The 215,104-nt window shown below is 44.5% G+C and overlaps 1 protein-coding gene across 3 annotated transcripts; it reads right to left on the bottom strand.

Moving 5' to 3' along the window:
• Positions 1-67,967: 67,967 nt before the first annotated feature.
• On the bottom strand, positions 67,968-195,731 carry LOC143996811 (leukocyte elastase inhibitor-like). Of its 3 annotated transcripts, none has more exons than XM_077492086.1 (8): positions 195,456-195,731; positions 119,282-119,497; positions 99,624-99,686; positions 88,774-88,911; positions 82,312-82,429; positions 74,797-74,939; positions 74,525-74,692; positions 67,968-70,067 (listed from the first exon to the last, which is right to left on the bottom strand). In XM_077492086.1, the coding sequence occupies exons 2-8, from the start codon at positions 119,444-119,446 to the stop codon at positions 69,663-69,665; spliced, it is 1,200 nt and encodes a 399-aa protein (XP_077348212.1). In that variant the 5' UTR covers positions 119,447-119,497; positions 195,456-195,731; the 3' UTR covers positions 67,968-69,662. The 3 variants fall into 3 exon arrangements, with proteins under 3 accessions (XP_077348212.1, XP_077348214.1, XP_077348213.1); XM_077492088.1 differs by having other exon boundaries at positions 195,625-195,731; XM_077492087.1 differs by lacking the exon at positions 195,456-195,731 and adding an exon at positions 119,835-119,916.
• Between the last annotated feature and the right edge of the window lie 19,373 nt (positions 195,732-215,104).

The following is a 215,104-nucleotide window of genomic DNA, read 5'->3' as shown; positions in this document are numbered from 1 at the left end:
TTTAAAAAGTTTAAAAAAATAAAACTAAAATAAAAAACATGTTATATTTACCAGCTCTGTGCAATGGTTTTGCACAGAGTATCCCTGATCCTCCTCTTCTCGGGTACCCTGCCGGCGCTCGTGGTTTGTCCCTCCTGATCTGTCCCTCCTGCCAAGTGCCACCGGAGAAAAACGTTTGTTATGGGGCACCCAAGCAGGCTTGCTCTTGAGCCTTTGCTCTGCGTGTCCATTCAGACACAGAGCCACAGGCCCTGTGTCCTCTCTCTTCTCATTGGAGAGAGAGTCCGTGGAGACCTGAAGCTTTCGTGCACATCACTGGATTGCAATGGGGCCCAGGTAAGTATATAGGGAGGTAGCTGCACAAAGAAGGTTTTTTACCGTCATGCATATGTAGCGCCGGCTCCTGAAGAGCATGCGCTATGCGTTTTACTCTATTTAAAGTTCATAGAACTGCAGTTTGGTTTTGGGTTTAATTATACCAAATTATGGTTTCAGTACCAGTCTAGCTGGATTGGACTGTGTTCTGCTTGGCCACAGGTGGCGCTGTCATCACTGGCAAGTGTGAGAACGCAGTTCAGCTGGGCCCATTGAGTGCCACTTTTTCTTGGAACCAGCCCAGTGGGAGTGTCATCCTGCTGTGCACTCTGGGAGAGGGTACTTAAAGTACTAACATCACGTGCTTCTGGGGTTCTGGTCCAGAAGATCTTTCTGTCTGTTTGGTCCTGGTCCTCCTGACCAGCCCCCATGGCTCTCATGGCCTGGGGTGCGGATCCATCCAATTCCGAGTCTCGGGGCTGGCTAGCCCGAGGCAAAGTAACTGGAAGGAGGATTCAAAAGGTGTCTCATCTGTGAAGAGGCTCAGCAACTGAGGAAGCAACCAGGGGAGGACTCTTCGGGAGAAGGCCACGTTTAAGGCTGGCTTCTCAGAAAGAGTCTGGAGGCTTAGTTGAAAGACACCAAGTGAATCTACACTCGTGTGGGATCGCCGGACCGGTTGCAAGATACTGGTACCGTATGAGGGCTCTCTAAATTTGTCTACATCCTTCAGTGTTCTACAACAAGTCTGTGGCAGTGACTTTATTCACAAACGTTCTACCTGCAAGTCTGTGGCAGAGGCGTTGCTTTATCTGAACACTCTATCGACTGCTAGGCCTAGTGAGAGGAGGTCTATCCGGTAGCTGTGAGAATTCAGTTGTGAGTGGCTTGTCTCTGGATTTATATAGTGAGAGACTTCCTATTTTGAGCAGTTCCAAGAGTACCTGAACTTTCTACCTAAACCCTCTAACCCTCATTGAGAGACTGTTTTGTCTACTCTTTTTTTGCGAAGTAAAATCCCAAAAGCGGATCTAGTGTCAATTTCTACAATTCTTTGGGCCATCTGCCTCGGGAATCCCCTAGATGTACACGAGGTCAAGAAGGTAACGGTAAGCCCAACAAAATCAGCCGCTCCTTTGGGGGTCAATGCTACATGTGGGGGCTCATCCGGGATTTGCCGTTACCCCTCGCAACGAAAGAACTGTACACGTGGTAACTACAGGGTAGAGGGTTAAATTTTTTTCGGACTGTGTCATTTTGTGAAAAATGACTGACATCCACTGTTGGCATATAAACTGTGGGCGGAGTTGGAAAAAGCTTGCAAGTTGCGTGACCGGAGGAGCAAGTGGGAGGAGTCTTGCCTGTATCCTCTCCCTACACGAGGCACCGTGGGAGAGGGTCGTAGGAGAGAGAGGAAGGAGGTTGTGCTTTGTTGCGGAAGCAGAAGAGAAAAAGATTTTTAGAGTTTGGTATGCTTTGTGGAAAGTGTGAAGGACTGATCACAAGCCCTCGGCCATTTGTTCGCTGCCTCGGCTGTGGAGAGTACCTTTTTAAAGTGGAGCAGCCCATCGTGTCACCGAAGGCCTACCGCATGGACTGGGCAACGGGTGTGGCTACTGAGGAGTCTGTCGTCTATGCTCCTTTGGTGAGGCCTACCACAGCTACGATGCCAGTTGCTGTCAGCATCCCGGAGGGAGATGTGACTACTACTACTACTACTACTACTACTTTAAGATTAAGAGTTGGACTCTCTTTCTGATGCTGGGGATGATGACCTCTTTGAGACAATGTCCCAGGAGATGCTTTGGGCTAACGCGGATGATGTTGCTGCGACCTGTAGTATGTTCGGGTTGGCCCTAAATTTGGAGAGTGTATCGCCATGGGCAGAAACCCAGACCACCATAGATTTCCCTCTACCTAAACCTGTTAACTTGCGTGTAACCAAGAAAAACTCTGTTGCCGTGGTGCGCAAGTCCTCCAACTCATGTTTGCCTCCCAGGGATGGGAATGTGAGAGCTCCGCCTAAACTCGCACGGTCTCAGCAGCTGCTTAACAAGCGGGTGGCAACGGAGTATGGGTTAGAGTTCCCGTATGTGCCCTAGGAGATTATGGAAATGATCGAGAGAAACCGCGAAAAATGGTATGCAGAGGATGCCTGGAACTACCTGAACGTTCCAAAACCATTCAGGAAAAGTGTTTGCTCCGGACATGTACGAGCGCTTAACCGGTTGCCTCCAACACTGGAGCTATGGAATGCACATCTATGCGGACAAGGTTGTCATTTGTAGGCCAGGTAGAGACAATGTGGTCTATTTCATAACCACCGTAGATGCGCAGGGGAAAGCACTGACTCTGCCGGATCCGAGGTTCTACTGGTAAAACAGATACCAGAACTGGTTCTTTTGCTTTGGAAGTTTCTTTTTTTTCTTCCCTTTTACTTGAATTCAAGGACTGTGGGTAGTCATTTAGATGTTTAGGTTCCCAAAGAAACTCCACGTTAAGATTTTCTATGCACCACAGTACTTGTCTCGAGGGAAGGACTGGCACTTAATTACTCTCACCACTAGGTGGTGTGGGTTTGCCAAAAAAAATGTTAGTTTTCTGGCTCCCTAGCTTGAAAGTTTTAAGCTTAGAAGTGAGAGACTCATCATTGATGTGATGAGACCCTGCCTTCTAGGAACATTGTGTGTTTTGTTGTTTTGTGTGTATTTGTTTTACAGGAGTACATCTATCAAGCTGCCAGACAGTGGGTGGTATAGATAGTTAGGAATTGGGTTGTATGACATGTAACTTGCTTGTGTTTACCGTTAAACATGTTATATTGCTCAAAGTTCTTTGTTGTTTTTTCCTTCCTTTTCCCCATTTCAAAATTAAAGTTCAGGTACGGTACTCAATTTTTCTAGGATTAGAAGTTTTTTTTCTTTCTTTCTCAGACGATGAGGACATTGTCTAAATGGGAGGGGGGGGGGGGTATGTAGCGCCGGCTCCTGAAGAGCATGCGCTATGTGTTTTTCTCTATTTTAAGTTCCTAGAACCACAGTTTGGTTTTGGGTTTAATTATACCAAATTATGGTTTCAGTACCAGTCTAGCTGGATTGCACTGTGTTCTGCTTGGCCACAGGTGGCGCTGTCATCATTGGCAAGTGTGAGAACGCAATTCAGCTGGGCGCATTGAGTGCCACTTTTTCTCGGAACCAGCCCAGTGGGAGTGTCATCCTCCTGTGCACTCTGGGAGAGGGTACTTAAGGTACTGACATCACGTGCTTCTGTTGTTCCAGAAGATCTGTATGTCTGTTTGGGCCTGGTCCTCCTGACCAGTCACCCATGGCTCTCATGGCCTGGGGTGCGGATCCATCCAATTCTGGGTCTCGGGGCTGGCTAGCCCGAGGCAAAGTAACTGGAAGGAGGATTCAAATGGTGGTCCGGTGCCGTCTTCTGTGGAGAGGCCCAGCAACTGAGAAAGAAACCAGGGGGGGACTCTTCGGGAGAAGGCCACGCTGAAGGCTGGCTTCTCAGAAAGAGCCTGGAGGCTTAGTTGAAAGACACAATTTGTCTACATCCTTCAGTTACTACAAGTGTTCTACAAAAAGTCTGTGGCAGAGACTTTATTCAACAAGTGTTCTACAGCAAGTCTGTGGCAGAGGCGTTTGCTTTATCTGAACACTCTATCGGCTGCTAGGCCTAGTGAGAGGAGGTCTATCCGGTAGCTGTGAGAATGCAGTTGTGAGTGGCTATTCTCTATTCTATAGTGAGAGACTTTCTATTCTGAGCAATTCCAATAGTACCTGAACTTTCTACCTAAACCCTCTAGCCCTCATTGAGAGACTGTGTTTTGTCTACTCTTTTTTGCGAATAAAAATCCCAAAAGAGGATCCAGTTTCTACAATTCTTTGGGCCATCTACCTCGGCAAACCCCTAGACGTATACAAGGTCAAGAAGGTAACAGTAAGCCCAACAAAATAAGCCGCTCCTTCGGGGGTCAGTGCTACACATAGAATGCATGAAGATTAAAACCTTGAGCCTTTAGAACCACTTTAAAGTCCTGTTGCCACCAACAGATCCCTCCTGGAATACACACTCCCGCTGTTGCTGCAGGGGAATAGATGCAGACCCTTTTGTAGCAGATGTCACTTTCATTGTCACAGGCTGCGCATCCAAGGAATTTCCAGCATGCAGGGAATTTTCTGCTTTTACATCAGACTTGCCCACCACATTACCCACACCCTTAGAACTTTCACCTGGCAGATTCTTACACAAAAGATGTCTCTCCAGGATGCTTCCTGGCAGCTGCAAGTGTAGCAAAGTCCTCCAAAGGACTAATGGTGATCTCCAGAGTCAGGGATAGCTGACATCCATCTTTGTAGAGTTGGTTATAAGACTTTGTGGGTGTGATGCAAGATGGAGTGATGGGCGCCAGACACTTTTTGAATGCAAAAGAGATTTATTGTCTTAACAGAACTGTGGGAGAGAGGGTTAGGGCCAGGACACCCTTAAGTAGATGCAATGATAATTGGCAGACTCCGAGACTTCTATAGGTAGACAGCTATAAAGGGGAAGGCCTCCAGCCAGACACCTGTATAGGTAGGACCGATGCCTCATATGGCAACAAATCGTGTAACAGTCACTAACGGTAGTTGTACTTGACTATTGACAACCTTTCATCCAACTTTTCATCCACGTTAGCTGAGAACTAGAAGTCCTCCTGGTAAGCCACATGTCCAGAGGCTGAGCAGAGCAAAACAAGTACGCCATTACCATCCTTTAATGGGGTCTGTGGAAAGAAGCGACATGACAATATCATTTAGAGTGGACCTCACATCCAATATATCTTTTCATAATAAACACATGTATGCTCAGTAATGTATCCAAGTTAACACTTCCAGGTATTACAGATCATAGCACTTCTCCGAGCATTGCATTTCAGAAGGACGGTATCTTTGCTCAGGCATAAGCCAGGGTCTTCATCTTCTTCCCAGATTGAAGTGCTGGCCCAGAGATTACACAATCATGTAAAACCTGGTGCCTGTGCAGTCCTTAGTGGTGTTAACAAAATGTCCAACACAAATCAGCCTGTGACTTAATTAGCTACATTGGAGGTCAAATAGACCAATCCATAGCAACGATATACACCATCTACTTCCTATCATTTCAAATATAATGAATCAGTGATATCATTTTTCAATCACATTCCACACCTATGCTCTGGCCAACGCTGTATCCTGACCTAGGCCGACAAGGCCCAGGCCTGTGGCAGCACTTTGCAGGGGGGCAGCTTGGAAAGAGTCCCAGCTAGCTTGCACTACACTCTTAGTTTAGTGGCAATCTTATGGGGTGGACTGGGCTGAGAGGCAAATTAGTCTAGCGCCCCATAAAATGGCTGCACTGCTTCCGGTATGCGGGCGGCTGGCAATCCGCAACTGTGGGGGGGGGGGGCACCACCTCTAATTTTGACTGTCCTCTCATCCTGGACCACAAACCTTCCTCACCGCTTTGTGTTTTCTGCTGCACCATTGGCATGGTTATATCTTCTTAGTCCTCTCCATAAAATTATCAGAAATTTGTGCTTAAAGTAGAACTATAGGCAATACTTTTTTTCTTTAATTTTGGATAGAATAAGGGAGGGTCATAGCCCCTGTCAGTTTATTTTTTACCATCCCTGCCCCATTGCAGAGATTTCCCTTCACTTCCTGCCCCATAGCTAAACAGGAAGTGAGAGAAAAGCCCTCAGAACTAGTGTCCCCATTTGAAAAATTCAGTGCGGGTCTTAAACAGCAAGGGGTGTAGCCTTGACATGAAGGGGTGGGTCATATTTAAATTAGGGGGTGCACAAGTTTAGTCAGGCCTAGGGCAGCACAAAACCTAAATACACTACTGGTTCTGGCACCAATACACTTGCCATATCCATGCAGCGCATGGCATTATCTTCTCAATTAAACCCATCCAAAAAGCATGGTTACATCCAATACCAGGGGGTCACCAAACTTAATAAGCAAAGTCAGTTCACTTTGGACTTTAGGGAGGGCGGCTGTGGCCAGAGGGATTATAAAATGCCCTAGCATCACAGCAAGTGGACAATACCTCAAGCTTGGTGATCAGTGAGAGGACAAAGATTACATACGGCCTGTGGACAGTAAGGGGAGGAATTGTGGCCCATTGTTGGTGTCAGTGGGAGGAATAGTAACCCATTGTTGGTGTCAGTGGGAGGAATTTTGGCCCATTGTTGGTGTCAGGGGGAGGAATTGTGGCCTATTGTTGGTGTCAGTGGGAGGAATTGTGGCCCATTGTTGGCGTCAGTGGGAGGAAATGTGCCTCAAGGGCGAAATAAAGGCAAGCAAAGCAGCTTCCGGCTCACGGGACCCAGTTTGGAAACCACTGTCCTATACAGTCCTTAGTATATGACTGGTCATATTGCAGTCATTGTGTCTCCCAATTCTGTATGTTAAATAAAAAGATAAAAGTAATAGAATAAAAAAATATAAAATCTGTTTTGGGTGGACTGATTATATTAGACTTATAGGAAGCTCAGGGTGGCTTTAGTTAGCCCGAAGAAGTATCACTAAAGGTGTGTAAAAGCCACAGATGGTTATGATGACACCATGCAGTTTTTATAATGCCTAAAGCTTTCAATACCCAAAATTCACATTTCTTAGATAAGAGAAGAAGATCTTTTTCTGGGACCCAATCCTAATCACTGCAGCCGTCTTTGTATCTAGGGCCTTTATATCTATAGGAAACTCCATGAAGATGGCAGGGGGTACATTTTACACCAGAGGAACTTTACGTATATAAAGGAAACAATTACAGAAAAGCCGAGCCCTCTATATATGCTTTAGCTTTAATGAAAGGGATGAAATTACTAGGACATTCTGATGTTACCGGTCTCAAAATGTGAATTAAGAGAGCCGATGATTGTAGACGCGATGAGATAAAGGTGATCAGCTTGGCGTGGACTGCAAAGAATCACACAAACAGCATGAGATATGACCACTGACTTTATGGCTGGAAGTACCGTGTTTCCCCGATAGTAAGACACCCCCGATTGTAAGACGTATCGGGAGTTTCAGAGGGGTCGGCTAATATAAGCCGTACCCCGAAAGTAAGACATATGTCTTACTTTCGGGGAAACACGGGGGTATTGCCGCCTCCCTCTCATCTAGCTGCGCGCCGCCTCCTCCCCACGTCCGCACCGTCCCCCTCTCCATACGTCGCCGCGTCTGCCATTTCCCTCTGATCTTAATGAGCGCCGCCTCCTGCCCACGCCTGAGCCTGCACTTGTCACTGCCGCCTCCTGCTTAAAATACGGTAATGCACACAGTATTAATCATACATCAGTAAAACATACACACTGGCATACTGGGGTATCATCTGCTGTATGTAACCCAGTGGGTATCAGCAGGTGTCACACTGGATTAAATACAGCAGGTGGTACTGTATCACACTGGGTTAGATACAGGTGTAGGTACAGGTTTGCATTTTGCTGTGCCCACATGAGCTGTTTGACGGCTTAGGACGCGCCTAACGTATGCAAATTTACTCGGGCACGTCCCTACTCCAAAGAAACCCCCCCCCCCCCCGCCCGTCACAGAAGGTAAAATGCATATACACTTAAAAAAACACATTTTACACAGTTTTTTTAGCTGTCAGTGCCCCTTTAACTGCGGGATGCGGACGGTTAGAGCGGGATGAGCGGAGGGATGTGGAGGCCGCGGGAGCAGCAGTAATGTTTTCCACTGTTCGTTCTTACCATTTTTCATTGTTTTACATGTTATGCAATGTTGTAACAAGACATTCTTGGCACTTCCTTTTATAAAACTGTTTTGTGGTGAATACAATACTGTTCAGGTTGTTAATAAATGTTAATTTTATGGTTAAAACAAAAAATTTGACAATTTTTCCAATATAAGACATACCCCGAAAGTAAGACATAGTGGGGCTTTTGGGGATAAAAAGAAAGTAAGACACTGTCTTACTTTCGGGGAAACACGGTAGTTTCATTTCCAGTCACATGGTGTGTGGCCTTATATAGACTCTGTTTGTGTACCTTCTCTGCCATCTACTGGTTATTAATAGAATAGAAGGGAGATATTTAGCAATAAAATAAAAAAAAATGAATATGTACTTTGCTTTGGGGTGTCTGTTTTGTGACCATATAAACCCCAGTCCATCACACTCTCCCCTCCTTCAGTTAATGGCTCCCGACATTAAACTCAATTGGTATCTGAACACTATTTAGTGATTTAAGTAACCCAAATAGGTACTTGTTGCCACCAAGGAGCTACGTTAACTACCTGGCATGTCATGGGAGTAGCTAGCATTGTAGGAGTTTGTATGGTGTGAATCTGACTTGGTATGTATCTTGGCTGACCTAGTGTGTCATATGTAAAAATATCTTTAGGCTTAGCTTGTCTGGTAGATCTTCTGACAGGAGTTGAGTCTTCTCCATCAACATCATTGTCCATTTGCATATCTTGGTTCACAGGTAAGTCTTGACTTAATGAGGGTAATTCTGCAGTGTCTAGTCCCACCATGTCTGTAGCCCAGATTTGGTCGCCCAACTACTGTTCCATCATTTTGTTCTTGTTCAAGATTGGGTGTGGTAGTTGTAGGATAGAACTCTTCAGCAGAAACTCTTAATGGGATTTTCTGTACGTTTTGAGAGTTTTGTTGAGACCCAACACAATCATGACTTTCTGTAGTCTCTGGTATACAAGGATAATACCATCTTTCTTCATCTGAACATTCCTCCTCCTGGTCCAGATACATTCTGGTATCCTTTCTGTTACTTGATTGTCTTTGTTTCATCTGTACTCTTGGAATGTGTCCTTCAATTGGTAGGTCATTTACTTGTAGTAAAAGATTTCTGTGCAGTACTCGAATAGTCTTTTTACCACTTACAGGCTGAATTTTGTACACAGGCCCATCTTTGACTCTTTCTACCACTTTGTGTACTGATTCTTCCCAGTATGAACGAAGTTTACCAGGTCCTCCTCTTTCAGAGAGATTTCGTACTAAGACCCGATCACCCGGTTGAAGAAGTGCTCCTTTTATCTTTTTGTGTCATAGTATTTCTTCCCTTTAGCAGATGATTTTTGGCTATTCTCGAATGCGATTTTGTAAGCTTCTTGCATTCTAGATGCCCGTTTCTGAGTAAATGTTGGTTGACTTTCTGATTCCTTTTCCAAATTTAGGTTGAGCATTAGGTCAATTGGCAAACGAGGAGATCTTCCATACAATAGAAAGAATGGCGAGTATCCTGTAACTTCATGCCTGGTGCAATTGTATGCATGAACTATATGTGGAAGATATTCTTTCCAATCTGACTTTTTCTCTTCCTCTAAGGTGCGAAGCATCTGTAACAAAGTACGGTTCAGTCTCTCCACTGGGTTACCCTGTGGATGGTATGGAGTAGTTCTTGAATGAGAAATCCCTGCTAATCGTTGCAATGTCTGAAATAAGTTGTTTTCAAATTCTCTTCCTTGATCATGGTGGAGTTTCTCTGGATAGCCAAAACGTGGTATGAAAGATCTTTTCTGCCGCCGTTTTTCCAGATTTGTTCTTAGTTGGATACGCTTGTGCAAAGCGTGTGAAATGGTCAACTATTACAAGTATATACTCATATCCTCCTTTGCTTTTCTCCAAGTGAAGATAATCAATGGATACTAACTCCAAAGGTGAACTGGTAGTAATCAAACCCATAGGTGCTCTTTTGGTGATATTTGGACGCTTTTGTTTGATGCAGCTGCACTTCTTCAGCACATATTCATCAATGTCTTTTTGCATAAATGGCCAGTAAAATCGTTCACAGGCTAGGTGGGTTACCTTGTCAGTACCAATGTGACCCATGTCATCATGAAGATTTCTTAAGACCAATGGTTTTAACTTTTCTGGTAGAACTAGCTGTTTTAGGGTTCCAGAGTGTCGGTAGAGGATTCCTTCATCGACTCTTAGTTTATTCCATTCATGTATCAAACATCTTGTTTTGCTGGTCATACTCTCCTTTTCTTTGTGGTTTGGAATCCAGTCGTTCTCCTTAAGCCAGACCACTTCTCTAATGTTGATATCGTCTTGTTGTAATGCTCTGATATTCTCCTGAGTCATTGGGCAGATTGTCTGTCCTTTCAGCAATTCTTCGGCCACATCACTTTCTGAGTGAAGAGTCAATGAAGCCACCCATAGTGCCTCTTCTTTGTCAACAGCTTTGCTCCCTTGCCACATAGCTGACACAACCTCAGATGGTACAAGCTCTGTGTACTCACTCAGATTCTTTGTGAGTTCCACCGGAAATCGTGACAGTGTATCTGCGTCTGCATTCTGTTTACCTGGCCTGTACTTGATATTGAAGTGGAAATCGGCCAACTCGCCAACCCAGCGATGACCCACAGCATTCAGTCTGGCAGTACTCAATACATATGTCAATGGGTTGTTGTCTGTGTAAACAGTGAATGTTGGAGCGTAGTACAAGTAATCTCTGAATTTGTCACAGACTGCCCACTTGAGAGCTAAAAACTCAAGTTTACCAGAGTGAAGATGGTAATTGCGCTCTGCTGGAGTCAATGTTCTGGAGCCAAACCCAATAACACAACGTTTTTCTCCTTGTCGTTGGTACAGTACAGCACCTAGGCCTTCATTGGAAGCATCAGTGTGTAAGACGAAGGGTAAGTCAAAATCAGAGTATGCTATTATTGGTGGATTGGTTAGCATGTCCACCAGTCTGGATACTACAGCTTGATGTTTGGGTGTCCATTGAATCGGTGTTTTAGATGGCACTTGTGCTTTGTTCCCGTTTTTCTTTGTAGATTCCCTCCGATTGTTTTTGGGGGTGGATGTAGCAGATTCTTTCTCAGTGTTCTGCAAAAGTTCATACAGTGGTTTAGCAAGTCAAGAGAAATCTTCAATGAAGGACCTGTAGTAGTTCAGGAATCCTAACAAAGATCTGACTCCTCCCACGGTTTTTGGTTCTTTCCTTTTCAAATGCAATACCGCTTCAAGATCTTTTGGGTCAATTTTTATGCCTTCTTCTGACACCATTCGTCCAAGGTATCGAATCTGTCCTTTAAAAAGTTCACACTTCTTCGGTCTAAGTTTGATACCATGCTCACGCATTCGACTAAGCACTTGCCTAATATCATTGACATGCTCCTGAAAAGTTTTGGAGTAGCAAAGTACGTCATCCAAGTATGGAGAACAACATTCGTCTCTGATGCCCTCTAATGCCCCGTACACACGAGAGGACTTAATTCCGAAGGAGTTCCCAACGGAGTTCCGCCGGAGTTCCGCCGGAGTTCCGACAGAGTTCCGACGCAACGGACTTGCCTACACACGATCACACTAAAGTCCGCCCCTCTGGTCCGCGGTGACGTACACCAGGTCCGACGAGACTATAAAACGGAAGTTCAATACCAAGTGCGCCACCCTTTGGGCTCCTTCTGCTAATTTCGTGTTTATCTCGTGTTAGTAGAAGTTTGGTGAGAGACGATTCGCGGTTTTCAGACTCGTATTTTTCAGAACGTTTTTCACTGCTTTTCAGTTTGTGCTTGTGAGGTTTGTATCTGTTTTTTAGTGCGTGTAGTCAGTTCGTGTCTGTATTTTGCAGTGCGATCTAACTGCGCTCGCTGACTTTCAGCTCGCTCTTCACAGGCCTTGCTGTTCTTCAGTGACGTCTGTTAAGTTCGCTCTGACAATCCGACCGTTTTGAAGCCATGTTGCGTGTACGTACTCGTCGTCGAGTTCGTGCTTTGCTTGCGCTTGGTGTTGTAGTTCATTCTGCAACCCAAGAACAGTCCTTGGACGGGGTGTTGAGGAGTTCATGGACGAAGAATTGGTTGCTCCAGCGTGACCAGTTCTCGCACATGCCTTTGCTTCGTGAGATCCGGGAGAATAATCCTGATGATTTCAGGAATTATCTCCGGATGACGGACCCCGTTTTTCACCGTCTGCTGGCTTTGCTGACCCCTTATATCAGCAGGCAGGATACCTGCATGCGGCAAGCCATCACTCCGGAGCAGAGGCTCGTCGCCACGTTGCGCTACTTGGCGACAGGGAGAAGACTTCAGGACTTGAAGTTCTCGACAGGCATCTCCCCCCAGGCTCTGGGGATCATTATCCCAGAGACCTGTTCTGCCATTATACAGGTCCTGCAGGAGGACTATATTAAGGTAAGATTTTAGCATTTAACATCACATTTTATTGTCTTTAATGTTTGCTAATGCCTTGTATTTCTTTCCTCAATCTCTAATTACCATGATTGCAATATGCTGTGAATGTCCCCTTTGTCCTCATGCATGCTGCAATCTTTTAATGCTCCTTTTTTCTTTTTCATGCATATTTGCCTTCATTAAACCTCACCAACATGCTATGGTAGGCCCATATCCACCTAGTCTAGTCACTTAAAATGTCTTTTGTCAGCTCCATTCTATTGCTTTATCCTAAAACCAAACATTTTAAAGCTTATTCCAAATGGTCTGTGTCCCCTTAACTGAATCCCCCCCCCCCCCCTTAATAGTATCCCAAATGGTCTGTGTGTCCTTTAACTGGATCCCCCCCACACACACTTAATATAATTCCAACGAGTCTGTGTGTCCTTAAATTAATGTTGAATTATATATTGTATTTTTAACACACTTCAACCCTGGAATGATTTTCCCCCCTTCCTGACCTTCATCACTTTTTTGGGTGATTTGGCAGTGCGTTGTTTGAATTGACAATTGTGCGTCCTTGTAACATGGCTCCTCCTAGTAAATTATCTTCATTTTATTAGCACAAAGCGATTTTGTATTTGGTTGTCTTTGATCACCTCTGCTTTTTTAGTTTTGGTGATTAACCACCAACAAACCCAAAATGCATTTTTCTAAATATGCTTTTTTTTCTCTCTTTTCGCTCTAAAGAAAGATAGTCACAAAAATATATCACCATGATTTTTTGGGACATCATTTGATGCTGATACGTAGTCTTTTAGTAAACAAAAATGTGTTAAAATGAATCACAATTTAAGCGTTTCTTGATTGTTTTTTTTTAAAGTTCTATCGTTTAGTAAATATGGTCTATTTTGCTGGCATTTGTAAAATCTTGCCATTTTTGAAAATAGTAATGGCGTTGCTAACCGTTTTTTTTTTTGTTTTTTTTTTTGTTTTTTTTTCTGGTGACTGCCACATTATGGCGGACACATTGGCCAATTTCCATACATTTTTGTGACCATTGTCATTAATACAGTGATCAATGCTGTCCAAAATTGTCTTGATTACTGTAAAAATGTCACATGCAGTGAAGGTGTTTTATTAAGCACAAGGGGGCCAAGGAATGGTTTAAAGTGTGTTCTGGGTGAGTGTTTTTCTTAACTGTCTGGGGGATGGGCTAGCAGTGACATGACCCTGATCACTGCTCCCAATGACAGGGAGCAGACGATCGGTGTCATGTGACTAGGCAGAAGCGTGAAATAAAGTTTGTGTTGTAATGTACAATGTTTAATGTGCCAAAGTACTTATTTTGTTTTTTTTCTGCTTTTTGCCTCCCCAGTTTCCTTCATCGCCACAGGAATGGCAGACTGTGGCATCCCATTTTGCCACCCGGTGGGACTTTCCTAACTGCGGTGGTGCCATAGATGGGAAGCACGTCCACATTGTGCCACCACCCCATTCGGGGTCATACTTTTTTAATTACAAGGGGTTTCACAGTATTGTGTTAATGGCGGTGGTGTCGGCACAGTATGAATTTCTCTATGTGGACGTGGGGAAGAATGGCCGCATGTCGGATGGAGGAGTCTTCGCCCAGACGGAGTTCTACCGCCGTCTACAGACAGGTGGCCTGGGCTTGCCACCTGATTCGGAGAATGTGGAGGAACTACCCTTTGTATTCATTGCGGATGAGGCTTTTGCTCTTGACAACCACATAATGCGGCCATTCCCCCAAAGAGCCCTCACCCCGGAGAGGAGGGTTTTCAACTACCGGCTGGCCAGAGCGAGAAGAGTGGTGGAAAATGCTTTTGGAATAATGGCCAGCCGGTTCCGTGTATTTCTGACGGATCTCAACCTAGCGGAATACAAACTGAACTATGTCATCCTTACGTGCTGCATTTTGCACAACTTTTTGCACAAATATTCCAATACATATTTATCAGGAATAATGCCGGAGGCTGGAGTTGGGCCAGAATCCATGACAGGCCTGGATACTGGCCGTACTGGCTTGGCCCCCCAAAGTGCACGGGAAGTGCGTGAAAGATATGTGACTTATTTTAATGGTAGGGGGGCCATTGCAATGCCACCCAATATTTAATTTTAAAAAAGAGGAAAATAATAAAATAACCTCAAATCTGAAATGTGTTTTCTTGCTTGCTTTTGGTTTGTGCTGTCTCCTATGTTATCCTAGTGCACTTGTAGTGCCAAGTGTATTTTCATTAAATTCAATAAGGCCCATTGTCACTGGATACACAAAATCCCTTTTCCCAAACTGGTATTAAGCATTGAAAGAATACGCCACACATTCTTGATTATTCAAAATTTTAATTTGGCCACATTCACATGTGCCATTGAATATTTAGTGATCTAAAATTTTTTTGGGGTTTATTTAACTTTCTTTGCCAAACATTTTTTGGTTTCCTTTTTTTTCAATTTTTTATAAACTTTTTTTTTTATTTTTTTTTTTGGTGGTTTTTATTTTTCTAGAAAAAATATGAAAAATGTATAAAACAACAATCAGCCACAATCGTAAAAATTGGTGAAGTAAAACAATCTTTGAACTAAAACAAGGGAAATGAAGAACATGATCGATATTATGGAGAAACGGATTATATTCTCCCCAAAATATCGATCATGTTCTTCATTTCCAGCTGCATATTGTCAATCTGAGTCTTCATGAGATCCAGGCTAGTTCGCATGTCATCTAGTTCCCCATTCCAGCCCATTATCTGGCCAATCAGCCTTTGTGCGCTGTCACTGGAAAATGGGGCCCTTTCCACAAACAGAACATCACCTACAATAGATGGGAAAAAATTGGGTCAAAAATTAGGCAGTCATACATGGATTTCAACAAGCTGGGGTGTCAGACACTCACCTGGTGGGGTGCCCAGCTCCCCTACTTCCTCCACCTCTCCTTCCTCAACCTCTCCTTCCTCGACATCCTCGGGGGGGGCACTGGTGCTTGGAAATGTGTCGCTTTCCACAACCACAACATCACCTAAAATAGATGTAAAAACATGTGTTTGGAAATATGCAGGTATACATCGATTACCTGAAGCTGTGGTGTCAGACACTCACCTGGTGGGGTGCCCATCTCCTCTCCTTCTTCCACCTCTCCTTCCTCCACATGCACATCCACGGGGGGGATGGGGCTAACCTCACATTCCTGCTGGCAAGGATGGCGGTCCCTGGGATCCTGCTTTGTGAGGCTTTTCTCCCCTATGAGAAATTAACAAACCAAAAGGTATACTTTAGCACACAGATATTTAAGGCCAGAACTAGGAAGATGAAACCTTGATTAGAAGTGTTGTACAATTGTCGGTTTATGAAGAGATGCAAAATGTGAAGACATGAGAAATCAATTCACTTTGCCAAAAAAGCAAATAATTTGCTTTTTGTGCCAAGGTTCACACATGCCCAACCCCCCCCCCCCCCCAAGTATACCAGGGAACCCAGTGTGGCGTGTGGTTTACCCTAATAAATGTTCTCTGGTGTCCCACACCTTTGCTCATGAGTGCAGATGTGTTTTTACCCAGCTGCCAAGTGTCCTCTCCTTCAATTACACTGAATGTTCTTTTCTAGTCATTGTATTTTGAAACACATCTAAACCACAATGTCCTAATCATTTGTTGTGTCCTAAAAATTACACACCCAAAAAATGCTGTTCAAACCCTGTATCATAAACGAGGTTTGCCACGAACAATTTACGAGGGTTTGTTAAAACGATACGATTATTTTACTGTATACAACATGAAAGCAGCAATTTTTTACATTGTACAAAGGTAAAGCATATGGATCTGTATGCAATAATCATAAAATAGGAACACACGACAAGTACTTACTTTTTTTCAGAACTTTCTTGATCCTTCTGTATTGATCCGGCTCCCTCAATTTCAGGTCGGACCACCGTTTCCTCAATTGGTCTTTTGACCGTCGTACCCCAAAACGATTATGCAGGGTCTTAACTACTTTGGCCATGATTCTGGCCTTGCGCAAGTTCGGATGGGTGTATGGTCCATGCTTGCCATCATAATCCCTACTTCGCAAGATTCCCACCATCTCCACCATCTCTTGAAATGCCATATTTGAGGCCTTAAATCTCCTCTTTCCGGATCGGGACGTTTGTGGCTCCGGGGATTCCTGACTACTGGAGTCGTTCATATCAAGCACCTGTTGTGTTTCCGCCATGTTTCTCCTACTGCGCACCGTAGAGAAAAGGGGGCGGGAAATATTCTTGTAAAAGAACGTCAGGGGCGGGCAACGCAGGCGTAGTTCTACGCGTACGCACTGGATCTTACGCCAAAATCCACACGTCGTACGTACGTTAAGTGCGCAGAAAGGGCGGGAAACCATGAACTTGACTAAAAGAACGTCAGGGGCGGGCAACGCAGGCGTAGTTCTACGCGTACGCACTGTATATAACGACAAAAATCACATGTCGTATGTTCGTTTTCGAAAATAGGAACAGAAGTTGGGAGCAAGAAAAACGAAGGTAAGTTTAAACCATTTCCCCAAATAAGTGGCAGATCCTGGAGTCTATCTTGGGCTAAGATTAGGAGAGTCTGAGCTAACATTATGTTTTTTGGCTTGTGTATTGTCTTGCAGAAAAATGAATCAAAAATTCAGGGATCCAGATTTTTTAAGTCTGTTTATCGACAAGTATAAAGAGTTGTCAAATCTGTGGCATACCAAGCACAAGGATTATTTTAATAAACCAGTAAGGAGGGCAACACTGGAGAGATTTTTGACATTTGTGCAGACTTGGATCCCAGAGGCAGACGTGGACTTTGTGGATAAGAAAATTAAAATATTGCAAAATATGTTCCGAAAGGAAAAGAGGAAAATCGAACAATCCAAAACATCAGGAGCAGCACCAGGTGATGTGTATGTACCCAGGCTGTGGTACTTTGAAAAGCTACGGTTCCTGGACGACCGGTGTAAACCCAGGGAGTCGCTTTCTACTCTTCCCTCCACCCTTCCCTCCACCCTTCCCTGCAGCATTCCCTCCACCTCAGCAGAGGCTGATGAGCCTTCCATCCTGGAAGAAGCGGATGCACCCAACTGGAGCCAGGTATTTTTGTACCAAAAATAGTGATATTCATAATATTAATGATGTTAACTAGATGTTATTTGAATTTGTATGCTATTATTGATGTTAAAAAATAGTTAAAATTTGGACATATCAATTTACAGTAGTGGCCAGAAATGTTTGTCACCAGCAGAAACAAGAAATAGTGGTGTCATAATGATACTCTTTTATATGTATTAACAGAATTTTGAAGTCAGGAGCTGAAAAATGTTTAGGATTGATGAACAAAAAACTAAAACAATGTCCCTTTTTTATACACAGGATGAGCTCAGCCAGGAGGAAGGTGGGGAAAGTGGCAGGCAGGAGGAGGCTATGCCCACTCTCAGCCAGGAGGAGTCCATGCCCTCTGTCAGGCAGGAGGTGGCCGGGCCTAGTAGAAGCATGACGACTTCTCAAGTGCCTCCCCTCCGTCTTCCATCCAAAAGGGCCAAAAAAAATACACAGGCACAGGAGGAATCCCTGCGACTAATTAGAGAGGCGACTAATGTTTTAAACAGCCCCCCTGACGCAGAAGAGGCCTATGGCTGCTACATTGCCAGCCGGCTCCAGCAACTAGAGATGGGCCAACGTCTCCACTGCGAAAGGCTCATTTTCCTGTCGTTACAGAAGGGGCTCAGTGGAGATTTATCGGCCAACAGTACTATTGTGGAGCAAGTTCCTCCTGTTCCTCCTCCTCCTCCTCCTCCTGCCACGAGTCCACCACCGGAGACACAGCCTCCCAGGAAGGCTACAGGGAAGTCTGCAGGGAAGGGTGCAGTGAAGGGTGGAGCGAAGAGAAGAAGGTGATGACCTGGCTTCACTCTGGTCCGAGCAAAAAAAAGCAGCCTGTTGTACCACAGCCTGGGGACATATATACCATCTGATGCTGCTCTTGATGTCTGCGATTCTGGGACCATATTGGATTTTGTAATATTTTAATTTTCTTGTCCACAGAGTTTCACGTTTGCCCTGGGGCCAAAAGGCTACACAAATGTCACAAGTTTCTCCAGTGTTGCCTTCATTTTTTTGTTTGTTCAACCAGAATAAATGGATATTTTTGTTTGAAAATATAATTGCCTATGTGTTTTTTGGTCAAATACCTTTCTATAAAAGACAATGTGAAATTAACAAGGGACACTAACCTCCTTGAGGTTATAAACAAAATAAAAATGTTATTGTGGTAACTTGTCACCAGAATAAAAATAAAAAGGTTATTGTGGTAATGAAAAAAAAATAAAATAAAATAAAGTTTGAGGTTTTAACTTGACGGAACAATTAAATATGGAGATCACAAGAAAAACATGGTAAAGAATTGTACCAAAAATATGTAGGCCAAAAATTAGTCACCAACATTTTTTCTTGGTTTTTTTTTATTTTTTGGGAGTAATTTTTTCATCAATATTTTTGGGTGAAATCATGAACATTTTTTTGCTTGTGATCTCCATATTTAATTATTCGGTCAAGTTAACAACTTTTTTTTTTTTTTGGGTTTTAATTGACAGAATAATTAAATATGGAGATCACAAGAAAAACATGGTAAAGAATTGTACCAAAAATATGTAGGCCAAAAATTAGTCACCAACATTTTTTCTTGGTTTTTTTTTATTTTTTGGGAGTAATTTTTTCATCAATATTTTTGGGTGAAATCATGAACATTTTTTTGCTTGTGATCTCCATATTTAATTATTCGGTCAAGTTAACAACTTTTTTTTTTTTTTTGGGTTTTAATTGACAGAATAATTAAATATGGAGATCACAAGAAAAACATGGTAAAGAATTGTACCAAAAATATGTAGGCCAAAAATTAGTCACCAACATTTTTTCTTGGTTTTTTTTTATTTTTTGGGAGTAATTTTTTCATCAATATTTTTGGGTGAAATCATGAACATTTTTTTGCTTGTGATCTCCATATTTAATTATTCGGTCAAGTTAACAACTTTTTTTTTTTTTGGGTTTTAATTGACAGAATAATTAAATATGGAGATCACAAGAAAAACATGGTAAAGAATTGTACCAAAAATATGTAGGCCAAAAATTAGTCACCAACATTTTTTCTTGGTTTTTTTTTATTTTTTGGGAGTAATTTTTTCATCAATATTTTTGGGTGAAATCATGAACATTTTTTTGCTTGTGATCTCCATATTTAATTATTCGGTCAAGTTAACAACTTTTTTTTTTTTTTTGGGTTTTAATTGACAGAATAATTAAATATGGAGATCACAAGAAAAACATGGTAAAGAATTGTACCAAAAATATGTAGGCCAAAAATTAGTCACCAACATTTTTTCTTGGTTTTTTTTTATTTTTTGGGAGTAATTTTTTCATCAATATTTTTGGGTGAAATCATGAACATTTTTTTGCTTGTGATCTCCATATTTAATTATTCGGTCAAGTTAACAACTTTTTTTTTTTTTTTGGGTTTTAATTGACAGAATAATTAAATATGGAGATCACAAGAAAAACATGGTAAAGAATTGTACCAAAAATATGTAGGCCAAAAATTAGTCACCAACATTTTTTCTTGTTTTTTTTTTATTTTTTGGGAGTAATTTTTTCATCAATATTTTTGGGTGAAATCATGAACATTTTTTTGCTTGTGATCTCCATATTTAATTATTCGGTCAAGTTAACAACTTTTTTTTTTTTTTGGGTTTTAATTGACAGAATAATTAAATATGGAGATCACAAGAAAAACATGGTAAAGAATTGTACCAAAAATATGTAGGCCAAAAATTAGTCACCAACATTTTTTCTTGGTTTTTTTTTATTTTTTGGGAGTAATTTTTTCATCAATATTTTTGGGTGAAATCATGAACATTTTTTTGCTTGTGATCTCCATATTTAATTATTCGGTCAAGTTAACAACTTTTTTTTTTTTTTTGGGTTTTAATTGACAGAATAATTAAATATGGAGATCACAAGAAAAACATGGTAAAGAATTGTACCCAAAATATGGAGTAAAAAAAATAATAAAAAAAAAAAAACAAAAAAAAAAAATATTGAGATGGGGCTTTAAAATAAAAACAAGATCATTCATGAGATGAGGAGAAATAAAACAGAAATGTGTTTGGTGAGAACTCTGTGAGTGAATATGAGCAGCAAAGCAACTTCGTTCTTCTAGCATTATAAATAAAGACTTCGTTCTTCTAGCATTATAAAGAAGATGCGCTATACATTTAAACGAGCACAGAATTTGCAGCATGACGAATGTGCTACTTCCAATACGAACTGGAGTTTTACAAGACCGAGCACTTCCGTCTCGTACTTGCTTCAGAGCATGCGTCGTTTTAGGACTGTCGGAACAGCATACAGACGAGCGGACTTCTACATCGGACCTGGGTCCGGCGGAGTTCCGTCGGGAAAATTTGAAGCATGCTTCATTTTTAAAGTCCGTCAGACTTTTGCGAAGCTAAAGTCCGTTGCAGCCCACACACGATCGGATAGTCTGACGGACTCGGTCTGACGGACTTTGGATGATGAAAAGTCCGCTCGTGTGTACGGGGCTTAATACATTCTCCATGCATCTCTGAAAAGCTGCTGGGGCATTCGTTAATCCAAATGGAATACGGCTCCACTCCAGGAGTCCCCAGGGGCCCACCGGCCTCAAAATGTGAATTAAGAGAGCCGATGATTGAAGACGCGATGAGATAAAGGTGATCAGCTTGGCGTGGACTGCAAAGAATCACACAAACAGCATGAGATATGATCACTGACTTTATGGCTGGAAGTAATTTAATTTCCAGTCACACGGTGTGTGGCCTTATATAGACTCAGTTTGTGTACCTTCTCTGCCATCTACTGGTTATTAATAGAATAGAAGGGAGATATTTAGCAATAAAATAAAAACAAAATGAATATGTACTTTGCTTTGGGGTGTCTGTTTTGTGACCATATAAACCCCAGTCCATCACACTGACGTGTCTGCTTCCACCATCAACACAAAACTGGGGGAGTTTACCAGTCACAGAAGTAAAAATGCCAATAACCGCCTTCACAGCGGTGTCAATGAGGTCAGATGATAACAGAAAAAAAAAGTTTGAATATAGCTGAAGTGCATCTCTAGCACTCACGGCTATAATGAATTGTCGGCTCCCCGTAATGCAGAGAACAGTCATTGAAAATCATTGATAAAAAATAAATAAAAAAATGTGTGGGGTTCCCCCCAAATTCAATTGCAAGAGGTAAGGAATACATTTCCCCGTGTGTAGGCTCTCAGCCCTGCTAGGACTCATTACACCTCACAAACCAGAATGGCATAACAAGCATTATGGGAACAAGGAAATGCTTTGCAAGTCCAGCTCTGTGCTCGTGCACAAAGGCTGTATGTGTGTGTATATACGATACACATATATGTGATCTTGCTGGCAGTAATACCCTATGTAACATCTGTTTGCAACGTCTGAAATAATGTTACATGAATGAAGTGCAAATGTACCCGATTTGCTAGGAATCCCCACCACCTAACCTCCTTGACTGCTAGGACGCAGGTAGCCCCCGCCGCACAGCATTTATACAAGCTAGGACACAAACTTCCATTCAGGCCACTTGCAAGTGAAAATGCTAGGTGGCCGTTCAAGGCTGATAGCGTATATTTACACACAGTACTGTATGCATGTAAATGTAAGTACAAATGTTTACAAGTGTACATCATTAATAAATATAAATAATATGGAGGTCTGAGGGTACTGATCATAGGCATCATCAGGGGGTGGCTATCGAGGCTGGAGCCCCAAATCTGGAGCCCATAGCCCAGAGTCTCTTGCGTCCCTGCCTAACCAGCAGGTCGTTGCTGGGGCGGGCGGGTGGCATTAGAGGTGGAGGAGAGACAACATAGTTTAGGGAGGAGCCTAGTAATGGTGCACGTCCTCACCTAGAGCATGCAGGAGAGAACCGGGTCTCGTTCCCTGCTAAAGGTTCCGACATGACAGCCTGAACTAGTTAGTCCGCCCTCCCCACCAGTTGTACACTGTACTCCGATTACTCCAGTGGATGGATAAGGGACAGCTGAAGGTTCATTATGATACCTGTAGGAGCGCCATCCTCTGGGAAATTTGGAGTGTTCCCCGGGTGTGGCTTTGGAGGAATGAAGCAGCCACTTTGTACGCCCAGCTCATTAGAGGAGAGTGCAGCAGACTACCAGCTGCTGTAATCCTAGATGCTCCTCACTCCCTGCTCCCCTTGGTAAGCTAACACAATGAATCAGCTGACCCGTTGGTCTGTAGGGAGAGTGGGAAGATGGAGAGCGTCAGTCAGCCTCCCCAGGACATCACCTCTTCCCCTCTGTGTAACTGTCTGGCTAGCCAGTAGAGATGGTTGGATGAAGTGGAGAGAGCTCCCTTGGGGGTGATATAAACACGCTCCAGGGAATGGTGCCCAGAGACTGGTGATACTACCTCTGAGGACCCCGCTCCGGGATCGGACTAAACAGCATAGAGAATCAGAGACCAAGAGTGGTTTGCACTCCCCCACATCCCCTCCAATCCTCCCTATGCTCACCTGGATTCAACAGGCAGTGAAGTGAACTAATGCTGCGTACACACCATTGGAATTCTAGTTGGAAAAAGCTCTGATGGTTTTCCCGGCAAAATTCCGAAGGAATTCGGCTCTAGCTGTCTTGCCTACACACGGCCACACCAAATTCTGATCGTTTATAACACGGTGGCGTACAACACATATGACGGGACTAGAAAAAGGAAGTTCAATAGCCAGTAGCCAATGGCTTCTGTATCGTAGTTGAATCTGAGAATGCCTGATTTTTAGCGTGTCGGAATTGCATACACACGATCAGAATTTCCGATAGAAAGTTTTTCCATTGGGAAAATTGAGAACATGCTATCAATTTTTGGCTGGCGGAAATTTGGACAGCTAAATTCCGATGGAGCATACACGCGGTCGCATTTTCCGATGAAAAGCTCTCATCGGTCTTTTTCTGGTCGGAATTCCGATCGTGAGTATGCGGCACGAGGCTGAAAAGACACACCTCTGGAGAAGCAGCAGTGTGGTGAGTGTACCACAAAACACCTGCATAAGTAATGGTATTTTCAACATGAATACCACAGAGTAATAATATCACGTCACTTAAGAACAGTTATGTTATAAACTTTCTTACAAAATAAATAGTTTGAGATAGACATAGGTGGCAAACAGTAATTCCATGAAAATACAGTTTCTCTGGAGTATATAAAAACTGCGTAACCGACCGCAAGGGCGAGGTGAAGTTAAAACGATCTCAGAAGGGACCGGGGGGGTACTATAAGTCTTTTCGATGGACAAAAAAGCCCACCTCACGTGCCTATGACAAACCATTAAACGAAGCAGAGAGCAGCGGAGGGGAAGTGGAGGGGAAGGAAGAGGGGACCGAGACAGCAGGAGGGAAGAGAGTAGGAGAATTCAACCATCCCTCCACCAGCTCTCCAATTATGAACTGAACATACGAGTAACGGACTCTAATAAAAATAAAGGGATTAAGAAGAACAGAAATCCCCCAGGAACAATTAGGGTTAAGGCAGCCAGAGGGGGTGCAACTCCTAAATCACCCCGCCTAAGTCTGTCCACCAGTCTAGGCCCAATGAACAAGTATGTCACACAAGTGGGAAATGTATAGAAGCAACCGATGGAAAAACAACAAACCACTAAAAGCAGCCAGATAGAGAACAAGGAGAAGAAGAAGGAGAAAGAGAAGGAAAAGAAAAAACTGCAAAATAAAACAAGACATGAGAGTGACACACTCTCATAAACTAGAATTAAACAAGAACTAGAATTAGAGCCTGAGTCAATAGGTGAACAGCTGCAGCAAGACAACCCCTCCTTACCGTCTAAAAATGAAATTGCATCTATGTGTCAGGGCTGGCTTAGCCCTTCCTCCTCTGGGCTGGCTGCTCAGCTGTCGGCTAATTGCCAGCTCTCTTCTCTTTCCACAGTTACCAGCTGTTCCTGATGATGCTTGTCTGACCTGCCTATTTAAAGCCTTGCAGCTCACTTTTTCCTTTGCCTTCGCGCTGGTCACATCACAAGGAACCATCTCCTGCTGTTTGTTTCAAGACTGGCTTGCTGACATCCCACCTGGCTTCTTATCCTGCTCGCAGTTGCTCTCCTTGGATCCCTGACTTCCGGCCTGGCTAATAAACAAGTGTGATTTGTGTGATTTGATTGTACTTCTGTCTCAGTCTGTTTCATGGTTTCTGACAGTACGTGAAGGCCATGAATTCGGAAGATACAGTCAATCCACTTGTTGGTAATATTTTTTCCAGATTGGATGAGCAAGATCACCACATGAATCAGTTTGCCTTGGCGTTACAAATGCTCCTGAATCACACAGCTCACCTGGAATCCCCCACGGTGGTTGCTCCGGTACTACCTGAGTCGCAGGCCATCCCTGCTGCTGCGCCAGTCTCTGTGCAGGCACCCGCCTCGAGTATTACCTCTATAAGAGGTATGTCTGGTTCTGTTCCGCTTCCCCAGCGATTTGGGGGCGATCCAGTTCAATGCAGAGGGTTTCTCAATTAGGTTGAGATATACTTCGATATGCTGCCCCAGGTTTTTCCCATGGACAGAAGCAAAGTAGGTTTCATGATATCTTTGCTTTCTGAGAGAGCCTTGGCCTGGGCTAACCCTCTATGGGAGAGACGCAAAAACCTGTTGTCTTGAGTTACCCTCAGTTTGTGGCCTCCTTTAAAAGGGTTTTTGACGTTCCCGCACGCTCCGCTTCTGCTGCCAAGTGCCTCATGTCCATCAGAGTACGAGAACTGTTGCCGACTACGCCATTGAATTCCCTACTTTGGCAGCAGAGGTTGCTTGGAACAATGAGGCCCTCGTGGCTACTTTTTCTCATGGTCTCTTGGATTCCATCAAGGATGAGATAGCAGCCCGAGATATACCCACTGAGCTGGAGAGCTTGATCTCGTTTGCCATCCTCATTGACTCCAGACTCAGAGAAAGACGTTCTCTTAAGGAGCGCTTGCGGAAGCCTTTACGTTTGCCTCCGAGCTTTGTAGTCCCACCCATGCCTCCCTCACCTCCCATGCCTTCTGGTATCGAGTTGGTCAGTGAAGATGAACCCATGCACCTGGGCTTCACGCGTCTCTCTGTGGATGAGAGAGCCTTTAGTAGAAGGGAGAGATTGTGCCTTTATTGTGGCCAGGCAAGTCACCTTTTGAAGTCTTGTCCTACACGTCCAGGGAACACCCGAACCTTGAGGTCCTGTCATGGACAGACTTTAGGTGGCGTTGTTTCGTCCCCAGTTATCCAGAAGGATAAGCCCCTGGTTTTGGTCACCCTTTCTTGGTCTGAGTCGTCCATCGAGATACAGGCTCTAATCGACTCTGGGCCTGCAGGCCTGTTCATTGATGCTGCATTTGTTTAGCAGCACTCGATTCCGCTGCAGCTGCGTGACACTCCACTTGCCATTGAGGCTCTCGACGGGAGACCTTTACAGCCTGCCCATGTGACTCATGAGACGGTTCCGTTGTCCATGGCGGTAGGGGCTCTTCACCATGAGATAATCCAATTCCAAGTTATTTCCTCACCCAGATTTCCGCTGGTTATTGGTTATCCTTGGTTACAGAGGCACAACCCCTCTTTTGATTGGCTCCGTGCTGAGGTTCTCTTGTGGTCACCACAATGCAGTGAGACATGCTTCCTGAAGGTATCCAAGGTCCTGTGCACCGCTTCACTCCCCTCCCTGCTGGAGAAGTACCGTGATTTTGGCGATGTCTTTGATAATGGTCAAGCCGGTAGTTTGCCTCCACACCGGCCTTATGATTGTGCAATTGACCTTAAACCTGGTGCCATACCTCCTTGTGGCCGGGTTTACCCTTTGTCGGTCTTGGAGGATAAGGCCATGGAGGAGTATGTTGCTGACGCACTTTCTCAAGGTTTCATCCACAAGTCCTCGTCTCCTGCTGGTGCTGGTTTTTTCTTTGTGAAGAAGAAGAAGAGCGGTGAACTGAGACCTTGTAAAGGTTATAGGGGTCTCAATCGTGTCACGATTAAGAATGCCTACCCAATTCCATTGATTACAGTTATTTGACCGCCTCAAGGGAGCAACGGTTTTCACAAAGCTTGACCTGAGAGGGGCATACAATCTCATGCACATTAAGGAGGGCGACGAGTGGAAAAACTGCGCTTAATAACAGAACAGGCCATTATGAATACCTGGTAATGCTTTTTGGCCTTTGTAACGCCCCAGCAGGTTTCCAGGAATTTATTAATGATGTCCTCCGAGATTTGTTGCAATTGTGTGTGGTAGTTTATCTCGATGATATCCTCATATTTTTCAAGTCCCTGGAGAGCCACCACACAGATGTTTGTCGTGTACTTCAGAAACTAAGTGATAACAATCTCTATTGTAAACTGGAGAAGTGCGAGTTCCATCGTGAACAAGTTACATTCCTGGGCTATGTCATTTCCCCTGCTGGTTTTTCGATGGACCCAGAGAAACTGTCGGCAGTCCTACAGTGGCCTCGACCCATGGGTTTACGTCCTCTGCAGCGTTTCCTGGGCTTTGCCAACTACTATCAGAAGTTTATTCGTAACTTCTTGTCTCTGGTCAAGCCTCTGACTGATATGACCAGAAATGACGGTAACCCACAGAGTTGGTCTCTGGAGTCCATTAAGGCCTTTGAGACTCTCAAGGCTGCCTTTGTTTCTGCTCCTGTGTTGGCACATCCTGATCCTATGTTGCCTTTTATCCTAGAAGTTGATGCTTCTGAGACTGGAGTTGGCGCCCTGCTGTCTCAACGTCCTAACTCTGAGAGCGCTATGCATCCATGTGGCTACTTTTCCAAGAAATTGTCACCTGCTGAGTGCAATTATGAGATTGGTGACAGAGAGCTGTTGGTGATCATTTCAGCCCTGAAAGAATAGAGACATCTAATTGAAGGTACCACTGTGCCCTTTCTTATTCTTACTGACCATAATAATCTTACATTCTTGTCTGAGGCTAAGCGACTCTCTCCCAGAAGGGCGCGATGGGCTCTTTTCTTGTCAAGCTTTAATTACATTGCCTCATTCTTACCCGGTACTAAGAATGTAAGGGCTGATGCCTTGTCACGACAATTTTCCTCCACTTCCAAGTCGGAGTCGGTTCCGGTTCCTATGATTCCTCCTGATCGTATCTTGGCTACGGTTCGCACCAGTCTTTCTTCTCCTTTGGGTGACAAAATTCTTGCTGCTCAGGTCCATGCTCCTCCTGATAAACCTTGTGACCGCTGCTTTGTCCCAGAGAGTCTCCGTACTGCAGTGCTCCAGACTTACCATTCTCCCAAAGCAGCTGGCCATCCTGGGAAGAATCAACTCATTTGGGCCATCTCCTAACAATTCTGCTGGCCTAGTCTACGGGCTGATGTTACCGCCTTCGTAGCTGCCTGTCCTGTGTGCGCAGAGTAAGACTCCACGACACCCTCCAGTGGGCCTCCTACAACCCATACCCAATGGAGAGAGGCCCTGGACTTACCTGTCTATGGATTTCATTGTGGAATTGACCAACTCCCAAGGCAACACTGTTATCCTTATGGTGGTTGACCGGTTCTCAAATATGTGTCATTGTATTCCACTTAAGAAGTTGCCCACCTCTAAGGGACTGGCTTCCATTTTTGCTCGGGAGATCTTTCACTTACATGGGCTACCCAAGGCGATTGTCTCGGATAGGGGCAGTCAGTTTGTCTCCCGGTTCTGGCGAGCCTTTTGTGCATAGTTGGGAATCCAGCTTGCGTTCTCTTCTGCGTATAACCTGCAGTCTAATGGGGCCGCAGAATGAGCCAATCAGTCCTTGGAGCAATTCCTACATTGCTATATTTCTGACCATCATAACAACTGGTCTGACCTATTACCTTGGGCAGAGTTTGCTCACAACAGTGCCTTGAATTCTGCCTCCCGATTGTCTCCATTTATGGCGAATTATGGTTTCCAACCTTTCATGTTGCCTGACTCGTTTGTTCTGCAGAGTATTCCTGCATTAGAGGAGCATCTCCGTGGTCATTCCACTTGGGTACAAGTCCAGGAGGCTTTGCGTCATGCTAATGATAGGTACAGACTCCATGCTGACCGCAGACGCCTGCCTGAGCCTTCCTACCAGGTTGGGGACAGGGTCTGGCTGTCATCCCGCAACCTCCGGCTTCGTGTTCCCTCACTGAAGTTTGCACCTCGGTTTATTGGGCCTTTCCGTATCCTTCGCAGGATTAACCCAGTAGCTTACGCGTTGGACCTTCCTCCTAGTATGTGCATCTCAAATGTGTTTCATGTCTCCTTATTGAAACTGTTGGTCTGTAACCGATTTACCACCTCGGTGCCACGTCCTCAACCTATTCTGGTTGAGAACCATGAGGAATATGAGGTACAATCCATTGTTGACTCCCGTAGGTTCCGTAGGCGCATACAGTACCTGGTGCATTGGAAGGGGTACGGTCCGGAGGAACGCTCCTGGGTTTCATCCTCTGACGTACATGCCCCTGTGCTCCTTCGCAAGTTCCATAGACAGTTTCCCCTCAAGCCCAGTGGCTCTCTGAGGGAGAGGGGTCATTGAGGGGGGGGGGTACTGTCAGGGCTGGCTTATCCCTTCCTCCTCTAGGCTAGCTGCTCAGCTGTCGGCTAATTGCCAGCTCTCTACTCTTTCTACGGTTACCAGCTGTTCCCGCTGATGCTTGTCTGACCTGCTTATTTAAAGCCTTCCAGCTCACTTTTTTATTTGCCTTTGCGTTGGTCACATCACAAGGAACCATCTCCTGCTGTTTGTTTCAAGACTGGCTTGCTGACATCCCACCTGGCTTCTTATCCTGCTTGCAGTTGCTCTCCTTGGATCCCTGACTTGCCGGCCTGGCTGATTACCCGATCTGGTTTATGATCTTTGGACTGGCTGGCTACCCGATCTGGCTACTGGACTCTGGCTATGCTTGACTACGCTTTTTTCTATTTACCTTTTTATTTTTATTAATAAACAAGTGTGATTTGATTGTACTTCTGTCTCAGTCTGTTTCATGGTTTCTGACACTATGTTTGCTGCTCTGGAAAAATCCTTGAAAACTGATATGGAAAGAATCCATAAAAATCTCGGCCATATTTTAGAACAAATGGAAGAAGTGGAAAAAATAACCGAAAGTAACGGTATCAATATGGGGAAATTAGAAGCAGAAATTAAATCCTTGAAAAAAATACAAGAACAAGCATATACATTAGAGGATCAAGAAAATAGGGATAGAATTAAAAACATAAGGATATGTGGTGTACCCGGAAACATTCCATCAAGAAGATCTAACAGAAGTCATAAAAAAGATTTGTAATCCTTTGATGGACAAAGAAATAACAAATCCAATAAAAATCGAGAGAGTAAAATGTAAAATATTACTGCCCTAAAATCAATATCCCACCATATATAAGAAAGTGGAAACTTAAAGTGCATAAGCAAAAATCGAGAGCGCCCATAGGATAAAAAAGCCAAAAGAACTCCCACAGGAGAATCCAAGAGATATCATTGTGCGATTCAAGAACTGGGAAGATAAAAATGACCTACGGTGAAATCTGAGAGGGAAACCGCCCATAGAACATGAGGGAAATCGCATTTAATTGTATCAAGATCTATCACAGGAAACTTTGAAAAGAAGGAGAGCTCTAAAACCTTTACTAGCAATTTTATGTGAGAACGATGTCCAATACAACTGGGGTTTTGTTTCATGTCTAAGCAGCAGGAAAAATGAACGCACAGCCAGGCTCAGATTCATAGAAGACACCACGGAATTTTGTAGAAAATTGGAGATCCCCATACCGAAAGATTGAAAAAAAAAAGGTGGGGATAACAATACAGTTTAAACAGCTGCAAGAGTAAACATCGTTCTCAAATAAAAACTTTTTACCTTTTTTTTCTGCCTTTTTCTCCGGCCTGGAAGGAAGCATGAAAAGACTAAAATTAAACAACAAGGAATTACGGACCTGGACTCCTGGTGGGCTCTGGTACCATCTCACTGGCAGTAGGTGAGATGAGTTCAGACGACGCCAAACAGAACTCCACCTCAGGTCAAAGGGAGCAGAGGGACAAGGTGGTCCCTAGGAGCATGCTTCAGACCAAGGGGTCAAGATTCCATCAGTTGGTGGGGGAGGGGGGTTGGATGGTGCGGGGGGGGGGGGGAGAAGGGTTGGGTGGGAATGGAGGGAAAGGAGAACTGTATGCCCTCAATTACCTGCGAAAATAAGAAATGGTAGCATTTAACCAATGACAGATGTTAAGTTTATCACATACAATGTAAGGGGGCTGAACTCCCCTGAAAAAAAGACATATTGTGCTTAAAGAAGTGGAGAGGCACGTTGCAGATATAATCTTCTTACAGGAGACGCATATAGCGCTGGATACAAATACTAAATTACGAACAAGAGGGCAAAAGGAGTCGCTGTTGAAATAGCAAGGAACATTCGTTTTACCCTGGAAGAAAGGAAGGTAGATCCAGAGGGCCGCTTTTTGTTTTTAAAAGAGACTCTTCAAGGATCAAGGTACATGCTAGCAAATGTATACTGCCCTAATAAATGACCAAAAGAAACTTAAATTGGATTTTGAACACTCTTAGCCCTTGTACACATGGTCGGACATTCTGACAACCTAATCTGTCGGATTTTGTCCGACGGATTTTGTCCAAAACTGTTGCATACACACGGTTGGACAAAGTTGTCAGAAAATCTGATCATTCAGAACATGACGACGTTATTTCGTTACGACGGGACTATGTTCAGGCTAGTAGCCAATAGCTTTGGTATAGGAATTTGATCTGAGCATGCATGGCACTTTGTCCGATGGGAATTCTCTACACATGATCGGACAAGGTCCGATCGGATCATGTTGTCGGAAAATTTTACCGACAAGTTGTAAAACTTGGTCCGTCGGATAATCCGACGGAAACAGTCCGATGGAGACCACACACAGTCGGATTATCCGATAAAACGGTCCGATCGGACACATTCCGTCGCAATCTCCGACCGTGTGTACAAGGGCTTACAGAATTTAAACAAGGCCATCTAATCCTAGCAGGAGATTTTAATTCTTTAATGGACCATGATCTCGATGGCACATCCTGTGCACCGTGCCGAGAAAACATTGGATTACAACTTATCGTGTACACACGATCAGACTTTCCTGCAGACTTAGTCCACCTGACTGGAATCCGTCGGACAATTCGATCGTGTGTGAGCTCTAGCGGATCTTTTGATATATCGCATTCTTTTCTTCTTTCTTCATTATTTATCCTCATCTCATGACTAATATTCTAGTTTTTAAAATTCACATCTCCATAAATAATGTTTACAATTCTTTTTTAGACTCATCTTTTGTAAGTTTAGATTTCAAAAATATATATTTTCCAATTTTTTAAAAAATATCAAAAGATCTAGTGATTTCCATTTTAATTTTTTTTTTTTTTTGAGTTTCAAGTTACCACAATAACATTATTATCTTGTATTTTTTTCTGAACCTTAATGAGGTTGGTGTCCCTTGTAAATTTGACATAGGGGGTTATTTACAAAAGGCAGTGCAATTTCAAGTGCACTTTGCACTTGTAGTTAGCAGTTGTATTGCGAAATGAATTTTCCTTTTGTAAATAACCCCCATAGTCTTTTTGACATGTACCTGCCTACTCACAAACTGTAGTTTTTGAATAAAAACACATAGTACATTTTTTTTCAAAATAAAATGTCCATTTATTATGGTTAACAAAATAAAGAGATAGGCAACAATGGAGACACTTTTGGAGTTTGTGAACTCTTTTGTCCCCCAGGGCACATATCAAGTCAGTGGGTAACAAAATTGGGATCTTGCGTAGTCAATATAAAAGGGTGCACAATCAGGTCCAGGACTCCCAGAGACCAGGAACAGCAGCAGATGACATCTATGTCCCTAGGCTGTGGTACTACCACAGCCTGTGTCTTCTGTCAGACCAGACTGAAGCCAGGCAATCACTTTCGACTCTTCCGTGCAGCCTTCCCTCCACGCTTCTCTGTAGCCTTCCTTGGAGGCTGTGCCTGTGGTGCTGTACTTGTGTCAGGAGGAGGAGGAGTAGGGGCTTCATAATAAAGATGAGTGGTTGGCTTCATCATAAAGATGAGTGGTTGGCTTCATTATAAAGATGAAGGGCCTCAGATAAGAGTAAAGGGTAAAAGCCCTTCACATAGGAGGCGTTGGCCCTTCTCGAGTTCCATCAACCTGGTGGGCAAATATGTACCTCTTCAGCATTGGGGGGGGGGGGGGGGGGTACTGAGAAACTGGCTAGCTTCCGAATGAGATATCAAAATGTGGAGTGTAAGCGCTAAACATGTACTAATGTGGTATTCAAGGGAATTTTTACCCAAAAAAAGCCAGAAGCAAAAACACATACAGAAGTGAACAATATACGTGCCAGAAACAGAAATATATATAAGAAACATAAAATGTGTCAATGTGACTAACTTATTTATAAACCCACATATGGGGATAACATCTTAGAGCAAAGAAAAAAATTGTATAAGCAATCAAGTCCATATATTGGTGAGCATAGATGTGCAGATATCTCAACAGATAGTAGTGAAGACAACAAATCCCAATCTGAAGTAACCATAAACAATTCCACCGTCGTGCAAATCCCACCACCTTACGAAGGGCAGGCTTACCGGAAAAAAATAACCCAGATAGACTTAAGTCTAGGGGGTCAACAATGGCTTTGCAGTACCAGCATTGGATTCAACATTCCATATTTGCGTGGATCACGGGGTGAGTAGTCTTTGCGATATAGTGGGCTATATATGGTCACCGTTTTTTAGAGAGACAACTCCGGCATCAGCTCAGACATGGAGGACGGAAAGATAGAGCCAAGATAGTGTGATATCGTTTTTAAAAAAATTTTTTTTTAATAAAGATAAAATATCAAACTCACATTTCCATGGATGTAAATAGACATGTCACAAAAAATAGGCAGTGGTAGAGTCTCCCCGACGCGTTTTGACCTATGGGTCATCATCTGGGGTGGACTACTACCACTGTTACACTGCCTTTTATAGATAACATACCTTAATGCAATAAAATCAAATTAGGCTCCCCCTGTGTGTCACTGATGTCCACTTCCGGTATCAACACAATTGCGGCCCGGTGTGCGTTCCACGCCTCTATTCCGTTGCGTTCCACCTCTATTTGTTTGCGTTCCACACAGTAAACCACACGGTTACACCTAGTAAATGGAGCGCAATATATTGTGGGCAGATGTCCTATCTACAAAGATGGTGAATAGATATCAGGCCGCCTTATAATAAAACTCATTTTATTTTACCAATTGCGTATCCTTAATATATATATTCACTATGATATTTCGGATGGACCCGGAACCGGAAGTGTATAAACATCACTTCTGGACAACTGCGCATTAATTGACACAGCGTCCCCACCCATAGGGCGCCCACAGGGAAAAAGGTCGTACAATTCTTGTATTGCGCAGTGTTTTTTGTTTACACATAGCTTCCGAATGAGGGCAAGTGATTCCTCCTCAGTTATTGTCATCCTCGTGGGCCTTCTGGTGAGAATGCGGAGGGGAGGAACCTGACATTCTGTGAGGCTCCTACTGGGCCTAGCCACCTCCTGCCTGCCACTAGTCCCGGCCTCCTCCTCTATACCACTGGGTATGGCCTCCTCCTAGGTAAGCTCACCCTGTGTAGAAAAAAAAAGGGACAGTTATATTTTTTGCTTCATCAATCACACACAATTTTCCGTTTATGACTTGAAATGAAATTTTCAGCAAATAGAAAAGGCTATCATTTTGACCCCAGCATTCTTCAAGCTGTTCACCGAGATTTTATCAACATTTTTGGCCATTACTGTATAGTGATATGTATACAAAATCATTTTTGGGATTAAATCATCAATTTGTAATCAATTCAGACATTTTACTTTACCTCATTAATATTAGGACAATCAATATTTCCCCCCAAAAAATATACCTGGCTCCAGCTGGGCACATCCACTTCTTCAAGGATGGAAGGGCCCGGTTCTTCCAGGGACCCCTCAGCTGGGCTGGAGGGAAGGGTCGAAAGCGATTGCCTTGCTTCCGTCTGGTCATCGAGAAAACTGAGTTTGTTGTAGTACCACAGCTTGGGGACATAAACATTATCTGCTGCTACTGCTGATTTGAGGGACTTCTGTATCTTATTGTGCTCCCTCCTATACATATTACGCAAGATCCCAATTTATCGTCCACAAACTTAATGTCTGCCTGGGGGAGTCGAGTCTTCACAAACTCCAGAAATGTCCCCAGTGTTGCCTTCCTTGCTTTTTTATTGAAATACAAGGAACGCTTGACCTCCCACAGGTTTCTGTTAGCTTCATATAGGTCAATAAAAGGACAAAAAGACAATACACAAGACAAAAACACCAATGTCAGTCCAAGCTCATAGTATTATCTTTATCCCAATATAGGGCACACACACACACAGATAAGAAACAAAAACACCTATGTCAATATATATATCTGTCACGTACCTTACAGTGGAGTCAGACTGCTGAGGGTGGCCTCTCGCACGGTTCCGGTCTCCACGCCCCTGAGGATGGGGACAGGGAGCGTGAGGACACGAAAGGGTGCAGGTGCCTGAAGGTGGAAGTAGCAGACCTTGGAGATGCTGGGTCCTCACGGTAGAAGAGATGTTGACTGGTCACGTAGGTAGGCACCGGAAGATCAGCAGGTGTGCAGGAAGCACTGCGATGCTGGGTCCTCACGGTAGAAGAGATGTTGACTGGTCATGTAGGTAGGCACCGGAAGATCAGCAGGTGTGCAGGAAGCACTGCGTGTCTGTAACAGGCAAGGTCGGCAACTGGCAGGCAATGCGGTACAATAACAGGAGGCAGGTGCGTAATCAGGAACAAGCAAGGGTCTGGCAACGTGCAAGCAAACGAGGTACAGATTCAGGAAACAAGCCAAAGTCGAAGTCCAAGCCGGGGTCAAAGGTAGTCCAGGAGATAGTAGCACAGGGTATCCAAAGGGCGGGTGTCAGGAACGGGTCACAGGAACAAGGATCACGGGAGCAAGGTCACAGGAGCAAGGTCACAGGAGCAAGGTCACAGGAGCAACGATCAGGTCTTACAGGAGTAGCTGAAGACGATCCAGCACTGATGTCAGGCCAGGATCCTGTTTATATAGAGGGGAGTGAGCCAGGATTGGTGGAAGTGGCCGTCCGTGCGTGAATACGTACATCCGTTCAGTTTGCGCGGGTGTCTTCGCGTGTTCGGATTGGCGTACGTCCACGTGTTCGGATTGGCGTACGTCCACGTGTTCGGATTAGCATACGTCCGTTCGTCCTGGAATTCGTACGCCTCTGACGGGGACACCGCGCATGACGCCTGGAACGAAGGGAAACTGCCGCTATACGGGGACGGGCATACGTATGGTGAGTTCCCTGACAGTGCCCCCCCCCCTTAAGGGCAGCCTCCGGGTGCCCCTTAGAACCGACCTTTGAGAGCGATGAAAAGCCCGTATAAGCCTCTGGGCATGAAGATTTGCTTCGGGTTCCCAGGAATTTTCTTCAGGGCCAAAGCCTTTCCACTTAATCAAGTATTGGTTTTGTCCTTGACACTTCCTGTAATCCAGAATGGCTTCGATTTCAAACTCCTCCTCCCCGTCTACCAATATAGCTTCTGGAGGGCTTAACTCCCGACCTGGAAAGAAATTAGGTACATCAGGCTTAAGTAGAGAAGTGTGAAATACAGGATGGATTTTAAATGAGCCGGGAAGTTCAAGTTCATAGGCTACTGAATTAATTTTCTTCTTAATTGGAAAAGGTCCCAAATATCTGGGTCCCAATTTTTTAGAGGGACACGCCAGTTTCAGGTTTGCAGTTGACAGCCACACACGATCACCGATTTTTAAATCCAATTCCCCCCTTCTCTTCCTGTCAAAAAATTTTTTATCGTCCTCCTGAGCCTTAGAGAGGGTTTCTTTAAGTACCTGATTGTTGATAACAAAGAAATTCAGCCTATCCTGGACGGCTGGTACAGGAGAATCCGGTAAGGATGTTGGTAGGAAGGAGGGATGAAAACCATAGTTGGAGTAAAATGGTGACTGGTTTGTGGCGGAATGAGTAGAGTTATTAAATGCAAATTCTGCCAAGGGTAGTAACGAAGCCCAATCCTCCTGAGAAAAAGAAGTGAAACAACGTAAATATTGTTCTAACGTTTGATTAGTGCGTTCAGTCTGCCCGTTTGTTTGGGGATGGTAGGCTGAAGAGAAATTTAACTTGATACCCAGAGCTTCACACAATGATTTCCAAAATTTTGACGTGAATTGGACTCCACGATCAGAGACAATATCACCGGGAATTCCATGGAGTCTGACAATTTCTTTAATGAACACTCTGGCTGTCTCGGTTGCAGATGGAGTTCCCTTCATGGGGATGAAATGTGCCATTTTGGAAAAGCGATCCACCACCACGAAGATAGAGGAGAATCCTTCAGAGGGGGGAAGCTCAACAATAAAGTCCATTGCGATCTTATCCCATGGTCTTTCAGGGATAGGTAATGGCCTCAACAATCCCCAAGCTTTATTTTTGCTGTTTTTATTCCGGAGGCAGGTTGAACAAGAGCTAACATAGTTCCTGCAGTCTTTCGCAAGGTTTGGCCACCAGAAATGCCTTTGAACTAAATTTATCGTCTTGTGACCCCCAAAGTGACCCGCCAGGGGATAGTCATGACAAGCCTGTAGAACGGAGGTGCGAAGATTTTGAGGAATGAATAGTTTACTTCCTCGCCAGAGAAGACCATCTTTTTCTTGGAGGTTAATATCTGGAGGGACTGATGCACCTTGAGACGACTGCCGAACCTGTGACAGAAAACTGGTTTGTGTTAATAGAAAGTTCCCGGCTTGCAAAATGGTGTCTGGAGGGGATGAGGCTTCGGTTTCAGAGAACATACGGGATAATGCGTCGGGTTTACTGTTCTTGGATCCTGGTCTGTAGGTTATGTGAAAATTAAAATGGGAGAAGAAGAGAGCCCATCTTGCCTGCCGGGGCCTGAGACGCTTAGCTGTTCTGAGATATTCCAAATTTTTATGATCTGTAAAAATTAATACTGGATGTGTTGCCCCCTCAAGTAGGTACCGCCATTCTTCTAAAGCCAGTTTGATTGCCAGGAGTTCCCGATCTCCCACATCGTAGTTCTTTTCTGACGTATTTAGTTTTTTGGAAAAGAATGCTACAGGATGCATTAATGATTTAGGTCCTTGGCGTTGGGACAGGATGGCGCCTACAGCGTTCTCTGAAGCGTCCACTTCCAGAGTGTAAGGTAGAGCAGGATCAGGGTGTTTGAGTATTGGGGCCGACGTGAATAGCCCTTTTAGTTTGTCGAACGCAGCTTGGGCCTCGATGGACCATCGGAAGCAGTTTTGTTTGCTGGTGAGTTGCGTGATGGGAGCTATAACACTGGAGAAGTTTTTAATAAACTTTCTATAAAAATCAGAGAATCCAATGAAGCGCTGTACCCCTTTCTTATCAGTTGGAGGTGGCCAGGATAAAATGGCTGAAACCTTTTGAGGATCCATCTCTATTCCCTCCGTTGATATTACCAGACCCAGAAAGTGAATGGTCCGTCGCTCGAATTCGCACTTCTCGGCCTTGGCGTAGAGCCCATGTTGTCTTAACCTCAGGAGAACTTGTTTCACATGGTCACGATGGGTTTCTAGAGAGTCTGAAAATACCAAAATGTTATCTAAATAAACAATTACAAACAAATCCAAAAAGTCCCTGAAAATGTCATTAACAAAATGTTGAAAAGTAGCTGGTGCGTTGCAGAGTCCGAATGGCATGACCAGGTACTCAAAGTGGCCAAAACGTGTCCGAAAGGCCGTTTTCCATTCGTCCCCCTTACGGATTCTGATTAGATTATAGGCCCCTCGTAAATCCAGTTTCGTAAATATTTTGGCGGATCGAAGTCTCTGGAATAATTCTGGAATCAATGGAAGGGGGTAGCGATTTTTAATCGATTTTTAATCGTCACTTTATTTAAATCCCTGTAATCCACACATGGGCGGAGCGAATGATCTTTCTTTTCAACGAAAAATATTCCAGCACCGGCTGGGGAAGAGGAATGTCGAATAAATCCTTTCTTGAGGTTCTCATTGATGTATTCTTTGAGGACCAGGAGTTCAGGTTCCGATAGAGGGAATATCCTCCCGAATGGAATTTCGGCTCCAGGTAGTAACTCGATTGAGTGTGTCTGCCTTTCTTTTGTCAAACACGTCCAGGAATCTGTGGTATGTGACTGGGACCAACCTCTGGAGCTCAGATGTAGAACCCGAACAGGCAATGACCGGAACCAGGTGGTTTGAGGTCCTGACACAATTTTGGAGGCAGTAAGTGGATCGAAACACGACCTCACCGGTTATCCAGTTTATTTGGGGATTATGGGCTTGTAGCCATGGCATTCCTAAAATAATTGGGAAGAGTGGTGAAGAAATGACATCCAGGCAGATTAATTCTTGGTGATCGGATAGAATGTTGGCAAGTAGTGGCTGAGTCTCATGGGTAATAGGACCTGATCTGATGTTGGATCCATCTGCTAACCTTATAGAAAGTTGGCGTTGCTTGGGTACCAATGGAATGTTGTGTTGTAGAACGAGAGTATGGTCAATGAAGCAACTACAGGCGCCTGAATCAATTATAGCTTGGACCTGGAGTGTTCCTCCTGGAAGCTGTAAGGAAAAGGGAACAGCTATATGAATTGATTTTGTCAGAGGTAATGCATTGGATACAAGAGGTGAGTCTTTGAACTTACGAATCTTATTTGGACATGTATTCGCATAGTGACCAGTTTCCCCGCAGTAAAGGCAAAGGTTATTCTGGCGCCGGCGTAGCTTCTCTTCAGGAGACAATGGTGAGCGAAGTAGCCCTAATTGCATTGGCTCTGGAGCTTCGGAAATGGGAGCAGGTGTGGAAGCAGGAGGATAATTCGGAACCTTGGGTAACATCCAAGTGGGGCGAAACTGGCCAACTCTTTCAGACCTCCGTTCCCTAAGACGGCGGTCAATTTGGATCGATACCTGTATGAGGTCTTCCAAAGAACTGGGAACTTCGATACGGGCCAACTCGTCTTTTAATGATTCGGACAATCCGATGCGGAATTGGTAACGTAGGGCGGCGTCGTTCCATTGAGTGTCAGAACTCCACCGCCTAAAGTCCGTCACATAATCCTCTACAGGTCTGCGACCCTGTCGCAGGGCATGGAGACTGGCCTCAGCAGTTGTGGCACGCTGAGGATCGTTGTATAGTTTAGCCATCTCATCCAGAAAAGAGTCCATGGTATCAAGTAAAGGGCTGGCCTGTTCCAAGAGGCGATGGGCCCAGGTCTGAGGTTCCCCCAGAAGCAAGGAGACGATGAACCCAACTTTTGTGCTTTCCAAGGAGAAAGTGCGAGGCTGTAGCAGAAAGTATAGTTGGCATGCATTACGAAAAGCACGGAATTTGCTGCGATCTCCGGAAAATCGCTCTGGAGTAGGAACTCGAGGCTCCAGGGATGGCACCACTATTGCAGGCATGGATGCTGGGGTTGCCGGACTGGCGGACCGAGATGCTGTAGCCCCTTGGGAGGCAGTAGTGTTTGGAGTTAATGTCTCCACCCTCTGCTCGAGTTGATGGTAGCCATCCTGCAGGCCTTGAACTGCTTGGGTAAGGGCAGAGATTTGTTGGCACAGAGCTTCCAAAGGTGAGACCCCCCTGTCTGACTCCATGTTTCTGGCTGGATCGTACTGTCACGTACCTTACAGTGGAGTCAGACTGCTGAGGGTGGCCTCTCGCACGGTTCCGGTCTCCACGCCCCTGAGGATGGGGACAGGGAGCGTGAGGACACGAAAGGGTGCAGGTGCCTGAAGGTGGAAGTAGCAGACCTTGGAGATGCTGGGTCCTCACGGTAGAAGAGATGTTGACTGGTCACGTAGGTAGGCACCGGAAGATCAGCAGGTGTGCAGGAAGCACTGCGATGCTGGGTCCTCACGGTAGAAGAGATGTTGACTGGTCACGTAGGTAGGCACCGGAAGACCAGCAGGTGTGCAGGAAGCACTGAGTGTCTGTAACAGGCAAGGTCGGCAACTGGCAGGCAGTGCGGTACAATAACAGGAGGCAGGTGCGTAATCAGGAACAAGCAAGGGTCTGGCAACGTGCAAGCAAACGAGGTACAGATTCAGGAGACAAGCCAAAGTCGAAGTCCAAGCCGGGGTCAAGGGTAGTCCAGGAGATAGTAGCACAGGGTATCCAAAGGGCGGGTGTCAGGAACGGGTCACAGGAACAAGGATCACGGGAGCAAGGTCACAGGAGCAAGGTCACAGGAGCAAGGTCACAGGAGCAACGATCAGGTCTTACAGGAGTAGCTGAAGACGATCCAGCACTGATGTCAGGCCAGGATCCTGTTTATATAGAGGGGAGTGAGCCAGGATTGGTGGAAGTGGCCGTCCGTGCGTGAATACGTACATCCGTTCAGTTTGCGCGGGTGTCTTCGCGTGTTCGGATTGGCGTACGTCCACGTGTTCGGATTGGCGTACGTCCACGTGTTCGGATTAGCATACGTCCGTTCGTCCTGGAATTCGTACGCCTCTAACGGGGACACCGCGCATGACGCCTGGAACGAAGGGAAACTGCCGCTATACGGGGACGGGCATACGTATGGTGAGTTCCCTGACAATTTCTCAATATAGGCCTACACTTTGGAGCAGTATAGACCACTGTGATGGGCCAAGTTTAAATCTTACCTTCGTTTAGGACGCTTGCTGCTTCTGTTCGGACATACGTACGTCAGCGTAATAGCTTTATATACACTGCAATATGTCAAGCTCCACCTGCGTCGCCCACCCCTGACGTTCCTTGTGACAAATTTTCCCCACCCCTTCTCTCCTTGTTGCACAGTGGGAGTATATACATAACGATGGCAGAGACATTATCAGGAACTAGTGCGGAGGAAAGCCCGGAACCCCAAACATCCAGATCCAAGAGGAGATTTAAGGCCACCAACATGGCCTTTGAAGAAATGGTGGACATCTTGAGGAGGCAGGACTATGATGGCAAAAATGGTCCGTACCCCTGACCCAATTTGCGGAAGGACCAAATAATGTCCTCAGTTGTGACCACTCTGGAGCAGCAATTTGGGGTATGACAAGCTAAAGACCAATTAAGAAAGCGCTAGTCTGACCTTAAAACGAGGGAGCCAGATCAGTTTAGAAGAATCAAGAAGGTGCTTAAAAAAAGAAAGTACTTACTGTGTGTTCTTATTCTGATACTTAACTTGCTTGCTGATCCATGTGCTCTTTTGGTTAATACTCTTCCGTTTAAATGATCGTTCGTAAATATCGTTCGTTTGCCAATACATACAATGTATTTAGCTGTTACAGGGTTATATCTGCATTTTGGTCTGAATAATTTCTCTTATTAAAAGAAGTTTAGGATATTGTTGTGTAGATGTATATGTACTAGAATGATTTTAAAACGTGATTCAGTATAACGTAAGGAGAGGACACAGCAGCTGTTTCAACATCAGGACTCAGGAGCACTAGTGTAGTGTGGGACACCATAGAACATTTTTTAGGGTAACCGACACAGGGGCTCCAGGGGATACTTGAGGCGTTTTCTTCCTCTGTGAAACTTGCCCAAAAAAAGAGTAAGTATTGCAGTTTGGTTAAAAGGGAATTTGAATCATGTCTTCAACTGGGATCTTTTCACAAACAGACAATTGTACACCACTTCAAAGCAATGTTTCATATTCCTATTTCTGGACTCAAATATCAGTGTGCTAAGTATACCTTTTGTTTCATTCTCCTAGGGGAGAAAAGACTCAGACAACAGTCAGAGGATCCCAGGACCCCACCCGAGGATCTGAAGGAAGGAGAGGTGGAGGAAGTGGGTGAGATGTGCACCCCACCAGGTAAGTGTCTGACACCCCAGCTTAAGGTAATCTATTTATGCCTGCATATTTCTAAATACATATTTTTTCTAAAATTTTAGGTGATGATCTGGTTGTGGAAGGGCAAGCGGGGAAGCCATTTTTCAGCGACAGCGCCCAAAGATTAATTGGGCAGATTATGGCCTGGAATGGCCACATTGATGACATACGCAACCAGATAGAGAGGATGCGAACTCGGCTGGACACCATGCAGCAGGAAATGAAGAACATGATCAATGTTTTGGGGAGAATCTAATCCCTTTTCCCTAAAACCCAATCGATCATGTTCTTCATTTCCTTTGTAAATTAGAACATTGTTATTTTTTTTTATAATTTTTAACATTTTATAGAGAGAGAGAGAGATAAAAAAAAAAAGGGGGAGTCCCTCAACGTTCTCGGCATCAGGTGGCAATCCCAGGCCACCAGCCTGCAGACGCTGGCAGAACTCCATCTGGGCGAAGACTCCTCCATCTGACATCTGGCCGTTCTTCCCCACATCCACGTAGATAAACTCATATTGTGCCAACACCACCCCTATCAACACTACACTATGGAACCCCTTGTAATTAAAGTAGTAAGACCCTGAATGGGGTGGTGGCACAATGCGAACATGCTTCCTGTTGATCGCCCCTCCACAGTTGGGAAAGTCCCAATGGTCAGCTAACTGGGAGGCCACAGTCTGGCATTCCTGTGGTGTGGAAGGAAACTGTGGAGTCAAACAAGAAAAAAAATATATAAGTACTTTTAAACCTAACTTTGCAAACAGATTACACAAAAACAATTTTGCACAACAGCAGTATAAAAATGTTTAGACTTAGTATAAAAAAAAAAAAAAGATAAGGCCCACTTATCAGATTCCACAACCCCTCTTATGGTCCATTGAAAAAATTGTATGGGGGTGGGGGGGGGGGGAGGGTTGTAAATGATTTTATACCACACATTACACTTGGAGACATTTGAGGGGGTGGGGGAGGGTTGTAAATGATTTTAAGACCACACATTACACTTGAAGACAAGTATAATAAAATATTATTCATTCCCCTTTTATTATTTTTTCTATAGATCCTTACCACGGTTTTGCTCCTGGTGGTAGGCTATAAGGCCTTGAAACGCGTAGAGCTAACAACAACCGCGTGTATATACGCATGAATTCTTCTGATCTCCGTTCCTTCCTTAATTGTTTCTTTTTTTTTTTTTCCTTTTTATTTCCATTTTTCTATTTTTCTGGCTCCTCTGCGATATCTGTACAGTCATTAATTCCATTATACTAAATCATGTTTCAATTACTGTTTGTATCTCATAATATATGTACCAACTCCTTGTTGGAATATGTAATCAATGTGCAATAATTTTTATGAATTGTATATGTGTACAAATATAAAAATATTAATATATAGCAAAATGTATGGAACCAATTAATACGAATATTTCATAAACAATTCAAATAATTAAAAACTACTTTTAATTCAATCTGTTTCATTGCTCCCGTGTGCTTCATGGAAAAGTCCCACTAGCTACGTTCTCCTATTTTTATATATTGAACCGGGATGGAGGAGGGGACTCGAACGGTCCCTGTATACCTCATTTAAAGTCCCAACTAATTTTCTTTCTTTTTTTCTCTTCTTTTTATAATAAAAATAATGAGGGATGGAAGCACACGGATTGCACTAACAATAAATATTAAATGCTTCTTTCTTAGCTGTCTCTATGAAATTTCTTTATTTTTCTTAATAATACAAATTGGACTTTTGATGTTTTCCCCTTTTTTTTTTCTCAATCACTTTATGTCCTTCTGTTTTGTTTTTGCTTGCATGTGCGCAGTGTTGGTTCCGGCTGTGTCTTTCGCTGGACCTTGCCCTCCGTGTTCCGTTCAGGAGCTGCGACGCACACTGTGGATCCTCCCTCCGCCCTGTTCTGACGCTGGGTGGGCGGGGGTCTCCTCACTGCGTGTCAACGTCACGCATTCCACACTGGTTGTTCGGCTTTGACGCTGCGCAACTGGTAGTGAGTTCACAACCTTCTGACCCACCGAGGAATGGTTTGTTCCATCCCCCAAGCGGTCTCACGCGTGACGTTGGGGGAGTGGTTGCGGTGGCGGCGGTGCTTATATGGGCTCCTTCCTCATTTGCACCATACACTTAGCACAGATCACATCGGTCTCATTAGTCACTATAGATGCACATAGGCACCTTTGGCCTCAATTGTGGTCACTCGGGTAACTGTTTTTTACTTTCTTACCTTCACCCCTTATACTGACCACTTCCTATTTTTCTGCTGTTTTCTTAGCCCTGACAAATTTTGCACAATTTTTTCATTTTTAGCATTTTTTTCTTTTTGTTTTTTTCACCAGCTCTTCAACATAGGGGTTTCTCCAATCATCAAATGGTCAGTACACATCATGATTCACATGGGGCGCTGTCCATTTTGGGTTGCTGCCTGCTGCACTATGTCCCCTCAGCTTCCGGACGGGGCCCTGTTTGGTTGGTCTGGGGATCTCACTGTCTGTGCCACCACTGCGAGGACCGTCATGTAAGTAACAGGGCTAATTATGTTCAGGGGTATTTTCCCCTGTCCTGGGTTGGCCCTTTTTAATTTTCTATAATAAAATATTATTCATTCCCCTTTTATTATTTTTTCTATAGATCCCTACCACGGTTTTGCTCCTGATGATAGGCTATAAGGCCTTGAAACGCGTAGAGCTAACAACAACCGCGTGTATATACGCATGAATTCTTCTGATCTCCGTTCCTTCCTTAATTGTTTCTTGTTTTTTTTTTCCTTTTTATTTCCATTTTTCTATTTTTATGGCTCCTCTGCGATATCTGTACAGTCATTAATTCCATTATACTAAATCATGTTTCAATTACTGTTTGCATCTCATAATATATGTACCAACTCCTTGTTGGAATGTGTAATCAATGTGCAATCATTTTTATGAATTGTATATGTGTACAAATATAAAAATATTAATATATAGCAAAATGTATGGAACCAATTGATACGAATATTTCATAAACAATTCGAATAATTAAAAACTACTTTTAATTCAATCTGTTTCATTGCTCCCGTGTGCTTCATGGAAAAGTCCCCCTAGCTACGTTCTCCTATTTTTATATATTAAACCGGGATGGAGGAGGGGACTCGAATGGCCCCTGTATACCTCATTTAAAGTCCCAACTAATTTTCTTTCTTTTTTTCTCTTCTTTTTATAATACACTTGAAGACAGTTGAGGGGTGGGAGAGAGTTGTAAATGATTTTAAGACCACACATTACACTTGGAGACATTTGAGGGGAAGGTTCAGGGAAAGCAGTACAATAGAGCTGAGAATATACATTTTTAAAGGGACTAGGCTATAGATGTATATGGGTCCAGGATTGCATGCTGGGGAGGTTAGTGAAGGGAAATATGCATGTAGGCCACAAAAAGATTCTCCATAAAAAAAAATAACATGCATGCATGAAGATAAAGGGGACATCCACAGAATATTCCAATCATAGTAGGTAGGTCATGATGAAATTAATACAATGCATTAGCAAACTTTCAATACATATAATGTAATGTTAAAGCATGAAACTTACCTTAATATAGTTCTTTTGCAGGAACTGAATAATGGCAGAACAGGTCTCTGGGAAAATGATCTCCAGAGCCTGGGGGGAGATGCCTGTTGTGAACTTGAGGTCCTGCAGGCTTCTCCCTGTTGCAAAGTACCACAACGTGGTGACTAGCCTCTGCTCCGGAGTGATGGCTTGCCGCATGCAGGTATCCTGCCTGCTGATATAAGGGGTCAGCAAAGCCAGCAGACGGCCATCATCCTAAGATAATTCCTGAAATCCTCAGGATTATTCTCACGGATCTCACGAAGCAAAGGCATATGCGAGAACTGGTCACGCTGGCGCAGCCAATTCTTCGTCCATGAGGCATAAACTAATAATGTTAAGATGAGATTTGATGATTTTTGTTTGTATATCTATAAAATGTATAATAAGATATTAAATTATAAAAATAAAAAAAAAGGGGTGGAGGAGAGACATGAGCAGGCGGACGAGCAGAGATGAAATAATTTTCCTCTGTCCGATCCACGTCACCACTCTTCCGCCCTCACAGCCGGGCCACTTCAATGTGGGAGCAATATGTGGCAGGGAGCAGAGAGATGACATCATCTCTCACTGCCCGCCACACAGCGTGGGCCTCTTAAAAGTCAGAGGTGTGGCAGGGAGGAGAGAGATGACATCATCTCTCACAGCTCGCCCTGCATTTCCGCTCTCCTGCCCTCACTAAATGGACCAGTGCTGCCAGCCTGCCACCAATGCAGTGACAATGCACATTTGGTGGCATTGGCTGGCATAGCAAGTGAAAATCCACATCAGTTGGCAAGTGACGTGGCAAGTGACAATCTGCTAATGGTGGCAGGTGCTGTGGCAAATGGCAATCCACATCTGGTGGCAGATGATGGTGGCAAGTTAAAAAGCTGCATCTGGTGGCTGTAAATGTGGCAAGTTACACGCCCAGGGCTCCCACTGATTCTGCAGTATGGCGAGTTGAACCACTTCATTATATATTAGAATGTAACAATAGAAACAATGCGCTTTGGTCACCCTGACACCATATCGCCCGTGGTGCCATGATGATTGAAAATGCCAACACCAGCCTTTGCCTGCAAAAAGTTACTTACCATTGATGTGCCTGCAAAAAGGTTGGTGACCGCTGCTATGGGCTCTAGCGCCAGATCTTTTGCAGACCTAGCAACGCCCCTGGTACTGATTATTTTTTTTTTATAAATGCAGATGAGAGAGCTGTGCTCAGCTGTGTGCACTGTAGAATAACACACAGCTGCATTCAGATTTATATAAAATGTACACATTACAGACCTGAGTGCAGAATATGTTGTACCCGTGTACATAAGCAGTCTCTCGGCATTCCAACTCATTTTTTTTATATAGAATAAGCAAAGTCTGGGGGGTGTGGCCTGGAGTGGCATGAGCTAGGATGTGGGTGACCTGAGCTCTGCCAGACTCATATCCTGAAACACTAATCCTGGGACCCTATAGCCCGTGAACTGCCAGAATTTCACAGCCTGACCTTGCAGAAAACCCCTGGATCATGTCTAAACAGAAACAGAATACGGAGGCGGTGGTTTTATCAAATTTGATAAATATCACAGTTTAGATCAGGACTCCCTGGAGCAAGATGGCGACGGCACGCTGGCAGAGGGGAACACAGCGGGAACTGCCACAGCGAGAATGCTGGATGCCATCACAGCCTGCCAAGAAGCAATTACCTCCTGCCAAACCACGCTAATGGCCAGGATTAAAGAGGTAAAAGTAGATATATCACTTATAAGGCAAGATTTCCAGAAATTAAGAGATAGAGTCACTGACACAGGTTTAGTAATGTAGAAGACTCCGTCCCCCCACTACAAAGCATCTCTGATAAAATGCAGCTACAACTGAATCAGCTTTTGCAAAAGCAGGATGAACTTAAGAACAGGCAACTCAGGTGTAACTTGTGCTTCATTGGGCTGCCTGAGGGGGTGGAGGGAGTGGACCCCCCTACATTTCTGGAGAAACTGCTTCATGATACATATGGCAAGGAGTCATTTTCACACACATTCGTGGTAGAAAAAGCCCACCGCATGTCGGGCAAATCGCCACCTTTTGGTGCACCGCCTCGCACGTTCATAGCAAAGTTCCTCAACTATAGGAACAGGAATACCATCCTCTGTCTGAGCAGGGAGAAGGGGAATATTCCATTCGGCAATAAAACGATCGCTGTTTTTCCCGGACTTTTCTGCAGAGGTGCAACGGAGGGCACAAAAGCTTCATGGAAGCCAAAACGGAGACCCCACCTCAAGCATATAAAGTACGCAATGCTCTTCCCAGCACGTCTAAGGGTGGAGGGAGAAAGCCAAGTATCCATTTATATACTCCTTTTTCATGCCTATGCCTCACTGACTGTCCTCTTGCCACCCCCTGGGATCCTGGATGTGGGTGGGGGGGGGCATCTCCTGTCTAATCTCTCTCCTGATTTTACCAATGACACGTATGCTTTTACTGCAGTCCTCCCATCAGGATTCGTGCCTGTGATACCACGATGCATCTTGAAATTTTACTGGCAGGTGGGGTGGAAGATGGGTCAGGGGGGCACTGCCTCCCACCCGCATCCATATCCCCCTGAACTGCTTGTGTGGATTGCTGGAGACACAGACATACGCATCGCCACTAGAGACCACCACTGCAAACCTCTTTGAGTTATCCTCCCACCTTAAACCAAAGCAAGGGAGTTAAATCTTTAAATGCCTCAGAGTCAGAACACTTTTTCCCTTATCATTTACAAGCTATAGGTCTACCTAGAAGTTCTTCCCGGCGGATGACACTGCACCAATCTACCGAAGCGCTCACGTTTTTCAGGGAGCCCAGTCCTATGCAATGTTTTGTTAATCAGCAAAGTTTCATTCTACACTACTTCTTCTGCAAGCTGTACTGGAACATATTGCTAGCTATGTTAGCTTCTGCACCTAACCGACACTGTGAGTATGGACCTACTGATTTCAGGCAGCACCCTGCACACATGGTGGCTTCCGTATGTTTCATTCACAGGTTGGACATTGTTATCCAATCACTGGAAGTTTGGGAAATATGCCCGCACAAGTTTGGGAAAGGGCAGGGTAGGGTAGGGGGCTGTGTGTTATCTGTTTAGAGACATACGACTGTATTTTATGCAAGACAGGCAACAATGGTACTTTAACATTTCTACTGTATTACAGGGAACTTTCACTCTGCCCTCTATGTGCAAGACTGTATGGTTAAACAAAATATCTGAGCCTCTCATTTCTTCCTCTTCACCCCATGGCCCCCCTAAAGGAGGGATAAAAGGGACACTTTTGCTGCAAGAGACCTCACAAGACGTTTAACTTGCAGGGCCAGCCCCCGTCCAGTGGGGCTATGTCATGGCCGACATAGCACGTAGCTGCGGTCTGCATGCGCTCGCTGGCCAGACTGGGGTGATCACTGGATCGAATGTCTAGCCCGTCACCCAGCCCGGCAGTTAATTGTAGATCTCATAAGAAAATCCAGGAAAAACAAAAACAAAAATAAAAATTGCCAGGACTAGAGATCCCAGCAGGGAACTAGGTCCTTACTCCTGACTAGGCAGAAAAAAAACTGAAGGCCTATAGCAGACAGGGGTGTGTATATCACCTAGGACTGCCCATGGGCGTAGCCAAGTCTTTTTTCTGCCTAGTGTCCCACTCCTGTAGGGGGCGATATAACCCTATGGTTCACAATAAAGAAGGCTGCGTCTGTCAATGAACGAATGAGAAACTTAAGTTATTATTAAAAAATGCATGTTAATGTGCATGTGGAAATGACTGTGGTATAAATAACCCCTAATGATAAAGGTCAAAGAAAATCTTAAAGTAGTTCTAAGGTCTTAAGGTTTTTACCTTAAAGTGATTGCAAAGTCTCATTTTTTTTCCTATAAAAATAACAAACATGTTATACTTACCTGCTCTGTTGCAGTGGATTTCCACAGAGCAGCCTAGATACTCCTTCTCTCGGGTCCCTCTTCTGTGATCCTGGTTTCTCCATCCTGTTGAGAGCACCACAGCAAGCAGCTTGCTATTGGGGCATCCGAGCGGAGTCGTGGCTCTCTGTGTCCATTCAGACAGGGCTCCCTCTCTTTCCTAATTGGCTAGCTGACTGACAGCAGCAGGAGCCAATGGTGCCCCTGCTATGTCTCAGCAAATCAGGAGGGAGAATCTTGGAAGGCTGAGAGACTCGTGGACAGAGAGGGACCTCAGGTAAGTAATAGGGGGCTGAAGGGAGATGCTGCTCACAAGAGTTATTTTTTCGTGATGTATAGAATGCATTAAGAAATAAAACCTTCCGACTTTTTACCTTAATGCAGAAAATACATTAAACTGGGTGTAAACACCTACTGTGCTGCACGATACCCCCCTTATACTTACCTAAGCCCAAATTCAATCCAGCACTGTGCACGAGAGCAGCAGTATTCTCAGCTATCATTCTCTCACAGCGCAGATTGATAGCAGAAAACGCGATTGAATTCTGCTGCAGTCAATCAAATCCTATGACGAGGGAGCCAGGAGCAAAGCTCCGTTGTTTGTGTCAATGGATGCAGGCAGTGGGGCTCAGGAGTGAGCCCGCACAAGTACCCTTCTCAGCAAGTGGCTTGCTGGGAGCGTACTTGGAAGAGGGAGGAGCCAAGAGTGGTGGCAGGAGACCAGAGAAAAAGAGGATCAGGGCTGCTCTGTGCAAATCCATTACACAGAGTAAGTATAACATGTTTATAATTTTAGAAAAAAGTAATGGTTTAATATCACTTTAACACCTAAATACAATTGTATCTTTGGCATGTGTTAGTAGAACTGTACAAATCTTTGCAACTACTTGGCATATCCAGGTGAATTATACCTTGCTTTTTCAGGAAAATTGGGCATTTATTTGTTGGTACTGTTAGTGTTACTAAACCCACAACAGTAAAATCAGTCTGTATACACAGTAAAGCATGCTTGTTATACTCACTGTTGAACCTAAAAGGGTTAATCCCCTGCACTGTGTAAAAAGACTGTTTGATTCTGTCTTCTCTGATCCTCCCCTTCTCCCACTGTCCACAATGCATCTCCTGATAAGACAGAGCCTTTGTAGGCACTCTGAACATGCTCAGTTTGGTTCTCCGGAGAGGGTGCATGTGATCAGCACAGGGACAATCAGTACACTCTGTTAGAAAAGTTTTAAATGTTTATTGTGTGACTATTAGAAAAACAATAGTCCTGAGACTGATTTGTTAAAAAGCTTACTTCTGAGCACATTATTGTATTAACTCATTGTATTGTTTTGTCTTGATTAACTCCATAGTAAGTTGTAGAATCATTAGATTTAACTAAATATGATAGCCTAAGAATGTACAGGAAACATAGCTAAAAGAATAAAAGGTACCAGTTCGTACCATGACAACTTAATTTATGTTTCCTCAGCCAATAGAAGCATAGAGATGTTATTCTTATGGGTTATGTGAAGGCGGGACACAGTCTTTTGGGAGACATTTTTCTTCAGCTTTCGTCCTGTAAGCATGTCTCTCTGTTGTGGGCCACATCAGAAATACATTTTCCTGCTTCTCAGAACACCCGGAGTTTTTACTGATCACAAGGGAAATTCCTAACATTTTTGGTCTTTCGAGCCGGGAGCAACACGCTGGTTTTCAGATCAGACTGCCCCGACAACACTTCGGTGAGTATTGGACTTTGAAGCTCACCGACCGATTATAAGTCCCCCCAATCAAAGTTATTGGTGAAAAAGGGGCAGGGGCAAAAAAGATCTGGATTCCACTGTCTGTTTCCGAACCTTGTGTGATCCAGTCCAGGTGTTTGAGAGGTAAGATAATTTAAATTATTCTTAAATCTTTCTAAGAGTCTTTTCTTCTCTCTTTGCTTCTGGTTTAATGTGTTGTAATTGCCGACATTGGTATTGATCGTATAATATCTAGATGATCCAGTGCTCGTAGACAGAGACACTTGGGGACGTTGTCTAAGGTAAAAAATTACGTCGCCCGCTGTCCGGACAGATAACAAAAAGATTTGAGGTATACCGAATGTCAGAGGTTGAATGCCTGACTATTTTAAGCGCTGTTTAGTTAAGTGATCTATAAAGATCGCAAGGCTAATATTTTTTTTTCTCTCCTTTCTCAGTGTGTTAACTTTCTCTTTTCTCATGTTTAACTTTTCTGTTGATGTTGCAAGCTCATTGAATAACGGTACTGCTGAGATACGTTTTAATTATTTTCTAATTCTCCCTATAGTGTGGGGAGTGTTGATGTTTATATTCTTCTTATATTCTTTTTGTTACCGTGAACCGAGAGTCACTATTCCAGTGTTTTATAGGTTAATGAGAGACCAGACAGACACTGACAATGGGGAGTAACCTTTGTAAGAGAATATCTTGTGCTTGTTTATGTTGTTGTGTCCCTGAGGTGCCGTTAGGAGATAAGAAATTTATGCATAGCAATGACCCAAAGTCTGTTCAATACTGTGCTAAGTGGGAGAGGAAGTTTGGATTTAATGGTAAATTAACTGTGAAAGGGTGTCAGGAGTTGGTGGATAAGCTGAAGTTGTTAGGACCTAAAGATCAAAAAAGGTATGGGTTAAAAATGGCTGAGTATTGGCTTCAGCATGCTAAAATTAGGGTAGAAGGAAAAAGAACAAAGGAAAAATGCCAAGCCCAATTGCCCCTAGTGGACAAAGAGGATGATCTCATCTGTTATACCCAGAGACCACCTCCCTATAATGGTCCTCCCCCTCAGGTGCAAGTAACTGCCCAGAGTAACACCTTCCCTGTGACATCCACCCCTGTCAAAGGAACCGCCTCTGAACAAAACCCCAACTCCACTTCCTCAATCTCTCCAGACAGTAGTTCAGTCCTGGAGATGAACAGATCGATCCTTGAAACATTAACTGACGCCATAACTCATGCACTGGGTGCCCCAGCAGGAGCCAAGAGACTAAGTAAACCTCCTATTAGGTATGGTGTGGAGGACGGTGAGGAATACCCCTTGATAGAGGTCCCAAACCCAAGGGGAGGACAGAATGATGCACTGGGCCAGCCATATCCCTTGACTATGACTGTTTTTCGACCATGGACTGACAGTGATATACAAAAGGCTACAGAACACATAAAACATCCAAAATTAGATCCAGCTGAATTCATTGAAAACATAGAGGGATTACGGAACAGTTATAAATTGAATGGGGTGGAAGTAGAGAGAGCCCTGAGGAGAGTATTAGGATCAGATTGGGCTTCGGTAAAGGGGGATTGGGACCCCTGCGCCCCAGCAAATGCACATGGACGGGGGGATCCATTGCCTCCAGAAAGCCCAGACTTAGGAAACAGGTTGACTGCCCTACTGAACAGATGCCAGCTTAGATGGGTACAACGGACTGATTGGCAAAAAATAAATATGACAGTACAAGAAGATAAAGAAAGTGTCAGTGACTACCTAAATAAATTACGAGAGATTTTTAGAGTGTTCTCCGGGCTCCCCGAAGCTGAAGATGTGAATAGTGCATATCAGCAACAGCTAAAGATTGCTTTTTTAAATGGATTGAAACAGGATCATAAGGATTACATTGTTAAAAACATGGTTACTTACCGAACTGCATCAGTTTTAGATGTTTTACAATATGCTAAGCATTCTGAGAAGTATTTGAAAGCAAAAGCAAAAAAGAATTTGAAAGTAAAGGTTTTTATGCAAGGTGATGAAGGAGAGGAGGATGCAGAAGAGTACAATGCTGAGGCAGAACAAGAGGGGTCTCAGAGGGAGAGGCACAGGTAGTTTTAGAGGAAGGAACAGTTTTAGAGGAAGAGGAAGGGGTAGAGGACAATGGAGGAATAAAGAATGGGTGGAAAGAAGGGAATGTTGGGATTGTGGGAAAAAAAAGGGACATTTGGCTAGGGACTGCCCTGAGGGGCCAGGCCCTCACAAATCGGATTGACTAGAAACAGTATGTGTGAGCCACCTGGAAAAGATAGGGTATGTTGAAAGCTTACCACAGGTCGAGTTAATGGTGGAGAGAAAATGTGTACAGTTTTTAGTGGATTCTGGCGCCTCTAGGACCTTAATTCACCCTGCAGATGCGCCCCATATTGATAAATCTACAAAATCTATTTTGGTACAAGGAGTAAGTGGAAAATTGGTGAGGGAATTACTGTCTGAGTATGTCACCATTGAGGAACCAGAGACAGGGGTTAAAATCACAACCAGAGTGATCTTATCTACTGTCTGCCCTGTGAATCTCTTGGGTAGAGACCTAATGTCAGCCATGTGCATGTCAGTCAGTGCACAAAATAATGGGTTTGCAGTCCAGGTAGGACAGGGACCCATTAACCCAATAGAAGATACACACTACTATTACTCCTTAGATGTGTATATGAAAGACAAGGAGACAGTTGATACTGTTGACAAGATGATTAATTATGCTGAAACTGTGATGGAAGGGAGGACAGTGGATTTACAGACACCAAATAGAGTTCACTGCACAATGTATTTTAAGAGAACACCAGGGCCTGATAGGTATTATGCCTCCAGATTTTTCTTAAAGAAGGAAGTTACCCTGCAATTAACCAATGTTTACTGGAGTGTTGAGGGATTTTGTGTATCAGCATGTTGTATACCCCCTGAAGAACAGGTTCTGTTTAGGGAAATTGCCCCACATCTATCCTTAGGTAAACCTAAAAGCCGAGATTGGAAAGATGTAGGAGAGTTTGTGAAGGAATGTCAAGACCTAAGAGATTGGGCTCCTGTGGGCCTATCTGATTTATACAAAAGTAAGTCGACAGGTTATTTCTGTCACAAACCCTTGGGACACGAAATTATTACAACACCCTCAGCACACATGTGGGCTGCAGGAACTGAATGATACTTGGCACATGAGGATCATCTGTTAGATGGGCTTCCAGAGACACTGTGGACTAGAGGTCCAGCAGATGTAGGACTCATAAAAGGAGTCCAACCAGTAACCATCACTCCAAAATCACACTACAGACCCCACCTTAGACAATACCCCCTTAAGAAGGAAGCAGAGGAGGGTATAGCCCCTGTAGTAGATGAACTTTTAAAAACTGGGGTGATTATTCCATGTCCTGATAGCCCTTGCAATACTCCTCTTTTCCCTGTTAAGAAGGCTCCGCCTTCTACAGGCTGGAGAATGATACAAGATCTCCAAGCTGTTAACCAGGCAGTTATACCAAGAGCTCCTGTGGTACCAGATCCACACACATTACTGAATGATTTAGATCCAGGGAATAAATTCTTTTCTGTGATTGATATAAGTAATGCCTTCTTTAGTATTCCGGTGCACCCCGACCATCAATTTTGGTTTGCCTTCACCTACAGGGGAAAAAGGTACACCTTCACCAGACTGCCCCAGGGCTATTGTGAGTCCCCTACCATCTTTTCACAAGCAATGTCCTCAAACTTGGCTCAGTTTATACCCCCAGGGGGAAGCCAGCTCCTCCTCTATGTAGACGATATCTTAGTGGCGTCTTCCACAGAGGAGGTTTGTAGGGCTGATACAATGGCTCTGTTATATTTTGTCCATGATCAAGGGCATAAGGTAAATAGAGCTAAACTTCAGTTGTGGCAACAGCAGGTCAAATACTTGGGGTACAACATCTCAAAAGAAGGTCGGCACCTGGATGAGGAGAGAATACGAGCACTTCTCCAGCTGCCAAAACCAAAGACAAAGAAACAAATGATGTCCTTTCTGGGTATGACAAATTTCTGTAGAGCCTGGATTCCTGGGTATTCAATACTGACGGCCCCATTGCTACAGGCAATATATGGGAGCCCGATGGCCCCCCAGGATGCTATAAAATGGAGTGAGGAAACAGAGACTGCTTTTACTGACATAAAACAAGTCCTTTCTAGCTCATCAGTGTTAGCCTTACCAAATTATGACAAACCTTTTGAACAAACAGTGGACTCAAGGGAAGGTCACATGACATCAGTACTTACACAGTCACATGGTGGCCATCAGAGGCCGATTGCCTACTACTCTACAAAGTTAGACAGTGTAACTAGAGCACTTCCACCCTGTGTACAGGCAGTGGTCGCTGCAGCTGAAGCAGTCAAGGCCTCAGCATCTATAGTGCTGTATCACACACTGACTCTCAAGGTACCACATGCAGTGTCTGTTATCCTGTTACAGCAAAAGATATCACATTTGAGCCCAGCACGACACCTTTCCTGTATGACAATACTCTTGACACAACCTCACTTAACAATACAGAGGTGTACTACATTAAACCCATCCACGCTACTACCACTTCCTACTGACGGGTATAAACATGACTGCACTGTTGCCATCGCTGAAAAGGTACTGCCACGAAGTGATCTGAAAGATGTACCATTATCTAACCCTGACATGATACTTTTTGTTGATGGTTCTAGTAAGAAAAATCCAGATGGCACAAATGCAACAGGATATGCAGTAGTGACACAGGATGAGATTTTGGAAGCGGGGCCACTACCAAAACATTATTCAGCACAAGTTGCAGAACTTGTAGCATTGACAAGAGCATGTATACTGTCAGAAGGAAAATCTGTAACCATATACACTGACAGTCAATATGCCTTTTCAACAGTGCATGTTTTCGCACAACAATGGAAAAACAGGGGGATGGTCACCTCCAGTGGTAAACCAATTTCACATACGGACTTCATTTTAGAACTCCTAGATGCAATACAGTTACCAAAAAAGCTTGCAATCTGTAAATGTCAAGCACATACAAAATATACGGACCCTATCTCAAAGGGAAATAAAAGGGCAGATGAAGCTGCCAAAATAGCGGCACAAGAAACACATAAAATAATGACAGAACAGGAAATCATAGTGATAGATCATACAGTCCTTACTGATATGCAGCAAAATGCCCCCCCCCCCCCCGGGGAAAAACAATATTGGAAAACAAAGGGTTGTACAATAATTTATGACATTTACACATCACCTGAAGGGAAACCGGTATTACCAAAATCTTTATTTAGGTATGCAGCAGTATTGACACATGGAGTAACGCATGTGTCAAACAGGGGGATGACTGAGATGTTAAATAAAGTATGTACAGCCTATGGATTCACAAATTACTCAAAAACTTTTTGCTCTCAATGTCTTATATGTGCAAGACACAATGCTCAGGGAGGTATAAGACCACAGAAAGGGAAGTTCCCTACACCGCAATATCCATTCCAACACATTTGCATGGATTTTATTGAATTAGACAAATGTGAAGGGAAGAAATATTGTTTGGTAATTATAGACGCCCTGACAAAATGGGTGGAGATATTCCCGACAGGAAGTGCAGATGCACAGACTGTAGCCAAAGCATTACTAAGATATTATTCCTAGATTTGGAATCCCTGAAAGGATTTACAGTGATAATGGACCCCATTTTGTAAATAAAACTATACAACATTTGACAGAAGTGATGGGTATCCAAATAAAAAATCATTGCGCCTACCACCCCCAATCAGCTGGATTGGTGGAGAGACACAATGGAATTTTAAAAAATAAGCTGAGAAAAGCTATGGAAGAAACTGGTAAAAATTGGATGTACTGCTTACCATTGGCGGTAACTAGTATGCATATTACACCCACAAAAGAAGGTTTGAGCCCATTTGAAATAATATATGGAAGGCCATATAAAATACCCTTATTGCCAAATGAAACACCAGCTGAAGAATCTGAACGTACTCTATCAGAATATATGTCTAATCTGTTGAAACAGAAGCAAATTAATGAAGTCTGTTCTATTCCAGAAGGTCCAATCCAAGGAGAAGAGAAAATCCATATTGGAGACTGGGTCCTGGTAAAAATAATAAAGAGAAAGCATTGGCACTCACCTAAGTAGGAGGGACCGTATCAAGTTCTTCTCATCACTCCCACGGCTATAAGGATAGCAGAGAGGTCTACCTGGATTCACCAGTCCCATTGTAAGAAGGTTTTACAGGCAGAGTAGGGCCAGTTGGCTACAAGAGGTCCAGAAAGTCCGGCTACAAAGGGAGGTCTCACACAAGGTGGGACTTGTCTCAAACCGGTGAAGTCTCCCTCCCCTTCCAACTCCCCTATCCTATCCGCTGGAACTCTGTAGCTGGTTAGGATGAAAGGGACAGTAATTATCCTTGGGTTACTGGTGACTCCAGGAGAGGCATCCATAAGAGGGGGTAGGCGCTATGGAAGAGTAGAGGAACCTTTGGATTGGGAAAGAACAGGAAAAGCATTAAATCTAACCTTTATAGAGGGAATAACTAGCACTATACTGGTAGACTTCTGTCAGATTGCAGATTGTGGGGATACAACTGGGGCTAGAGGACTTCTATGGGCAGATAAATATATCTGCTGGCTCTGGAATAAGGCAGGATGTCAAGCATGGGATCAGGCCCTATGGACTACAGCGCATCAAGATTGGGGGTATAATCAACCAGGGGCTAAAAAGAGTGGTATAAAGGAGAGACTCATAATCACAAAAGCGGCCAACTCCCCCTGCACAAATAGTAAGAACTGTAACCAACTATTAATAACATTAACGGAGCCGAGGAAGGAAGATCAGCGGTTGTATTCCATGGGAGCATGGGTGTCAGGAACTGACCCCTCAGGAACATTTTTCCTTGAGGTATTACCACCTAATAAAATTAAACAACAGGAAAAAGTAGACTCAGAAGGGAAAGAAGAAGGCCATACTAAAATAGAAGTTCTGAATAAAACTATAAGATTCACTAACCTAACAATAGAAGATGCCATAGCTTTGGAGACGGGCTACCAAGAAAAAAATGAGTGGTTAGAATGGTTGAGGTACACGGTTAGAACTCTGAAAAAGGAAAACTGTTTAGTTTGTGCCGGAGCCAGACCACATTTAGCAACAGTTCCTTTTCCTCTAGATCACAATACAGATCCAGAAGGTTTAAAATGTATGTTGCAATTGTATAATAAGAGCTATAAACCTGAAGCAAATTCTACTTGTCACACATTGAGTTTGTCGTTTCCCCCAGTACAGAGACCTCAGATACCTCCAGCGGTTACCGCTTATCCGGGCAACTTTACTTGTTTTGCACTCCCAGGGAACCGTAGCGCGGTGGATCTTGGGTCACTACCTGATGACTACTGTGTGGAGAGGATTAACACGGACAATGGTGACTGGGTTGAACATGACATTCAGAGAGCTGATGTCTGGTGGATGTGTGGGGATAAGAAACTGCGAGCTAGACTACCGGCCAATGCCCAAGGGGATTGCGCTATGGTCCAGCTGGCTATGCCCCTGAGAATCCTGTCAGAATACCCGTGGACTAAGAGTCACCGACAGTATCGTAGGGACACCTCTCCCTTGGGGTCATTTGACTCTCAGATCTACATAGATGAGATTGGGGTTCCTCGCGGGGTGCCGGACGAGTTTAAAGCCAGGAATCAGGTGACAGCTGGGTTTGAGTCTCTTCTCTGGTGGGTGACTATAAATAAAAATGTTGACTGGATTAATTATATATATTATAACCAACAACGATTTGTAAACTATACTAGGGATGCTGTGAAGGGCCTAGCAGAACAGTTGGCCCCCACATCTCTAATGGCCTGGCAGAACCGAATGGCTTTAGATATGGTCTTAGCTGAAAGAGGAGGGGTATGCAAAATGTTTGGTAGCATGTGTTGTACCTTTATCCCCAACAATACAGCTCCTGGAGGAACCGTGACCAGAGCCTTGGAAGGACTGACTGCGCTATCGAATGAATTGGCGGAAAACTCAGGTATTAATGATCCATTCACAACTTGGCTTGAAGGATGGTTCGGTAAATGGACTGGATTTATCACATCATGTTTGATCTCAATCGCTGTGGCTTTGGCCGTTTTGGTTACTTGCGGATGCTGCTGCATTCCCTGTATTCGAGGACTTTCACAAAAACTCATTGAAACTGCAGTCTCAAGAACAATGTATCAAACCCTCTCTACCTCTGAGGAGACCTGTGTGGACATTGAAGCTCAACTTAATGACATACAGTCCGAAAGTGTATAACACAGGGACTATCATCGAAATGTGTTGAGATAAAATAGTCACACAAAGAGGAGGGAATGTTAGAAAAGTTTTAAATGTTTATTGTGTGACTATTAGAAAAACAATAGTCCTGAGACTGATTTGTTAAAAAGCTTACTTCTGAGCACATTATTGTATTAACTCATTGTATTGTTTTGTCTTAATTAACTCCATAGTAAGTTGTAGAATCATTAGATTTAACTAAATATGATAGCCTAAGAATGTACAGGAAACATAGCTAAAAGAATAAAGGTACCAGTTCGTACCATGACAACTTAATTTATGTTTCCTCAGCCAATAGAAGCATAGAGATGTTATTCTTATGGGTTATGTGAAGGCGGGACACAGTCTTTTGGGAGACATTTTTCTTCAGCTTTCGTCCTGTAAGCATGTCTCTCTGTTGTGGGCCACATCAGAAATACATTTTCCTGCTTCTCAGAACACCCGGAGTTTTTACTGATCACAAGGGAAATTCCTAACAACTCCAGACAGAGGATCAGGAGTCATGCGCCTTATAGGACAGTCAGAGTAGAATGAAAACTTTTTCTACAAACACTGACACCAGACACTGATAAAAGTCACAAGACTGCTACCCTGTTTCCCCGAAAATAAGACCTAGCGTGATTGTCGGTGATGGCTGCAATATAAGCCCTACCCCCCAAATAAGCCCTACCCTGAAAATAAGACCTACAAGGAATTTAACTAGGGCTTATTTGGGGGGTAGGGCTTATATTGCAACCATCACCGACAATCACGCTAGGTCTTATTTTCGGGGAAACAGGGTATAAACTGCTGATGAGAAAGGGTATTTAGCCATTTATATTTACTAAAATAATTGTATTTCCGTGTTGTGTACTGTGGGAGACCAGATATAGTGAATCCAGGGTCCTGGGTATAGTAACAGTATTCTTTTTGTATAATTTTGAAGGGAAAAGTGGCCAACATAGCATTTGTCAATCTGTATAGCCTCCTGTAAGGTCTCAAGGTTTTTCAGATGAAAACCAGGTACACATTGGCAAAAACTAGACAGAGTTGAAAAATTAGATTAACCACTTCAGGACCGCCGTATTGCCAATGTACGTCAGCACAATGGCACAGGCAGGCATAATCACGTACATCTACGTGATTGCCTTCCAGCGGGTGGGGGGTCCGATCGGACCCCCTCCCGCTGGTTACGGCGGTCCGATTCGGTCCAGGAGCGCTCCGTGATGAGGGGATGGCCGTTGGTTTTCGGCCACCCCCTCTGGATCGCTCCTGGCCAATGAGAAGCTTCCTCCCCTGTGTATTGTTTACACAGGAAGGAGGAAGTGATGTCATTCTCCTCGGGGCGGTCTTTTTGACCGGACTACGAGGAGAAGAGTAAAAGTAAGTGTGCACCAACACTACACTGACATGTAGGTACACACAGGCACACAAACCCCCCCCCCCCGATCCCCCCCCGCCCCCCCTCCCCCCCCAGTCACAGTGTCACTGATTGCATTGATCATTTCTTTACTGATCAATGCATTCAGTGTCAGTTGTGACAGTAAAAACTGTCAGGACAGTTAGTGTTAGGTCCAGGGTAGCCCCCTATCACCCCCCAATAAAGATTTAACCCCCTGATTGCCCCTAGAGTTAACCCTTTCACCCCCTTTTGCCAGTGTCACTAAGCGATCATTTTTCTGATCGCTGCATGTGTCGCTAGGTAGCTAGTTATTTTTTTAGGTTCACCGCCAGGTTTTTATATCGCTAGGTACCCCGATATACTACCCAATAATGGGTTTAACCCCCTGATTGCCGCTAGTTAACCCTTTCACCCCCTTTTGCCAGTGTCACTAAGCGATCGTTTTTCTGATCGCTGCATTAGTGTCGCTACAGTCGCTAGGTAGCTAGTTATTTTTTTAGGTTCACCGCCAGGTTTTTATAGCGCTAGGTACCCCGATATACTACCCAATAATGGTTTTAACCCCCTGATTTCCACTAGTTAACCCTTTCACCCCCTTTTGCCAGTGTCACTAAGCGATAATTTTTCTGAACGCTGCATCAGTGTCGCTAGGTAGCTAGTTATTTTTTTAGGTTCACCGCCAGGTTTTTATAGCGCTAGGTACCCCGATATACTACCCAATAATGGTTTTAACCCCCTGATTGCTGCTAGTTAACCCTTTCACCCCCTTTCACCAGCGATCACAGTATAAGTGTCACTGGTGATGCTGGTTAGCCAGTTAGTTATTTAGGTTCCCCGTCAGGTTTTTATATAGCGCCAGGGACCCCCATATACTACCTAATAAAAATTTGAACCCCCTGATTGCTCCTAGTTAACCCTTTCACCACTGATCACCGTATAAGTGTTACGGGTGACTCTGGTTAGTTTGTTTTTTATAGCATCAGGGCACCCACCATTTATTACCCAATAAAGGTTTAACCCCCTGATCACCCGGCGGGTGATATCAATTAGGTTTTAGGGTCAGGGTCTGCGTCGCCCCAGGCAGCGCTAGGTTAGTGCCAGTACCGCTAACACCCACACGCAAAGCATACACCTCCCGTAGTGGTATAGAATCTGAACAGATCAATATCTGATCTGATCAGATCTATACTAGCGTCCCATCTATACTAGCGTCCCCAGCAGTTTAGGGTTCCAAAAAAACGCATTGTTAGCGGGATCAGCCCAAATACCTGCTGGCACCTGCGTTTTGCCCCTCTGCCCAGCCCACCCAAGTGCAGTATCGATCGATCACTGTCACTTACAAAACACTAAACACATAACTGCAGTGATCGCAGAGTCAGGCCTGATCCCTGCCATCGCTAACAGGTTTTTTGGTAGCATTTTATATTCAAATCCGGAAGGCAGTGCTTGGTTTTCGGGGTCCCGTACGTGGCTAGGCTCCCAAAAAGTCCCCCACATGTGGTATCCCCGTACTCGGGAGAAGCAGCAGAATTTATTTTGGGGTGTAATTTGACTTCTGCCCATAGCATGTGTGAGCAATATATCATTTAGTGACAACTTTGTGCAAAAAAAAAAAAGTTTGTAATATTCCCGCAACTTTTGGCAAAATATAAAATATTCCATGGACTCAACATGCCTCTCAGTAAATAGCTTGGGGTGTCTACTTTCCAAAATGGGGTCATTTGGGGGGGTTTTGTGCTATTTTGGCATTTTATGGCCTTCGAAACTGTGATAGGTAGTGAGGAGTTAAATCAAAAATTTGCACCCTTAGAAATCTTGAAGGTGGTGATTGGTTTTCGGGGTGCCGTGCGCGACTAGACTCCCAAAAAGTCCCACACATGTGGTATCCCCATACTCGGGAGAAGTAGCGGAATATATTTTGGGGTGCAATTCCACATATAACCATGGCATGTGTGAGCAATATATCATTTAGTGACAACTTTTTGTAAAAAAAATTTTTTTTTTTTTTGTCATTATTCAATCCCTTAGGACAAAAAAAATAAATATTCAATGGGCTCAACATACCCATCAGCAATTTCCTTGGGGTGTCTACTTTCCAAAATGGGGTCATTTGGGGGGGATTTGTACTGCCCTGCCATTTTAGCACCTCAAGAAATGAGATCGGCAGTCATAAATTAAAAGCTGTGTAAATTCCAGAAAATGTACTCTAGTTTGTAGACGCTATAACTTTTGCGCAAACCAAAAAATATACGCTTATTGACATTTTTTTTACTAAAGACATGTGGCTGAATAAATTTTGCCCTCAATGTATGACTAAAATTTAGTTTATTCGATTTTTCTTATAAAAAAAAAAAAAATCGCAGAGGCAATCAAATACCATCAAAAGAAAGCTCTATTTGTGGGAAGAAAAGGACGCAAATTTCGTTTGGGTGCAATATTGCATGACCGCGCAATTACCAGTTAAAGCAGCGCAGTGCGAAATTGCAAAAAGACCTCTGGTCCTTAAGGTATTTATTGGTCCGGAGCTGAAGTGGTTAATGATTTTAAATACAGATTAAATAAACGAATACTCATTGATCATGCCAGACTCTTTCATGCAGGTGCATTGGAGTGCCATTCAGAATGACCAGCACATAGGTGTTTATGGGCCCTGTACAAGGAGCACACTGGTGTGTGTGGGCCCTAAAGAAGCCAGGAGTGTGTGTAAAAGCCCATGCTATTACATCACAGCAGTAAAAAGAGTTAAAGGGGGTGCTCAGCAGGACTGACTGTGGCATGGCAAGTGCTTTATGCGTTTGTCAGTGAAATCTATCATTTTGCACTAAGGCTTTACAATTCCTGCCTTTAGCACCCGAGGGAGCACACCGATCTGGGCACACAAAATAGAGCTATTCGGGTTTTAAAGAGGACAAGGACCAAAAATTCTCTCTTGTCCCCCTGTACAGTGCCCTCCTGCTCCCCCATACTGTGCTCATTTGACCCCCCCCCTGCCGTACTGTGTTCTCCTGACCAGCAGTACTGTGCCCCCCCCCCGACCCCAGTATTATGTTCTCCTGCCCCCTCTGTGCTGTGCTGTCCTACCATCTCCCATACTGTGCCCTCCTGTACTATGCTTTCCTGACTGCAGTATTTTGCCCTCCTGACCCCCCCAAACTGTGGTTTCCTGCACCCCCCTACTATGCTCTCTTTACCCCCCTGAACTGTGCCCTCCTAACCCCTCCCCCCCCCCCGTACTATGCATTTCTGTCCTCCTGTACTGTGCCCTCTTGACCCCAGTTTGTGCTCTCCTTCCCTCCCTGTACTGTCCCCCCCCAATAGTGTTGCCTCCTACCCCCCCATACTGTGCTGCGGGGGCCCAACTTATGATCCTGCACACAGGCCCACTGCTTTCAGAAAATGCCCTTGACCTGAGCTCATCATTGTGCATCCATTCCAGATGCTTGTATGTGACATACATCACATACATCTCATACAAGCACGTGGGCTGGATGCAAGAGGTGGATCAGCAGAATGAGTGTGCCAGGACAGGTAGATGTTTCTCATCTCTGCTTCCTTTCACCACTCGGCATATCATGCATAGATGAGAAGAGGGTACAGCAGTGGAACAGAAGAGCAGGAGGTTAAAGCGGTGGGGCAGATGTGCAAGGAGGTACAGTGGTGGAAGAAATGAGAAGGGGGTTCAGCAGTGGGACAGAAGCAGGAGGGATTTAGTGTTGGGCCAGGTGAGCAGGGGGGTTCAGTGTTGGGGCAGAAAAGCAAGGGGTAGAGCAGTGGGACAGATGTGAAAGGAGGTGTATGGTGGGGTAGCAGAGCAAGGGGAAGAAGGTGGGGAAGAAGAGCAGGGGGTACAGAGGTGAGACAGAAGTGCAGGAGGTACATTGGTGGGGCAGATGAGAAAGCGGGTTACAGTGGTACAGCAGAAGAGCAGATGGGTTTAGGTCAGTGTTAGGACAGATGAGAATGTGATTCAGTAGCGAGACAGCAGAGCATGGGGATACGGCAGTGGAGCAGATGTGCAGGGAGGTACAGTGGTCGGGTAGATGAGAAAAGGGCTACATTGATAGGACAGATGAGAAGGGGGGTTACAGTAGTGGGACAGTGGTGAGAGAGAAGAGCAAGGGGGTACAGTGGTGGAGCAGATGTAGAGGAGGTACAGTGGTGGGAGGGATAAGAAGGGGGTTCAGCGGGGGGACAGAAAAGAAGGGGGGTACAGTGATGGGGCAGATGAGCAGGGGGTTTCAGTGGTGGGGCAGATGAGCAGGTAGGTTCAGTTTTGGGCCAAATGAGAAGGGGGTTACAGTGGTGGGAAAGATGAGCAGGGGGTTACAGCGGTGGGGCAGCAGAGGGTACAGAGGTGGGGCAGATGTGAAGAGGGATGCAGAGGAGGAAGGAGGTACATTGGTGGAACACATGAGCAGGGGGTTACAGTGGTGGGGCAGAAGAGCAGGGGGAACAGAGGCAGGACAGATGTGCAGAAGGTACAGTCGTTGGGCAGATGAGAAAGAGGATTACAGTGGTGGGATGAGATGAGCAGATAAGTTCAGTGTTAGGACAGATGAGAAGATTGTTTAATAGTGGAGCAGATGTGCATGGAGATACAGTGGTGGGGCAGATGAGAAAGGGTGAACATTGGTGGGGCAGATGAGCAGGGGGTTACAGTGGTGGGACAGAAGAGTAGGGTGGTACAGTGGTGGGGTAGATGTACAAGGGGTTAAAGTGGTGGGACAGATGAGCAGGGGGTAGAGAGGTGGGGCAGATGTGAAGGGTAGTACAGTGGTGGGGCAGATGTGCAGGGGATTACAGTGGTGGGGCAGATGAAAAAGGGGGTACATTGGTGGGGTCGATTTGCAGGGTAGTACAGTGGTGGGGCAGATGTGTAGGTAGTACAGTGGTTGGGCAGATGTAGAAGTGGTGGGGCAGATGTGCAGGGGGTTACAGGGGTGGGGTAGTATAGTGGTGGGGCAGATGTACAATGGGGGGGCAGATGTGCAGGGGCTTACAGTGGTGGGGCAGCTGTGCAGAGTAGTACAGTGGTGGGGCAGATGTACAAGGGGTTACAGTGGTGGGACAGATGAGCAGGGGTTAGAGAGGTGGGGCAGATGTGCAGGGGGTTACAGTGGTGGGGCAGATGTGCATGGTGGTACAGTGGTGAGGCAGAGGAGAAAGGAGGTACATTGGTGGAACAGATAAGCAGGGGGTTACAGCGGTGGGGCAGCAGGGGGGTACAGAAGTGTGGCAGATGTGCAGAGGGATGCAGAGGAGGAAGGAGGTACATTGATGGGGCAGAAGAGCAGGGGGAACAGAGGCGGGACAGATGTGCAGAAGGTACAGTCATGGGGCAGATGAGAAGAGAGTTAGAGTGGTGGGGCAGATGAGCAGATAAGTTCAGTGTTAGGACAGATGGGAAGATTGTTTAATGGTGGAGCAGATGTGCATGGAGATACAGTGGTGGGGCAGATGAGAAAGGGTGATCATTAGTGGGGCAGATGAGCAGGGGGTTACAGTGGTGGGACAGAAGAGTAGGGTGGTACAGTGGTGGGGTAGATGTACAAGGGGTTAAAGTGGTGGGACAGATGAGCAGGGGGTAGAGAGGTGGGGCAGATGTGAAGGGTAGTACAGTGGTGGGGCAGATGTGCAGGGGGTTACAGTGGTGGGGCAGATGAGAAAGGGGGTACATTGGTGGGGCCAATGTGCAGGGTGGTACAGTGGTGGGGCAGATGTACAGTGGTGGGGTAGATGTGCAGGGGGTTACAGTGGCGGGGTAGATGTGCAGGGTAGTATAGTGGTGGGGCGGATGTACAGTGGGGGACAGATGTTCAGGGGTTTACAGTGGTGGGGCAGCTGTGTAGAGTAGTACAGTGGTGGGGTAGATGTGCAGGTTGGTAGATGTGCAGGGTAGTACAGTGGTGGGTTAGATGTGCAGGTGGGACAGTGATCCGAGGTGCATGAATTGGGACTGATCTGAGTTGTGGAGTTGCAGGATGTTAATTTCTCACTACTAAAGTAGTTTACAGCATTTACGTTATAAAAAAATCCTTTTCATGATTAAGAGTGTGAAATTGAATTTTTTTGTTATAAAATCAGCACACTCAATTTCGTTAACATTTTTCGGCACACTGTGCTCATGAGGTTGCCTACCCCTGGCCTATTACTTTGTAAAAGAGGTATATTGTTATCTTCACAGACCATAAAACAATTTTGAATTATAGACACAGCTACATACATAGTCTTTTGTACTTATTTCAGCAATAACATTTAAAGTCCTCATATTTGTATCTCTCCTGGAATATGAAGGAGAGTTCACTCAACCAAAACATATGCTTGCATAACCTCTAAACTCTCTTCCACCACCAAACCCTGTAGTTGGAGATAAGAGTATCCAAATAAAAAATAATATTATTTAAAATAATATACCATCTTCGCAAATGATGTGGGCTCCATTGGTCCATAGAGTATTCATAGTATGCTATTGCATTAGAACACCATTTTGTAAACCACAATCTAATGTTTAAATAAAAAAAAAAAAACTTACAAAAAAGTTTCATGAGTCTGTTGTCTTTTTATTGAGATTGGAAATTAATTTTTATTTATTATTAACTTTTTTTTTAGGTTTAATTATGCAAAATGTCATTACAACGGCATGCTATTGTTTATCAGCAAAGCTAGAATTGCAAAAGCTAATGAAGCGTCTATGAACCTTGTTAATAAATTGCACCCAATGAAATGTTATTTTTAATAGAGTTTAATCAGCAAGGGGCCTTCTGTCTGTCTTTAGTGCCACAATAACCTCAAAAGCAGCAACAGGCTTTTTATGATAGTGTTGCTTATATAGGCTTGGCTGGCTGTCCATCTGTGCTATCGTTAGGGCTTAAATGCATATGCAATTCACACTCAGGAAAAAAGTCAAATGCTGCTCGCTTTATTGGTTTCTGTAATGATTTAATCTGCTTTAAATTGCCTTTCAGTTGCACAAGGATTGGCCACAAGCTGCTCCTGAGTTACCTGGAGCTTATTCTGAGTTGTACAGAGCTGCTTGAGTTGCCTTTGAAATTCCATTTACTTACATGGGGAAGAGAAGGAGCTTAGATGCAACCCAAAGCCGATATACAATAGATTAGCTCTAACCATGCTTGTAAGAATTATCAGTCATGATGCCACTTTCTATGGGTAAAATATGCCATCGCTGTCCAAGCCATCTGGTCAAAGTAAGGTGTAAAAGGGGCCTCTCCATGTTTTTATACGTAATGGTTTAGACCAGTGATTCTCAACCAGGGTTCCGTGGAACCCTAGGGTTTCTCCAGAGGTTGCTAGGGGTTCCTTCAGCATTGGGCAATTTCTGCCTCTCAGATAAGTTCCCACTCACACCATTGATCTTTTTAACTATCTTTAAGGAGGTAATTCTTCCCAAAGACCACACGTGTAAGGACCATTCTTCCCACTGACAATCACACTAATGTATCATGAGTTGTAGATACAATTTTTTTTTAGCAGGGGTTCCCTGAGACTGGAGAACTGTTTCAAGGGTTCCTCTGTGTTGAAAAGGTTGAGAAAGGCTGGTTTAGACAGTAACAGGCTCAAGTTTGAATGAAGCTAGGAAAATTCTTAAAACTGGTAAAACCCTGCATCTACACAAATAGAAATTTCAATGGGGTGGGGAACTGACAACCGTTAATGCATAAAGTTATAAGTCTACATGATATTTTGGCCAAATGCCCACAGTTGATTTATTCACTATGCTTATTCCACTTTAAGGCCCCATTCACACCTGAGCGTTTTGTAGTTTGAGGCCTTGAAGGGGGAAAAAAAAATCTATTATTCTCTATAGAGATGGTTCACATCTCCACTCCAAAACAGGTGAAGCCAGAAGCTCCAAAACGCCTGAAGCCAGAAGCTCCAAAACGCCTGAAGCTCAAACAAGTTCTGGAACTTTTTTTTTTTTTTAGGCAGATATGGGAGTTTTTCTTTTTACATTGGTGACCTTTTTTGACCTGCACAAAATCGCAGCAAAATGCTGTAGAAAGTGCAGCAAAAACGCAGCAAAAATTGCGGCAAAATTGCTGTAAAATCGTGCGACTTTCTGCCTGAAAACGCTACTCTCAGGTGTGAATGGGGCCTAATGGCAAATATGATACACAATGTTTATACAATTTTTTTCTTTTAAGGTTGAACTTGATTTATACATGGTTTTAAAATCTAAGTGTCATATCCTTTCATCGATTTGTTTATTTAATCATCTATGGAGAGGTCAATTCACCTAAGAACAGGACAGCATCGGTCCTTTTATCCTGTATCATGAACATGAAGGGGTGATCTACCTTAAATGTAGTGGTTATGGGGCGCATTCTGACAGTTGCAACGGCCCCAGTAGCTGCTGCAGCTTCTGTGCCCTCTTCATTAACCTCCACAAAAACTTTGTGATATATTTGTGACACATAAAGGTCGCCTTTATCTGATATTCCTGTCAGATCAGCTTTTTGTGGCTCAAAGAGGTCACTCATCCCCATTTTGCTCAGGTATGACTTCAGGTCATAGTTTTCTTCAAGACGAAATCTTGGGAGTTCTAGCTCCACATCAGTTGGAGTCATCATGTCACGGCTGGTCCACTCTTTCAATTTTGCATAGCTTAGTTCTTTATGTAGCTGTTGATGATTGGAAAATGAAAATATTGGCATGGACACTTGAAACAAAATTCAATGCAATTGAGTTTCAGGACATCAAACTGCAGGAGTTCATCTTAATAAAACATCACAAATATCAGCCTCAAGTGGAGCTAAGCTCAAATAGTGAATATTTGCTATGTTATAGGAAACATCTAGAAATGTTCTCTCTGCCCAAGCAATACCCTAGAAAATCTATTATTTTTTAGAATTCATATTGGAAAATAGCAGTGTACTTCTTGGTATGTGCGGGTACCTGTGCCTCTTGTACCTAGAACGTCATACACTAGCTATCTGTGGTGTTAGAGAGGGGAATTGGGCCTTAAATGGGGCACATAAAGGAACCAGATGTAGTAAAGTAAAGACATTTATTGAACAACCATTTACATAACATAGTATGTCAAGACATTAAAGATGCTTCCCGGCCACCCAGTATCCTGCTCTGGCATTTAGATTTTTGATGTAGGTAGGGGGATGAATACTTTCCCTCCTACTGTCCTCTTTTGCTCCCTCTTCTTTACTCCCCCAGCCATTGGGGTTAAAGAGGAACTGCACTCTGCTCACATAATTTGTAATAAAAACATCTTTACCATTCTGAAACTTCCCTCCAACCACTTAGCATATTATTTTATATATATTGTGAATCTGTACTTGGCAAATATGCTTCAGAAATCTCCCTCCACTGAGTCTGGCTGCAGCCATTTTAACTGTGGGCAGCTGAAGCTGCTGCCTGTTCACTTCCTGGATTTACACAGACACACACCTCCAGCTCTGCAGCCCGGCAGCTCTCATTGGTCCTCTTATTACTCACCCCCCCTCCTTTCCTGGCAAACTCTCATGAGAGTGAGAGAGAGAGCATGGTGTATGATGTCATACACCTAGGCTTTTTTCCAAACAAGAAACAGGAAGTGGGCCGTATAAGGTATTTACTGGCAGAATTTTTTTTTTTACTTATCCAAAGTTAAAACAACAAGGGCAGAGGATTTAATAGATGGAAAGTTGAATGACTGAAGTTCCGTATTAATATAGAATAATTTTTGTGTGTGTGTGTGTGTGTGTGTGTGTGTGTGTGTGTGTGTGTGTGTGTGTGTATATATATATATATATATATATAAAAAATTTCCCCCCACAGAATTGTCCTTTGCATCTGTTCCTGATGAGGCAGTGCAAACCCCGAAATGCATTTAGCTATCAAAGATGCACAGTTGATCTATGATGGAAATGATCCTTTGCAATCATGTTTATGTTATCCTGTATATGGAGCAATATTGGCATATTATATTATACACCATTCAGTGTCCTATTTGAATTCAGTGCACCATTTAGTGCAGTCCAGATCCCCTTCATTCTGAGCGCAACACACTCCTGATCCCCTGCATTCTGAGCATGTCCCTGCATAGTGTGTACCTGTCTCAATCCAATTATCCAAAGCACTAAGTGTCAATTCTGTCCACTGCCTCATTCTTTATCGATCTGTATGAGTCACTTCTGATGAGTTTTCCTGGCATCAGGAGAAAAACAGTGATGGGGGGGAGGGCACCGCCTGTGATTGACAGCCTCAAATCTGTACACGTGTCCTGTGTGAAAGGGAGCGCGTCGCTTCCCTCCAATCAGCTCTCAGAACTCTCCACACTGCTGTACCTTCTGTTCTCTGCCCCCTGCTTTTCAGAGCTGAGAGATCCTGTGTGAATTCTGTGCTTTGAATGGATGTAGGGGGAAGACGGCTGTAGTTGCACATGTATAACTTATGTAGGAAGATTTGTTTCACCTTTGTATCACATTTTGTATCACCTGAGGCCAGTCACTTCACTGGGTATAGGTAAGAACCGGTTCACACTGGGGCAGCAAGACTTGCAGCGCGACTGCCTCAGGCGACCGGGATCCGACTTTAGCGGCGGCTTGCAAAATGACTTCTGTAAAGAAAAGTCAATGCAAGTCGCCCCAAAAGTCATACAGGAACCTTTTTTTAAGTCGGAGCGACTTGAGTCTTTTTTTTGCCAGAATCATGATTTCAGTTCGATTTTAACTGCTTGCTGACCAGCCACCATCATTATACTGCGGCAGGTTGGCTCTCCTGCGCAAACCGCTGCAGGTGTACATTGGTCTTTGCACAGGAGATAGTCCCTCACGATCATGGTGTACAGAGGACAGGGTTCTGCCTATGTAAACAAGGCAATTCCCCATTCAGCCTGATGACAGAGATCGGAATAACTATCTCTGTCATGTCCCTGGTAGCCCATCCTCCCTACAGTTACACACCCAGAGAACACTTAACCCTTTGATTGCCCCCTAGTGTTAACCCCTTCCCTGTCAGTGTCATTTATACCTTGAGCAGTGCATTTTTATAGTACTGATCAATGTAATAATGTCACTGGTCCCCAAAAAGTTTAATTTGGGGTCAGATTTGTCCGCTGCAATGTCGCAGTCCTGCAGATTGCCGCCATTACCAGTAAAAACAATAAAAAAAAAGTGCCTAAATCTATCCCATAGTTTGTAAATGGGATATCTTTTGCGCAAACCAATCAATATACGCCTATTGCAATTTTTTTTTACCAAAAATATGTAGTAGAATATATATCGGCCTAAACTGATGAATACATTTTTTGGGGATATGTATTAAAGCTTATAGCAGAAAGTAAAAAAATATATATTTTTTTCAAAATTGTCGGTCTTATAGCAAAAAATAAAAACCACAGAGGTGATCAAATACCACCAAAAGAGAGCTCTATTTGTGTGAAAAAAAAGGACGTCAATTTTTTTTCTACAACGTCGCACAACCGTGCAATAGTCAGTTAAAACGACGCAGTGCCATATTGCAAAATTTGGCCTGGTCATTAAGGGGGCAAATCCTACAGAGACCGAAGTGGTTAAACAGGACAAATTACATAATAAAATGTATCCTTGTAGGCTCAAGTAACATTATGTTGTTATATTTTTATAAGTGTTTCATTTAAAAAAAAGCAACAGTAGATGCTTAGTAGAAGAAAATGTAAATAAAATGGGGGCATTAACAAAGACTGGTGTAAGCACAGTGCTTGCACAACCCTTCTAGACTTAAAGCGGAGTTCCACCCAAAAAAAGGAGCTTCCCCTTTTTTAGTGCAGGTGACTCCCTGACATGCGACATTTGGCATCACATTTTTTTTTTGGGGGGGGGGGGGGGTACTCTCTCTTTAGAGGTATCCGCCTCCCTCTTCCCCTGGGGCTCCGCGGCACTGGAAGGAAGTACACCTCTCCCCCCTCCCTCTCTGCAATCTTCTGGGATAGGTCACAGGTCCCAGAAGATTGCCCAGCCATTTACAGCACGCAGCATGGCTTGCACATGCGCAGTGCAGCTCGCACATGCGCAGTGCAGCTCGCACATGCGTAGTGCGTGCCCGGCTGTGAAGCCACAGCCAGGCGCCCACAGTAAGAATGCCAGCACTATGGAGAGGAGGGGGGAGAGGAGCAGGGCTTTCTACGCCCGCATCGGTGGACCGTAGATCAGGTGAATGTGCGATTTATTAAAAGTCAGCAGCTTCACTTTTTGTAGCTGACTTAATTTTTTTTTCGTTGGAACTTCGCTTTAAAAAAAATGGAGCAGATGCCTCACCTAAGTAAAAAAAAAAGGGGGCGCAAGCAGGGAACATGCCTGGCAGCAGGCAGCACATATGTGGTAAGAGCTGGAGCCGTATGCTCTGATATCTTTCGCATGCTCCACTCTATATTGAAAACTGTCACATTCCCTTTGTTAATTAGGGGCAGCCCTGCACTAGTTTGTATTTCATTCCCAAATAGAAACTGGCGCAAATATGTTTCCTGCACCATTGTAATGCAGGCACAGCAAACCTAGCTAGTTCTCCGGTATGTAAAATGACAGTATTTGTCTCCATGTACAGATCGGGGTGGATTTACTAAAGGAAAATAGACTGTGCACTCTGCAAGTGAAGTTGCTCCAAAACTTAGTAAATGAGGGGAAGCTCTGCTGACATCCATCATCCAGTCATGTACAAGCTAAAATCTGATTTTTTTTATATATATATTTTTTTATTTCCCTTGCATGTGGTTAGGTATCCTTTGCAAAAGTGAAACCTCATAAGCTGTGTAGCAACTGCACTTGCAGTGTGCACAGTCTATATGCCTTTAGTAAATAAACCCCCATGTATCCATGTACACCCTTGTTAAAGCTTAAAAAAAGTCAGGATGAATTCTGAAAAAAGGACGTGCATGATAAATATCACTATCAATATAACTGTATGCCATAACCCAACTCAAATTGTTTTTTTTTTATGTTTTAAGTATAAATTGCTCAAAGCTGACCATATAATGGGTTGGAATGGATTATTGTACACTGTTGCAGAAACTCAGTAGTATACAATACACACTGAGCACTGCAGCTGGATATCTATACAAGGCTGCTACAGTATATAGCACATAAACATCTAAATGTTCAGATCTTACCTGTTCTAGTCCAGTAGTGTTGTCTGTAATGTCATCAGGCAGCAATATTATCATGTTTAGTTCATTATTAACATAAGGGATTTCAAGCACCTTTGTCTTCAGATCCTCAATGTAGAACATATTAAATTTGCTTCTTTGAAACATCATTGGTACCATTTTTGTTTGTTTCTATATAAGAAACGAGATATTTGCAAAGGTGGGACATAAATACGATTTAATGTCTTCACACATAACGTACACGACATACATATTTTATTAAAAGACTTCCAAACCTTGCTCAGCCTGAATGGTCGTTGTTCTGTGTTTTCTTCAGGAAATTTAACATTCCAGCTGCCTTTAAAATAGAGCGCGTTCACCAGGACCAACTTTGTTAGTGAGTCAACTGAGCTTTCTGGCAAAAGATCCTTTATTTTGTCTTATGGGTAAAAAAAAACAAAAAACAAAAAGACAAAGCAATGCTGGACGTTATAATTGACTAAATAGATGCCTTATATCACATCAAAATAAATGCATTTTACTACGTAAGAGGCAAAAAACGAGAAATAATCAAAATCGGTCAATTTCTCCCTCAGCATTCAAAGAAAAATGTATATATCAAATAACATAAGCAGCTGCTATAACAAAAAAAGATACCAAATATATGTCAAATATCAGATCTTAATTCAAGATGATCACCTTCACCACACCGCGTGTAGTGGCCACGCCCTCCGAAGCAATGACAAAATGCATCAGTGTGTGCACACACAGCAAGCTACATTGTAGGGTTTCCACGCTCACCTCACCCGGGAACACCACTGGAGTGGTGAGAGGTAGACAGGAGTGAGTGACTTGTGAGCATCTTGTGATACATCGTTGTTACATGCCTTTTTATTTTTATTATACTGTACGTGTGCAATCTTAAGGAAACCATTAAATAAATACCCTTTCAATACCAGATTACGCTATGTGCATTTCTGTCCTCTGCTTGTGATGAGCAATATTTTAGATGGAGTGTATGCAGTATGCTGGTAACATCCTTTGAAAGACAAGTGCATAACCTGGTATTATCTGGTAAGTGGATTACCTAGGGCAGTGATGGCGAACCTTGGCCCCTCAGATGTTTTAGAACTACATTTCCCATGATGCTCATGCACTCTGTAGTGTAGCTGAGCATCATGGGAAATGTAGTTCCAAAACATCTGGGGTGCCAAGGTTCGCCATCACTGACCTAGGGTGATTGTAATACACACTGTGTGGTGAAGGCGAGCATCTTGAATTAAGATCTGTAACGATTTTTTGTGTGATGGACTATACTACAATTATATCTGCTTATTCTCACCTATAAAAAGTGGAATTTCTACTCATCTACACTATTAAAGTGGACTCATTAGCAATCTTTAAATATTTGGATTGTGTAGCGCTACTAATGTTATGGTATTTCTTAGCTTTGACATATTTTTGGTATTGTATTATGTAAGAATCTATTTATGGTCACTGGTTGTCCTACACCAGGGGTGCCCAACCGCTGGCCCGCGGTGCCCTCTGATGTGGCCCGCTATGTCTTGCTCTGAGATGGTGGGTCAGCAAGCCCAGATCGCGGGTTCCCAACCCGTCATCTCTGAGCATCAGCGCAAAGAACAGAGCCGTCGCTAGAGGAAGCAGTACCTGCCAGCAGTACCAGTACCAGCCAGCAGTACCAACCAGCAGTACCAGTACCAACCAGCAGTAACCACCAGCAGTACAAGTACCAGTCATTTGCACCAGTATCAGCCAACAGTACCTGCCAGCAGTACAAGTACCAGTCAGCTGTACCAGCCAGCAATACCAGTACCCACCAGCAGTACCAGTACCAACCAGCAGTACCAATACCCGCCAGCAGTACCAATACCCGCCAGCAGTACCAATACCCGCCAGCAGTACCAATACCCGCCAGCAGTACCAATACCCGCCAGCAGTAACCGCCAGCAGTACAAGTACCAGTCAGTTGCACCAGTATCAGTCAACAGTACAAGTACCAGTCAGCTGTACCCGCCAGCAGTACCAATACCCACCAGAATTACCAGCCAGCGGTATCTGCCAGGAGTACCAGCAGGCAGTACCCAACAGCAGTAACAGCCAGCAGTACCAGCACCTGTCCGCAGTACCCAACAGCAATACCTGCCCTGGAGGACAGCCAGCAGCAGCCACCAGTTTTAACCACCTAGGAACAGCAGCAACCAGCTGCAGGAATCCTGAGGAAGAAGTCAAGATCAAGGTCAGTTGAGATGCAAGTAAACCGCTGTGCATCCATGCGAAAGCAACCCCTTTCACACGATTGGTCCGATCGGGTCTGCCTGTCTGTTTTTCAGGCGGACCCAATCGGACCCTCCATTCACCTCTATAGAGCGGCAGATGTAAACGGACTCGTGTCTGCTTACACCCGCCTATCTGCAATCCGATCGCCTTAAAAAAAACAGAAGGGTATCTGTCCCCTTCTGTCTGGGCAGATTAGAGGGCCCTTAGGGTAGAGCGGGCTGCATCTGTCCACTCTGCTCTACATATACAGAGTGGACACAGATCTGCCATCCGCCCGCTATGCTCATTGTGGGCCACGACTGGTTATCAAGACGCTAAAGTGGCCCTCGCTCCTCAAAAGTTTGGGCACCCCTGTCCTACACCATCAGCCTGGAATCATGCATTTCAATGAAAATCAGATAAATTGAGTGTTGACAGCAGGGATGGGCTTTATGTTCGGGTCGAACATAAAGCCGAATAGCGAACTATTTGGGGTGTTCGCGGCAAATTCAAAAGTCGTGGAACACCCTTTAAAAGTCTATGGGAGAAATCAAAAGTGCCAATTTTAAAGGCTTATGTGCATGGTATTGTCATAAAAAATGTTTGGGGACCTGGATCCTGCCCCAGGGTACATGTTTCTCATGCAAAAAAGTTTTAAAAACGGCCATTTTTTCGGGGAGCAGTGATTTTAATAATGCTTAAAGAGAAACAATAAAAGTGTAATATTCCTTTAAATTTTGTACCTGGGGGGTGTCTATAGTATGCCTATAAAGGGACGCATGTTTCCTGTGTTTAGAACAGTCTGACAGCAACATTTCTAAAGGAAAAAAAAGTCATTTAAAACTACTCGCGGCTATAATGAATTGTCGATCCGACAATACACATAAAAGTTCAAACGTCATGGAATTTCCCCACAGGGAAAAAAATTGCATACCAGGTCCTTTAGGTCTGGTATGGATATTAAGGGAAACCCCACGCCAAAATTTAAAAAAAGAAATGGCATGGGGGTCCCCCTCAAAATCCATACCAGACCCTTCAGGTCTGGCATTGATTTTAAGTGGAACCCCGCACCAAAATTAATGAGAGCGCGCCCCCCCCCCCCGAACCGTACCGGTTCACATGCCCTCAACATTGGGAGGGTGCTTTTGGGTAGCCGTAAAGCCCCTCATCCCCACAACCCTTGCCCGATGGTTGTGGGGGTCTGCGGGCAGACGGCTTATCAGAATCTGGAAGCCCCCTTTAACAAGGTGACCCCCAGATCCTGGCCCCCCGTGTGAATTAGAAATGTGGTACAAATGTACCCTACCATTAAAAAAAAAAAAAAAAAAAAAAAAAAAAAAGTGTCAAAAAAGTTAAAAAAACACAAGAGATGGTTTTTGACAAGTCCTTTATTAATTTCTTTTTCTTTACGCCGGTTCTTCCATCTTTTCTTCTGGTCTTCCTTTGGTGTTCTTCTTCCTCCATCTTCTTCCTCTGCTCTTCTCGTCCCGCATCTTCCTCTGGCTTCTTCTCCGCTCCGTCCGCACGAGTTGACCTTTTTTTTGTGAAATTGTAGGGTTACATTTGTACCCCATTACCAATTCACACGGGGGGGCCGGCATCTGGGGGTCCCCTTTTTAAAGGGGACTTCCAGATTCCAATAAGCCCCCTGTCCCATCAACATGGGGACAAGGTACTATTGGCTACTGGCCTCTACGTAGTCCCGTCATACATGTATGACGTCACCTCGTTCCGAACGATCAAATTTTCCGAAAAACTTTGTGCAACCATGTGTATGCAAGACAAGTTTGGGCCAAAATCCGATGGAAAAAATCCAACGGATTTTGTCGTTGGAATATCCAATGGAAAAAATCCAACAGATTTTGTTGTTGGAATATCCGACCGTGTGTACAGGGCTTAAGAGTTTCAATTTGTATGCATTCAGGCAGGCCCTTGCACTACAGGTTTTGGTAAATCTGAAGACCAAAAAATCTGCAGAAAATCTAATAGTGTGTATGGGGCCTTAGTGTGAGCCCACCTTGAACCTAGGGGACCTGATTAACCACTTACGGACCTTCAAATAAAAGTGGTCTCTGCAGAAGGTTCTCTGCGAGATCACTTATCGGGTAGCAAGAGAGGGCCCCCCCCCCGCCGCGCTCCGGGGGTCTCTGCCGCTTACCGAAGCCACGGAGATGATCGTGTCCTCTCATGTGAACAGCCTGGAGCCAAGTCAGGGGAAGAGGGCCCCCACTTGGCTCCATAGCATTGACTGGCGGAAGCGATATCAAACGTCACTTCTGCCCAATGCTCTTAAAAGGAGAAATTTGTTTTTTGTTTTTTTCAAATTACATTTATTTTTACTTTTATTTTTGCATTTTAGTGTAAATATGAGATCTGAGGTCTTTTTGACCCCAGATCTCATATTTAAGAGGTCCTGTCATGCATTTTTTTCTATTAAAAGGGATGTTTACATTCTTTGTAATAGGAATAAGAGCGACACAAATTTGTTTTTTTTTTTAAAGGACAGGGTCAAAATAAAAAATAAAAAGTAAAATAAATAAAGAAAACCTTTTTAAAAATTGTAAGTGCCCCGTCCCGCCGAGCTTGCACACAGAAGCGAATGCATACATGGGTAGCGCCCGCGTATGAAAACGGTGTTTAAAACCACATATGTGAGGTATAGCCTTGATTGTAGAGGGAGAACAATAATTCTAGCACTATACCTCCTCTGTTAGTCAAAATTGGTAACCTGTAGACATTTTTAAACATCGCCTAAGGAGATTTTTAAGGGTAAAAGTTTGTTGCCATTCCACGAGCGGGCGCAATTTTGAAGCTTGACATGTTGAGTATGAATTTACTCGGTGTAACGTTATCTTTCACAATATAAAAAAATGGGCTAACTTTACTGTTTTTTTTTTTTATTAAAAAAAGTATTTTTTTCCCAAAAAAGTGCGCTTGTAAGACCGCTGTGCAAATACGGTGTGACAGAAAGTATTGCAACGACCGCCATTTTATTATCTAGGGTGTTAGAAAAAAAAAAGTATAATGTTTGGGGGTTCTAAGTAATTTTCTAGCAAAAAACTTGTAACTTGTAAACAACAAATCTCAAAAATAAGCTTGGTCCATAAGTGGTTAATTTACAGTATTTTCAAAGCTGGCAAAACTTGTGTGCAGTGCATATATAATTTGTCAAAGAATTGGTATTGCTGTCCATGTATTTTTGTAAATTTCAAAGCTCTGCCACACAGCACAACACTATGTGGCAGGTGATTTTCTCAGTTGCAGTTAAAGAGGAAGTAAACCATGCGCATGGGAGCCACCACTAACGGCATATCGCCGCTAGCAGCGGCATGCTTCTAGCTGCGATAGTGCGACTGCACGCCGCTGCCTACAGCGCATGCGCCGTAGACAGCGGTGCCTGTCTTTTAGTAAATATCTCCTAAACTGTGTAGGTTTGGGAGATATTTCTTGGACATACAGGTAAGCCTTAATCTAGGCTTACCTGTAGGTCAAAGTGGTTTGTAAGGGTTTACAACTACTTTAAAAGGGGTTGTAAACCTTCACGGTTTTTCTATGCATTAAGGTGAAAAACCTTTTGTGCTGCAGCACCCCTCAGACTCCCCCCCCCCCCTTTTCTTACCTGAGCCCGATTGTTCCAGTGACGGGGACTAGCACAGCATGCGGCTCTGGTGCTCCCTGGCATGCGGCACTAGTGAACACTGACACGTTTCACCGGTTTGCATTTATATTAAATGCCTTCAATTTATATTATATGAATATGCATTTATATTAAAATGCTTTGTATATATAAGGCTGTAACCTATCATACCGTGTGTTATGTATGGCTTGCTGGCTGCAGAATGAGGAGTGTGATTTATGTTGAAGTAGGCTTGTTCCCAAGGATTCATGGGAAATGTAGTCTGGAGAGAGAGAGAAAAGAGAGAAGAGAGAGAAGAGAGAGAAGAGAGAGAAGAGAGAGAAGAGAGAGAAGAGAGAGAAGAGAGAGAAGAGAGAGAAGAGAGAGAAGAGAGAGAGAGAGAGAGAGAGAGAGATTTTTTTTTAAATCCCAGAGTTCTGTTTTAAAATTGTAAATTACACTTTTAGGGAAACTGTTGTGGGCTCCAAAACTTGTTTTTTTTGTAACTTTGACAGATCCTCGACTAATTGAAGCTTTGATTGCTTAGAGGAGACATGTTATTAGCATACCTGTTCACCTCGGTGTTCACTACAGTGGTGTGAAAAAGTGTTTGCCCCCTTCCTCATTTCCTGTTCCTTTGCATGTTTGTCACACTTAAGTGTTTCGGAACATCAAACCAATTTAAACAATAGTCAAGGACAACACAAGTAAACACAAAATGCAATTTGTAAATGAAGGTGTTTATTATTAAAGGTGAAAAAAAATCCAAACCATCATGGCCCTGTGTGAAAAAGTGATTGCCCCCTAAACCTAATAACTGGTTGGGCCACCCTTAGCAGCAACAACTGCAACCAAGCGTTTGCGATAACGTGCAATGAGGCTTTTACAGCGTCCTGGAGGAATTTTGGCCCACTCATCTTTGCAGAATTGTCCTAATTCAGTTACATTGGAGGGTTTTCGAGCATGAACGGCCTTTTTAAGGTCATACCACAACATCTCAATAGGATTCAGGTCAGGACTTTGGCTAGGCCACTCCAAAGTCTTCATTTTGTTTTTCTTCAGCCATTCGGTGGTGGACTTGCTGGTGTGTTTAGGATCATTGTCCTGCTGCAGAACCCAAGTTCGTTTCAGCTTGAGTACACGAACAGATGGTCGGACATTCTCCTTCAGGGTCTCTTGGTAGACAGCAGAATTCATAGTTCCTTTTATCACGGCAAGTCTTCCAGGTCCTGAAGCAGCAAAACAGCCCCAGACCATCACACTACCACCACCATATTTTACTGTTGGTATAATGTTCTTTTTATGAAATGCAGTGTTCCTTCTACGCCAGATATACTTGGACACACACCTTCCAAAGAGTTCCACTTTTGTCTCATCGGTCACTTTTTCACACAGGGCCATGATGGTTTGGATTTTTTTTCACCTTTAATAATAAACACCTTCATTTACAAATTGCATTTTGTGTTTACTTGTGTTGTCCTTGACTATTGTTTAAATTGGTTTGATGTTCCGAAACACTTAAGTGTGACAAACATGCAAAGGAACAGGAAATGAGGAAGGGGGCAAACACTTTTTCACACCACTGTATATCCAAAACTTCAAATATCAGTTCCCAAAGTGTTTTTCTGTAAAGCCATTTTATCTATTCATATTCAGAGTAGCCATTGACAAATACTTAAAGAAGCTTAATAGTTTATATCCCGATTTCTTCTTTTACCCCTTTTTTGAGTATAACAGAAGTCCTCTGGCGCTAAATATCCTGAGTGGTAAAGGTACTACATTGCATTCAGAAATAAACAAGATGAAGTGAAATAGATTTATAAACCCACTTACCTGCTTTTTTTCAAAAAAAATAAATAAAAAAAAAAAATAATAATAATAATAATAATAATAATAATAATAGAGTAATGGAACTTACTCTCCGTTTGCTTTTCCACCCAAGTATTAATCTCCTTCCTGACATCTTCTGCACTATGAGCGAAATCCACAGATTGTATTTTAGCGTGAAAATGTTTCTTGATTAGTTGAGAGTATTGCTAGGACAAAGGGAAAAAAATAAAATTAATATAATTATAAATATAATATATATATATATATATATATATATATATATATATATATATATATATATGCGCCAGTCAGGGCCGGCGTAACCAATAGGCAGCCTCCTAGGGTGGCAGGATAAAGTGACTCGGGCTAAAGTGTCAGGCTGTATCCTGTCTCCACTGTCCTCCTAACCCCACCCTCACTCTGCTGCTTCTCCAATCTGATACACTGCCTCCCATTTGTGCCCATCTAATCCCGTCCACATGCCATCCACATACATGCCATGCACTTGCTCTGTGCTGCGAGAGGAGTTCTGTGAACAGCTGAGTGGCACTTTTCAAACAATAGATTCCACAGCCCTGAGGGACACCAGACTGAATGGGGGAGACATGATTGGCAAGTGAGACTTCCATCCCCAGAACAACCCCCTTCTCTGTTCCCACCACTTTGTGCTCTGCACCTTCTCCCCCCCTTTCTTTTTTTCTCTCTAGCGCCCCCCCCCCCCCCTCTTTTCCTTACATCTCTCTTCCTCCTCCTCCTCATCCTCCCCTCTCCCTCATTCTCCCCCCTCTCGGCTAGGGCCTGGCCTGTCCATATATAGTGGACGAACTTCCGACGGGATGTTTCACAACCGCGAACGTGGCCAACAGTTTGCGAACCGGAAAGTTTGCGGCGGACCCCATTGACTTTAATGGCAGGTGAACCTTAAAAACCTCCAGGTCATATTTTCAGCTACAAAATACTTACTAGCTGTGCACAGATAGTCCCACATATGGACACAGACAAAACAAAAGTATTAAGTGAATTTGGGATCGATAAAGACAAGCATTCTTTTTTTTATCTGTGAAATTTTGACAATTCAGGAGTGCATGAAGGCCATGGAGGAGAGCCAAGGTCAGGGCAGGCTATGAAGGGGGTGCAGGAGATGACCAGTGCCACAGTCAGGGCAGCACAGTCCTGTGCCAGTGTCCCAGTGTGCCAACCTGTGCTTGAGCCCCTCCCTCTGCCTGGCCCTTACCCCCACCTATGCAGGGCTCCACTGCGGTGGTCCGGAGGTGCCAGTCCAGTGCTGATCCTCAGCCTGCTGATTGGCTTCTCCGCTGATATCTCCATCACTGTCTGAAACCAGCACCATGATAGAGCCTGAGCACTGACACCAGCACCGTGATAGAGAGCACTGGCACCAGCACCGTGATAGAGAGCACTGACACCAGCAACTCACTGCGGGACCCAAAAATATGACATCGCTCAACCTCTTCAAACAGGACAGTACCGGCATATAGTACGGTGTGCTTTTTTTGTACAAGGAAGTGAGCCAAAAAGGTAGACAAAAGGTCTGTGTGCTCGATTATATAAATTGTTTATAGAGTTATGCATATACATGGTCTACTGGTCACATGTGTTGAATTCCTCCGAGATCCATGCCTCATTCATTTTTATAAATGTGAGGTAGTCAACACTGTCGTGAGCTAGGCGAGTGCGCTTATCGGTCACGAACCCCCCTGCTGCGCTGAACGTCCTTTCGAACAGCACACTGGATGAGGGGCAAGCCAACAGTTCCACTGCAAATTGGGCAAGCTCTGGCCAGAGGTCAAGCCTGCCCACCCAGTAGTCCAGGCGTTCTTCACTGCTCAGAGCATCCACATCAGCCGTTGTAGTCGGATACCTGGCGGTCTAGGCATTCCCTGATGCTGGATCCGGATGAGACCTGTCGATGGGTCGGCTGAAAGATTGACCTCATATCAGAAGTCACTAACACATCTTCAAACCGCCCTCTTCTTGCAGGCACTGTTGGATTGGTACCAGCAACTCTCTCTGGGAGTGGGAATTCCTCCTCTACCAGTGCACGCAAAAGCAGAATGCAGCAGTTGTCGAAGCAAGGTCTGTAAGTGCTCCATTCTGACAGCCCTTTGTGATGATGGTAACATTTCCGCCATTTTGTGTTTGTACCGGGGATCTAAGTACGTTGCCACCCACTACTGGTCCTTGACCCTTATGCTTTTTATACGGGGGTCCCTGTTAATACACTGGAGCATGAAGGCCCCCTATTTGCACTAAATTGGAAGTGGTGTGGTGGCCTGGCTCCTGCTCATCATCCAGGATAATGTTGTCGTCCTCGTTCTCCTCTCCCCATCCATGCACAACAACAGGGATCCCAGAAAGGTTTAAAGCATGCTCTTCTTGCTCCTCCTGATCCGCCCCGGCACCATCCTCCTCTGACTCCTCTTCAGACTCCTGTTGTTGACTTGTCTGAGATAGAGTAGCCCCCCCTGGGAATTCATCCAGCATTGCGACTTCCTCATCTTCCTGCTCCTCCACGGCTTGATCAATGACAATGCAATGCACGCTCCATAAAGAAGGCACAAGGTACCATGTCACTGATGGCGCCATGGCTGCGACTGACCAGTTTGGTGATCTCATCAAATGGCCGCAGAAGCCTGCATGCGTCGCGCATGAGCAGCCACTGGCGCAGTGAAAAAAACCAAGCTCCCCATAACCTGTTCTGCCGCAGAGTTCGTACAGGTAGTCATTAGGCTGCTCCAGCAGAAACATGCAGTTATCAAGCATATAGAAGGTTGAGTTCCATCGCGTCGGCCAATCGTAAATAAGACGTCTGACCGGCAGATTGTGTCGCCGCTGAATGTCAGCAAGGCGAGCCTTGGCCGTGTAAGATCTTCTGAAATAGGCTGAGATTTTCCTTGCCTGCCACAAGATGTCCTGGACCCCAGGGTATTTGACAACGAATCGCTGCACGACCAAGTTTAAGACGTGTCCCATGCATGGCACGTGCGTAATTTTGCCCTGTTTCAATGCGCTAAGCAGATTGGCACCGTTGTCACACACCACTTTACCAACTGTCAAATTGAGCAGTGTTAGCCACTGATCTGCCTAAGAACGCAAAGCTGAAAGGAGTGCAGGGCCAGTGTGGCTCTTGGCGTCCAGGCACAACAGACGCAGCACAGCATGGCAACGTCTCACCTGGCATGTCAAATAGGTTCTGGAAAGCTTGGGCAGCGCAGTGGAAGAGACACTAGCAGGGGAAAAGGAGGAGTCAGCCGAGGAGGAGAGGGAGGAGGATGGAGTAGGAGGAGGAGAAGAAGAGCCAGGCCTGCATGCAATCCGTGGCGGTAAAACCAAATCTACATGGGTGCCACAGGTTAAATGCTTGACGGCCGTCAGAAGGTTCACCCAGTGGGCAGTAAAAGTGATATACCCTCCCTGCCCGTGTTTGCTAGACCACGTGTCTCTGGTCAGATGTATCTTGGCACCGACACTGTGTGCCAGAGATGCATTCACTTGCCGCTGAACATGGCCATATAGCTCTGGGATGCCCTTTCTTCCTGGGACCTTCCATTGTGGTGTTCCAATGGCCACCCATTTTCGAAAGGCCTCCGAGTCCACCAGTTTATATGGCAGTAGTTGGCGGGCTATCAGTTCTGACAAGCCAGCCATCAACCGTTGGGCAAGAGGGTTATCCGGCGTCATGATTTTGGCCCACGGAAGCCTGCCGAGGCTGGACGGTGAGAGCCTGGAGTGTGGCTTTGTGGGTAACGTTGCTCCCACTGGGCTCGGTGATGGCAGCTCATGTGCCTTTTTAAGGTGATCATCCCTAGGTGAGTGTTGGGCTTACCGTTGACTGCAAAGGCTGCAGATGGCAACACTATTGTCAGCAGCGGACATATTAAAAAAAGCCAACACTGCGGAGCCATGTGCCGGCGTCCATGATGCCTCACTCCTGATACATTAGCAGTCTGCTTTGTCCCTCCTGTGCAATCTAAGTTCTGCCTGCTTCTCCTCCCTATCTGCTGGTCCATATCTCCCTCTGAACTGCCCTCCTCTTCCTCTCTTGTGGGCACCCACGTGACATCACTAGACATCACCTTCCCCACAGCTATAATTAGAGATCTCGGAGTAAGCAGCAACACTAGGGGGAACAACCTCCTCCTTGGGCTGATCTGGGTACTGTCGTCAGACTGCTGAGTGGCGGTTGTTGCTACCACCTCTTCTTCAATGCCAAGAGTGGCTGGGCATCAGCAATGTCTTGTGATGGATAGAAAAATAATTCCTATGACTCAAGCGGAAGGTATATGGTGGTGGTGGGGTTGGTGGTAGTGTCTTTTGGGGTGCACACAGCAGAGAGTGAAGAAGAGGATGCAGATGGACAGAATGAGGAGGGTGCAGCGGAGTAAAGCTGAGTGAGCCACTCAACCAACTCTGGTGCATCCTTTGACGTAATCACACACGCCTTCTGCAATTTGCCACTTTGGCTCAAGTCTGTAGCTCCTGCCCTACCCCTACCACCCCTGCAGAAGGGCCTGCCTCTTCCTCTGCCTGTAATTTTTTTAAATGACCCTGTGACAAAAGTCTCTAGAGAAGTGCAGTATGTATGTGGAAAGTATATTATACATGTACAAGCCTATATACTGTACACCTATAAAAAGGACCTTTGTGGACCTAGTAGCAAGTGATTTGCAGACTGTCCCTGCTCAGAACACCAAACTGTCCCTCAGTCCCTACACTGATAAAAGACAGCTGCAGAATCGGGCAGCACAGCAGTCAACAGTGCACCATAATATACTTTCTATATTTGAAAGAAAGTATATTATACGTGTACAACCCTATTACACCTATACCAGTCCTTAAAGGGCCTTTGTGGACCTAATAGTAATAGCTAGTGATTAAACTGACTGTCCCTGCTCCACACAGTGTCCTGTCCCTACACTGACAAAAGACAGCTGCAGAATCGGTCAGCAGTGCACTCAGCAATCACCAGCACAGCAGTCAGCAGCAGTGCACCAGAACCCTATATACTGAACACCTATACCAGTCCTTAAAAGGACTTTTGTGGACCTAATAGCCAGCGATTTGTATCACTACAGTCTGTCCCTGCTCCACACAGCAACCTCTCTCTACACTGACAAAAGACAGAATGTAAAATGGCCGCCAGATCAGGTCTATTTATAAGGTAGGGGGAATTTTCAATTGTCCATGTGCTGAAATGTCTCAATTGGCTGTCCTGTACCCCATGATGGATGTGTCAAGGGTCAAAGTTCTTCACAATGTAAACGCATATGTCCGCCGCGCGAACAGCGCCAGAAACCCTCCGGTTCGGTGAATTGCGAATGACCAAAATTCGCTGCGAACCGACCGCCGGGTGAACCGCAAGGCCATCTCTATCCATATACCACCCTATCCATGTTCTGGCCTGTCCATATACCACCCTGTCCATATACTATGCTAGCCTGTCCATATACTATCCTAGCTCTATACTACCGTAGCCTGTCTATACACCTGTGGACCAAGGCTGGTGTGAGGAAGTGAGCTGGCGTTACCACTATTTGCCTTCAGGCCAAGTCCAGAGGTGCAGACCTGCGGACCACAGCTAAAGAAATAGTGACGAGGCGCCGCAAAAATCTCCAACCCGCCACCTCCACTGTATACATGGGCAGGGGCAACTTGGACACGACTTGAGTATGAATCACAGCGCGACTTGGGGCAACTTACAACGAAACTTGAAGTTACCTCCAGGGCAGGGGACTTTGCCAGTGGCCAATCACATAATAATCAGCTCTGTGGGAGGGAGGGGTTTGCCTAGAAAACTATTTTTACTTCCTGGAAAGTTGCTTCAGTTAAGACAGGGGATCCGACTTGGAGGAAACTTCCATTGAAATCAATGGGTACAAGTCGCCTAGAAGTCGGATTGAAGTAATACAGGAACCTTTTCTGAAGTCGGAGCAACTTCAGTAGAGTGCATTAAGATGGCTCTAATTCACTTACATTGATTTTATCATGTCGCGCGACTTGGGACGACTAGGGGCAACTTGGGGTGACTTCAAGTCAGATCCAAAGTTGCCCCTGTGTGAATGGACTCTTACTGGGGGCACCAGGAACAGAAAAATAAATAAAATCTTCCCATGGGGACACCAACAACAATAAAACCTGACAGCATTCCCAAAGTGATCCTACTCTATCCCAAATTGGAAAACAAAATGTATGTAGGCATTTAATTATTTTTGCCATTTATATAGCATAACAATTTACATGGTGCTTTACAGAGTACATAAAACCATTTCAAAATGGGCTCACAACCTTGCTTTGTCTTGGAAACTGCAATATAATGGTATGTGCTTAGCTCCGAAGCAAACTTCATAATGGTATTACATGAATTAATAGTCCCAGCAGGCTAATCACACAATACTACAGTCATATATACAGCTTCTCTGTTTATTATTTCAGTTGAATCACTGGATAGTGTTTTGAGGTTTAAAAATATTCAACCTGTACATTGATAGTTTAAGATTTGCAAGTGAAGTTGTGGTTCTAAATTCCTTACCTGAACAATATGGTAGCTCTTTTCGCTGTATAGCCTGTTAGCGGATTTCAGAATATATTTGTTGCTGGGTTGATTGACATTTGAAAAAAGCTCTTCAAAAGCTGCAGGAATATTTTGTATGTGTCCAACGCCTAGAGTCTGTGGATAGAGTTGTTAGTTTCTTATATTATATAGTTCACTTTAGTTTGCTTTAATGCATCTTTTAGGTGCACACTGTACCAATCTTTAGAGAACTAAAGAAAGAAAAATAGACAGATTCAATAATATAGTCATTAAAAACTCATAAGAACAGAAATCTTGAGAGACATTTTTTCCAAAGTTATTATTGGCTATCAAGATGAAAATACAGTAATAGAGATAACTTTGTATACCTGTAATTGTATGGTTTGTTAAAAATTCTGGAAATAAAGTATTTTTTAAAAAAACTGTCAGACTGGCTGGGGAGGGAGGGCACTGACTTTTTTGTCTTCGTTATAGCTACTATTCACTTTTTTACAGCAGCTTCAAAGAAGACCGGAAGCTTTTAAGCCCAACAGTACTGCTAGAGTGACAGGAAGATGATGGGACATTCTTGCAGTGAAGATTTCTACAGGATCCAGCTGCCTGAACAACTTGAAGTATTTTTTATTACAGGTAAATCAGCTCACTAGTTATAAAGAATGTTTTTTTTTGTGGCTAAACTTAAGCTTTTAACCACTTAAGGACCACCTCCTGCAAGTTTACGTCGGCAGAATGGCACGGCTGGGCACAATCACGTACCTGTACGTGGCTCTTTAAGTGCCCAGCCGTGGGTTGCGAGCGTGCACCCGGTCCTGAGCTCCGTGACAGTGGCCGCGGGACCCGTGGAACCGATCACCGCTGGTGTCCTGCAATTGGGTCACAGAGCTGAAGAACGAGAAGAGGTATGTGTAAACAAACCTCTCCTCGTGCTTCCTAGTGTGGCTGCCACCGATCGTCTGTTCCCTGTTATAGGGAAAGACGATCAGCGACCTCACATGCCAAGCCATGCCCCCCCCACAATAAAAAAAAAAAAAATCACACACGTCACACTTAACCCCTCCCCTCCCCCTAGTGGTTAACTCCTTCACTGCCAGTGTCATTTACACCAGAATCAGTGCCATTAAATAGCACTGATTGCTGTATAAATGACAATGGTGTGTCAAAAATGTGTCAAAAATGTCCAATGTGTCGGCCATAATGTAACAGTCACAATAAAAAAAAAAAAAAATAAATAAAAAAAAAAATAAAAAAAAAAAATAAAATAAAAAAAAAAAAAATCGCTGATCACCGCCATTACTAGTAAAAAAAAAATATTTACAAAATAGGGGATAGCTTTATAGCATTTTTATTAACGCTATAACTTTTGCGCAAACCAATCAATAATCGCTAATTGCGATTTTTTTATTTTTTTTACCAAAAATATGTTTGAAGAATACATATCGGCCTAAACTGAGGATAAAAAAAATTATATATTTTTTGGGGATATTTATTATCGCAAAAAGTAAAAAAATATTGCATTTTTTTTTCAAAATTGTCGCTCTATTTTTGTTAGCGCAAAAAATAAAATATGCAGAGGTGATCAAATACCACCAAAAGAAATCTTTGTGGGAAAAAAAGGACGCCAATTTTGTTTGGGTGCCATGTCGCAAGACCGCGCAATTGTCAGTTAAAGCGACGCAGTGCCGAATCGCAAAAAAGGGCCTGGTCCTTTGGCTGCAAATTGGTCCGGGGCTTCAGTGGTTAAATAACTTTTACTATCAAACATTTCTACGATTCTGTCACATTCAAGCAGCTTTTGGGACAAACTTGAGTGGATCTAGAATGCCAATATTACTCTGAAAATACTCGCAATAAACGTGGCAAGACTGAGACAGCCAGTTAGGCTTAATTTACACGTTTTTACAACCTCTCCTGAACGATTTAACTTGACAGATAGTAACCCACGTTTAAAAACGTCAGTTTTGCCGTGTTTAAATGCAGCGTTTGCGTTTAGAAGCGTTTGAAAAAATAAAACCGTATTTTTTTCAAAATAGCCAAAAATGAAAAACGCCTGTAAATGAAAAGCGGCTAAACACAAGTAACCATGTTTAGCCGCTCTTAGCTGCATTTAGAAGCGCTTGGCGCTGGAAATGCCTCTAAACTCAGCGTCTGAACTCATTTTTTTGCTTTTAAAAAAAGGCCTCTAAACTCTACTGCCTAGAAACAACTACAAGGCCTCATATACACTGCTGCTGCTAAACGGACATTTAGGAGCAGTTGGGCATTTGTTTTCAACTGCACTCTCCTCTGTTATCTTATCAGTACATGTACACAGGTTTGTTTATATTCGTTTCTAGGCAGTTGAGTTTAGAGGTTTTTTTTGGAACGCAAAAAAATGGGTTCAGATGCTGAGTTTAGAGGCATTTTAAAGCACCAAACGCTTATAAAACGCAGCTAAAAACGGGTTTATAAGCATTTACAGGCGTTTTTCATTTTTGCCTATTTTGAAAAAATTGTTTCTTTAAACGCTTCTAAACACGAATGCAGCAAAACACCGCTAAACGCGGCATGCAAGCGTGGATAAATGGACGTTTTAAGCGTGTGTTACTATTTGTCAAGTTAAAACGTTCAGGAAAGGTTATAAAACATCCCATGTACATGAAGCCTTAGGCCCCATGTACACGGGATGCTGCTAAACGTACGTTCAGAGGCAGTTGGACATTTTTTTTCTATGTCACCATGTACACAGTCTCGTTTGTCGCTTTTTTTTCTTTGAAAGCAAAAAAATGGGTTCAGATGCCGAAGATTTCCACGTTTCAGATGCTAAACGTGACTAAACTCTGCTGAATGCGTCTAAACCCGAGCTTAGCCACATTTCGTTTATAGGCGGTTTTCGTTTTTGCCCCATTTAACTACTTTAACCACTTCCCGACCAGCGCACGACGATGTACGTCGACAGAATGGCACGGGCAGGCATATTGGCGTACAGGTACATCCAATATTCAATGCCGCCCTGCCATCGGGAGCACGCCGCCAGCGGCGCGCTCCCACGCTGGTCGGGACCCCCGTGAGTCCGGTCGCGGGACCCGCGGACTCGATCGCCGCGGGCATCCCCGCGATCGTCTCACGGAGCGGCCGAATAGAGGAAATGCTGTGTAAACAACATTTCTCCATTCTGCCTAGCAACTAGTGACGCTGATCTCTGCTCCATGTGATTGGAGCAGAGATCAGTGTTCACTAAATGAAAGCCCAACCCCCCCACAGCTAGTAACACACCCCTAGGAACACTTAACCCCTACACTGCCACCCACTGGTTAACCCTTTCACTGCCAGTGTCATTTACACAGGAATCACTGCATTTATATAGCAGTGATTACTATATAAATGACAATGGTCCCAAAAATGTGTCAAAAATGTCCGATGGGTCCCCCACAATGTCGCAGTCCCAATAAAAATCGCTGATCGCCGCCATTACTAGTAAAAAAAAAAAAAAAAAAAAAAAAAAAATTATTAATAAAAATGCTATAAATCTATCCCTATTTTGTAAACGCTATAACTTTTGCGCAAACCAATCAATAATCGCTTATTGCGATTTTTTTTACCAAAAATATGTAGAAGAATACGTATCGGCCTAAACTGAGGGAAAAAAAATGTTTTTTTTATATATTTTTGGGGGATATTTATTATAACAAAAAGTAAAAAATAATGCGTTTTTTTTCAAAATTGTCGCTCTATTTTTGTTTATAGCGCAAAAAAAAAAAACGCAGGGGTGATCAAATACCACCAAAAGAAAGCTCTATTTGTGGGAAAAAAAGGACGTCAATTTTGTTTGGGAGCCACGTCGAACGACCGCGCAATTGTCAGTTAAAGCGACGCAGTGCCGAATCGCAAAAAGGGGTCTGGTCTTTGACCAGCAAATTGGTCCGGTCTGCAAGTGGTTAATACAAGGTATTTTTACCCCCTTCCTGCCCAGACCAATTTTTTGTTTTTAGCGCTGTCAAACTTTGTCCTTTTTTCCCCACAAATAAAGCTTTCTTTTGGTGGTATTTGATTAAATCTGCGGTTTTTATTTTTTGTGCTATAAACAAAAGAAGAGCGACAATTAAAAAAAAAAAAAAAAAAAAAAAAAAAAAAACACAAACACAATATTTTTTACTTTTAGCTATATTAAATATCCCACTTTTTTGTAAAAAAAAAACGATTTTTTCCTCAGTTTAGGCCGATTATGTATTCTTCTACATATTTTTGATAAAAAAGAATTGCAATATGCGTATATTGATTGGTTTGCGCAAAAGTTATAGCGTCTACAAAATAGGGGATAGATTTATGGCATTTTATTTATTTTTTTCACTAGTAATGACGGCGATCTGCAATTTTTTTTCATGACTGTGACATTGCGACGGACGCATTGGACACTTTTGACACATTTATACAGCAGTGTAAATGTGACTGCAGAGAAGGGGTTAACACTAGGGGGCGATCAAGAGGTTAATTATGTTTCCTAGGGAGTGATTCTAACTGTAGGTGGAGGGGACTCACAAGGGGAGGAGACCGATCGGTGTTCCTCTGTACTGGGAACACACCATCGGTCTCCTCTCACCTGACAGGACATGGATCAGTGTGTTTACACACACAGATCCATGGTCCTGCTGTGTTCACGGGCAATCGTGGGTGCCCGGTGGGCATCGCGGCCACTGGGCACGTGTACCGGATCACAAGCAACGCAGCGGGCATGTGCTGCCTAGATGGCCGGGAAGCACAGGACGTCATATGATGCCTACCCAGGATGGGAGATCCCTCCTGCGGGCGTCATTATACTATGGGCGGGTAGGCAAGTGGTTAAAAAAATTTTTTTTTTTTTAAATGCACACGAGGCAAAACGCCGCTAAACGTATCAAAACGGACGTTTTAAACGTGGGTTAGTATCTGTCAAGTTAAATCATTCAGGAGAGGTTGTAAAAACGTCCTGTGTACATGGAGTCCAATAGTCTTTTCTAGGCAGTTGAGCTTAGAAGCATTTTTTGGAAGGCAAAAAGAAAATGGGTTCAGACGGATGTTCAGAGGCATTTGAAAGGCCAAATGCCTGTAACAGCCTGTAAACTCTGCTAAACGCAGTAACTCGCCTTAGGGAAATTATTGGGACATTTATGCTCTCTTTGATGGCTCCCTGCAGCCCCCATATGCTCATGTTGTGATTGCCAGCTGATATAGTGAACGATAAAAAGGCAATGGTTTTCTATTTTTCTTGGCTACTTACCGCATATTTCTGAAAAATGTTTATTGTCATGTACTGGACTTTTTTCTCTAAGAACAGGTGTAGGTACTTCCCCTTACCAAGTCTCCAACTCCTACACATCTCTGAGCACCATCCCTTGGTTCCACCCCCTACCCACCTCCCAGTACTGCCCCTTTTAGAGAATATAGAACCAAGTATCATTTTGTGAGGAATTTAAGGATAACATTAAAAGCAGTAAATAGATCCTCTGCAGCCAGAAACAATAGACCCCCCCCCCCCCCAACATAAAATGCCCCCTCCTCAGGGCCAGATTCAACCTATCAGATGTGGGGGTGCAGTAAAAAAAATGTCAGGGGGCAGAGGATGACAGGGCAGTGTACAGGGGGTCAGCAGGGCAGAGGATAGGGTCAGCAGGTTGTAGGGCAGTGTACAGGGGGTCAGCAGAAAGGAGGACAAGGTCCGCAGGGTGGAGGATGTGGGGTCAGCAGGGGAATGTATAGGAATCGGTAAGGCAGTGTACTGGGGGTCAGTAGGGCAGAGGACAGGGGTTAGCAGGGCAGAGGACATGGGTCAACAAGGAGGAGAACGGGGTCAGCAGAGCCAAGGATAGGGGTCAGTAAGGCAGTGAACAAGGGTTAGAAGGGCAGTGTACAGGGGTCAGCAGAGCCAAGGATAGGGGTGAACTGAGCCAAAGACAGGGGTCAGCAGCGAAGAGGACAGGGGTCACTGCTAGCTGGAGAGCGGGCAGGGGTCGCCACTGGCAGGAAAGAGGACAGGGGTCACTGCTAGCTGGAGAGCGGGCAGGGATCGCCGCTGGCAGGAGACAGGGCGGGGGTCACCGCTGGCAGGAGACAGGGCGGGGGTCACCGCTGGCAGGAGACAGGGCGGGGGTCACCGCTGGCAGGAGACAGGGCGGGGGTCACTCCAGGCAGGAGAGTGGACAGGGGGTCACTCCAGGCAGGAGAGTGGACAGGGGGTCACTCCAGGCAGGAGAGTGGACAGGGGGTCACTCCAGGCAGGAGAGTGGACAGGGGGTCACTCCAGGCAGGAGAGTGGACAGGGGGTCACTCCAGGCAGGAGAGTGGACAGGGGGTCACTCCAGGCAGGAGAGTGGACAGGGGGTCACTCCAGGCAGGAGAGTGGACAGGGGGTCACTCCAGGCAGGAGAGTGGACAGGGGGTCACTCCAGGCAGGAGAGTGGACAGGGGTCACTCCAGGCAGGAGAGTGGACAGGGGGTCACTCCAGGCAGGAGAGTGGACAGGGGGTCACTCCAGGCAGGAGAGTGGACAGGGGGGTCACTCCAGGCAGGAGAGTGGACAGGGGTCACCACTGGCAGGAGAGTGGACAGGGGTCACCACTGGCAGGAGAGTGGACAGGGGTCACCACTGGCAGGAGAGTGGACAGGGGTCACCACTGGCAGGAGAGTGGACAGGGTTCTTTCTACCATTCCGGCAGTTTACACAATAATGGTCATTTAGGTCATTAACAACCATTCATATCTCTCAAGATCACATACATTTCGAAATGAACTCTTTTAGCATCTTAATAAGACACACATATCCATCATTACTCAGAGTACTTTACCTAGCTCCCACTTCCCCATCCTGCACTCCACTTTTCCTGTCTCCCTGCATGTGTTCTTTAAAAAGAAAAAAAATATGTCCTCTTTCTTCCCATTCTCCTGGTTCATCTCTCTACTTCCACAGGATCTACTATTGCTATTCCATTTCTCTTCAAACCCAAATCTCACATTATCTAGAAGTTTAGGCCCTACCTCTAAGTGTACCAGATTACCCTCTATGTTAGTTTCTCCCTAACCAATCAATATTCAGCTTGTGATCCTCACCTAAACTATAAATTGAATCCAGGTTGTTGGAGAAAACAAAGCTACAGTGGTGTGAAAAAGTGTTTGCCCCCTTCCTCATTTCCTGTTCCTTTGCATGTTTGTCACACTTAAGTGTTTCGGAACATCAAACCAATTTAAACAATAGTCAAGGACAACACAAGTAAACACAAAATGCAATTTGTAAATGAAGGTGTTTATTATTAAAGGTGAAAAAAAATCCAAACCATCATGGCCCTGTGTGAAAAAGTGATTGCCCCCCTTGTTAAAACATACTATAACTGTGGTTGTCCACACCTGAGTTCAATTTCTCTAGCCACACCCAGGCCTGATTATTGCCACACCTGTTCACAATCAAGGCATCACTTAAATAGGAGCTGCTTGACACAGTAAGGTCCACCAGAAGATCCTTAAAAGCTACACATAATGCAGAGACCCAAAGAAATTCAGGAACAATTGAGAAAGAAAGTAATTGAGATCTATCAGTCTGGAAAGGGTTATAAAGCCATTTCCAAAGCTTTGGGAATCCAGCGAACCACAGTGAGAGCCATTATCCACAAATGGCGAAGACATGGAACAGTGGCGAACCTTCCCAGGAGTGGCCGGCCGCCCAAAATTACCCCAAGAGCGCAGCGACGACTCATCCAAGAGGTCACAAAAGACCCCACAACAACGTCCAAGGAACTGCAGGCCTCACTTGCCTCAGTTAAGGTCAGCGTTCATGCCTCCACCATCAGGAAAAGACTGGGCAAAAATGGCCTGCATGGCAGAGTTCCAAGGAGAAAACCACTGCTGAGCAAAAAGAACATCAAAGCTCATCTCAATTTCTCCACAACACATCTTGATGATCCCCAAGACTTTTGGGACAACATTCTGTGGACCGATGAGACAAAAGTGGAACTCTTTGGAAGGTGTGTGTCCAAGTACATCTGGCGTAGAAGGAACACTGCATTTCATAAAAAGAACATTATACCAACAGTAAAATATGGTGGTGGTAGTGTGATGGTCTGGGGCTGTTTTGCTGCTTCAGGACCTGGAAGACTTGCCGTGATAAAAGGAACTATGAATTCTGCTGTCTACCAAGAGATCCTGAAGGAGAATGTCCGACCATCTGTTCGTGTACTCAAGCTGAAACGAACTTGGGTTCTGCAGCAGGACAATGATCCTAAACACACCAGCAAGTCCACCACCGAATGGCTGAAGAAAAACAAAATGAAGACTTTGGAGTGGCCTAGCCAAAGTCCTGACCTGAATCCTATTGAGATGTTGTGGTATGACCTTAAAAAGGCCGTTCATGCTCGAAAACCCTCTAATGTAACTGAATTAGGACAATTCTGCAAAGATGAGTGGGCCAAAATTCCTCCAGGACGCTGTAAAAGCCTCATTGCACGTTATCGCAAACGCTTGGTTGCAGTTGTTGCTGCTAAGGGTGGCCCAACCAGTTATTAGGTTTAGGGGGCAATCACTTTTTCACACAGGGCTATGATCGTTTGGATTTTTTTTCACCTTTAATAATAAACACCTTCATTTACAAATTGCATTTTGTGTTTACTTGTGTTGTCCTTGACTATTGTTTAAATTGGTTTGATGTTCCGAAACACTTAAGTGTGACAAACATGCAAAGGAACAGGAAATGAGGAAGGGGGCAAACACTTTTTCACACCACTGTATGTATATTCAATACATTCAGAGCACTGGATTTTGATGAAGTAACTTTTACGTTTAACCCCTTCCCGCCGAGCGTACCCAGATATGCGTACTGGGCTTTCGGGGGTTATACCAGGATGATGCCCACAGCTGCAGGCATCATCCCAGTACCATTGTTTAGAGCGGGTGATCAGCTTTCTGAAGACAACAACCGATGCGACTAAAAGCCACTCAGTTGTTATCCCGGAGGAGCTGGAGGGGACATCCCCCCCCCCCCCTCCTCGCTGCTCTTCCCGGGCCTCCCGGTGGCACGTGGGGGGGGGGATAGACGATCCACCGCTTCCGGCAGCTAGTGACAGACTGGAATGAAGTCTCCTTCATGTACATACGGAAGCGATGTCAAAACGTCACTTCCTGTTAAAATCCAGCGCCATTGGCAGCCGAGTAAAGAAATATACAGTATTCAGATACACAGTTTTCGGTGATCTGAATACTTTGAAGTGCAAAGGAGGGATTTGGGGTCTTTTAGACCCCTGATCCCTCCATAAAGAGTACCTGTCACCACATATTACTGTCACAAGGGATGTTTGCATTCCTTGTGACAGCACTAAAAGTGCTAAAAATTTATTTTATTTTTTTTAAAAACACAATTTAATAATATAAAAATAAATAAAAAAAAAATGTTTTTCTTCAAGCCGCCCCTGTCACCACGAGCTCGGGCAGCAAAGAAAACGCATAGGAAGTCGCATCCGCATATGTAAACGGTGTTCAACTCACACATGTGAGGTATCGCCGCGATTGTCAGAGGGAGAGCAATAATTCTAGCATTAGACCTCCTCTGTAACTCTAACCTGGTAACCATAAAAATTTTTTTTTTTTTTTAAAAGGGTCGCCTATGGAGATTTTTAGGTACCAAAGTTTCTCGTCATTCCACGAGTGTGCGCAATTATAAAGTGTGACATGTTTGGTATCTATTTACTCGACGTAACATCATCTTTCACATTATAGAAAAAAATTGGGATAACTATACTGTTTTGTTTTTTTTAAATTCATGAAAATGTCTCTCTTCCCAAAAAATTGTGTTGTAAACACCGCTACACAAATACCGTGTGACATAAAATATTGACACAATCACCATTTTATTCTCTAGATTCTCTGCTAAAAAAAGTCATGAAAGGGATAATGATGACAATGTAACATGTAAAGTTCCTCTGTCTATTATGTAATGGGAGAATGTCCTTCCTTATTATGTCTGTACTATTACTATGTCATTTCTTTATACAATTTGGGTATCATTTTTATTTCCGTTGTACTTACATTTAAAAAAAATACTTTATAAAAAGTTTACTGTCATGTCAACAAAACATTTGCTCCTCTTCAGGTCTCCCACCATTGATATTACATAACGGTACATTTGTGATATGTGATAGTGAATTTGTACAGCATTAAATAACAATATGATGATGAGACATGAGCCAAGGGGTATACAAGTTATTAGATAACATAAAAAAACCTAACTTTACAATCTCCAAAACATTTTAAAGCAACATTCTTTTTTTGTCCTCCAAATGAAATGTATTCATTTTAAGTGACATTTATTTAGTCCTATGTGTAGTCTCATTGTACTCTACCTCCTATTTTTTAGCTGTCAAAATATTTGAAAAGGGAACTTTGTTTTAAACATTTTTTTTATATATATATTTTTTAGTTACTCGCTAAAGTGCATCACTTCAGCAACACATTTTTCCTTCTCAAACTGCGTATTTACTACTGGCTAACGTAGTACATCAATTGTTTTAGTGCTTCCATTTAATCAAGTATGACTTGGCTACTTGTCACTGCTGTACACCACAATAATGCTGCAAGGTGAGCATTTATTTCACAAATACACATAGCTGTCTAATTCTACCACGACAGAGATGTGCAAGAGGATTCAGTTACTTTGTTATTTTTTTTATTTTTTTTTGCCACTTCAGCAAACTCTTTGGAGAGACTTGAATCAACTCTACCATTCATCTTTGTCCCTTCTCGTTTCAACATCATTGTAGCATGTCTTTTACACATGTACCTTTATTATTATTATTATTATTATTATTATCATTTATATATAGAATATAATAATTTAATTTACTTTGTTACTTTACCTGTTGCTTTGTCTGTGATAGTGAACAGGTTTTTTTCTCTGTAAATTTCTTGAAGTTTAAAACCTATATAGATAAATATATTAGATCAGTTTGATGCAGAATAGAAAGAAATAACATAAAATAAGTAGGTTTTGGGGAAACAAATGTCATTTTCCAGTGTAGTATATCATTACTGTATATGCTGGTGTCAACAAGCTTTGGATATCTAACAGTTTGAGATGCTTTCACTGATATATGCATTTGACCCACAGCTGACTGTAGTACAGTGGGTAAAAAAAGTCTACACACCCCTTTAATGTGACCTATAAACTGTACAACTCAATTGAAAAACAAACCAAAATCTTTTAGATGGGGAGTGTAAAAATTAAAAACTAAAATAATGCGGGTGCATAAGAGGGCTTTCACACCAAGCCACGGGTGGCGTCATCGGTAAAGAGGTGCTATTTTTAGTGCCGCTTTACAGTCATTTTAGCAGGGCTAAAAGGGGTTAAATCCGCCCGCAAAACACTGTCGGAGCGGAGTTTTGCTGGCGGTATTACGGTGCTGCCCCATTGATTTCAATGGGGAGCAGCGGTGGAGGAGTTCACCGCTCCTTCACCGTTCCAGAGAAACTGCTGGCAGGACTTTTTTTGACACCCTGCCAGCACACCGCTCCAGTGTGAAAGCCCTCGGGCTTTCACACTGGAGTGAAAGGAGCCGCTTTTTTCAGGTGCTATACAGGAGCTATTATTAGAACTGTAGCGCCAGAAAATTTTTTGGCAGTGTGAAAGGGGTCTTATAACTGGGGATGTAGCGGCATTTGAAAACCTCTTGTCCAATGAGGATTTGCGTAAACCATCAGCCATGTACAAATCCCTATTTAAAAAAAAATACCTCCAGGGGTATCCAGATGCCATGGATGGTGGGAAAGGGAAATCCCGGATATCCAAGGAGAAGACTGGGAAGATATGTGGGATCACACTTTCAAGCATTTAGTGTCTACCAGGGACCATCTGATCCAGTTTAAGTTCTCACATCGAATTTATTATACACCAGCCAGGTTATCCCATATTTATCCCTCTGCTAGTAGTGAATGTTGGAGATGTCCCAGCCAATGAGGATCAGATCATGTCTTTTGGAGTTGCTTGCAGATCCAGAGTTTCTGCTCTGGGATAACCTCCTGTATATTTGAGGTCCTGTGTCCCAATCCCTACAATGCCAAGGGTTTGTCTCCTTGGTTTGGTAGAGGAAGTGGTTCCCTCTCTAGCACACCACACCTTGCTAAATATAGGGTTATTTTATGGCAAGAAGGCTATCTGACTAAATTGGAAGAAGCCAAAATGCTCCTACGCTGTCATATTGAAAGGGACTGGTAAACTTGGTGATCCATTTTTATAGCGCAACATACAGGTCAAAGGCTTGTGGGCATCTATCCCCTCAGATAATGTTGAACATCCAGTTTGAGGAATGACACAGTAAAACTCGGTTGAACTAATGGGTGCTGTTATCTGAGATTTCCTGGACTTGGCTGCTGGTCCGAGTTAGGGGGAGGGGTTGGGGAATGTTTGACTTTGGGTAGTTGAACTATGTTAGTTCGCAGTTACTGGCTCTGCGTGACCACTCGCCAGAGCGGGTACGTTGCCTGCTGCGGTTTTGTGTTCTATGTCTGTATTGTTTTGTACTGTATAAAAATGTAATAAAAAGAATTTATAAAAATAAAAAAAGGGGTGTGTAGAATTTTTATATCCACTGTATATGTTAATATGAAACCTATATGAAGCATACAAAAAAGCCCATTAACATACAGTTGCTCACAAGACCTGTGCTTCATACTATCAATATTGTACCCTCAATTCAGTCCTTATACATTGCTTTTTGCATATTTGTTTTGTGAATTTTTTTCACAGAGGCAAATACAATAAGACATCTCCAAGAGACCATTACAGATGCTGGAACCATGAAGACAGTCACTGGGCCATCACCAGCCTTGCAATGCCTACCATTGTTGGAGAGTCTGCAACAGGATTTACAGTATATAGTAAAGTATAAAACAATAAAAAGAAAAAAAGAAAAAAACAGTGCCTCAAGAGAAGAAGAAGGACAGTCACAATGTGAAATACTCTATTTCTATTTAACTCTATTTCATTTATTAGTCCACTACACCTCATCTCTAGCATGCTAAAATGTATTTGTGCTGTATTCGTTTTTTTTTTAACCCTAATGTATGAGTCATGAATTCCTAGTACAGTTAAATTAGAATTTTTTTTAGGTGTGTTTTTTGTCTCCTCTTCTATTGCTTTTCCATATAATCGTGTAGCACCCTCTAGTGTGTGCTACTAGTAGTGACAGTATAGGAAAAACATAGCTGTCTCAAGGTTAGGGCCCGAGTCATTAAATTTGGGTCAGTGTTACTAGAAGCCAGGGCTGGATGACTCATCCTGGCAGCTCTCTGTTGTCTCCCCCTGTGAGTAGATCAGCACGATGCAGGGACAAGACAAGGGGAGAGACTTTCAGCTGTAACCATGCTCTTTTGAAGACCGCAGTGCGCCAAGTCTTCATTCACCTTGTCTTGGGGAATCTCCATGTGTGTGTGCCCGTCTGGAGGACTGGGGGAAAAAAAAGCAGCCAGGTGGGCTGGTATTTTCTGCAGCAGTACAACTGGGCTCAGTGTCTACAGGGAGGCAAAAGGAGATGCCTTTCACTCCACATACTAACTTTTCCACAAAGGGACAGGATGTTCCTAGCCTGTAATGGGCTGCTGCTTTATTGACCAGAGACTGTTAATTCACTAGAATGAGCAACGGGTGCTGTGTGAACCAGGTTTGTGCAGGACGAAGGAAAAAGAGGAATTCTTTATAAATAGAAAGGAAGTTCTCCTTTTTTGTTCTGTGTTCTGAACATTTTCAAGTTGGGCATCCCATAATTTACAACCCCCATCCAAGTTATTATCCACTAATAAAGCAACAAAAGCAAGCCAAGGACTGTTTACCGTGTTTGAGAGAATGAAGGAAAATGCTGTGTGACTGGCTGTGCAGCAGTGGGGACCCAGATAATAGCGACTCCTACTGGGGTAGTGCTACAATAGTTTATGAACATTTTTACCCGTTTTTATTATGATTTCTTTATCAAGAAAGGATCCTCATACATCTATTACTTATAGATTTTACGTAATGTCTATTTTATTGATTTAGACATTCCTTTGTTATGTCTTCTTAACCCTTATAAAGTGGATGTTGTTTGGACCCACAAAACCCATTGACTTCCCCTTTCATGTTTTGATCTGTCCCTATACTGGAATAAATTTATATCTGAACTATATGGTGTGGTGCTGCAATCTTAAATCCGCCGTTTTTCACTACAGACCAAAGGAACCGTGGAGCCCTCTGGGGTGTAGAAGCTGCCAGTCCAGTAATCAAGCAACCTGTACCAACAACATTACAATACTATTGGATAACCTTGCCAATAAGAAAACTTAGGGTCCAGAACTATAAAATTTTCTCAGGTCTCCATTAATGGCTGTGTACCCACTGGGTACATTCCCAGTGACTTTCTGTTACAGTGACAGGGTGTTGGAAGTGATGGGAAACGTCTCATATTTTAATAGAAGGGCTGGGAAGGCTCAGAACCTCAATATTTTTTGCTGCCTGTCTCTTTGAAACCCATGCCCCTAATTTAATTTCCTGTCATCAGACACAGAGAGTGAGAACATTTTTTTTTCCAACGGCACCAATAAGACCTAGAAAAAGTCACAACTGGTCTCCAATCAAATAAAAAAAATAAAAAATGCAATTAGCCTGGAGCAGAATAACAGTAGTTCCCATTTACATGTACCGTATATACTCGAGTATAAGCCGAGATTTTCAGCCTCTTTTTTGAGGCTGAAAGTGCCCCCCTCGGCTTATACTCGAGTCATCGCTGTCTGCCCGCTCGATCAGCGTGTCGAGCAGACAGACAGCGGCCATTCTATTCAAAAGCCGCGCCTCCGGCTCCGCCTTCGCCTGTGATAGGCGGAACACTGAATTTCCCAGCAGCCTGTGTTCCGCCTATCACGGACATCGTATCATCCTCGTACTACGGACGAGGATGATACGACGTCTGTGATAGGCGGAACACAGGCTGCTGGGAAATTCAGTGTTCCGCCTATCACAGGCGAAGGCGGCGGCGCAGCTTTTGAACTTTACAATGGCCGCCGACGAAGAGGGCACGGGACGGAGGCAAGGCAAGGCACGGCACGGCACGGGACGGGACGGGACGGGGGCAAGGCAAGGCACGACACGGGACGGATGCAAGGAGGCAAGGCACGGCACGGGACGGAGGCAAGGAGGCAAGGCACGGGACGGAGGCTCGGGACAAAGGTAGGCTGGACACACACACACACACACACACACACACACACACACACACACACACACACACACACACACACACACACACACACACACACATGGATGGAGACACACACAGGGATGGATGGATGGATGGATGGAGACACACACACACAGGGATGGATGGATGGATGGATGGAGACACACACACACAGGGATGGATGGATGGATGGACACACACACACACAGGGATGGATGGATGGATGGACACACACACACACAGGGATGGATGGACGGACACACAGGGATGGACGGACACACAGGGATGGACGGACACACAGGGATGGACGGACACACAGGGATGGACGGACACACACACAGGGATGGACAGGCATGTCTCACCCTCGGCTTATACACGAGTCAATAAGTTTGCCAGTTTTTTTGGGGGTAAATTGGGGGCCTCGGCTTATATTCGGGTCGGCCTATACTCGAGTATATACGGTAGTTTTAGTTTTATAACGTTCTTGGCATGAAGGGAAATTATATGGTCTGATGGTAAAATCCAGATATGGCCAATACTTTTTATTTATTTTATTTTTTTTACTTTTTTTCAAAGAGAGAGGAAGGGTTAGAAATTCTGTCAGGTTTATATTGTTGCCTATGACTGGTGTGATGTTTGCTCACTTTACCTTGTGTTATCAGGACATAAGAATAGAGTTCTAACCCTTTTCTACTGAACAAAAAATGTTGTTTTGGTTGTCTCTCCCCACTCAGCTCTGCGATACAGGGACTGCAAGAGACTATACCCAGTCAGGCTGGATTCCCACCTATGCATTTTTAGTGCTTTTTGCATTTTAAAGAATTTGCACAACAGAACGTGTTCCATAGGAAACCATGAGGAAGAGCAAAAAGGAAAAAGGATGAAAGACAAAGACCATAAAGGACCTCATGTTGATACACCAAGGAAAGAAATGGCAAAAAAGAGTCTGGAAAACCCTAGTAGGAAAGAGCAAAATAAAAGAGGTTCTGAGGGGGAAGAGACGGAAAGTATAAATATAGAATGGGACCTAAGAGAGCACATAAAGGCCCTCCCTACGAAGGCGGATATTCAACAATTAATAGCAACAGTAGAGAAATCATGTAAATTAGCAGTAGAGGAATTAAAAGAAGAGGTGGTGACAATAGGTAATAGAATGGAAGGAATTGAAAATACCCAAGAAGAGATGGCACAGGCGGTAGCAGAGGCCCAAGACACTATTAAATACCATGAGGAAGTAATGAATAATTACAGAGATCAAATGGACGAATTTGAGAACAGGGATCGGCGACAGAATATACGCATACGAGGTCTACCGGAAAAATATCATAGCAGCGACCTGCCAACAGTAGTCCAAAAATTATTCTGTCAAATTATGGGAACAGCTGCGCCGGAATGTATTGAGATGGACAGAGTCCACCGTGTCACCTCCTTCAGTACTCAAAATAAAGAGAAGCCTAGGGATGTGATATGCAAATTGCATAAGTATACAATAAAGGAAACAATAATTAGAATTGCACGAGATACCCCCACAATTGAATACGAAGGAGCCCATATCCTTCTGTTCCCTGACATATCCCGTCGCACACTAATGCAGCGAAGAATGGTCCGACCATTGTTGGAAGCTCTACAGGCAGCAGATATTAGGTACCGATGGGGGTACCCCTTCCGTTTAATAGCATCAAAGAACGGGAAAACAGCAGCACTCCGTACTAAAGATGATTTAAAAGAATTCTTAGAAATACTAGAACTCCCATCCGTAGATTTCCAGGACTGGAGAATCACTAACGTCAAGACAGTAATCCAACGACCGGAGCCATGGTCCCAAGTAGGAGGGAAAGGCTAACGAAAGAAGATAGCACATTTTAGCATAAAATAACTGTAAGAAGGGAAGAGAAAAGAGACTTAGGAAGATATAGAAATAAGTGAAGTCAAGAGGGAGGGGGGGGGGAAGTATGGGTCAGTACTCAAACCCTCGCTTGACTTTATTGCAGGGTTTTTTTTTTTTTTTTTTTTTTTTTTTATTGTTTATTTTTCCCCAATTAGGCGGGTCCCGTGGAAAGGCAGATTAAGAATGGTATACAATTACTCAGAGCAAAGAAATGGCTAAAGTATTAAAAATAATGACTTCTAATGTAAGGGGATTATGCTCACTTCAAAAAAGGGGACGTCTCTGGCAGGAATTAAATCATCAAGCTGTAGATATAGTGTTCCTACAGGAAACACACTTCACATCAGGATCCATACCAAGGCTACCGGTATTCCCATATAACCAATGGTTTCACGCAGTATCACCAATTGCGAGAGCAAGAGGAGTATCGATAGCTTTTGGGAATACGTGCCCTTTGACATCCATAGTGGTGAACACAGACCCAGAAGGGAGGTTCCTTTTTATTAAAGGAACATTGCAGGGACAAAGGTACACATTTGCTTCAATATATGCACCAAACACACGCACAGTTGATTTTTTAGGAAAAACATTAAGAGCATTAGAAAAATTTAGGGAAGGGTTTTTGATTCTTGGAGGGGATTTTAATGTTATAGTTGACACTAAATTAGACACAACAACAGGGAAAACACCTTTATCATTCAGAGCACTTAAACAGGTTAAAAAATTATTTCAATCCTCACATTTGGTAGATAGCTGGAGGGCACTAAATGGAGAAAAAAAAAAAACTATAGTTACTATTCAAAGAGCCATAACACCTATTCCAGGTTGGATTGGATCCTGGTAGATCAGTACTACCTGGAATACGTAAAAGCAGTAAATATAAAGTCAATAACGATCTCAGATCATGCCCCGGTGGTGGCAGTGATCTCCCTTACACACACAGGTCATAAGGAACGAACATGGAGATTAAATGAGTCATTATTAGATGATAAAAAAATAATAGAGGACCTTCAACATAAACTAGAGGAGTACTTTGTATTAAATACATCAGAGGAAGTATCTGAGCAAACTGTGTGGGAAGCCCACAAAGCGGTAATTAGAGGAGAATTTATAGCTCATGGGACACGAGTAAAGAGGGAAAAAGGAAAAGAGATAGAAGATCAGTTAGAAAGGATAAAGGAACTAGAGAACAAACATAAGAGTACTCGTGAACCAGAAGATGCCAGGCAGTTGGGAATTATGAGGGAGGAGCTTACCAAGTGTCTTGACAGAAGGGTCAGGGATAAATATAGATTTATAGCACACAGATTCTATGGACATGGGAATAAATGCGGCCGATTACTGGCTAGACAACTAGAAAAAAAGAGGGAATCATCTCATGTACATGAAATCAGAGTGAATAATAAACAAGTAAAAGACACAAAATTAATAGCAAAGGAATTTCAACAATTTTATGAGAAGCTATATAATATCCAACCCATTCCGGAGCAGGTGGAAGATAGGGGGAGGATAGAAGAGATGAAAGATTATATTAATGGTTCCACAATACCAATGTTCCCTGCTAGGATAATAGAAAAACTAGAAGAGCCAATAACTAAAGAGGAGATAAAAAAAGCAATAGAAAACCTGCCGAGGGGGAAAAGCCCAGGACCCGACGGGTTAGCTAATGCATATTATAAAAAGTTTGCTCAGATACTAGAAACACCTTTATGCAGATACTTCAATAAAATTTCTGCCTCCAGTACAATGTCCCCAGAAGCATTGCTAGCATATATAACGGTTTTACCGAAACAGGGGAAAGACCCACAGGAATGTGCCAACTATAGACCCATATCATTGCTCAACTCAGACACTAAATTATTAGCCAAAAAAATAGCCACCAGAATACAAGAAGAGGTAATACAACTGGTCCATCGCGATCAAACGGGCTTTATGAAAGGTATAGAAACCAAAGACAATACCATCCGAGCTTTACATATACTTCATTGGATGCAAAATGGCCCAGACAGAGTACCCAGGACAATTCTATCAATGGACGCCGAAAAGGCATTTGATAGAGTTGACTGGGACTTTATGGAAGAAGTGCTGAGAGCAATAGGTATGGGAGACCGATTGATAGGATGGATAGTAGCCCTATATGCAAAACCGAGGGCAAGAGTGAAAGTAAACGGTACCCTATCAGGATGCTTTGAAATACGAAACGGCACAAGACAGGGGTGTCCCCTGTCCCCAATATTGTTTGCCTTAACTCTTGAACCATTTTTGTGCAGGGTGAGAAATAACAAGGGAATAAAAGGAATAAGAATAGGAACTGAAGAGCACAAGGTTTCAGCATATGCTGATGACCTATTATTTTATCTTTCAGAACCACAGGGATCAATAATGACATTGATGGAGGAAGTTCAGAGATATGGAAGAATGTCCAACTTTAAAATAAACATGGAAAAATCTATATTATTACCCTGTCATGTCCCACTACCAATGTCAATATTGATGAAGAATAACCTACCATTTAGATGGGAAAAGAAATCATTATATTATTTGGGAGTACACATAACAGCAGAGGTTAAATCCCTATACGAATTGAATTATGAAACCTTAATAACAGAAATAAACAAAGATTTAAACAGGTGGAAGGATCATTCACTGACATGGTTCGGGAGGATAAATACTTTGAAAATGAATATATTACCCAGAATAATATATATTATAAATACTGTCCCGATAGCAGTGCCTCAGACCTTCTTCAAGAGAATACGCAAAATGTTTATATCTTTTATATGGAAGGAGAAAAATCCTAGGATAGCATATGACATCTTGCGCAGAAATAAGAAGGAAGGAGGAATAGGGCTCCCAGACGTTTTTATGTATTATAAAGCAATGGCTATGGTACGAATATTAAATTGGTGCCATGACTCCTTAAATAAAGCATGGGTATCAATGGAAGAAAGTATGGCGGGTAGAAATCTAGCAGGGGCCCCATGGATACAGGCTACGAATAGAGCATTATCAAAGTGGACATCACCATTAACACGGAACACGTTAGCAGTGTGGGACAGAATGAATAAAAATGGAAAATATGCCCCACGTACATCACCACTAGCTCCATTAGGGGGATACCCATGGTTTCCACCAGGGGAAGAAAGGGGAGCATTAGGCTCCTGGGGGTCAGGGGGGAACACAAGGTGTTTAAGATATGCTCCATTGGGAAGTCTACTCCCATTGACAGAATTAATATCAACACAAGGAGACATACATATGTCGAGATGGAGATATTACCAAATGAGAGACTTCTTTAATAAACTAGAACCCCAAGTAAGACCCCTGAGTTCCCTTACGACATACGAGAAGATGTGTCTGAAATTAGAAAAACCAAGCAATTTATTATCTCAGATGTATAAAATAGTTTTAAGTGAACAAAGCAGCACAACCCCTTACTTTATAAGAGAGTGGGAGAAGGAACTAAGATGCACAATAAAACCAACACAAGTAAAAAAAATCATGGAGTTGACACATGTGACATCAATAAGTGCAGCAATACAAGAAATGTCATAAGTTTATAGCCAGATGGTACCGAACACCAGCTAGAATAGCAGAGATATATCCAACAGCGGATGGGCATTGCTGGAGAGGATGTAAGGATAAGGGGACATATCTTCACTTATGGTGGGAATGCCCCAAAATTAGGAATTTTTGGGAGGGAGTAGCTAGATGGATAGGGAGGATAATAATAAAACCTATAGAAATGACACCCCTGCAATATTTATTTCATGGTACAGAAGGATCCATCAAATCATATAAAAAAGGCGTCACACCACATTTGCTGAATGCAGCCAAATTATTAATACCTAGATACTGGAAGCAGACAGCATGTCCCACATTATTGGAATGGAAGGGAGAGGTAGATAAAATAATGGAAGCTGAAAAATGGATATACAATATAAAAGAACAACAGGGAAAACATAAAAATATGTGGGCAGGCTGGAAGCACTATTCTCGAGAAATAGAGTAAGAGTAGGCCATGTTAGATCAAAAATTCAGATAATCCCACCTAAACCCCCCCAGAGATCTCCAAGAGGAGAGGGGGGAGGGGAGGGAGAGAATAATTAAGAAGTTGCTGAGTAAGCTCGTACCCCCCAAAGGTGCACCGTGGAAAGGGGAGGGGGGAAGGGAGGGGAGAGGGAAGGAAAGGGAAAGAGGGAAATGAGAACCGAACCACAACCGTTTAAATTTTGTTGTTTTGTTGTATTGTTATTGTTTGTAGTATGTTTTAAGATAAATGGGAAGTGAAAAAGGGCAGGAAGGGGCCTGGGGAGGGGGGGGGGGGGGGGAAGAGCGGAGATGACCATATGTGGAGACATTAATATAAATGTAACAATCACAATTTTTTCTTTTTCTCCCTTCTTTTTTTTTTTTTTTTTTTTTTTTTTTACCCTCGCACAAAGTATAAATAATGCACCAAAGGAAGGTTACAGAAAGAGAAAGGATAAACATAAAAACTTTCTCCCTTCCTTTTTTTTTTTTTTTTTTTTCCTCCTCCACAGAACATCCCTGGTCCAACAAACCCCCCCTCTAGAGCCACCATATAATGTTATTATGGATATGTAAAGGAATGTATGTTTGTGAAGATATTGGGGTATATGTGTAAACCCCAAATGTTTTAAGATTGAAAGTAATGGTCTGATGTATTTGTTATAAGAAAAATAATAAAGAAGATTTAAAAGAAAAAAAATAAAAAAAAAAAATAAAAAAAAAGGAAACCATGATAAATGGACTTTAATGCAAATCTGAAAGACCAAGTTAGACTTACCGGTAACTTGTTTTCCAGAAGTCTTTCAGGACAGCACCTTGAGAGATAGCGACTCCACCCTCCTCGTTAGGAAACACCTTCTTCCTCCAGACTTTAAAGGGAGGCGCCTCCCTACCACACATCAGTTGTAGAAGAGAACCTCCGGCCCCGGCTGGAGCACATAAACACATACGTTAGTCACAGCGTAGCATAATATAATACCATAGGGCGGGATGCTTGCTGTCCTGAAAGACTTCTGGAAAACAAGTTACCGGTAAGTCTAACTTGGTCTTTCCCAAGGCGTCTTTCAGGACAGCACCTTGAGAGGATAACAGAGACTTACCCCTTAGGGTGGGACAACAGCTTGCAGGACCTTTCTGCCAAATGCCTGATCGTTGGCAGAAGTGAGATCCAGTCTATAATGTTTCACAAATGTGTGAAAACTCGACCATGTCGCCGCCTTGCAGATCTGCTCAGGGGTGGCACCAGCTCTCTCTGCCCACGTAGACGCCAGAGCCCTGGTTGAGTGTGCACAAATTCCTGCTGGAGGAGATAACCCTGCCTGGGAATATGCCTCCGAGATAGCTAATTTTAGCCATCTAGCTAAAGTAACTTTAGAAGCCTGAAAACCCTTTTTTCTTCCTGAGAAGAGTACAAACAGTGAATCTGAACGCCTGAAGGACTCCGTCCTTTCTAAATAACTCAGCAGAGTCCTCCTGATGTCCAAAGTATGGAAAGAAATCTCCTTATTTCCTTTGGGGTTAACACAAAAGGTTGGCAGTACTATGTCCTGTATACGGTTCTGAACTGAAGCTACCTTCGGTAGGAATTTTGCATCTGTTCTAAGAATAACTCTATCAGAAAAAATGGAAAGATATGGTTCTTTAATTGACAGAGCATTTAGCTCACTGATCCTGCGTGCAGAGACAATGGCAATCAGAAAAACGGTTTTTAACGTGAGAAACCTAAGGGAAGCCTCCACAAGAGGCTCAAAAGGCCCTTTTGTTAGAGACTGTAGGACTACCGACAAATCCCATCTAGGAAAAACCTTAACAGGAGCTGGCCTAGATCTTTTAAGAGCTCTAAAGAATCTGATCACCAGCGGATCTGAGGCCACAGATTTTTCTAAGAACACTGTCAGGGCTGCTACCTGCACCTTCAGGGTACTAACTGCCAGTCCCTTGTCTGCTCCATCCTGTAAAAACTCCAAGATGGAGACAAGGCTCCCTGTCACCTGGGCGGCTGACAAACACCAAGTTCTATAACGCTTCCAGACCTTAGAATAAATGGCCCTCGTAACCCTTTTCCTACTTGCTAAAAGGGTCGAGATTAAACGGTTGGAAAACCCCTTGCTCCTAAGGAGCTGCCTTTCAGAAACCAGGCCGTGAGGGCCAGGCTGGCCACTCCTGGATGGTTCACTGGGCCCTGCAACAACAGATCGTGTCTGAGGGGCAGACGCCAACAAGGCTTGATTGCCAGGCCTAGAACTGTCGAAAACCAAGCCCTTTTTGGCCAAAAGGGCGTGATTAGAATAACTGGCACCTTCTCCCTCTGAATTTTTCTTAAAATTAACGGGATTAACTGAAAAGGGGGGAAAGCATAACAAAGACGAAATTCCCATGGATAAGCTAGCGCATCTGTGCCCAGCGAGCCATCCAGGGAAAAGAACTGGGGAACCTGGGCGTTCACCCTTGAGGCGAACAGGTCTACCTCTGGTAAACCCCATTTTACGGCAATCATTGTGAATACCTCCGGGTTTAGAGACCATTCCGCTTCCCGAATAGCGTTTCTGCTTAGGAAGTCCGCTACCCTGTTTAGATCCCCTTTTAGGTGGACTGCTGATAGGGATAACAAATGTTTTTCCGCCCACCGAAGAATTTCCATGGCCAGTATCTGAAGCGACCTGCTTCTTGTACCCCCCTGTCTGTTTAAAAAAGCCACTGCCGTGGCATTGTCTGTTAGGACTTGGACGTGATGGGACTGAAGCTCCTGAACAAACAATTCCAGAGCTAAGGCAATCGCCTTGAGCTCCCTCCAGTTTGAGGACCTTATTGACTCCTCTTTGGCCCAGGACCCCTGAGTGAAACGTGTTCCTAGATGGGCTCCCCACCCCCAGGAACTGGCGTCGGTTGTTAGTCTTTTCCCGACTGGAAAGGCCCAGACTAACCCTTCCGATAAGACATCCTGTCTTTTCCACCACCATAGGGACCTTTTTACCTGGGTTGACACTCTCACCTCTGCCTCTAGGGATGCCACTGTGTGATCCCAAGATTTTAGAAGGAAAGCCTGCAGACACCTGAAATGCATTCTTGCCCACTGGACTGCTGGCATTGCTGAAGTCAGAACCCCCAAAGCTGACATAACCTGTCTTACTGTCAGATTTTGGCTGGTCTGTAATAAAGACACTGCACCGGAAATCTTGTCCTTTTTGTCTACGGGAAGGAAGATTTTTTGCTCCGCCGAATTTATTAGAAACCCTAAAAACCGAATCTCCTGAGATGGGTTTAGGGACGACTTTTGGAGGTTCAAAATCCAACCCAACGCCTCCAGATGGCTGCGAGCTTTGCCTAGATTGGTCTGCAATTCCTCGCTGGATGGGGCGAAAAACAGCAGATCGTCTAAATAAGGAATAACTGCGATTCCCTGAAGACGCAGTGGCGCTAAAGCTTTTGCCATTATTTTGGTAAAAATTCGGGGAGATGATGACAGGCCGAAGGGTAGGGCCCTGAACTGGAGATGATGAACCACACCCCCCAACCTCACTGCCAGCCTGAGAAACTTCTGAGACTGGGGAGAGATCAGAACATGTAGGTATGCGTCTTTTAAAACTACTGACGCCATAAAACATCCTGGCGTCAACAGATTTCTGACCGAAAAAATTGAGTCCATTTTGAACTTCCTGTACCTTATGGACTCGTTTAAAGGTTTTAGATTGAGAATCAACCGAAACTTCCCTGTCGGTTTTTTACTAGGAAAACATGGGAATAAAATCCCTCCTGCTGTTCTTGCAGGGGTACCTGTACTACTACGCCCTGTTGCATCAGTTCCTCTAGAGAGGACTTCATGGCCAGGGCCCTTACTGGGTCCCGCGGGGTGTTGGTAATCAGGAACCTTCTTGGGGGGTCGTTGACAAACTCGAGTGAGTAACCCTGTGCGAGAGTGGTCAGGATAAACTGATTTGAAGTTATCCCTGACCACTGCGGAAGAAATTCTTGTAGTCTTCCGCCCACCCGCAGAGACGAGTCATTGCGATTTTTCGGCCTGTGTAGGAGGACGGAAGAGAATTCCGCCTCTACCCTTCGGCTTTGGGGCGGACCAACTTTTCCTTCTCCCCTGCAACTTGCTGTCCTGATCCTGAGCTTTTTGAGGTCGAAAAAGACGTCTTGGTGCCTGTTTTTTCTTTTTGACCGGAAAGGATCTCTTTTTATCGGCTGTCCTGTCAAGAATATTATCAAGGTCAGAGCCGAAGAGCAAGTCTCCTGAAAAAGGTAACCCACACAGCTTATTCTTTGAAGCCGAGTCACCCGGCCAGGTTTTAAGCCATAAGGCTCTTCTTGCAGCATTAGTTAGGGCTGCTGACCTGGCCGATATCCTAATTGCCTCAGCTGAGGCATCTGCAACATAGGCCACTGCCGTAATCAGGGTAGGAAAAGAATCTAAGATTTCCTGTTTAGGGGAATCTGCAGCTATATGCGACTTTAACTGGTTAATCCAGTATTCTAAATTTCTGGCTACACACGTTGTGGCCATCGCTGGTTTTAAATTGCTCATAACTGATTGCCATGATCTCTTGAGCAAAAGATCCATGCGTTTGTCCATCGGATCTTTCAAGACTCCCATGTCCTCAAAGGACAGGTCCGTGGACCTTGAAACCTGGGAAAAGGCGGCATCCAGTCTGGGCACCTTGTTCCACACTGCTGCAGAGTCCTCCTCAAAAGGAAAACGCCTTTTGTGGGCTTTGGAGAAAAAGGGCTTTTTCTCTGGATCCTGCCATTCTTTCCTAATGGCTTCAGAGATGACCGGATGAACTTGGAATGTTCGGCCCCTAGGCTCATTCAACCCAGCATACATGCGGTCATGGAGTGATAATTCCTTTTTCTCCTCACTTAAACCAAGCGTAGCATGAATGGCTTTAAGGAGCCCATCGACCTCTTCAAGGGACAGTTTGAACTTAGAGGGGGCTACCTCAGAATCCTCCAACTCCTCTTCCGAATCTTTAACGGAAAGAGCAGTGGACTGCTTTTCCCTATCTGAAGGGTCTTCAGGCAGAGATTCTAACACCGGGATTGAGAGAGACCCCTGGGAAGACTCTGAAGTGGAAGGCTGACTAGCAGCTGGGTTTGCTAGTGAGTCACGAAAATTCTGAATTGTGGCGTATAGCTCCTTCTTTACAGAGGCCACCAGATCCTCACATACAGAGGCAGATTCCTCCTTAACTAAAGAAGTAATGCAGGGACTGCATAAGGTTTTCTTCCAATTTTCTCCCAGCTTGGCCCTGCAAGAAGGACATCTTTTCTTTGGGTCAGAGCTCTTAGCCTATGAAGAAAAAGACAAAAAGGGAAAAAAACCAGGGAACCCTTAGTGAGACCCAGTCTCAGCTTTGATAGGGATCACCACACAGGTGCACTGAGAAGAAACCAGTCAGCTTCTAGTGCCCAGACAGGCCCCTTGCCACCAGGGGGGGAGAAAAAGAGAAAGAGCGAGACCAAATGCCAGGAAATAGGAAAAAGAAGGCAGACTTTAACCGCTGCCTCTTACCTGGGCTTTGCTGGTGCCTGTGCCTGTCCCCACCGCTGCAGACGCTGAGTCTTCCATATCAGGTGTGCAGAGATCCACTTGTGGCTAAACGCCGCCTCCGGAGTCACGCCATGCAGCTGCACCGGACCGGAAACGGAAATAGGCACCAGCACCTGTCCTCCCTCCTCCCCCCTGCGTCCACGCCGGAAACGACGTTTCAGCTGACCCGATGACCCGCTCTGTCACTTCCGGCACGACCGCCGAAAAAAAACATGGCGGCGGCACACGCGCACCGCCGCGCCTACGAATGTGCGGGCCATCGAATCTCCGGCTCTCTCCGAGCACAAGAGGGGAAGAGGAGCCCGCTTGCTACCGCTGACGAGGCGTGGGTAGGTCGGGAGGACAGCGGGTCTCTAAGGGAGGAAAAAAAGGGAAAGAAGCCTAGTCCCTCAGGAACACCTAAGGAAAAAAGACTCCCTCCCAAAAGGTGTTCCCTCCGGGCCGGAGGAAACACAAAAACTGATGTGTGGTAGGGAGGCGCCTCCCTTTAAAGTCTGGAGGAAGAAGGTGTTTCCTAACATGGAGGGTGGAGTCGCTATCTCTCAAGGTGCTGTCCTGAAAGACGCCTTGGGAAAAATGCAAAAAGCACTAAAAATTCATAGGTGTGAATCCAGCCTCAAATTCCGGTGCTTGCGTTACTTCAGGTACTTTGGTACTTTTAAGCCACAAACCTGGAAAGAGCATGCTGTTCACACCAGATGCTTTCCAGTGCATTTTTAATCCACATCCAGACTGCATGCACAGTGTTTGCCATGTATTCCAATGGCCCTAGTTGACACTAGTGTGGTCAGTTCCAGTGTTTTCAACAGTGCAACCTGCTCTGAAACGTATCAAAAAACATGTAAACGCCCTGGAATACACATTGCTCTAATGAAAATAAAAAAAAATTCAAGTATCAAAATAAAAAATAAGAGGAAACAAATGCACTTAACAGCACTGAAAGCATATTATAAATTCATGTAAATGAACAAAAACACATCCGGAATGTAAAACATTTAGTGTGAACAAGCCCTAAGGCTGGATTCACACCTATGCATTTTTAGTGCTTTTTGCATTATGCAAATTTGTACTACAGTTCATTTACCATTTTTTCCTATGGAACACGTTCTGTTGTGCAAATCTGCAAAATGAAAAAAGCACTAAAAATGCATAAGTGTGAATCCAGCCTAAATGAGTGTTAAAAAGTTTTAGGCTTGATTCACACCTATGCACTTTTCGTGCTTTTTGCATTTTGAAGATTTGCACTACAGAATGTGTACCATAGGAAACAATGTTAAATGGACTATACTGCAAATCTGCAAAATGCAAAAAGCACAAAAAATGCATAGGTGTGAATCAAGCCTTAGAGAGTTTGTCTCTTTACTTGTTTCAGGTCAGTGACTCAAAGCATTAAGGCTGGATTCACACCTATGCAGTTTTAGCGCTTTTTGAATTTTGCAGATTTGCACTACAGTCCATTTACCATGGTTTCTTATGGAACACGTTCTGTTGTGAAAATCTGAAAAATGCAAAAAGCGCTAAAAATGCATAGGTGTGAATCCAGCCTAAGGATTACCCGATCTGCACTACAGATCGTGTTCCATAGGAATCAAAAAGCACTAAAACTGCATAGGTGTGAATCCAGCCTTAAGGAGTTGTAAAAGCAGAAGGTTTTTATCTTAATGCATTCTATGCATTAGAATAAAAAATCTTCTGTGTGTAGAAGCCTTTCCAGCACCCCTTAATACTTACCCGAGACCCATCTCTATCCAGCGATGTCCACGAATGTCGGAGCCATCCAGGACACTCCTCCTATTACGATCGTGTGTGGGCTTCATCAGACTTTTTTCCTCAAAAATTCAGATGGACCCAGAAATAGAACATGTTTCAAATCTGTCCGACGGAATCAATTTTTATATCGGGAAAACCGTTTGTCTGTATGCTTGTCCAAAAGACCAAATACGATGCAAGGGCAGCTATTGGCTACTGGCTATTGAACTTCCTTTACTATTCCTGTCGTACATCATCACGTTCAAAATGAACGGACTTTGGTTTATTCGTCTGTGGGCAAGTCCATTCATTCGGAAGTCCATCGTCCATCGTAACTCCCTTGAAAGTCCATTGGAACTCCATCGGGAAGACCGTCGGACCTTTTCTGCCGGAAAGTCCAGTCGTATGCATGCAGCATAAGGCTAAGGAATCGGCATGGGCAGGTAACTAGCATTGGTAATATAGGATGTAACCAATGACCGCCCTTTATGTACACCCCTCCACGCTTTCTGGAATTTACCCATTAAAATAACAGAAGCCACTTAGTATTAAAGTCCAAAATTTAAAGTAGGCAATATTATAAAAAACAAGATAGCAAGTCCCAATAATATTGCAGCAGCAATAGGTCTTAGGGTCGTGACCTACCGGAAGTGACACCTGCGCCTCACGCGTGCCTTCCAGCTACCTGGACGTGTGGAGAGATTTCCGCTGCTTCTATATGGGTAGTGAACTCTCGGTTTTCCGGCAGACATATCTACTTACAGACACAGTGCACTTTGACTACATGCTTCATATAAGTTATTGTTTGGTACGCATAATTTTATCAAGGGGTTGAGGGCAACATTAATAAAATTGTTTAAAATGGGATTACGCTATGTGGATATTATTATTATTTTTTATGCATTCCCGGAGCCCTTTAGAAGTCAACCCTGACACCTAGTGGATGGTTGGAGGCGAACAGTGGAGAGTGGAGTGTCTAAGCTTAAGTTATCAAGGTGTGATTACTTTTTTGGTCCGGTGAGTGTACCCCCAAAAGGGGCTTATTTACCACACATGGTGAATCATGGGTGGAAGCTGTACAGATCACAACAAGAGACTATCTTTTCACTTTCTGCTTCATCATATAGATCACAAGAAGGGATGTGCATATATGAATGAAAAACAGCGCTGCAGCTATATTATTGGGACTTGCTATCTTGTTTTTTATAATATTGTCTACTTTAAAGGTAACTAGCATTCTCAAGACAAAGTTCAGCAATAGCAGCCTGTTTTTTCATGACAGATTATCCCTGTGAAGGTGAAAGTGATATCTTTTTTACTATCCTTTGTGCTGTTGAGAAATAAGTGGCAGATGTAGTACCTACATTAAAATATTTTACGCAGTGTCATGTAATCCATGTCAGCCCATGGGAGATTACTATATTTTCATTAATAACTGAAAAGGGGAACTAAAGAGGAATAGAGACAAGCTGTTGCCAAACACAATTTACACGATCTGTCATAGGACTGGTTCAGTAAACAAATCTAAGGCATATCAAGTAGATGTAAATAATACAGCAAAAATAAATAATGTGCAAAGCACAGTGACCCAGAAGTGGTCTATTAATCCCGCTATTATCTACTGGGTTAATATAGGTTACCTGAATTGCTCATTGCACTTGTTTAGAAGCTCTGACAACAAAGCACATGGATCTTCAACATTTGCTTCTTTGTGATGACAGAAGGGTCTCCAAATAACTGACTACAGAGTAAAAACTAGGGGTACCTCATACAAAAAACAATAGTAAGTGGATGCAAGGAGACTATTCCCCACAAAGTTCTCCAAAGCAGAAAGTCAATTTTCCCATTTTCTATATGTATCCTGGACATAAGGTTTACATTTTATTGCTACAGGATTTAATGTAAAATTGTTTTTAATGTGAATTATGTACCAAAAAACGTACACCTTTTAAATTTGATGTGTAATATGTCCAGGGTTTAGAGATAGTTCATTTTCCTATTTTCTTTCTACTTTGGAGGCCTTTGTGGGGAAAAGTTTCCTTGCACCCACTTACAATTGCTTCTTTGTGAATGTAGCATTTTGGTACTTACTTCAGACATCTGGGCTTCTGTGTTGCCTTTAGTACCAAGATAAACCATGGTCAGGGCAGATCCAATACTCATTGGGGAAAATACAATGTTTTGGTCATTGTCTTCAATGAGCTTTAAGCAAAGCTTCAAGGAAAAATCATTGTACGATTTAACTAGTGCTTCCATGGTTATCTTCTAATTCAAAGAACAAAACTATCTTCACAGAAATGTATTTGTCTGCAAAATAAAACAAATAAATAAAGTTAATAAACCTCAAAACCATTTGCGGTTTATCCTTTACTGTAAAACTATTAAAATGTGATTAGTTGCTATGGCTTACCAGTCTAAATTCACCTTCAATGCATCGTGGACTCTTAGTATGTTACTTTTATGTTAAACTTGCTAAAATGTTAAAACTATTAAAAACCCTACATTTGTATATACAAAGAAAAAAAATCAAGACTGGAATTAAAAGTAACAGCATAACATAGCATATTGTGTTCAGCCCTAGTCATATTCTAAACTTTACAATTTACAGGATATGATATATGTAGTAAATACAATAATACAGTACCTGTTAGGACAGTACTTCAGTGCAGACTGTTACATTACTAGCTACACCTAAATATATACTATACTTTCATCATCAATTAAAGCAGCAATTGTTTCCTGAAATATTTGAATGCCCTGCCTCAGCATGTACCTTTTACTTCTTGGCTCACAGGAAACAGATTTGCCAACAGCAGTGAATCATAAAAAAAGTTAAGCAGCATTAAACATGTTTTCGCAAAATATTGCAGAAATATAAATTTGTGGGAGGTGGATGGAAAAATATAGAATGTTTAGCTATACTAGATTAGACACGTCTTCTGCATAATCATGCACTTTCTATTGTAATAAAATGACAAAACCGTCAAAATACAATATTTAAACAAAAATGTGCTAAAATAATAAAAAAGTATAATAATGATTTGTATCTATGTTTTAGAGTGAAGCTCAAAGTCACTTTTCAAAATCACTTAAAGAATGATTTTTACTATGTTTCTATACACCTTTCCTACCATTAGGCAATGTGACAATCTAGTCTACAAGAAGAATTGGTGCACTGTTTTTCTGTTGCATGTTTTGATATTTAAAGCAATGAAATAATATAGCCACTTGAGCTCTGAAAGGTTTTACCCCCCATGACCAGGCCATTTGTTTCCATTTGGCACTGTGCTAATTTAACTGGCAATTGCGTGGCCATGCAACACTGTACCCAAATTTGATTTATATACATTTTTTTCATGCAAATAGAGCTTTCTCTTGGTGGTCTGTGATCACCACTGGGTTTTTTTTATTTTTTATTATATAAACGAAAAAAGACAGAACATTTAAAAAAACAAACAAAAAAAACAATATTTTCTACTTTCTGTTATAAAACATATCCAATAAAATCAATTGTGATCATATGATCGCTATGACCAATCATAGTGATCACATGATTAGTGATGGACGAACTTCCGAAGGGACGTTTTGCGAACAAGACCAAAGTTTGCGAACCGCAAGGTTCGCGGCGGACACCATTGACTTTAATGGCAGGCGAACCTTAAAAACCTCCAGGTCATATTTTTAGCCACAAAATACTTACTAGCTGTGCACACATAGTCCCACAACATGGACACTGACATAACAAAAGTATTAAGTGAATTAAGTGGATTGACAACGACAAGCATTCTTTTTTTATCTGTGAAATTTTGCCAATTCAGGAGCGCATGAAGGCCATGGAGGAGAGGCAAGGTCAGGGCAGACTATGAAGGGGGTGCATGAGATGATCAGTGCCACAGTCAGGGCAGCGCAGTCCTATGCCAGTGTCCCAGTGTGCCAACCTGTGCTTGAGCCCCTCCCTCTGCCTGGCCCTTACCCCCACCTATGCAGGGCTCCACTACGGTGGTCCGGAGGTGCCAGTCCAGTGCCTCAGCCATGGTACTAGCACTGCCTGCTGATTGGCTTCTCCGCTGCGAACTCCCTCATTGTCTGAAAACAGCACCGCAATAGAGACTGAGCACTGACACCAGTACCATGATAGAGCACAGACACCGACACCAGTACCATGATAGAGCACAGACACCGACACCAGTACCATGATAGAGCACAGACACCGACACCAGTACCATGATAGAGCACAGACACCGACACCAGTACCATGATAGAGCACAGACACCGACACCAGTACCATGATAGAGCACAGACACCAACACCAGTACCATGATAGAGCACAGACACCGACACCAGTACCATGATAGAGCACAGACACCGACACCAGCACCATGATAGAGCACAGACACCGACACCAGCACCGAGATAGAGAGCACCGACACCAGCACCGAGATAGAGAGCACCGACACCAGCACCGAGATAGAGAGCACCGACACCAGCACCGAGATAGAGAGCACCGACACCAGCACCGAGATAGAGAGCACCGACACCAGCACCGAGATAGAGAGCACCGACACCAGCACCGAGATAGAGAGCACCGACACCAGCACCGAGATAGAGAGCACCGACACCAGCACCGAGATAGAGAGCACCGACACCAGCACCGAGATAGAGAGCACCGACACCAGCACCGAGATAGAGAGCACCGACACCAGCACCGAGATAGAGAGCACCGACACCAGCACCGAGATAGAGAGCACCGACACCAGCACCGAGATAGAGAGCACCGACACCAGCACCGAGATAGAGAGCACCGACACCAGCACCGTGATAGAGAGCACCGACACCAGCACCGTGATAGAGAGCACCGACACCAGCACCGTGATAGAGAGCACCGACACCAGCACCGTGATAGAGAGCACCGACACCAGCACCGTGATAGAGAGCACCGACACCAGCACCGTGATAGAGAGCACTGACACCAGCAACTCGCTGCGGGACCCAAAAATATGACACCGCTCAACCTCTTCAAACAGGAGGGTACAGGCATATAGTACTTTTTTGTACAAGGAAGTGAGCCAAAAAAGGTAGAAAAAAAGGTCTGAGTTATGCATATGCATGGTCTACTGGTCACATGTGTTGAATTCCTCCGAGATCCATGCCTCATTCATTTTTATAAATGTGAGGTAGTCAACACTGTCGTGAGCTAGGCGAGTGCGCTTATCGGTCGTGATCCCCCTGCTGAGCTGAACGTCCTTTCGGACAGGACACTGGACGAGGGGCAAGCCAACAGTTCCATTGCAAATTGGGCAAGCTCTGGCCAGAGGTCAAGCCTGCCCACCCAGTAGTCCAGGGGTTCATCACTTCTCAGAGTGTCCACATCAGCCGTTAACCTAGGCGTTCCCTGATGCTGGATCCGGATGACACCTGTCGATGGGTCGACTGAAAGAATGACCTCATATCAGAAGTCACCAACACATCTTCAAAACGCCCTCTTCTTGCAGGCGCTGTTGGATTGGTACCCACAACTCTCTCTGGGAGTGGGAATTCCTCCTCTGCCAGCGCACGCAAAAGCAGAATGCAGCATTTCTTGAAGCAAGGCCTGTAAGTGCTCCATTCTGACAGCCCTCTGTGATGGTGGTAACATTTCCGCCATTTTGTGTTTGTACCGGGGGTCTAAGTACGTTGCCACCCAGTACTGGTCCTTGACCTTTATGCTTTTTATACGGGGGTCCCTGTTAAAAACACTGGAGCATGAAGGCCCCCCATTTGCACTAAACTGGAAGTGGTGTGGGGGCCTGGCTCCTGCTCATCATCCAGGATAATGTTGTCCTCCTCCTCGTTCTCCTCTCCCCATCCACGCACAACAGGGATCCCAGAAAGGTTTAAAGCATGCTCTTCTAGCTCCTCCTCATCCGCCCCGGCACCATCCTCCGGGCAGGACTTACCATTGGGCTTGACTGGGCTCAAGCCCATGGGCCCCACCCAATAGGGGGCCCTGCTGAGATTCATAGCCAAGTGTACTGGGCTTGGCTCCACTCAAAGTCACGCCCAGTCCCACCCTATGATGGGTGGGCGTGACTGTGAGCCGCGTACACTTGGCCACTCTCGGCTCTGCTCGGGTCTGCGAGAGGACCCGAGATACACAGGACTCTGGATCTCATCTGCGCCATTTTTAAACTTCAAGACGGCAATGACAAGGCGGCAAATGACACTGGGGCAAGGCTGCAAATGATAAGGCTACACTGACAAGGCAGTGACACTGGACAAGGCTGCAGATGGACACTGATAAGGCTGCATTGATGGGCATTTAAATGCAAGTTTTTTCCTTAAAATTCCCTCCTAAACTTGGAGTGCGTGTTATACGTCGGCGCATGTTATACGCCGATAAATACGGTAATGTATAGAAGGTAGGGCCCGAAAGTTACTCAAGCCCAGGGGCCCCCACCACCATAAGTCCTGCCCTGATCATCCTCCTCTGACTCCTCTTCAGACTCCTGTTGTTGACTTGTCTCAGATAGAGAGGCCCCCCTGGGAATTCATCCAGCATTGCGACTTCCTCACCTTCCTGCTCCTGCATGGCTTGATCAATGACACGACACAATGCACACTCCATAAAGAAGGCATAAAGGTACGATGTCACTGATGGTGCCATGGCTGCGACTGACCAGTTTGGTGATCTCCTCAAATGGCTGCAGAAGTCTGCATGCATCGCGCATGAGCAGCCACTGGTGCGGTAAAAAAAACAAGCTCCCCAGAACCTGTTCTGCCGCAGAGTTCTTACAGGTAGTCGTTAACTGCACGTTTCTGCTGGAGCAGCCTATCAAGCATATAAAAAGGTTGAGTTCCATCGCATCGGGCAATCACAAATAAGACGTCTGAGCGGCAGATTGTGTCGCCTCTGAATGTCAGCAAGGCGAGCCATGGCCGTGTAAGATCTTCTGAAATGGGCCGAGATTTTCCTTGCCTGCCGCAAGATGTCCTGGACCCCAGGGTATTTGACAATGAATCGCTGCACAACCAAGTTTAAGACGTGTGCCATGCATGGCACGTGTGTAATTTTGCCCTGTTTCAATGCGCTAAGCAGATTGGCACCGTTGTCACACACCACTTTCCCAACTGTCAAATTGAGCAGTGTTAGCCACTGATCTTCCTGTGAACGCAAAGCTGAAAGGAGTGCAGGGCCAGTGTGGCTCTTGGCTTCCAGGCACAACAGATGAAGGAACAGCATGGCAACGTCTCACCTGGCATGTCAAATAGGATCTGGGGATCTTGGGCGGTGCAGTGGAAGAGACGCTAGCAGCGGAAAAGGAGGATTCAGCTGATGAGGGTGATGAGGGTGATGAAGATGAAGATGAAGAAGAAGAACCAGACCTACATGCAATCCATGGCGGTAAAACCAAATCTACATGGGTGCCATGGGTTACATGCTTGATGGCTGTCAGAAGGTTCACCCAGTGGGCAGTAAAAGTGATATACCTTCCCTGCCCGTGTTTGCTAGACCACGTGTCTGTGGTCAGATGCATCTTGGCACCGACACTGTGTGCCAGAGATCCATTCACTTGCCGCTGAACATGGCCATATAGCTCAGGGATGCCCTTCTGTGAGAAATACTTCCTTCCTGGGACCTTCCATTGTGGTGTTCCAATGGCCACAAATTTTTGAAAAGGCGTCCGAGTCCACCAGTTTACATGGCAGTAGTTGGCGGGCAATCAGTTCTGACAAGCCAGCCATCAACCGTTGGGCAAGAGGGTTATCCGGTGTCATAATTTTTTTTACGCTCGAACATTTGGCCCACGGAAGCCTGCCTTTTTCCAGAGAAACGTGAGAACGGCATGATGGAAGGTGGAGTGGAGGACAATTGTGAGGAGAGAGAGGAGAAGGAGAAGTAGAAGACGAGGCTGGACGGTGAGAGCCTGGAGTGTGGCTTTGTGGGTTCCGTTGCTCCCACTGGGCTCGAAGATGGCAGCTCATGTGCCTTCTTAAGGCGGTCATCCCTAGGTGAGTGTTGGGCTTACCGTGACTTATACGTTGACTGCAAAGGCTGCAGATGGCAACACTATTGTCAGCAGCGGACACGTTAAAAAAAGCCCACATTGCGGAGCCATGTGTCGGCGTCCTGGGAGCGCCAGATGTGACCGTACATGGTTGATGCCTTGCTCCTGATACATTAGCAGTCTGCTTTGTCCCTCCTGTGCAATCTAAGTTCCACCTGCTTCTCCTCCCTATCTGCTGGTCCATATCTCCCTCTGAACCCCCCTTCTCTTCCTCTCTTGTGGGCACCCACGTGACATCACTAGACACGTCATCATCGACGTCACTTTCTCCACCGCTATAATTAGAGATCTCAGAGTAGGCAGCAACAGCGGGGACCAACCTCCTCCTTGGACTGATCTGGGTACTGTCGTGAGACTGCTGAGTGGCGGTTGTTGCTACCTCCTCTTCCTGATCCAATGCCAAGAGTGGCTGCGCATTGGCAATGTCTTGTGATGGATCAGAAAATAATTCCTGTGACTCAAACGGAGAGTATATGGTGGTGGTGTTGGTGGTAGTGTCTTTGGGGGTGCACACAGAGTGAAGAAGAGGGTGCAGATCGAGAGGATGAGGAGGGTGCAGAAGCGTAAGGCTGAGTGAGCCACTCAACCAAGTCTGGTGCGTCCTTTGACGTAATCGAACGCACCTTCTGCAATTTGCCACTTTGGCTCAAGCCTGTTGCTCCTGCCCTACCCCTACCACCCCTGCAGAAGGGCCTGCCTCTTCCTCTGCCTGTCATTTTTTAAATGACCCTGTGACAAAAGTCTCTAGAGAAGTGCAGTATGTATGTGGAAGATGGTATACAACACCCCGTTTCAATCTGTCATTTTGGGGGGCCACTGGTCTATCACACCAGTTATAATACTTTTTTCTAATTGCGTTTGTCACTCTTTGTAGTATCGCTGCAGAACCGCTCAGCAGTCACAATGCTGCACAGTGGAAATGCACTATACTATGCTTTCTATATTTGCTAATGTTTTATACGTGTATTACACCCCTATATGCTGCACACCAAATAGTAAACCTATACCAGTCCTTATAAGGACCTTTGTGGACCTAATAGTAGCTAGCTAGTAGCTAGTGAATTGCAGACTGTCCCTTCTCCAAAACACCAAACTGTCCCTTCCTACACTGAGAAACGACAGCTGCAGAATCGGTCTGCAGCACAGCAGTGCAGTGCACTATAATATGCTTTCTATATTTGAAAGAAAGTATATTATACGTGTATTACAATCCTATATACTGTACACCTATACCAGTCCTTAAAAGGACCTTTTTGGACCTAGTAGCTAGTGATTTGCAGACTGTCCCTGCCCTAAACACCAAACTGTCCCTCAGTCCCTACACTGATAAAAGACAGCTGCAGAATCGGACAGCACTCAGCAGCACAGCAGTTAGCAGTGCACCATAATATACTTTCTATATTTGAAAGAAAGTATATTATAGGTATATTACGACCCTATATACTGTACACCTATACCAGTCCTTAAAAGGACTTTTGTGGACCTAATAGTAATAGCTAGTGATTAAACTGACTGTCCCTGCTCCACACAGCGTCCTTTCCCTACACTGACAAAGGACAGAATGTAAAATGGCCGCCAGATCAGGTCTATTTTTTTTTTTTTTTAACAGAGTTTATTAAAGAAATATCCAGTTACAATACATAGTAACAAAACATAACAATTGCAGATGCAGCTGCCTGATTGGACATCAGTTTAGCATCTGTAGTTACAGACTCACATTGTTAGATATCTTGGTTTCAATAGTGGCCGATCAGCATCTGTCAGCTAACTTTCCATAGTCAGACATCAATGTAAAGCTCGAGCGGATCAACAAAGATCCTATTAAGTTAGGAGTCACATCCATATATAGAGAAAATGCCCTTGTAAAGGGGTTAGGCACATTGGCGTTCATAGTGTAACAGTTAAAACGTAAAACACAAACATTAAACGCATTACAAAAGCCTTATTAGGTATATTTTCATTTTTAACAGTATACCGATCAGGTTACACCCTGCTAAGTGCAATCAAAGAGCCAGAAGTGGCGAAAGAAGATAGATAAGAAGTGGCAGACTATTTCAAGGCCGGCACCATGAAAAAGAAAAAGAGGATGCGGTTGTCTAAAAAGAAAGAGCAGGTATTGACAGGTCAGGTACTCAGCGACACTCCCTCATCAGGTTTGTGTCAGGGAGGCGTATGTAGAAGAATATTTAAAAATGACCCAGGGTTGCCAGGTATCAGTGTGCTTGTCTATGCTTTCATGTGCTAATCTCTTCCATTTTGTGAAGATGACGTACCTCTCCCAGCCATTCCTTGATTGAGGGTGTAGTAATATCTCTCCAATAACTAGGTACGACCGCCTTTGCGGCTGTAAGTAGAAATCTCGTTAGCGATTTTTTATAATAATTTATCGAAAGATTAGTAATCTGTAACAAACAACATTTTGCGTCTAGAGGGATCTGTGTATCGGTTATTTGTTTTATAATGCTAGTCACTTGCGTCCAATAAGGTTGAATTAGATCACATTCCCACCATAAGGCCGCGTACACACGGGCGGACTGTTCGTCCAACTTTGTCCGCTGAACAGTGTTTCAGCGGACAGTCCGCTCGTGTGTGGGCTTCAGCGGACAGTCTGACGAACAAAGTTTTTCGGAATTTCCGTAAGACTGTCCGCTGAAACTTGGTTTGAGCGGACAGTCCGCTCATGTGTAGGCTTGTTCGTCAAACTAAGTTCCGCGCATGCTCAGAAAGGATTTACACGCCGAAGGTTGCATTGCAGTGTATAGGACTTCGAATCTCTCGTCCCGTCGTACGCGCCGTTCACGTCATCGCGCAAGTTTTCAGCGGACTGTTCGTTCGTCGTGTGTGGTCAAGTCCGCTCATGCTAATTTTGAGCGGACTGTTTGTCAAACTGTTTGACGAACAAAGTTGGGCGAACAGTCCGCCCGTGTGTACGCGGCCTAAGTGTTGTAAAGTGCCCTTAGCTTGGTTACAGCGCCAACACAAATCCGGAACCATGGGTAACCAGTTATGCAGTTTAATTGGCGTATTATACCAATTCGTTAAAAGTTTGAAAGCAGTTTCTTGTAGTCGAATGCTAATTACACATTTATGGGCAAATATACACGCCTGTAACCATTGATCTGGTCTATTTATAAGGTAGGGGGTATGTCCAATTGTCCATGTGCTGAAATGTCACAATTGGCTGTCCTGTGCCCCATGATGGATGTGTCATGGGTCAAAGTTCTTCACAATGTAAAACGCATACGTCCACAGCGCGAACAGCGCCAGAAGTACGGGGCAAACCGCAAGGCCATCTCTACACATGATACCCAATTACCAGGTATCAGTAAAGGCCTGTGCACACGATCTGACTTTTTGAAAACAAACATGCAAATTAGCTGTTTTAAAAGGCAACATCCGACTGTGTGTATGCTCAATCGGACAAACTTTTTTTGGCTGTGCGAACGGACAAACTTTTTGACAACATAAGTCCGATGGAGCAAAGTCCAATCGCGTGTCCACAAAAACCATCTGACTTTAGTCCAAAGTACAGACACCCATGCTCGGAAGCAAGGACCAGCATGAAGGGGTGGGTCTTGTAAAACTAGCGTTCGTAATGGAGATAGCACATTTGTGACGTGTCAAATTATGAAATTTCTAAATGCAGCGCATTCTCTTCTTTTTAATGGCTTAATAATAAATCTGTTTTGCTGGTGATACTGACAGAGTACTAACATACATATTTTACGGATGCGTTTTTTTTTTTTTTTTGGCCATTTTGCTTATTGTGCATTCACAACATAAATAAAATTAATAAATTATTAGACATATTCTCTGTCATCACAATTCAAAATTATAAACCGAAAGAGCAAATGATACACAGAAAAATTAAAAAAATATAGTCTATTAAATCATACTCAAATACAAAAATACAACATGCTAAATTAGTAGCCCCTAAACTCCTCAGACCACTGGCCTTGTTGTGCATCCTGGGGCCGATTTGGCCACTGACCTTGCTGGGCTTGCTGGGGTGGGTAGGTTTGCTAAGGTGGGTAGGTAGGCTGGTTGTGGAGGAGGTGGAGGTGTGTGATCCAAATGACACACATGTGATTTTGTGGTTAGCTCTCGTTTCCTGGCCTTTCTGAGTAGCTGGATGATTATACCCTCACATAGCTCCCTTTGATCTGGGTCAATCTTGCGGAGCTTATTAGCTGTAAAACAGCCAAACCCTTCAGCACTATTGGGTGCTGTGGTGATCACTGATGTAGCCCTAGTTAGGAAGTCAGCTGTGGCCTCATCCAGGTGTTGGGTCTTCCTGGCCCTTTTTTTGGGAGGACACAGGGGAGGGATTCTGCACACAGTTGTCTGGCTGCTGGATCCAGCCTCTTCTTGGCTCAAAAGTTCCTGTGTGTGAAAAACCAAAATCATTTTATCTTTTGGCCATCAATCACAAACACTTTTCAGCTCATGACTTTTTAATTTGGAATGTGTCCAAATAGTAAAGACTATCATTATGACTCCAACATTTCTTATTCTTGTCCTAATCCTTTTTGGCCACTACTGTCTATTGATATGGAACTCACTTTTTTAACACAACAAATTATTAGGCATACTACCATGTAATTAACATCATTTTTGTTTTTTTTCGCCAAGCTTTTAAACAATTCTATACAACAGAGGTATCCTCGGCAACAGAGCTTCAGTCCAAAGCAAGGTCAGGCAGGCCGGGGTCAGAGCAGGAGAGGTCAGCGAGGTCAAACGGTAGCCGTGTCAGATATCACAACAGCAGGCAGATAGCAGGTAGTTCGGTTACAGAGCTGCAGACAAACAGCACCGAGTAGATGCAGCAGCCTCCTTTAAATAGGCCCACTGGCGCCAAACCGCGCACGCACATCGCGAGCACGTACACCACGCACATCGCGTACGCGCACCCGCACATCCGCCCATTCCGTGCGGGAGAAACCCTGACAGAAGCCAAAAGCATGTTCAACAACCCTTTGGGTACAATTCTTTGTTCTGAGGTTAGGTTCCTCATTGGAAAGGGTTTTAGAAAATGTCCCCCCAAAGAAAAGGCCTCATCTGCCACAAATACAAAATTTAGTCCCTCAATATTGTCCTGAGCATGTGGCAAATGTAAGGTCCCTTTCTGTAGCCAATCATAAAATTCTGTATGCATCATCATATCTCCATCAGAGTGGCGGTCATTCATACTGAAATGGATATTTTGATGATAGGCAACTCCTATCCTATCATATTGATTAGTGGTTCCAAATTAATAACTACTGCAGTAGGAAACAGACACAAAAGATACGCTCAGCATCTTTCCAAATAACCGCTCTCCTTTATTATGACGCATGTAAGGTTTTTATACACATGATTACGTAGGTATCGCATTAATATTACAATTGTACGTTTATGGTAACAAGGGGCGTTACATAGGCAGGCTAATTCTAATCAAGACTTGAAAGAATGCAAAACATGTACTGAAAACATTGTTAGTCCCGTGTGCACAGTGAGGACATCGTGCAATACCTATAAAATAGAATACAATTGTATACAGAACCTACAAATTTCCATTACAGTCTCCTCTCTTTTGATCAATATTTTGATCACTAACCATACCTGCTATCACCTTTAACCTGAAGCCTCCACACGCTTAGGTGGAGGTAGTCCTGGCCAAAGAGGCAAAAACTCCATTGTGGAGAAAATAATAGCTCAGCAGCTTTTTTCATTACAAAATGACTTTTCAGTGTGAAAAACAAATGATTGATAAGACATATTTACAGAGTACTGGCTGTACACTCCTGTGGCCAGAATGGCCTTCTAGCTTAATTGCTGGTATGCTGACTTATCAGCACATGTAAACACAGATAATTCTACATAAAATGGAAGAGGTACAAAAGACAAATATGACTTCAACATGGCTAAACTACTTTTCAAATATATGTATCCCTTACAATTAAAGTAATTGAATCAAAAAGTAACCTAGACTGTGATCGCAAGAGGGAAACAAATCAAACACAGAGAATTCTTTCATTTAGTCATTTTTGCAGTGTCTGGTGTGGATCCAGGTGACATTTCCTTCAAGTTTTGCAAAACTGTACATGAAATAGATGCTGTATTGAGTCTCCAAACATTTCCTTATATATAAATGTCTCTTAACAATCCACAAGTCAACTGGCTTTAGTTTTAGATCCTTCCAAACTTTTAGGATCTGGAATTGGGGAGAAAACACATAAATGAGTTTGTCAAAAACCTTAAAATATCAGCAACATTCTCTGTGAGATCCGAATGGAGGACTTCAGCTGCTGAGACAAAATATAAGCAAGTGAGTAACACACTCCCAAACCAAATCCCATAGGGAGAGAGTCCAACATCCCCCTACGGGCTTGATAAAATATAATAAAACATTCAGGCAAAAGTTTTCTAGTTTCTTACTCTACTTTGTCCGCTACATTGTAGACAGTAGGGGGGTGTAAAAATAAAACCTCAAAACTTCTAGTAAGGACTCTCCTATAAAAAGGATTTCCTCCGTTACTCTCTGTAGATTCTGTACTCTGTACTTACAAACTACTTCTGATAACACTTTTTTACTGTGGCCTTTGCAGTAGCATTTGCCACTGGACATCCAGAAAACATGTCCAAACAAACAAAATACATACTCGTAAGATCCTGACTTGGGCATTTGGATATATCTTTTTGTTATCTATGGAAGGGATGTTCAGCTTTTGGTAACACCTTTGGTAACAGGTAAAACAAGAAGTGGTATGTTATAAAAACAACTGTGGAGAACCCTGGCTCTATCCCACGCTCATTTACTAAGGCAGCCATAACTACTTGTGACTGATGACACGGTCCATGTGTCAAGCTGAAGGGAAAAGAGTATCTGCCAAAACATAAATGATCACCTTTTCCAAAGTCTTGTTTCGTAAGAAGTTGCCCTCTGTGGGCCACTTGTGCTTCTCGTTCTGGGGTCCTTAAAGTTGAATTATTAATCCCAGCTATACTGGGCCAGAACTCGGGTGGAATCTGTGAGTTGCACAGACCCAGCAAGTGTCCGGGGCTGTAAATGCAGCATCCTTAGAGTCGCCTGGTCTGCTTCCATGTATGAGTTTTACTGTTAGTATGGCTACCTCAGCAAGAACCTGGAAGGCTGAAAACAGCCGATCAAATTAACTTAGCATGCTTGATTGGTTTACCTGCCGAAGTAAAAACAAACTTATGGCCCTTCAAATGGAACCAAAAGCTCTCTGTATCTCGACTATCTATATAAATATATACTCTTTTTTTTATAGCTCACGGGCTTTTCTAAAACATGGAGCTCTGCTTCTTGAGCTGGGGAAAACGGATCCAATTACTCTGAATACAGAGAATCCTTCTGGGTAATAAACTTCATCCTCGGTATAAAACCAGGAATAACACTACAAAAAAGTAAATACTCGGGTCTTCAGGGAGTGTGTCCTGCACTGGGCTCACAGCAGATGATTCCCACGTCATCAATTTAACACATGTGCTTTTTCCTCGTCTCCAGCCTCCTCCAATAGAGGCAATAAGGTGGCTGGATTCAAATGTATGCATTTTTCATTGTTAGATTTGTACATAAACACACAAAACAAATTCATATTTTGAACCTTTCATTAGACAAACACTTAGCTATATATTTTCTGTGCAGAATGTCGGACTATTAAAAATTAAATATTCAACCAAAATAATATCTGTAACTTTGTCTAATAGCAAATTTGCATAAAGCTACAGCTCTGATACATCGGAGTGAACCCTTGATTACGGGTTCCAGCTTGCATAAATATAACAATGGCTTGTTTTCTATCATGCTGTTTGTGTAAGAAATCCAGTTTCATGTTTCAAAAAGACAACTTTTTCCTGGCAATATTATAATAAATGATAAGAATACCCTGCAGTCATGCAGAGTAGTGATGGACGAACTTCCGACGGGACGTTTCGCGAACGCGAAACGCGAACGGACACAAACGTTCGCGAAAACGACCGTTCGCCGCGGGCTCCATTGACTTCAATGGGAGGCGAATTTCGCAAACCTTTAGGTCGAATTTGCGGCCACGGGGTAATTATTAGGGGGTAGCACGTAGTCCCACCACCTGGACAATAGCATAATACATGTATGAGGTGAATTTGGGATCGATAACTACAAGCATTTTTTTTTTATTTGGGAAATTGTTCTGACAATTCAGGACTATGGAGCTAATGAAGGCAATGGAGGAGAGGGAAGGTCAGGGACCAGGGTAGGCAAACAAGAGGGTGCAGGAGATACAGAGCACTGACAGCAGCACCGTAATACAGAGCACTGACATCAGCACCGTGACATACAGCGCTGACAGCAGCTCCGTGACATACAGCGCTGACAGCAGCTCCGTGACATACAGCGCTGACAGCAGCTCCGTGACATACAGCGCTGACAGCAGCTCCGTGACATACAGCGCTGACAGCAGCTCCGTGACATACAGCGCTGACAGCAGCACCGTGACATACAGCGCTGACAGCAGCTCCGTGACATACAGCGCTGACAGCAGCTCCGTGACATACAGCGCTGACAGCAGCTCCGTGACATACAGCACTGACAGCAGCTCCGTGACATACAGCGCTGACAGCAGCTCCGTGACATACAGCGCTGACAGCAGCACCGTGACATACAGCGCTGACAGCAGCTCCGTGACATACAGCGCTGACAGCAGCTCCGTGACATACAGCGCTGACAGCAGCTCCGTGACATACAGCGCTGACAGCAGCTCCGTGACATACAGCGCTGACAGCAGCTCCGTGACATACAGCGCTGACAGCAGCTCCGTGACATACAGCGCTGACAGCAGCTCCGTGACATACAGCGCTGACAGCAGCTCCGTGACATACAGCGCTGACAGCAGCTCCGTGACATACAGCGCTGACAGCAGCTCCGTGACATACAGCGCTGACAGCAGCTCCGTGACATACAGCGCTGACAGCAGCTCCGTGACATACAGCGCTGACAGCAGCACCGTGACATACAGCGCTGACAGCAGCTCCGTGACATACAGCGCTGACAGCAGCTCCGTGACATACAGCGCTGACAGCAGCTCCGTGACATACAGCACTGACAGCAGCTCCGTGACATACAGCGCTGACAGCAGCTCCGTGACATACAGCGCTGACAGCAGCACCGTGACATACAGCGCTGACAGCAGCTCCGTGACATACAGCGCTGACAGCAGCTCCGTGACATACAGCGCTGACAGCAGCTCCGTGACATACAGCGCTGACAGCAGCTCCGTGACATACAGCGCTGACAGCAGCTCCGTGACATACAGCGCTGACAGCAGCTCCGTGACATACAGCGCTGACAGCAGCTCCGTGACATACAGCGCTGACAGCAGCTCCGTGACATACAGCGCTGACAGCAGCTCCGTGACATACAGCGCTGACAGCAGCTCCGTGACATACAGCGCTGACAGCAGCACCGTAAGCAGCCCCAGGAGGAAGTCAGCACAGCACAGGGATGGTGTGATCCCCTCATAATAAGAACCCCCAGGAGGAAGTCAGCACAGCACAGGGATGGTGGGAGCCCCTCATAATAAGAACACCCAGGAGGAAGTCAGCACAGCACAGGGATGGTGGGAACCCCTCATAATAAGCAGCCCCAGTAGAAATATGACACCGCTCAACCTCTTCAAAGAGGAGGGTAGGGGCATATAGTACGGTGTGCTTTTTTGGGTCAGGGAAGTGAGCCAAATGAATTAAGAAGGTCTGTGTGCTTGATTCCAAAAATTGTTTATAGACATATACATGGTCTACTGATCACATGTGTTGAATTCCTCCGAGATCCATGCCTCATTCATTTTTAGAAATGTGAGGTAGTTAACACTGTGGTGAGCTAGGCGAGTACGCTTATCGGTCACAATCCCCCCTGCTGCGCTGAACGTCCTTTCGGACAGGACACTGGATGAGGGGCAAGCCAACAGTTCGATTGCAAATTGGGCAAGCTCTGGCCAGAGGTCAAGCCTGCCCACCCAGTAGTCTAGGGGTTCATCACTCCTCAGAGCGTCCACATCGGCCGTTAACCCAATGTAGTCGGACACCTGACGGTCTAGGCGTTCCCTGATGCTGGATCCGGATGACACCTGTCGATGGGTCGGCTGAAAGAATGACCTCATATCCGAAGTCACCAACACATCTTCAAACCGGCCTCTTCTTGCAGGCGCTGTTGGATTGGTACCCGCAAATCCTTCTCTGGGAGTGGGAATTGCTCCTCTGCCAGCGCACGCAAAAGCAGAATGCAGCATTTCTCGAAGCAAGGCCTGGAAGTGCTGCATTCTGACAGCCCTCTGCGACGGCGGTAACATTTCCGCCATTTTGTGTTTGTACCGGGGGTCTAAGTACGTTGCCACCCAGTACTGGTCCTTGACCCTCATGCTTTTTATACGGGGGTCCCTATTAAAACACTGGAGCATGAAGGCCCCCATTTGCACTAAAGTGGAAGCGGTGTGGTGGCCTGGCTCCTGCTCATCATCCAGGATAATGTCGTCCTCTTCATTCTCCTCTCCCCATCCTCGCACAACAGGGATCCCAGAAAGGTTTAAAGCATGCTCTTCTTGCTCCTGCTCATCCGCCCCGGCACCATCCTCCTCTGACTCCTCATCAGACTCCTGTTGTTGACTTGTCTCAGATAGAGTAGCCCCCCCTGGGAATTCATCCAGCATTGCGACTTCCTCATCTTCCCGCTCCTGCTCCTCCACAGCCTGATCAATGACACGACGCAATGCACGCTCCAGAAAGAAGGCATAAGGTACCATGTCACTGATGGCGCCATGGCTGCGACTGACCAGTTTGGTGATCTCCTCAAATGGCCGCAGAAGTCTGCATGTGTCGCGCATGAGCAGCCACTGGCGCGGTGAAAAAAAACCCAGCTCCCCAGAACCGTTTCTTTCGCAGAGTTCATACAGGTAGACGTTAACTGCACGTTTCTGCTGGAGCAGCCTATCAAGCATATAGAAGGTTGAGTTCCATCGCGTCGGGCAATCGCAAATAAGACGTCTGACCGGCAGATGGTGTCGCCGCTGAATGTCAGCAAGGCGAGCCATGGCCGTGTAAGATCTTCTGAAATGGGCCGAGATTTTCCTTGCCTGCCGCAAGATGTCCTGGACCCCAGGGTATTTGACAAGGAATCGCTGCACGACCAAGTTTAAGACGTGTGCCATGCACGGCACGTGCGTGATTTTGCCCTGTTTCAATGCGCTAAGCAGATTGGCACCGTTGTCACACACCACTTTACCAACTGTCAAATTGAGCGGTGTTAGCCACTCATCTGCCTGTGAACGCAAAGCTGAAAGGAGTGCCGGGCCAGTGTGGCTCTTTGCTTCCAGGCACAACAGACGCAGCACGGCATGGCAACGTCTCACCTGGCATGTGGAATAGGTTCTGGGGAGCTTGGGCGGTGCAGTGGAAGAGACGCTAGCAGCGGAAAAGGAGGAGGCAGCTGAGGAGGAGAGGGAGGAGGATGGAGTAGGAGGAGGAGAAGAAGAGTCAGGCCTGCATGCAATCCGTGGCGGTAAAACCAAATCTACACGGGTGCCACGGGTTACATGCTTGACGGCCGTCAGAAGGTTCACCCAGTGGGCAGTAAAACTGATATACCTTCCCTGCCCGTGTTTGCTAGACCACGTGTCTGTGGTCAGATGTATCTTGGCACCGACACTGTGTGCCAGAGATACATTCACTTGCCGCTGAACATGGCCATATAGCTCTGGGATGCCCTTCTCTGAGAAATACTTCCTTCCTGGGACCTTCCATTGTGGTGTTCCAATGGCCACAAATTTGCGAAAGGCCTCCGAGTCCACCAGTTTATATGGCAGTAGTTGGCGGGCTATGAGTTCTGACAAGCCAGCCGCCAACCGTTGGGCAAGAGGGTTATCCGGCGTCATCATTTTTTTACGCTCAAACATTAGGCCCACGGAAGCCTGCCTTTTTGCAGAAAAATGTGAGCTTGGCGTGATGGAAGGTGGAGTGGAGGACAATTGTGAGGAGAGAGGAGAAGGAGAAGTAGAAGACGAGGCTGGACGGTGAGAGCCTGCAGTGTGGCTTTGTGTGTTCCGTTGCTCCCACTGGGCTCGGTGATGGCTGCTCATGTGCCTTCTTAAGGCGGTCGTCCCTAGGTGAGTATTGGGCTTACCGCGACTAACGCGTTGACTGCAAAGATTGCAGATGGCAACGCTATTGTCAGCAGCGGACACGTTAAAAAAAGCCCACACTGCGGAGCCATGTGCCGGTGTCCTGGGAGCGCCAGATGTGACCGTACATGGTCGATGACTCGCTCCTGATACATTTGCAGTCTGCTTTGTCCCTGCTGTGCAATGTAAGTCATTGCTGCTTCTCCTCCCTATCTGCTGGTCCATATCTCCCTCTGAACTCCCCTCCTCTTCCTCTCTTGTGGGCACCCACGTGACATCACTAGACACGTCATCATCAACGTCACCTTCCCCACCGCTATAAGTAGAGTAGGCAGCAACACCGGGGACCAACCTCCTCCTTGGGCTGATCTGGGTACTGGCGTCAGACTGCTGAGTAGCGCTTGTTGCTACCTCCTCTTCCTGATCCAATACCAAGAGTGGCTGCGCATCAGAAATGTCCTCTTGATATGGATCGGAAAATAATTCCAGTGACTCAAGCGGAAGGTATGTGGTGGTGGTGGTGGTGGTCGTGTTGTTGGTGGTAGTGTCTTTGGGGGTGCACATAGCAGAGAGTGAAGAAGAGGGTGCAGATCGAGAGGATGAGGAGGGTGCAGAAGAGTAAGGCTGAGCGAGCCACTCAACCAAGTCTGGTGCATCCTTTAAAGTAATTGAACGCACCTTCTGCAACTTCCCACTTTGGCTCAAGCCTGTTGCTCCTGCCCTACCCCTACCACCCCTGCGGAAGGGCCTGCCTCTTCCTCTGCATGTCATTTTTTAAATGACCCTGTGACAAAACTCTTAGTCCCTATACCGCTGAAGGACTGCTGCAGTATAGGTGAGCGGTCAGCAGTGGTGCACGTCAACCCTATCTATTGTGGACCTATAGCGGTCCTTACAGAACAGCAGACTGTACCGCACTCAAGCCTATGTACCGTAGCACCCTATACCAAGTTACCAGTCCTTATAAGAACTTTTGTGGACCAAGCAGGTTGTGTATTAGTGTTTAGCAGACTGTACGTCAGTCCCTATACCGCTGAAGGACTGCTGCAGTATAGGGCAGCGGTCAGCAGTGGTGCACGTCAACCCTATCTATTGTGGACCGATAGCGGTCCTTACAGAACAGCAGACTGTACCGCACTCAAGCCTATGTACCGTAGCACCCTATACCAAGTTACCAGTCCTTATAAGAACTTTTGTGGACCAAGCAGGTTGTGTGTTAGTGTTTAGCAGACTGTGCGTCAGTCCCTATACCGCTGAAGGACTGCTGCAGTATAGGGCAGCGGTCAGCAGTAGTGCACGGCAACCCTATGTATTGTGGACCGATAGCGGTCCTTACAGAACAGCAGACTGTAACGCACTCAGGCCTATGTACCGTAGCACCCTATACCAAGTTACCAGTCCTTATAAGAACTTTTGTGGACCAAGCAGGTTGTGTGTTAGTGATTAGCAGACTGTACGTCAGTCCCTATACCAATGAAGGACTGCTGCAGTATAGGGCAGCGGTCAGCAGTAGTGCACGGCAACCCTATGTATTGTGGACCGATAGCGGTCCTTACAGAACAGCAGACTGTAACGCACTCAGGCCTATGTACCGTAGCACCCTATACCAAGTTACCAGTCCTTATAAAAACTTTTGTGGACCAAGCAGGTTGTGTGTTAGTGTTTAGCAGACTGTGCGTCAGTCCCTATACCGCTGAAGGACTGCTGCAGTATAGGGCAGCGGTCAGCAGTGGTGCACGTCAACCCTATCTATTGTGGACCGATAGCGGTCCTTACAGAACAGCAGACTGTACCGCACTCAAGCCTATGTACCGTAGCACCCTATACCAAGTTACCAGTCCTTATAAGAACTTTTGTGGACCAAGCAGGTTGTGTATTAGTGTTTAGCAGACTGTACGTCAGTCCCTATACCGCTGAAGGACTGCTGCAGTATAGGGCAGCGGTCAGCAGTGGTGCACGTCAACCCTATCTATTGTGGACCGATAGCGGTCCTTACAGAACAGCAGACTGTACCGCACTCAAGCCTATGTACCGTAGCACCCTATACCAAGTTACCAGTCCTTATAAGAACTTTTGTGGAACAAGCAGGTTGTGTGTTAGTGATTAGCAGACTGTACGTCAGTCCCTATACCAATGAAGGACTGCTGCAGTATAGGGCAGCGGTCAGCAGTAGTGCACGGCAACCCTATGTATTGTGGACCGATAGCGGTCCTTACAGAACAGCAGACTGTACTGCACTCAGGCCTATGTACCGTAGCACCCTATACCAAGTTACCAGTCCTTATAAGAACTTTTGTGGACCAAGCAGGTTGTGTGTTAGTGTTTAGCAGACTGTGCGTCAGTCCCTATACCGCTGAAGGACTGCTGCAGTATAGGGCAGCGGTCAGCAGTAGTGCACGGCAACCCTATGTATTGTGGACCGATAGCGGTCCTTACAGAACAGCAGACTGTAACGCACTCAGGCCTATGTACCGTAGCACCCTATACCAAGTTACCAGTCCTTATAAGAACTTTTGTGGACCAAGCAGGTTGTGTGTTAGTGATTAGCAGACTGTACGTCAGTCCCTATACCAATGAAGGACTGCTGCAGTATAGGGCAGCGGTCAGCAGTAGTGCACGGCAACCCTATGTATTGTGGACCGATAGCGGTCCTTACAGAACAGCAGACTGTAACGCACTCAGGCCTATGTACCGTAGCACCCTATACCAAGTTACCAGTCCTTATAAAAACTTTTGTGGACCAAGCAGGTTGTGTGTTAGTGTTTAGCAGACTGTGCGTCAGTCCCTATACCGCTGAAGGACTGCTGCAGTATAGGGCAGCGGTCAGCAGTGGTGCACGTCAACCCTATCTATTGTGGACCGATAGCGGTCCTTACAGAACAGCAGACTGTACCGCACTCAAGCCTATGTACCGTAGCACCCTATACCAAGTTACCAGTCCTTATAAGAACTTTTGTGGACCAAGCAGGTTGTGTATTAGTGTTTAGCAGACTGTACGTCAGTCCCTATACCGCTGAAGGACTGCTGCAGTATAGGGCAGCGGTCAGCAGTGGTGCACGTCAACCCTATCTATTGTGGACCGATAGCGGTCCTTACAGAACAGCAGACTGTACCGCACTCAAGCCTATGTACCGTAGCACCCTATACCAAGTTACCAGTCCTTATAAGAACTTTTGTGGAACAAGCAGGTTGTGTGTTAGTGATTAGCAGACTGTACGTCAGTCCCTATACCAATGAAGGACTGCTGCAGTATAGGGCAGCGGTCAGCAGTAGTGCACGGCAACCCTATGTATTGTGGACCGATAGCGGTCCTTACAGAACAGCAGACTGTAACGCACTCAGGCCTATGTACCGTAGCACCCTATACCAAGTTACCAGTCCTTATAAGAACTTTTGTGGACCAAGCAGGTTGTGTGTTAGTGATTAGCAGACTGTACGTCAGTCCCTATACCAATGAAGGACTGCTGCAGTATAGGGCAGCGGTCAGCAGTAGTGCACGGCAACCCTATGTATTGTGGACCGATAGCGGTCCTTACAGAACAGCAGACTGTACTGCACTCAGGCCTATGTACCGTAGCACCCTATACCAAGTTACCAGTCCTTATAAAAACTTTTGTGGACCAAGCAGGTTGTGTGTTAGTGTTTAGCAGACTGTGCGTCAGTCCCTATACCGCTGAAGGACTGCTGCAGTATAGGGCAGCGGTCAGCAGTAGTGCACGGCAACCCTATGTATTGTGGACCGATAGCGGTCCTTACAGAACAGCAGACTGTAACGCACTCAGGCCTATGTACCGTAGCACCCTATACCAAGTTACCAGTCCTTATAAGAACTTTTGTGGACCAAGCAGGTTGTGTGTTAGTGATTAGCAGACTGTACGTCAGTCCCTATACCAATGAAGGACTGCTGCAGTATAGGGCAGCGGTCAGCAGTAGTGCACGGCAACCCTATGTATTGTGGACCGATAGCGGTCCTTACAGAACAGCAGACTGTACCGCACCCAAGCCTATGTACCGTAGCACCCTAGACAGACCAAGTTACCAGTCCTGATAAAGAGCTTTGTGGAACAAGTGAGTTGTGAATGATTAGCAGACTGCAGCAGAAGGGCAGCAGTCAAGTATAATATTCTTTCTATATTTGGAAGAAAGAATATTATACGTGTACAAGCCTATTACCGTACCACTGATACCAGTCCTGAAAAGAACCTTTGTGGAACTAATAGTAACAGCAAGTCTTTAAAATTATCCTCACTGCCTGACACACTGCTTCCTGCCTGTCCCTATACAAATTGGCAAAAAAGAGTAGGCTGGAACGATTAGCTGGAACAGCTCTTTTGTGGACCTGATAGTAACAGCTAATGATGATGATGATGATGATGATGAAGAAAGACTAATCTGGCTGAGCTGTCCCTAAAATAGCAGCATACAGCGCTCTGTCCCTTTATCTAAACTGACAAAAGAAACTCAGGCTGCTGACCTAACACCTATACCAGTCCTGAAAAGAACTTTTGTGTACCAAATAGCTAGCGTTTTCTCTGTCCCTACTCCACACAGGATCCTTTCCCTACAGTGACAGAAGAAAGAATGTAAAATGGCCACCGGATCGGGTGTATTTATAGGTTAGGGGGAATGTCCAAGTGTCCATGAGCTGTCATGTCTCAATTGGTTGTCCTGTAACACATGATAAACGTGTCACGAAAGGTTAAAGTTCTTGTATACATTAAACACGTAAGTCCGCCGGGGCGAACGACGGAAAAAGGCGTTCGAACCCGCGGACGGCGAAAGTCGGAAATTCGCCGCGAAACGACCGCCGGGCGAACCGTTCGGCCATCACTAATGCAGAGATGTCCATAAATCCAAAATATTCTTCTACTTATACCCACTGCACTTACAAGGAAAAGGGGCACATCATTTCACAATCCACACATTCTGCTTTGGATTTCAAAAATAAAAAAATACATAAAAACAAAAAGGACCAACAATATGTATGACGGACCAGAAAGCACTTGGCCATCAAAAACTATAAACCAACTGGCTGCAGGCAGCAGCTATCCTAACAGAGTGTGTGGACTTGATGTGATGGGTCTGTTATATTTAAATTTTATTATTACTCTCACATCATGGACCGCACATTAAGTTATTATCAGACATTAACATTTCATTTCTGTAGAAAAAAACGTCCTTATGTATCCCATTCATCTTGGCTTTGTTAAACATTATTGCAGCTGTATTCAAATTAACAACCTCATCTTAATCTTTTTTTTTTTCTTTCCACTCAAATGTAAAATTACAAAATTGTTATCTTAATCTAAACTAATTCAATTTTTACCAATTTCCCCATTAACCTGGATTTCATTTCCAACCAAAGGTTGTCTAAACCAGTTTCAATATATCTATATTTATTAATAAAATTGTTAAACTCATATTAGAAATTAATACTCATATGATAATTTCAATATCACACACCAATATATATGCACAGATAAATGTCCTTAAAGGGGGACATATTACTTAATTTCTCTCTTTTTTTTTTTTTTAATGCACTGTTTCCACTATCACAGGATATTAAATTTGTGTAAGACACGGTTAATTTGTAACCTTCATTTTACCATGTTTGGAAAACAGATTCAAAAATAATCGTGATCACATTGTTTATCATTAGATTCGTTAACCCGGCACATTTTGTTATAAAATGTTTTGTCTAAAAAATTGAAATTGGCATGGTGTCCTTGCAGCTTATCACCAATCTCTCATGTCAGCCACATTCTTTCAGGAGAGCACAAAGGAGGGGGTCACATCTGCGTACATGACACAAGCGATAGAACTAAAGGTTCCAGCATTCACAAACATACTCAAATATATCTCTAAAATCGCTTACATTATTCCCATTTGTACACAACACATGCCCATCATTCTCTCACTTTATTTTAACGCTTTTTTAATACTTCCTTGCTTAAACTTCTGCTTTCTTTATTTTGTTCTGATATCCTTTGCAGCCAATGTATTGTAATACCATATTTCACTTACTCTACCTTCTATGATCAGACGGGCAGCCATAGTGCTCATCCCATCTTCCCTCTCTGACAACATATTAAACATTCTGTTTTAACTCTCATTACCGTTTCTTGACTTCACTAGTTGTAGTGCCTGACCCCAAATTCATCCCACAACTTAACATCAAAAAGTCCCTTTCTGTCTAGTGTTAAGGTCACTCTTGATCCATCCTGCTCACATAAATAGCTGTTTCTCTAGCTGTATACTCTGCATGATTCTTTGTCCCTGTGGACTTTGGTGGTAACCCAGTTACCCTTTGTGGATCCCTGTCCACTTTAACCATTAATCTAGGGGCTCAGTGTAGGCGAAACCGCACCTTCGGTTCATATATAGCGCTCCTCTTGCGCTGGGCATTTGAGGGTCTCTTACCCATCATTCCCTTACTTAATTTAATGCCCATAATGACTGGCCAGTCTTCTCTATGTGTGCCTATACCCTTTTGCCTCTAAACTACTTTATCTTGCAGATGTACTACATATACCTGTGAATAGCACTATTCTTACCTTTCTCTATAACACTCCGATGGACAGTAGACAGTGACAACATAACATATAACCACCAATCAATACAGTTCGATTAAGGGGAGTAAAATAGGTACCCTTTGTCCCGAAAATGCCTTACCGATCAAGGAAGTCTGATAACTCAAATGTAAGCAAAAGACTTACCTCAGCCGGCTGATTATCAGAAATTCCCGGATCGTCTCAAGCTCCTCGTTTCGGATACTCAGGGTCACCTGATAACCCCTGCTGGGCTGGCTTCGCCACCTGAAATGGATATTTTGATGATAGGCAACTCCTATCCTATCATATTGATTAGTGGTTCCAAATTAATAATAACTACTGCAGTAGGGAACAGACACAAAAGATACGCTCAGCATCTTTCCAAATAACCGTTCTCCTTTATTATGACGCATGTAAAGGTTTTTTATACACATGATTACGTAGGTATCACATTAATATTACAATTGTACGTTTATGGTAACAAGGGGCGTTGCATAGGCAGGCTAATTCTAATCAAGACTTGAAAGAATGCAAAACATGTACTGAAAACATTGTTAGTGCCGTGTGCACAGTGAGGGCATCGTGCAATACATATAAAATAGAATACAATTGTATACAGAACCTACAAATTTCCATTACAATACCAACATCAATGTACATAAACTCATAGTTGGCTGACACCACAGCATGCAGAACTATGCTGAAAAATCCTTTATAAATAAAATAATAGGATCCTGAGTTTGGTGGTGGGACTATCCTCACCCTCTCTGGTGGCACATTATAAAAATGTTAGGGGGGGTTGAATGTGTAGATGTTTTGGACAAGTAAACCTCTACACTTCTATGAGAGCTAAATACATTAAAATTTAAGTTTAATTTGGCCAGCCCATCCATCTTTACAAGATTGGCAGGCCAGTGGACAGGTAAGAAGTGGCATAATCCAAAAATAAGAATGCACATTGTCCAAATCTATACATATTTTGACATACATCGTACAAAATAAAAACAATGTTTGTTAATTATGATTATTCGTTATGATGAAGTTAAAAACCCAGAAAGTCGGCACAGCACAGGGATGGTGGTAGCCCCTCATAATGAGCACAGGTTTGGTGGGAGCCCCTCATAATGCTAAATTCATCATAACGAACATATTTTGTACATTTTGAAGGTAATCAGGCAGGCCCTTGCACTGCATGCTTTTGAGAACTTATGCAGCAATCTTAACTCAATAAATAAGGTACACTGTGTGTTTAGCAAAATCAGCAGATAGAGTAGTTGTATCGGTTGACTGTGCATTTTTGGGAGGGGGGGGTTCAAAATAAGTGTTTTCACCACAAAAAAGGGACTTGTGCACTCTGCATGAATTTAAGGACAGGAATAAGATTGGGACACATTTTAGGGGGTGTTTAGGGTAAACATAAAAATTAAGCATAAAAAATACAGTGTTAAGTACTAGGCTAGGTGTGTATGGGACCAGGGTAGCATGCTGGGGAGGTTAGTGAAGGAAAATATGCATGTAGGCCACGAAAAAGGTTACAGCATGCATGAGGACAACGGGGACATTCATTTTACAGTATATTAGAAAAATGGGAAGGATGAAATACAAAAAATATAAAATACATTAGAAAACACGAAGGTGATATTAAAGCAAAAAACTTACAGGAATATAGTCCTTCTGCAGGACTTGGATGATGGCACTACAAGTCTCAAGAATAATGACTCCCAGAGCCTGGGGAGAGATACCAGTTGTAAACTTGATATCCTGGAGACCCCCCCCCCCCCATCGCCAAATAACGCAAGGTGGCTATGAGCCTTTTCTCTGCTGGAATAGCAGCCCTCATGCAGGTGTCCTGCTTCATGATATAGGGGGACAGCAAGGACAGTAGTTGCTGAAAGCAGGAGTCCGTCATCAAGAGACAATTACGATAAACATTCGGATTATTCTCCTGCAGCTCACGCATCAAGGGCATATGGCTAAATTGGTCACGATTAAGTAGGCAAGTTTAGACCCAAACACTCCTCATCCTACTACTCCGAGATTGGGCTAGAGTCACAGCAACAACTCCAAGCCCATAAATAGCTAGCTCTCCTAGGATTGCGCAACATGGCTGGTTGTCCAACAAACGGTCGGAAGCGCACGGAAAGGAAAACCATGAATCAGCATTGACCAAACGTTTACTAACTTGAAATTAGCAGAAGGAGCACGAAGGGTGACGCCGGAGAATTGAACATCCTCTTGAAGTGTCGTCAGTACGTTGTAACGTCACTACGTTTGTGTTTGTTTCCTAAAGTCAGATCGTGTGTATACAATACAAGTTCAGGGCCAATGCCCTTTGTACAAAAGTCCACGGGAACGTTTGTACAAAGTCCGATCATGTGTATGAGGCTTAACAGTAATCTGCTGACAAGGGGTGCACTCAATCACGTAGTGTATATACACTATATTACGAAAGTATTGCAACGACCCCCAACTCCCGCCAACCTCTAAACTTCCTCATCCATGGCTTTATGGACCTTGTTTGTGCACCAGTGCGCAGTCATGTTGGAACAGGAAGGGACCTTCCCAAAACTGTTCCCACAAAGTTGGGAGCATTAAATTGTCCAAAATGTCTTGGTATGACTTGGTTCCCTTCACTGGAACTAAGGGGCAAAGCCCAACCACTGAAAAATAAAACCCAAATCATATTTCCCCCTCCAACAAATGATTTGGGCCAGTGCACAAAACAAGGTTCATAAAGACAAGGATGAGAAATTTTTGGGTGGAGGAACTTGACTGGCCTTCACAGAGTTCCGAGTTCCACCTGATAGATCACCTTTGGGATGAATTACAGCTGAGACGGCAAGCCAGCAGTTCTCGTCCACATCAGTGCCTGACCTCACAAATGTGCTTCTGGAAGAATGGTCAAACATTCCCATAGACAGACTCCTAAACCTGGTGGACAGCCTTCCCAGAACAGTTGAAGCTGTTATAGCTGCAAAGGGCGGGCCAACTCAATATTGAAACCTACAGACTAAGACTGGGGTGCCATTAAAGTTCATGCACTTGTAAAGGCAAGCATTCCAATTATTTTGGTAATATAGTATATATGTGACTGAGCCTACATGTGCTGCCTGGCTACAGTACATCTACTGTGCGATAGATGCAAATGCATAGATTGGGGCTAAGCTTAGTGCAAGGGGTACTTCCTTGCTGTACAGACAATTATTGTAGTTTTTTTGTAGATGTGAGTAAGCCCAACATGAGGTGTGTGTGTGTATGTGTTTTCTGATAGAATTAAATAGAGTAGAATCTGTAAAGTTATTAGTGTGCTGCAATGTTTTTTTCCTGAAACATTTTCTGAGTCTTCTATACTGTTAGTACATCTTTCCAGTGAGTATATAGTAAAAAATGCTAAGGGAGTTTTTTTTATACTAAAATTATGGGTATTGTCTGTGCAGATATTGAGGGCTGAAGAATACCAAACTGAGGAAAGAGAATGTGGATTCGTAATGAGCACAATGTTAGCATCATTTCTCCAAAGTCTGCAACAAAACATTTAGATTTAATTCTGAAATTTGCACTGCAACAAGGAATGGCAATGTTTAAAAGCCAGAGACTATGCTGAACACCCCCACACTAGAACACACCCAGCTCAGAGGTCACATTTTAGAAAGGGTAATTAAGATGAATTGTCTCCCTTCTGCTACAAACATCACTCCACCCTTTACCACATGACAACAAGATGGAGCTAAATGGCCATAGCAGCCTTTTAATAACAAAATCATAAACTTGACAAAAAAATAACAAGTTAAAGTCAGTTTAGAATTGAAGTCACAATGTCCTAGTGGGCATCAAAGAAGAGAGCACCTGAATCAAATGGTACTGAAATTTCACCCGAGCTACACTCGGGAATAACACCAGGGAGGTCAATGACCAGGACATTGTCTGCGATATGGCACTGCATTACTTAAACCGCTTACTGACGAGCCACCTTCATTATACTGATGAGCCACGATGCACCACGAGTCATCATAGCTGTGCATCGGCTCCTTTAAGCGGGATAGCAGGCACGCGCCACTGGACTGCAGGGGCCGGCCACAAGCGTTCGCGGGCATGAGAGCCAATACACACAGTAAACACACATCCCAGTTCTGTGAGGAGAGGAGATGCAGATCGTAGGTTCCTACTAGCTAGGAACAGCGATCTGTCATCTCCTCTAGTCAGTCCCATCCCCCTACAGTTAGAACACCCACTAGGGAACACAGTTAACCCCTTCCCTGCCAGTGACATTTACACAGTAATCAATGCATTTTTATAGCACTGATCGCTGTATAATTGTCAATGGTCCCAAAAATGTATCAAGTATCCGATCTGTCTGTCATAATGCACGACCACGCAATTGTCAGTTAAAGCGATGCAGTACCGCCCTATCGCAAAAATGACTTGGTCATTAAGCAGCCAAATCTTCTGGGGCTGAAGTGGTTAAACTGACAAATTGCATGGTCATGCCCAAATAAAATGTATGTCCTTTTTTTCCCACAAATAGAGCTTTCTTTTGGTGGTATTTGATCACCTCTGTGTTTTTGTTTTTCTGCTACAAAACATATACAATAAAAAAAATGGGGAAAAAAAAAAAAAATCCAATTTTATTAATTGAGGCCAATATGTATTCTGCTACATATTTTGGTTAAAAAAAAAAAAATCCCAATAAGCGTATATTGATTGCTTTACACAAAAGTTATAGCATCTACAAACTATGGGATATGTTTATGGAATTTTTTTTTACTAGTAATGGTGGCGATTAGCGACTCATAGTGGGACAGTTCTATTGCAGTGGACAAGTTGGACACTGACACTTTTGACACTTTTTTTGGGCCAGTGACACTAATACAGTGATTAGTGCTAAAAATATGCACGGTAACGGTACTAATGGGAAGGGGTTAACATCAGGGACAATCAAAGGGTTAACTGAGTGCTAGACTGTTTGTGTACTGTGTGGAAGCTGCCTTTACTAGGGAAAGGCATGGATCCATGTTCCTGATTTGCAGGAACACAGGATCCATGCCTTCCCTACTGACAGAATGGCGATCTACCTCGTTTACATACGCAGATTGCTATTCTGGCTCTCTGCCTAATGATCCACGGCTGGTGGCAGGCATCAAGTCCAGGGTACCCACAGATCAGCTTCTGCTGTCTATAATCACAGCAGGAGTGGGCATGCCCTAGACCTGGAAGTGCAGGATCACATACTAGGTATGTGATCCTGTGCAGCAGAGCAGCCTTGCTACCGTACATGTAAGTGATATGGTCGGCAAGCAGTTAAAAAAGTATTCTGTTATCTTTGCATTGCTTCCTTTGTGTGAAATACCCGTTGATCCTATAATTTCTCCTGTTCCCCATTTCAAACTGACCACAACAGGCATGGAAGCACATCCCAGAGTGGTCAGTTTTCTTTGCTGCATTCTACTTGGGAGCACAACCTGTCTGTACTCCAGTAGTCAGACTTGTGCACAGCCCCTTACTGGGACGATCAGTGCTCTGCTGTTTTTAAGCTTCCTGCTGACTCATGCAGTCTCCACCCCCACCTCTCTCATGATCACTTATCCTTTTATATACACTGATAAAAGCAAACTAGACAACATCCAGATTAGAAGATTTGGGTTTGCAGAAATCTATAATTTGCGTTAGGATTATTTTATACTACTTATGCATCAGTAACTTTCTCAGCTACAATTAAATTATGGAATGGATTCAGGAAAACTGAAAGTTATTATAGATAACTGTAAGAACATCTATCATCATTTGCAGTTGACAGCTTCAGTTTTCTGCCTAATTTATTTCCTATTGCAGATTTCATAAATAATCCTCTATGTAGATCTCTGATGCACTTCTCTGATTTCAAAGATTGAAGAAATTATTATTTCAAAGTGACCAAAATTATCTTTGAGCTTAGTAAAGTATGAAAATATTACAACTCCTATTCAGGGCCGTTTTTAAGGCAGGACAAAGGGGCAGCTTCCCTGGGCCCTGTTGTTGTGGGGCCCAAAGCAGCTGCATCATACTTGCCAACTATCCTGGTTTAAATTCCCTCATCCCTTGAGGTTTTAGTCCTGTGCTATGTCCCAAAAACTCAGTGTGAAGTGCTGCTACTACTGATGACTCACCTGCAGACCCTGTGTTTACATGTAAATTACCGGAATTCATATGTAAATAGCGGTGACATTCATATGTAAATAGTGGCGGCCAGCAGCATTGATATGTATATCATGCCCCCCTGAGGTCATATCCACAGTAATCTCTAGCAACCAATCAACAAGTGGAAATCATGCACTTTAACTTAGCAACTAATCAGTGAGCCGGAATGTGTGTTGTAACCTCTAGCAACGAGTCAGTGAGTGGTAATGATACACAATAACCGCTGGCAACCAGTCAGTGAGTGGTAATGATACACTGCAACCGCTGGCAACCAAACGCAATAGCTGCCTGATCTGATTCAGCAAACTGATTTTGAGTCTAGTTGCTATTTATTGTATGCCTCAGAGCAGGTGGAGAGTGAAACTGCATGGGGGGGGGGGGGGGGGGCAAGAAAAGTTTTGCCCAGGGTCCAATCAATATTAAAGACGGCTCTGCTTCTATTATGTTGTTATTTCTGTGTGTGTCCTTATTATCTCTCACTTCTCATCCTGGTGGCTGTTGTCACCAAGACAGAAGTTGAGAAGAAATTCAAATCTAATAAGTGTCACCTAAAAAAAAGTAGAGGAGAGAATTCACACTCGTTCAGGTGACAACTTTCAGAGATGGAATTATCCATCATACTGTGAGGAAATAATAGAATTTTACACAAAGTATATGCTAAAACATTTGGGCAAGAATAAGCTTAAATGCAGTTGCCCTCATAAGTAATTAAACGTTTATGTTTGATTTGACTAATATAAACAGCTGCAGATTTAGAAAAAAATAAGATTTTTAATAGAGGTCGACCGATATATCGGCCGGCCGATATTTGCCGTTTTTTAAATAATCGGCATCGGCCGATTTGTGCTGATAAAAAGCCGATTTAGAACTACAGCGGGACTTTGAAATGACTTCTGTATAGAAGTCAGTCTAAGTTGACTGAGTCGTCATAGCAACCCTTTCCTCCTCTCTGGGCAGGCTGCCAAGAAAAGAACAGAAAGATACAATGTTTACACTTGAATGAAATTAAGTCATCTCTGTGTGTAGAGTTCTCAGTTTAACCATTTAAAGACTAAATCTTTTCTGACACTTGTTGCTTACAAGTAAAAGTCCTGTATTTTCTGCCAGAAAATCACTTAGACCCCCCAAAAATGATATAGATTTTTTTTAGCAGAGATCCTAGGGAATAAAATAGCGGTTTTTGCAATATTTTATATGTCACACGGCATTTGTGCAGAGGTCTTTCAAATGCATTTTTTTGGGAAAAAAAATACACCATTTAAAAAATAAAAATAAAATAAAAACAGTAAAGTTAGCCCATTTTTTTTTTTTTTTTGTCCAAAAGTTTTGACTACCTGTTTTTATTTAATATATATATAATTTTATCTAAATCATACATACAAGTAAACTGATTGGAAGTTTGTTTTGTTTAATAAATGTTTAAGTGTAAGAAATTTTCTGTATCACGTATGAAGGCTGCTTTCACACTGGAGCGGGCAGGCGTTGATGGTAAAACGCAAGTTTTAGCGGCTCTTTACCATCATTTTAGCAGTGCTATTTGGCTGCTAGTGGGGCACATATAACCCAGCTAGCGGCCAAGGAAGAGGTTAAATGCGTCCCATGAAGCACCGCTGCCAAATCGCATTGCATGCGCTTCGGCAGTGGTGCCCATTCATATCAATGGGCAGGAGTGGTGGAGGAGCGGTATACACCACTCCAAACGTGCTGCTTGCAGGACTTTTTTTTAAGATCCTGCCAGCGCATCGCCTCAGTGTGAAAGCACTCTGTCTTTCACACAGACTGCAGGGAAGCCATTTTACAGGCGCTATTTTTAGCCCAAAAGCGCCTTAAAACGCCCCAGTGGGAAAGGTGTGTTAGATTAAGGGGGATTAAAAATAAATAAATAAAATAAAATCGGCCTAACATATCGGCCCAAACAAAATCGGCATCATATATCGGCTATCGGCCGCCATGATTTCTAAATATCGGCATCGGCATCGGCCAGAGAAAAACCCATATCGGTCGACCTCTAATTTTTAAACTACATGTTTAAGCATATATGAGATTTTATTGATTTATTTACATATATTTTGAGCAATTTAATAAACCGAAGCGTATAATAACCGTTTTGAGACAATTAAAATGTATTTCACACAAGTTAACAATGCTATTTTGTAACCGTTTTTCACATTGTCCTTAGGGTACACTTTTCTATGTTCCAGCTAATGCCATGCAAATAGACGACAGTTTCATTTGGCCATGTTATTTCATAAGTTGAGGTTAGATAGCTGGTTACAAAAGCAATTGTGACAGTAAGCCGTTTATTTGCAAAAGCATAATTAATTTGTCCAACGGATTCAGTTAATAGGAAAAGTACAAATTCTGGATGGACCCTCTTCACACTGCCATACAATGCAATGAAAAATAGGGATTTTTAGTTCACATATATTGCAATATTTGGCATGAATTGCAGTATATGTGAACTAATCTCTATTTTTCATTGCATAGTTCACTGGAAAGGGTGCATGGCAGTGTGCAGAGGGTCCATCTGGAATTTGTAGTGTTGTGGTATTAATGTGTGGTCACACCCCTTTAGCACCTAATAGTTTAAATCAGGGGCCTCAAACTGAAGTCCCATTATGCCTTTGCCTGAGGGAGTCATGCTTGTAACTGTCAGCCTTGCAATGTCTCACGAGACTTGTAGTTTCCCAACAGCTGGAGGGCCACCAGTTTGAGACCCCTGGTTTAAAATACATGTACAAGCTATTGGGATCTGAGCACAGGTACTGTACATCTTTTCTCTGTTGTAATGCAGGTCAGTGACCAGATCTGAACCTAGTTGCTCTTCTCCACCTTCGGTCTTTATGCCCCATGTTGGGATGGTGTCCACCATAGCATTTGCAGTGGCAAAGCAGTGTAGGACTGGCTATAAGAGGGATTACTTTGATGCACTTGGTCAGCTTAAGCATGTATTGCAATATATGTGAACTAAAAATCCCTATTTTTTCATTTGGAAAAATAAAAAAGCTGCGCAAAACCATAAATATAACACGAAGTTTAGAAGGTAAGAACCTGCCGTGCATATACTTTTGTGACAGTGTGCCAAAGTCAGATAAGCCTATTACACCCTATCTCATGAGTGAAAATAGGAGATTCAGGATAAATCGTAAACAGTGATCCAAATGAAACAATATAATAAACACCCAGTGTGTTAATAAAAAATATGGGGCGTGGTCTGGATGGCAACGGGGAGAGACGCACGGCACTGAAGCTCCTCTCCTGGCCTGCCTGCATAGCTGATCGCCGGCACCTTCCACGACATAATATGGGCAAACCGAAACGCCATAGGGAGCCCAGCTCCCAGGGACTGAATACGAGGTCCTCCGCGGCGCCTCCGCCGCTTATTACAGGATATTTTAGCCCGGAGGCGGCCGGACACCATGAGGCCAAGATGGCGCCGGCGGACGTGCCGACAGCAAGCTTCCCTGCATCGCGCACATCGGAGGGGCCTGGCGCTGCGGGCAATGATTCGGGGGGGCTCCCGGTGTCCCCGGGAGGCTTGGATGGCATTCCGCAACCCCGCACTGCTCGTTCCCCCGCCGGAGATTACCGAGCAGACGACCGGCCGGCGCTGCAACTCCTATCCCAAGTGACACAGCCAGTGCTTTCTACAGGCTCCTCTGCGGGACCTGACGCCCCGAATGTTGACTGCAGTTCCGTGGATAGAGGTGAGACCACCAGCTATGCAATTGACTTTCCTCCTATTACCCGCGGGAGTGAGGGGACATCATTTGGAGCCCATCCACCTGATAGCCTGTCCCAGTCGTTCCCCCCCTGCTTGCTAGCTCCTATGTCACCCACGCAGGGGCGGCCGGATCTCACCTCACATTCTGCCTCCTCCTGGGACTCCCCCACTCCAGCATGGGATCCGTCCCCCCTTCCCCAGCGGTCCCAAGGGACCAGGGCACCTTCTGTGCCCCCGGAGCCCCCCCACGGACCGCAGTCTCGGCCTCGGGCCCACTCCGGGGCATCGCGGCCTGTGGGCTACACTGACCCCCCCCACTTGCTAGATCAGACCCATGGTCCTTCTGCCCGGTTGACCCGTCGCCCTCCCCCTAGCCCATCGGCCCCGGGGGTTGGTGCAGTTCGGGCGGCTCCCACGGGCCTGCCGGGGGATGCTGGAGACCCTCAGGAAGATGACTCTGATCCTGAACCGTGCGCCTCATGGAGAGACTATGTTCGTTGTATGCCCACGAAGCGGGATTTTCGTATGCTTATCCAAGAGGTCCGGGAAACTTGTAGGTCTGAGATTAGTATGCTACGTACGGACTTGCACCAGCTTTCCACCAGGGTGTCCTCCTTGGAAGATGAGAACGAGGGCACTAAACTTGAGATCTCCCACATTCACTCCCAGCTGGCTTCGCAGGCGAGTACCCTCCGCGACTTTCAGCGCCATCTTGAGGACCTGGATAATAGAGGCCGACGGAATAACATCAGAGTCCGCGGCCTCCCGGAAGCGACCCAAGACGAGGACCTATCCATCACGCTTCAAGCCATCTTTAACAATATCCTAGGCCGCCCGGAACGCCAAAAGATCAAGCTTGATCGGGCCCATAGAGCACTCCGGCCGCGGGGGCCGGGTTCTAAACCACGCGATGTGATCTGTAGAGTTCATAATTACTCTCTTAAAGAAGAGATTATGAGTAAGGCCCGCAACATGCACGCTATTGATTTTGATGGAGCCTCCATTCAACTTTTCCCAGACCTGTCATGGTTAACTCTCCAGCAACGACGTTCCCTGCAGCCTCTTTTGTCCCTATTACGTGAAAATGACTTCCGCTATCATTGGGGCTTTCCTTTTAGTCTCACGGCCAAGAAAGATGGGAGGTCAACAACTCTCCGATTCCCGGAAGAACTTCAGTCTTTTTGCAGAGACCTGGACATTCCCGTCCCACCCACTCCCGGCTGGGAGCCTCTTCCGGTCCCGCCGCCACGTCCAGTTCCTTGGACCCAGGTGGTGGGCCGAAAACGTGTGGGTCCTGGTCCGGCTGGAACCCCCCCATCGTCTCGGGGAAGATGGGCTTAGGCCCTTAACGTGGTCATTATCATATCCTGGAACTGGTACTATGGACTGTCTGCTGTCTTCTTAAAGCTGGGTCTTTTTGCAGGTTTAAGCTGGGTTTGACGCTGTAAGCTCTCCCCTCCTGGGGTGGTCCCCCCCCCTTGAGGGGTGCTGTCCTGGGGGGGGGGGGCTGTTGGCGTTTTTAATTACCACTTGTTTTGTCCCTTTTATTTTTTAGCGTGGGATACCCTTACCACAACCACTACCCCGCGGGTGGGAGTCACTTTATTTGGGGTTATTTTGTGGGGGATCCTCCTCTGCCGGCGCTCCTCTTGGGGGGCGCGGGCTCGGGGGACTCCTTTATGTTCTGTGGTGAGGTCCCGGGCCCCTCTGGGTTTTTTCCCCAACTTTCGTAGTTCTCCCCCCGGGGGGGGGACTACCATCCTGTTGTACTGTTCCCTGGTTCTACTGTTTGTTAGTTTGGCGGTGTGGGACTGTGGTTATAGGCTTACCCAAGGGTGGTAAGTGCGGTGCTGCCCATCGTATACTACTTGGGCCAGGTGCCGGCCCCTATTCTCCCTTTTGTTTTGTTTTATAGCTTTATCTGTAGGCAGGCCGGGAAGTTGCATATCTCTTCCTTGGTCATCTATTTCACCCCCCTGGGGGTTTCCCGACTGGCCTCCTATCTGGCGATTTTGCTAGTTGGGCCACCTTTCGGCGGGCGTGTAGAATACGCGCGCGTGCGGGAGGGCCCCTCGGGAAGCCCCTCAATGCCACCGGTTTTGGGTGGATTACATGCTGGCGTATTTATGTCGGCTGAGATGCTATTGCTTGCTAGTACGCTATGTGTTTGGTTTATTGTTATGTTTTCTCTCCCTTTTCTGGTGCTCAACCTCCCTTTTTCTTTGCTTTCATTTTCTCTCCTTTCTTTGGACGCCTTCTTACCTAGAGACTTGGACTCATTCCGGTTTGCTCCGACCCTACGTCCCGGGCTCTCTTGGATGGATTTCTGGCAGGAACCTCCGCCGCTCTGGTTCGGGAGAGGTAGGAGGGGTAAGCGATGCTTTTTGTTCTTTTTTTGGTCTACACCATGATTGAGCTTCTGTCGTTAAACGTAAAGGGCCTGAACTCCAATATTAAACGTAGTCTGGCCCTCCGTGAGTTTAAGCGCTCAAAGGCAGACATTATCTTCGTCCAGGAGACTCACCTCCTGAAGTCAGGCTCCTTGTCGTTTGCCCACAGACACTTTCCACAAACGTACCTTGCTTCCAACATACGCAAACGGGCTGGCGTAGCGATCCTTTTTAAACAAGGCTCCCCCTTCCAACTACACTCACAATATGTAGATCCATTGGGTCACTATCTTATTTTGCGGGGCACGTGGAAGGGGTCTAATTTAACTTTATGTAATATTTATGCTCCCAATACCAACCAGGTTCCCTTCCTCTCCAAAGTGTTCAAACGGTTGTACTCCTCGCCACACCAATTTTTGGTGGTTGGAGGGGACTTCAACGTGGCCTTCTCCCCGACCTTAGATAGGCTTTCAGTTGGCACGGGGAGGGCCGGTGTTAGGGATGATAGGAAATCTACCTCGTTCCGCCAGCTGACTAGAAAGTATGCCCTGTTTGACGCATGGCGTACGATGTACCCTTCCGCTAAACAGTTCACGTTTTATTCTCACCCTCACAAGTCCCACTCCCGCATTGATCATTTCTTTGTTAACGCCCCCACGCTCCGCACATGTACGAGTTCGGACATCCAGGCGATTTCGTGGTCGGATCATGCACCAATTACTCTGTCACTGGCCCTTGCCTCAGGCTCCTCCCGTGCTTGCCACTGGCGGCTTAATGAATTTTTACTTAAACATGATCCTTCCAGGTCTGAACTGGAGAGTACTCTGAGGCTTTACTTTGCCGAAAATGCCTCTCCTGAGGTATCGTTGACCTCGGTGTGGGAGGGCCACAAGGCAGTGTTTAGAGGTCAGTGTATTGCACTATCTACGGCCCTGAAGCGGAACGCAAACAAGGCGAGACAGCTTCTGCTCAGCAGGCTGCATGATCTGGAGGCCAGCCTCCTGCGATCTCCTGCGGTTCATACGCTTAGGGCTTTAGTGAGCACTAGGGCGAGCTTACGAGACTTAGAGGTTGGGAAGACGGAGAAAGCTCTTCTCCGTCTGAAACAAACTTTCTATGATAAAGCGAACAAATCCCATACACTTTTAGCAAGGCAACTCCGTGAGAGGACTGCGGTCACCACACCCGTTTCCATCAAAGATGCATCTGGCACTTTGCATTCACACCCTTCTAAAATCACCCAACTTTTCCATGACTATTATTCCACCCTTTACAATGACCCGAGCGTTCCCCATAACCCCCCGACTCCCGCTTTGACCCAAGCAATTGACGAATATCTGTCGGACTGTGACCTCCCAAGGTTGTCTCCCACGGCCCTGCTTAGCCTTAACTCTCCAGTTGTAGATGAGGAAGTAGAGGACATAATTAAAGCCCTCCCTAACAACAAGGCCCCTGGGCCTGACGGCCTGCCCTACCTTTACTATAAATCTTTTTTGCCGATCCTGCTTCCCCGACTTACTTCATTATTTAATGCTTTCATGGGCGCGACAGCCATCCCGAGGGATATGCAAACGTCCTTCCTGACCGTGCTTCCCAAACCCGGGAAAGATCACACTCTATGCTCTAGTTATAGGCCAATAGCTCTCCTAAATTCGGATTTAAAATTTTTTACTAAGTTATTGGCTAACAGACTGAATGTTTTTATGCCCTCATTGATACATAGAGACCAAGTGGGGTTCATCCCCGGCCGTCAGGCAGGGGATAATACCAGGAGAGTGATTGATCTTGTGGAGGTGGCGAACAGGAACAATACGGAAGCACTACTCCTTAGTTTAGATGCAGAAAAGGCCTTCGATAGGCTAGGCTGGCCCTTCCTGTTCGCCACTCTCCGGAGGGAGGGGGTGGAGGGCCCTTTCCTACAGGCTCTCACCTCTACTCGTCCCCGCGGACACAGGTTAGGACCCAGTTTGCCCTCTCTCCTGCGCTGCCTATTACTAATGGAACTCGGCAGGGATGCCCTCTATCCCCTCTTTTGTATGCCCTGTGCATCGAACCCCTTGCTGCCCGTATAAGGCTAAACCCGAGCATTCATGGCATCCCGGTCCGGACAAGGGACTTTAAAGTGTCCCTGTTTGCGGATGATGTCCTCCTATCCTTGACTCAGCCACATGTTTCCCTGCCGAATCTCCATAAAGAATTGGACGCCTACAGCCTTCTCTCGGGCTACAAAATTAATAATTCAAAGACGGAAGCCCTTCCCCTTAATATGGCCCCGAGGACTTTGTCCACCCTATCCCACTCCTTTCGCTACGCTTGGAAGACATCCTCTCTGAAATATCTGGGGGTACATCTTACTCCGTCCTATGAGACTCTATATAAAGCTAATTTCCCCCAACTTTTTAGGGACATTAGGACATCCCTGGCCAAATGGAAATTACTAAAACTGTCCCTCTTTGGCAGGTTAGCGACCATTAAGATGAACATCCTCCCTAGACTTCTCTACCTCTACGAGACTCTACCCATCCCTATCCCTCCGGCGCACCTTAGGTCGCTCCAGGGTGACCTTCTACGGTTCTTTTGGAACTATGGAAGACACCGGCTGGCACGGTCTGTACTATTTGCCCCACGCTATCAGGGGGGTTTAGCCTTCCCCAATATAACCAAATATTATTTAGCGGCCCAACTTAGACCAATAGCTTCGTGGAGTACTCTACACGCCTATAACCGCTGGTCCCAAATTGAGAAGTTGTGGTTGGCCCCTACACATCCTAACTCCATGTTGTGGAGCACGGACATTAGCCTTAGTAAATATCAATTACTGGGACCAATAGCGCTGGTTCGCACTTTATGGCTCCGCTCCAAAAAAGTGTATCCACTGTCCTCCCCAGCCTCCCTGGCCACCTCTTTTTTGTTTACTCCCGCTGTTCCGGATAGTCTGACATCTCGAATGTCCCAACCCTGGTTTAGTAGAGGTCTCTTTCGTTTTGGTCAGCTGGTGGACACTAGGACTAAGTTACTTAGATCTTTCCAGGAATTACAGGATTTATATGATTTACCTAAACAAGCATTCTATAGCTACCTGCAGATCCGCCATTTTGCACAATCTTTTACAACAACCCTACAATTCTCCCCTTTAACTGAGTTTGAGAAGGTATGCTTGGAGGGCTCGTCTCCGAAGGGTATGATCTCACGTACCTACCAAATTCTAATAGCGGATTCCTCTATGACGGGACCGCGGCACGCGTATATGGATAAATGGGACAGGGACTTGGGGGAGGCCGTGCCTTTGGAGACCTGGCAGCTGGTCTGGTCACGTGCAGCCAAAAGCTCTGTTTGCACTTTATATAAGGAAAATCAATACAAGGTTATGCTGCATTGGTATCAAACTCCGTCCCTGCTCCATTCTATTTACCCCTCCGCGGACTCCCGCTGTTGGCGCTGCCGTAGTGCAGTTGGGACACTGTTCCATATTTATTGGACATGTCCACGAGTTGTCCCCTATTGGGAAATGGTTAGGGCCTTATTATGTACAATTTTTGAGGCACAAGTGCCGTTAGACCCCAAGCTGTTTCTCCTGGGCCTCCCTCCTGCCACATTCTCCCGATCCTCCCAGTCCCTATTAGCCCATGTGTTGACGGCTGGGCGCTGCCTAATTGCCCTAAAATGGAAGAAACGGGAGATCCCTTCACTAGTTGAGTTACACACTAGAATTAGGGACGTCAGGCGTATGGAATATATTACAGCTTCTCTAAATAATACGCTTGACAAACATAACAAGGTATGGGGACTTTGGGATAGGATGGAGGCACCCGCCTTTTGTGTGTAGAGGGGGGGGGGGCGTGGGGTCGGAGGGGGCGTCCTTTATTTTATTTTACTTTAGTCTCCTTTCTTTTGTTTTCCTTTTCTTTTCTTTCTTGTTCTTTTTCTAATCTGCACCATTTCTCTCCCATTCTAGGGCTGTTCGCACGACTCTTCGTGTTTTTGTTCACCTTTCCTATTTTTCTTCTTTCTCCTTAAGTTCCCTTCTTTTTCCCCTCTTTTTTTTAGTCTTTGAAAGGTTTGTTTAATTGACCAGTAGCAGGCTGCAGGAATCTAACTCTCCAGGTAACGGAGTGTCATTGTAATGTACTGCTTGAGTTGATGCAATGCTGTACTCTATGCCTTTGCTTGCTGTGGTCTGTGACCGTTTGCTTTTATTACTTGTGCCTTATTGTTCCTTCTTTGATTTTTTTGTTTCCCTTGAAATTTCAATAAAATGTCAGTTTTCAAAAAAAAAAAAAAATATATATAAATCGTGACAAAATACAAAAAAAGTCCTTTTAAGTAAATTAAATGTAGACAAATGAGGAAATAAGATCTTCCACTTGTGAGTAGTGCTTGATCCACCACCATATATCCAGATTCACTTCTTACCAAAACTTCATGACCCCCCACTACAGAGGGTCACAGAGCATGTAGGTATATAATAATCCCCCACTTCGGAAAAGATCCTGGCTGCTCTCCTCACTCCACCGTTTTCATAACCAGGTTATTGAATAAGCATCATGAAACATCTCCCGTATACTTAAACGTCTCGAAGATATACGCCTCCCCTCATGTGTTCAGACTAAGAGGCATTGCATTGCATAGTTTGTTGTAAAGGGTGTATGGCAGTGTGCAGAGGATCCATCCGGAATTTATAGTATTAATATGTGGTCACACCACTTTAGTTTAAATACACCTACAAGGAATTACCTTGACATATTCTGTTGCAATGTGCCGGTAATGCCCCATTGATACTTCTTACCTACACAATTAGTCAACAGTTACTAGCTACATCAGTGGCTTTTGGCTGCAATTGTTACGCCACTTGCCGTTTTGTTCATTGGTACATCTATAGTTTTACTGTCATGCATTTTATCAAATAACATGCTATCCCATTGTTATTTCCTGATATGCTGAACATCAGTTTTTGATTGTTTGATGGCTAATGTCAGTATATTTTTGTCATGAAATGTTAGGAGTCTAGGTACCCCCCACAAGTGTTCCCAGGTGTTTACAATAATATTTAAATCCAAAGCTCACCTGATATGTCTTCAGGAGATGCATTTGACTCTTGAACACATTGATCACCTCAAGAATCCTTGGCTGCAGTGGACGGGCCATTCTTGTCATTCCTCTTATTCTGGGATTATCAGTATTGGTGCACCGCTCGGTCTCATGGGAGTGTGTGAAGGTTCAGACAGACCCACATGGGAGGTATGTCTGTATCCGTGCACAGTTACATGCACTCCCATTTGTGATTATGTGCATTTACAGCCCCCTCCTGCTAACCTACAGTTAAAGAGGCATTGTTTTTTGCTGCAATGTATCCAGCAGCCTATGTTTTATGTTTAGGTGATTTCAACCTACTCTTATGCCGCGTACACACGGTCGGAGAATCCGTCGGAATGCGTCTCATCGGACCGCGTCGTCAGATAATCCGACTGTGTGTGGTATGCATCAGATTGATTCCGTCCGAATCTCCGTTGGACCCAATTTTCCAACATGTTGGAAATATTTCCCGACCAACTGGGCCGGTCAGACATTTTCCGATCATGTGTAGAGAATTTTGATCGGCCCAAGTGCCACGCATGCTCAGATCAAATTCCTACAAAGCTATTGGCTACTAGCCTGAACGTAGTCCCATCGTAACGAAATTACGTCATCACGTTCTGAAAGATCAGATTTTTCGCCAACTTGGCCCTACCGTGTGTATGCAACAAGGACAAGATTTGGTTGCGGAAATCTCCGACCGTGTGTACGTGGGCTTAGACCCGGTCATGGATAGACATGGCAACCCTCCAGCCACACAGTCCCAGACATTGTCTGTTTTCTGATCTTTGGTCTCTGAGTTTGGTTGAAGTGACTTATGGCGGGTTTCCAATCCCAATACCAGGGCATATTCATGGTCCATCCCCAGCAGAGGCCGTCTTTCAAGAATTGATTTGGCATTAGGTGATGATATGTTTGTCACCAAATTGTCCACCATCACATATCTGCCTAGGGGAGTGTCAGACCATTTGCCTTTGTCACCGTCGATTGATACTGGGGCCACTGGAACCCGCAGACCCTGGTGGGTTCAGCCCTTTTGGCTGTCCCCGATTGGGTCCAATGACAGGATACCAGATCAACTAGCGACTTTTCTGGAAGCCCGCGGCTCCCATGGTTTAATGTTTTGGGACGCCTTGAAGGCGGATTTGAGAGGGGCTCTTAAGTCCACTATATCATTTATTAAACGTTCTTCTCGACAAGACGAGGATGATCTAGCAAAAAAGTACCAAACAGCTGAAACAACTTATTTGTCAGTGTGACAAACGCGGGTGTCAGATCCCTGCCCTCCTTGCTAACTGGTGACAAAGGACCGGCCAACCTCACACCACGCTGTCACTTACTTAACAATGCCACACTCATATGCACCCAGCACAAAGATTTTCCAGCTTGCGGGACCACAATCTAGGTGCGGGCAGCCTGAGAGTGATTGTCACTGGGCTAATTACACAATTAACCCTTTAACTGCCACCACCCCCGTTTAAAAGACAGAGCCGGGGGACTCGTAATTTTAGCAATACCAATTATAAGTTTAGAATAAGCGCCTGCAACACACACTGCCACCACCGACAGGTCTGCTCAGTGCCTTACTCTAGCACAGTAGCGCCCTTTTAAGAGACAGGTTAGTTTATAGTTTGCATCAAGAGCTTTAAAGAAAAGGTTAACACTTTTCAACATAAGGGTTTATTATGAAAAGGTCAAGGTTGGCGCGAATAAAACATTTACAGAAAAAGGATGTTTCAAAAAATAAAGACAATATACAGCCACAAAGGGATAAGATAGAATTGGGAAGGAAGAATACTTGCAATTAATGTCCGAGGGTTGATCAGAGTTCGATCGATGAGCAAAGGTAATCGGTTCTCAAACTTGGCAGATGTTCTTGCTTGAATAGTAAAAGGAGAACTGCCCACTGTCTTGGCCTCTCCTCTTTTCTGTCAAATCAAAGGGGATGTTGACAGCGACCAGTGTCCAATCGTCTGGTCATCTTGTTTAGGGGTTGGTTGCTGGGAGGTGTCTACACTCATGACCCTGTCCCAGGTACCCTTTGTGATACATATTCATATCTCTGCCTCTCTACTGTTTATAGACTGCAGATATCCATTTTAGTGATCAGCATGATATTTGCTTCAAAACAAGTACACACATGACAGGTTTCCCCATATCAGGGTTACCTAGGAGGAGTAAGGGGTCCCAGTGGTTTCCCATATGACCTGACATAGGGGTTTCTGGACTTAAAATGTTAGAAATTATCTGAGGAAACTAAATATGTCCATATTATGGCTATGCTATGATTACTTTGGAAGTTATAAAAATGTTGAAGTTTCAAAACTATACTAATCGGTCTGCACTCTATGTGGTTTGAGGTATTACGACAGGTACAGTGGTGTGAAAAAGTGTTTGCCCCCTTCCTCATTTCCTGTTGCTTTGCATGTTTGTCACACTTAAGTGTTTCGGAACATCAAACCAATTTAAACAATAGTCAAGGACAACACAAGTAAACACAAAATGCAATTTGTAAATGAAGGTGTTTATTATTAAAAGGTGAAAAAAAATCCAAACCATCATGGCCCTGTGTGAAAAAGTGATTGCCCCCCTTGTTAAAACATACTATAACTGTGGTTGTCCACACCTGAGTTCAATTTCTCTAGCCACACCCAGGCCTGATTATTGCCACACCTGTTCACAATCAAGGCATCACTTAAATAGGAGCTGCTTGACACAGTAAGGTCCACCAGAAGATCCTTAAAAGCTACACATCATGCCGAGACCCAAGAAATTCAGGAACAATTGAGAAAGAAGGTAATTGAGATCTATCAGTCTGGAAAGGGTTATAAAGCCATTTCCAAAGCTTTGGGAATCCAGCGAACCACAGTGAGAGCCATTATCCACAAATGGCGAAGACATGGAACAGTGGTGAACCTTCCCAGGAGTGGCCGGCCGCCCAAAATTACCCCAAGAGCGCAGCGACGACTCATCCAAGAGGTCACAAAAGACCCCACAACAACGTCCAAGGAACTGCTGGCCTCACTTGCCTCAGTTAAGGTCAGCGTTCATGCCTCCCCCATCAGGAAAAGACTGGGCAAAAATGGCCTGCATGGCAGAGTTCCAAGGAGAAAACCACTGCTGAGCAAAAAGAACATCAAAGCTCGTCTCAATTTCTCCACAACACATCTTGATGATCCCCAAGACTTTTGGGACAACATTCTGTGGACCGATGAGACAAAAGTGGAACTCTTTGGAAGGTGTGTGTCCAAGTATATCTGGCGTGAAAGGAACACTGCATTTCATAAAAAGAACATTATACCAACAGTAAAATATGGTGGTGGTAGTGTGATGGTCTGGGGCTGTTTTGCTGCTTCAGGACCTGGAAGACTTGCCGTGATAAAAGGAACTATGAATTCTGCTGTCTACCAAGAGATCCTGAAGGAGAATGTCCGACCATCTGTTCGTGTACTCAAGCTGAAACGAACTTGGGTTCTGCAGCAGGACAATGATCCTAAACACACCAGCAAGTCCACCACCGAATGGCTGAAGAAAAACAAAATGAAGACTTTGGAGTGGCCTAGCCAAAGTCCTGACCTGAATCCTATTGAGATGTTGTGGTATGACCTTAAAAAGGCCGTTCATGCTCGAAAACCCTCTAATGTAACTGAATTAGGACAATTCTGCAAAGATGAGTGGGCCAAAATTCCTCCAGGACGCTGTAAAAGCCTCATTGCACGTTATCGCAAACGCTTGGTTGCAGTTGTTGCTGCTAAGGGTGGCCCAACCAGTTATTAGGTTTAGGGGGCAATCACTTTTTCTCACAGGGCCATGATGGTTTGGATTTTTTCTTCACCTTTAATAATAAACACCTTCATTTACAAATTGCATTTTGTGTTTACTTGTGTTGTCCTTGACTATTGTTTAAATTGGTTTGATATTCCGAAACACTTAAGTGTGACAAAACATGCAAAGGAACAGGAAATGAGGGCAAACACTTTTTCACACCACTGTATATGTTGGTTCTCTGAATGGAGAGTTTTACGACAGGCCTGAATATCTTGCCAGGCAACATGAGCCTTGTTTATTGACCTAGCCTGGTTCTGCTTCCTCTGCTGAGATAACCTCTTTCCTTTTAAAAATTTTAAAAGCTTTGGATTCCTAAAACAGGGAGGGGGGAGTTCAGATTATTCTAAGGTCATGGCTGCTTTCAAAGGCAGAACAACAACTCCCAGCCAGCAGTCCTATGGCAAACAAGAACGGCTGCTGAGGCTCAACAGAGGTGGAGTCCACTGGGTCAAAACAGAGAGAGGGCCCCGAGACCTCCTCCTGCTGTTCTGCGATCAGTGCCTGCACCTCGGCTGCCTTTGCAGCACTGCGAGTGACCACCAATACTGGCATTGCATCATCATCATCACCACCACATTTAACCTTTATCAGTTCAGCATCATTGGAACATACATCAGTTACCTTTACTAGCAAGGGGGCCTCCTCTCCTGTCCCTGAAGAAGGACCTTGCACTTCAACTCCACCCTCCCCCTCCCTCTGTCCATCCACAGGTTGCCCAGATATTACCCCAACATCTGTAAACAGTACCTTGGTAGGTCCAGAGAGTTCCGTGGGAGCATCCTGGGTACTCTTAGCAGGGGCATAGTAAGAAACAAGGGTACCTAAATCAGAACCCAACACAGCAGTGGGGGATCTCCTCTGAGACATCCACCTCTCTCATCCCACTTCTGGCACCCCAATCTATGAAAACATAGGCAGGGGGTACATGGGAACAGGTTCCCCCAACTCCGGTCAGGGTAAGGTACTTCTCTGGGATGATGTCTGTTTCTTCTTTCACCTCTGGTCTGACCAAAGTGACTTCAGCTCCGGTGTCACAAAAGCCTGTTACAGTTCGGTGGCCTACAATGACTGGCTGCAAGTTGGCATTGGTTCCTGGAGGTTTCCCACTGACGAGCAGCACAGCAGAAGGGTTGCCAGGGGTTGTCATCTTCTTCTGCTCAGGGCACTGTGTCCAGAGATGTCCGCCTTTCCCACAGTTATAGCATTTGCGGTTGTCAGTCACAAAGGCTTTGGCTCCAGGAGCTGCAGGTTCCGGCCGCTGAGGAACTTGATTGGTAGGCAGAGGAGGGGTTGCCATGTGTGATTTTCCTCCTTTCCAACCATTCGGAGGAGCCTTGCGATAGTCAGATACCCGAGAGTGGATATAGGTATCTGCCAGTTCTGCTGCTGCTTTGGCAGAGGTTGGCTTTCGCTCCAGCACAAACTGTCTGACGTCTGTAGGACAGATGTGCAAAAGATGATCTTCAATCATAAGATCTTCCAAGGACTCAAAATCGTCTTTCAAGCCTTTAGTCCACTGCCGGAATGTGGTGCGTAAGCGACTTACCACATCTAGGTATGAGTCCCCATGCCCCTTTTGCAAGGACCTAAAACGCTTCCGGTACACTTCCGGGGTTAGCTGAAACTTTTGGATGATCGCAGCCTTTAGGGCCTCATAATCGCCTCCTTGCTCTTCTGACTGTTCAACATAAGCATCCAGTGCCTTGCCTCGTAGCCCTGGCGTCAGGTACCGGGCCCATTGTGCTGGGGGCAGATGGTACTGACGGCAAGTTTTTTCAAACGACAGTAGATACACGTCAATGTCACTGTCCTTTTCCATAACTGGAAAATTTCCATAATTTGGCTGCAGGGGTCACTGGCAGGGAGTCATCCCTGTGCTCTAGGGATCCGAGGTTCTGAGCCTGTCGCTGCTGCTGGAGCCTAGCCATCTCCAGTTCGTGCCGACGATCAGCCTCCCTCTCAGCCTGGCGTTCCTCTCGCTCAGCCCTGCGCTCCGCAGCCTCTCTCTCAGCCCTGCGCTCCGCAGCCTCTCTCTCAGCCGCAGCTTGGCACTCGAGAAACTGCAGGTACACCACAGGATCAGTCTACCTGAGGTGTTGTGGCATTTCCTGCATTTGAGGACAGTCTATTCTGGTTCCAGGCAATCTGATGCTGGCCTGCTCTAGCGGTGGCTTGGAGGTAACAATCTGTGGTATTCCAGTGTCAGTCTCTGCTTGCCCATCTGGTGAGGCCGCCTCTGAACCACTGGGCTCTGTAGTAGCAGAAACCCTTTCTGGTCCAGTTTCCCCCAGGTTCTGGTCTGCATGGATATCAAACTCGTGTAGGGCATGTATCAAGCCATCACGGTTTTTGCCACCGACATCAATTCCTCTTTCTGTGCACTCAGCAGTCAGTTAATTTTTGCTCATCTTTTTATATGCTGATAACCCAGACATGTTGCAAGCAGAAAAGATAGAACAGAAAGCAGAGATAGGAAGAAGGTGTAGAAAAGGAGCTGTTGCTGTAGATCTCTCTTTAAAAAAAAAAGTAAAAAAAAAAAAAATGTGCACCAGCTTGTCTCTAAGGACTGTTTCCACAAAGGTTACAATCCTTCAGTGCAGAGCCAATTCCTAACAATGCACTAAATGCTCTTAATGCGAAACTATCCCGCTATGCTGCCAGCCAATATGTGACGAACGCGGGTGTCAGATCTCTGCCCTCCTCGCTAACTGGCGACAAAGGACCGGCCAACCTCACACCACGCTGTCACTTACGTAACAATGCCCCACTCATCTGCACCCAGCACAAAGATTTTCCAGCTTGCGGGACCACAATCTAGGTGCAGGCAGCCTGAGAGCGATTGTCACTGGGCTAATTACACAATTAACCCTTTAACTGCCACCACCCCCGTTTAAAAGACAGAGCCGGGGCAACTCGTAATTTTAGCAATACCAATTATAAGTTTAGAATAAGCGCCTGCAACACACACTGCCACCACAGACAGGTCTGCTTAGTGCCTTACTCTACCACAGTAGCGCCCTTTTAAGAGACAAGTTCGTTTATAGTTTGCATCAAGAGCTTTAAAGACAAGGTTAACACTTTTCAACATAAGGGTTTATTATGAAAAGGTCAAGGTTGGCGCGAATAAAACATTTACAGAAAAAGGATGTTTCAAAAAAATAAAAGACAATATACAGCCACAAAGGGATAAGGTAGAATTGGGAAGGAAGAGTACTTGCAATTAATGTCCGAGGGTTGATCAGAGTTCGATTGATGAGCAAAGGTCATCGGTTCTCAAACTTGGCAGATGTTCTTGCTTGGATGGTAAAAGGAGAACTGCCCATTGCCTTGGCCTCTCCTCTTTTCTGTCAAATCAAAGGGGGTGTTGACAGCGACCAATCGTCTGGTCATCTTGTTTAGGGGTTGGTTGCTGGGAGGTGTCTAGACTCATGACCCTGTCCCGGGTATACTTTGTGATACATATTCATATCTCTGCCTCTCTACTGTTTATAGACTGCAGATATCCATTTTAGTGATCAGCATATTTGCTTCAAAACAAGTACACACATGACAGGTTTGCCATTTCAGGGTTACCTAGGAGGAGTAAGGGATCCCAGTGGCTTCCCATATCACCTGACATGGGGGTGTCTGGACTTGAAATGTTATAAATTATCTGAGGAAACTAAATATGTCCATATTATGGCTATGCTATGATTACTTTGGAAGTTATAAAAAATGTTGAAGTTTCAAAACTATACTTGGAGTGGCAACATTTTTATTTTTTGTGAAGAATCAGCAACAAGTGGGACACAATTGTGAAGTGGAATGAAATCTATTGGATTTTTGAAACTTTTTTTAATAAAAAAAATGAAAAGTGGGGCGTGCAAAATTATTTGGCCCCCTTGCGTTAATACTTTGTAGAGCCACCTTTTGCTGCGATTACAGCTGCAAGTCGCTTGGGGTATGTCTCTATCAGTTTTGCACATCGAGAGACTGAAATTCTTGCCCATTCTTCCTTGCAAAACAGCTCGAGCTCAGTGAGGTTGGATGGAGAGCGTTTGTGAACAGCAGTTTTCAGCTCTTTCCACAGATTCGATTGGATTCAGGTCTGGACTTTGACTTGACCATTCTAACACCTGGATACGTTTATTTGTGAACCATTCCTTTGTAGATTTTGCTGTATGTTTGGGATCATTGTCTTGTTGGAAGATAAATCTCTGTCCCAGTTTCAGGTCTTTTGCAGACTCCAACAGGTTTTCATCCAGAACGGTCCTGTATTTGGCTGCATCCATCTTCCCCTCAATTTTAACCATCTTCCCTGTCCCTGCTGAAGAAAAGCAGGCTCAAACCATGATGCTGCCACCACCATGTTTGACAGTGGGGCTGGTGTGTTGAGGGTGATGAGCTGTGTTGCTTTTACGCCAAACATATCGTTTTGCATTGTGGGCAAAAAGTTTGATTTTGGTTTCATCTGACCAGAGCACCTTCTTCCACATGTTTAGTGTGTCTCCCAGGTGGCTTGTGGCAAACTTTAGACGAGACTTTTTATGGATATCTTTGAGAAATGGCTTTCTTCTTGCCACTCTTCCATAAAGGCCACATTTGTGCAGTGTACGACTGTTGTTCTATGGACAGACTCTCCCACCTCAGCTGTAGTTCTCTGCAGTTCATCCAGAGTGATTATGGGCCTCTTGGCTGCATCTCTGATCAGTCTTCTCTTTGTCTGAGCTGAAAGTTTAGAGGGACGGCCAGGTCTTGGTAGATTTGCAGTGGTCTGATACTCCTTCCATTTCAAAATGATCGCTTGCACAGTGCTCCTTGGGAAGTTTAAAGCCTGGGAAATCTTTTCTGTATCCAAATCCGGCTTTAAACTTCCCCACAACAGTAATAATGACCTGCCTGGTGTGTTCCTTGGTCTTCATGATGCTCTCTGCGCTTTCAACTGAACCCTGAGACTATCATAGAGCAGGTGCATTTATACAGAGACTTGATTACACACAGGTGGATTCTATTTATCACCATCAGTCATTTAGGACAACATTGGATCATTCAGAGATCCTCGCTCAACTTCTGGAGTGAGTTTGCTGCACTGAAAGTAAAGGGGCCAAATAATTTTGCACGCACCACTTTTCAGTTTTTTTATTTACTAAAAAAAGTTTAAAATATCCAATAGATTTCGTTCCCCTTCACAATTGTGTCCCACTTGTTGGTGATTCTTCACAAAAAATTTAAATTGTATATCTTTATGTTTGAAGCCTGAAATGTGGCAAAAGTTTGAAAAGTTCAAGGGGGCCGAATACTTTCGCAAGGCACTGTATGTACTCTGCCATGGTGGTCCTTATTCCTAAACCTGAGAAGGACCCGGCTGATTGGCCGATATGACACACAATTTCTTTATTGAATTTTGGCGATAAAATACTAGCAAAGATCCTGGCCAAATGCCTCAATGCAGTCTCTTATGTTACCCATTTATTATATTTAAGATGTATTATCTCAAAGATATGATGTGGATTAAATAAGAGTTCTTTTGACTTAGAGTGAAAGCTTTAACATAATATTTATTAGGAAGTAGTTGAAAGCATCCAATACACATACATCTATCTATAGTCTATACCAAAGGTGTAAATAGTAAGTTAAAATAAAAGAATACAGAGTATATTCATCAAAATACAAACAAACAGGCAGGTATACCTTTAAGTGCTGGGAGCTGACCTGATATTTACTGGTAGTAATGTCTTTAGACCCACGTCAGATTCATCTCTACTCTATGTGTGATTCCCACTAATATAGGCCTATCTCACATTGACTTGCACAGGGCCACCCTGATTGGTGATTCTGTTACCCCTCTCCTCCCTCTGGGCGTATATCCTTCAAGTAAATTTTACTAATGCACAAAGCCGTGCTTAGGTTAGCAGTGTCAGTGGCTGCCTCCCCAAAATGAAGCTCCCCTAGAGAAGTTCCAGATGTAATTGGAAAAATGTGGAATATGGGGTCGGTGGCGCTACCTATAACGTGAGCAATATGAATTGGTTATCACCCAGCATACTAAGTATGTATGCCCAGGGATCTAAATATAGGAAACACCTATATGTACTCTCAATTGGGAGTGGCAAAGAGTGTGAGGTGATCCCCCCAATCAAATCAGTGCCACCCAGCTCCCCACTTATTGTGAATAACAATAGTGCTACAGTTAAATATAAATCATACAATTTCTAGTAAAAACAGCCCTCGTAAGGGTAAAACACCAGAAGGCCTGTGTGAACCTTTTATAAAAAGTTCTTATCCACACCAATATCCCAGCCAAGACAGTGCAAAAGAATATAATATAAAATATATACATATATACATATATATATATATATATATATATATATATATATATATATATATATATATATATATATATATACACACACACACACACACACACACACACACACACACACAGTATATAATGTTTATAGTACCAGAAAAAAATAAAAAATAAAAATCAAAACCTAGCCTACACACTCAGATGGTATCTCTTCCTTGTATTTGAATATTACAACAGGTAAATAGCAGAGCGTCTCCCATAACACATCCACACCTAACCTTCTTGCATTCTTGCAATTCAAAAGGAACTGTTAAATGAATTAGATCTTCTCCTGACATATATTTACATCTAGCTAAGTTAACCCCTTACTAACAACAATATTACATTGTGTGTGTATATATATTATATATATATATATATATATATATATATATACATACACACACACACACACACACATACATATATACACATACATACATACACACACACACACACACACATATTCCCAGTTGCTTAATGGAGTTTATGCATAAACTCAAGTGAGCAATTGTTTATGTCTAATCTCCATTAGTGAGTTGAGTTTCTCCCTCTGTCATCTTTGAAGTCAACCAAGATATATCACCATGCTCGTCATAAATAACAGTACCCCACGCTGTAATATGAGAAGACCTTTTATTCCCATTTTATTCCAGGTCCTAGTGGTGTCTAAGCTGAAATCTCCATCATGTGAAAGTTCATTCAACCTTTTCCCTGTTTTCACCATATCATTACTAATTTGAATTATATGAGTATCCTTCCTTGCAAGCAGATTGTGAAGGTTTACGGACAGAGTATCAATTTTTATATCAAAATAGGGTATGTAGGTTATAGGATCTGGGACCTCAGGGGTACTCTCAATGATATAGTCTTCTGTTAACACTGGTATGGGGGTTATTACAGTTTCCCCAATAATAGTGTACTCATGTGGAATGAAGCAAAAATTTGGATAGGGTATTGGGCATGACTGACTCCCATAGAGAAATGTTTGGTGATTGGTAACGACACAGTACAGTCCATCCATGTGGTAGGTGACCTTTGTGCTTGGTGAAGTTGTCCATTTTGACAACTTCACTAGGCAGTTAGCTTCCATCTTACTTGCACTGGTTTCTTGAAGTGGTTGGTGTGAACTTTCCAGTTGGGGGTCCCTTGCTACTTTGGCTGTGGGATTCGGGTCATTGCTTAGACCACAGACTGGAGTGTCAATTTCAAACACATCACAACAGCATAAGTACCTGTTGTCTTTGACAGTGCAGCAGGCAGTTTGTGGTGCTTTCCATCGCCCTTGAACTTGAATGAGCATTTTGGGGAGATGCAACCTTTCCTTGTGCACGTCGTTTTCGAGGTACCCGAGGGAGTGTATGGACGCCATTGCGTTAAAGTAGTCATCTTGTGGATGGAACACTGGCAGTGACATGGTGAAGGACACATACATTAGGTCACGGTAGCGGCACAGTGATGGGCTCTTCTTGCAAGCAAATGGCCCTCTATTTGGGTGTGGTCACTATCCCTATATTTTGAATTGTGGAAATCGGCAAAGGTTTGCGCTTGTCTCCAGAATGTACATTTATTCCACCACTAATGTACAATACCATTGGGTAAGGTCTGTATCTATTAGTATATCAGGGATTTTACCTGCTTGAATATCTTGGATGACATTAGTGACCTTTGTTAAAACAAAATTTCCATACGCAGTGCATATTACCTCTTTGCCCATACCATCCTCTCTAGCTTTCTGATCTATTTATATTTATGATTTTATTCATTTTCTGTTGTGTCTTTTCAAACAACTGGGCAATGTCTTTCATGCTATAAACCATAAACCTTTCCTCCTCTGCAAGCCCCTCAACACCCTGCAGAACTGGTTTCAGCACTTGCCGACCCTTTTTCTGTTTAAAATTTCTGATATGCCTGCAAATCGCTGACAAATTGGCTCCGTTCCAAATTGACATGCCAGATCCAAAAAGTCCTGAGATGGACCCAAGTATGCTGTCCAAGCCATTTAACTTTCTGGATCTGAAAATGCCCCTGTGGAGAGGGAGGTTTAGTTCTGCATATGGATCCTGAGTTCGGCTTGCATGGGAGGCAATCAAATCTACCAGCAAGGAAGAGTAAAACAGAGACACATTTGTCTGGGCACATGAGCTGAATTCAGCCATGTTCCACTGGGACAAATTAAGTACCACGGGTACATGAATGAACTTAAAACGTTATTAAACAATATTCCAGGGATTGATGTTGCCATTAGGCCACTAGGTGGTCCCTCTTCCAGTGATGGGCATTCCAAGGGTGTTGGTTTGTAATAGGGGATTGCACCTGTATTTTTGGGCAAAGTTGTAGGAGCAGGGGTGTTAGTCTTTGGGGACACATGCAAGATAACTTTTCCTGAGACGTACTGAAGAATGGATGCATGTGTGTTGCTGGACAAGGGGATGGAGATAACAAAAGAATATTTCCACTCTCCGGTACTCAACCGTGTCTCTTGAATCAACAAGGATCCGTTCTGAAAACTCATGACTCTATCCCGGTAGTCAGTAATATTCCCAGCAACGCCATTAACCCAGATTAGATGATTATCAATGGGACTCCACCAATAAACTTGCTCCCCCACAGTCCCTACAATGGCCACAGGCAATAAGACAGATTCCCCCTCTAGTCAGTAGACCAGATTCTTGTCAACAATCACGCCGATGAGAGATCCAGTCTCCGCTCCCTTGGTATGTCTTATCAGATGGAGTAGGATAACAATCCACATCGACTTCTTGGCTCTAAAAGGAATGAAAGCAGCCCATTTTAGTTGATTTCTTTGGCTCCATGGAACCGTTTTAGTTGGTTCGCATGAATCCATTTATCTTGTGTCTTTTTGCCCACCTCTATTCTGATTTAATATACAGAAGGACTTAATTTATCAAAAATGGAAAATGGGCCTCTCCATTTTTTACTTAGACTGTTATCCAGGGGACGTAGCTCCAAGAACATAACTCGGTCTCCTAATTATGTACGAAATACAAAATTTTGTTTACGAATTTCGGATCCAAATTCATAACGAACATTCGTAATTGTTTCGAAAAGTTAACTAACCTAAAAGTTAAAAACCCAGCAAATCAGCACAGGGATGGTGTGAACCCCTCAATGATAAATTCATCATAACGAAAATTCGTAATTGTTAGGAAAAGTTAACGAACCTAAAAGTTCAAACAGGTAACAGGAAGTCAGCACAGCACAGGGATGGTGGGAACCCCTCATAATGGACACAGCAGGTGTACAGACCTGAGAACTCAGCACAGGGATGGTGGGAACCCTATGGGAATTTCTATGCTTAAGAATTTTATACGAAATACCAAATTTTGTTAACGAATTTTGGAATTTAGGATCCAAATTAACATAAAAACGTGACTGGTGTTTTGTTCAGCAATCAGAGAAAGTCAGCACAGCCCAGGGATGGGGGGAACCCCTCATAATGGACACAGCAGGTGTACAGACCTGGGAACTCAGCACAGGGATGGGGGGGGGGGACCCTATGGGAATTGCTTACAAATTTTATATGATATACGAAATTGAGTTAATGGATTTTGTATCCAAATTCTGTTACAACAGAAATGTGACTGGTGTTTTGTTCACCAATCAGAGGAAGTCAGCACAGCACAGGGATGGTGGGAACCCCTCATAATGATAAATTCATCATAACAAACTTTCGTTAGATTCATAAACTTTTCGCAACATAACGAAAATTCCTATTTCGTATGAATCCAAATAGAATTTTGGACATGAATTATGAAATACCAATTCATTTTTGTACGAAATGTAACTAAACAAATTTATTGACGGTGCACATGTCTAGTCAAAAGATGCCTTGGCTTTCTTTTGACCTTTGATGACCCCCAGTAGGCAGGTCAAGCACTAAGTAAATCATTTAATTTTGGTATTTTTCCAGGAACCACCCAAATTACTTCATCTCCATGATGCAACAATACCTTTTTTTTTTATGTTCTGATAATGTGAGGTGTTTTATGTACTTTGCCAAAGTATTCCCCTCAGAGTTCCCCAGTATCATTTTGCAGTTTTTGCATGATTTCCTTAATGTTGTCATCCTGCCTTTGTATGTCCGAAAAATATCCGGAACTTCTATGCAGGATTTTGTGAGGGCACAAACAATGGGGCACAAGACTGGGCCAGGTAAATTCAAAGGAATTTCCTAGATCTCTCCTCCTGGTGCTCCTTGTTTGGCTAAGCAATCCGCCACCTCATTTTGTTCCCAGTATGGGGCAGTACCTGAATGACCTTTTACTTTGCACACCCATGGTTTGATGGGCAACTTTTGCACCAATGATACAATATATTTCAATAGGGATGCATGTTTAAGTGGAGACCCATCTGAGGACATGTACTGGTGGGTATGCCAGAAGGGCAGAAATTCTGTAAGAGCATTACAGACCCACGCAGAATCTGAGTATAAAACAATTTCTTGGTCCCCTTTCATCAGTTCCAGGGCATGAGATATTGCAGCCATCTCCGCAAATTGTGCCGATTTGACCTGACATGACCAAAAGATTGATGGTTTTGGGTCTTTGCTTGTGGATTGATAAAGTATATTCCAAATCCTGCCTGTGGAAAACCCTCCACGTAAAAACATGATCCATCTGTCAAAATTTGGACTGCGTTTTCAGGAACCATTTCCTTTGCTGACAAAAGGTCTAAAGAATTGTTGCGCAGATGATTGTGGGGTGATATCACATTCATGTGGTACTCCCTGGTAAAGGAAGCCATGGGTTCTAGTGGAAGGATTATTTGCGTGTTGGACTTTAATATCTCGGTCTAGAAGCAACAGAGCCCAATAGGCCAATCATCCAGACCAAAAAGGCTTTATGCCTGGAAAGTCTACCTCCATTAACATACGTAGGATGCAACTAATAACTCAACTTAGAAAATTTCTGCCTGAGTCGCATGATGAAGTCACATGATATGATAATACGCGTTGGGATTGGAACACTATGTACTACTCATTTCTGACGGAAGGATACGAGCCTGGCGCTTGTGGGTTACTGCATGTTGCTGCATATGAAATGTGAGTTTATTTGTGATGTTTTCATAAATTGGTTTTTAATACGGGGTCACGATATGAGCTTTTTTTCTTTCCATCATTAAAAACTAATAATATTGAGCTTATACATGAGGGGCTTTGGATTGAAGACAACATCAGGATTTACCCAGAGCCTTACGAACTTGGCGTTCGTGGATTGATGTCTATGCTCCTCATTTAAAAAGTGAGTGCATCACCTATTGGGTCTGTGTTCTCATCCACCTTCCCTCTATGTTCTTTTTACGGAATTATACTATGAGCTTTTAACGTTTCCTTATGTTTTAAATCTGCTACTGAGAGTATTCAAGAGGAATCAAAACCACCATAACCAGGAGGGAACCTTTTGAACACCACACCTGTGATTTACGAATTGCTGTATACCTTACGGCAGTAAGGTGAGCGGTCTCAGATTCACAGGTGTCACCACTGAAGACTTGCGTGTTTTCTCTTTGGCACATATAATTGGTGGTGGTGGGATCCACATATTTATTTATTTTTTCATCCCAGACACGGACTTTTATCTGACTGATCACTTATTATATATTTATTTCTATACAAGATATATTGGATCACTTGTTTTGTCACACCTGTTATATTGGATCACTTGTCTTGTCCCGTTTGCTATATTGGACCATTCAGCTGTTTTGTCACATTTTTTTCACAGGATATTTATCACTTATATATATACACATATATGTTTGATTTAGTTGCTGTATATTTTATGCATTTACACGTTCACGAATTCTGGTTTGTAGGTTGCAGGCACTACATATATTTGTATTTGCGTTTATCACACACCTTCTCTCACCTCTCACCCTCCACAGCGCAAACACCACCACTTATTCATCTATTCCCTTACTTCTGTCTGCGCTTTCCCCTCCAGACAGAGCAGGAGTTATCTATTTACACTTTGTATTGCCTAACTTATATTATTTGGCTGGGCAGCTACGCCATCTGACAGACTGGTTGGGACTGGCTACGCCAGCAGTGGTTGAGTCATATCTCGCCTAGGTCATTAAAATCAACCATCTGGAGGCACCTATGGCCGCACTGGGGGAAAAGCATATACCAATATTGACATTGGCCCATACGGTGCGGAGGGAGACCAAGAAAATTACACATTTTCAGGGTACTAACGAGGTGCTACCACTCTGGCACAATCCAATGTTTCCCCAGTTAAAGCAATTTGTGGACTCTGGGGAATGGTTTCTCTGGACAATATCTATGATGGAAATGTATTGGCTTCTTTTGAGGGATTGCAAAGGAAATTTGAATTACCCCAATCTACCTTTTTATAGGTATTTACAACTTCAACATGTGCTACATACTCAATTTTGTATTCGTGACACCGACTTTTCTGAATACCCACTGATAGGAGTGCTTCGATCTCAGGGCCCTAGGGGACTTATCTCAAATCTGTATTTACATTTACCCTCTGCCACGGCTAGTGGGGCTCCACTGGAGGTGTGCATCAAGTGGCAACAACTTGTTCCCAATTTGTCTGATGAGGATTGGGAGGAGGCATGCTCCGCCCAATTATCTGTATCTCCCACAGTCAACAATAAATTAATCCACCTTTATATGATACAAACATAACTGACCCCGGTCAGACTGCACGCAATGCACCGTATACCTACCTCTGCCTGCACTAGGTGCACCTGTCCGCATGCATGTTATGTGGCTCTGTCCAGTTATAGTGAGATACTGGCAACAGGTGGCAGAGATATTGTCTGCGGTCTCATCAATTCCTGTTCCATTTATCCCACTGATGTGTCTGCTGGGGGTCCTCCAGGAGCAATAGCCAAGACATATTAGGACCATGCTACTGGAGACATTATTTATGCCCCGTAAAGCTGTAGCACTTAAGTGGATCCAGCCCACACCTCCATCCATACATACATGGCTTTGGTTAGTGAATCAGGTATTACCCTATGAAAAACTAATATTTGAACACAGGGGTTGTCCAACTAAGTATAATAAAGTGTGGGATGTTTGGTGTTCTTCTGCCCTTAGTGTAACCAACGCGTAACTATAGCACTAAAAGATTTGAGAAATAGCTATTGTACTTTTGTGTTTCTATGGTGTTTTCTATAACATGTGTATCGGGATCAATATGCTGAGAAATGCATTGTACTTGTAAAGACATTGACATTTTTGCACTGTAAGATGTACTGCACTGTTTTATTCGCTCATGTTGGGCGCTTTTGATAACTGTCATTGTCATGTACCTTTTTCAATAAAAAGAGTTAAAAAAAAAAAAATACATGTACAAGCTATTGGGATCTAAGCACAGGTATATCTTTTCTCAGTTAATAGGAAAAGGTACTTGGCCAGGCCACTATGCTATATACAGTCCTCCACTTGCCTGTGGGAAAGTGGATGGCTTAAAATGGTGTTATCTTTAACCACTTGCCTACCAGGCACATAACCCCCTTCCTGCCCAAGCAATTTTTCAGCTTTCAGCACTGTCACACTTTGAATGACAATTGCGAGGTCGTGCTACACTGTACCCGAACAATTTTTTTTTATAATTTTCTTCCCACAAATAGAGCTTTCTTTTGGTGGTATTTAATCATTGCTGTTTGTTTTTTTTTTTTTTATTTACAAAAAAAAAAGATAAAAAAGACCAATAATTTTGTAAAAGAAAATGAAAATGTTTTACTTTTTTCTGTCAGTGAATTTTGAAACCAAGTAATTTTTTGCCTTCACTGATGTGCGTTGATGAGGCGGCACTGATGGGCACTGATAGGCTGAACTGGTGGGCATTGATGAGGTGGCAATTATGGGCACTGATTAGGTGGCACTGATTAGGTGGCACTAATATGCCGCACTTATGAGCGCTGATGGCACTGTTAGGTGGCACTAGTGGGCAGTTCTCACTATATTCTGACAACTGGGAAACCTTCCACTGTCAGAATACAAAAGTTCCATGGGAGGGATTCCCCCATCAACATTGAATGTATAGGCTGCTTTAATATCACATTAAATGATTTCAGACTTCATAGCAACTAGAGATGGGCCAAACGACCCCCTGTTCAGCTCACGGCAGAACTTTTGAATATCGTAAACGTTCAGAACCGAATAACGAACCCCATTAAAGTATATGGGACCCGAACTGGGAAAAAAAAAAAAAAAAAAAAATCACAGATGCCTATTTTTAAGGTTTATATGCAAGTAATTTGGCATACATTGATTATGGGGGTCCAGGTACTGCCCTGTGGGGCATGCATCAATGAAAAAAAGTTAGTAAGAAACATCATTTTTAAATGAGCAGTGATTTACTGATGCTTAAAGTGAAACCATAAAAATGATTAAATATAGTGCCTTTAGTCTGCCTGTAATGTGGCACATCTGTACTGTGTATAGAGTCTGCTGCAGCAATAATTTATAAAAGCCCCCAAAAAATTAAATTTTTCATTCAAACTTTCCTTAATTTTTTAAACAACGGCTTTGGGAGACAGTCTGTATGATGAGGCCACAATTTATTGCACTCAGAACAAGATTAGAGATTTTTTAGATAAATTCTGGTGTCTCTTTTGCAGACTTTGGATAGAAGTAACAGGTGTGGAAAAATTGGGCTTTGAGTGTTGGTGGTGCCTTTATACTGTAACCTTATAGAGGTACTCTTGATGAAAGCAAGAATTAGCCTTGTTGTCAAAAATTGAAATGATATGCACTTGTCAAACAGGTGTGAAAAAATTGGTGTTTGGGTGTCAGTGGTGCCTTCAAACAGTAACCCTATAGCGGTACTCTTGATAAAAGGTAGAATTGGCCTTGCTTTCAAAAATTGAAATGATATGCACCTGTCAAACAGGTGCGCAAAAATTGGTCATTGGGTGTTAATTGTGCCCATGAAACCTACACCAAAAATGTCTTCCAGATGAAAGCAAGACCCACAAAGCTAGGCAGCTTAAACAGTCTAGAAAGCACTTACCGTATATACTCGAGTATAAGCCGAGATTTTCAGCCTCTTTTTTGAGGCTGAAAGTGCCCCCTCGGCTTATACTCGAGTCACCGCTGTCTGACTGCTCGATCAGCGTATCGAGCAGACAGACGGCGGACATTAAAATTCAAAAGCCGCGCCTCCTTCTCCGCCTCCGCCTGTGATAGGCGGAACACTGAATTTCCCAGAAGTCAGTGTTCCGCCTATCACGGACATCCGTTCATTCTCATACTACGGACGAGTACGAGAGGATGTCCGTGATAGGCGGAACACAGGCTGCTGGGAAATTGAGTGTTCCGCCTATCACAGGCGGAGGCGGAGAAGGAGGCGCGGCTTTTGAATTGTAGAATGGCCGCCGAGAAGAGCGGCGATCCTGGAGCGGCGATCCATCGGCACGGCACGGGACAGAGGAGGCACGGGACAGAGGAGGCACGGGACAGAGGAGGCACGGGACAGAGGAGGCTCGGGACAGAGGAGGCACGGGACAGAGGAGGCTCGGGACGACGGCGGCTCGGGACGGAGGCTTGGGACACAGGTAGGCTGGACACACACACACAAGGCTGCACGGACACACACACACACACACACACACACACACACACACACACACACGGATGGATGGATGGATACACACACACACACACACACACAGGGATGGATGGATGGATGAATACACACACACACACACACACACAGGGATGGGTGGATGGATGGATACACACACAGGGATGGATGGACGGACACACACACAGGGATGGATGGATGGATGGATGGATGGACACACACACACAGGGATGGATGGACGGACACACACACAGGGATGGACGGACACACAGGGATGGACAGCCATGTCTCACCCTCGGCTTATACACGAGTCAATAAGTTTTCCAGTTTTTTGGGGGTAAATTGGGGGCCTCGGCTTATATTCGGGTCGGCCTATACTCGAGTATATACGGTAATCAGCGACATCGGCATCAGGGGCTTAATAGCTGCTGCTAATCCAAGACCGATTCATTTTGATAAATGTCAGCCGGTCCACGTAGTCTGTCACAAAACATCCAGCAGCACCGAATGCCCATTTGAAAAGCACGTTAGATGCATTGCAGCCCAGCAGCTCAATTGCATACTGGGCAAGTTCTGGCCAGTGGTTTATTCTCATGACCTAGTAATCCAGTGGATCGCCAACTGGAAAACTCTCCATGTCTGTTTTTGCCCCTAGATAATCTCCCACCATATGATGCAGACGCTGCTGATGGGATGTGGAAGCTGACAGCCCTGGGCATCAAGGACTAAAGAAATGTTGAAATGCATCACCGAGACAGTCCCCTTCTTCACCCCTTCACTCTTGACCAACAGAAGCCTCAAAATTAGATTTTCCACCAGAATCGAGAAAGGCGTTACATAAACTGCTTCTAAAGGTGTCTTCAAGAGATTTCATCTGCTTCCTCTGTGGGGACGGGATGAGTTCCAAGACTTTCCCCTTGTAACGGTGGTCAAGGAGGGTTGCCAACCAATAGTGATCCTTCTTGATGCCACTTATTCTCTGGTCCTTTCACATGCTTTGAAGAATGAGGAAGCCCATGCACCACAAGTTTGCAGGGGCAAGTGAAACAGACTCCCCGGGATCACTGAGAATTACAGTATCTGGAACTGTCCCCTCCCAGCCACATATTTCTCCCAAGAGTTTTGGGGATGAAAAACCATCGGTTAAGGATTGACGTATGTCCTGCTCTGCTTCAATGCCTTCAAAACTGCCAGAATCCTCCTCCTCCCTCTCCCTCACCTCTTGTGTGTTTTGTGGCATGGCAAGAATCGGGTCTTGAGAGGAAAGGAAGTTCTCCTCTTCCTCCCACTGCTCTGCCTCGAGTGCCCTGTCAATAATGGAATGCAGAGCCTGCTCCAGCAGGAACACAACAGGGATTGTGTCACTGATGCATGCATTGTCACGGCTCACCATCCTTGTGGCCTCCTCAAATGGTGACAGTACAGTGAATGCATCCTTTATCAGCTGCCATTGGAGTAGAGAAAAAAAAGCCAAGCCAACTTGATCTTGTTGTTGTGCCATACCCAAACAAGTACTCTGTCACATACCTGGTTTTGAGCCCGATATGCAGAGGGAGGCCTCTCTTACGTCCCTGACTCATGGCTCCTGGTAGAGCAGACAGGAAACACAATAGTACAGGACAGCACTAGTGTCTGGCAGGATCAACAGCTGGTGGGCAGGTCTGAAGCTTGGGAGGTTGCTGAGACAGCTGGAACAGCAGGTGGGATGCAGCAGACTGGAAGCTGAAGTAGGCAGGCAGACACTCACAGGATGAAGGTGAATGGTCCCAGGGATTGAGACATAGGAAGGTCAGACAGGCCGGTGTTGTGCCATATAATGTCCGGCCATCATATAGTGTCCGCGCCATACTGCGCATGCGCAGTACGGAGCAGACGAAGCTTCTGAAAATCTCTGAAGCTGAACGGCGCCTACGCCGTGAGTGGAGGTGGTAGCCCCACCATCCAAGCGGACATAGGGTTGTGAATATCAGAGGGCCCCTCGCGCAACGATTCGGGCTCGGCCTCGCTGCGCTCGGCTCTTTTATATTCCTACTCTATGTCCACTTGGATAGTGGGGATAGAACCTGGACACTATCGGATGGAGGACCTTATATGATAAGACACCAGGTCATACACAGATGAGCAGTACAGGGGAAGATGCAAGAAGCTGAAGGAGGGTCACAGAACAAGCCAGGTCACTAACAGATTGGTATGGATGAGCCAGAGGATCAGACAGGAGAGAGGTCGTGGACAGGCCAAGGTCAGGTGCCGGCGGATGGCAAAGGATCATCACAAGGCAAGCTGGATAATACAGGAACAGATCAGGAATACGGATATATCTCTCAGGGAACGCTGTAGATCAGACAGCAAGATTTCCTTGTCACGGAAGAGTTTAAATAGCGCGCCTGCCACCAGTAGTCATGATCTCGTGGCTGCGCATAGGCGTATTTTCACGCATACACACAGGCACCCGCAAGCGCGTACCCACTTGCATAGAACTGCTGCTCCCAGCAAGCCTTTCCTGACATACCCAATGACAGCCCTCTGCTGCATGTGAAGCTGCTGCAGCATTGACAAAGTTGAGTTCCACCTGGTGGGCATGTCATCAGGCGGTTTATGGGCAGGTGGAATTCCCGCAGAATTTCAGCCAACTGAGCACTGGCTGTGTATGACCGCCTGAAATAGCTACAGACTCTTCTGGCCTGCTTTAGTAGATCCTGCAACCCTGGATACCTATCTAAGAAATGCTGCATCACCAAATTGAGGACGGATGATGTGCCAGGCATGGTACATGTGTCAATCTTCCCTGTCTAAGGGCGACAGGAGGTTTGTGCCATTATCGCACACCACCATTCCTGGCTCCAGCTGGTGTGGCATGAACCACCTCTGAGCCTGCCTCTGCAGAGCTTCAAGAATCCCTTCTCTGGTGTGGCTCCTGTCCTCTAGACAGACCAGCTGAAGCACTGCATTGCACCTTTTAGCCTTGAACGCTTAGGGGGTACTTGTGGTTCAGAGGACAATTCAGCAGAGGAGGGCATAGAGGAGGAGGGGAAGTTGACAAATCTCACATCATCACCACTATGTGTATGGAGATGTCACAACAAGCTGCAGCACTGAGCCCTGTCCTGCATCCTTCTGAGTTGCAAGCAGAGTTACCTAGTGTGCAGTGAACGCAGGGACTTACGTGAAAAGAAATAGTGACTGGGAACCTGCCATTGTGGTACAGCACATTTTGCAAATTCACAGAAGGGGGCAGAAGCCACCAGATGTAAAGGCAGGAGTTGTAAAGCCGGCAGCTTTAACAAGCTTGAATTTAGACACTGGGCATATGGGTGGCAATGACTGTATTCTTTTTATTATTTGCAGTATGCCTGCTCTCTTCTACAGCTGGTGGTGTGCTACTGGCAGATGTGCTGCAAGGACCTGGAACACCCTGTGCTATACCATGCTACTGAGAGGTCATGAGGTATATCGGGGGTAGACCAGAAAGGTGAGGAGTGAGGAGGAGCAGAATTGAGTCCCCTTTGTGTGGCTTTCAGGTGTTCCTGCCAATGGATTGAGTGGTGGGAGTCTAATTGCCTTATAAATCATGTGGTATCCAAATGGCTGGTGTTTTTTCAATGCTTAAAGAGCTTGAGGCAAAGTTTGCAAATTGCAACAGTACAATTGGCTGCACATGTGCTAAAAAAAAAAAAAAAGGCCCAAACAACTGTGGGAAGTAGGCCAGGAGATAACAGCTCCACAATCTGGTGGAATAGGGTGGCAGCTCTCTACTCTTTCACAATGGCTGCCTCTTTGGGGTTGTGCCTCACCCTCACTTTGCTCTCCTGCTCTATCCAGCACCCAAGTCGCGTCAGTGACCTCATCATCATCATCATCCGCTCCATCCTCATTACCACTGGAGACAACTTGGCAACATGACTGCCAATTTGTTGTTTACCAGTGTTCTCCCCTCTCTGTAGACTCATGTTACTACCTTACTCAACCTCAGAACCAAGATCTGAATCTAGTAATGGCTGTGCATCATCAAGGGGCAAGTGGCTGATGATGTGTTCAAATAACTCAGCCGATAGCCCCAGCATCAGGCATGGAGGTATGGCCGGAGTAGCTGTGGACAAGGAGGCAAAATAAGCCATTCTGGCAGCTGCAGTAGACTGCACACTAGTCTCTGCTTGGGTAATGGAGGACGAGAAGGATAATGATGGTTTAGCAAGCCAGTCCACCACCTCCTATGCATGCTGTGGTTGGATAGCACAGGCAAAAATCACTAAACAGAGCAAATGATGGGAAGGCCTGCCTCTCCTTGTTTGCCTCCCACACATGATGAGGGGAGGAAGCGTTTGTTAACAAAATGTAATAAAGATGTGGAAATGTGTATGTGTATGTGTATGTGTATGTGGATGCACTTTAATCAATAGAAAGTGGTGTTTGGTGCACTTTAACTTGAGTACTTACTACACAGACATACTCCACTGACAAACTACAATATACTGCAGTAAAACTGCACTGACGCACTGTAATATACTGCACTGAAATGTACTGCGTTAACTGAGCACCTACTAATGCACTGCAATATACTGCGGTAAATGTGCACTAACACACTGCAATACACTGCTGTAAACATGCACCAACACACTGAAATATAGTGCATTAAGCTTGCACTAATGCACTGAAATATACTGCGTTAAACATGCAGTGATACAATGAAATTTACTGCATTAAAAACGTACACTAACCCACTGAAATATACTTAAATAAACGTGTACTAACGCACTGAAATATAGGGCATTAAATGTGCACTAGCGCACTGAAATATAGGGCATTAAATGTGAAATAATTCACTGAAATATACTGTGTTAAACGTGCACCAACGCAATGAAATATACTGTGTTAAATGTGTACTAACACACTGGAATATACTGCATTAAACGTTCAGTAATGCACTGAAATATACTGCATAAAAAACGTACACAAAACACACTGAAATGTACAGCGTTAAACATGCAATAACGCACTGAAATATACTGAGTTAATTGTGCAGAAATGCACTAAAATATACTGCGTTAAACGTGTATGAACGCACTGAAATATACTACGTTAAATGTGCATTAACACACTGAAATATACTGCAGGAAATCTGCCTGACAAAATAAACTGATACTAAAGTAAAAATGAATGGTGAAACTATACTCGCACTACACTATCTCTAGATTCACACTAAACTGATAATCTACACTATGGTGTCCTTTTATGAAGCAGTGAAATCTATTCACTGCTTCATTCTCCGGCATTCACATAGGAGATCTTTCTCCTCTGTGTGCCACTTTATGAAGCGGAGTAGATCGTTTCACCCTTGGAGGAGTGAAGCGATCTACAAACGCTTCTAACACTGGAGAACGGCCCCTAATACTGTAATCTCGTGAGACTTTACGAGATTACAGTACTAGAAATTCACAGATACACACAGATGTCAATTTATTAAGCAGTGATAAATTATCACAGCTCAATACACTGACACGCGGTGTGATTAATGTTAGTGAAATAAAGCGTCCCCCTACATAATATATACATGTATACACACACACAGACATATATCCACTTTCAGACCGGACCATTTTGCTGGTAAATGACCAGAGGTCTTTTTACAATTTGGCACTGCGCTGCTTTAACTGGTAATTGCGCGGTCATGCAATGTTGTACCCAAACAAAATTTGCGTCCTTTTCTTCCCACAAATAGAGCTTTCTTTTGATGGTATTTGATTGCCTCTGCGATTTTTATTTTTTGCGATATAAACGTAAAAAGACCGAAAATTTTGAAAAAATATGATATTTTCTACTTTTTGTTATTAGAAAAATCCAATAAACTCAATTTTAGTCATACATTTAGGCCAAAATGTATTCAGCCACATGTCTTTGGTAAAAAAAAAGTCAATAATTGTATATTTATTGGTTTGCGCAAAAGTTGTCACATCTACAAACTAAGGTACGTTTTCTGGAATTTACGCAGCTTTTAGTTTACGACTGCCTATCTCATTTCTTGAGGTGCTAAAATGGCAGGGCAGTACAAACCCCCCCAAATGACCCCATTTTGGAAAGTAGACACCCTAAGGAAATTGATAAGTGGCATGTTGAGCCCATTGAATATTTTATTTTTTTGCCTCAAGCGATTGAATAATGACAAAAAAAATTTTTTTTTTTTTTTTACACAAAGTTGTCACTAAATGATATATTGCTCACACATGCTATGGGCATATGTGAAATGACACCCCAAAATAAATTCTGCTGCTTCTCCTGAGTACGGGGATACCACATATGTGGGACTTTTTGGGAGCCTAGCCGCGTACGGGGCCCCGAAAACCAAGCACCGCCTTCAGGCTTTCTAAGGGCGTTACAGTTTTGAAGGCCATAAAATGCCAAGATGGCACAAACCCCCCCCAAATGACCCCATTTTGGAAAGTAGACACCCCTAAATTTAGGGGTACACTAGTGAGACTAGGTAATAAATGGCGGGTGCCCTGAAACTATAAAAAAATAACTAACCAACCAGCGTCACCTGATCACTGGTGAAAGGGTTAACTAGGGGGCAATCAGGGGGCTTTATGCGGTAGTATATGGGGGTCCCTGGCGCTATAAAAAGCTGCGGCGAACCTAAATACCTACCTGCCTAACTAGCGTCACCTGTGACACTAATACAGCGATCAGAAAAACGATCGCTTATTAGGCTGGGTTCACACTGGAGCGATGCGGGAACGCCACGAATCCGCGGCGGGTTCCCGCATCGCATGCCTCCCGGCGGCAGTTCACACTGCCCTATGCGAACTGCTGGGAGTGTCAGTGAAATGTTAATGACACCCCCAGATCAGTTCGCATATCGCAGTGCGATCTGCAAACTCGGATCGCATGGTGTGAACACCCATGCGATCCGATTCTGCTGCGGGCCAAAAAAAGGGTCCCGTGCGAATTTGCGGCGGGTGCGATGCGAATTCAGCCATACTATCTGTATGGCTGAACTCGAATCGCACAGAGATCGGATGTGATTTGCACTGCAGTGCGGTGCGAATCACATTCGTTCTCATAAACCGCTGCAATGTGAACCCAGCCTTAGTGACACTGGCGACGGGGGGTGATCACAGGGTTAAACCTTTATTGGGGGGGTTAGGGGGGTACATTAGAACTAAAGGGGGCTAACCCTAACTGCCCTAACAGTTATTACAGTCACAAATGACACCAATGCAAAAAAAAAAAAAATGACATTGGTGTCACTGTGACTGGGGGGCAGGGGTAATTGGGGGGGTGATCGGGGGGGTGTGAGTGTGCCTGGCATGTTCTACTGTGTAGTGTCGTGTTGGTGCAACTCACCGATCCTCTTTCCTCGGTGTCGGAACGAAAAATACAGACACGGAGGAGAGATTACATCACTTCCTCTCCTGTGTTTACATTACAGGAGAGGAAGTGATGTCACGGAGCATTTTCATTCGTCGGGAGCGATCGCGAGGGGGTGGCCATGAATGAATGGCCGTCCCCTCGTCCGGGATCGCTCCCGAACGAATACCGACCGCCGCAGGCACCGGGCGGGGGCCCGATCGGGCCCCCGACCAGGCAAGGACGTACATGTAAGCCCTTATGCCTGCCCGTGCCATTCTGTCGACGTACATCGTTGTGCGGCGGTCGGGAAGTGGAGAGATATAGATATAGATATAGATATACACACACACACACACACACACACACACACACACACACACACACACACATACATACATATGACAGGGGGACATGGTTACAGTGTTGGGGGGTCTGAAGGAGGCATAAGGAAGTTAATTATCTTCCTCTTTCCTCCTCAGATCCCCCCACATTCTCTCTTCACTCCCCGGTTCTCCACCTCTGAGTTGGTGAATCGGGGAATGTGAATTCTGACACAGATCACCAGTGAAGCGCTGAGATCGCAGCTTCATAAAGTGACCGTTACTGTGTCAGTCTATGAGGATTCTCAGTGTGTGGAGATAATTGGCGGGAGAACAAGTTCAAACACTTCTCCCCTGATTATCTCTGGTTTATATACTGTTTATGGGCTGTGATCAGCGGCGATCCTCTGGATCTCCACTGATCACTCCTTCATAAAACGGACACCTAACAGTAGAATCATAATAACACACTAATAGCACTGAACAGAGCCCTGTTCTATCTCCCTCCATGCCAATATCACGCTGCAAATGGCTGTTATGAGGAGAATATTTTTATAGTGTGGGACTAAGAGCAATGAGACATGATTGGGCACAGTCATCATTTCTTTCTACAGTCATTGCTTTGACAGTGCTCTGTGCCCTGATTGGCTGAAGCAATAAAAGCTTTGCCCAATCAGGGCTTCCAATGCATTGTGCGGCAGCTCAGTGCATTGTGGTCATTCCACGGGCTGAACAAATGGTCGAATGCCATGATCATTTGGGTGTTACGAACGGGGTGAACAGCCAATGTTTGGCCCAAACTCATGCACGGGCTGAACCATTCGCCCAACTCTAATATCAAGTTATGATGGAGGCTGAAAGAGACAGTTTGCCCATTCTGCAAAGGGCATTCTGGCATGTATTATACACATGAATGTCAGCAACATGATATGTAGGTATGTAGCTGCGTGCCGCCCCTGGTAGCCCTGCCACCCTAGATCAAGGCTTATAATCGTTATGCAGAAATCTGGCCTTAAAAATAGAGAACATCTACTAAAAGAACAGTTTTCAGCCTATGTTGTGTTTACTTCAAAAGACCCAGACAGGTCCAGGTGCATTTAAAAAAAAAAAAAACACGAATGTCTCTTGAACCTGACTAGATTTGTTAGAAATAAGATTGGGAGGAATATACACCTCCTCTTGGAATTTTAAGTGGAGATGTGCAAATCATAACTGGCTCCATTGGCTTACAGCCATGATTTGCAAGTTTCTGATTTCTACTATAAAGATAAATCTCTTGACATATACAAGCAAGTGCAGGCATAAACTGTATAACATGCTTTAAGAATGGCATCATCTGTCATTTATTGCAGTGGAGTGTTTTTTTTTTTTTTTGTTTTACTGGCACAGCATTATATTTTTGTTTGAAAAAAAAAAAAATAGCAGTTGCGTATTTGTCTCGAGCTATACCTGCTAAATCATGCATGACCCACTAAATTATTTTCAGCGTCGTTGCGGAAATTATTGCTGATCTCATGACACAGATTGTATTATTCCGCTGCTGATGGCCTGAGACTAATAACATTTTAACTAACCAACCTTTTAGTGCTACCTATACTATAATTAAGCAAGTGAGCTTGTAGTCCTGCCAGCCTGCTTCATATGGAGCATAGTGAACAATAAGCATTGGTATTGGAGCATTGTGCAACCATGGCTAAAATCCTCTCTTTTTTACCTCTAGCATTGAGTTTAGGTAACCAATTTAAAATTGAGCTCTGGGATAAGCAAATAAAAGAGGCGTGTTTATTCCTAAACTGGGTACACACAGTTTGAAATTTAATTTTGATCTGCGTGTGCCCCTCCCAGTTTGACAGAAGCTGATCTTTAGATTGGTAGATTGACTTAAAATGTTACTAAACCCAGTAATATGAAAATAGTTAATCTACCCACCCACAGTGCCCACAGCTTATAAATCTTCTTTTTACATTAACCAGTTCCCGACCGGTGCATGCCGCTGTACGTCGGCAGAATAGCACGGCTGGGCAACTGGCCGTGAGTCGGGTTGCGGGTCCCGCGGACTCGATCGCCGTGGGGATACTTACGATCGCATCATGGATAGGAAGAACGGGGAGATGCTAATGTAAACAAGCATCTCCCCGTTCTGCCTAGTGACAATGTCACTGATCTTTGCTCCCTGTGATCTGTGATGTGTCACATGTAGCCACGCCCCCACAGTTAGAAACACTCCCCAGGACACACTTAACCCTTACACTGCCCCCTAGTGGTTAACTCCTTCACTGCCAGTGCCATTCACACAGGATTCCGTGCATTTGTATAGCACTGATTGCTGTATAAATGACAATGGTCCCAAAAATGTGTCAAAAATATCCGATGTGTCCACCATAATGTCACAGTCATGATAAAAATCGCTGATCGCCACCATTACTAGTAAAAAAAAAACAAAAAAAAAAATTATTAATAAAAATGCCATAAAACTATCCCCCATTTTGTAAACGCTATAACTTTTGCGCAAACCAATCAATAAACACTTATTGCGATTTTTTTTTTTTTACCAAAAATATGTAGAAGAATATGTATCGTCCTAAATTGAGGAAAAAAATATTTTTTATATATTTTTGGGGGATATTATAGCAAAATGTAAAAAATAATGCAATTTTTTCAAAATTGGCGGTATTTTTTTTGTTTATGGCCCAAAAAATAAAAACCGTAGGGGCGATCAAATACCAGCAAAATAAAGCTCTATTTGTGCAGAAAAAAGGACGTCAATTGTGTTTGAGAGCCACGTCGCATGACCGCGCAATTGTCAGTTAACCACTTGGGACCCGCGCTATTGCAAAATGACGGCAATAGTGCGGACCCACATTTTCGGGACTACGTCTATTGACGTAGTCCCGGTTACGAGCGGCCTGCGCGCCCCCTGAGGGGCGCGCGCGGCGCGCTCTGTGATCGGCGAGTCCGTGAGACTCGCCTGATCACCGATCCGTGTAAGGGGTCGATCCCGACCCCTTATCACGTGATCAGCTGTCAGCCAATGACAGCTGATCATGTGATAAAACGGAGCCGGTAATCGGCTAGTATTCCTCCTCGCGCTGTCAGCGCGAGGAGAAAAAAAAAAAGCCGATCGCCGGCGGCCGTGTTCGGGACATCAGTCCCGATCACGGCCAGCAATTTAAAAGGACACCTGCCCCCTGCCAGTGCCCACCTGCCACCCGCAGTGCCATCCTGAATAAAGTAAGTGCCCCCCTGTCAGTGCCACCCAGCAGTGCCCATAGTGCCCACAGTGCCACCCAGCAGTGCCCACAGTGCCACCCAGCAGTGCCCACAGTGCCACCCACAGTGCCACCCAGCAGTGCCACCCACAGTGCCACCCAAAATCTGCCTCAGGTGCTGCACCCCAGTGCCGCCCATCAGTGCCCAGCAGTGCCGCCCATCAGTGCCCAGCAGTGCCGCCCATTAGTGCCCAGCAGTGCCACCTATCAGAGCCACCTATCAGTGCCACCTATCAGTGCCCATCAGTCCCATCTATCTGTGGTACCTATCAGTGCCCATCCGTGCCACCCATCCGTGCCACTTATCCGTGCCACCCATCCGTGCCATCTTATCTGTGCCCATCTTTGCCCATCAGTGCCGCCTTATCTGTGCCCATCGGTGCCGCCTTATCTGTGCCTATTAGTGCCGCCTTAACTATGCCTATCAGTGCCCACCAGTGCAGCCTATCAGTGCCCACCAATGCAGCCCATCAGTGCCCACCAATGCAGCCCATCAGTGCCCACCAATGCAGCCCATCAGTGCCCACCAATGCAGCCTATCAGTGCCGCCTAATCAGCGCACTTCAATGAAGGAGAAAAATGACCCGTTTGCAAAATTTTATAACAAACTATTAAAACATGATTTTTTTTTTTTTTTTTTTTGCATCTTTTTTTGTTTGTTTAGCAAAAAATAAAACTCCGAGCTGTAACTAAATACCACCAAAAGAAAGCTCTATTTGTAGGAAAAAAATGATAAAAATTTCATTTGGGTACAGTGTTGTATGCCCGCGCAATTGTCACTCAAAGTGCATCAGCGCTGAAAGCTGAAAATTGGTCTGGGACTGAGGGGGGTTTAAGTGCCCAGTAAGCAAGTGGTTAAATAAACACAGTGCCGAAGCGCAAAAAGTGCTCTGATCAGGAAGGGGGTAAAATCTTCCGGCGCTGAAGCGGTTGAAATACTGTCACTATATACCTTTTTGGCTGATCTGTATACCACCGTCATATGATAACCTGTAGAGTTTGCCCAGAGCTGTGTGTTCAGGTAGGAGGAGATTTCCACTATTGCCTCTATACATGCCCACATGTGTTAGGTCAACATCATGTGGCCTGGCTAGCTCTGAGAACAAGGAAAGGTTCTCTCCAGCAATAGAGACTAAACTGGGCATGTGCAGGAGTTCTACCCTCACTGTATTTTCTGTCCTTACCAAGAGAGACAGTGCAGGAGGGAAGGATCTGTCCATACAGAATCAAAGAGCCTTTTTACACAATAGAGAAGGAAGGATTAACCCCTAAAAGAGGAAGTAAACCCTCTCTTTAAAAATAGCATAATAGCACATTATGAATTACTTACCTGAGATCGAAGCCTCCTAAGCGACCCTCGTTCACCTCCTCCATCGCTGACATGTTGACTTGGCGTGTCTTCCGGGTATCGCTGCTCTGGCACTGTGACTAGCTGGAGCAGCAATGACGTCACTCCCGCGCATGCGCACTGGTGACATCGCTAATGGCATGATCACCATTAGAAATGGCACACTCAGCGCACCTGCGTCCGATGTCTACAGTGCTGCTTTTTCTGCAAAAATCTCAAAGTCTCCTTTTGGGTTTGGGAGATATTTCTTGCACCTACAGGTAAGCCTTAATCTAGGCTTACCTGTAGGTTAAAGTGGCTGTAATTGGTTTACAACCACTTTAAGTTCCACAGTAAGTATATAACAAGCATGCTATTCTGCATATACAGACATATTTTACTGTTGTGGGTTTAGTAACCGTTTAAGTCAAATTAGACTGTTGAAAAACTTTCATTCAAACAGGAACTGAAGCCAATTGTCTGCAGCACAGTTCAGTCTATTCTTACATAGGAGCGCCCCAGTGAAAATAAAATAGCACAATGGGGAGTATTCCCCCATCCACCTTGCTTGTGTGTCTGGGAGAATACGTTTTTTTTTTTTTAAAGTTCAGTACACTGAGTGAACTAAAAAAAAAAAAAGGAAGCATGTATACCCAGCTTTACATGAATCTTGATGTGCTCTGGCCCTTCTGAAGTTTTTTGCAGGTAGCCTGTAGTGGATGGAGTCTACCGAGCCCCTCCCACAGCTCCACTTGCACAGATTATATAAAGCACAGTGATGATGTCACTGCTAATTTTACAAGATAATATCAGGGTACGCAAAGGCATTTGATGCACTCAAAGTGATATTTTTTTGTCGCAAGAGTTCAGCTTTAATGTATTCCTTTTTTGCACTTGAATGGTGAGATTATACACTGATCAGCCATAACATTATGAACACTGAGAGGTAAAGTGAATAGCATTGATTATTTTGTTACAATAAATCAGTGAATATAAACAAACAATCAGCGCAAACAATTCTAAAGAAAAATAAAATAAATAAGATGAATAAACAAACTCTCTGCTGACCCACCAACTACTGTTAGTAATTACACAGCACTAAAAAGTATATAAAATATAAATCAGTGTAGCGCAGCAAATAAATAATGATTACCAACACACCAGAACTAAATCTGACATATTAACAACAATCATCAGTGTGGGCTCAGTATAACGCAACAAAATCAATTAGTAATGTGATTATAGACACACCAAAAAAAAGTGTGTGTGTGTGTGTGTGTTACTATAAAGTCGACATTAAGGTGTCCGTTTATGAAGCAATGATCAGTGGAGATCCAGAGGATCGCCGCTGATCACAGCCCATAAACAGTATATAAACCAGAGATAATCGGGGGGAGATGTGTTTGAACTTGTTCTCCCGCCGATTATCTCCGCACATGGAGAATCCTCATAGACTGACACAGTAACGGTCACTATATGAAGCTGTGATCTCAGCGCTTCACTTGTGATCTGTGTCAGAATTCACACGCCCCGATTCACCAACTCAGAGGTGGAGAACCGGGGTAGTGAAGAGGGAATCGGGGGGATCTGAGGAGGAAAGAGGAAGATAATTAACTTCCTTATGCCTCGTTCAGACCCCCCAACACTGTAACCATGTCCCCCTGTCATATGTATGTGTATACATATATATACATATATATATATATATATAATGTGTATATGTATATATATATATATAATGTGTGTGTATATACATGTATATATAATGTCTGTGTGTGTATACATGTATATATTATGTAGGGGGACGCTTTATTTCACTAACATTAATCACACCGCGTGTCAGTGTATTGAGCTGTGATAATTTATCACTGCTTAATATATTGACATCTCTGTGTATGAGTGAATTTCTAGTACTGTAATCTCGTAAAGTCTCACGAGATTCCAGTATTAGGGGCCGTTCTCCAGTGTTAGAAGCGTTTGTAGATCGCTTCACTCCTCCAAGTGTGAAGCGATCTACTCCGCTTCATATAGTGGCACACAGAGGAGAAAGATCTCCTATGTGAATGCCGGAGAATGAAGCAGTGAATAGATTTCACTGCTTCATAAAAGGACACCTAAGTGATCCTCCACCAGGTGAAGTGCTTGCTCACCTCCGTATAAATGAAAGAAAGCTTTATCTCTCCTCTTAGCTTGGATGGTTCAGCACTGCATATGTTCAGAGATCTCACGAGCACTTATACCCAGCTTCTGCACTGTTTAGGATGAGATCAAGATCCTTAAAGTATTGTCCCAGTACTGTTGCTTAATCTTCAAAAGTACCTGCAGCAGCCTTCTGAACTTTCCTGCCTCAGACAAATGCAGGGCTGTTATGAAAGGCAAAGCTGCCTATGACACGTGGGTGGGATATATTGAGCATGAGAACATGTGAACATGTGATCCCTGCAGTTGCAAGACACAAAAATGGGCAAGTGTAGGATTAAAGCGACTTTAACAACGGTCAAATTGTAATGGCTAGACAACTGCATCGGAACAACTCCAAAACTGCAGCTCCTGCAAGATATCCCCAGTTGTTTAGTGGTCAGAACCTACCAAACGTGGTCCCCCAGAGTCATGGGCGGCCAATGTTCATTGATGTGCATGGGGTGTGAAGGTTGGCTCGTGTTATATATATTTTTATTTATTTAAAGTTTTTTTTTTTTTTTTTTGGTCATTTATATCTAGATATATTTTATGGTGTCTTGAATTATAATGGTACTATTACTTTTATTTTTCTTGATTTATATTGCCATGTTAGGTTATACTGTATCTGGTGGATATCTTTCTTGTGGTTGAGAGCACATATATAATCTTATCAATAATAATGAATGTTTGTATATATTGATTATATAATATGAGCAGGCTGATATACTTTGGCCCTAGTTGTAGCTCTCCCGATATCCTCTAGAGGGAGTTTTATTATTTGCATAACATATAATTCAATTTTAACCACTTGCTTACTGGGCACTTAAACCCCCCTCATGCCCAGACCAATTTTCAGCTTTCAGCGCTGATGCACTTTGAATGACAATTGCGCGGGCATACAACACTGTACCCAAATGAAATTTGTATCATTTTTTTTCCCCACAAATAGAGCTTTCTTTTGGTGGTATTTAATTACAGCTGGGAGTTTTATTTTTTGCTAAACAAACAAAAAAAGATGCAAAAAAAAATAAAATAAAAAAAATCAGCGGCACTGATAGGCTGCACTGATAGGCATAGTTAAGGCGGCACCAATGGGCACAGATAAGGCGGCACTGATGGGCACAGATAAGATGGCACGGATGGGTGGCACTAAGGGGCACTGATAGGCACTGATAGGTGGCACTGATAGGTGGCTCTGATAGGTGGCACTGGTAGATGACACTGATGGGCACAGATATGTGGCACTGGGGTGCAGCATCTTTGTTGAGGCAGATTGTGGGCACTGCTGGGTGGCACTGTGGGCACTGCTGGGTGGCACTGCTGGGTGGCACTGTGGGCACTGCTGGGTGGCACTATGGGCACTGCTGGGTGGCACTGACAGGGGGACACACATTTTTTATTGATGTGGCACTGGCAGGTGGGCACTGGCAGGGCTGGGCGTGATCGGGACTGATGTCCCGATCACGGCCGCCGGTGATCGGCTCTTTTTTTTTCTCCTCGCGCTGTCATCGCAAGGAGGAATAATAGCCGATTACCGGCTCTGTTGTATCACATGATCAACTGTCATTGGCTGACAGCTGATCACATGATAAGGGGTCGGGATCGACCCCTTGCTCGGATCAGTGATCAGGCGAGTCTCACAGACTCGCCGATCACAGAGCTCCGCGCGCCCCTCAGGGGGCGCGCAGGCTGCTCGTGCACGGGACGACGTCAATAGACGTCGTCCCGGCAAAGGAGATCCGCGCTGTAGCCGTCATTCGGCTATAGCGCGGGTCTCAAGTGGTTAATCATGATAGTTGTATTCAATGCCTTGTATGTTTGTTTTACACCAACACCATTTGTTTTTAAATTATTATAATAAAGCTTATGACGTAGCGCTGAATGGAGGGATGATTATCCACCCTATCGTTGCGGAGGGTTGTGTAAGCTTACACGCTCGCTGAAATATAAATTGAAAGCATCACAGGTCTCCCAGCAAAACTTTGAGAAAGTCACGTGACGGTGATGATACGCGTGACGGAGAGGAACCTGTCATACTACACGATAGAGCTTTGCAGCGCAGGTGCTGCAGACTCAAGTGGTGTGATCCGATCTGACCATTCGTTCTGTGAGAAGCGCTCTGTATATTTCAAATACATGTGAGTGTTTTTTTTTTGCTGATCCTTCTTGTCAGTATGAGAAACATTGCGCAATGATCTTTCTCCTTTGTTTTTTTTATGTGTCCTGGAGCGGAGGAAGCCGGATTATCTCTTTGATTCACTATCCATCTGGAATTTAGGATAAGTTTTAAGACAAGTTTTTGGCATATCCCTATTACAGTGAAGTACTCCATGCGCCCATGATTGGTTACCCTTTTTCTTATTGTGGAGTCTATTGAATAAGTACCTTTTAATCCATCTGCACACATTCACTTAGCCCAGGGGCTTTGGTTTGTTTTGTTTGCATCAAGTCTGATTTAAATTTATTAATTTATGCAGCCCAGTGGCTTGGTCTACCTACACTTTTTCTAATTTATTAAATTAACGTATTAATATTTCATTTAGCCCAGGGGCTTTGTTTTTTTCATGTTTAATTTTTTGCACTGAGGTAAATTTAAATTTTATTAATTTATCTCAGCCCAGTGGCTTGGTCTATCTGCACTTTATCTAATTTATTCTTTACACTTTGAGATGTTTTAACTTATGAATTGTGTTAATTTATGAATGGTCCTATTTTTGGATATTTATTCCTAATATATATAATTTTTAGGGTGTTGATAAATGAATTATCTTCTTTAATATACACTTAGTGCGCTATATATATATATATATATATATATATATATATATATATATATATATATATATATAATATATATATAGCGCACTAAGTGTATATTAAAGAAGATAATTCATTTATCAACACCCTAAAAATGAGATATATATAGATATATATATATATATATATATTATAAAATCTCATACCTTTTTGGCTGTGCAGGCAGGGTTTTTTTGAAGATGGCGCAACACTATTCACTTTTAATATCCTAATTTTTTTTTTTTGGAGTGTTTGCAGCTGCTTTCTATATAGGTATTATTTTCATTTATCATCCACATCTGCGCTTGAGTTTTTTTTGTTTTTGTTTTAGTGTGGAGAATGAGACACATAAGGGTTAATAAGTGAAGGAAGTTTGGGTATGGAAAGGGGAGGGGGATAGTGAACTTTGTAGGATGGGAGTGGTTTTATTTAAGAGGAAGGAGAAGCCCAGGGAGCAGTCGGAGAAGGAAGTTACAGGAGGCAGTTTTGTATCACTGCTCCTCCAAATCAGACTGAATGGCAGACATAGATACCCTGTTGGTGAGATTGGGGGACTGACTGGCTAGCCAAGTAAGTGGGGACCTTAGTGGAAGAAGAGGCATGTGGATTTGGAATGGTGGTGGAGACCCCTTGTTTTTTGCCTGGGCCGCCTTCGCGGCCTGTAAGGCAAACGAGGGGCCCTCAGGAGGAATGCTCACTACCGCCAGCAAAACGACCGGTCTCTGCAGGGCCGGGGCAGTCAGCAAGCCGTGGGTCTGTAGTGTGGGTGGGGCCACGGCCGCGATGGTTTCCCTGCCAATGCACATCGGGCAGCAGAGTGAGATCCCGCAGGGGGGGGTTAGTGGGGGAGAGCTGGGCACAGTGCACATGTCAGGGGGTGGGCGGGGCCCCAGAGGAGGAAGGACAAGGAGCCAGGATGGCGGAGGGGGTCTGCAGCATGTGGGCTCAGCAAGGTCCAGGGCGACTCCAAGCGGTGGTTCAGCGAGGGGATACACTGCTGGAGGGAGTCTCCAAAAAGGGGTATGTGTTTTCTTTCTCTCTCTCGCTTGCCTTATTTCTCAATGTTGCATTGCAGTCCCCCTTGCACCTTTTGGTTCTTCCGCCAGCATGGGCTGAACACCGCAATACCAGGTAAGGGCCAATTTTGGGTAAGTAAGAAGATGCAGGAAAAATAGTGCGTTTTGCCCTGGCGAGCATGTCTTCCTATCTATTGCAGTCCCGGCCGCTCACACTCCCACTCTAGGAGGTCGAGAGGCCCCCTGGAACATCAGGATTTTTCCAGGGCAGAAAGTGGCTCCTCCAGTCCTGGCAGACACCAGTACAAAGGGTGCAAATGTATGCTTAAGAGAATGCACACAGCTTCTCTTCTGAGGACTCAGCGCCCAAGGCAAATGTTGGTCATATGGAGAGGTCCCTATGCCTGGAAAGCCACTTTGGAGCAACTTCTTCAGGCAGCTTGCCAGAGACCAGGAGTATGAGACTCAGCAGGTGTCAACCTTGCTCAAGAAAGTAGTCCCCAACTCCCTGGCAGAATTGTCCAGTCGTCTTGGGCAACCAGGGACAGAAGCAGATGAACAATGTGGGCCCTGCACCAAGTCTAAACCAAGCCATTCAACCCTCTCTAACTAGAGGGGTACCAGGCACTTCAGAGGTCACTCCAGCCCAGCAGATTAGGCAGGCTGATTCCTCAGACCCAGTATTACAGCCACCCTTCCAGGCAGAGGGAGAAGATATTGCCTCCTCCTTGGCAGAGGATACTGAAAGTTCAGGCTTTGATTTTGCACTAATACCACCATTCTTTAAGGCAGTAAAAGCTGCACTAGAATGGAAAGATCCGGAAACCTCCTCCAAAGAAGGAGAAAACCTATTATCACACACCATACAATCTGATTTTAAATTGTGTGGCAATCTCTGCACAACACGCATTAGGTGCCCTTATCCTTTCAGGGCACTCCAAATGTGATGCGATTCTGTTCTGATTGTCACATGGGAGAACGCGCCTTTAAAAACATTATGTGAAGCTGTTCGCCCCTAAATAGGAGCAGGGGCTTCTTTTGGCACATGTAGGGCAGCCAAGTGACTGGCCCGCCCCCATGCGAGTTGCAACATTGTGTACAAATCGCTCTTTGAAAATCACATTGGTAGGAACACTTGTCCCCTCTACATGATAATATCAAATGGCTCTAAAAAGATGCCTAAGCACAGATTGCTTTTCAGTGCAATAGCAAAGCCTGCTGCAAGTGTGAACAAGACTTTGGGTTCCATAGGAGGAAGTATTTCCCTCTCCTCTTATAACAGAAATAAGGGGCCTGTTTCAGGAGGAATGGGAAAATGGGGAGAGAAAATCCTGTAACCCATTGATTGAGGAGAACTTGTATCCACTGAGGAGAATGCGACTCCTTTATCTAACCCACCAACGGTGGATGCGGTAGTCAGCAGGCTGGCCAAGAATGTGACACTTCTGATGGAAGACTCTTCCTCCTTTCATAATATCTTTGACGCATTGACGTGGACTTAAAGTTTTACCCCGTGGCAGGTGGTGCTTGTAAACCCGCTGTTGCTTTAACATCCATAGCAAGTGCTATGTGAGTGTGGGCGCAGAACTTGGAGTATGCAATTAAAAGCCAGCTACCAAAAGAAGAAAATCATCAAGGCTCTTGTGGAGATAAAACGCTTGGTGGACTTTGCAGGTGAGGCAGCTATAGACATCATTCAATGACCATGAGTCATGCTCAGCTCAGTCACAGTCAAAAGAGTGCTGTGGCTAAAACCTTGGGCGGCTGACCCATCCTCAAAGCAGAATTGCTGTAAACTTCCTTTTGATGGGAAGGCGCTGTTTGGCCAAACATCTGGAGACTGCCATCTCCAGGGTTACAGGAGGAAATTCAGGTCTTCTGCCCTAAGATTGAAGGACCAGACGCCAGAGGGGGCAACCATCCAGAGGAGGCCAAACAGGAACTGGGATTTCGGAGGCTTTCCAAGGACTTCAAAAGACATTAGAGGGGTACACAGTCAACCTTTGTAAGATCGGAGAGAGTTAAGACCCCTGTGGCTCCCTCAGATGCCCAGAAGCCCTTTTTAATGCCAGGCCCGCCCAGGAGGCAGTTGGAGCCAGGTGTCTCAAAGTTATCCAGTTCCAGCAAGACCACTGCCAAAAAATGGTGGATTCAGTCCACAGTGGCGCAAGGCCATTATTGGCTGTTCAAACGGCAGCCTCCAGAACTACCTCAGGCTGAATCAATTAATCCGGATGGAGTCTCTCCATACCATAAAGTTATTCAACCAGGAGACTGGAGGATTTCAGTGGAATTGCAATATACCTACCAGCTTGTCCCAATCCTTCAGTCATACCAGCAGTTCCTCAGATTTGCCTTGAGGGACAGGCATTACCAGAGCCAGCTGGAGCCTACGCAGAATATGGTCTACCTAGGAGCCTAGTTCGTCTAGCCCAGCCAATCAGGATCACCAGGCGGAGGCGCCAGAGTCTCTGGTGGTAGACGGAAACAATGATAAACGACATAATCTATTAGGGCAGCAGCCATGGATCATTGTTACCACAAATGCCAGTGCGGCAGGGTAGGGGCCACCTGCAAACAACTCAAGATTCAGAGCAGAGGGGAATTTCCCACTCAGGGCCTAGTTTCCAATATTCTGGAACTTCAAGCAACATTCAAGCAGGGATGAATGCTGGCTGGCTGGGGCAGATGCTCCTCATATAACATGGATAATTACAGAATCCACCTGATCAATTCAGGCCTTAACCATTGGAGGTATTAAAATAATATTCCTCATTGACTCAAACATAAGTAAAGTCTGCAGAAATAAAAATGTCTCTCTGCAAGAATTTTCATTATATAGATTCAATATATTTAATGACGGCTACAGCGCGGATCTCCTTTTCCTCCTTTCCTGCCTCCTGAGGGGCGCGCGCGGTGCACTCTGTGATTGGCGAGTCTATGAGACTCGCCTGATCACCGATCAGAGCAAGGGGTCGATCCCGACCCCTTATCACGTGATCAGGTGTTAGCCAATGACAGCTGATCATGTGATATAACGGAGCCGGTAATCGGCTATTATTCCTCCTCGCGATGACAGCGTGAGGAGAAAAAAAAAAGCCGATCACCGGCGGCCGTGATCGGGACATCAGTCCCGATCATGGCCAGCCCTGCCAGTGCCCACCTGCCCCCTGCCAGTGCCCACCTGCCCCCTCATCAATAAAGATGATAAAATAAGTGCCCCCCAGCAGTGCCCACAGTGCCACCCAGCAGTGCCACCCAGCAGTGCCCACAGTGCCACCCAGCAGTGCCCACAATCTGCCTCAACAAAGGTGCTGCACCCCAGTGCCACATATCCGTGCCCATCAGTGTCATCTACCAGTGCCCAGCAGTGCCGCCCATCAGTGCCCAGCAGTGCCACCTATCAGTGCCCATTAGTGCCACCCATCTCTGCCACCCATCCGTGCCATCTTATCTGTGCCCATCTTTGCCCATCAGTGCCGCCTTATCTTTGCCCATCGGTGCCGCCTTATCTGTGCCTATTAGTGCCACCTTAACTATGCCTATCAGTGCCGCCTCATCAGCGCACTTCAATGAAGGAGAAAAACGACCTGTTTGCTAAATTTTATAACAAACTATTAAACATGATTTTTTTTTTTTTGCATCTTTTTTTGTTTGTTTAGCAAAAAATAAAACTCCCAGCTGTAATTAAATACCACCAAAAGAAAGCTCTATTTGTGGGGAAAAAATGATAAAAATTTCATTTGGGTACAGTGTTGTATGCCCGCGCAATTGTCATTCAAAGTGCATCAGCGCTGAAAGCTTAAAATTGGTCTGGGACTGAGGGGGGTTTAAGTGCCCAGTAAGCAAGTGGTTAACTAAACATGTTTTTCCCAAATCCAGTATTACAGCAGGTTTTCAACAAAACTTAAACACCTTTTAGTTACTTCTATCCCAGGACCCAAGGGTCTCCGAACAGAACATTCTACTCAAACACATATTCTGACTCAGAAGTAAGCCTCCCAACTTTGCAAATATATCTGATCATCAACAGCAAAATAAACATTGATGGATACACAACATTACATCATTTAACACTTCATGATTGACACTCTGGGAATTCAAAAGGTAAATATATCCAGAATAGTCACTCTGAGGCCGCGTACACACGCGCGGACTGTTCGCCCAACCTTGTTCGTCAAACAGTTTCGGCAAACAGTCCGCTCAAAATTAGCATGGACGGACATGGCCACACACGACGAACGAACAGTTTGCTGAAACCGTGCGCGATGACGTGAACGGCACGTACGACGGGACGAAAAATACGACGTCCTATACACTGCATTATAACTTTCGGCGTGTAAATCCTTTCTGAGCATGCGCGGAACTTAGTTTGACGAACAAGCCTACACACGGGCGGACTGTTCGCTGAAACAAGGTTTCAGCGGACAGTTTTTCGGAAATTCCGTAAAACCTTGTTCGTCAAACTGTCCGCTGAAACTGTCCGCTGAAAGCCCACACACGAGCGGACTGTCTGCCCAAACACTGTTCAGCGGACAAAGTTGGGCGAACAGTCCGCCCGTGTGTACGCGGCCTGACTGTTATTCAAACAAACTTCCCTCTCAATATTTTAGTATCTCATAAGGCCCGTACACACGGTCGGACTTTTTGACAACAAACATGCAAATTAGCTGTTTTGGAGCAACATCCGACTGTGTGTACGCTCCATCGGACAAACTTTTTCTGTTTTTATCGGACTTTTGTTGGCTGTGCGAACGGACAAACATTCTGGCAACAAAAGTCCGCTGGAGCAAAGTCCGACCGTGTGTACGCAAAAGCATCGGACTTTTGTACAAGGTACAAACACGCATGCTCAGAACCAATGCAAAAGATCAGACTACAATACAGAAGTTCATCAAAGGTGGCGCTGGAGTCATTGAACGTCCTCTTTTGAAGCAGCTTCAGTACGTTGTGACGTCATTACGTTCGTGTTTGTTGTCAAAAAGTCCGACCGTGTGTATGCAATACAAACTTGTGGACCACGCCCTTTGTACAAAAGTCCATGGAAAAGTTTGTACAAAGTCCGACCGTGTGTATGAGGCTATAGACCCAATACATGCAGCAATTTATTTTGGTCCTGGTTACTTAATTTCAGTAGCTCTTCAAACATTTATAGGTTCACCCTTTTTTTTTTTTTTTTTTTTTTACCAAAATACCATTATCAATTCTAATTTAACCCCAAACTTTTAGGGAAATATACATTATCAGGAACATGGGCCTAATAACCTCTACGCCCAAAACAAGAAAACACAACATGAGACAACTCTTTGTGTACATTTTAAACAAACACTTTAAGATAATAATACCCTGTGTATTTATTAAACACAATACAACCACTTTCTCATTCCACATTCATTTGGCCATTCCGTTCATTCTTCATTTAGAACTGCTTTCCATATTTTTCCCTCAAGCACCCTTTGAACCCCTTTTTCCATAATTTTTAAATCCTTATATCACCCGAAGTATATATTTTCCTTGGTGCATAAGATTACACAACACAGTTACTTCTCTTTTTCTTTACTAATACTAACCACAATTCCTCTGGCGTAGCGCCCGGAATACACAACTTATTCTTTCCTTAGCATAGATATATATTTCTTAATTATAATATTGTTAAACTTGTATTTAACCAAAAAAAAGATAAAATCAAACATTTTAGAATCCCCAATCATTGTTAATACAGCTCAAACACAATTAAAACATTTTGCACAAATATAGCACATGTGCTGATATTGAAAAAAAAAAAAACTTTTAACTTCAATAATGAAAGGATAGGCAACTACAACTAAAACCGTCCATAACCACTTAGGCTGACAATTGGTCCGGGGCTTAAGGACCAGAGGTCTTTTTACAATTTCGCACTGCACTGCTTTAACTGGTAATTGCGCGGTCATGCAATGTTGTACCCAAATTAAATTTGCGTCCTTTTCTTACCACAAATAGAGCTTTCTTTTGATGGTATTTGATTGCCTCTGCGATTTTTATTTTTTACGATATAAATGGAAAAAGACCGAAAATTTTGAAAAAAAAAATATATTTTCTACTTTTTGTTATAAGAAAAATCGTATAAACTCAATTTTAGTCATACATTTAGGCCAAAATGTATTCATCCACATGTCTTTAGTAAAAAAAAATGTCAATAAGCGTATATTTATTGGTTTACGCAAAAGTTATAGCGTCTACAAACTAGAGTACATTTTCTGGAATTTACACAGCTTTTAATTTATGACTGCCTATCTAATTTCTTGAGGTGCTAAAATGGCAGGGCAGTACAAAATCCCCCCAAATGACCCCGTTTTGGAAAGTAGACACCCCAAGGAAATTGCTGAGAGGCATGTTGAGCCCATTGAATATTTTTTATTTTTTTTGTCCCAAGTGATTGAATAATGACAAAAAAAAAAAATGTTTACAAAAAGTTGTCACTAAATGATATATCTCTCACACATTCCATAGTTATATGTGGAATTGCACCCCAAAATATATTCTGCTGCTTCTCCTGAGTATGGGAATACCACATATGTGGGACTTTTTGGGAGCCTAGCCGCGTACGGGACCCAAAAACCAATAACCGCCTTCAGAATTTCTAAGGGTGAAAATTTTTGATTTCACTCATCACTACCTATCACAGTTTCAAGGGCCATAAAATGCCAAAATAGCACAAACCCCCCCCCCCCAAATGACCCCATTTTGGAAAGTAGACACCCCAAGCTATTTACTGAGTTATCTGTTGAGTCCATGGAATATTTTATATTTTGCCACAAGTTGTGGGAATATTACAAACTTTTTATTTTTTTGCACAAAGTTGTCACTAAATGATATATTGCTCACACATGCTATGGGCATATGTGAAATTATACCCCAAAATACATTCTGCTGCTTCTCCTGAGTACGGGGATACCACATGTGGGGGACTTTTTGGGAGCCTAGCAGCGTATGGGACCCCGAAAACCAAGCACCGCCTTCAGGATTTCTAAGGGCATTCATTTTTTATTTCACTGAGCCTGAATCTGACAGATGAGTGACTTCCTCTTCACTATCTGTCATGCTCAGAAATGTGTAGGCCTCTTCACTAGTGTACCTTCGCTTTGCCATTTTGGGCTCTAAATTTAGTGGTACACTAGTGAGATTCACAGGTAAAAAAGCACCTAGGCTGTCAGCCACTGTATAAAACGCTACCAAAAAACTGTTAGCGATCGCAGGGATCAGGCCTGACTCTGCGAATGCTGCAGTTACGTGTTTAGTGTTTTGTAAGTGACAGTGATCGATCAATACTGCACTTGGGGGGGCTGGGCGGAGGGGCAAAACGCAGGTGCTAGCAGGTATCTGGACTGATCCCGCTAAAAATGTGTTTTTTGGAACCCTAAACTGCTGGGGACACTAGTATCGATCTGATCAGATCAGATATTGGCATGTTCAGATACTATACCACTACGGGAGGTGTATGATTTGCGCGTGGGTGTTAGCGGTACTGGCACTAACCTAGCGCTGCCTGGGGTGACGCAATCCCTAGTTGACCCTAAAACCTAATTGATCTCACCCGCTGGGTGATCAGGGGGTTAAACCTTTATTGGGTAATAAATGGTGGTTGCCCTGATGCTATAAAAAAAGCAAACTAACTAACCAGTGTCACCCGTAACACTTCTATAGTGATCACTGGTGAAAGGATTAACTATGGACAATCAGGGGGTTAAAACCTTTATTAGGTAGTATATGGGGATACCTGACGCTATATAAAAACCTGACGGGGAACCTAAATAACTAATTGGCTAACCAGCGTCACCAGTGACACTTATACGGTGATCACTGGTGAAAGGGTTAACTCTAGGGGCAATCAGGTGGGTAAACCTTTATTAGGTAGTATATGGGGGTCCCTGACGCTATAAAAACCTGGCGGTGAACCTAAAAAATAATTAGCTACCTAGCGGCACCAGTGACACTAATGCAGTGATCAGAAAAACGATTGCTTAGTGACACTGGCAAAAGGGGGTGAAAGGGTTACCTGGGGGGCAATCAAGGGGTTAAACCTTTATGGGGGGATAGGGGGCTACCCTGGACCTAACACTAACTGCCCTGACAGTTTTTACTGTCACAACTGACACTAAATACAGTGATCAGTAAATAAATGATCACTGCAATCAGTGACACTGTGACTGGGAGGGGGGTGACCGGGGGGTGACCAGGGGGTGACTGGGGGTGAAAGTGTGCCTATGTGTACCTACATGTCAGTGTAGTGTTGGTGCACTTACTATGATGTCTTCTCTCCTCGCCGTCCGGTCAAAAAGACCGCCACGAGGAGAGTGACATCACTTCCTTCTACCTGTGTTTACACTACACAGGCAGGAGAAGCTTCTCATTCGCCAGGAGTGATCGCGAGGGGATGGCCAGAAACTGACGGCCATCCCCTCATCCCGGATCGCTCCTGAAGTGAAACGGACCACCGCAGTCAGCTGGAAGGCAGGCACGTACGGGTACGTGCTTGTGCCTGTCCGTGCCATTGTGCCGACATATAATTACATGCGGCGGTCCTTAAGTGGTTAAACTCAGACTCTAACTGAAATAATCAAAATACCCTATACATAAATTGATATGCTACTCCTTTAAAAATGTGTATTTCATCAGATTCCTTAAAAAAAAACATTTGGTACCAGCTCATACATGTAATTTATCAATGACGTGTCGCATTCCCCTTTTTCCAATTAACTATGCAGTGGGCATGGGTTTACTATGCGCCCAACACATTTCATGAATAGACTGACAATAGCTGCAACATTTTAACAATAAACATGTATTTTTAATCTATAGAGATAACTTTTCTGAATTAAATCCCTTTTTAACATTCAATCTCCACCTCAGCAAGTTTCTCGGACTCGCTGAATATGTAATGCAGAAGCGGTGGCGAAGGAATGGTCAGGGGTTTGATTCCCTTTTTTCACTTGAAGCAACATAGCAGATCCACGCAAGCGGATATGTAACTCTGTGTATTGTGCTAAACAATACTTTGGATAGGAGGAATCACTCAGATAGTAACTTGTCCTTGACCAAATCCAAAATTCAATCCTCTTAAAGCACAACACACAGATGAGTACCTTACTTTGTCCCTCTCACCTGCCCACATTAGCAACGCTCTCTGTCTTGGCAGGATCATAGGACCTATATCAACTACCTACCAATCCATTTGCATTCATAAGAAAAAACAACTTATACTCTAAATTGAAATTCACATGCACATAAAATTAAGCATTTCCCCATACTAACAACAACTTTCCCTTACCTAATAAATAGTAATTCACCAGTAGTTCACGGGCTTCAAAAAAATGCTACCAGTGATTAGTGATGGCCGAACAGTTCGCCCGGCGGTCGTTTCGCGGCGAATTTCGGCTGTTCACGATTCGCCCGATCGGCGGACTATTGCCGCCGTTCGCCCGGCGGACTGCCGTGTTTTCTGTGAAAAAGTACTTTGACCTATGATGACACATCCATCATAGGGTACAGGACAGCCAATTGAGACATTACAGCACATGGACACTTGGACATTCCCCCTAACTTATAAATACACCCGATCCGGGCGGCCATTTTACATTCTTTCTTCTGTCACTATAGGGCAGTGTTTCTCAAATCCAGTCCTCAGGCCCCCCCAACAGGTCATGTTTTCAGGTTTTCCATTATTTTTCACAGGTGATTTGATCAGTTTCACTGCCTTAGCAATTACCACAGCCGTTTCATCTGAGGGAAATCCTGAAAACATGACCTGTTGGGGGGGCCTGAGGACTGGATTTGAGAAACAATGCTATAGGGAGAGGTTGCTGTGTGGAGCAGGGAGAGATTGCAGTGACCCAAATCGCTAGCTATTTGGTACACAAAAGTTCTTTTCAGGACTGGTATAGGTGTTAGGTGTATATAGGTTTGCTGTGCTACTGATTGTTGCAGCAGCCTGAGTGTCTTTTGTCAGTTTAGAGAAAGGGACAGGACGCTGTGTGCTGCAGGGAGAGTCAGTTTAATCATTAGCTGTTACTATCAGGTCCACAAAAGTGCTATTCCAGTAACCAGTTATTGTTCCAGCAGCCTCTGTTTAGTCAGTGTATATAGGGACAGGCAGGAAGCAGTGTGTGAGGCAGTGAGGGTCAGTTTAATCAGTAGCTGTTACTATATTGGGTCCTCAAAGGTTCTTTTCAGGACTGGTATCAGTGGTATGGTAATAGGCTTGTACACGTATAATATTCTTTCTTCCAAATATAGAAAGAATATTATACTTGACTGCTGCCCTTCTGCTGCAGTCTGCTAATCAGTCACAATACATAGGGTTGAGGTGCACTACTGCTGACCGCTGCCCTATACTGCAGCAGTCCTTTATCAGTATAGGGACTGACGTACAGTCTGCTAATCATTCACAACCTACTTGTTCCACAAAGGTCCTTATAAGGACTGGTAACCTGGTGTAGGGTGCTACAGTACATAGGGTTGAGTGAGGTACAGTCTGCTATTCTATAAGGACTGGTATAGGTCCACAATACATAGGGTTGAGGTGCACTACTGCTGACCGCTGCCCTATACTGCAGCAGTCCTTCATCGGTATAGGGACTGACGTACAGTCTGCTAATCACTCACACACAACCTACTTGGTCCACAAAGGTCCTTATAAGGACTGGTAAGGTATAGGGTACTACAGTACATAGGGTTGAGTGAGGTACAGTCTGCCATTCTATAAGGACTGGTATCGGTCCACAATACATAGGGTTGAGGTGCACTACTGCTGACCGCTGCCCTATACTGCAGCAGTCCTTCATCGGTATAGGGACTGACGTACAGTCTGCTAATCACTCACACACGACCTACTTGGTCCACAAAAGTCCTTATAAGGACTGGTAAGGTATAGGGTGCTACAGTACATAGGGTTGAGTGAGGTACAGTCTGCCATTCTATAAGGACTGGTATCGGTCCACAATACATAGCGTTGAGGTGCACTACTGCTGACCGCTGCCCTATACTGCAGCAGTCCTTCATCGGCATAGGGACTGAGAGTTTTTTGTCACATGGTCATTTAAAAAATGACAGGCAGAGGAAGAGGCATGCCCTTCCGCAGGGGTGGTAGGGGTAGGGCAGGAGCAACAGGCTTGAGCCAAAGTGGGAAGTTGCAGAAGGTGCGTTCAATTACTTTAAAGGACGCACCAGACTTGGTTGAGTGGCTTGCTCAGCCTTACTCTTCTGCACCTTCCTCATCCTCTCGATCTGCACCCTCTTCTTCACTCTCTGCTATGTGCACCCCCAAAGACACTACCACCAACAACACCACCACCACCACCACCACCACATACCTTCCGCTTGAGTCACAGGAATTATTTTCCGATCCATATCAAGACATTTCTGATGCACAGCCACTCTTGGTATTGGATCAGGAAGAGGAGGCAGCAACAACCGCTACATAGCAGTCTGACGACAGTACCCAGATCAGCCCAAGGAGGAGGTTGGTCCCCGGTGTTGCTGCATACTCCGAGATCTCTACTTATAGCGGTGGGGAAGGTGACGTTGATGATGACGTGTCTAGTGATGTCCCGTGGGTGCCCACAAGAGAGGAAGAGGAGGGGAGTTCAGAGGGAGATATGGACCAGCAGATAGGGAAGAGAAGCAGGAATAACTTACATTGCACAGGAGGGACAAAGCAGACTGCAAATGTATCAGGAGTGAGTCATCGACCATGTACGGTCACATCGACCATGTGCATTTCCAAGGACACCGGCACATGGCTCCGCAGTGTGGGCTTTTTTTAACGTGTCCGCTGCTGACAATAGCGTTGCCATCTGCAATCTTTGCAGTCAACGCATTAGTCGCGGTAAGCCCAACACTCACCTAGGGACGACCGCCTTAAGAAGGCACATGAGCAGCCATCACCGAGCCCAGTGGGAGCAACGGAACACACAAAGCCACACTGCAGGCTCTCACCGTCCAGCCTCGTCTTCTACTTCTCCTTCTCCTCTCTCCTCACAATTGTCCTCCACTCCACCTTCCATCACGCCAAGCTCACGTTTTTCTGCAAATAGGCAGGCTTCCGTGGGCCTAATGTTCGAGCGTAAAAACGGCCCAACGGTTGGCGGCTGGCTTGTCAGAACTGATAGCCCGCCAACTACTGCCATATAAACTGGTGGACTCGGAGGCCTTTCGCAAATTTGTGGCCATTGGAACACCACAATGGAAGATCCCAGGAAGGAAGTATTTCTCAGAGAAGGGCATCCCAGAGCTATATGGCCATGTTCAGCGGCAAGTGAATGTATCTCTGGCACACAGTGTCGGTGCCAAGATACATCTGACCACAGACACGTGGTCTAGCAAACACGGGCAGGGAAGGTATATCACTTTTACTGCCCACTGGGTGAACCTTCTGACGGCCGTCAAGCATGTAACCCGTGGCACCCGTGTAGATTTGGTTTTACTGCCACGGATTGCATGCAGGCCTAACTCTTCTTCTCCTCCTCCTCGTACTCCATCCTCCTCCCTCTCCTCCTCGGCTGACTCCTCCTTTTCCGCTGCTAGCGTCTCTTCGTTTGCACTGCCCAAGCTCCCCAGAACCTATTCGACATGCCAGGTGAGACGTTGCCATGCCGTGCTGCGTCTGTTGTGCCTGGAAGCCAAGAGCCACACTGGCCCGGCACTCCTTTCAGCTTTGCGTTCACAGGCAGATCAGTGGCTAACACCGCTCAATTTGACAGTTGGTAAAGTGGTGTGTGACAACGGTGCCAATCTGCTTAGCGCATTGAAACAGGGCAAAATCACACACGTGCCATGCATGGCACACGTCTTAAACTTGGTCGTGCAGCGATTCCTTGTCAAATACCCTGGGGTCCAGGACATCTTGCGGCAGGCAAGGAAAATCTCAGCCCATTTCAGAAGATCTTACACGGCCATGGCTCGCCTTGCTGACATTCAGCGGCGACACAATCTGCCGGTCAGACGTCTTATTTGCGATTGCCCGACGCGATGGAAATCAACCTTCTATATGCTTGATAGGCTGCTCCAGCAGAAATGTGCAGTTAACGTCTACCTGTATGAACTCTGCGGCAGAAACGGTTCTGGGGAGCTGGGGTTTTTTTCACTGCGCCAGTGGCTGCTCATGCGCGACGCATGCAGACTTCTGCGCCCATTTGAGGAGATCACCAAACTGGTCAGTCGCAGCCATGGTGCCATCAGTGACATGGTACCTTATGCCTTCTTTATGGAGCGTGCATTGCGTCGTGTCATTGATCAAGCTGTGGAGGAGCAGGAGCGGGAAGATGAGGAAGTCGCAATGCTGGATGAATTCCCAGGGGGGGCTACTCTATCTGAGACAAGTCAACAACAGGAGTCTGAAGAGGAGTCAGAGGAGGATGGTGCCGGGGCGGATGAGGAGGAGCAAGAAGAGCATGCTTTAAACCTTTCTGGGATCCCTGTTGTGCGTGGATGGGGAGAGGAGAATGAACAGGACGACATTATCCTGGATGATGAGCAGGAGCCAGGCCACCATACCGCTTCCACTTTAGTGCAAATGGGGGCCTTCATGCTCCAGTGTTTTAATAGGGACCCCCGTATAAAAAGCATAAGGGTCAAGGACCAGTACTGGGTGGCAACGTACTTAGACCCCCGGTACAAACACAAAATGGCGGAAATGTTACCGCCGTCACAGAGGGCTGTCAGAATACAGCACTTCCAGGCCTTGCTTCGAGAAATGCTGCATTCTGCTTTTGCGTGGGCTGGCAGAGGAGCAATTCCCACTCCCAGAGAAGGAGTTGCGGGTACCAATCCAACAGCGCCTGCAACTGAAAGAAAAGGCCGGTTTGAAGATGTGTTGGTGACTTCGGATATGAGGTCATTCTTTCAGCCGACCCATCGACAGGTGTTATCCGGATCCAGCATCAGGGAACGCCTAGACCGTCAGGTGTCCGACTACGTCGGGTAACGGCCGATGTGGACGCTCTGAGGAGTGATGAACCCCTGGACTACTGGGTGGGCAGGCTTGACCTCTGGCCAGAGCTTGCCCAATTTGCAATCGAACTGTTGGCTTGCCCCTCATCCAGTGTCCTGTCTGAAAGGACGTTCAGCGCAGCAGGGGGGATCGTGACCGATAAGCATACTCGCCTAGCTCACGACAGTGTTAACTACCTCACATTTCTAAAAATGAATGAGGCATGGATCTCGGAGGAATTCAACACATGTGACCAGTAGACCATGTATATGTCTATAAACAATTTTTTTAATCGAGCACAGAGACCTTCTTTTTTCATTTGGCTCACTTCCTTGTCCAAAAAAAGCACACCGTACTATATGCCCGTACCCTTCTCTTTGAAGAGGTTGAGCGGTGTCATATTTCTACTGGGGCTGCTTATTATGAGGGGCTCCCACCATCCCTGTGCTGTGCTGACATCCTCCTGGGGCTGTACCTCTGCTGTGCATATTTTGAGGTGCTCCCACCATCCCTGTGCTATGCTCATTATGAGGGGCTCCCACCATCCCTGTGCTAACTTACTCCTGGGGCTGCTTATTATGAGGGGCTCCCACCATCCCTGTGCTATGCTGACATCCTACTGGGGCTGCTTATTATGAGGGGCTCCCACCATCCCTCTGCTATGCTGACATCCTCCTGGGGCTGCTTATTATGAGGGGCTCCCACCATCCCTGTGCTATGCTGACATCCTCCTGGGGCTGCTTATTATGAGAGGCTCCCACCATCCCTGTGCTATGCTTATGAGGGGCTCCCACCATCCCTGTGCTATGCTGACTTCCTCCTGGGGCTGCTTACGGTGCAGGTGTCAGTGCTGTATATCACGGTACTGATGTCAGTGCTCTCTGTTACCGTGCTGCTGTCAGTGCTGTATATCACGGTGCTGGTGTTAGTGCTTTATGTCACGGTGCTGGTGTGAGTGCTTTATGTCACGCTGCTGATGTCAGTGCTCTCTATCACGGTGCTGCTGTCAGTGCTGTATATCACGGAGCTGGTGTGAGTGCTTTATGTCACGCTGCTGTCAGTGCTCTCTATCACGGTGCTGTTGTCAGATGACTCTATCACGGTGCAGGTGTCATTGCTGTATGTCACGCTGCTGGTGATCATCTCCTGCACCCTCTTCTTTGCCTACCCTGGTCCCTGACCTTCCCTCTCCTCCATTGCCTTCATGCGCTCCACAGTCCTGAATTGTCACAACATTTTCCCATATAAAAAAAGAATGCTTGTAGTTGTCGATCCCAGATTCACCTCATACATGTGTTATGTCATTGGCCATGTGGTGGGACTATGTTTGCACAGCTATTAATTATTTTGTGGCTGCAAATTTGACCTGTAGGTTTGCGAAGTTCGCCTCCCATTGAAGTCAATGGGGCCCGCCGCGAACGTTCCGGTTCGCAAACTATCAGCCGCGTTCGCGGTCCGCGTTCGCGAAACGTCCCGTCGGAAAGTTCGGCCATCACTACCAGTGATACCACTTGTGTGTACCACACATACACACTCCATACATGTTCAGGTTAACCTCTTAACTCTCACCTTTCTGTTGCAACTTTTATTATTGAATTATCAGAATGAAGATGTCAATGTTATATGTGTTAAAATACTTGTGTTAAAAATGGTCTGTATTTGGCTAATCATTCAAAACAAAAAATATGCTATATGCTAAAATAACAAAATGATGCTGAATGGCAAGTCCCCCCCCCCCCCTTTTTTTTCCCTCTATATTAATACATGGGCTTACACATCTCAAAATTTCTCAATATTCCCTGTGTAGATTTAAGCCAACTATCATCTATTCAATCTA

The sequence above is a fragment of the Lithobates pipiens genome, unplaced genomic scaffold (genome assembly GCF_037356315.1).
Source record: "Lithobates pipiens isolate NorthernLeopardFrog02 unplaced genomic scaffold, aLitPip1_a1.2 Scaffold_19, whole genome shotgun sequence".
NCBI classification, from domain to species: Eukaryota; Metazoa; Chordata; class Amphibia; order Anura; family Ranidae; genus Lithobates; species Lithobates pipiens.
This window is presented reverse-complemented; position numbering and strand designations above follow the sequence as displayed.

Excerpts from the sequence above, each read along its gene's own strand:
- LOC143996811 (XM_077492086.1), bottom strand. The coding sequence starts at position 119,446 with ATGGAAGCACTAGTTAAATCGTACAATGATTTTTCCTTGAAGCTTTGC. Across the intron at positions 82,430-88,773 it reads AGAGCTACCATATTGTTCAG|CAATACTCTCAACTAATCAA; the intron begins GTAAGGAATTTA and ends CCTTTGTCCTAG. Across the intron at positions 74,940-82,311 it reads GGTGGAAAAGCAAACGGAGA|ACAAAATAAAGGATCTTTTG; the intron begins GTAAGTTCCATT and ends TTTACCCATAAG.